Here is a 262,358-nt window from a genome sequence, read left to right as displayed (position 1 = left end):
AAATTTCAGTGGTAGGGGTTGGAGCTAGGGCTAGGTAGTGAGGCTTTCACCTAGAGTGCTGCTGTTGTGAGGTCAGGGTGAACCCTGGGATAGTGGCACCTTCTAAATGTTGACTTCACTGGGGCAACACCTCGGTTACCCCACACTGGTTGCTGCTCTGCTTCAAGGTCTGCATTGGCTATCCAGAGGCAGCTAGGTAGCACAGTGGAAATAGAGAGTGAGACCTGAAGTCAGGACAACCTGAGTTCAATACGGCCTCAGACACTTCCTAGCTGTGTGACCCTGAGCAAGTCACTTCACTCTTTGCCTCAGTTTCCTCTTCTGTCAAATAAGCTAGAAAAGGAAATGGCAAACCACTCTAGTATCTCTGCCAAGAAAATCCCAAATGAGGTCACAAAGGGTTGGACGTGACTGAAAAGAGAAAGCAATGTGTGAAAGGAGAGGAGCTGATGAATTTGTGAGAAGTTGTAGAGATAGAAATGAAATAGTAGGTCTGGCAAATGAACATTCACAGCCGTATGACTCTGGGCAACCCAGGGTCAGGCGACTCTCTAAGATAACACAAATTGCACATAATTGGGTGCTGATTTGTCCTGGAAGAAGAAGTTTCCTCCTGGAAATTTCCTTTAAACCAGTGAAATAGAGGTCTGGTACCCACGGGTTGAAAAATTGCTGTCCTCAGTTGTACAGCTTTCAGTCCTGTGAAGAAAATGAGTCACGTCACCACCTGGTGACTCAGGAACGTGGCCACATGTGGCCTCAAGGCTGCAGGTTCTCTGGCCCTGCTCTAAGACAATAAGTGCAGAGAAGCTGCTATTCTGCAGTGGTCATGGGACTTTCCTCATCTGGGAGTTCCTTTTATCCAGATAACTATAAGTCTGTTTGAAAAAAAAAGTTGGAGGTATTATTCCCAGTTCTGTGAGGCTCAGAGACCTTCCTCTCGCTGAAATGTTAGTAAGTGTGGGAGGTAAGATTCAAAGCCAGGTTTTCCTGATGCCGAATACTGCACCACACAAATTCTTCTTGTCCTGCATTCCCCAAATTTAGCTCTCCACGTTGGTTTTTTCAAAAGAAACCAGGGATGTAGTTATTGATATCAGTGTGAGTCATTTTTGCAAACATAAGAAGATATCAAATGAGCCCCACAGAAGTGATTTCATCCAGGCCAGATAGATATAGTCCCAGATAATAATAAATCAGGAGACCCATCGTCCTGACCTATGTCTGGCCACTGGACTCCGATGACTCTGGAGGAGAGAGTGGGGCTGATGACTCTGCACAGCCCTGCCTCACTTCAATCCAATTCACTTGCAAGTCAAGGCACGACCCTCCTGATGTCATTGGTCCTCTTTAAGAATGAAGGATGAACCACAAAGCGGAAGACCTGGGCTCAAATCCCGGCTCCGCTACCTGACGCTTATGAGATCTCTGACACCTTACTCCGCCTTTCTAGGTTTCGACCTCACCATCTGAAAAATGAAGGGGTCGTGATAGGTGATCTCCAAGATTCTTTCCAGCTCCAACATTCTAGGACTCTATCCTTACAAAAGACATTTTTATCTGACATCCATTTCAGTTTATTTTCTCTGAAGTTTTATTTGAAGAATTTAAACTGTTGAAGTATAATGCAAAAAATGATGACTCAGTTAAATGCCAAGAATAGCTAGTATTTGTATAGTGCCCATAATGCACTGGGCACTGTGCTACACATCCTCCAAACAGTACCTCTTTTGATCCCCAAAACAACCCTGTGAAGTAGATGGTATTATCATTTCCATTTCACAGTTGAGGAAACTGAGGCAAACAGGTTAAGTGACTTGCCCAGGTCATCCTGACCCTAGGCCCTCGCTGCCAACTTAATTCAACAAGCATTCATTAAAGCCAGGAAGCAGTTAGTGACATGGAGCACAATCAGGCCGGATATATAGACTGGGAGTCATCCATGAAGAGACAATCAGAACTATGGGATCTGATGAGACCACAAAGACAGGATACATAGAGAAGAAAAGAGAATTTGGAACATAGCCACAGTTAGGGAGAATGATGAAGAAGCAGAGCCAGGGGTGGTCAGACAGGTAGGAGAACATAAGGCTAGCTGTGTTGGGAAAGCTGAGATTAAGTGTCAAAAGCTAGAGAGGTCAAGAAAGCTGAGGACCATGGAGAGGCTGTCTAGTTTAGCAGTTCAGAGATCTCTGACAGCTATGGAGAGACAAGTTTCAGAGTGGTGAAATCAGAAGCCAGTTTGCAAAGGGATTTCAAGACTGCCTCTGGTCCCATTAGCTCTAAATATTCTGTACAGAAACTTTTTACACAAATATATCAAAAAGGTGTGAGTTTACCAGCATTTACACAACCTTGACATGAAATAATTTCTGGCCTAGGTGTTAGCACTTTGTAGAAATTAAAATAACCTCAAATTCATCTTGTTTAATAATAATGAAATTCAGCTACTCCTTTATTCTCCAACCAAAAATATTTTCTTTTCCAGTTCCACAATCCACTGAAGGTCTACCCTGATGCCTAATCTTGGCAGTCAGGTGACATTGGATTCTCAAAGCTGTCCCTGCAGCCTTCCATGGTGGTAAATAAAGCTTCCACAATGAGCCTTGTGGTAGACTGCATAGACCCACCTAAGCCGCTGTCTAAGATGTGGCCCAGCTTGGTTCAGAGAGGCTTATTCATTATGTTGATCGTGAGACAATGGAATTTTCCACCACAGTCACTCATTAATTTTCTTGCCAATTGTATGGGTGTGATTTTGTTTTAGTCTGATCATCTCTAAATGCACTTGATAGCAAATTGGGGAGTGGTTCTTACTTGCCATGGAGGAGGGTAGTTAACCCACACCAATGCAACTGCAGATGCTAACTGTATGGAAGCTCATTAGGGTGTTTATGGGTGGGTGTGATGAAGAGGAGAGAGGAGAAAGTTTGGAATGGTCTTTGTAGGGATTCATTCAGGGTCAGTCAGTGAGTCAATAAGCATTTATCAAGCACTTACTACGTTCTAGGCACTGTACTAAGCATGGAAAACACAAATACAAGCTAAGAGATAGATGGTCCCTGCCCTCCAGGAGCTTACATTCAGTTGGGTGAAGACATCGAGGAGCTGAGAAGGGCAGGGAGTGGAGAATGAAAGGCTTTCTGGGTGGTAGGAGGGCCCAGTCAAGATTAGATGACATAAATTTAAGGAACTCTAGTTATTCCCCATCATAGAACCCTGGGCTTAGAGCTGGAAGGGGCCTCAAAGGCCATCCATCGCAATATTGGATGATTCTGCAGATAGAGAGGTGAATAAGTGGTCCAAGATCACATTTAAGGTTATAGCCCCAGAGCTGGAAGGGGCCTGTGGGAGTCTATGAAGATCTCCTGCTTCTCAAAGAAAACAATAAGAAATAAATATTTCCCCAATTAAAAGTCCTTACCTGAATGCAGAAAACATAAGCAGTATTTAATCAAGCTTCTAGAAAAACAAAGCCACCCCTTAATTCATTTCACCCTCTTTTTCAAAAGCCTGCTTTCTGCTGGGAGAGCATGTAAGGTTAAGAAAGACTCTAAAATGCCAGAAAATGGATGGAGAGGAGTGGGAAACAGGCTGAAAATGGAAGACTGTAAAGTAGGTGATAAAATACCAGTGCCTACTCCTGCCCTGGACGGATTGGACTCGATCCAATTTTCTGTTTGGGTAATGACTTTCTAGGATGCACTATAGTTTATAGCCTGTGTCAGGGAGATTGCTAGGAGCAGGAGGGCTCTCTGTAGGTTTGGATTTGTTTCTCTGAGCAGGAAAATACTTAGACTTGAATGATTTCAGTTAATAAAGTTGCTTCTGACAGACTTGTTCCCAAATGCAGAATATAATTTTTTTTCAACACGTATAATACAATTCACTTCCATTTTACAAATGAGTTAAATAGAGGCCCGGGGAAGCTAATTGACCTGCTCAGCTTTACATAGGTAGTAAACATCAGAAATGGAATTCGAATCCAGGTTCTTTTGGAACCAGAACTCTTTTCATCCGGCCTTACTTCATTTATAGCATCCCAAGAGTGGGAAGGGTAAGGTAAGTGGAGCTAACTCTAGAGAAACTTGACTAGGGGCAGGTAGGTGGTGCAGTGAATACAGAGCCGGCCCTGGAGTCAGGAGGACCTGAGTTCAAATTTGACCTCAGACATGTGACACTTACTAGCTCTATGACCTTGGTCAAGTCACTTAACCCTTGAGTGCCTCCCCCCACCCCAAAAAAAAGACTTCACTGTCCATAAGCCAAGGGTTCAAGGTATCTGATAACATATGGTTGAAATACCATTCATAGGGTCAAGATGATAAATGGAAGGAGGGAAGATTGGAGTAGGGGGTGATGGCCTAGGAGAGCAGGAAGGGGTAGAGGGGTTACAGATTGCAAGGAGGACACAGAACAAGTGTAGGAGTAGGGAGACACAGGGAAAGATTTACCATTTATAGATGTGGCCAGAGAGAAGCGATTTTGCCATGGCCGCACAGAAAGCCAGTGGAAAAGCCTGGGTGGGATCGAGGGACTCAGGAAGCTATAAATTCCGCAGGCCAGGGACTCATTTGGCTTTGTTTTTGTTTCCCCAGTGAGGGAATAGCAGGTGTCGGTAGCACCTGGGAAATATGTGAAGACCCTGGAGCAACAGGGCGGCATGGGCAGGAAGGAGGAGGAGGCACTGGGATCTGGGGACATCTCACTCTGGGTATCGAGTGATCCAAGTTTATTTCTTGAAATGGCTGCCAGTTCTGTGAGTGAAATGAAGCAAACCACTCCGCTGTCCTGTGTCTCAGTTTCCCCATACATAAAAGAGAAATAAACTTTTTTATTTTATCCACGTACTTCTATTGGGCACTTATGGATAATTCTTTGACTAATAAATGATCAAACGAGATGACACGGGAAGTGTCCTGAAGACCTTGGAGCTATGATAATACCTCTAAGAACATGATGTCATCAAGCTGTCTCACATGGGTCCTACTCTCTGGCCCCATTTGGGGTTTTCTTAGCAGAGATACCTGAACAGTTTGTCATTTCCTTCTCCAGCTCATTTTACAGATGAGGAAAATGAGGCCAACAGGGTTAAGTGACTTGCCCAGGGTCACACAACTAGTAAGTGTCTGAGGCCACATTTGAACTCAGGACAATGAGTCTTCCTGACCCCAGGCCCAACACTTTGTGCACTATGGTGCCACCTAGCCACCCCAAGCACATCCTTTAGAGGAGAACAAAGAACAGTTGTGAACATGTAGCTTAAAGGGCCTTGGGGAACACAGAAAGCACACCCCTTCCCCCCAGCCCAGAACTCTGACCTCCTCTCCTTTCCTTTCCAAGCAGAATTCTTATGATGCAAGTCATTCCCACCAAGTCTCAAGGCAATTAATAATGCAAGTTGCTTCTGGAGGCAATTACTTCTGAAGGACATTCAACATTCTAGTCCCTTCTCTCCCCGTTCTTTGGTCTGTTTTTTTTTCCTTTCCCATAGGGCAGGGGTGGGGAATCTGCAGCCTTGAGGCCACATGCAGCCATCTAGGTCCTTAAGAGCAGCCCTTTGCCGGAATCCAATCTTGGCTGCACTTGAGGACCTAGAAAACCCCATGTGGCCTCCAGGCTAGGTTCCCCACCCGTGCTCTAGGGTCTAGCAGGACCATGGGAGAAGCCTGGAAGGAGGGTGAGGTTTGACAAGCCATAGAGAGGGCTGGGGAAGGAACAGGCAAAATCAGCCTGGGTCATGCTAGAGAAGACAGATGGTTTGACTGGAAGTATGGTCTTTCTGCCCCAGAAGATGAACCCAGGCCCTCACAGGCTTAATCCACTGTGTGGGTGTCCCCTAGAACTCCCTTTCTATAATCCCCTCTTTGTAACCTCCTTCGCTCCGTGGGTTTAATGACCGCTTTACGCAGGCAATGCCCAAGCCTGGCACTCACCCTTGTCCATCTCTTGAGTTCTGGTCTGGCAGCTCCAACTGCTGCTTGGACATCTTTGCCTATGCACCTCATTGGTGTCTCAGACTCACTTGACAGTATGAGGTGTGATGGAAAGAATGGAGGATTTGGAGTGAGTTTGAATTCTGACTGTTACTGCCTAGGCCACTTTGGATGAGTCTTTCCATCTCCTGAATCTCATTTCCTTGTGCATGAATGACAGCGTTGGACAAGACACCCTCGGAGGCACCTTCCAACTCCAGATCTATGAGCCTATCTTCACGGCTGACTTCATTGTCTTTTCTTCTCTGCTTGGGAGGCTGATGCCTGACCCTGGAATCAGGAGCCGTTCTTGGTCCCTCGAGAACTCATGAACTTGAATGGGAATCCCATTCACAGGAACCCTTGCCTCTAACCTGTGCTCAGAACAAAGACAAAAGGCGAGGTGAGGCTTTCTTTCTGCCAAAGGCACCATTTCTCTTCCAGTCACCTGGATTTATAACCTAGGAGTCAACATCTTTTCTTCCCTCTCCCTGCCATCCTCTTCACCCATCAGCTGCCAAAGCTGGTCCATTCCACCTCTGCCATCATGCTACCCTAGCAAATATGGCCTCTTCTCTCCCCCTCCCCCACCAACCACCCTGCTTATTGGGGCAGCTGTCTCGGAGGGTCTCCCTCTATTCAGCCTCGCCCTTCTTGAGAAGAATGATGGCAGAGTGGCTAGAGATCTGGCCTTGGAGTCCTGGCTGAGTGACTTTGAGTTAGTCGCATAACTTCTCTAATCCCTGAAATGAGGGGGTTGGATCTCCACGGTCTCTTCCAGCACTCTCTGATTTGCTGATTCTTCCCATTCATCCTCGAAAGCACAGGTCTGCCCAAGTCCCCCCCTGCTTAGGAAGCTCTGGTGGGTCCTTCTTGACTCTAGGGTGAAACACAAATGTCAGTTTCTTGCTTCAAGGTCTCCACAGGCTGGCTCCAGCTTGATGGCATACTGCTCTCTCAGCCAACCGATCCACTTGCTGGTGCCCTCAGGGGACATTTCATTTCCCACCTTAACACATCTTGTGGCCCCTGCCTGGAATACTTTCTCTCCTCATCTCTGCCCCTTGGGGCTCCCAGATTCTTTTAACGCTCAGCCCAAGGGTCAGTTCCTTCAAGAGGCCATTCCTGATTCTCCTGGCTTTTAATAGCACAACCCCATTGCTTAAAGTGCAATGGATAGAATGCCAGCCCAGCAGTCAGGAAGACCTGAGTTCAAATCTAGCCTCATTTACTTACTAGCTATATGACCCTGGGCAAGTCACTTAACCCTGTTTGCCTTAGTTTCCTCAATCATAAAATGAGCTGAAGAAGGAAATAGTAAACCATTCTAGCATCTTTTCCAAGAAAACCCCAACTGGGCTCACCAAGAATCAGACATGACTGAAACGAATAACCAAAAACCCCAATTACTTTGGCAGAGGGGCTGATCAGTTTGACTGAGCTTTTCAGATCACCTCCATGAGATTGTAAGGCATGGACTTAAAGTTTTAAGGAAACCCATGATTCAATCAATCACTTAATTAACAAATGCTTATCAAGCTCTTTCTGATCTAGAAGCTTACATACTATTGAGGAGATAATACAAGCATGGACAAGCATATACACAATAGAGGAAGCTGTGATTTCATTGGCATAAGGAGCTCCCAGCATCCTCTGGTAACACAGGTTGGCATCTTCCCTGCCAACAGAGGGTTTCCCAGAACATTGAGAATTTAAGTTACTTGCCCAGATTCGTGCAGTAATGTGTCAGAGGCAGGATTTGAACCCTGGTCCCTCTGGCTTCAAGGTTGTCTCCCTATCCTCAATGTCACATTGCCCCTTGTATATAATGTATATATGTGAAATCTATGCAAAGTAAATACAGGACTGTTTTCTTTTCTTTTTATCCAGAGGGAGACACTGGAAGTTGGGGGAATCAGGAGAGACTTCATGTAGGAGGTGGGGGTTGAGCAGAGTTTTGAATAAAATAAGGAACTCACAGAATCAGAACTGAAGAGGGAGTGCATCCCAGGCCTGGTGAAGTCAGTACCAAGACATGGAGACTGGAGATAGAGGGTCCTGTGTGAGGAACAGCTAAAAGTCCAGCTTGACTGGAACCGGGAGAAGGAGAATAATTTACAATCAGATTGGAAAGATAGGTTTGGGCCAGGTTTTAAAGGGCTTTAAAAGCTAAACAGAATTGTTTGTTTTTGAACCTGGAGATAATAGGGAGCCATGGGATTTTGTTGAGTGAGGGAATGACACAGTCAGGTTTGTATTTCAGGAAAATTATTTTGACAGCTGATCGGTCCCCAGTAACTATGGCTGCCTCCAAGATGGTTGAAGACAGTGAGGGCTGCAGACTCCTCCAAAGAGCATCTTGTTCTCTTGCTCTATAAAAGTGAGCTGGGAAATGTTTGCCCCCTTCCTTCCTCTACCCTCCCCCTTTTCTTTTCCCACCGTTTTTCTCCCTTGAGTTTCCAAACTAGAGCAAAGTAAGAGGGGGAGGCATGGACTCCCTATCCAAGAACAGAAAATGGTATTTAGCAGGAGAAACAAGTAGTGAGCCCCCCGTGATTGCCCTGCTGGCCCTTGAGTTTTTGGCTGCCTCCTGCCTGTATCTTTTTTTTCCTGGGTACAAGTCAGAGATTAGCCTTCCTGAGAATAAACTTTCCATGGAAATTCCAGAGTCCTCAAGAAGTTGAGTTCCTGAGACAGGCATCAGCCTCATCATTGGAGATGTCTTTAGCAGCAGGGTTCTTAGAGAAGAAAAGTGATCCGTGACCCAGGATCATGCTGGAGCTGAAGGACTAAAGCCATGCCGTGGGGGATGGACATGGGACTTTAAGACACCCTGTCAGCTCCGCTCTTGCTGTGAGATGCCTAGATGGGGCAAGTCTGAGGTGAATGGGGAGGCTTAGTTCGTTTGCCTGCCAATATCTTTGCCTGGCACCCGGCTGATTCCAAAGAGAGGCTCATGGGTGATTTGAGTGCTTCTGTTGTTCATTTGTTTCAGTCATGTCTGACTCTTTGTGATCCTATTTGGGGGTTTTTTTTTGGCAGAGATACTGGAGTGGTTTTGCTATTTCCTTCTTCAGCTCATTTTATAGATGAAGAAACTGAGGCAAAGTTAAGTCACACAGCTAGGAAGAGTCTGAGGCTGGATTTGAACTCAGGCCTTCCTGATTCTATGCACTGAGCCATCTACCTGCCCATGAGGGTTTTATGTGTCTGCATTTGTTCCTGCATTCCTGTGAGTCCTTTGGGTCCAATGCATTTCCTGTGGTGGGTGAAGTAAAGTCAGCCCCATCACAAATAGCCTATATTGTACATTGAATGCCTAACTCTTTTGGGGAAACCTAACCAAGAAACACTCCTGAGCTGAACAAATATTCCCTCTCCATCTCAGACCTGCACCACCTAAACTGCTCACAGCAAGGGCGGAGTCAGCATGGTCTCTCAAATCCTCAGGCCGTCCCTTATGGAATGGCTTTAGTCCTCCCCTTCTCTCCTCAAGATGTCTGCCTTTTAGTGTGGCAGCAGCAGCAACAGCAACAGCCGCAGACCCACCAAAGGCCATGTGGCCCAGGTAGTGACTTGATGGTTCTATATGCCACAGCCAACCATCTGCCTTTCTGGCAGAGCTGTTTAACGGAGGGCTGTGCAGAGAGCCACAGGCTATGGGGCATATAGGCTTCAGCAACAGGAACAGTAATAGACATCCAGCAGGACTAATCAAAACCTTCTTCGACAGATGTCATAACCTCCAAACTACTTGGAATAAAAGGCTCTCAAAATAGGTCGACCCAGTTGAAGAAGTCAAAACCATGGCAGGACAGGAAGCTGTCTCTACAATATCCCCATCATCCTGTCTGCTTCTGGGTTGTCCTGAAGTTGCTCTTAATGAATCTGCAGAAGATGAACTTGCATCCAATTAGAAAATAGATGATTTCATTGACCTGTGCAAGGATTCACCTAACAGGAAACATAAGGAAACAAGAGGAGGTTAGTGACATATTCTAGGGCTCTTTCTATCTGAATTTCATCAAACAAAAAGATGAGAATGAAATGATGACACTGATAGAAAAGGAAGATGATAACTATTGGAGAAGATGTGGGAAAATTTGAACACCGATGTATTGTTGGTGGAGTTGTGAACTGATCCAGCCATTCCGGAGAGCAATTTGGAAATATGCCCAAAGAACTATAGAACTATGCATGCCCTTTGATCCAGCAATACCACTAGTAGGTCTGTATTCCAAGGAGATCAAAGAAGTGGGAAAAGGACACACAGGTACAAAAATATTCATAGCAGCTCTTTTTGAGGTGGCCAAGAATTGGAAATTGAGGGGATGCCCATCATTTGGAGAACGACCGAACAAGTTGTGGTATATGATTGTGATGAAATACTATTGTGCTAGTATAAGAAATGATGAGCAGGCAGATTTCAGAAAAACCTGGAAAGACTTGCATGAACTGATGCTGAGTGAAATGAGCAGAACCAGGAGAACATTGTACACAGTAACACCCACAATGTGCAGTGACCGACTTTAATAGACTCGGCTCTTGTCAGCAATGCAAGGATCTAAGACAACTCCAAAAGACTCCTGATGGAAAATGCTGTCCACATGCAGAGAGCTGTGGAGTCTGAAGGCAGATCAAAGCACATTATTTTCACTTTTTGTTTTTTCTTTCTTGTGATCTTTCCCTTTTGTTCTGATTCTTCTTTCACAGTATGACTAATGTGGAAACGTGTTTAACATGATTGTGTATGTATAACCTAAAAAAGGCACTGATAACATCAGCTGACATTTACATGGTGACTTAGAGTTTGGAAAGTTTTTTACATACATTAGCACATTTGAGCCCTGTAAGGTAGAAACTAAAGGTATTATCAGCTCCATTTTATAGATGAGAAAACTAAGACTTGGAGGTTAAGTGACTTATAAGTGACCTTAATGACTTAAGGGCCAGTGTGGTAACCTCTTGACCACTGCTGACTATTTGTGCTGAGAGCATGGGCCGGCTAGCTGGTGAAGTGGATAGAGCTCTGGGCTTGGAGTCAGGAAGACTATCTTTTACATAGCATTTACTAGGTACGTGACTCTGGCCAAGTCACTGAACATCTGCCTCAGTTTCCTCATCTGTAAAATGAGCCGGAGAAGGAAATGGCAAACTGCTCCAGTATCTCTGCCAAGAAAACCCCAAATGGGGTCATGAAGAGTCGGACCTGACTGAATAACAACGACATGCTGAGAGGACTTGAAGAGCAGAATGCGTGCTTGGTAAGTTTGTGTTTGCAGGATTTGGTACCCTGAGGAATTCTCCACCCCAATGCCCATTGATCCTGTGACTCAGTCACCCATTCCCTGGCTTGTGAATTCTATATCCTGGGGCTGAAACAGCTTTTGCTGACCTAAGGTAAGTGTTTTGCATCTTTTGTGAAGAAAAGGGGTCCTTTTGTGAGACCATGTCAGTCTGTATGTCCTATTGGAGGGGGCTAAAGAGAATCAGAGCCTGCTTCTGGGTGGCCTAGAGTGACAGATTACTGAGGGAAGACTTTATTCAGAGATACAATGTTCAGAGTGTACTGGTAGGAAGAGCTTGGGGAGAGGAAGAGCACCATACTGTCCTCTCTCCATGCCGTGTTGATTCCCTGCTCTGGCTTTGCTGGTGCTAACCTCTCCCCCTGTCCCTGCTCCATTCTGACCTCTCCCACAGAGCACATACCTCACCTCTTTCACAGGCCTTTCCTATCAGTTAGCTGAGAGGGAGGCTTTCCCTTTCTTCATTCCAGGATTTGATCACGTATGGCCCTAAATAATTCTCCTGATCATAAGTCCTGGATCTTATCCATTCCATTTATTTCCTTTTTGGGGGGTGACTTGTCCAGGGTCACACAGATGGTGGGAGTCAAATGTCTGAGGCCGGATTTGAGCTCACATCCTCCTGACTCCAGGGCCAGTGCTCTATCCACTGCATCACCTAGCTGCCCCTTCTCCATTTATTTCCTCCATAAATTTCTCTGTGACTGGGAAGCAGATATTATACAGAAAAAGCTTAGTACAATACGACACAAGGAGGAATTGGGACAAAAGAAAGACCTAAACAAGGTATTCTAGGAAAGTTTGAGTATGGGGAGATTTTCAGCTGGGAGAATCACAGATAGGGAGGAGGAACGGGTATCAGAGCTAGACTTTCTCTTATGATTTAGTATGTTAGTTGACTTGGAGCCAGAAAGATCTGGATTCAAATCCTGCCTCTGACATTTACTAGGTATGTGATTTTGAGCAGGTCACTCTTTGGGCCTCAATTTTTTCTTCTTTTTTTTTTGGCGGGGGGGGGGGGGCTCAGTTTTTCCCTCTTTCAAATGAAGACATTGGACTCTGGTGTCTGAGGTCTGGTCTAGGTTCAGATCTATGATTCTAAGACTGTAAGTCATTCAAGCTTTCTAGGTCTCAGTTTACTCTGTAAAATGAGGAGATTGAATTCAATTGGATGTTCTTAGCTCTTTTTTGGAGTCAAGCTACCCTTTGGAAGTCTGGTGAAGCCTAGGGACCCTTTTTCAGAATCATGTTTTTAAATCACTGCAGGAAATGTCCAATTTCAGTTGGAGGTTGGTGAAAATAATGTCGTTTCTCTCCCTCCCCATGCTCATCTCATGTCCACAGGCCTCTCAAGGAGTCTGTGGAGCCCAGGTTAAGAACCTTTCGATCAGATGGTCTCCAAGGTGTGTTAACAGGCCAGATCTAGGATCCTAAGTTGTTTTTTAGTTACCCAACTGTTCTAGAGGCTTTATTTAGCAAGATTTTATTCAAGACTTGCAAAGGTTGAGAATCCCTTGGGCAGCTAGACAGCTACGTGCAAAGGATGCAATGTTTTGGCAGCTGTCTGCAATTTCTAATTGCCCACAAAGGTCATAAAACAGAGTCAGCTTGTTCCTTTGACCTGGTTGATTGTGGCTCTTTGTGGGTGTGCTTGTCCCAGGAGGGGTAGATGATTAATTAATCGAATTGTCTATAAATGTAATTTGTTGTCAGTGTGAGAGGTGTGAAAGGCGAGCTGGTTAGAAGTGAGTCACAGGAGAAAGGGGACTCCTTCCTGAATTGTGGCAACAGGGAGAGGAGGTACTGGTTCTCTTGACTGAATCTGCGATGCATTGGGTCTCTGTGCACTTCCACCCTCAACAATGTGTTCGGATGGTACCCCTTCCTCTTCAGATCTCTACTGTCCTTTAAAATACAACTCAGTGTGAACTGATCCAACCATTCTGGAGAGCAATTTGGAACTATGCCCAAAGGACTATGCGGTTTGATCCAGCAATATCACTGCTAAGTCTATATCCCAAAGAGATTAAAAAATGGGGTGGGGTGAAGGACCCATACAAAAATATTTATAGCAGCTTGTTTTGGGGTAGCAAAGAATTAGAAATTGAGGGGATGCTCATCAATTAGGGAATGGCTGAACAAGTTGTGGTATACAATTTTAATGGAATACTGTTGTGCTATAAGAAATGGTGAGCAGGTGGATTTCAGAAAAACCTGGAAAGACTTATATGGACTGATTCAAAGTGAATTGAGCAGAACCAGTAAAAGCAATATTGTATGATGAAAAACTGAGAATGACTTGGCTCTTCTCAGTAATACAATAATCCAAGACAATTCCAAAGGACTCATGATGAAAAATGCTATCCACCTCCAGAGAAAGAACTGACGGAGTCTGAATGCAGATGGAAGCATGCTATTTTTTACTTTCCATAACATTTTTAATTTTTTCCTATGGGTCTGTTTCATCTTTCACATAAATAATATGGTAATATGCTTTGCATGATTGAACACATAAAACCTATATCAAATTGCTTACCATCTTGGGGGAGGGGGAAGGGAAGGAGGGAGGGAGAAAATTTGGAACCTAAAAAAATTTTTTAAATGAATGTCAGAAATTGTCTTTAAATAAAATATTATTTGAAAATAAAAATAAAAAGCAACTCAAATATTGCTCCAATTAGGAATCTCCCTTGTCTTCTGGGTTCAAGTCTTCTCAGATATATACTAGCTGTGTGACCCTAAGTGAATTATTTAACACTTCTAAATCAGCTCAGTGGATAGAAGGCTAGATCTGAGGTCAAGAAGACCTGAGTTTGAATCTGACCTCAGACACATACTACCTGTGTGACCTTGGACAAGTCACTTAAACATTGTATGCCTCACCTTCCCCATCTGTAAAATGGGGATAATAATGGCACTTACCTTCCATGGTTGTTGTGAGGGCAAAATGAGCTAATATTTGTAAAGTGATATGTAAGAGCTAGCTATTGTACAAATTACTAAGCCTCAACAACCTCGTCTTTTGAATGGGCATAATAGCATCTAGCTCATGGGATGGCTGTAAGGACCAAGTGAGACCATGTCTACAAGGCGATAGTGCCCTTGTCTGGTATTTAGCTTGTGTAGAGGCCTTAGCAGAAATGCCTGGCATGTTGCAGGTGCTATGTAGGTGCCAGCTATCATTGTTAGGTTATTTTGTGCGCAGAGTCTAGGTAGGCTTCCTGGAGGAGGTGAGACTGAATGAAGGAGCTGAGCGAGGTGCTGTCAGAATAAAAGGATCCTTGGGAGACACTTGTATCAGTTACTAATGCTCCAGGGCTTCTAACCTCCTGACATTTGCTTGACCTTGGGCACCTGGTCTTGAATCCCTTGCTCCTGGTCTCTGACCTCCTTCTTCCACCTCAATCCTAGATCTGTTCCTTCCTTGGTTCTCCGGCTTTGCCCTTGAATAGACTTCCTGCTGACTCTTTCCAGCTCTGAAGCAGGAGATTTTGGTGGGGCTATGCCCTTTCTTCTCCAGGTAGGTTGAATCTTTTCTGCCCTGTGAATCTCCCCATGGACCCTGCCACCTGTTGCTTCTCTGTTCCCTCTGCTTTAAGGCCAGAGCAGACACACAAAGGCAGAGGAGGAAAAAGGGCAGTGGTGGTGCAGAAGAATAATTTAAGCAAAGAAAGTCCCAGAGTCCTAGTTCCTGCCCCCCCCCCCAAACAACAGATAAATTAGAGTTCACAGAAAACAACTGAATATTCATCCATCCTCTAATTCAGAGCTTCCTAACTTGGGCTCATGCACCCTTCATGGACAGATTTCAACTTGGATGGGAAAAAATTATATCTTTCTTTTCACTAACTGAAATTTAGCATGTTTTATGAATGTAGGTAACAAACCACTGTAGTGTCATCAATACTTGTGACTTCATCACCAACAGAATTTATCGATTGTTGATATCACATTACAGTTATAAATCAATTGCCTGTTTCACATGACATGTGTTTTGCTTTGATAAAGAAAGATCACCCCAGAGTTTAATGTTCTTATTCAAGTCAAGCAACTACAGCCTCCACACTGGCATGTCTTTAAAAATATAGTGTACTGCATTTTAAATGTATTGTTTTGTTACTGATTTCTTAATAAAAGCACATATATTAGCATATGATAAATTTAGTTTTAAAAATATTTTGATAATTGTTGTTTCACAAAAATGACTTCCTTTGTAATCCTCTGAAGTTGATTTTGTGCATTTAAAAACATGATCCTGAGAAGTGATCCCCAGACTGTTAAAGGGGACCATGATGAAAAAATGTTAAGAATTCTATTTATGCTTTACTTAACAATAATAGCTAGCATTTACATTACGCCTACTATGCACCAGGCACTGTGCTAAGCACTTTACAAACGTTTTTGTCATTTGATCCTCACAACAACCCTGGGAGGAAGGTGCTGTCATTAACTCCATTTTACGCTGGAAGAAACTGAGGCAAACAGAGGCTAAGTTACTTGTCACTAACTAAGTAACTTGTCACTAAGTCACACAGCTATTCAGTTTTTGAGGCTGGATGATTTTATTGTTACTTCGTATCGATAAAAAAATCAATGAGCTTAAACAGTCCGTGCTCTCTAATAGCTTCTATTCCATTGGAGGGAAATGCAAACATAGATAATGAATGAATTTATGAAAGAAAAAGCATTTATTAAGCACCTACTATGTGCTAGACACTGTGGTAGGCACAGGGGATACAAAGATAGAAACGAAATTATTCCTGACCTTGAGGAGCTTATGTTCTATCAGTGGAGGCATGTAAAGGTGATCACCCTGGGCAAGTTATTTAACAACTCTAAGCCTCAGTTTCTTCATCCGCAAAATGTGGGAGTCAGTTCCAACCTCTGCAAATCTACAATATTATGTATATATAGGTTATGTACAAAATATACGTGAAATTAATCCAACGTATTAGATGCGGCAAGCAGCGACAGCAGCAGCTATTAGGGCAGCAAGGCTGATAATGTTGGTTTTACTCAGGTCCTTTGCAATCCAAACCAAAAGTGACAGGATGGGCTGGGAAATGGATTAGTACTTTCCACACAGAGCAGACTGGTGACTTCCTCCATCTCCCTAGCAACCACAAAAATATGCCCTAGACATCTAGTCATTCATGAACAATTTCCATTCATTGCTTTGTATATTTCCTAAGAATTCAGAAAACGAATGCCTTATCAGTTCATTCAACAAATGCTGATTAAACCCCGGATAAGGAAATAAAGAGGGAGAACTAGGGGACCCAGTGTTAGCCCCTGGGAGGTCCAGAGACAAAAACGAGACAGCCCCAGTCTCATTTCTCAGGATGTCCAGTCCCAGTCACTCTGAGCAGAAGGTAGTTCTGAACCAGGCTAGGAGGGTAAAACTTATCTTAACCTTAGCCAGTTTGACTCCCCTCCCACCAAATAGGTATGGAATGTTGAGGGAGGACTAGCAGGAGGATTCTGGTGTGAGGGCTACCAAGTCCTTTTCAGGGCTGTTCTTCTGCCCTGAAGAACCTGACTCTCACCTGTGGCTCCAAGAAGCTGTAGCATGTCCAGTGGTCACACTCTGGTAACACTATCTCTGCAGAGGGGCTAAACCAGCTTGAGGGTAAGTGGCAAGCCTCAAACTCATTGGTGATGTCTATCCCAAGCATGTGAAGACTTCCCCCTGGGCAATGGGCAGATGAGAACATTTTTTTCCAATGGCCATGAAGGTAGATGAAGAAGGCATCGTGGGGTGCTTAGAGCTTGGTCAGACATCAAAGATGTCAAGGTTCTTCGCTGCATCCTGGACCATTGCCAGTCATCCTGTCTTGCCACTGGACTCTGACTGTGAAGGATAGAGTGAGGCTGACAACTTTGTGCCACTTTGCTTCACTTAAATCCAATTCATGAGCAAGTAAAGATATAACCAGTAACGTTATTAGTCCTTTCTGAAAAGGAAAGACAAAAATACACAAAATCCTGGATATTGAGCATACATTCATCAAAGCAAGCAGTAAAACAGTAATTGGGGACATTCCATAGATTAAATGAGATAACAGGACACACTAGAATTAAGGGGCTCAACCAAGGAGAGAGTCATCTCACCTAAAATAATAATATCTAACATTTATGTCAGAATAACGATACCCAACATTCATGCTTAATATGTGTTGGGCACTGTGCTAAACACTTTACAATCATTACTTTATTTGATCCTCACAACAATTCCAGAAGGTAGATGTTATCATTAACCCTATTTGACAAGCGAGGAAACTGAAGTGAACAGAGTTAAGTGACTTGCTTACGGTCATACGGATAGCAAGTATCTGACGCTAGATTTGAACTCAGGTTGTCTTGACTCTAGGCCCAGCACTCTATCCACTGAGACACCTAGCTGCCCTGATATTAGCAGTATCCATGTATTCGGGCCATGGGAATCAAGTTAAACGTTGGAGTGAAAGCTTCTCTCACATTCCTGCAGCTCTAGGAGATCCTGTTAGTCATTCAAAGACGCCTCCTTACCTGTTCCCCTTGATCTGTCCCTCTACAACTCCCATCTGTCCTCTCTTACTTTCTCTCTTTCTCTTCTCTAGTCTCTCCATCAACCAGGAGTGATGTGTCCTTTTATTAGAATGCAGAACTACAGGGTTGTCTTTCAGAGGACCACCCAAACCATCCTAGGCAGGGTGCTTCATGTAATAATAGCTGAAATGTAGTTAGCTTTTCAAGGTTTACAAAACACTTTACATACATCATCTCATTTGGGTCTCACGCCAACCCTGTGAGATAAATACTACAAGTATTATCGTCCCAGAGGAGGAGACTGCCGCTCAGTGAGATTCAAATGACTCACCCATGGTCATAAAGCTAGATCAGTGATAAGATTTGAATCCAGATCTTACTGAGTCTAGAGCCAGGTCTCTAGCTAGAATAAGAAAGAAAAGAAAATTGCAAACTTTCTTTGGAGAGCTTTGACTTGTGAAGAAGCCCACAATTAGATTTCAGAAGGAGAAATTAGAGAAACTTTGGAAAACTTGAGAAAAGGTGCAGGTGAACAACTGAGAGGTTAGTGAATAGGGCACTGGACTTTGGGTCAAGGAGACCTGGGTTCAAATACTACCTTAGACACTTATTATCTGCATGACCTTGGGTGAGTCACATATAGGTTACTTATAGCTCTCTAAACCTTAGTTTCTTCATCTGAAAACTGTTAGACTCATTGGCCTCTAAGGTCCCTTTCAATTCTAAATCTATGATTTCACAAACTCAGATTGAAAGGGCTCAATCTGAAGGGAGACTTAATTTAAAAGGGGAAAAAGAATTAAGGAGGACTTAAGAAAACGACAAAAAGAAAAATGAAACAAAGTAGTCATCCGTGAATGGGAATGTAAAAGAAACTGGCGAACATAATTCACAAGAATATGGCTGTGCTGTATGAAATAAATATGGTAAATACAGAGAAGCGTGGAAAGAAACTTAGCTGATTGGATGCAGAGTCAGAGCCAGGAAAATGATACGCAATGACTGCAACAATGTAAACAGAAAGAATATCATAAAACAATCAAATGTGAATGCTACAAAATTACAAAGAACAAGCCTGGCCCTAAAGAAGAGAAACGGAGGACATACCTCTCACCCTACTCTTTTGCAGAAGTGGGAAGATAATATTTAACGTCTTTTCAGACTTTTTCAATGTATTGATAGGTTTTACTGATTTTTTTCTCTTTCCTTTTTTTTCTTTAAAAAATAGTATTTGTTATATCGTATGGTTTCAGGGCATAGAGGAGGAGAGGGGAGAGAGATATTGAAAGAAATTCTAGCGGTATAAAAAACAAAAGACATCAATAACATTTTATTTTAAAAACAAGAAGTCTGAGAGAAGGGGAAGGAGGCTGGTTGTAACTGTTGGGTTGTTGAGGTGATAAGGTAAGTCTTAAGGAGGTGTTTAGGGAGTGAACTGCAAAACCCTCATAGTCTGAAAAAACAAGATTGGGGCGGACTGTGGTTGGTTCAGCACTATTCACTGTTTCTCAGTATGTCAGATAAAAGCATAGACTGCATGCTCGTTGGATTTGCAGATAACACTCTGCTTGTCATTTCTGGTTAAACAAAGTCCCAGATTTAGCCATTTGTCTCTCTTAGCATCACTGCATTGGAAGCAATGCAGTGTCTATTCACATTGGAAAATGCTGGCAAAAGTGATCAGTTTCAAGGAGGGGAAACTGACCCCCTATTAAGTGAATGAAGATCCATCACTAACTTTGGCATCTGATAACGAAAATGACTCATATTTATATAGTGATTTACAAAAACCTGTTAGAAGGTGCTGTTTTCTTCCTGTTTTACAGATAAGGAAGGAAGATTTGCCTAAGGTCTACAGAGAGGAAGTGATAAAATCATAGAATCATAGATCTAGAGCTGGAAAGGACCTTAGAAAACAGCTAGTTTAATCCCCTAATTTCATAGGTGAGGACACTGAAGCCTGTTTTACAGATAAGGAAAGAAGCCTTGCCTAAGGTCATACAGGTAGTAAGTCATAAAATCATAGAATCGTAGATTTAGAGCTGGGAGCGACCTTAGAAAACAGCTAGTTTTATCCTCTGTTTTTATAGATGAGGAAACTGAAGCCAGGGGTGATTTGTTCAAAGTCATGAAGGCAGGACATGCTGGAGGAAGGATCCAAACCCCAAATCCTCTTGCCCTAGAGTCTCTGTTTATTTGAGTACATTGTGCCTTTGGGATTCATCTGCTTGAACTCATGGGGACAGCTGAAATCACCAAGAGAAAGAAGTTAGAAACAGGAGAGTACCTAGGTCAGAGCTGGGGGGGGGGCAGCATCCATAGTGAGGGGGGCTGGGAGGGATGATCCAGCTAAGGACACTGAGGAGGAACAGCCAAATAGTCTGGAAGAGAATAAGGAAGGAGCATTGTCATGAAAACCTAGGAAGGAGCGGGTGGTCACCAGTAGCAATAGCTTTAGGGGAGTCAAGTCCCTGGAACATAAAATGATCTCGATTATACAAACATTCCCAACCTCATGGGGATATGATGAAGAAAGGATTTCATAAACTTAAAAAAGAACTATGAAACTCTCATAGTTTCTTATGAGAGATTCTATTTGAAAATCTCAGATTTTCAAATAGAATTGTGATCTCACCAATTTGTTTTGTTTTTTGGAGGGAAGAAGGCAGGGCAATTGGGGTTAAGTGACTTGCCCAAGGTTGCGCAGCTAGTAAGTGTGTCAAGTGTCTGAGAGGCTGGATTTGAACTCAGATCCTCCTGACTCTGGGGCCAGTGTTCTACTCACTACGCCACCTAGCTGCCCCTTCAGAGCTCATTAATTTGAATGGTCCTTCAACTGGTGGAGATGGTAACTCATCCACACCCACCTGCTCTATACAACTCTTGTCCACCATGTCGTACCTTTGTCACAGGGGGTCCACCGAATGTGTTGGAAACTTAGTTTTCTCCTGCCATCTCATCTACCCCACATGACCAGCCTGTCCCTTCCTATCAAACCTATTTCTGATGACATCACTTACTTCTGTTCTTCAAAGTTTCTCAAAGATCAATGACTGGGGGGAAAAGCATTTAATAAGAACTTAGAATGTGCCAAAAACTACTGGGCATTAGGGACACAAATGAATGAGCGAAAAAAAAAAGCATTAAGAGTTTACTCTGTGTTGCAATACAATACAAATGAATGAATGAAAAGTTTTTATTAAACACTTGCCACGTACTCTGCTAAGTTCTGGGGATACGAACATAAAAGTATGATAATCTCTGCCTTCGTGAAGCTTATATTTTTATAAAGGAAGACAACACATATGGGGAAGTGGGGGCCAAGGATGGGAGTTTTGGTCAGGAGACTCAGAGGGACTGGTGAGTGGATCCAGAGGGCAGCTGACTCGTCTTTTCTGGAAATGGTAGCATTGATTTGATTACTGTTCTCAGAGCTAGAGGAGGAGAACACGAAAGTGGGGTGGAGATGGGGCAAAGAATGAAGATGAGAGTCTATGTCAGGGCTTGATATGGTAAAGACTCACCAGCTGGAAGCTCAGGATCCAAGTCAATGACAGATCAGAGGCTCCTCTATGTTACAAGTTGCCCGCACCCACAATGCACCTCTCCATTTCCCTCTGGGCAATAGCTATTTTCAATTCTTTGAAGACCACTGTTCCTAGCTGCCGTTGTTGTTGTTCAGTGGTGTCTGACCCTTCATGACCCCATTTTGGGTTTTCTTGGCAAAGATACTGAAGTGGTTTGTCATTTCTTTCTTCGGCTTATTTTAGTGATGAGGAAACAGGCACACAGGGCTAGATGACTTGCCCAGGATCACACAGCTAGTAGGTGTCTGAGGCTGAATTTGAACTCAGGTCTTACTGACTCCAGACCCAGCAGTTTATCCACTGTGCCACTTAGCTGTTCCCCCACCCCTTGCTCTATACAGATACACAATCTTAGAACAAATAAAAATGTTGAAATTAAGAAGATGGGTTTTATTTTCTTGGGAGCTTAGGGTCAGGAAAAGAGCTTTGCAATCTCTTTAAGACTATCCAAGTGTCTCTTCTTCCTGTTCAACTTTTGGCCCAGCTTGGGAAGAAATAGGCCAGTAAATTTGATGAAGCTTCTCAGGAGACATTTGGATTGCACGAAATGGCCCAATGAAATACAGGGAATTTCCCAGATCTGTCACCAGAAATCTTATAACCAGCAACTCCCAAGGATGGTTATGAAGAAAAATAGTTACAGCAATTCAGCTAAAGGCTCATGTTGCTAAGGCTAATGACACAGGGCTATGGTCTCTCAGCCACTGATATGACAAGAGAAATCCAATGTGGCCAGAAAGAGTACCTTTGACCACAGATGGTGTTACATGTTATACATCTTATATCGTATGCCAAGATTACGTCAAAATGGGCACATGATTTAGACATAAAGGGCAATAAGCAAACTGGGAGAGCAAGGAATAGTTTGCCTGTTGGATCTGTAGATAAGGGAAGAATTTATGGCCAAACAAGTGATAGAAACATTACAAAATGCAAAATGGATAATTTTGATTACATTAAATTAAAAAGATTTTGCACAAAGCCAATGAGACTTAGAAGAGAAGCAGAAAGCTGGGAAACAATTTTTACAGCCAGGGTGTCTGATGAAGGCCTCATTTCTAAAATATATAGAGAACTGAGTCAAATTTATATATAAGAATACAAGTAATTCTCCAATTGATAAATGGTCAAAGGATAGGAACAGGCAGTTTTCAGAGGAAGAAATTAAAGATATCTATAGTCATGAAAAAATCCTCCAACTCACTATTGATCAGAGAAATGCAAATGAAAACAGCTTTGAGGTACCACCTCACACCTATCAGATTGGCCAATATGAGAAAAAAGGAAAATGATAAAAGTTGGAGAAGATGTGGGAAAATTGGAACACTAGTGCATTATTAGTGGAGTTGTGAACTGATTCAACCATTCTGGAAAGTCATTTGGAACTATGCTCAAAGAGCTATAAAACTGTGCATTCTCTTCAATCCAACAAAACCAGTCTAGGGTCTGTATCCCAAAGAGATCATAAAAAGTGAAAAGGACCTACATGTACAAAAAATATTTATAACAACTCTTTTTGTGGTGGCCAAGAATTGGAAACGAGGGGATGCCCATCAATTGCGGAATGGCTGAATAAGTTATTGGTATATGAGTGTAATGGAATGGTATTGTGCTATAAGAAATAATGAGAAGGCATATTTCAGCAAATCCTGGAAAGACTTACATGAACTGATGCTGAGTGACGTGAACAGAACCAGAGCACTGTACACAGTAACGGGAACATTGTGCTATGCTCATCTATGCTAGACTTAGGTCTTTTTTGTAATACAATGATCTAAGAGAACTCAAAAAGACTCACGATAGAAAATGCTATCCACATCCAGAGAAAGGACTATGGAGTCTGAACGCAGATTGAAGCAGACTATTTTCTCTTTTTTTTTCTTTCTTATGGTTTTTCTCTTTTGTTTTGATTCTTCTTTCACAACACAACTTAATGTGGAAATATGTTTAATATGATTGTAGATGAATAGCCTATATCAGATTCTTTGCTATCTTGGGGAGGGGAGAGGGGCTATGAGGGAGTGAGAAAAAATTTGAAACTCAAAATCTTATAAAAGTGAATGTTGAAAAAAAAAGCCATTATCCTTAAAAAAAGAAAAGAAAAGAAAAAAATTATCACATGTCATAGATAACAATGGTAACCAGTTAGGAAGCTGTCCATTTCTCCCTGAAAGTTGTTTAGCTCCATAGCTTTTGTGTTGAAATCTGAACATTCTCAGGAGTCCCAATATTGCCCTCTGGGTCTCACATGAGATGGAGCAAGAGTTCATACATCCTGTTTTGCATACCACAAGAGCGGCAATCATTTCCTAGAAATCTTTGCTAAATATGAATAATGGAGCAGTGGCCTGAGAGTTGGGAGCCCTGGGTCCTGTTCCTAGCCCTGACATTAATTTCTCTGTATCCTTATCTGTGTTGCTTCCTTTCTTTGGGTCTTCATTTGCTCATTAGTAAAATGAGAAGTTTGGGCTTGATGAGCACTAATCTCAAACATTCTTTGATTCTAGGAGCTCATCCTTCCAGAAGAGTGGAGGCAACTGTGGGTTTTGTTTGTTTATTTTTTCCCAGTACTTCTGTTCTCTAAGAGGGGCTTGGCAAGGGCAAACCCAAAGAAATTATGCTTATGGTCTAATTATGGGATTTGGGCCATTGTAACAGGTGGGTGGTAGGGGAACTTCTGGGTGCCTGGGTTTCCTCATGCTTTCCCCAATATGCCACATAAAGGCTGTCCTGGGCTATGGAGCTCTTTTATAAATAAAAACTCCATTTCTCAAGGTCGAAAAATCAGTTTTCTCATGTATTGAATAAGTGGTTGGACGCCATAGCCTTGTGGTTCCTTCCAGCACTACATCCATGATTCTATAACATTCCTGGACCTCAGTTTCCCCCTAGGTTGGACTAGATGACCTCTATAGTCTTTCCTGGCTCTAAGTCTATGACCTTATGATCTATGCTCTTAATTGTTAGGAAGATGCCTTCTTGGTTGAAGAGACAGTATGGCTTAGCAAGCATGGTAGACTCAAAGCCAGGGGACCTGTGTTCCAATCCTGATTCTCCTATAGACTAGCTTTGTGTCCCCTGGAAAATAACTTTTCTTTCCTGAGAGCCTCAGTTTCCTCATCTATATAGGCAGGAGGAGAAATAATGTGGACCAGTGGATGGAGAACCAGCCTTGTTTCTAGGAAGACGACTTCAGGGTATTTCTCTGGCACATATTAACTGTGATCTTGGGCAAATCACTTGACTTCTCCATATCAGAAGCAACATTCTGAGACTATGTAAGTCACAGAAAAGATAATGACCTGCCTTTGGAGTGGGAGTTTCCTTATCTAGTGTTCTCTCGACCTGAAATCACAGATCCAATCCCTATCCTTATCCTCTGGGGGATATAGAAATAGGAGTTATCTCTATTCCTGGGACAGTCTTGACCAAGCACTAGTTCCATTAATAGCTCACTAATTTTCATGGCTGAGGGTGGGAATTCTGGGGGCTTGATCTGGGAAACAAACATCCGACTCTATTGGCCTGGCTGGTGGTTTTCCCTCATCTGGTGTGACAAGTTAGGCAATGTCTCTGTCTGGGTTGCAAAGCACATTAATGTATTTGTGTTCTGTGGAGCGTGCACCCAAGCTGTAAGTGGATACTTTAGTGTCTCACAGTTGAGCAGTTATTATTGGGGTAAAAGGACAGAAGGCTGGATTTGTATCTGCTGCTAGAAATATGTGTGTGTGTGTATGCGTGTGCGTGCATGTGTGTGTGTGCGCGTGCGTGCATGTGTGTGTGCACATGTGCGCATGTGTGTGTGTGGGGGGGCAGGTGCCATGACAAATAGGGAGGCCCTCAGTCAAGGGTCACACCCTTTGTGATAACCCTGGAACGAAAAGGACTGAATACTTTGTCCTGTTCTAACAACTGAAAGCTAACCTGTGGCCCAGAATTGTAGCTCAAGGTCTACAAATACTGGGTTCTGAGATGTCTCCCAAATGATTCTTCTTTGGCCAATGTTCCCACCCAGAACTTTCTCCTGGGACCATTCATTGGCATGTGGATCATTTTCTCCCCACCCAGGGTTTCTCCTGGGAAATCTGAATTGAGCTCATTCCTAGGTCTCCACAAACATGGAGAAGGACATTCAGATTACACGTGAGTATTCAGTTTAACAATCCATTGAAAAAGGGACCAGCTTTATGTTACTTTACAGCAAATACAAACAAAAAGGATTTGTAACAGAGCTCCAAAATAGTCAAGATAATTGTCCTTTCTGGTCTACTGTGTCCCAACTCTATTAGGGATCTCCGTAGTCAGCCAGACTTAGAGTATTAATCTAGGATTGAGGCCTCCCCCATAAAGGAAAAAAGAAATCAGGGTTACTGAAGCCGAGTAACACCTCCTTATGGTCAGACCCACATACTACAGGAAGTTATACAATTCTCCTTACTACCCTGGGGTTCAGGATCCTCTACACTTGGGGCTCTAGAGGGTCAACCCTTTTCTATTTGTTGAACCATAGCTTCCCATGACTGAATCAGTCTTCCAAGGTTGAAGAGGCACCCTGATTGAGCCCTGCCCCCAAAGGTATGAGAAAGCACTCAAAAAGTAAGTCAAACCACCCTTCCTTTCAATAATATCCACATTCACATGACCTATACAGTTTTCCAGACTTATAATACTACCTCGGCCAGGCCCCTACCCTCACAAAACGAAAGAGGGGAGAAAAGAACCTGGGGTTGATAGGAAGTAGATTTCTTTCCCATAGACCTGTGCAATCTATATAACAGAAGCTGTAGGTTTATTCCTTCCCAACATGGTTATATCCTTTCCTGTTTCTTACTTCTGGCTCTTTTCTGATCCAGGAACTCCACGTCTCATTCTTGGAACCTTGAAACTTGGGGTTCTCTGAACACGAGGTTACTTTGTCAAGGGAACCTCTAAGGAGAACTGTGGTGCTTACTATAGAAGAAAGGAAAGATTATGATGGATATGCCTTTTCCCCATGTGAGATATGTGTGCGTGTGTGTGTGTGTGTGTCTGTGTGTGTGTGTGTATGTGTTGTGTTTTGCTCATGTGGGTTATGTGTGTCCCCATGGGTCTGTATAGATATGACTCACAGGGAGGCATGAAATGCTATCTCTAAAATCTCCTCCTCCCACGCTTCTCCAAGAGAGACTTGGATTCCTGCCAGGATGGGAGCAGGAGATTGGAGGCAGAGGCTGGCTATTCTGTTCTCTGGGCTATAATTCTATCTATCCCCCCCTCTCCCTCCCCCCAACACACACACTATTAGTCTAGAGGAAATAATTTTTAGGTCCAAGCTGAGCTCCTAATTACTGTCTCTTAATAGGGAAGGTGTGCCCCAAGCGATATAACTACTGCTCGACTTCCTTCCCACCAAATGCTAGTTTCACAATGAACACGTAGCAAATAGCAAATAAATCCACTTATTCAAGTCAATAACAAACAGAAATCAGAGAAAGTACACTAATAAGAATGTACGCCAGACAATACAAGTGAACGAGCTGCTCCCTCTCAGCTCAAACAGGAGACAATCCTACCTCTCGCCCAAAGTGAAATTCCCCAACGTTGCTAGTGTAACAAACTGAGGATGAGGACATAATCAAGGTCTTTCTCTCCTTTCAGGGTTCCAGAGGGAGTTTGGAACCATGCGTTTCTCTCTTGCTTTCTCTCTTCTTTCCTGGTTTTGAGATGACAGTTTAGGGCTAGATATGTAGCTATACCCATCTGTATAGGGGAGATAACTGAGTGACATAGTAAAGAACCACCATCTCCAGAAGCATCACTAAGGGCACCATCAGAAGCATGAAGACCAATCTGGCCTCACTTTCCTCCACACTACCCTTCCTCCCACTTCAATGAGATGCTTCTGTTCCAATGGATTATGCCAATTGTTATGGGTTAGGTCTGACTCAGGCTAATTCCCTGGTAGCTTATGTTCAATATTGAAATGGAATAAGGCATGTGCAGGTCATTCAACAGTTAACCAAAGGAGTTGTATTTGGCCAAAGCAAGAGAAGGATACTTGACAAGGACAGACATTGAAGTTCCCTGAATTGATTCAGCTGAGCTCTCTTGCATGAACTGCCTATAGCCAAGTATCAGAGAGTGCCTGGAGCTGTTTTGTACTTAGCCAACCAGGAAGTGATGTCAACAGCCCGAATCTTTGGTCTTCTGAGTCAATGATTTGCCATTCCCTTCTCCAGCAACTGAGAAAGTGTCAACTGAGGCAAACAGGGTTAAATGACTTGCCTAAGGTCACATAGCTAATAAAAGTCTGAGGCTGGATGATGTCTTCCTGGTTCCAAGCCTAATGCTCTACCCGCTGTGCTGCCAGGTTTCAATATATTTTAAGCAAAAACCAGCCTCAGTATCATTTCACCACTGCCTCAGTTTCCTCATCTGTAAAATGAGGATAATAATAGTACCTCCCAGGGTTGTTGTGATGATCAAATGAGATAATGTTTGTAAAGCGATTTGTGAATCTTAAAGCCCAATACAAATGCCAGCTATTACTGCTGTTATGAATTATTACATGTACTTACACGTTCTTGTTGCTTGCCCCCATTAGAATCGAAGTTCCTTGAGAGTAAGGATTGTTCCATTTTGGGTATTTGTAACACCAGTGCTTAGCACAGTGCCTGGCACATAGTAGGTACTCGATCTGGTTTATTGACCATCACAAACTCTGAAATTCCTCTATTTGCCTATAACCTCCTATAACCTCCATCCCTCTTTCCTTACACCTCAGTCCTCATCAACCTCTTTTTGTTGTTTTCTGTGTGACCTCCAGGTACTGCCAGAACACCCTCACTTCATTTCAGTTCCTTCTCTCCACCATCTTGACCTTACAGTTACTGGTTCAATCTGACACTGTCTTCTTCTCTGGAATCCCTTGCCTGCTTGCTTACCATAAAACTGTAACCCTGGATGACTCCCAGCCACTTTCTCTGCTCCTGTTCACACACTACTGACCCAACCTTACTGAGGCTATTATCTAATCTCCACCTGACCCTTCCTGCCAAAAAGCAATCTTATTATCCTTTCCTCATGACTATCTATCACATTTCTCTCAATGGCTGTTGTAGGCTTCCTCTTCTCTCTTCAAACATCCCATACCACACTCTCTCACCTGTGTCTCAGTGGAGGACTTCACTTACTTTACTAAGAAAAACAGAAGCCATTAGCCATGGGCCACCTTCTTTCGCCTACTCTACCTCCCCAAATCCCTTGACATTGACCCCCATTCAGTCTCTGAAGGAAAAGTAGACTTTTTCTTTGACAAGGGCAACCACTCTCCATATATCTTTGATCATATCTCCTCTCTTCTCTGGCAGATTGCCCTTGCAATCATCCCCACAATACTTTCTAATGTTCACTCCCTCCTTATCTACTGGTTCCTTCTCTGCTATCTAAAATCACACCCAGGTCTCCTCAGGTTTTTTGTAGTATCCATCCTTAGCAGAGGGTCAACCCCCAAGTGGCATTAATTTGCCTGCCAATGTTCTGTGTCACTGACCCAGAGGACAGAGGATTGAGGAACAGAGAGCAGAGAGTCAATGCCTATGTGTATTGGGCTGAAGTGCACTCTGTTAAGCCAAGGAAAAGACCTAGCATCCAGCTGGGGCCAGTTTTGTACCCACAGAAGTCACTTGGGACAGGGACCTAAACTGGTGAACTGTGAACAAAGGAGAAAGACGAGAGCCTTTGAGATCCAACTGCCAGGGTAGCTGCCATCAGAGGAGAGGAGATTTCATAGCAAATTGGGGAAAAACGATCATGGAGAGAGCAGACAGTAGTAATCGACTGCACATCCAGGGAAATGGGAAAATTCCTACCGTGGGACAATACTTCTATCGTCTCTACATCCATGCCGGGAGAGATTTACATCTGAGGTTTTTGAAGAAGAGGGAGAAACTAAGAGGTTAGGGAAGAACATCTCCAACCTTAGAAATACTTATCCAATGACTATAATTTCTTTCTTTAAAGGATAATTGGGAATTCAACAGGAAAAGAGGAAAGAGCCTGAACCAAGGCATGGAGTTGAGGGAGTGAGGGATGGGGGAGGGGGAGTGGGGAGGATATTTGGTTTTAATGGAGTGTTAAGATACTTGCAGGAAATAATATAGATTAAGACTGGGAAGGTGGGATGATGTCATGATGTGTCTGTGTTTGCCATGGGGAGCCTTGAATAGTAGGCAAATGGTTCGGAGGCAATAACAAAGACTAACTTTTTATTTTTTTTTAAGCAGAAATGTTAAACAAACATCTGTAGGTAAGAAAATGAACTCTGGCATTATAAAAAGGACACACTAGTGGAGGGTGAAAATCGAGGCACAAAGACCTGTGAGGAAGACTATTGTCACATCCTAACAGGGCTACAGGGAACAGAGAGGGGAGGTAACTGTGCAGGATGGAATTGTTGGGATTTGGCAACTCTCTGAAGAGGGAAGCTTGAGGACAGTTGTGAGAATGGAGGGATGGATGTGGGCAGAGCTAACAAAGTCAGAAGGAACTGAGTTTTAGGGGAAAAGAACTGGTTTGGGACATGTTGAATTAGAGGGCTGCTGCTGGGACTGGTAGTGGCCAGTGTGAGATAGTAGAAAACAACAAATTTGGAGCCAGGAGAGATCTGGGTTCAAATCCAGGATCTGATACCCAACTGTGACCACAGATAAGTCATAACTTTTCTGAGCCTCAGTTTTTTTCATCTGTGAAATTGTTATAATAAGTTGTGTTTCAAAGGATTGTTGTGAGGAACAGACCTAGAGATAATGGGGAGCCATGGAGGATTTTTGAGTAGGAGCATGACATGGCAAGATCTATGCTTTCAGAATACCAGCTTGGCAACTGCATGGATAGATTGGAGAGAGGAGGAAGTAGAAGCAAGGGGACCAACTAAGAGATGATTCCGATGGTTCAGGTAGGACTGATGAGAACCTGAACAAGTATAGTAGTTGTGTGAGTAAAGAGAAGGGCATGCATTTGAGACAGGTGGAGTAGAATTGAGAAGACTTGCCAACTGATTGGAGTGAGACTGTGAGATGGTGCAGTGGATAAAATAGTGGATCTGGGGTCAGGAAGATTGGAGTTCAAATCCAGCCTCTTACTCCAGATACTTGTTGGCTATACGACCCTCAAAAAATCACTTAACCTCTGTGAGTCAACAGTAATACAACCTCAGACACTTACTAGCTCTGTGACGCCAGGCAAGTCAACTAATCCTGTTTTGCCTCAGTTTCCTCATCTGTAAAATGAGCTGGAGAAGGAAGTAACAGACCGCTCTGGTGTCTTTGGCAAGAAAACCCCAAATGGGGTCACGGGGAATCAGATATGACTGAAAATGACTGAACACAAAACGAGGATAATAACAGCACCCAGCTCCCAGAGTTGTTGTAAGGATCAAATCAGAAAATATTTGTAAAGTGCTTCGCAAACCTTGAAGTATTTCACAAGGACTCCAAGGTTTTGAGCTTGGTGGAACGGGAAGATGGTAGTGCTAGCAAAAGAAATGGGGAGAAAATTTGGTTTTGGAAATGCTGAACCAGAGATGTGAATGGGGCGTCCAGGACATCTGGCAAGTAATACGGCAACTCCATGGAGGAGAGCTGAGGAGAGAGATCGAGGCTGGGTTTATAGTCAAATGACATAATTAATGTAAAGCGCATTTAGGGTAAGCCTTAAAGGCCTACAGAAATATAATCTAGTCTCGAGCTCAGTGCATCAAAAAGCACTTATTAAGCACCGATTGTGTTTCAGACACTTACATGGTAGGAAGAGTCATCCTCTAGGCAATTGAAGATGCTCATATGGATCTCAAAGATAGACTAGTCTTTTGGGAATTAATAAGATTGCCAAATTAGAGAGAAGGGGACCAAGGACAGCCTCTTGGGGAATGCCCGTATTAAGAAGATCGCCAGAGAATAAGAATCCAAAAGAGCAGTGGTTAGAGATATGAGACATAAGACTCTGGTGTTAATTTAATTTTTAAAGATTAAATCACATTTTACTTTTCAATTCATTATAATGCAACTTGTCAGAATTCAAATTTATGCAACTTTTTATTTGCGAAAATAATCATTTAAAACAAAAGTTTTACAATTTTGAAATGTACATCCAAAAGAGGTCTCAACTCATTGTTAGTATCTTCATAACAAGAAATCAATTAATCTAATATTAATTTCAAGTTTTTTTCAACATGCACCCTTCATAGCGCCAGGCTAAGCAGGAACCAGAGCTCAGGTTCCTGGCTCTATCTTAGCTTGCCTTGGGTCGCTCACTTGGAATACCTCCCTCATTCCTCTTGCCCATCCAGATCTTATCCGTCCTCCAAATATGAGCCAACCTGCCTCGTGAGGCAGCATATTACAGTGAAAAGAATACCGTATTTGGAGCCAAAGGACCTGGGTGTAAATTCTGAGATGCAGTTACTTTCTACAGCTGCTAGGTGGCGCAGCAGATAGAGCTCTGGGCCTGGAGTCAGGAAGACTTGAGTTCAGATGGTCTCAGACACTTACTAGTTGTGTGACCCCGCGCTAGTTGCTTAACTTCTGCTTGCTTCAACTTCCTGATCTATAAAATGGAGATAATAAGGGTACCTACCTCAAAAGGTCGCTGTGGGATCAAATGAGAGAATGTTTGTAAAGCAACCTGGTATACAGTAAGCACTATATAAATGCTTATTCCATTTTGGGACCTTAAACAAGTCACTCAATGTGGAGGATGGGAGCATAGTAGCCTCTTCTTTAAAATAAAGAGATTGGACTAGATGGCTTCTGGGGCCTTCCAGTTCGACATCAAATATCCTGTGACCTCCACCCCAAGGGAGGCCCTCCTGTTTTGTTTTGTTGTTTTTTTTTTTTTGCAAGGCAATTGCTGTTAAGTGACTTGCCCAGTCACACAGCTAGAAAGTGTCAAGTATCTGAAGCTGGATTTGAACTCAGAACCTCTTGACTCCAGGACTGGTGCTCTATCGAATGGCCCTCCTATTCTTGGAGCTTTTAAAACTTTAAAAGTATCAGTATCAGTGTCTGGGTGTCTTACATTGCATTCTATCCTGGCTTGTACTCTTCTCTGGTTATTTCACGTTTGTGATTCAGCTGGACCACCAGAGGGACTGTGTCTCCTAGCACAGGACTAGGCACACCGCTGTGGGTTGGTACACATCAGAGAGAACAAAGAGAATAATGAAAACCCTTGAGTCCATGTCATAGGTGGAGTGGTTGGAGGAACAGGGGCTGCTTAATCTGGAGATGAGAATTGGAGGGTGGAGAACGTGTTAACTGCGTTCACATGTTTGACGGCTTGTCTTGTGTGCTTGTTATACTGGCCCCAGATGGCAAAGCTAGGAGCAAAGTGAAACTTGCCAAGAGACCCATTTTGGCCTTGAGCACAGGAAAAACTTCCTACTGATTAGAGCTGCCCTCGAATAGAATGTGCTGCTTTGGGAGGCAACTAGTTCTCTCTCTTTGGAGGTCCTTAAGCAGATGATGGTTAGATTAATGACTGGATGAAAAAAAAGAGCATTTATTATGCACTTACTGTGTACAAGGCACTGTGTCACAAAGACAAGCAAGCTAGGCAGGCCCTGCCCTCGGGGAGCTTACATTCAAATAGGAGATGAGAATACATAAAGGGGAATTAGAGTTGGAAAGGGAGGAGGGAGTTTGGAAATATGACTGGGAGGTCAAGTGGCAGCCAGATTCCAGTCCATGTAAGGTGAAAGTTCACTTGTGAGAGTACAGGGCATCAGGGGCATGAGAAGTGAAGGAGGGCCAGAGTGGAGGTGGAAGAGTTCAAAAATGGTTTCAAAGTTGACTAGATTTGGGGTATGTTAGCATGAGCTTCCTCTTTGGGTTGTATTAGATGGTCCCTGAAGACCCTTCCAATTCTCATATTTCATGATTTCTCTGACCCATACAAAGCAAGATACATCTACACCAAAAAACTACACGCTTAGCACAGTGCCTAGCACATAGTAGGTACTTAAGAGATGCTTGTTGATTTGACTGGCAATGCAAAGAATGCAGTTCTGGGTTCACATAGCCACTCTACTATTTACCACCTGGGGCAAGTCGCTTAAATTCTCTGGGCCTCATTTTCCTTACCTGTAAAAAAGGTTGCAAAGATGACCTTGGAAGACCCTCCCAACTCTGAATCTATGATCTTATAACTGTTTTCAGTCACCCTGGACCTGTCAGGAAACCTGAAAGGTTTGTCGTTTGGCCAGAGTTCTGGTTTGGGGGTTAAAGGTCTCCTGGGAGTATTCCTTAACTCATTGTTTGCCCTTGTAGGTCTGCTTTATAGCACTCAGCAGGTGAGCCTGCTTGGAAATTGTAAGAGTCCATTTCAGAAATCTGGGAGGGCTTTCCTTAGCCTATTTTTACTTTTCAAAAATAGTATTTTATTTTTTCCAATTATCTGTAAAGAGAATTTTTAGCATTCATTTTTACAGGATTTAGATTTCCAAATTTATCTCCCTCCCTTCCCCCTTTCCTAAAACAGTAAGCAATTTGATATGGGTTATATATGTGCAATCATGTAAAACTTATTACCATATTAGTCACAGTTGTGAAAAAACAGACCAAAAGAAAAAAAAACAGGAAAAAATAAAGTGAAAATGGTCTGCTTCGATCTGCATTCAGAGTCCATCAGTTCTTTGCCTGGATGCGGACAGCATTTTCCATCATGAGTCCTTTGTAATTGTCTTGGATCATTGCATGGTTGAGAAGAGCTAAGTCATTCAAACTTGATCATCACACAATGTTGCTGTAACTGTATACAATGTTCGTCTGGTTCTGCTCCCCTCACTCAGCATCAGTTCACTCAAGTCTTTCCAGGTTTTTCTCATCATTTCTTTTTGAACAATAGTATTTCATTACATTCATATAGCACAGCTTGTTCAGCCATTCCCCAATTGATGGGGCATCCCCTCAATTTCCAATTTTTTTTTTTTTGCCACCACAAAAAGAGCTGCTATACTAATTTTTACTTTCTAGTTTGAGTACTGGTGGTGGTGGTGGTGTGTGTATACACAATGTATAGAGAAAATGCAGATTGATGGGCGTGGGTCAAGGCTTAGCGGAGGGGGAGCAGTTGCATAGAGGGTGATTCGGTATTTTGAAAAGCTTGGAGGGAAGAGAACTGTGTTCAAATACTGCCTCAGACATTTACTCATCATTGTGTGATGATGGACAAGTCAACCACGGTACAGTGGAAATTTGCAGTTAGAGAATCCAGGGATCCGGGTTCAAGTCCTGCCTCGTTACTTCCGACCTGTTTGACCTTGGGCAAATCGCTAGCCCTCCCTGCCCTGTTTCCTTCTGTAAAATTAGGGGGTGCAACGGACTTTGAAGTTCTTTCTAGTCTATGATCCGCTAAGCTATAAGCCCGTGTGTGGTTTCTAGGAGACCAGGGACAGGGCTCCTGGATGCCAAGCGGAGTCTTCTCTCCTCTGGACCCTCCACCCTCCACCAGCCCGTCATTTTGGGCTGTTTCTCTCCCCCCACCCCAGCCCCAGCCAATCCTGGCCCAAGCCCGGGCTGCGTTCTGCCTTCTTTCCTCCGCTCTCCTCCAGGAGGCTACGGTCTGAAGAGCCGGCAGTGGTCAGGAAGAAGTACCCGGCTTTCCTACCCGCCACAGTCTCAGCCTCTTCCTGGAGGAGTTCGGGGACTAGAGGCTGCAGGTATGGCTGCAGGAGGGGGCTGGGGGTGCGGGTGGCGCTGGCGCCGGCTCGGCTTCTTTCCGGAGTGGATCCCCCCGCCCTTTCCTCCCAGGAGACAGACTGACAGCTCCCACGGTCCCAGGCACTGATGCTGCGGGAGTCGGTGGGGTGGGGTGGGGTGAGGACGGTTGGTGTGCTATGGGGTTGCTGGGGGTCCAGAAGGAAAGAAATCCCAAGACACACTGACCGACGAGCAGACAACTGCCTTTGCACCTGCACACACATACATACACACACGCACGCACGCACCACTTCTACATCAAGGGATGCTCTGGCTCAGGTTTCATTTTCACCTGCCGTGTGCCCCCTGCCAGTGTCTGAGACTGAGGAGTGGGAAGGAGGGGGAGGCTCCTGGGTCTTTTGGAACGGGAACGGGGTCGCAAAGGGGCGAGGAGGGAGGACCAGGGACCGGAGGTGGAGACTGCTGCCCAGGAGTCCCGGCCAGGTTCGTTGCTAGGAACCTGGCAGCTGGGGGCCAGAGTGGGCCAGGAGCGCCTCGGACTTAAAACTCCAGACCTGCGATGGGGTGTGTGTGTGTGGGGTAGTAGATGGGGCCAAACACTGAACTTCTCGAGGTCCCACCTTTGTTCCTCCCACCACATATTCCTCTTGGCCCAGGCTTGGCCCTAGTCTCCTCGGTGGAGAGGAAGGGGGTGATGTGTCCCTGACCCTAAGAGTATAGAGACCCAAGAGAGGAAGGGGGAAGATTCCAGGTAGCAGAAGTCTAGGGGAGGGCGTGTGTTTAGGAGAACCTTGAAGTGGCCAGGAACAAGGTTTGGGGCTGCAGGTAAGTGGCGGTGGCGGTGGTGGTGGTGTTGGAGTAGGGGTGGGTTTGAGTGTAGGATCGGGACAGTTTCTCAGTGGTGCTGTGGTGGGAGACTGGTCACGTGGTCTGTGGTCTCGGCACGTGCGCGGGGTTTGAGGGTGTTGACTTCGGGAGCCTTTTGTCCCCCAGCTCAAGTCCTACTCTGGTCCACACCCGCTTGAAAACTCCTCGCTTGAACACTGATTTCTCTTCTAAGCTAGCTTCGGGCTGCCCGGCCAGTGCCCAGCGGCCTGCCTGGGGGACACCGGACAGATCTGCGAGTGTGCAAGGCTTCGAGGTGGGGTGGGGGGGGACGAAGGAAATTGCCTTCTAGCCGCCTTACATTCAGTGGTCCACGTTACTTGGGTGTATAACGGAGGGGGAAGTACGCCTCTTTGGGGGGGCTCCCACCGGGATCAGTGTGAAGGTGAGAGCGCAGCCTAGTGGATTCTGGTGCTGGAGAAGGGTGGGGTTGGGGTAGAGAGGACAGAGCGCACTTCTCGCCCCCAGGCCCGCCTCCCTGTGCCCAGGCCCACGGGGTGAGTAAACCTGGAGTGGAATGTGCCACCCCCGCCCCTTATCCGGAGTTCCCACCCTCACCTTCAGCTTTAATCTACGCCCTTTGGACACTGACTGAGTCCCCCAAATCTCCGGGACCCTCGAGCTGGGAGGAGAGAAGGGAGGGGGAAGGGAAAGAGGTGAGGGTAGAGAGAGGTGAGTGCCGGGTGCCTGGTCCTGCCTCCTCGGCTATTTGCATAACGGAGCGGGCGCCCTCCTTCCCCGCCCCCTCCCGAGCCTGCCTCTCCGCCCCTCCCCCAGTCTCTCTTTGTCTCTGTCTCTCGCTTAGTCTCTGCTCTCCTTCTCTCTCTCTCTCTCTCTCTCTCTCTCTCCCTCTCTCTCTCTCTGTCTCACTCTGGGTCTCCTGCTGCCTGTCTCTCCTAGCCTTCCATCTTCGCCTCTTGTATCCAGCGACCCAGGGGCGGGGGGCAGGGGGCGGGGGGGGGGCGGGGAACGGGGCCCAATCCCCCGGGGCCCGGCTTGGGGTGGGTGGGGATGGGGGCGGGGGGAAGGGCCGGCCTGCGCCGGGCTCTGGCACCTCAGACTGGCTCCCCAGCCAGCCCCTAACAAAGGGAAGCTCCTGGGCCCAAACCTTGTAGCCGAGCGGGCTGCGGGCCCGGGACTGGGCTGAGGGGGCTGTGGAGGGGGCTGTAGCCGCCGCCTTAAGAGCCGCTGCCGGAACCGCCACCAGAGCCGCGGGAGCCAGCCGCAGTCTGAATCAGCTAAGCAGTGAGTATCCTGGGGAGCCCAGCCCCTCCGCGCCCCGCCCCGTCCCGCCCAGCGCCCCGCATGGGGCACTGAGCGCGCGCTTCGGCCGGGGGTGGGGGCCACGGCGGGACAGTCCAGGGCAGGGGTCTCCAGGAGCAGCCTTTACTTGGGGTCGGCATTCTCACGGTCGGACTTGGAGGTATCCGGCGCTTGAAAACCTGGCTGGGTACTGGGCAGCTGCTTGGCTGCTTGAACCTTTACTCAGCGTTTAGCACAATGCCTGACACACAGAAGGCCTTAATAAACGCTCCTTGACTTGGCTTACCCTCGAGGATCAGCAGAGTCACAGACGAGAGAGACCTGTGTGGCCTCCGCGTACATGCGTGTTCACTGCACCCACAACAAACGCACGTGTGCACCGTGCCAGGGCACAGACTTACACGCACCTCACCCAGTAAACACACTGGTCCCCAGCATGCTTGCGCGGAGCCGGGTCCACTGACAAAAATGCCCGCCTCCCGAGGCTCTCACAGATTCTCAGGGGATTTCTTAGCACACCAGGCCTTTGCTTTTTCGGGTTTTGTTCTTGTCTCGGTGCAGTCCCAGAGCCTTTGTTTGAAACGAGGAGGCCTCAGAGCTGAGGATGCTGCTTTGACTGGGGCGAGGCAAAAAGAAAAAAAAAAAGGAAAGAAATATAGATCAGATTTGCGAGGTCCAGGCTTTCCCTGGGCCCACTTAGCAGGGAAGAACAAAATGAAACGGCAGGAAGAAAAATCAGTAAAGAAAACGGTTGTTTTGCCGGGAAAGTCTTTGCAGTCTTCAGTGACCCTGGGAGACTTGAGGTTAGAGGCTTGGCCCAGAGCCTTTTCTCCTACATGGGTGGTGGAATTAGGGGGAAGGGAGAAGACCAATTTCTTCTAAACTCTTTATTGTTTCCCCATCTTTGATGGCCTGGCTACCTTTGCAAATGCTGAACATCTGTTCATTTTGGGATATTCCCAAAAGTGGGAATGCTAGGCCAACCCAAAGTCTCTCATTTGTTCCTCTCTCTGCATCCTCTGTCCAGTGTTGGAGAACAGGCTGAATGCCACCTACCTCCCTGGTGTATTACGTTGTTCTGAAAGGAAGGGGGCTTGGCTCTGTTGGGAAGGTGGCATATTCAGTCCTAGCCTGCTCAATTCTGGGGAGCCTCAGGGTCATAGGGTCATAGATGCAAAGGTGGAATGGTCCCTAGAGATCATCTAGTCCTTCCGAGAGGGGAGGTGACAAAACGATAGGATCATAAATGTAGACAGACCTCAGTGGGACCTTTGCTGGCCATCTCATCCAACCCCATTAATTTCCATGTGAGGAAACAGGTCCAGAGAAGTTGTGACATAAGACCATAGATTTAGAGCCCGGAGGGTCCTCAGAGACCATGTAGTGACTAGATTGGATTCCAGTCTCCCCATTTTACAGAAGAGAAAACCGAGGTCCAGATATGGAATCATTGGATCCTAAATGTAGACTTCATAGTGGGAAAGTGGGACCTCATAGGCCATTTATCCGACATTACATAAGTGCTTAGTGCTAGAGAGAGAGCCCGGACTCCTGGCTCCCAGCTCTGGGCTCTTTGCCTTGTAAGCCTGAGCTCAGGCTGGCAAGGCTTCTGTGGCAAGCCCAACATACTGTGGCCTGGGGCAGAAGAGCCCAAACAAAGGCGCTAATTCAAATGAGAAGCTGCACCCTCCTATTATCCACTCTAGAGTGTTCTTTATTTGTTGGGAAAGGAGAGGTTTAAGTCATTTTGCAAAGGGGCCTTCTTTCCCACCCCTTCTCTCCATTCTGTTTTCTCTTGAGTAGATGGATGCTCCCTCTCCCTCCTCCCCCCTGCTCCAGCCCCTGCAGCCAGGATACCTTTGTTTGATGCTAAACATCAGTTCCTAGCTGGGCTGAAAGTGTTTTCTAGTGGAGTATTCCTGAGGCTACTGCTGGAGGGCAAAGCATTGTTTTTGTTGTGTATTCCATCTAGTTTCATTTGTAAAAGCGTTAGAGATAAGTATGCAGAGTTGTAACTTTAGAATCCTCCTATCGGGTGGTAAACTTCTTGAGGGCAGGGACTGCCTTATTTTGCACGTGTTGTCCCCTGTGGTGTTTAGGCTGTGTTGGCTATTTAGGGCTTAATAAATAAATACTCATCCATCCATCCATCCATCCATGCATCCATCCATCCATTTATCCATTCATAGTTGGAACTGACCTTACCAATCTTCTATTTTAAGGGCTCTTAGCTTTTTTTTGTACTATATACCCCTAGGGACCACTTCTCTGAATCATGTTTTTAAATGCATAAAATAAAGTACATAGGATTACAAAGGGAACCAGGTACATAGAAACACAGTTATCAAAATATTTAAAAAAAATAAAGTTCAAGGACCCAGATTAAGATCTTCTGATAGTCCAACTCCCAACAATTTGGCAGATGAGGAAACAAACCCACAGAAATGATAAAGAGGCATCGTCAACTAGAGTCAGGAAGTCTTGAGTTCAAATGTGGCTTCAGACACTAACTGGCTGTGTGACCCTGGGGAAGTCACTTGGCCCCCATCTACCTCAGTTTCCTCCTCTGCAAAAATGGGGATAATAAAAGCACCTATCTCCCAGGATTGTTGTGAGAATCAAATAAGAGAATATTTGTGAAGTGCTTTGCAAGCCCTAAAGTACTACAGAAATGCAGCTGTGATGGTGGTGGTGGAGGCAAGTGATGGCCTCGGAGTTCAGAAGAAATGGTTTTAGAAAAGAACTGGTTTCACTCCTACCTCTGACGCATGTTGGCTGTATAACTGTGAGCAAGTAAGTCACTGAAACTCTTGGAACCTGTTTCCTCACCTGTAAAATGGAGACAACGGCATTCTCTTCACAGAGTTGTTGTCCGGATTAAATCAGATAATGCCAAGAAGGTGCTTTGCAAACCTTAAAGCTCAGTGCTACTAAAGACCAATGCTATTCTTTTCATCGAGTCGGGGGGGGGGGGGGGAACTGAGGAGATCATCTTATTCGATTTCTTTTTACATATAAGGAAACAAAGGCCCAGGGAGCTTCAGTGACTTGACAAAGGTCACACAGGTGATAAGCATCAGAGATATGGTTTGAAACCCAGGTCCTGAGACTTTAGATTCAGTACTCTTGCCATTGGACCTGTCCAACCCCCTCACTTTCAGATGAAGAAACCAAGGTGGGGCTGGGAGGAATCTTGGAGGTCATCGAGTGCAAAGCCTTCATTTTATAGGAGAAGTGATTTATTTGTCTCAGATCACACAGATAATATCCAGTTCCAAATCTAGTGAGTGTACTATGCTTTCTGAAAAAGTGTGCATCCTTCTCTCCCCCGCCCCCATTGTGTCTGAGTATGTGCTTTTCCAAAGGGGGCCAGGATGCAAACTTTGACACTTGACTGTCTGGAGAGGAGGCTGGGTTTCTCATCCTCCTTTACATTTCCTGGGGATTATTTTTAAAGCTCAGTCCCTGTGAGGGTCATTTTTAGCTCATTCAGGGGCATGTCCTTTAAGTAGAAAGCCTATTTTTGTTTTTCTTCACGTTTCTGCCAACTCTTTGGAAGCCCAGGTGCTTGTTCTGATTTTCCCACCCCCTGCACCCTGGACCACCTGACCTCTCATGTGATGTGAAGCCATTCATTGAGCACTTTTCAAGGGGAGACTTACTTCCCTTCCTTCCTTCCTTCCATCCTTCTTCCCTCCCTCCCTTCCTCCTTCCCTCCCCCTTCCTTCCTCCCTCCCTTCCTTCCTTCCTTCCTTCTTCCCTTCCCTTCCCTTCTCTTCCTTTCTTAAATATATTTTTATTTTCATTAAATATCTCCCAATTACATTAAATTTTTAGCATTCATTAAAATTTTTTTTGAGTTCCAAGTTCTCTCCCTCCATTTTGCTTCTCCCCCACCTCTTGAGAAGGCAAGCAATATGAAATCATGCAAAACATATTTCTATATTAGTCATTTTGCAAAAGAAAACAGAAAAAAACCAAGAAAAATAAAGTGGAAAAATATGCTTCAGTTTGCACTCAGAGTTTGTTAGTTCTCTCTCTGGAGAGGGATAGATTTCTCTTCATGGGTCCTTTGGAATTGTCTTGGGTCATTGTCTTGATCAGAGTAGCTAAGTCTTGCAAAATTGATCCTCCTTACTGAGCACAATAATCTCCTCATTTTTTCCTATCACTTCACTTTGTATCAAGTCTTCCCAAGTTTTCCTGAAATCATCTTGCTTGTTATTTCTTATAGCACAACAGTATTCCATCACAATCATATACCACACCTCATTCAGCCATTCCCTAATTGATGAGCATCAGGTAGAGACATTTCTCATGCCTCCCTCCCAGCCTTTGAATCAGGAGGCTGTGTTTTATAGTGAGATGTACAGGTTTATGAGTCAGGAGACTGGCTATCATATTATAGGTATCATAGCTCTGGTGCCGGGACCTCAGAGGCTATGTAGTCCCCACCCCTATTTTACAGATGAGGAAACTGAGACCAAGAGAAGTTAAATGATTGATAAGATCATAGAATTGGAAGTAACCTCGGAGTCCATCGAGTCCGATCTCATTTTTCAGATGAGGAAACTGAGGCCCCAGGGAGGTTAAGTGACTTGCCCAAGGTCACCCAGGTAGTATTTGATTTGAAATTTGATTTGATTTGATTTGAAATCAGGTCTTCAGACTCTACAGCTGACCAGAGTTCGGTGGGTAGAAAGTAATATCTCAGTTGCTCAGTTTTCCCACCCAAAGAAATGGAGATAATCATCCTTGCTCTATCACAAAGGGTTGTGAGAAAAGGGCTTTGTAAGAAGTCGAGCACTATATAAACTTGACCTGTTATTCCTAGATGGATCTTTCAGCATCAACAGAGGACAGTCAGATGGTTCATAAATTCACTTTATGTTAATAAAGCATTCAACTTTGAAAGTTTCATGACTTCCTAAGTCTCAGAGGTAGGATATTTTGTTCATAGGATCATAGATTTAAAGCTGGAAGAGACCTTGAGGATGCTGTGCCATGTGGATTTTTTTTTTTTTACCATTTTACTTTGCTACAAGGGAGTAAAGTAAAAAAGCACTTGCTAAATGCCTACTATGTGTTAGTCATTGTACTAAGTGCTGGGGCTGCAGAGAAAGGCAAAAACATTCTCTGCTCCCAAGGAGCTCACGGTCTGATGGGAAAGACCTTAGGTCCAAACAAACTATTGACAGGGCCAACTGGAGATCATCCTAGTGGTTTGGCTCAGTAATAGCTTTAAGGAGAACAGGGAAAGGCTTCTTACTGAAGGAAAAGCTCATCTCTGTGGTGTTGAGGGATTGTCATTTATTGGGAAGTGACTGTGATCTAAAAGACAAAGGGTGTCAAATGAATGGCCTTTTAAACATCTAAAAACTAATAATAGCCAGCATTTATGTCGTACCTACTGTGTAGCAGGCACTGTACACGCTTTACAAATGGCTCATCTGATCCTCACAACAACCCTGGGTAGGGGGTGCTATTATCATTCCCATTTTACAGCTGAGGAAATTGAGGCTTCATGTCTGAGGCAGAATTTGAACTCCAATCTTCCGTAATCCAAAGCTAGCACTCTCTCCACTATGCCACCATCTATCTAAAAAAAATGTTTGATAGTAAAAAAGGAAAGAAAAGAAAAAAATGTTGTAAGCACAATGTAATGCAGTACAGATAGAAAAAGTCCTAGATTTGGAGTCAAAGGGTCTGCTACTTACTGTTTGTGTGAACTTGGATAGGTCAGTCAGCAGCTTTGAACCTCCTGAGATGCCTTCTCTGTAAAATGAAAGGGCTGAAGTCTTTCTTTCCATCACTTTTAAGCTTGAGGGTATACTGCCAGTAGTGGGATCACTGAGTTGAAACATATGAACAGTAAATTTTAGTAAGGTTTTTTTTCACAGAATCATCGTTTTCCCGAAATAGTTACATGAATTCGTAGTTACACTAATAACATATTACTGTGCTTGTCTCCCCCCAGGCTGTCCAACATTAACTATTCCTGTCTTTTATCATCTTTGCAAATTTGTTAGGTATGAGGTGAGACCTGAGTTTTAATTTAAATTACTTTTAGCAAAAATTTGCAGCATTTTTGAATATGATTATTGCTTGAATTTGATCTTTTGAAAGTCATTCATATTATTTGACAATTGAGGGGGTGTCTCTTGGTCTTTCATATTTGTGTGAGTTCCCCTATGTATCTTAGACATATTTTTGTCAGACATTTGATACAAATATTTTGTCCTTCATTTAGCAACTTTTCTTCTCATTACTAGTTGCATTGTTTTTGTTTATGCAAAAGTTTTTTTTTTATTTTTCTCTCATTGAAATGGTTAATTTTGACTTTCGTGATTTCTTTTATCCTTTTCTTGATTATTAATTCTCTCCCTAGCCATACATAGTTGAAAAAGGTACCTCTTTCTGTTCTTTCCTAATTTACAAAAATGTGATGCGACTTAAATTTAGGATACTTCTTGTAATATATGGTATAAAATGCCAGTGTACACTTATTTTCTGTCAAACTGCTTGCCAGTTTCACCAGCAATTCTTGTTGAATGGAGAGTCCTTCTAGGAGTTAGTGTTCTATTTTTATCTCCTCTAAAAGAATAAACAAAAATGTATATAGCACCGCCTATGTGTCTTTTGTAGTGATACAAGCCTTGAATTAAGTGTACAGCATATATTCCTTCAATGTGGGTTTTGAGCTTGGCACTCATAAACTCAGTGAGGAAAAGTAGTCCTTCTTTGGTCTTATAGGAGTGGTACTAGAGGACATTCTGTGACCCCTAGAGACATGTTGTTGTGTCCTGTTGATCTATTAATGCATTCATTGATTCAGCCATTTATTCAACAAGTACTAGTTAAAGGCACTTGGGGTGTAAAGACAGAAATGAAGTAGTGCCTGCCCTCAAGGAGCTTATCTTCTATTGGGGGTAAACAATAAGTAAACAACTAGAAAAGGGAGAATCATTTCTCAGTAATATCCTCATTTAATCACCTTGCTTTTGCCTCTCCTCTACCTTCCACTTAGAAGATGAATCTCTTTTATTTTATTTTAATAAATCTCTTCTCAAAGGGTGGCTGAATGCAGTTGGCTGACTAGGTGGCACAGTGGGTGGAATGCCAGGCCTGGAGTCAAGAAGATCTGAGTTCAAATCCAGCCTACATACTTACTAGCTGTGTGGCCTTAGGCAAATCACTTAACCTTATTTGCCTCAGTTTCCTCATCTATAAAATGAGCTGGAGAAGGAAATGGCAAACCCCTCCAATATCTTTGCCAAAAAACCCCAAATGGGGTCATGAAGAATCAGACATGACTGAAACGTCTAAACAATAACAACCCATCTTTATTGCTTGAGACACAGTTCATCTTCCTGGTTTCTCTTTCTTGGATGAGGAGGATGGCACTTAATATGACTATTTGCAGGGTTTATTTGTATTACTGGAAGAGCTTTGGAATTTTAGATCTTATGGGGACCTTTGAGACCATGTAATCTTCTCCGTTCGTTTTCAGATGAGGAAATGGAAGCCCAGTGATCAATCAATCACTCAACAGAGACATGCAGCAGCTTACCCAAGGTCATCCAGCTAGTCAGCAGCAGACTCCAGATCTTATGTCTTGAAGTCTTCTGTCTTACAACAATAACAGGGTTCATTCTTTGTTAAACTTTCTCTGCTAAAGGGAAGTGGGAGTTTAGTTAAGATAAAAACCAGTAACAGGAAGCAGAAGGTCGGAGAGGAACAGCCCCTCTTCACATTGAAAATACCCACTTTTTATCACCCTCAAAAGCAGAATATTAACTAGATGGTAAAGACTTTCCTTTAGTAGCCCTAGTTCAAAGCTCAGCTCATGGGTTACCTTCTACATGAAGCCTTTCCTGTAGCTCCTGGTGCCTTCTGTCCACCAAGTCACCTTATATCTATTTTGTATACAGTCATCTCTGTATGACTCATCAACCCTAACTAGTTGTAAACTCCTTGAGGGCAGGGGCTGTTTTTGCTCATCTCCTTTGCTCCTAGCAGGGTGCCTGGTGCGTTGAGTAGAGGAGTCCCATGCATACATCTTTACTTAAGGAAAATTACTTTGGTAGTGTGTAGGACAGCCTGGAGTGAGTCAGGGAGCCTAATTAGGAGGTTGTTGCAATAATCTAAGTGAGGGGTGATGGGGGCCTTAAGGTGGTAACTGTATAGGTGGAGAGGAGAGGTGAAGGTAGGAAAATCAAGATTTGTCAACTGATTGGCTAGGTGAGGTGAGGTAGAGTGAGGAATCCAGCATAACGCTGAGGTTGTGAACACCAGAGGGATGGTGTTGCCTTTGATAGAAACAGGGAAGTTTGGAAGAGAGAGGGATTTTGGGAGAAAGATAATGAGATCAGCTTTGGATGTGTCACATTTTGAGATGGGTCTGGGACATCCAGTTCGAAATGTCCAGTAGGCAAGCTGTGAGACAGGACTGAAGCTCAGGAGAGACACTAAGGCTGGATATATAGATCTGGGAGTCATCTGTATACAGATGATAATGGAACCCATGGGAGCTGCTGAGGCTGTCATTTATTGGAAAGTGATTGATATAACAAAGGGCATGAACAGCACTTCTAAAATAAAAAAAAAGATATATTTGGTAGTCAAAAAAAGAGAAAGTATTACGAGCATAGTAATGCTTGTTGATTAAGAAGAAATGCAGACTTCCCATGGGGAACAGAAGCAGTGGTTGATAGAAGTTGCGAGTACTAGGCTGCTAATGAGCCCAGCAGAATTTACCAATATTGGTGAGAGTTATGCCCTGCACAGTCGTTCTCTGGGGATATTTAAATAAGAGAATAGCTGTTGCTCAGAAAACTTCCCTTTGGGAATTTATTTCTGAAACATTTTAGTGAAAACAAAAACACAAACCCAACCCCCATAAAGCAGTGATTTTATATTGACACCTACCTTTGTCACTGACTTACCTGTGTGACCTTGGGCAAATCACTTAATTTCTCAGGGTTTCCTTATCTGTAAAATGAGGGGGTTGGAGTCAAAGATCCCTAAGGGCTTTTTTTAGCTGTAACATTCCATCACTTGATTTGACCTTGTCATGGTTACTAGGTAGGAATTTTTAATTTTTAGGTAAAACAGGAGAGCTGATTGGTTTTCTTAGTTTAAGCCTTTTTCTAACTCAGTGCCTAAGAATGCCATCGTTTCATTTCCTGCATCACAGGAATGAGTATATCTGATCAATGGCCATTCAGCCATTCCTTGAATAGCTCCAATCAGGGGGAACTCACTACCTCTTGAGGCAGCCCATGCTAACCTTGGACAGCTCTCATTGTCAGGAAATGGGTTTATCCATGCAGCTCTGGCTCTGCCCTGATGTGGGGGTAAGTCACTTGACGTCTCTGGTCCTGGGTTCTCTCACTGGTAAAAGGGAGATAAGGATGCTTACACTACCTCCTCCCCTCCTCATTCTCTTTTACCCTCATGTTGTTAAGGATCAATGGTGGTATCTATGGCGGTGATCTTTTAAAACCACAAAGTATTATGCTGTTCTTTTTGCTATTATTCTAGCATTTGGCAGCAGGGTAGAAAGAGTGGGAAGCAGTAGCATTTGGAGTCAGGATCCCTGGCTTTGGCACTCAGCCAGATCAGCACTGTGACCTTGGACAAGTCATGCTCGGCTCCTCACTGGCACTCACCCTCCCTGGCTAATCTGCTACCTTCACAACATCTCTTCCCCATATCCCCTTCTGAGGCTTGGTTCGTTGTAACTGCACAATAAATACCTGTTGACCAACTGACTTTACCTCCCTGACTTTACTTCAGTTTACTTTATTTTAAAAAAGGTTATTGTTGTTTTGTTTTCCAATTGTATCTGACTTTCTGTAACCCCATTTAGGGTTTTCTGGGCAAAAATACTGCAGTGGTTTGACCATTTCCTTCTCCAGCCCATTTTACAAATGAGAAAACTGAAACAAACAGGGTTAAGTGACTTGCCCAGGCTCACATAGCTAATAAATGTCCGAGGCCAGATCTGAACTCAGGAAGTTGAGTCTTCCGGACTCCAGCTGACCTTTGTAAAAGGAGGGAGTTCCATTAGATCAGGGGTGTAAACTCAGATAGAAATGGGTGCCACTAAAATACATAGCAATCCTTTTGGGCCTCTTATTGACTTAGAAAAACACAGAGTAATGTTTTCTATGTTCTATTGTATTTTTATTTGTTTTGTTAAATATTTCCCAATTACATGCCCATATTTGACACCTCTGGAGTAGATAACCTATAAGAGTAAACACCCTGAGGGCAGGGGCCTTCTTTTTGTCCTTTTTTTATAGCCAGCACAGTCCCTGGCACATAGTAGGTACTTGCTGCTTCTTGTGGACTAAAGGCTTTTCTAGCTGTAATTCCTAGTTATTAGGAAAAGGGCAACAGGTTCTTGTTTTTATAAAAATCTAGAGTTCAATTCAGAAGGAGAAGGGTGTCCTTGAAACTTGTAAGGAGCACATTTTTTAATGTACATATATAGTGGACATGATAAATTGTACTTGTTAACGATACTGCTCATAATACTCGTTGACATTTCGATGAAGGCTGTGTAGTGTAGTGGAAAGCACACTGGGCTTGGAAGGAAAACATCTGGGCCCCTTACTGACTGTGTAGCCTTGGGCAAGACATATAACCTCTCATAACCTTCATCTCTAGAATAAAGGTTTGCACTGTATGATCTGAGGGTGGTAGCAAAGTCAAGGGAGTTAAGGTAAGGAGGCAGCTGAACTTGTTTGCTGGAAGAGGGGAAGGAGCTAGTAGAGGGAGTGATTGAAGAAGAAAGACAATAGGAATGATTGATAAAGCAAGATACCAGAGGAGATGAAAGGATGAGATAAATGTTGCCTGGGCAAGGTGAAGGAATTCACTTTGGCAAGGAGGAGGGCAACTGCGTCTTCTCCTATGGGAAGAAGGGGATTTGGAGACTGAGGCTCTGAGTTAGAAGCCCAGTTCTACTGCTCCCTCTCGTAAGAGCTGGGGCAAGTGACTTCATCTTTTTGGGTCTCACTTTTCTCTTCTGTAAAATGAAGAGAATGCACTAGATGGCCCATTGATATCCTTTCTACTTCTAAATCTCTGATTCCAAAGGTGCCTGCTGACTTTGATCATCTGTGTTCTAAAGTTCCTCCCAGCTGTGAAATGTCCTGATCTATGTTCTAAGGTCCTTCCTAGTTAAACCATTCTATATTCTGTTTCCCCAGGTCCTTCAGCTGTGACATTCTATATTCTTTTTCCTAAGGTCTCTTTCTACTTGTGACATTCTGCGTTCTAAGGTCTGGCCTTCCCTGTCAGTCTGTGTTTTAAGATCCCTTCCAGCTCTGACATTCTGGGTGCTAAGATTCCTTTCAGGTAGGACAGTCTAGGATTGAAAGTCCATCTCAGCTCTAGCATTCTCTGTTCTAAGATCCTAGCTTGCTCTCCTAAACTATGTTCCAAAGTGCCTTCTAGCTCTAATTTTCTGTGATTCTGAAGTATACTTTACAGTTCCAGGAGCCCATTGGAGGCCCAATGTATTACCCTCATTCTGGCCAATCGTCCAAATGACATCTTTTATACTAGTACATCCCCTTCTCCCAGGACAATTTGGGACTTGTCCACTTGGGCAGTCCGGGCCACGCTTAAGCTTGTTCATAATTTTTCAAGCCAGACTCCTTCCCAGCCAATCAGGAAGCTGCCAGACTGCTGGCAGGCATTTGTTGCTCCACCCACATTCCAACAAAATCACTACCTTAACCACTTTCTTCTCCTCCCCAATGATGGTAGTGTGCTGCTATGGTAGTGTCAACGCCTCATAAAATAATAACTCCTCTTTCCATAGAAGGCTTACGAAGACTTTTCCTTTCAATCCTATAAGGATTATATACTGCAATCCTATAAGGATGATTTTAGCTACTTTATAGTTGAGGAAAACGGAACCTCTGGCTGGGAAAATGGGCTGGGTCTAAAAAGATGAAATCGGCTAGGGATAAATGTAGTCTTATACTTGGGTTCAATAAATTCACTTCACAAGCACAAGATGGGCGAGACAAAAGTTTGTCTGAAAAAATGATCTAGGTGATATAGTCACATGCCAACACAGCCATGGTGGCTCCCAAAGCTCATTGTAACCTTGGGCTGCATTTGTGGAAACGTTGTGTTCAGACTGAGGTTGCTGACCTTGATCAGAGCACGGCTATACCCAAGGCAGACCTAATCTAGACTATTGTGTCGAGTTCTGGGTGTTACATTGTAGGGAGGATGTTGACAAATTTTAGCATACCTCGGGGAAAGAGACCAAGAAAAATTCAAGCTAGAAGAGACCTTTGAAATCATCTAGGCCAACCTCCTCTGAGGGACTCAAAGGTGAAGGGATCTGCCCAGGGTCGCATAGGGAGTAGGTGAGAGAGGCAGGATTTGAACCCAGCTCATTCAACTCCTGATGTTTCCACTGAACCAAGATGATTTGAAACTACGACTGACAAGGATCATTTGAAGGAACAGCTGATCTTTTTTCTTTTTCCCTTTTGGAAAAGAGAAGATTAATGGGGTATGTGGCTGTCATGAGGAACAAGGTTAAATTTATTCTGCTTGGCTGCAGGAAAACGAGAAATAGTTTTCAATAGTAGAGGGGAAGATGGGGAAGAGGGAAAACCCGCTAATAATCAGTCGTCTAAAAGTGAAACAGGCTGCTGCCTATGGAAGTAATGTGTGCCGACCCCCTGGAAACCTTCCAGCAGCAGAGGGTGAGTAGTTATCAGGGCTGTTGGATCGAGGATTTCCACCCAGGCACAGGTTAATTTCTGAGGGCCAAATCCTACATTCCTATAAAAATCAAAGAAAAAAAGTGTGGAAGAAGGATTAGATTTGTTTCCCCTGAAAAAGACAGTCAGTCTGCGATGGTGCAGAAAAGGCATGGGATTGAAATTCTAGGATCCAAGGATTTGTCCCTGTGTTACCAGTATGTGTCCATTGATAGATCGTAGGCTCCAAGAGGGCAGGGATTGCTTCACTTTTCTTTTGTATACCCAGCACCTAACAGGGCACCTAGCACAGAGTAAGCCTTTACTAAATGCTTGCTGGTTGCTTCTGCTCCCCAGGATTTAGCTGCCTTCTCTCTGTATTTCAGTGACTGGCTCAGGCTCTATTTGGCCGTGTTTTGGGCAATCTGATGCTTTGATTGCCTGTCTCGTGTGAGCTCAGCCAGATGGCCAGGCACTAGTACTAGCCAAGAGAGGCTGGACCACTGGATTTGGAGCCTGAAACACCTGGATTGGAATCTCTCTTCAGATGCTTATTAGCTGTGTGACCCTGGGCAAGTCACTTTGCCTCAGCTTCCTTATCTGTAAAATGGGGATAATAGCAGCACCTACCTCCCAGGGTTGTTGTGATGATCAAAAAGATAATAACTGTAAAGCGCTTATCATATAGTGCCTGCCACATACCCTATAATTGTTAGTTATTGGTATTTCATGATTCCATGTCTTAGATCCATAGTATTCGTGGGAGGGTTGGGTATGCTTGTGGGATTGCAAGTGTAAGAACTAGTTGATTTGTGGCATGCCTAGGGAAACTCCGGGGTCCATAGGGGCACAGCCTTTGAGAGTCCCTGGGTTTGTAGCTGGGCTTCTAGGCCTGATTCTGCTGCTGATTTGCTGTGTGTGAACCTCGCTTTACTCATCAGAACAATGCTGATTGCAGTACCTGGCCTATTGAGCTCCCAGGGACATCTTCCATTGTATTATCTGAGCTGAGAAAATGCTTTGGAAAGCAGCAAACCCCGAGATATGAAGCGTTAGTCTTACTGACACTGGCCTCACTCTCTTAGAAGTTCACAGGCAGCTGTAAAGGCACCCGCAGAGCCAGCTGTCCACACGTCAGAACAAATAAACCAGTCTACAAAGAAGAGCCAGCTGGGGGTGGGGTGGGGTGGGGTGGGGGAGGTAGAGGACCATGAGTCAGTCTTAGCCCTTTTCATGAGGAGGTGGAAATCCCCACCCAACGGTCTGGCTGGAAGAAGGGAGAGTACCAGGAGATGAGGGAGGGAGGATGGATGGGTACGGCCTGCTGAGTGATGACAGGGAGGGAGAGGATGTTCCAGGGCAGGCCAGGTTGGAGGAGAGAAGGTGAAATCCTCTGGGAGACTGTCTTGGTTGCCAGAGACAGGAATGCCAGCCCGCCCTTCCTTGAAGGGCAGCATTCTGAGTGCTGCTGTCCTTCTGGATTCTCGCCTGGATTCATGCCTCTCCCTCCCTCCCTCACCTGGGAATGATTCCTGTCTGACCTGAGCCCAAAGAGCTCCCCCTTTACCTTCCTTGATGATGAAAAAGATTGGAAGAATTACCTAATTCTTCCTGTCAGATCATCGTGCCCTGAATTTCCTTCATCCTGGTTACCATGGTTACAATTGGTTAATTTAAAAAAGTAAATATTAACATTAATAAAATAATGATAATATTTTATTGATGCTTTTGTTTTTCTATGGCTGTGTGGCCCTGGGCAAATCACCTAGACATTCTGTGCCTCAGTTTCCTCATCTGTAAAATTAGGGGGTTGGACTTGATGGTTCTTTTCAGTCTTAAATCTATGCTCTTATGATTATTTGACTTCTGTTGGCCTTAGTTTCCTCATCTGTAAAAATGAAGGGGTTGGACTAACTTAGCTCTAAATCTGTGATCTGTGAGCCAACAAACTCCACTCCCTTCACCCCATAAAAAACTATTTAAATACAATCATTTGATGTAGGGATTTGGCTAATAAGACATGCAACATAAATATTTCACAGTTTCCAATCTCCTAATAGAGAGGAAGGCAGTATGTTTTAATGGCAGTCACCTGAAGCAACTGTGGCCATTGTGTGTGAGCAGATTGCTGTCCACTTTGTCTGCTGTCTTCATTACATTTGTTGTCATCCCTCGTGCCTTCTGCCCTCTTGGCTCTATTTGCTTCCTTCTATGGCAATCCATTGGAGACTTCCACATTGTTGTTTGGAGTCCTTCATATTTGAACTTTCTTATTACACAATGAGAGAGGATCATAAAGGAATACAGATTTTATTTATATTTCCATTTTATTGGCATTTTAATTTTTTGCATTGCCATCATTTTCATATGTGTCCCTCTCCCTTTGCCTCCCCAGAGTGCCAGCTCTTGTAACAAAGAAATAATCAAAAGGGAAAGCATGAATAGGGAGGGGAAGTGGTTCTGCAAAACTCACCAGCACATCAATGAAGTCTGAACAATAGACTCAGAGCCCCCAACTTCTGCAAAGAAGGAGGGAGGTGAATTTTCTTCTCTCTTCTTCTAGATCAAGATTGAGGAGCAGAGATCTTAGAGCAGGAAAGGACCTTCAAGGTCACTGATTCCAACAATTTCATTTTATATTGGAGGAAACTGAGGCCCAGAGAGATTAAGTGACTTCATAGGCTATGATTTGTTCAGTCATTCTATCATCTCTCAGCATCTTCATTTCCAGGTTTTTGCTACCACAAAAAATCCATCGTTATAAATACTTGTTTGTATATGTGACTTTCCATTCTTCATTGGGTTTCTTAAGGTCAGAGAGTATGAAGAGTTTAGTGACAGTTCTGAATTTTTCCCCCAGAGTGGTTAGACAAATCTAGAATGATGTTATAATTATGGTAATGGTGATGTGCGTATCTTCCCACAGCCCTCCACCATGGACTTTCTTCGTCTTTTACGAGCTTTGCCAGTTTGAATTTAAGGGGTCTGAGGTGAAAGCTCAGAATTGTTTTCATTAACATTTTTCTTATTTGGGATTTGGAGCACTTGGGGGGAGCGTTACTTGTATTTGCTTCTATCCTCTTTTTATGTTTTCTAGATATTGGTGTAATTATAATTATTTTTGTATGTATATGTGTATGTGTCCATATACATATATGTACACACATATTCTTGACACACCATATAGCATGTTTATATATATGTACGTATATATATATACACACACACACTTATACATGTTTGAGTGTGTACACACGCACACACACGTTTAGTTGATACGGTCTTCTCTGATCCTCAGGGCAACATGAGACTTTCCCCTTCAGTGTATTCCAACTTACCTTGATAACATGAACTGTCTGTTAGGAATAGTGAAATGAAGCACTGTGGGGCCATGGAAGGATCAGTAGAAACAGACACCTTGCATAAGAAATTCTTGGTCGTCAGGGCCTAGAAGAGAACTTCAGAGTTTCAAGCACGTCAGGGATCATCTAGTCTAAATCTCACTTTTTGTAGGTGAATGGGTGGATGGGTGATTGAGTGAATGAATGAAAGCCATTTATTTGGTGCCTGTTATCTGTTCACTACTGGATGAGGAACCAGACCTAGAGATCTACCCAAAGTCATGCAGCTAGTTAGGGAAAGAGCCAGCCCTCGGCCCAAGCTTTGTCTCTAATTAGCTTACTTGTCCGGTTTCCAAAGCCCTAGGTGATTAGAGACAAGTTACAAGGCTGATCACGTCATTCATCTACTCAGAAACCTCCAGTGATTCGCTCTTGCTTCTAGGAGAAAAACCTCAACTTGTTAGCGTAGCACTTGGGTTAATCAATCAACCAATGAGTATTAAGCATGTACTATGTACTGACACTGAGGTACAATGACAAAAAATGAAACAGTCCCTAACCTCAAGGATATCTCAGAATAAGACCAGGCAAGTTTCTAGAAGCTTACGTGGGATGGTCGTTAGGCCATTGTAGGGGTAAGAAAGTGGAGGCTAAGATCATTGATGGCTCCTTAGAGTAGGTCTCCGGTGATGGACTTGGTACTCTCAGCTTCACCACCTTGCCCATTACTCCTAGTTGTTGTGGGAGATGCCAGGAATGCCACCATCTCCGCAACAAGGCACTTCCTCAAAGCAGCGAAGGTCATTTGTTTTTCAGGAAGGGGGCAAGCTTTCATTTTGGTCAACGTGGTTGTTTCCCTATTTCTGACATTACAGACAGGAGACACTAAGGATTGGTTGACAAATCAAATATGTGGTGCATGGAATTTCCTGCAAAGTCAGCCCCAAAACTCATGTCCAGAGTGGGGACAGCCTGTCCTAAGTGAGCTGAGAGGTCTTCAAGATCCCTCTGCCGTCAAATTCTGAAATGTTGAGCTATCATCTTAGTATTGTTTATCAGTGTGTGTGTGTGTGTGTGTGTGTGTGTGTGTGTGTGTGTGAGGACATGCTTACACACGCAGCTTCTGTGTCCCTCCAAAGTCATCAGCTCAAGGAGGAGGTCAGGGTCTTCACTTGATATTTCTTTTAGCCCCAATACCTTGCATTTAGCAGATACTAACTCTAGAGTTGTAAGGGTGTTCAGAACCCATCTGGTCCAAACCCCTCATTTTACAGAGAAGGAGACCAAGGCCCCATGAGCTGGTGTGAATTGCCTGAGGTCTTCTACGTAGGCTCATGGCCTCACAGAACAAGAGCTGGAAGGCTTGAGACCTTTTAACCCAAACCAGTCATTTTATAAAGTGGAAAAGCAAGATTGGGAGATGAAGGCATTTGTCTTCACCCAGGTAGAGAGCATCTGAGGTGAGGTTCTAGATGCTGTGGCTCCAGAGCCATGGGAGGGCTCAATAGATGTTTCTTAAATGCTCAGTTTTGTATAGAACTGATGGTTCATGGGGAAGGCTCTGGGACTGTGATCCTCCATGGGTAGTAGCTAGAAGCCTTGGCATTTAGTAGGAACTGAGTCATTCAGAGAGGTTTAATACAGAGCCAAGGCTGGCATGACCAGGTGGCCCTCACAGGGGAAGATGGCAACCCAGCTGAGCCCCTTCAGGACCTTGGGCTGGTGCCTTTATCTTTATTTACCATTCAGTAAACATTCATCAGAGGCTTCCTGAGTCCAATATAATGTCCTGTAGTTGGCTTTGAGGGAGATATAAAAATAAATAGCATTGAGCCTGATCTTATGGAAGTGGGGTGGTATAGGGAGAAAACTGTGGCTCTTGAGTCAGAGACCCTGGGTTCAAATCCCACCCCTGAAGTTTGCAACTTATGTGACTTTGGGCAAGTCACAACCTCCCTGGGCCTCAGTTTCCTCATCTGTAAAATGAAAAGTTTGGACCAGGTGGCCTCGGAGGGCCCTCCAGACCCAGACCTAGTCTCCTTTATAAGCATACTAACCCTTCAAGGCAGAGAAGAATGGCACAAACATCTAACAAAAGGATCGAGTAACAGGAGGTTTTTCTAGAGGGTGAGATGTTGGTGGCATCCCAGGCACTGGCCTGGGGAATGGGTGTTGTCTGGCACCTCCCATGGTTCTGTTTCATCCCTCCTTGGGCCCCTCAGGCATCGAGCTGCTTTTGGCAGCCTCATGCTAATGCCAAGCAGGGTCCTTGCTGGGCTCTTCCCAGTTGGCTCCTGCCCTGCTCTGGTACAGGCACAAGCCTGAGTTCCTTCTCCTTGTTACAGCCCTGGGTACTCTGGCTCCAGGTCTTTTGTCAGCATTAATTATAGAAACTAGCAAAGCACCCGTGGGCCTGCTGCCTCCTGCAGCTTTTTCTATCTTCCCCATTGCCTTTGGTGGCCCTGGGTTCACCTTTGCTCTGTCTTCTTGCTCATCCATAAATCTCTTTGCCTTTGTCTTTCTGTCTCTGGCTTGCGTCTTTGTACTTGTAGCATCAGTACTCAGCACAGTGCCTAGTGTAAGGATTATTATTATTAAACACTTAATAAACTCTTTCTTTCCTTTCCCCCTTTCCTTTTCCAGCTTCCTTCCTCCCTTCTTTCCTTCCTTTCCTCTTTCCCTCCCTCCCTCTTTGCTTCCTTTGTTCTTCTCCCTCCCTATTTTCTTCCTTCCTCCCTTCTTTTCCTTTCTTCTTTTCCTTCCTTCTTTCCTTCCTTCCTTCCTTCCCTCCTTCCTTCTTTCTCTCCTTCCTTCCCTCCTTCCTTCCCTCCTTACTTCCTTCCCTCCTTCCCTCCCTCCTTCCTTCCTTCTTTCCTCCTTCCTCCTTCCTCCTTCCCTTCCTTCCTTCCCTCCTTCCCTTTCCTTCCCTTCCCTCCCTTCCTTCCTTCCCTCCTTCCTACCTTCCTTCCTTCCCTCCTACCTTCCCTCCTTCCTTCCTCCCTCCCTCCCCTTTTCTTCTGTCCCTCTCTTCCTTCCATCTCTATCTCTCTCAATCTGACATCCACTTCCCTCATCCCATTCTGAGGGTTACGGTCCCAAAGCCATAAGCTGGACATCAGCCATGTTGGCTGTTAAGTCAGAACACTTGACTTCCAAACTCACTTCTGTTGGAAATATCCTAGTGTCCTGATGTGGTAACATCTGGGCTTGTAGATCTTCTAAAAACAAAAGCCGCATAAAACAAAGAAGGAGGCAGTGTGATTCAGTTGGAAGAGAAATGTGCTAGAGGTGCATCTATTGAAACTGCCTCCGAGGTTTGTTACCTGTGTGACCTTGGATAAGTCACTTAATCTGTTTCCTCAACTATACAATAAAGGGGTTGGACTCAGTGGCCTCTGAGATGCCTTTCAATCTCCTAGGAGCCTATGGATATGGCTTCAGGGGCTCCTTGTAGGTTTAGATCTATGATCCTAAAGAAATGACATTACAGTTTTAAGAGCTTGAGGAATAGTAGAGATGAACCAGAATTTTAAGGCATTGGCCTGACAGCTTTATTTCAATCAGACCCTTGTAGGTAAATCATTCTTTTGAACATAAAACCCTGGTCGTTGGTCCAAGCCAATTTATTTGCGAATGGCAGTTTTTGTATATGTAAGAAATTGTTTTTATTATGGCAGGATTACAAAGCTAGAGACAGGAGCTTTGCTCTTCTTTATGAATATTTCATTAAGAGATTACTTGGGTGGGGCTGAGAGAAGGAGGTCTGATGGAAGTGGGGAATGGAATGTAAGGCAATTGGTGGTCTGAGGGAAGGGGGGAATGGGGTGGAAGGTGGTCGGTGGGCTGAGGGAAGGGGGATAGGGTGGAAGGCAGTCGATGAGCTGAGGGGAGGGGGCATGGGGTGGAAGGTGGTTGGTGGTCTGAGGGAAGGGGGGAAATGAGGTGGAAGGCAGTCAGTGGGCTGAGGGAAGTGGGGTGTGGGGTGGAAGGCGGTCGATGGGCTGAGGGGAGGGGGCTCGGGGTGGAAGGCGGTCGATGGGCTGAGGGAAGTGGGGAAATGAAGTGGAAGGCAGTCAGTGGGCTGAGGGAAGGGGGATAGGGTGGAAGGCGGTCGATGGGCTGAGGGAAGTGGGGTGTGGGGTGGAAGGCGGTCGGTGGGCTGAGGGGAGGGGGCTTGGGGTGGAAGGTGGTCGGTGGGCTGAGGGAAGGGGGATAGGGTGGAAGGCGGTCGATGGGCTGAGGGAAGGGGGGAATGGGGTGGAAGGCAGTCGATGAGCTGAGGGGAGGGGGCTTGGGGTGGAAGGCGGTCGATGGGCTGAGGGGAGGGGGCTTGGGGTGGAAGGCGGTCGATGGGCTGAGGGAAGTGGGGTGTGGGGTGGAAGGCAGTCGGTGGGCTGAGGGGAGGGGGCTTGGGGTGGAAGGTGGTCGGTGGGCTGAGGGAAGGGGGATAGGGTGGAAGGCGGTCGATGGGCTGAGGGAAGGGGGGAATGGGGTGGAAGGCGGTCGATGAGCTGAGGGGAGGGGGCTTGGGGTGGACGGTGGTTGGTGGTCTGAGGGAAGGGGCATGAGGTGGAAGGCGGTCGATGGGCTGAGGGAAGTGGGGTGTGGGGTGGAAGGCGGTCGATGGGCTGAGGGGAGGGGGCTCGGGGTGGAAGGCGGTCGGTAGCTCGGGGAATGGGGCAGATGGACAGGTGTGCTGGTTTGCAGGTGAGGAGCCCAGTTTTAAGCTATTTCCTTGAAGTCGCAGGAGAGCAGCTGGACCAGGTGGGAGAGCTGGTGTTTGCTTTGCTCTCGCAGGGAATGTACCAAGAGCCCTCTTTTCACACTGAAGTGGCCTCATTTTTTTGTTTTGTTTCCTTTTTCAGCTGGCAGAGGTGGAGCTGGCTCCAGAGACACATTGGGCAGAAGGTGGTGGAGCAAAGCTTGGTGGAGACCAGTTAAATCTGGCACATCTGTCCCGGGCCTCCTGACGGTTGAAAGGTAAGGCCCCCATCATCCTGTTATGTGGCTTAGAAAGGGAAATGACTTGGCCAAGGTCACAGTATCTCTATGTGACACATGTATTAGAATTCATGCCTCCTTCCTCCTGGGCTAGTTTTCTTAATGTATCAAGTGGGAATTTAGAGTTTTCCAGTTCATGGGCTCCTCTCCTTCCTTTTTCCTTCCTTTTATTACTGATGCCGTGTGTGTATTAGGGTTACTTTCCAGTCCCCTGCTCCCCCAACTAACAAAGTTAACAGTTAAGCATAATAAAGTACATTTGATCGTACGGGAAAATTTCCCTTTGTTGGCTTGGCTGCCAGGCAGCTTTCAGGGGCAGCAGGTGTGCCTTTCAGAGACATTTTGGAGACAATTTCTGGTTCAGTCCAAGCTTTCTTTGGTTTAATTAGCCTGTCAGTTTGCAAAGGTGGCATTATGCCCAAGGAGGCTTTTTGTTTTTCTGTCCTGCCTTTTAAACTCTTTTGACAGGAGATTGGATTTTCCCAGCTCACAGTGAAGCTTGAATGGCCAAAGGACCAAATGCGATCTCCTGGCAACATTGAGCCAGGTTCAAGGGGGCTCTGACCTTTGCTACACATGTTCTCTGAAGGAGAAAGCTCTGGTTTTCAGAAACAGGCAGGTATTGAGGCAGGCTCTGCCCCACGTCAGACTAGGAACCTGGATATGAGTAAAAGTGTAAAGCTGTGGCAATGGCTGAGCACCAACCTGTCTTCCTCTCACCTGTTCTTTCATTGCTGACGTAGCATTTCCTTATTGGAGAGGTTTTAGACATAGAATTTAACTTCCTTATTTGAAGAAGCAGAGGTTCAGAGGAAGGAAGGAAGTGACTTGTCCAGGGTCACATAGTTGCCTGGTGCCCCAGCTGGGCTTCAAATTCATCTCTCTCCTTTCCTCAACGCACAAGATTTCCCACCTCATCAGGCTGTTATATAGCATCTCTTCTCCTCTCCTTTCTCCACAAAAAATACTGCTGTAAATATTTTGGTATATAGAGAACCCTTGTGGTTTGAAAGGTATTTCACAAAACTATCATATACTTAGAGCTAGAAAGAACCTTGGAGATCCTATAGTTCAATGAAGATGAGGGAAGTGAGGGTCAGAGGAAGAAAAGAAATATTCATTTAAGCACCTACCATGTGCCAGGCACTGTGCTGACTAGGCATTTTCCAAAATTATCTCATTTGGTCTTCACACCAACCCTATGAGGTAGGTGTCATTATGATTCCCACTTTACAGTTTGGGAAACTGAGGTAGGCAGAGGTTAAGTGACTTGCCCAGGGTCACACATCTTTTAAGTATCTGAGACTGGGTTTGAACTCGAGTCTTCCTGATGCCAGGCCCAGTGCTCCATGTGGCAGAGCTGGACCTGGGACCAAAGCTCTTTAATTTCACAGCTGGTGCTTTTCCTACCTTCTGACACCTCCTCCCATTGGCTATGCCTGTGGCCAAAAGAATTCAATTAAATTTGAAAGGACAGGCAGCATAGTACAGTGGAAAGAGCATGGAATTTGGAGTCAGAGGAGCTGGGTTCAAATCCTGCCTCTGGTACTTACTACTTGTGTGACCTTGGGCAAGTAATTTCCCTTCTCTGAGCATTGTTTTTTTCATCTTTAAAATGGAGAGGTTGAACTAGATTCCATTTTAAGATCTCTTATAAATCTAATTTCAGAAACAGGCAGGTATTGAGGCAGGCTCTGCCCCACATCAGACTAGGAGCCTGTGAGCTTACTGATCATTTACTGTGGTCCTGGAGTGCCAGTCTATTAATCAGTGTATACAACTACACAGCCCTCTAACGACCTTACCCTAGTCCTGCTGCTTGGCGGTAGGTAATAGACTATTGGCTCTAGAAGGCACATTAGAGGTCATCTGGTCCTTTTACAGATGAGTAAACTGAGGCCACAGAGAAGAAAGGACATATCCCAAGAAGATACAAGTCATGCATTAGCAGAGCCATGATTCAAACCTAGGTCCCCTAACTCCAAACGTAGCATTCTTTGCTCGTCGCCATGTTGCCATGACAGTGGTGTTTATGAGCTTTGCTACATCCCCTCCTGGGAGACTTTTCTCAGTGTGTTTATGAAAGATCCTCATTACAAAGGCCAAGGAGAAAGTCCCCATTGTAACTTCTTCCACAGTGGCAGAGTGTTCCCTTTTCCCGACTGTTATAACCAACCATGCCTTGGCTTCAGTTCTTGGATTTTAAAAGGGCAAACCATCTTATTTTGTCTATGGCTGTGTCCCAGGCTCCACCCATCACTTCTCTAGCAGTTAAATTGTCAAGGGAACCAGAAGGGGATATTCAGAATGTGGCATTTTGGACTGTCAGAATATGAAAAAGAAGAGTTGGTAAGAAGGGTTAGTTCAAGGCTAAAGGAAGACAAGCCAATGGGCCCTTTGGAGGGAGGATGGAAATCTGACTAGAGAGGGGCTAGGCATCTTTGGAGAGGGCCTTTGTGTCTCACCCTGGCCTGGAGCCAAGGTGGGGCAGATAGAGCTTTGCTCTGCATGGGACTCAGTTTAGAGGGTGTCAAAATTGGCTCTGGAGTGACTAGGGTGCAGACTGGAGAGTCCTGGGTGAAGAACAGGATCGCTGACACTACACTTCATTCCTTCATCAAAGTCTGAAGAAGGAAGAAATTGGAGCCAGGCAGTCCCTTCTTCCCTCAGGCTACATTGGTACCAAAGTCAGGGGCTTAACACCCAAAGTTGAAGCCCTAAGGGTATCGCGGCATTTCAGAGTGGGAAAGAACCTCTAAGGCCACCTATGCGCTTCAAGTACTTTAAGACTATTTAAAAATATTCATTTTTAGTTTACAACATTCACTTTTATAAGATTTTGAGTTCTGAATTTCCCCCCTTCCGTGCACTTCCCCTCCCCAGGACGGCATTCAGTCGGACATAAGCTATACACGTATAATCATATTAAACAGATTTCCACATTAGTCACGTTGTGAAAGAGGAATCAGAATGAAAGGGAAAAACCATAAGAAAGAAAAAAAAAACAAAAAAACAAGAACAAAAAAAGAAAATAGTCTGCTTCGATCTGCATTCAGACTCCACAGTTCTTTCTCTGGATGTGGAGAGCATTTTCCATCCTGGGTCTTTTGGAGTTGTGTATTTTAAGAGAAGTATTATGCTCTCCTTCCATCCCCCAGGCTTTTCTTCTTTAGTCTATACTTCCCCACATGGCATCGACTCAAGGCTTGTCATTCTGGTTGCATTCTTCTGAATGCTCTGCAGGTTATTCATGTGTTTTCTAAAATGGAATGAAACCTGATACTCCAGATATGAACTAGCCCAAACAGAATACAGCAGGACCATCATCTCCTTATTTTGGAAGCTATGACTCTTCATGTTCAAGGTGGTATTAGCTTTTTTAGCCACCATTTTCACCTGGGTGGAGCCTGTAGTCCACTAAGCCTCTCATATCTTTTTTTTTCAGACACACTACTGTCTAATGCCTCTTCTAGTACTTGTGAGATTGATTTCTTGGGTCCAGGACATGGGAGAGGGGGTCAAAAGTATGGAGAAGTGTGAGGTTGACCCACACCCAGTAGGCAGTTTAGTAGATAGTGGACTCCCCTGTCAGTGACACTGCTAGAGAGAACCCAGATCACAGGACCCTGGTGGCTTCCTGGCACCTAAAAGCTGTGGAATGGGGACAAGAAGGCATAATCCTATTGGTATCAGAGGCATTACTGTTTTCTACTTTTTTTTACCTTCAAAAAGACTGAGGGTATTTCTCCTACAGCTGAGCCTTCTCAAGTTCAGGAGGAGAAATGGGTTCCCGGACTGCTTGCAGACACTGGAGAGACCACATGTGGTTCATGAGGATGCCCTCCCTTTTGTTACCTTTTCCCACACACAGTGGCCACACGTTTGTTTTGGCTAGGTCACATGCGTGAATCAGCCCTCTCTTCCACTGCCTTCTCATCTCAGTGGAGGATCATGATCACTGAGGATAACTCTCATGGGTCATATGCAACATACATTATTCATCCACTTTGCTTTTCCTGTGTGGATGGCTAACCTGATATCTTTTAAATCATTAAAGATTTTATTGACTTGGCTTTGTTTTGTTACAGGGTGCAATGCAATTAATACAATGTCACCTTTGAATGGGGGTGTTTGGAGAATGTCATCATGAATGAGGAGTCCTTTTTCCATTTGGCCACTCTGCAGGACAGCCTGTGTGATATTGGTGAGTACCTTAAGTGAACCTGTGTCTTTGTTTTGTGTTTTGTTTGGTGTCAGTTTTCTATCAGTGAACCTGTCATAGGTGAAGTTGCAGCTGTCGTAGCATCTTGGAGACATTTTGTTTAAAGAGTGATATTGAAGGTTTTCCTACCAAATAAAATGATTTTTAAAAGTCAGCACTAAGAAGGTAAAGTGGGAAATCTTATTTTTAATTAATTACATGATTGTGAAAATGAAGGAAATCGTCTCTGAAGGCTTTCTGATTCTCTTTTCATGTTTTCATCAGGTATATCCTTAATGCCTATGTATACCACTTTAAGAAATATTTCATAGTTGTGGAAAAACAGGAAAAATATGAGGGTAGGTGATGTCTTTTTTCTAAACCAAAAAAAATTCCACATATTTTATTGATTTTTTTATACCACCTACTACTTTTATTGTTGTATCCCCCCACTCTTTTTTAATGAAGAACCATCCTTTGTTATAAAGAAGAAAAAAGAGTTTGGCAAAACTAATTTTCCTATCAAAAAGTTCAACATTATATGTAGTATTTCACACTCATGGTGTGCAAAAATGTAAGGGCAAATGTATTATCATATTTTTCCTTTGGGGCTGACCTTGGTCAATGTAATTTTGAAGCATTTGTTGATTGTTTTGCTGTTCTTTCCATTTCAATAGTTGTATTTGTGCATGTAGAATTTCCCTGGCTCTGTTCTTTTCATTTCGTGTAAGTTCATATGACCTTCATCTGTATTCATCATGTTCTTTATTTTCATTATATTAATGAACCAGAAATTAATTGAGTCATTCCTAATCAATGGATATCTACTTTGTTTCTCATTTTTGCTACTGTGAAATATGCATTTTGATGTCTATTGGACCATTCTTTTTGTTACTGACCTCTTTGGGATATAATCCTATCAGCATAATATCTGTTTTAAAAAGCATAGATATTTTAATCACATTTGAAGAATAATTCCAAATTGCTTTCCAAAATGGTTGGAGCAATTCGCAGCTCCATCACTAAGGCATTAATCTACGTCTCTAACACTGATTATTCCCATCCTTTGTTAACTTGCCAATTGGCTGGGTGTGAAATGCAACCTCAGAGTTGTTTTTATTTGCATTTGTTAGTGGTTAAGAAATAGAAAAGCAGAGCAAATTAGATAAAGAAGAATCAGAAACAACTGAACTCAATAATCAGTGTTTATACAGCATAAAAGTGAAAACATAAATTAGTCAGGAGAGAAATTCCTATTTGACAAGAATTACTAGGGAAACTGGAAAGCAGTCTGGCAGAAACAAGTTTAGAGCATCTTACACCATGTAGTACAATGAATAGTACTTGCCCTCAAAAAGTTAACATTCTTTTAGGTAAGACATATCTACGTATATAGATGTAGCAGAGTTTTAGATTCTTCTACTCCCCAAATAGCCCAGGAAGGGATAAGCACCCGACCTGTTACTGGACTATTTTCCTTATTCAACCTCACCTTAGGTTTTAAGGTTGTGGAATATTTTTTGAATTTTCTTCATAAATTACTAAAATTTTTCATCTCTCTAATTAATCAATTAGTTCCAAGCCCCTAAATTACAATTAATAGATTGGAGAGGCCTCTTTTCCCCATACACTTTTGTTCATCTCTCTATATAAAGTAAATCCCCAATCTCTTTGGCTTATATAAACATCAAGGTTACTGGCTATATGCTTTATTAACAACATGACCAACAACAAAAAGAAGACATAAATAATTATTTAAAATATATTATCTCCGAGGAAGATCACAGATAAAGTCAACTATAACCAATCCTAAAACTGACTACTCTTCATTTCTGGAAGCATAGTCCATCCATTCCATTCTCTCAGGATACCAATTAAAGTCTTTTCTCCAAAGCTCCCTTCTTGTTTCCTTGCAAGATAAGAGTTTAAATGGTTCTCTCAGGAAAGAAGTTCTCTTGATCCTAATTTTTTTCTTGCCCTATTCTGACCTTCAGCAACATAAACAACTCTCCAAAATGACAGACTCTTGATCCTGTAAAGATACAGTAGCAGCATCTGTTGTCCCGATTGTTATGTAGGTGAGCTTGTGTTACATTATATGTATAAAATATATGCAAAAAAATACAAGGTTAATTTTCCATAAAGGGACTAGCTGCTATCAGGGTCAGGCATGCAGAACATGAGCTGCTGTTGGGATCAGGCAGCTACATGAAGAAGGTGATGCTTCAGCTGACTTGAAGGAAACTAGGAATTCTAAGTGGCAGCTAGGGGGCACCATATTGCATAGAGTGCTGGGCCTGGAGTCAGAAAGACTCATGTTCCTGAGTTCAAATCTGGCCTCAGACATTTATTAGCTGTGTGACCCTGGGCAAGTCACTTAACTCTGTTTTCCTCAGTTTTCTCATCTGTCAAATGAGCTGGAGAAGGAAATGGCAAACCACTTTAATGGGGCCATGAGCATGACTGAAATGACTAAGTGACAACAAGATGGAATTCTAAGAGGTGAAGGTAAGGCGAGAGTATAATGTTCTAGGTATGGGAGAATAGGAAATGTCTTTGTGACTCTGGACAAGCCCCTTAGCTTCTGGGAGTCCCAGGGAACTCATTAAAATTATTAAGTCACGAAACAGGTGTCTGTCTACCTTGGTAGAGGGAGTTTGCCCACCAGGAACCTTCTACCCTGAAATAAATGGGCTCATCCTTTCTCATTAGAAGCTTTGAAAGCAGAACACTAATTTTTAAGAAGGCTCCAAAAGTGCACCACAGAGAGATTTTAGGTCTGTGTTAGGAATGCTCAGTCGTTTGCTTTTTTTCTGTGATCTCTCATGCTCAGGAGTAAAACAGCTGTGGGAAAGAAATGAGTCCCTGTTGATTGAACCATCAGGTGAAGAAAATGCTTCTCTGCCTAGTCCCTCCCATTAGACGGGCTGTTTCTCAAATAGCCTTTTCTTTGTGCTAAAAATGCTTCTCTCCCTCCCCCCAATTTCCAATACAGTACTCCGTCCTAGACGCTTTCAAGGGCAGGGAGTCAGAGTAGATGTGGCGCTCATAGACACAATCTCAAGTATTCAACTGACATACTTCATTGGCTGTGTGATCTCATGGGTCTGGTTGCCAGCAATGAGATTACAATTCATTCGTGCCTGTGGGACTTTGGTCCATAACCTCCCATCTGTTCTCCACAGGGGTGGAATCCTTATACCGCAAGGATACCAATGGAGAACCCTGGCTGTTTACCTGTCGTCCCTCACCTTTCTCATGTGACCAGCCCATCTTCACTTCCTACCGTACATTGTCCTGATGGCATGCCACTCCTTATACACTGTAGCTTGCTCATACCCATCATGTGCCGCTCCATAGACCTCTCTGTGCTATTAATTCACTTTATTTCCTCCTCAATAATCATTTATTAAATGCCTCCTTAATAGGTTTCAACCCACTAAGTTAGCTGTTGGAGATACAAATGCAAAAAACCAACAAACTTCAAAACAACAGTCTCTGCTCTTAAGAAGCGTACATTGCCCTGGGTGTGAGTGGGAGGGGACAGGATATAAAATGTAAACAGAGAAGGAAATACAAGACAATTTGAGAAGTGAGAAAACCAGGGGTTTGCTGGAGTCAGCCCATTCCAACTTATGAGAACCAATTGTTCTGTTTCAACGTGAGCATTTATACCATGGAAATTGGCAAACCCTAGGAATCAGAGCTCAACTTACTGTTTTGTTGCTTATCTTAGACTTATGAAAGTGATGGAGATGTCAATGATGCGGATTAAATTTTGAAGTGTGTTGTGTGTACATCTCAACCCCAAGTTGTTAAACTCTTACCAGCCTCAGAGAACCCTCCCAGTTAAGGGTTAACGGTAGTGGCGGTGATCAAATGCTTCCTGTAGGAAGTAGCACTTGAGCAAAGTCTTAAAGAAAGCTGAAAATTCTAAGATGTAGAGGAGAGGAGATTGCACTCCAGATGTGGGAGATGTCCTGTATAAAGACCTGGAGGTAGGAGATGGAATGAAGAGCTTGTTTGGATGAAACAGTGAGTGCATGAAGGGACGCAATGTTAAATAAGTCTGGAAGGAGCCAGATAATAAATTACTTTAAATGCTAAGCAAGAGGAAGCCAATGGACAGCCTTGGGTGGAAGAATGGCCTGGTAAGACTTGTCCTTGTAAGAATATTTTGGCAGTTATTGTTGGACATATAGAAGGTAGCTTCTGAGGGCTCTTCCCCACCTCTGAGAAGCTGAGACTCTGGGAATCTCTGGAAGACACAAACTAGGCAAAAGGCAGAGGGCCCTTCAGGTAGTTTTCGTTGTGGGGTCGATAACATCATATAAATTGTTTTTACTTCAATCCTTCAATCCCAGTCTCTAGCCCACCTTCATCCATCCATCCATCCATCCATCCATCCATCCATCCACCCATTCATCCATCCATCTATCCGTCCACATGTCTATCCATCTATCCATCTATCTTTTTCTTTCTTTTTCTCTCTTTCCTTCTTTCTTTCTTTCCTTCCTTGTTTCTTTCCTTCTTTCTCTTTCTTTATCTCCCTTTCTTTTTCCTCCCTCTCCCTCTCTGCCCCTCTCCATCTCTCTTCTTTCTCTCTCCTCTTCCCTCTCCATACCTCTCTCTCCTTTCTTTCTCTTTATCTGTCTCATTCTCTCTCCCTTTTTTAATAAAAGTTTATTGATTTTTTTTACATGACCAAACTTCTCCCAGTATCCCTCCCTTCCACCTCCCAGAGCCATCTCATATAACATTTCTTTTAAAGAAAAAGGAATTAGAGCAAAAGAATGGTATTTGCTGATTTTTCTCTTCCTCATTTTCTGTCTTTAAAATAAATGTTTGTTGGTAGTTTTTTTTTACACAAGCTCCATATCCTAATGGATCCCTTGGCCCATCTCTTTGAGGCCATGCTTGGTCACTATCATTTTGGATATTTCTTTTGTTCTTTTGTTCATTTATGCTGTTGCCATCATTGTTGGGTATATCGTTTTTCTGGTTCTTCATAATTTCAGTTCTTTGGAGACTGTTGTACAGACACACATTCAATTCAATTTAACAAGCATTGTGCTAGATATAGAGCATAGAAAGACAAAGATGAAACAATTCTTGACCTCAGGGAATGGATACTCTACATAAGCATACCTATTCACACATATACAGAGGTGTAAAATTCATCCATTGGCACATACTCCCGCATGTACATACCAAATTATAAATGGGAGCACATGGCCACATATAGTTTTTTTCCAATTAAAATTTTAAAAAATGAACATTTAATTTCTTTCCCTTCCAGTGGGGAAAAAATAAAAATAAAACTCTTGCCACAAATATGCATGGTCAGCCAAACAAATTCTCCCAGTGACCATGTCCAAAAATGTGTCTCATTACCTCTCTGCCAAGAAGTGGGTATTATTCTTGGTCCTCGGTTCTCTCTAAAATCATAGTCGGCCATCGTTTTGATCAGAGTTCTTCGTTCTTCGTTCATTCAGCCACACGTACATCATTCATCCACCAGCATACATTCACATCCTTCTCAAATGCACATGTAGATGTTGTCGTTTAGTCGTTTTCAGTTGTGTCCAACTCTCCATGACCCCATTTGGGATTTTCTTGGCAGAGATACTGGAGTAGTTTGCCATTTCCTTCTCCAGCTCGTTTGACTGATGAGGAAACTGAGGCAAACAGGGTAAAGTGACTTGCCCAGCATCACACAGCTGGTAAATGTCTGAGGCCAGATTTGAGCTCAGGAAGATGAGTCTTCCTGACTCCAAGGTTGGCACTCTATCCACTGCCCCAACTAGCTACCCCATGCATACGTGAAGGTAGTTGCAAAACCACATTTCCCACACAAGCACATACACCTATTCACATTTGTGAGCTCCTTGAGGGCAGAGACTGTCTTCTGCCTCATTTTGTATCCCCAGTGCTTGGCATAGTACTTGGCATATAGTAGGCACTTATTAAATTGTTATTAATTGATTGAAACATGTGCATTGTCTAGTTCAAAGACCCAGACCCAGACTTGCTTTTTTGATTTTCATAGTTAAAAGGTTAGGTTTCTTAAGATTATTTTTATCTTTGTCTTCTTCATTACTTTAGTATTTCAGAGATTCAAGGCAGCTTCATTGGGGGAATTCTATTCTCTTCACTGAGAATAGGGCTTTTTAACTTTTTTGGGTCAGTGTATGACACAAAATGACAGCCCAGTATAGCTTACAGACCCCATCTCAGGATGTTTTTAAATAACTGAAGGAAATGCTAAGTTTCACTTAGAGGTTAGTGAAGATAAAGAGGTAACTCTTTTTTTTTCCATCCAAATTCTTGGACCTTCAGAAATCTATCCACAGACCCTTTAAGGAGGTACATGGACCCCAGGCTAAGAACATTTGCTGTAGGACTGAGTCCTTTGGCTTTGAAATCTGCTGTGGCTGAAAAATTCATTATCCTTCGGCCAGCTTGAGCTTCTCATAACATAGCTGGGCTGGTTGTTGGGCTTCTTATAACATAACTGAGCTGGTCCTTGGGCTACAGAAGCCAACCACCACCACCAGGTTCATCCTCAAGGCCCTTGAAGGTTTAGAGAACATGCCAGCCCTCCAGGTCTACTTGTAGAGCCTTCAGAAACCAGAAAATGCAAGCACAGGATCCCTTCTCAGTTACAATAAGACCTTGGAGGAAGACTTTGATGGTGGTGCCTGAAGTTCCCTTCTTTGATCAGCCAGTCAACAAACATTTAAGCAATTAAGTGTTCATTATATGCCAGGTACTGTGCTAAGCATTGGGGGTACAAATTAAAAATCCTCATACTCTAGGAGCTCACATTCAATGGGAGGAGAGGGGAAAGAGACAACATGTAACTAACTAGATGCATAGAAGATATATGCAGAGTAAATGGAAGGGATCTGAGAGTGGAAAGCACTAGCATCTGGGAGATCCAGGAATGACCTTCTAGAGAAGGAGGAACTTGAATTGGATCTTATAGAAAGCCAGGGAAATTAAGAGGCAGAGGTGAAGAGAGAGAGCATTCCAGGCATAGGGGACAGCCAGTACAAAGTTCACAACAGCGTTGTGAACAAAAGCATTAGTCTTTTAACTACTGAAAGGTCTATTTCAAATATTGGCTGGAGAGTTTTGTTCCACTTTCTTGGATCCAGGGATAGGAGGTACCACCATTGAGAAAGTAAAAACTTACAAGCTGAAGTAATGTGAACTCTGAAATTAGAAGAAAAAAATGGCATGGGAGAAAAAGTGTTATGGGAGGCAAAAGCCCACTTCCTCAAATAAGAGAACAAAGAGCCCCCACATGATCACATTACTTTGTGCTTCTCCTGTATCTTGGCTAGATGAGGCAGAGCCCTCACTCACTCTCTCTGAAGCATAATTATTTCCTGCATCAGAAGCCAAGACACATGATGTCTTGCGGGGCTGTGTGCTTACCAGTCCCTCTATCAGAAAACACAAGAATTTGGCTCAAATGTCACAGGTTCTTAACACTACCTAGAAGCTTCTCAAGCTCACAAGAGCCAGCCTCCATACAGCTTTATGCCATCTTGTGGGAAACATGATTAGAAGGTGTGGATCTGAAAAAGGGGGACACTGAGGGAGTACTTAGGTTCCATCCAGCAAGGGAGACCTTCTCTCTACCTGTTTCCTCTTTCTCCCCAGCATGTCGTATTTGGAAAGCCTGGAATTGGAAAGCTCTGACAAGTCCTCATGCCAGTTGAGAGCAGGCTCTAGGTTTGTTAATACTACCTCTGAGTCCTAGGCCTCTGACCTCAGTACCATAGAGATTGTTTCATAATTCATGATTTTGCCTGCGTAGGATTTACGTATCAATCAACAAGCACCAATTAAACACTTAACATGTATGTACCAGGCACTGTGTATATTGGCATTGAGTATACAAAGGCAAAGAGTGCCTGTCCTCAGGGAGCTAACATTCTCCTGTAAGAAAACAACATGTAAACAGATTAGTCAGTCAACAAGCATTTATTAGGCATGTCCTATGTGCCCAGCACTGTGCTAGGCACTGGGAATACAAAGAAAAATAAATGAAATGATCCCTATTCACAAGGAGATTATATTCTAACAGGTAAGATGATAAGGAAATGGGGAAACATATATAGTATAAAGACAAAAGAAATGGTCCTTCCTCATGATGGATTTAGTCTGGTTTCGTTTCTGTCTTCTTCAATTTTATTCCCATTTTCTTTTCATTCTACCCTTTCTTTGTTCCCCCAGTCATCTAGCCAGTTAACATCTGATCAGTGTTAATTAACACAATTGCTTTCTACAAAAGGATATCTAACTTCACTCTATTTACATATCCACCCCATTCCATTCTTGTTGGTTTAATTCCATTTCTATCTCATGCCATCCCAGCACTATGTAGCTGAGAAGTTTGGAGGATTTTATTTCCTATGAGTTTCATTGGTTTGATAGCTGTGCCAGCCCCACAGGCCAGGAAATGGTGGGTAGCATCTGTAAAATGGGAAATATTGCTGACTTTGAGCCTTAATCCCAAATGTTTCCATTTAAAGAAGATTCTAGTAATGGTACTCATGTCACTAATCAAAGGGGAACTGGAATTCAGTGTGATAACCTGGGAGGACCATACATGAGAAATCACGTCTCCAAGGTCTTTGTGGGATGAGGAACGATGGGTGTCACCTCTATAAACTATTCTGTTCTCTCTCCAACCTCCCTTTGAATTGATTACCCCCTCCCAGTCAACAGACCTGATCGAACCGATCCTATAGAACCCCACTTATAGGGTAGATGTTTCCTAGTACTAAAGTTTAATTTTAGTATTGATTGTGAGACATGGGAGACACTGGAACATTGTGGTGTGCCCACATCCAAGAAGGTATTGTGATCCATGGGCAAAGCAGAATCACAACTGCACAAAGAAAATCTCCATTCCAAATGTTTTAATGGACTATTTGTGCTCAACCTGCAGCAAAGCCTTCTGAGTTCATATTGGACTGATCAACCACTGTTGAACAGATTATACCTTGACCCTCCTATCATGATGTCCTTGGTCCTCTGGGTATGAAGGATGAACAATAGATGTTCCCAGAGTCTCCTGGTTCGGGATCATGTATGCTGTAAACAGATCCTTCTTCATTATGATTAAAAGGTTCAGAATCACAGAATTGAGGGTTGGAAAGGCCCTAAAAAGTGGCCATCAGCCTCTACTTGAAGACCTCCAAGGAGGGGAAATCTCCCACCTCTTCAGTCAGACCATCCTCTTTGTAGGACAGCTCCAGTTGTGAGGGAGTTTTTCCTGCCACTGACTTGTTTACATCTTCCAACTATGGCTTCAGGTTCTATTGGTTGACGGTTTTAGTCGATTTAAAATCAGTTACATCCAGTGCCATAGCAGACACAAACAACTCCCCAAGCACCTGGATTAGACATCTACCCTGCAGATTTTGATTATAGTTTGCACCCTGTGCAGTCAGAATGGGCACTGAAGTTGTAAATGCATTTCACCATAAGCCTGACTGAATAGTCCCAGGAAGGCACACTCAAGCATGGGGCACACAAGCCCTAGAGTTTCAGTTCAACGGGAAGGCTTTGGTCATCATCCATTGGGTGGGATTTTCTGTTCCTTGCTGCCCTGCACTTACAGTGGATAATTGTGTTCCTTCACGATTTGAGACATGATCTAGTTTGTTCCAAGCTAACCTTCATTCCATTACTCAACCCTCTTGGTGAGATTTGGTTGAAACCTATACTTACCTTGTGCCCACCAGGAGCAGGAGAATGACGGGACATATTCTCTGTCTTGTAAGAGAAACAAGACCCACAGATGTGAAAGAGTCAAATGCCTCAACATGGGAGATCTTTAGAAGGTTGGTCTTTATACATCTTTTAGTTCAGCTCTCCCATCTTAAGGTGGAGAAATAGAGGTTTGAAAGAGAAACCTTGCCTAAAGATATGTATATCGGAAAGAGCCCTGGCTCTGAAGACAGAGGGTTTGGGTTCAAATCCCACCTCCATAACTTACTGTGTGACCTTAGACAAGTTACCTAGTTTCTCCGAGCTTTGTTTTCCTTCTCTGTAAAATGAGGGGTTTGGACGAGATAGCCCCTGAGGTTCCTTCCAACTTCAGATCTAGGAGTTTATGATTTATGAATGGGATGAACAATAAGGGCAGCAGATGTTTAGGGGGAAGGAAGCTAGGTGTGGACCAGAGAGCTTGGGGAGGGATTCATGGAGAAGAAGGGCCCTGAGCTGAGTATCAAAGAGTAGGTGGGATTGGAGAGGTGAAAAGGAGAGCATGGTGCGCTTCGTGCTACACAGTTACACCGGAAGGTGGTCACTGATGCTTACAAACCAGACTCCCAACTTTGTTCGCGTTACTCACGTGGAGTTAGAAACCTATCAGAAGAAAATTGGGAGAGTCATTCTTAACATCCCTTCCCCATCGTCTTTAATAAATAATTTCATTAGGGAAAGAGTGTTCACTTGCATTTCTCTGGGGGATTCCTAATCTTGGAGTCCAGGACAGGCAGCAGAAAAGAAAACTAGCTGCATTTCCTAGCAGCTTAGCAGGAAGCTGGAGATAAGAGAAAACTGTGGTTACTCCAGAATCCTTGAGACAGTCAAGGCTTCAGGAAAGCTAGCCTAAGTAAGGAGAAAATCCAAATCTCTGCACAGCCAAATGTGAAGTCTCATGAAATTACTTACTCACGGGAAGAATGATGTTGCCACTGTTGACGCTTGCAAACAAGATGCAGTTATTTCAGACCTGATTCATCTAGGTCATGCTGCTAGATCAGACCATGTCATCGACACAGAAAACTTAGATTTCAGAAAATTATTTGGAAACAATCTGGCCAAGTATCCTTGTAGACATGATGAAAAGATGTGGGTCAGATGAGGTAGCTTGAATAATAGAGGCAGTGTGGCAGAGTTGGTAAAGTTCTGGATTTGGGGGCAGGAAAACCTGGGTTCAAATCTTGCCTTGGCTGCTTTCTCCCTTTCTGATTGTGGGCAAATCAATGAACCTTCCCAGATCTCACTTTTCTCATACAAAAAATAAAGGGGATGGACTAGTGGACCTCCTAGAACCAGAGCCAAAGAGTAGCCACTAATGACTCAAAATCACCTTGGAATATCTTTAGTGGAGTGCCCAAGGATCTGTCTTTGGCCCTATGCTATTCAACGTTTTCGTCAGTGTTCAGGATGAATGTTATAGATGATAATTTTTCAAATTTGAAGATAATTCAAAATTGGGATGGACAGCAAAAATATTTGATGACAGAGCTCAGGTTCAAAAAAGATCTCAATAAATTGGAATAAGCAAAATGAAATTTAAAAGGGCAGATTGCTCATGCATGCCTCAAGGTTCACCAAAAGGTGTGAAGCTATTGGTCCTGTTGGTACACGTGGGAAACCCATGTGCTGGGGGCGCTCCAAGAGTCTGGAGTAAAAGAATAAAATATTGCAAATAGCCAGAAAGAGAGTTCAAGGACCGAGGGATGTTCATCAGGATCATTTAAGACTCTGCTGCAACTCCTATCAAGGAGAAGAAATCTTGGAATACAATATTCCAAAAAGAAAAAGAAATAGGCTTACCATAAAGTGTAAAAACATCCTGCAATACTGAATATATTCCTACAGTGAAAAAAAGGACATTTAGTAGGATCATAGATTTAGAGCTGGAAAGAATCACAGATGAAGAAGCCGACATTTAGGAAAGTTAGGTGACTTGCCCAGGGTCACTAGGGTAATAAATCTCATAGGTGGAATTAATGGGTTCATGGTCTTCCTGACCTTATGCTCAGCAATCTGTCCACACCACAATGCCTCAAAAAAGTGATGAATACTTACTTATTGATTTTGAGATACTTGAGGCCATCTGTTACAACCTCCTGATCTTATAAATGAGAAGTGCAGCTAGCAATTATCAGCAGATTGGGATTTGAACCCAGGTCTTCCTAGCTACTGGTGAGAGGATCATAGATTGTCTGCTGGAAGTGATCTCAGAGGTCATCTAGCCCAACCCCTTTATATTACAACGAGGAAACTGAGGCTTATAGAGGGAGAGTGACTTGACCAAGGTCACACGAGTAGTATCAGTGGAAGGATTTGAATTCAGGTCTTCTTGACTCTAAGGCAAACATCCTCCCCACTGTGTATCTTTCCTCAGTCTGGTCCTATGACTTGGAAAGAACAGTCCCACCCACACTTCAAAATCCATCTCAAATCCTACACCTTCTTTGCCTTCTTCCTTGAATAGGAAGCCATCATGGGGTTAGTGAAAATGCTGGTTCTGGAGTCAGAGTTGTTGTTTAGTCATGTTCAACTCTTTGTGATGACCCCATTAAGGGTTTTCTTGGTAGAGATACTGGAGGGGTCTGCCATTTCATTCTCCAGCTCATTTGACAGATGAGAAAATCGAGGCAAGTGGGGTTAAGTGACATGCCCAGGGTCTCACAGCTAAGTGTATGAGGCCAGATTTGAACTCATGAAGATGAGTCTTCCTGACTCCATGCCCAGCACTCTATCTACTGTGCCATCTAGCTGCCAGGAGTCAGAGCACCTGAGTTCAAATCTTGCCTTTAACACTACGCCTTCTCCTCATGTGTCAAATGGGGAGGTCGGACTAGATTGCCTCTGAGATTCCTTCGAGCTCACAATCCTATGCTCCTAGACATTGTGGGGTAGTGGGAACAATAGTAAAGGTAGGAGTTTTAGCTCTTGGATCAACCATTAACTAGTATGACCCTAGGCAAATCACCTCATTTCCCTGGGTCTCAGTTTCTTCATCTTTCAAAATGAGGAAGTTGGAACAGATGGCTTCTCCTGACCCTTTGGGCTCTGAGACTTGCCGCCTCTTTAATTTCCTCAGAGTCATTGTTTAGCCCCTTAGTGAGGACTGAGGTCTCCCCCTCATGAGCTGCCCCTCATAACCCCTTAAATTTTCCCAACACATGGGAGTTCCACTCACATCTTTCTATAAGTCCCTAAGATGGAAAGTTATATCTCGTGGGTCTAATGCACTAAAGCCTTTTTCTGCTTTGTTTTACTATTTCAAAGACACCAGCAGGACATTTGGGTTGTTATTTTGCATTCTCCGTGCACTACTGGGCCACTCCATTTTTCTAGTCTTCTGGATTTTTGGTGATTTCCTTTAGGCCATGTTTTGGATACATGTTATCAGTGGCCCTAGGACCAAAGCCTCATAGACTTTCTCCATCAATCACTAGATGAACAAATCTTTTTGATGATGATGATGGTACCTGCCCTGTGCCGTGTGGGGGTTTGTATCAGACACCCAGATTGATAGGCATTCAATTTAGATAAGACTCCAGCCCTGTCCTCCAACTTCTCTGTTCCGCCTTTTTCCTTCCAGTTTCATCTTTATCTCCCATGAGATAAAATAGGTAACAGCCTGTGATAAGCCCTAGAACATTATGTAAATATCACCCATGACTGTGCAAGGCATCACATGGCTAGGAGAGACAGTGCTGGGTCTGGAGGCTGGAAAACTTGGGTGCCAATTCTGCCTCTGATTCTAATTAACCTAGGCAAGCCACTTCACCTCCCTCAGCCTCAGTTTCCCTGACTGTAAACTGGGTTAATATAATTTCTTTAGTACCTACCTCAGATGTAATAAGGTCTATAAAGCGTTTAAATCCTTTTTATTTTTTATTATGAACTTAACAAACATGAATATTTCAATATATAAAGAACAGAAAAGAAATTGAATAACTGTTATGTACATTTTTAAAAAGTATATTTTAAATCAAACATAAAAGTAATAAAACTGTATCTTCTACTTTCTGAACTTCTCGGCAAACAATATTTCATTGATACTCTCTCCTTTCTTTTCTTTTTTCTTTTCATCCGTATCACTGCCCACTAACTTCTCACTCCCTTCCCTAGTCTCTCCCTTCTCCTACCAGAAGCATACAAACTCTGGAGTCAAATCTGGTTTCAAATCCGGCTTCTGAGATTTATTCGCTGTATGGCTTTAGGCAAGTCATTTGACCTAGTTAAGGACTTTGTTTCCTTAATGGCAAAATGAGAAGGTTGCTTTGAGGTCCCTTCTACAGCTAGCTCTCTGATCCCATAAAGTGCTTCTAGCCTCCCTGGGCCTCAGTTTCCCCATCTATCAAATAAGGAGGTTGTTCTCAATGGTCTCTGAGATCCCACCCATTTCTACAACTATAATCCTAGGCACTTTGAAAACTTTAAAGCATTCTATAAAAGTCAGGTATTCCTACTATTATCTCTAAGTATTTTTGAGATAATGGGGATTATTTGGCTCTCGGCCAATGTCATCAGCCAGCTTGTTTTCTCAACCACTTTTCACTGTTTTGACTGACTGGTTCTGTGAAGTAACATTACTGACACTCTTCCATCCTCCTCTCTGTAATGTTTTCTGCACAAGTTTGTACTTTAAGCCGGTGTTGCTGTTGGCAGCTTGTCTCTCTGCCTGACAAAGAGATCAGGTTTCTTCTGGCTGTAGCAGCTCCTGGGCTCTTTCTGCCTTCTGACTATGGGGTAGGTCTTGGATCAGTTTCATTTCTCCAAGAAATGGTGATGGTCAGAATTAGGGTCCTTGCTTTGAAGCCTGTCCCGTTTTTAAGAGTTGGAAGATTCATGGGATCACAGATCTTGAGCTGCGAGTGATCTCAGAAGCCAAGTTCAGTCCCTTCATTTTATACATGGGAAAACTGATGCCTACAGAGATTACCTACCCAAGGTCACACACATCAGAAGTGACAGGCGATGAGATTGGAACCCAGAACGCTGACTCCAAATCCACTGTACCAACACATAGAAAAAGTGTTTCACACCCATAACCCCCCAGTTCTACAATACAGTAGGGGTGAGGTGGAAAGGAACATGGCTGTTTAAATCACTTCTTTGGGCTCTAGCTTGGCCATTATAACTTCATAGTATTCTTTTTTTGGGGGAGCAGGGATAATATTTTGTGTTTTTTCACATTTAATTTTAATTTTATTTTTCTCAATTACATGTAAACCAACATTTTAAACATTTCTTTTTTTAAATTTTGAGTTCCAAATTCTCTCCTTCCATTTCTTCCCTCTTCCCTCCTTCAGAAGGCAAACAATTTGATATAGGTTATACATGTGCAGTCATGCAAAACATTTCTATGTAAGCCGTGTTTTGAAAGAAAACACAGTCCAAAAGAACAAGAATGATAAAGAATTTTTTTTAAAAAAATATGCTTCAATCTGCAACAGATTCTATCAATTCATTCTCTAGAGATATATAGCTTTTTTATCATAAGGCTTTCAAAATTGTTTTGGATCATTGTATTGTTGAGGATAGCAAAGTCATTCACAGTTGATCATAGTACAATTTTACTGTTACTACATACAATGTTCTCCTGGTTCTGCTCGTTTCATTTTGCATCAGTTCATGCAAGTCTTTCCAGGTTTTTCTGAAATCTACCTGCTCACCATTTCTTATGGAACAATGGTATTCCATTACATTCATATACTACAACTTGTTCAGCCATTCCCTAATTGAGGGGTATCTCCTCAATTTCCAATCACGGTATTAATTTTTTAAAAAACATAAATTTTATGGATTTTTTTTACATTACATATATTTGCCATTTTACCCTTCCTTTCACCCCTCACAGAAAGCTATCCCTTATAAAATATTTTTATAAAGAAAGAAAAAAATTCGGCAAATCTCACCAACATCTTGAAAAGGCATGACATCATATGCAGCATTTCACACTCAAGATGTCCCTACCTCTGTGAAGAAGCAAGAGAAGGAAGTGTGTTCTCCTGGTTCTTCCTTGGGCCCAAATTTGGTCATTCTAATTTGGCATCTTTCCATTTCTGTTGTCATTATTTTTTTTTTACATTCCTATTACTGCAGTCTTTATGTCTTTTGTTTTCCTGGTTCTGTTTAGTTCACATGTTCTCATGTTTCTCTTTGTATTCATCATCTTCCTCATTTCTTACAACATGGTAGGATTCCATTACATTTACTCACTACTGCTTGTTCAGTCAGTCTTCAAGTGATAGCTGTCAACTTGGTTTCCAGTTCTTTGCTACTACAAAAAGTCCTGCTAGAAATGTTTTTTTAGTCCATATGGGACTTTTACTTGTTAACCTCTTTGTGGAGTATATGACTAGCATACATTTCCCCTTTGAGCAGTGAGATGTCTGTGTGAAAGGCACAAACATTGTGGTCACTTTGGTAGCCTAATTCCTATTGACTTCTGCAACGGTTGGCTCCCTTCAGAGCTTTACCAACAGGGCATTCATGTGCCCATCTTTTTCTACAGCACCTCCAGCACTGATTATTCCCACAATAAGATACTTTATAGAAGAAGACAAATAATGACATTTCTTTGGAGGAGAAATCTTACATACGACACATACCACAACAAGCTCAAAATGGGTGTATGCCCTGAGTAATAAAGGTCATACAATTAAAAAAAGTAGAAGGGAATCAGGTCTGGTGTTTTTCACAGTTTCGACTACGAGCTGGGTTCTTAACCAAACAAGGAATAGAGGCAATTACAAAAGGGTAGACTAGATGACTGATTACACAATATCAGAAAGGTTTTGCTTTTTCTAAAATGAATTCATACCTGGGCAAGAAGGGACATAGTCTCAGGAGAAAAATCTTTATGGCAAATAGGTCTTTATAGGAAATATCCTGAGATCCAAGATAAAGGAAACTAACATATATTAAGACCAGATATAGTAACAGATTTGATTTTTCTTGCCTTCTCAGTGGGTAGAGAATTTGGAATTTAGAATAAAAGCATCTCTGTGCTTAAAAAAAGAAAGACCAAATACATAGAATAAAACTAGCCATACTTGTGTTGCCTACCTCTTGGAGTTGTGAGTAAAGTCATATATGTGTGTGCATGCACATATACATATATATATACACATAGATATATGTATGTATACATAAACCATATACTTTTTGTATAAGCACACTATATATTCTATATATGTTTATATGAATGAGTGAGTGTTCATAGACTTTATCTTCCTTTTTTATCCTCTGCCAGTAGGAGTTGGTATAGAGTGAACACTTGTACTCATAAAAGTCTGATTGCTTATGTACTTAGGGCAAGCTCCATCATATAAAAAGAGTTTATTTATTAACTTAAAAATGTTTTATTGGTGTCTTTTGCTTGTATATCCCATTCATTTAAAAAAATGTACCCTTTCCCTATCTTATAACTAAGATGTAAAACAAGCCCCTGCCAAAAGTACATCGGCCCCAAGAGGTACTAAGCTCTCTAACCCAGGAAGATCTGTGTTGGAGTCCTGTCTCAGACAGGATATCATTTGTGTGACCCTGACCTAGCAGTCATTTAACCTGTCAGTGCCTTGGGCAATTCAATAAATCTTTGAAGGGGCCAGATTGTATTGGCTGAAGGGATTTCCTCATCTGGGAGTTCCCTGTATCAAGTGAAATCATTGATCCAGTCTCTATCTTATTAACTCCTTAAAGGGCTCCAGGCTACACTTTCAAATGAATGAGAACGCAGTCAGTAAGTCCTACACGTCATGTTTCTCTCTGTACTCATCATCTTCTTCATTTCTTACAATGTGGTGGGATTCCATTACATTTATGTACTACAGCTTGTTCAGTCATTCCCCAAGCGATGGCCATTAACTTTCTTTCCAGTTCTTTGCTACTACAAAAAGTCCCACTGGAAAAGTTTTTATATGCGTCATTGCATGTATATATGCATATGTGTATATATGTGTGTATACACACCACATACTCTGTGTGTAAGTATGCTACATATTCAATATATGATTATTTATACTTTATGTACCCTTTTTAATCCTCTCCAAGTGGGAGTTGGCATATAGTGAACACATACAATGATACACATACAAGCCAGACAGCTCCTTCCTAAAGGAGATTATGTACTTGGAGGGATAGCTTAGAACCACATTAAGGCTTTTGGAGTACCCTGTAGAGGTGAGTGACACTAGGTCAAAGAGTCTGCCCAGTTTAGTGACTTTTTGACAGTATTTGGTTAGGAGTTCCAGAGCAAGAGGTGGCAAGCATTAGAGAAGGAGTCGTACTAATATACTGTAATGGCAAATGGCCATTAGACCTGAGTGGAATGTGAGGCATGTCTGGGCTGGCTAGATATGGCTGCCATGTGAGTTCCCACTGAGACACTCACCAATCAAGGTATTGTGAGCCCTGGCCCAGGAGGATCTTAATCTGCTACTGATAAGACGATATGGTTTAGAGAAATGAAAATTAAGAGCCTAGAATTCTAGTCTCAGGTCTTCCATGAATTTTGTTGGTTTTGGACAAGTTACTTGTCTTTCTTGTCTTTTGAATGAATGGCTGGCCCAAGGTCTGGGTTCATCGCCAGTACAGTGCAGAGGACTGGGGCAGGAGGGAGAAGGAGAGGGGAAGGAGGATGTGGGGGGAGGGGAAGGGGGAATCAAGGTACAGGTGGAGGTGGTGCCTGGGCATAAGAACAACTCACAAGTGAAAGTCTTGGACACACCTTCCAGGTGTGATGGTTCCCACAGTCTGTTGTTGATTGTGGCTGATCGTGCTATGTCTGTGGTACTGTACAAAGAACACTGGGTTTGTAATCAGGGGCTTTGGGTTCAAATCCCCCTGCCCAAGTCCTTTAATCTCTCTGGGCCTCAGTTGCCTCATCTGTGTAATGAAGGGGCAGGACTAGGTCATCTCAAAGGCCCCTTATGGCACTATCTCCTATAATCTTATGAGACCTTGGCACCAGTTCTCTCATGTCTCTTCCTGGTCTTCCCTTATCAGAAACTCTATGTTCAGAAAAAATAAACATTGGGAATCCTTTTTGGACCCTGGCTAGATATCCTCGGTATGACGTGGCTCCCAGTAGGTATTGCTGGAGAAGGGAGGGATTTTGCCAAAGGTCACTTAAATCATCAGTCATGGAGTTCACATAGCACAATGGGGCACCTCAGTTTTTTCGTAGTTCCTCATTTGCTTTTCAATAGCTCTGCTGTCATATTTAAGAAATTTTATTGTATTTTCCCTTTGCCTCCTTTGAAAAGGTGGGGCACCACAGGGGTAGGATACTGGGTATGTTAGACTCTTTTGATATATTGGTTAATTTTGATAAACCGTTTTTCTTTTTTTCTTTCAAGAAAAACTCTTAAAATTCTTTGTTGTGTAGGATGGGAAGAGGAGGGAAGAGAAGCATTTATTAAGCACCTATTTTGTGCCAAGCACTTCACAAATGTCTCTCTGGGTAGGGAGAGGGGGAGGTATACATTCACAAATGTAGGTTTAAGCCTAAACCTGGGGCGTCTGGGACTCTGGTTGGGTTTGAACTTGATGGTGGCTGGAGAGGCCAGGGGAACCAAGGATACTTACGGCCATGGGCATCGTATCAGGTCCTCCTCAGGTACCAAGGCTGAAACAGCTGAGGGCACAGACAAAATGCTTACACAAGCCTCGAAACCACATCCTGTAGCTGACTTCTTAGAACCAACCTCTGGGGTCCCCTTAGCAGAGCTCCCAGAAGGAGGTGATAAGAGGAAAAAAAGGCTATGTCAGGGTTAAAGTGAAGGAGGAATGACAGTGTGGTCCGCTAGTCAGAGCACTCAATTTGGAATCGGGGAATCTGGATTCAGATCTTATCTCTGTTGTCCACCTTGGGTGGGTCACTAAGTCTCTCCCCATCTGTAATAGGAGGGTGCTGGACTAGATGGCTGCTGAGGTCACTTCCAGCCCTCGGTCTAAGATCCTGTGGAATCCCGAGCCACATCATGACTGGAGATGGTGGGACTTACTGTCTTCGACCTTGGGAAAAATGGATCCTCTTCATTAAGTCTTAGTTTCCCCCTAATTTGCTTGTCCTCCTTTCCTAAACTTGCTTGTATTTATTTTGTTTACATATACTCATACACCCACGCTTATTGTCTCCCTCTAGTAGAATGTAAGCTCCTCGAAGGCATCCCCAGCATGCAGCACAGTGCTTGTAGGGGCTTAATAAATGCTCTTGACTAATCGATTGGGCTAGCTGATTTCTCAAGGTCTCTTCCAGGTCTGACCTATCAGATTTCATGCCGTCTTGGGGAACTCAAATGTTCGTAAAAGTGAATGTTGAAAACTAAAAATAAAAAAAAGAATCCTGATTATGAGCCAGAGACTACCCTCTGTTCTCTATCCTGTTCTTATCAACTTGGAAACAGAAGCCAACTCTTTCAGCTGTGTTTATTAAGACTAATAACTTTTTTGTTTGTTATTTGGATTGTTGTGGTTTTTTACTTGATTTTTGTTGGGGTAAGGAGATATATTTTAGCCAGAGAATTCAATTATCCAGAAAGTCACAAGCTCCCATGTTCCGCTTCGTGGTGGTCAGACCCTTGCCAAGGTCACTTTTGGTGCATCAGGGCATCCAGAGCCCTTGCTAGTCTTGCCAAGGCCAGCTTGAAGAGGCTCCCTTTAAGGAGGCTTGGGGTCCTCTCCACTCTGCTTTCCTGGCTAGCATCAAGACCACAGCTTCCTTGGCTCCCCAGGAACAGCAGCTGTGGAGTTACCCTGGCTACCTGCCCCCACTGCTGCCTGTGCCGAGCAGTCGGGAAGCATTAGGCTATCCCCAAGGATCTATTACCTGATACAGCCCAGCCCGGCCCCTCCAATCAAAGTCTCTTAATAGGGAAGACTCTTAGGCTGATCATCTCTCCAGTGTGTCGTCTGGCAGCTCTTCTCCCTTGGAAGGGAAGGACAGTTTTCCTGAACAGCAGCACTTTACTGGAGAAGTGAGTTTGAAGGGATGGGGGTCAGTAAGGGAGGGAGGAAGAACTGGAATGAGGATGGTGAGGAATTCAGGGATAGGAGATAGGGCAGATCTAATCAGTGCCTCACTTAACAGCCTCACCGACTGTGAGTAGGAAGCCACTGATACAGAATGCCTCATAGACTATTAGCTTTTTCAGAGCAAGGATAGTTTGATATTTGTGTATCCCTAGTGCCTAGCATAGTGACTGGCACACAGCAGGTGTTTACTAAATGCTTGTTGGTCGATAGGAAGGAATTAATGTTGCAACTTAAGAGGAGTTACCCAGGGTGACTCCCAGAGCCAGAGGGGGAAGACAAGTAGAAAACAAGGGGTGTAGAGGGTTGGTGCGCTATCTTCCTGGAGTTTGAAAATCTGGAGTTCAAAGACCTTGTTTCAATGACTATAATGTGTCACCTTTATCAAGCCACTTTACCTAGAATCGTGAACCTTCTAGAACATTTTACAGAAGGACTCAGGAGTTGGCATGTGGCTCGCCCAGTATAACAAAGTTTCAGGAGACAAGAGCTAAGATTTGGACCTAGTTATAAAATCATAGGTTAAGACCTGGAAGGGAACTTTGAGCTCAGTCGGTTCACCCCACTAGTTTTGTAGGTGGGAGATCTGAGGCCCAGACAGATGACTTGCCCAAGGTCACTCAGATAGCAAATAGAAGAGCTGGGTTTGGAACCTCAGGCTATCCAGCCGTCTTTCTAATGCTCTTTACTGCCTCCAGCTCTCTCAGCCTCAGTTTCCTTTGAAAAGTAGGTAGCAATACCACCTACCTTACAAGGTTATTATTAAGTGCATGCCTGGCAAGCCTTCAAGGGCTATGGATATGGCCAACTATTATTCTTAATTTTTAAAAATAAAACATGACATTTTTCTCCCTATCGCCTTTTTCTGCCTCTCTTCCTCTCTCCTTCCCTTCTTTCTCTGTCTCCCTTTCTCCCTCCCTCCTTTCTTCTTGCTTCTTCTTTCCTTCCTTTTCTCTCTCCCTTCCCTCTCTCCACATATCCATTTGTAGCCTCATTCCATATGTATTGTTAAGCAGGGTGGGACTTTTTTTTACTGTTTTCTCTTTGAGAATGCTAAAGTAATCAAGTGCCTTTGATTAAGTCTTACTAGGTGTGAAGCCCCAGGACCACACCCTTTTGCTGATTAGGTGTGAAGCCTTCCCGGCCCTAAGAAGGGTATATAAACTCAGAAGTTAGCATTTTGTTTGGGGCTCTCACTCCCTGGAAGAATGCTGTATCATTTTACTAGAGGAGACTCTGGGAAGCTGTTAACAGCCCCCCAGCTTGAAAACCCAGATGTTGGTGCTTCCCTGGTAACTATGTACTAAGATGTTGGATAGAAAGCTAGAAGCCTGTCTACCGGTTTGTGTTATTTGACCTGTTGATATTTTCTATTTTCAGTTTGTATTTTCTCTGTAGTTCACGGTGCTGTCTTTCCCCCCTGAACTAAGTCAATGATATATGTATGTTTGATTAAAGTGAGATTGTCAACCCCTTAAAGTTGCTTTCCCTAGAAAAGCAGATCAAAGAACCTGTGCTGGCAGCCTTCTGTGTGCTGCTGTTATTGGCCTTACACAGCCACAGTAGTGGCAAACAACATCGTTGTTACACCCTACCAGCTGGGCACAGGGACTAGTATCTTTCCAGGACTATTGCTGAGCAGCGAGGCTCTCCCAGGGCTGGATTCTTACATGCCATGGACCCCTTTGGTGAGGCCTCTGGATGCCTTCTCGGAATCATGGTTTTAAATGCATTCAATAAAATACTAATATTACAAAGGAAACCAATTCCATTAAAAGACAGTGATCAAGATGATAAGACAACACATTTCTGGGCCTCAAGTTAAGGACACCTAGAGACATTTTCCCCAACCACCCATGCAGTTCTTGGCATCTCTGCACCCTGGGCTTGGTTCTATGGTTCTTGGTTCTTCTGTCATGAAAGTATGTCTTATCCCATGGATATACAACTTCCCAACCCACTGCTGGAGGCAGCGGTGAGGAGAAGAAAAGGGGAAGCTATGTACCTCTACCCTTTCTCTTGGCACAGCTCTGGTCCCCTCTCCTGTCCCTGGGTGGTGCTCAGTGAATGCTTGTCAAGTGAATGAATAAATGAATGAATGAATGAATGAATAATCTGGGTGAGCCTTAAACAGTTGGTACTTTTGCTTGAGCTCAAGGACAGAAATGACTAATTGGAGACTCAGAGCTAAATTTAAAATGTGAATAATTTTAAGTTCTGTGTTCAGTGTATTCTGCAAAATAGAGCCCTGTGTATGGGCGATGGAAGACTTGATGAATGAGAGCATTTGTCATGTCCTTGTGTCTCCACATGGACCCGCCTCCTGGCCTGTAAATGCACAGATGTCACTGAGAGGTGACAAACACGATCAGACGTGCGGTGGGATTTTCTTCAGTCACCGATTCTGTCACCCTTCAATAAAAAAAGGTGCCACAAGGGTTGCTTTGTCCAGACTGTGAGATGGGGGCCACATCTGTGTGTTTTCCAGCTGTGGTCCTGGATGCAGGAAGCATCCTGGGGATCATAATTCTGGTTTAGTCTCTTGTTCCTTGTGTGACCAGGGGCAGGGTCCTCCATAGGTCTCTGTTTTTCCAGCTGTTACATGAGAGGATTGGACTAGGTTATAGGGTGGCAGCTGGTGGCACAATGAATGGTGCTGGGCCTGGAGTCAGAAAGGCTTGAGTTCAAAACCAGCCTTAGTTACTTTCTAGCAGTGTGACCCTGCGCAAGTCACTTAAGCCCCATTTACCTCAGTTTCCTTAATCGTAAAGTGGGGATACTATTAGCACTATCTCCCAGGGGTATTGTGAGAATCAAATGAGATAATATTTGTAAAGTGCTTAGCACAGTGCTTAGCACACAGTAGGTGCTATATAGATGTCTGCTTCCTTCCTCTTCTTCTCTCGTATATCTAGAACCGGAAGGAACTCAGGAAGTCATCCTATGCAACCACTCATTTTACAGATGAGGAAACTGAGGCCAAAAGCAATGAAGGGATTTCATAGAATCATAGTCTGAGAGCTGGAAGGACCATAGAGGCCATCACTTCCAACCTATCCCTTTCACACACGAGGACAGTGAAGCCCAGAAAAGTGCCTCGTCCAAGGTCACTTAAGCAGGAATTCTCAGACTTTTGACTCCACGTTAAATGCTTTCACCTGCCTCCAAAGGTGTTCTCCCAGCCCCCTTCTAACTTTGCTTAAACAAAAGGGTGGTGATGTCACTGTTGGTCCAGTTTGGGTCCCCTTTTCTTAGGCTCCTATGAATCCCTGTAGAGTTGACTCACCTATAGGTGGCTGTCACATTACAGGCAGGCAAAAACATTGCAATCTATTCAACTCACCAGTGTCCAAGTACTTTAGACTTTATTTGGGGTCTCCTATGCAGTCTATAGGGGGGTCTCTTTCATCTTGAACTGATGAAGTCTGTATTTTAGATAAAAGTGTAGTTGTATTATATTATTAAAAGTTTGGGCCACCCTGACATGTGGGTTATACTTCCCCGGCACACCCCTCTCCCCAATCCATACAAATGCTGTTTTCCCATTCTTGCTTCTCCCTAAAGTATCCCTCTTTTGAATTTCTTCTCATCTCATACCTGGGTAGAGGAGGGACTCCTAGGTCAGATACCACCTCAAATGATATCAAACTCCAATAGACTGGATCCTAGTAGCTGAATTAATTAGATATCCAAATGTTAGTTTTCCATGAGGTTTGAGAAATCTTCACAGAATGTTAGTATCTCCTAGTGACAAGGGACCTCACTCAGACTGAGCAGGAATTCCCCCGGAAGATGTCTATCAAACGGTCACCCAGCCCCTGCTCAGCCATCTCTAGGAAAGGAGACCTCAGTCTCTCCCGAGGCAGTTGATTCTGACTCTGGAAAGCTGTCATTGTTAGGAAGTTTTCCATGCATCAGGATGGAACCCACCCTTGTGTAAATCCTACCCACTGCTCCTGGCCATGCTCTCTGGACCAAGCAGAGTTCCACATGACTGCCCTTCAGATACTTGGAAAAAGCTGGCATGCTTCGCCGCTGCTCCCCTGCACAAGTCCCCCACCCTCATTTTAGGTTAAACACCCTCAGTCCTATCTTTACCTGATCCTTGAATGACCAGTCCTCCCTGGCTTATGAAGGTGCTTCCAGAGTGTGGTACCTGGAGATAAGCAGAGCACTCAGATGTGTCCTGACCAGGGAGGGCAGAGTTGGACAGGGATGCAGTCAGTCGCCTTGGCTTGATACACTTTTTCTCTTCAAGCATCCTAAGATTACTGGAATCTTCTTTGGCTGGGCTGCTTGAGGTCTTTTTTCTCACAAACTGTCCCATAGCTATTCCTTGTTCATGCTGAGCTGAATCTAAGTGAAGACTGGGAGTCTGTCCCTGTTGGATTTCATTTGCTCAGACTTGACCCATCATTCCAGCCTGTTGAGGTCTTTCTGAATCCTTATCCTCACTATCCAACGTTGTCAGAGATCTCTTCCAGCCTTACTTCATTCAGTAGTTTGATAAACAGTACATGAGTCCCTTCAGCTGTCATTCATCAGATTGGAAAAAAAAATTCTCGGACAGGGCCAAGGAAAAACCTTGGGGCACTGTATTAGGAACCTCTCTTCAGGAGGACATCAATCCATTAGTTACTATTATTTGAGTAGTATCCTTCGGTTGGCTTCAAAACCACCTAACCAAACTGCCATTTGGTCCATGTCTCCCTATTGTCACCACAAGGGTGACTGGAGGGAGGCTTAGTCTATGGCATTCCCCTGATCTCCCAGCCTAGAAATTCTTTCAAAAAATCAGTCAACAACTATAAAATGCCCACTATGTGCCAGGCACTGTCCTAGGCACTGGGGACACAAATAGGAAGAATGAAATAGTCCTTATTCTCAATGAAGGAACTTCCGTTCTAATGGAGGCTATAGATACCTCTGTGAGTATATAAGACATGACTATAAAATTAACAAATACGAAAATTGTATAAATAAATGTACACAGCTGTGAGGTAAGTACAAGGTGGGCTGGAAGGGAAGGCACTAGCAGCTGGAGAGAATCAAGAAAGATTACCGTAGGAGGTGGTACTTGAGCTGGATCCTACAGAAAGAGAAGGTCTGTAGCAGGCATTCAGATGTTGGGGACCAGATGATACAAAGGCATGGAGGCTGGAGATGAAGTATGAGGAACAGAGAGCAGACCAGTTTGGCTGCCCTACAGAATTTGAGAGGAAGAGGCTGGAAGGATACATTGCGGGGAGCTGTGAGGTGCTTTAACAGCTAAATGGATAAGTGTGTACTTTATGCTAGAAGCAATGGGAAGCTGTGAAAGTTGATTAAGTAAAAGAGTTGCATGGTGAGATCTGAACTTAAGGAAAATCACGGTGGCAGAAGTCTGATGGTGGAAAGAGTGTGGGTTTGTACACAGATGGCCTGGGTTCAGATATTACTTGTATGACCTTAGGCGAGTCACTGAGCCTCCCTGGGCCTTGGTTTCCTCATGTGTAAAATGAAAGGGTTGTCGAATGGCCTCTGATCCTGTGGTCATCTGAGCCGTGGTTGGCTCTGGATCCCGCGGCCATCCAAGCCATGGTCGGCTCTGGATCCTGTGGTCATCTGTCCTATTTCAGTGAACCCATGTTGGCTCCTCACGATCCTCTCTGTCCTGCAAAGTCCCTTCTAGGGCTAGCGATAATCTCACACAACCCCATTAAGGAGACATTCTAGAAATTTACTAGTAATCAAAGTAAGGCTCATCCTACTACAGGGAAGAGAATTTACGTTCCTCCCGTATTTGGAAATCCAGGATAACACTTTCCTATTGTGTCTTGTGACACCTTTCCTGGTATCTATATTTTTTCAAAAAACATCTACCTTGGTTCCACAGTTAGGCTCACCAATCCAGAGAGAGAGAGAGAGAGATTGAGAGAGAGAGAGAGAGAGACAGAGACAGAGACACACAGAGAGAGAGAGAGACAGGGAGAGTTACAGAGAGACAGAGACAGAGACACAGAGAGAGAGAGAGAGACAGGGAGAGTTACAGAGAGACAGAGACAGAGACAGAGACACAGAGAGAGAGAGAGAGACAGGGAAGGTTACAGAGAGACAGAGACAGACACAGAGAGAGAGAGAGACAGGGAGAGTTACAGAGAGACAGAGACAAAGCAAGAGAGACAGAGAGAGAGAGAGACAGAGACAGCAACAGAGAGAGAGAGGGAGACCCCAAACATCTTTTGGTTATTCTTAGAATTCATTCTGAACTTAATATATCTAGGATCCTGCCATTTTGTTTTCTTGCTCAGTCACCTTCCCTTGTTTCCATCTTCTGTCTTTGTCTTTTTAGACACTTTAAGCCTAATCAGCAATTACTTGTCAGTGGCAGAAAAGGCCAACATCCTACACTGTATGTAGGTCTTTGAAAAATCCTCCTTGCCCACCATGCTTTCTGGAAGTAAGAACCTCAGGCTTTGATTGTTCCTACTATTAGCGCTTGATCAGGGGAGCTCCCTGTACAGCCACATTGATGCTTTTAAGTTCCAACACATTTTTTACTTATCAAAATTCTTTTTCTTTGTTTTGTCAGTATTTCATTCTTGAGAGTTTCCCATAGTCTTTGAGCAGCTGAGTCAATTACTGAGGCAGAATTCAGTTCACTGGGTCCAAAGTACTGGCAGCAGAATATAAATCCTGCCAAGTGATTGATCCAGTGGAAAACTGCTTGACCTCCCTTCTCAGAGCCTGATCTGGAGCCCCCAGTCCCTAAACTGCAGCTTGGTGGATAGATGCCACCTCCTTCAGAAATCTTCCCACTCCCCAAAGCCTGAGGACAACAGAAACAGAAATGAGGCTAAAAATAAAGTGGTTTTCTCCTTAATAGAAGAGAAGTGAAATTAGGTGTGGTCACAAGTTTAAATTCAGAATGTGTCTGCACAGAATGTCTCAGCCACCTGTCCATCTCATTCCCTCTCTGTTTATCACAGAACATCCATAGCCTTGTAGATGAGCCGAGTGAATTTCTCGCCTGGTGGCAATGGCTGTTGGGTCCAGAACAGGGAGAACTCATTTCCAATGAGGACCTGGTTTTTGTCCAAATCCTTTGTCTTGTCAGACCTGACCTAATTTCTCTAGGGCCCATTCATTAAACTCTTCAGTGAGCATTGCCCAGATGAGGGTTCTTTTGTGGCCTTTTTCTATGCTGTAGAAAAATCCAGAGAGAACAAGGAATAAGGATGGTGGGGGACTGGGGTCTTTCTGGTTTCTATCTGCCAGAGAAAGACTTAATTCCAAGAACTTTAGATAATTCTCTAACCTAAAAAATGGATTTGATGTGATTTGATAAAACTTTGGGAATGGCAATATAACATTTACTTTTCTTCTCACCCTTGAATTTATCACCAAATATAGTCAAGCTTGTGGTACTGATTGAAAATATGAAAAATTCGATAAGGGGTTGGATAAATTCATAATAATAATAATATCTCATAAACATTACCCTATTAGTTTCTCACAATTACCCTGTGAGGTAGGGAGCCATTATTTCTATTTTACAGTTGAGGAAACTGAGACTCAGAGATTAAACTGACGAAGCATCTGGTCTGGAATCAAAGGACATGTATTTAATCCTACCTCAAGTCACTTAATCTCCCTGGGCTCTCTATGTCGTCACTTGTGAAGTGAGAAGGGTTGGGTTTAGGGTTATCCAGACAGCCTTGGAAGTCCCTTCCATCTCCAGACCAGTGATTCAAAATGACTTTTCTAAGATCACCCAGTGAGTCTGTGGCAGAGTGAGGTCTAGAATCTACATCTTCCAACTCTTAGCCTTAGGTTCTCTTTCCAGTATCCCACAATGTGTGGTGCAGTGGAGAGATGGCTGGACTGGGAGTCAGAAGATCTGGGTTTGACATCCCTTCCCCCCACTCTGATACTTACTACTTAACTCGATTAACCTCTCAGCCTCAGTGCTTCATCTCCCCCATTAGACTATAAGCGTCTTTGGGGCAGGGACTGTCTTTTGCCTCTTTTGGTATCCCAACACTTAACATGGTGCCTAGCACACAGTAGGTACTTAATAAATGTTTATTGATTGATCCATAAAATGAGACATTTGGGCTAGATGGCATCTAAGTTTCCTTGTAGCCCTTCAGCTGTGACTTTGTGGTCCTTTGTTTGGTGGATGGCAGATTCCTAGCTTGTTACCAGGGTGAGTTTGGGGAGCTTGAGGGATGTTCCTAAACTGAGTAGTTGAGTTTCGAAGCCTTAAGCATGCTCTCTTTGGAATTTTCCCTCAATGATCCCGGATCTTGGAAGGAAGGGCTCTGGGGCTAATCCTGGTGTTGGATTTTATTGCCTTTTAGTCAAACTTAGAAGGGAGTGATGTGTACAGAAGAACTTCTGTGGGAACAATGATAAATATGGCTAATACATATTTTTTTAATTAGCTGTTGCCACAGGGCTCTTTAAATAATTTGGGCTTCCAAATGTGGTTATATTTTTTATTTATGAGACAGTGGCAAACTTAGTCACCCTTTCTCCCTGCCCTGCATGGTAGAATGATCCAAGTTCTTCTGGGCTTACAAAATATGTCCCATACAACACTCCTACTGGGTCCCAGAATAACAACATTTTAAAGTTGGGAAGGACCCGCCCCCCCCCCAGGCCATTCAGTTCAATCCACGCACCTCTCTAATGGACTTCCCAAGCAGTTGGCCAGGCTCTGATTAGTGGGAACCTAATACCTTCTGAGGCAACCTGTCCCACTCTTATACAGTTCTAATGGACAAGGGAAAGGCTTTCCACTGAGCTGAAGTCTACCGCTCGGATACCTTTTAGTTCTGTCTGATCTCACTTCCCCAAATCACAGACTGAGTCTCTGAGTTGGAAGGGATCTCAGAGGACATTGGCCCCCAGCTTTACTTAAACAAGAATCCCTTGCATGACATACCTGATGAGTAGCCATCCAACCACTGATTGAAGACCTCCAGGAAGGAGAAAGTCACGAACTCCTAAGTCAGCCCACTCCACAAGGAAGCCCGTTCCACAGGTAAGTTTGTCCTTACTAGGTAAAAGCTGGAGAGGACCTTAGGGGCTATGTAGTCCACCCCCACCCCTTTTCAAGGTGGAAAACTGAGGTCTACAGTGATGAAGTGACTTGGCCAAGATTGCATTGGTAGTAAAGATCAGCCAGGATTTGAACTCAGCCTCTCTGACTCTAGCAAGGTGAAGCTTAAATTCTCCTCCTTACAACTTCCCACTCTCTCTAAGTTCTGACTCCTGGGACCAAAGAGAACAAGTTTTCCACATGACAGCCCCTCAGATATTTGATACAGTCATGGCATCCTCTATAAGTCTTCTCTTCTCCTGACTAAGCATCCTCATTTTGTTCAACTGATCCCCATTGGGCAGGAACTCAAAGTCCTTCACCATCCTCACTGCCTTCCTCTGTATTACCAGTGGCAAGAGGGTTCAGGGATAGAGTGGTAGACCTGGAGTCAGGAGGACCTGAATTCAAATCTAGCCATGGATACTTACTATCTGTGTGACCCTGCGCAAGTCAGTTCATATCTGACTACTTCAGTTTCCTTATTTGTCACATGGGACTCACGTTAGTAGCTATGTCCCAGGCTTGTGAGGATCCATGAAATGATAGTTATAAAATGCCTTGTTTTATAAATGCTGGCTATTAAAACGTGGCTCCTAGCTTGGCCCACACCGTTTCCGTTGAGGTCTGACCAGAGGGATCAGGAATTCATATTCTTTCACCCATTTATCTCCATTAAATTTCAGATCCCACCAACAGCCCTTGGAGATCACTAATATGGCCCGGGCGAGTCTTCTTGGTCGATCAGTGAAGCAGGTTCTATGTTAGGCAGTGGAGATCCAAGACAAAAACGACCCAGTCCGTGCCCTCAAATAGCTTCTGTTCCATCGGGGAGACAGAGCGTGTTCATGTTTGTCAATGGCCCACACTGGTTGTGTGACTCCGGCAAGTCCCCGCCGCTCCACTTTGGAAGAGTCTCGGTGGCAGAGCAGGTTGAACTTGGATTGGTGTGGGGAGCTTCCTCATTGTCAATTCCTTGTAAGAATGAAATCCTGTCTCCGGTTAATCAGCAATAAAAATAACAATGAATAATAGTCCTCTGTGAGATCACAGACCATTGTCAGAGGATTGTAGACAGCTGGAAGGCTGGCCAGGCCAGCGGTCAATTTACAGATAAGGAGATGGAAGCCTGACAGGTGAAGTGACCTGCTAAAGGTCACCTAGGGAGGAAGCAGCAACACTGGGATATATCATCAAAATAACGACAGTGACAATAACTAGCATTTCTCTACCACTTCAAGGCTCACAAAGCTCTTTCTTATCCCCATTTCACAGGTGAGGAAACTGAGGCTGAGAGTGGTAAGTGACTTGTCCGGATCAGATAGCTGCCAATTGTCAGAGGCAGGATTTGAACCCGCCGTTTGTGTACATAAGTTCAGGGGGAATGTTTGGTGTTCTTTCCACTGTGCCATTTCAGAGACATATCAGATCACAGGAAAGGGGATCAGAGCAGTGATTTTAATCACTATTGGACAATCCTGGGTGAGGAAAATCCCTCCACCAGTGCAGGTCAGCCCTCCCTGTCTGTGTTATAGAGCTGCTGGGGACACTGAGGGGCTGAGGGACTTGCCCAGAGTTACACAGCTAGTGTGAATCAGAGTGGGACTTGAACCCAAGACTGGAATCCCAGTATGCACTTCATACTCACCTTCTTTTTGAAAAAAGTGAAGCCCCTAAAGGCAGAGTGACTGGTCTGCAGTGCTTCCATTAATTCTAGGGGTCAGTGGCACAGCCAGTCCTAGAGCCTGGATTAGCAGCCCCAGGCTATTTGCCTTGAATGTTTGTTGAAGGGAATAGAAGTCTCTTGCCAGGGGCCACCATCCCCTCCCCACCCCACCTTCTCCAAATGAAAAGTTTCCATTCTTTTCTCTTCTTTCTGAACTGAAGAGGAAAAGTGGTGAGCAAACATTGGCTTTCCTGGGATTAATCTCCAGGTCAAATATTTACCCCTCTAGGAAGGTTCTTTTCATCCTCCAGGAGCAGAGCTTAGACTTCCTCCCTCCAAGAGCAGAGGGCTGGTGCTCAGAGTAGCAGCACCATTTCCCAGGAGCAGTGGGCTCCTCAGGAGGGTGAGTGGGATTGTCCCACAAGCTGCACCTGCCTTTCCAAACTTCACCTTCTAGCAGCCAGTAAACACTTATCAAGTGCCCACAATGTGCCAGCCACTGTGTGAAGGTGCTGGCGAGTGCTGCTAAGAGGGCATGATTATACTGGGAAGCATGGTAGCTGCTTTCTCACCTCCATGGAAAGTAGGTCTCCCCACTTTGCCGAGGCTGCTGAAGCTTCAGGCCACAGCTTGTGGCCAATTTTGCTCGGGTTTTAACAGAGCTGTAACTAGGAAGGGGCAGCCTGACCTTGTCCCATGGGGATAGCAACATCTTGGACTGATTAAGTTTTACTGGTTTGAGGGAAGGGGGAAGGTGGTGGCTTAGTTTTAGAGGTCTCGGTCAAAGAGGTCACATGTCAGGATGGTCCCCACCCCCAGTGGCTGGGAAGGCTCTAATGCCCTGGTGGATGATGAGAGATGAAGACAACAGGGATCTCTAAAGGTTAAACCTGCAGCCTGGCCATTGCTAAAGTGGAGAATGGGCAGAGGATAACCACCAGGATTCCATGTCACTTGGGGATCATTTCAAGGGACTAAGCTTATTTAGCCTGGAGAAGAGAAGACTTCGAAGTCATGACAGCTGTTATCCCTTCTACATGGTGACTTTCCCCATCGCAGTTTTGATATATCACGGAATATAAGAAATTAAATGGGAATTTTTGGGGGAGTTTTGTGTGAAGAACAGCAGATGACGCAGAAAAAAATTTTAGAAACTCAGAAATGTAGGGTCATTATAAAAAAGGCGTTCTGGTAGACTCTGGCATCATATGAGAAAAAGGCTGAGGTCCTTATATGAGTTCCTAAAGGAAAATGAAGGTGAAGGGTCTACCCCTAATGGATTTTATGTGGATTTTCCAGATTGTAGGGGTGCCAGGCCCTTAAACCCCCATGATATGTGAGGGATAAATGTATTTGAAGAACTGTCAGGTAGAGGGACCAGACCTGCTTAATAAAAGGATTTGCTCTGTAAAACTTGGACTCAGTCAAAAGGCCACAGCCAAGGACTTAGAAGGCCACATGTGGCCTCAAGGCTTCAGTTTCCCCACCCCTGCTTTAGGTAAATTTAGGCTTGATGGCAGAAAACACTTCCTAACCACGAGAGTTGTTCCAAAATAGAAGGGTTTCCCTCAGATGAGGCCAAGTTCTCCTTCTCTGAAGGGATTCAAGCAAAGACTAGCGACCACTTGCTACGTATATTATAGGGGGATTTCCTTTTTGATATAAGTTGGATGAAGTGGCCTACCAATTCTGACACTGTCTGATTCTGTAGCCCTACCTTGATGATGCAAATTGTAGCATATTCTTATAACCATGGTCAATGCCTGACTCATAGAATGTAAGAGTGGGAAGCAAGGCCAATCTCCTCATTGGTGGGAAAACTGAGGCTAAGTTGTGACAGCCTGGACCTAAGTCTGACTCACCTCACTCCTTGTGCTGTGATCTTTCCATTGTCACAGCTACTTTCCATTATTCATCAAATCATTGAGTCTTTTTTTAAGTAGTATTTTATTTTTCCCAATTACATGTAAGGACATTTTTAAACATTCTTTTTTTTTTAAATCTTGAGTTCCAAATTTTCTCCCTCCCTCCTTTACCTCCCCCCTCTTTAAGACAGTAAGCAATTTGATATAGGTTATATATGTGCAATCACATAAAACCTATTTGTCATGTTGTAAAGGAAGAAACAGACGAAAGGAAAAAAAGAGAAAAAAAATTAAGAAAGTGAAAAATTGTATTCTTTTCTCTGCATTCAGACCCCATTAGTTCTTTGGAGGTGGGCAGCATTTTTCACCATAAGTCCTTTGAAATTGTCTTGGATCGTTGTATTGCTGAGAAGAGCTAAGTCATTCACAGTTCCATTGTATAATATCGCTGTTACTCAATCATTGAGTCTTGCCTTTGGAGCTGGAAGGAACCTGAGAGGCCTCTAGTCTAACCCCCTCATTTAAAAACTTTTTTTTGGTATTGCTATTTTTTATTTTTTTTATCACCTACGTTTCCCAGTGTATCCCTTTGCTCTCCCAGAGAGCCATTCCTTATAATGGAGAGTTTTAAGAGGATAAGGAAAAGTAGGTAAAACTAAACAACACATGGAAAAAGTTTGCTGTCATATTTCATGTTCCACACCCACAGTCCCCCAGCTCTACAAACAAGCAGGGGAAGGGTCTTCTCATGTCTCCTCTTTGGGACCTAGGTTGGTCATCATGATTTCTCAGGATTCCATTTTCATTGTGTTTCTATTTTCAGTCTTTCCTACATGGCTATGTTGTTGTAAGCATTGTGTGTATATGGCTTTCCTGGTTCTGTGTCCTTCGCTTTGCATCAATTTATGGAAGTCTTCTCAAGCTTCTCTCCATCCTTCACCATTTCTTATAACACAGTAATCTTCTACTATGTTTTTACACCACAGCTTGTTTAACTATTTTCCAGTCACTGCCCATCTATTCATTTCCAGTTCTTTGCTACTGCAGAGATTGTTGTTATGAACAAAGGTTTTGGTATATACATTTGCATATATAAGGTTTGGGGACCTTTCTTCTTGTCATTGACCTTGTTGGGGTAGGTATGCCTCACATAGTATCTCAGGGTCAGGCGGAATGGAGATAACATTCATTCTCTTTGTATAATTCCAAGTTGTTCTCCAGAATGTCAACCCCCCTCATTTCACTGATGATGAAAGAGAGCTCCAGGGATATGGGAAGTGACTTGCTTCAGGGCACACCAGAAGTCAGTATCAGAGTGAGGATTGGCTAAAGACTATCCCAGTATCATAGATTTAGCTTTGGAAGGGACCTTCGAATCCACCTTGCCCAGCCTCTTCATTTAATAGATAAGGAATCTGAGAAACAAGAGATGTTAAATGACTTACCCAAGGTAACACAGGTAATAAGTGGCCAAGCTGGAGTTCTGGATCCAATACTCTTGCTCCATGGCACCATATTGTCTCCTTCTGTTCTTACAAAGTCCAAATGTCCTTTTAGAGGTGGCTTCTATTTCTCAATTCAGTCCCATTGCAAGAGAGTTTTTTCATTAGTCAAAAGTTCTTTTTTGATTATGAATACCACCAATTAATCAAATAAGTAGTTTCTTTCTGAGCATTTCTCACCCCTGTACCTAAGGTCTATGTTCCTTTTCACTGAGGGCAGGGAACTTGAGAGGAAGAGAAGACACTGGCTCTTCCCTCAAGCAGCTAACAGATGTGTGTGGTGGATAGAGTGGGAGAGGGGTGAGGCGAAGTCCATACATGAAACAAGCAGAGACCAATGTGACAGTGGAGGATCAGGCTCTGAATTTTGAAATACAGATCTTGGGTCTCATAGGCAGTCAGAGAAGGAACGGTTCATTGTAGGCTGGGGCAGAAGGCTCTGCAGAGCTGGTACAAGTAGAGCTGTGCTCTGTATAGGTGGGTAAGATTTGAATAGGTGAAGGAGAGGGTATCCCAAGAGTGCTGGGAGTGGAGGCATCATCAAAAACTTTTGCTGTCTTGCCTTGTGTGGCCTATGGGGACCCCCCCTCCACTCCTCTCTAGGATAAATAGAAATGACCAAATCTCCATCCAACCAATGATCTTTACCCAACAATGACTGGATATGGGTACTGAGCATTGGGGGCAGGTCAAGAAAAAAAGCTGCCTTATTCCCAAGGGACTTTGGGTCTGGGGATCATGATCATGAAAAGGACAGTAGGAGCAAAGGAGGCCCCACCATGTAACAATTGGTTGGAGACACAGGGTTGGCAGCTTAGTGAAGAGAAGATGGGGATGTGGGGCAGGAACATGAGGAACATAACGTTCATCAAGTAATTGAAGGGCAATCATGTGGAAGAGGGATCAGGCTGTTTTCCTTGGCTCTAGAGGACAGAAATAGGAGCAGTGGGTGGAAATTTGAGAAGCAGATTTCTGATTGGATGGAAGGAAAAACTGCCTTAACAATTATCCCGATCTCAAAGTGGAAAGAGATGCCTGGGGAGGTAGTGAGTTCTCCATCACTGGAAATGTTCCAACAAAAGCTGGATGGCCACTTTTTGGAGATGTCGTAGAGAGACTTCTTCAGGTCCAAATTAGACTAGATAATTGCCGAGATCAATCAATTCAGTCCATCAGTATGAATTGCTATGCACCTATTCTCAGCCATGTACTGTGGTAAGTGTCAGAGAGACAAAAAAGAAAATCACAGTCCTTACTTTCCAGGAGCTGGGATTTTAAAAGAACTGGGACAGTCATTGTCATTGAGGAACTTGGGGAAAAGAGTCATCCTGTGTCTGGTAGATGTATCCTAATTATGTCTGCCCTTGGCAGTGGCTGAGAAAAGGCTGTGGGGCTCACTCTTTAAATGATGAAAAACCCCAACTCCATTCTGGACAGATGGAGGATGGGGACGTTTACCCTCCTTGGGAGTACAAGCAATCATCTCTCTGAGAAATCCTACTCCCTGGACACTGTGGTAACCACAGTAACACCTTTGAATTATTTAGGAACAGAGCTGTACTTTACTTTGAAGGGCTCAAAGTTCATGAAGCACAGACCTAGGATCCTCAAGCCTTGGGTTTTCTTCTTGGCTTGAAATTGTGTGTGATCTAAGACGATTGCAGGGCTCAGGAAATTGGGATCATAGAGATTGGTGATCATAAGCTAACACTGGGCAGTGTTTCAGGGAGACAACATGAAAGATGAGAGGTGCTAGGAAGAGGAAAACATTTCCCTGCCTGGTACTATAAAAAGCCCTAAGATATATGCATTTAATAAACTCTGTTTCTCCTCCCTACATATCAAGATGATCAAGGTGGGAACTGTCCCTCCTTCCTTTCCCCTCCTTCTCAAGGTATACTTTTCTCATTCTCCTCTTCAGTGCTATCCCTGATGTCTCTTGTAACAAGGTTTCACCTCTGTGGGGACGAGGAGATTCCCCTTGCACCAAATATGATTGACGCAGGAATCCGTAACTTGTAAAGGCATCCTGTGCCACTTTTAGTAGCTGAACCCCAGTGTCTAAAGATAATGGCCATCTTTTGTTTTCATATCACTTTTCATTTCTCAATATAAGTCACCTTTCCATCCAGAAAGCCATTCTTTATAATAAAGAATTTTAAAAGGGGGTGGGGATGGTGGGGAAGCAGGTCATTAAAACCAAATGATACCAATTAAGTCTGATGGTATATGTAGTGTTCCATGCCCACGGTCCTTCTCCCACCCCTGCAAAGAAGGCAGGGAGGGACATTTCCATAGATCTCCTTTGGGGATGAGCTTGGTCATTATAATTCCACCATGTTCTTTCCTCTTACTTTGTTATAGTCATTGTGTAGCTTATTATTTTTTTTGATTCTACTTCATTCTGTATGAGTTGATATAATCAATCGACAAGCATTTATTACTTAGTATGTGCTAGGGTCCACGGATACAGTGACAATACTGAGTCAGTTCCTACCCTCGAGGAGCTTACATTCTAATGGGAGAGACAACACATACATAAGTAAGCAGATGGGAAATAACCAGATGGTAAATTTTTGCATCGTGGTCATCTCATACAGCACAATAATTTTTCATTCTATTTATTGACCACAATATGTTTAGCTGTTTCTTGATGGATGGGTGCCTCCTTCATTTCTAGTTCTTTGTTGCTACAAATATGTTGGTGTCTATGGGTTAGACTGCCTTGGGGTATATGCCTAGCGGTGGTATCTTTGGATCAAAAGGTATGAATATTTTCGTTACTTTTTTAGCACAATTTGCAATGGCTTTCCAAAATAGTTGGACCAATTTCTGTGCCTGTCTGCACCACACTGACCCTCAGAAGTATAAGAGGGACTAAAACTGTGATGTGATTAGTATAATACTTTCCCAGTGTGGGGAAACTCTCTCCACCAATGCAGGTCAGCACATTTTCCACAACTTACAATCTTAGGGAGCTGTGCAGCATTTTTTATGGGGTGACCCACATCATGAAAAATTTGGCAACAGTAAAAATTAAATTAATTAAATTAATTTAAAAATCAAATGCATAATCAGTCCCAAATGTTTCTGGCAGCACTTGCCGATCTTGCAACAGGCATCTTCACTGCACTCTTGGTTCTGAATACAAAGCATGTGCACTTTGCCCTGCGCATGCCCTTAGGCCATTGAATGCCAACTAACACTGCTGAAATACAAAAAGGGGGGTCTCGAGTGGAAAAAGTTTGAGAAGCCCTTGTCTAGAGCACTGAGAAGTTAAGTGTGCAGGGTTCCACAGTCAGTAAGTGTCAGAGGCTTTATTTGAATGCAAGTCTCTCTGGCTTCAAGGCAGCTTCCTATCTATTATGCCAAGTGTCTCTCTTTTCAGAGAGCATTAAAGAAAAAATCCCACTACTTAATGGGGCAAGAATTCTTTAGATAGTAAGGTCCTTTCTTTTTGCATGAATTGGACTCCTGAGAATTCCTGTTGTCTGTTTATTCCAGATTGCAATCATAAAATATTAGCAGCTGTGTTGATGATTCCTTAATGCCCCTTTAAAAATTCTAGGGTATCCCACTATATTTGTCGCTCACGGGCATCATTAGTAATAGGTTGTCAGCAAGCCCATTTCCCTGATTTTCCTCCTTTGTCACTTGAACTTGTCAGTCATATTTGAGGAAGGAAAGACTAAGTGGAACTCTGATTGAGCTTTCTTCCATGATCTTCTAAGTTTCATTATCACCTTGTTATTTCTGGAGTCAGTCAGTCAGAAGCCAAAGACTTTGATATGTCCTAAAGTTGAGAAGATCACTGATCACAACTCTTGAGTTTCCTGGCCAGTGGAGAGGAAGATAGCCCTAGGCTGCTCCAGTGAGGAAAGAGAGGCTCGTTGGTCCTTTCCTAATTTGGTTTGGCTTGGCTTCTATTAAAACTTAGTCCTTAAAAGAGGTAAGAATGAAGGGAAAGTAGCAAATTCTGACCTCACATTATGTTACAAATTAGCAGTCATCAAAACTATCTGGTACTGGTTAAAAAAAAACCAGAGGAGATCAATGAAACAGACTAGACAAGGGAGAATCTGAAACAGTAGACATTAGTAACTGTGTAGTCAAGAAACTGGAAAACCCAACTGACTTAGAAAAGAACTCCCTACTTCATAAAAGCTGCTAGCAAAATTGAAAAGTAGTTTATCAGAAACTAGGCTGAATCCTGCACCTTACACCACACTCCATGATCCCTTCTAAATGGAGACATGACTTTAATATTAGAGATCAGATTATTATCATTTAATATTAAAGATCAGACTATTAAAAATTAGAGAAACAGATCATATACCTCTGACAACTGTGAGTAGGAGATTTATTCTTAACCAAACAGGAGGTGGAGGTAATTACAAAGATAAAATAAATAATTTTGATTACATACAAACTGAAAAAGCTTTTGCACAGAACCAAGTAAGGCACCTCAGAGAAGAAGGGGAGCATTTGAATGGAAAAAAAGTCTTTGTATTAAATTTCTGTGACAAAGATTTGGTATTCAAGATATAGAAACAATTAACATATATGTGTGAATATGTATGAACAAAAGCCATTTCTTAATAGATAGTCAAAGGACATGAACTAATAGTTGGAAAGGAAGGAAATAAAGAAGAAAGAAAGAATGAAAGGAAGGAAGAGAAGAAAGAAAGGATTACAACTTAAAAATTAATCCTTGGTCTCTTGGCTCATACTGGGTCTGTAGCAGCAGAAGTGGCCAATTAAGAATTGGTGACAGGCCTTTGGACAGACCACAGGTGAAAAAACAGAACAACTTGACTCATTCACCAGGTGACCCAGGGTAGGAGATTGATTGTGAATTTTTGAGATGGTACTTCAAGTAGGGCAAGGTCCATGGATATGATGCCTAGGGAAACCCCAGGATCTTGGCATGGAAAAGAGTTGGGAAATTTTAGGGAAATGGAGAACTGAGGAACCAACAAAGAAATGTGGTCAAGGCTTGCAGATTGTGAGCATGCTTTCCAACCCAAAGGGAATTAGAGCAGATACAAAGAATTGTCTTGTATTGACAAGAACTGGGTGTAAGTGAGAATCAGAATCCACATATCAGAGGCTATTAAATGAAACAATATGGGGACATATGATTTGTTACAGTTTCCTCCCTTCCTTTATTTTTTCCTCTCTCCCTTTTCTTCCTCCATCCATTCTCTTCCTCTCATCTTTTATTCTCTCCCAACCTCTCATTCTCTCTTCTTTCCCACCCTCCCTTCTCTTCCTCCCTCCCTCCTTCCCTTCCTCCCTTCCTTTCTTCCTTCCTTCTTTCCTTCCCTCCTTCCCTTCCTCCTTCCTTCTTCCCTTCCTTCCTTCCTCACTCTTTTCTCTCCCTTCCATCCTCCCTTCTCTCCTTCCTACCTTCTGACAAAGCGGAGAAACAGTTCACTATTCTCACCAGCACAACCACATTTGACGATATACACAATGTTCTACACCAATAGTTTGTCTTCTCTGCATAGAAGGGAAGGAGATTCATTTCCTCCTCCTTTCTTTGGGCCAAGCTTCGGCCCAAAGAAAGTAATGAAACAGTTTTTCTGTATGAAGGCGGGTTCTCAGGTCCTTGTATTCCTGTACCTGGGCTTAATTTAAAACTGATAGGCCATGGGCTTCCTATAGCAGCCCTTCTTCCTCCTTCTATTATAACTGCTCCCTGCCCCCCATCTTTGTGGTTGTTTCTGTTTTTGGAAGTGACTTCTGGCACTTGCTGTTTAGTGTTAAATGAATCATTTTGTGTGATATAAGGGACTTTGTCTTGTTCCCCTCATAGTATTACTTCCTTTTCATGTGATCACTGGCCAGTAGCTCCCCAGGGACTGGTGAGACCATGTAGAGGCTTAGTTTGCATTTGTATCTGTTTTGGCAATCAGTGAATAATCCAATAAAGCAGGTATCTGCAGAATAAGCACATTCAGATTGTACATTGCTGATCTACTGAGCTTTCTGGGCTTTGGGGGCTGAAATCTGTCAGAAACAGCATGGGTACAGCCTGCTCATTTCTGGGTGAGAGCCACAGGTCGTAAGAGGTAGGAGGAACAAACAACATTTAAAAGGTCCTGTTGAACTGGTTTTTTAATTAGAATACCAGATTTTTATGGGCAGATGGTAGGTTGAAGGTCTGGGCCAGAGAGATGTCATTATACTGGATAAAAATGGTAAATAAAGGAAACTCTTCTTTCCTATTAAATAATAAGGGAAGGAAACAAAAAATGAATGCTTAAGTTATGACAATATGCTGCAAAAAATTACCTTTTTGTCTGCCAGGAACATCTGAGACAGGACTGACTGGATGATGAAAGCATTGTTATAGTAGGGCATGTGGGTATTATCTCTGTAGCATAGAAGCTATCAAGCAGCAGCAGCAGGCAAGCCTCTGGCCCTGGTGCTGACATAGCCTAGGGGTGAGCCGTGGAAAAGATGGGTAGCCTCAATAGACATTCAACTGTGTGCCCATCTCTGAGCCACAGGTAAATAAATCAAGCAGCTGTTATGAGTGAGGACTTTGAAGACAGAATGAAGAAACAGCTCTCCATGCCACAGCACAGGGAAGCATAGACTTTCAGAACCATTCTGTGACGGTTTCATTGGCTCTTTGGGTATAGTCAGAGCAGACACTTGCAGGGCTAACTCAATGACCCAGTCACAGAATTTGGAGAATCACTAGATTAGAAGGTTGTGTTTAGCCCATACATGAACAAGATTCCTCTCTATGGAGTTGCAGCATGGCATAGTGAATACAAAGTTGTCTTCTTAGCCAGAAAGACTTGGGTTCAAGCTTTACTTCTGATATATACTGGCAGTGTGACTCTGGGCAAGTCACTGAACTTGGTGTCCCAGGTAACTCTTTACAGAGGTTCTTATCATTAGAAGAATCAGGCACATCAATTGATACAATTTTTTAAATTATAATTTTACTTTGGAATAAAATTTTTCATCCTATCTCTATTTTTGATGACTTATGGATTAAAAATATTTTTCTGTGTCAATTGACACAGATTGATCCTTTGAATTATTCTTAAATTCTGCTCCTAATTTTTAAAAAATTTGATAACTGCAGGGTGTTCCTAAAGTCTAGACACATAGGCAAAAATGTATATTTTCTTTTTTTAATTAGATTTTTTATTTTTAGTTTTCAACACTTAGTTTTACATATTCTTGAGTTTCAAATTTTCTTCCCTTCCCTCCCCTCCTCCTTGCCCTCCAAGATGGTATGCAGTCCGATATAGATTCTACATAGACCTTCACATTAAATTTATTTACACGATAGTCAAGTTGCAAAGAAGAATTATGACCAATGGAATGAATCATGAGAGAGAAGAAACAAAACCAAAGAAAAGAGGGAAAAAAGAGAGCAAATATGGATGCCTCAATCTGCATTCAGACTCCACAGTTCTTTCTCTGGATGTAGCTCACTTTTTCCATCATGAGTCCTTTGGAGCTGTCTTTGAGCCTTGTATTGCTGAGGAGAAGCAAGTCTATCAACGTTAGTAATCACAGAATCAATATGTCTGTGGTTGTGTACAATGTTCTCCTGGTTCTGCTCCTCTCACTCAGCATCAGATCATGTAGGTCTTTCCAGGTTATTATGAAGTCTGTATCTTCCCCATTTCTTATAGCACAATAATATTCCATTACATTCATATATCAGAACTTGTTCAGCCATTCCCCAATTGAGGGGCATACCCTTAATTTCCAATTTTTTGCCACCGCATAAAGAGTAGCTATAAATATTTTTGTACATACAGGTCCCTTTCCCACTTGTGTGATCTCTTTGGGATATAACCCTAGGAGTGGTGTTGCTGGGTCAAAGGGCATGTACATTTTTATAAACCTTTGGGCATAGTTCCAAATTGCTCTCCAAAATGGCTGGATCTGTTCACAATTCCACCAACAATGTATTAATGTTCCAATTTTCCCACATCTTCTTCAGGATTTATCATTTTCCTGTTTTGTCATGTTAGCCAATCTGACAGAAGATATGTGGTACCTTAGAGTTGTTTTGATTTGCATTCTCTAATCAATAGTGATTTAGAGCATTTTTTCATATGCCTATAGATATCTTTAATTTCTTCCTCTGAAAACTGCCTGTTCATATCCTCTGACCATTTCTCAATTGGGGAATGACTTTTATTCCTATAAATTTGGCTCAGTTCCCTGTATATTTTAGATATGTGGCCTTTATTAGTTGTAAAGATTTTCTCCCAATTTTCTGCTTCCCTCCCATTGGCTTTGTTTATACAAAAAACTTTTCAGTTTAGCATAATCGGAATTATCCATTTTGCATCTTGTAATTCTCTCTATCTCTTGTTGGGTCATGAATTCTTCCCTTTCCCATAAATCTGACAGGTAAACTATTCCTTGCTCTCCCAAATTGCTTATAGTATCAGCCTTTATTCCTAAATCATGTACCCATTTTGACTTTATTTTGGAATATGGTGTAAGATATGGGTCTATGCCCAGTTTCTGCCATACTAATTTCCAATTTTCCCAGCAGTTTTTGTAAAATAGTGAATTCTTAGCCCAGAATCTGGATTCTTTGGGTTTATCAAGGAGTAGATTGCTGCAGTCGTTGACTACTGTGTCTTGTGTACCTAACCTATTCCACTGATCTACCATTCTGTTTCTTAGCCAGTACCAGTACCAGTTTTGAGGAATGCTGCTTTATAGTACAGTTTAATATCTGGTATGGCTAGGCCACCTTCCCTAGCATTTCTTTTCACTAGTTCCCTTGATATTCTGGACCTCTTGTTCTTCCAGATGAATTTTGTTATTATTTTATCCAGCTCTGTAAAATAATTTTTTGGTAGTTCGATTGGTATGGCACTGAATAAACAAATTAATTTAGGTAAAATTGTCATTTTTATTATATTAGCTCGGCCTAACCATGAGCAACTGACGTTATTCCATTTAATTAGATCTGACTTTATTTGTGTGATAAGTGTTTCATAATTGTGTTCATATAGACCCTGGGTTTGTCTTGGCAGATAGACTCCCAAATAAAAAATGCATATTTTCAAGAATTTAAATGAACGAAAATTTCAACAACATTTTATTTAATTGGAATATTAATAAATATCATCTTCAATATGATTTCCATCATTTGTGATGCAAAGGTTGATGCGCTTTGCAAGATTCACATGAACTCGATGCGGTAACTCCACATTGCCGCCAATTTTAGCACATTCACTCTTTACGCCTTCAATCAAGTGTGTTTCATCTGTGATTTTCATTTTCATTGAGTACACCTTCTCCTTTAGCATACCCCAGAGAAAGGAGCTGCTGAACAATACAGAATCTTCAGTGAAATGGTTAATGAGATGTTAATCAGATTTCCTATGTGTCCAGACTTTAGGGACACCCTGTATAGTTCAGTATAATTAAATTTCTTTGTAATTCTGTGTATTTTATGCTTTTGAAACCATTATTTTGAGACAGGGTTCATAGGTTTCACCAGACTGACACCAACAGATGCAGAGCCTTGGTCTAAATTGCGGAGAAAAAGACCATTCGGTGTTGGTAGGTAGGGATCCTTATGACAATGAAGCCATCCATCCAATGGATGGGAAAGAAGGAATTCCCTTTAGATCACCCCCCACGAGGGGCTGTCCAGTCTTTGCTTGAAAACCTCCAGCAGGTGGGAACCTCTGCCTTCCAAGAAAGCCGTCCCGCTGTGGGGCAGTTCCTATTATTAGGAAGTTTTCCCTGTGTTGAGTGGAAAATTCCCCCTTGGCAACTTCTGACCCTTGCTGCTACTTTCACCCTTTGGCACCAAGTAGAACGAATTTCATTTGTCCTTCAGATAACAGCCTTTCAAATGCTTGAAGACAGCTATCTTAACTACCCCCGCCCCCGCCCCCGAGTCTTCTTCAGCTTAAACATATCCAGTTCCTTTAACCAGGCCTCCTAGGAAATGATCTTGAGGTCCTCCTTCATCCAATCTGCCTTTCTCTGGACCATTTTATCAACGTCCATGCTAAAATATGATTCCCAGAACTGAATACAATAATCTGGATATGGTTGGGTCAGGGAAGAATACAGCAGGACCAATACTGCCCTAGCCCTGGACACTAGGTGTCTTTTTAACGCAGCCTAAGGTTGTATTAGTTTTTGGGGGGTTTGCCCTACCATACTGCTGACTCATTGACCTTGTAGTCCACTAGACAATACAATAACGACTGATAGGTGGGGTGGGGAAGGATAATGTTATCCTTCATCTTTCGATCTGACCCAACTGCTGTTGATCTAGGCTGAGCCTGTTGTTTCTATCTACCTAGCAGTGAGAAGTCCTTTGGTGAAATTCTATTGTTTTTTGTGTCCTTTTGGGGTACAAAAGATTCTGGGTTAGTCAAGGAGGTAAGTGACCTAGAATGAAAGTCATCTTGTTGGCAAGTCATTCCCTTATGCTACAACTTGAAGCACCATGTTTTCAGACCCTATCCGTATCCAGAGAAGTAGAATGTAAACCTCTCAAGGGTAGAGACTTTTGCAGTTTGCCTTTGACTTCCCAGTACCTGGGTCAAGCAGGATAAGCATAATTTCTTTTTCATATGGTAGCACTTGGTCTATTGGAAGACAACTACCATATCCCCAGGATAGTTCTCTAGGGCACTTGAGGGAAAGCATTTGATTTTTTTCTTTTAAAAATCAGTCTCCAGAAAGCTGTGACACCTGGAGGTCCCAGATAGTGCTACAACCTAGAGGTCCCAGATTCAGAAAGTGGCTATTTATTCTCATTTCCTTTGCACACTTGAGAATGAGGGAGGACCAAAATTCCTATCTACCTTGCATCAGACCAAGTGAAAAGGTTTGGCAATTGCGTTTGAAGACAATCCCTACTAAAATTCAATTCGGTCCAGAAATTGAGTCCCTTGGACTATAGACAGAAGCCATTGTACAAATACGCTTTTGATTTCTATCAAAATTACAGCATTCAGTATTGAGCAATCGGACTAGAAGTGGCATAACATAATGTATTAACTCATTTGAATTTATGTTGGTAGAAACTCAGAGAGACTTGTGAAAATAGTGGCTTGGTTCCAGCCACAGGTGGCTCTGTGATGTGGCAGGTTCCAGGATTGGATGAAGCCAGGTAGGTAGGATGCTGCCAAGGGCCCGCCATAATACCCGGCATCAGGGAGCACTTGGCACCATGGCAGCCATGCAGGCAGCCTTCTTCCCTGCAGTGAACAGTGTCTTGTCCATGCCGACATTTCATCTTTGCTCTGCTGACACCTGATTTTCATTTTTCATTCATTTAACATGATTTCAAGGCTGCCTCTCAGTTCCTATGAGAATCAAAACCTAGCGATCTGGAATTTTTCCACTTTTCATTTTGACTTCTTGTATTTTCAGTTTAACTCTTTTGTACTCAGGTGGATTATTTTTTCCTCTCGCAGTCCACGAAAAATATACCCTTATAAACCCAGACCATTATCATTTCTTTTATTTTTATGAAACACTAACATTTTCACTAGTGGCATTGCCAGCAGATACCATAAGGCTGTTGGCCATGGTCCTAACTCAGCAGGGACCTCTATGATGCCCTAAGCATAAAGGTGGCCCCAAGGTTCCCTTCTTCGTTGGAGGTGAATTCATCCTTTTCATTTTTGATACTGGTAATTTGGTTTTCTTCATTCTTTTTTTTTTAAATCAAATTGACCTAAGATTTATCAATTTTATTGGTTTTTTCATAAAACCAACTCTTAGTTTTATTTATTTGTTTAATAGTTTTCTAGATTTCAATTTTATTAATCTCTCCTTTGGTTTTCAGTATTTTTAATTTGGTATTTAATTGGGGATTTCTTTCTCTAGCTTTTTCAGTTGCATGCCCAATCCATTGATCTCCTTCTTTAGTATATTCATATAAGCATTCAGAGATATAAAACTTCCCCTAAGAACTGTTTTCGCTGCATCCCATAAGTTTTGGTATGTTGTCTCATTATTGTCATTCTCTTGAATGAAGTTACTGATTGTTTCTATGATTTGTTGTTTGACCCACTCATTCTTTAGGATTAGATTATTTAGTTTCCAGTTAGTTTTTAGTCTATCTTTCCATGGCCCTTTATTACAAATAATTTTTATTGCATCATGATCTGAAAAGGATTCACTGACTATTTCTGCCTTTCTGCACTGGATTGTGAGGTTTTTATGCCCTAGTACATGGTCAGTTTTTGTGTATGTGCCATGTAGCACTGAGAAAAAGGTATATTCCTTTCTATCCCCATTTAGTTTTCTCCAGAGGTCTATCATATCTACCTTTTCTAAAATTCTGTTCACCTCTTTAACTTCTTTCTTGTTTATTTTGACGTTAGATTTATCAAGTGCAGAGAGGGGGAGTAGAGTTTTGCTGTCTATTTCTTCCTGTAATTCCCTTAACTTTTCCTCTAAGAATTTGGATGCTGTACATGGATCCCTGATCCCCCAGCTGCTAATGCTTTACCCTCCGAAATTACCTTCTAATTATTTTTAAAATCTATTTTGCATATGCATGCACACATTTGTCCATATTGTCTTTGCCATTAGAATGTAAGCTTCTTGAAGGCAAAGACTTGATTCCTTTTTGACTCTGTGTCCTTATTGTCTGGCACATAGTAGGTGTTTAATTAAAGTTTGCAGATTGGCTGGACTTAAGAAAACGCTCACCTCCTTTTCTGAGACATGTAGGAATAGTAGAAAGATTACTGATTTGGCTCTTCCTCTATTTATCTATGTAACTTTGGACAACTCATTTTTTTCTCTTTGGGTCTCTGTTCCTCATCTGTAAAATGGGGGAATTGGATTAGATGTATTATATGGTATCAGAGGGCTCTGACAGTTCAGTATCTATGATTCTTTGACCTCTCTGAATTTCACTTTCCCCACCTGCAAAATGAAAGTGTTTGCTCTTTCTCTGGTGGCCTTCAAGATCCCTTTTAGCTTGAAATCTGTGATCCTAGGACCTAGGTTTGAATTCTGACTCTATTACTGCCTGTGTGACCTTGGAGAAGTCTCTTAGCCTCTCCGTTTCTTTTTCTGTAAAATGATGTGACTGGGTTAGATGACCTCTGTGGTTTCTCTTAGTTTTAAATAAATGATCCTTTGAGGTTCTAGAGACATCGAGGCAGGCTCAGCAATCAGAGACAAGAGGCTGGACAGCCTAAAGGAACATCATTTTGAATTCAGTTCTATAAACAAAAGCCTCATCTCTTTGGTTCCTAAGGGTTAATTCAGAGGTTACAGACCTGGGTACTTATTTTAATAGCAAATCATTGCCCCAAGGAACCCCGACCTTGCCCAATCTGAGCACCTGGCCTTTCTTTCCTGGAGCTGAATTCAGTGTGTTCTACCCTGGGGCTGAGGAAGCTTCCTAACTCATCCATAATGTTTGTGTTCCCAAGAGGCTAAAAGTCAGTTGGTCCGTGTGTCCTCTGAGGAGCTGGAGGGAACCAAGACCTTCTTCTGGACTCTCAGTGTCTGGTAGGTCAGTGCCTCAGGTGGGGGGTGACCTACAGGCTGACTCGTCTTCGGATTCCTGCCTGAGATACACCATTCTGAGACCCTCCCCTTATCTGCCCATTCAGGTCACAGATTAGGGTGCCATCCATTCTCAGCCACTCAGCCCCAGGGTCTTACTCTTCTTGTCCCTTTCTTTTCCGTTTGAGATCCGGTAGCTAGAAATGCTGGAACTGCCTGTCTCTGCCACTGTCTTCATAAGATTCATTTGTAGGGCCTTCTATCACTCAATCGCTACATGAGTATTTATTAAGCACACATATCATGCAAAGTGCTGTACATACAATGACAAAAATGAAACAGTCCCTATCCATAAGGAACGAGGTGGCATAGTGAACGGGGGGCCTGAGTTCAAGTCCTGCCTCAAAAACCTACAGCTGTATGACCCTGAGTAAGTCACTGAAGCTTTGTCAGCTTCTTTTCCTTCAACTGTAAAAATGAAGGTGATGATAGCACTTCCTTCACAGGGCTGTTGGGAAGATATCATTAAGTGCTTTCTGAATCTTTGTGCCCTATACAAATGGAAGCTATCATTGTCACTATGGATGCATAGGTGCGTATACATGCAGAGCAAACGAGAGGCAATGGTACTGGCCATTGGAGAGATCAGGAAAGACTTTGTGTAGAAAGAGGTCCAATGTAGAACACTTGAGAATCAGATTATCAGAGCTGGAAGAAACCTAAGAGGCTCTCCCTTTAAGGTGGCACAGAAGGACAAAGGACAAAGAGTAGGTAAGCTGTGACTTGGTCGGGGTTTCTGGGCCTCCCTCCTGTGGATGCCCTCCAGACTTCTGCCTCTCTCTGCCTGAGCTCTCTGCTCTCTGTCTAGCCTTGGCACCCTGTGCCCTCTATTCATGTATTTGGAGAGATGCCATTTTCCTCTTGGAATATTTCAGATGCTTGTGCTCCTGGAGGCCAGTGGCCAGTTACCTCCTTCTCCTCTTCTCTTCTCACAACACCTCCCGGCTAATTTCTTTACGCGGGTTGTTTCATATGCATGTGCTTCTGGAGGCCAGTGGCCCTGTTTTCTCATTCTCTTGTCCCCTTTCATAGCATCTCAGAGAAGGGCATCTTTTCTTGGGATGGCCTTGCCTTGGTAGAGCTCAGGCTTGAGAAGAAGATATACCATATAGATACCAGTCTCTATAGATCTAGCGCTCGTCAGAAGCCTATGACCCTAGCAATCTGGCCAGGGTGCACTCGTTTGAAGATTGACAACACCTCAATAGGACCTATTTCTCTTGTAGTAGAAGGGTAAGTGGAATCCAGAGTAAAGTGTGTTAAAACAGGGATGGTGACTTGATGACTTTTGAACCTGATCTTCAAGGCAGTGAGAGGGCCGATTTGACATAGAGATGGGCAAAGGGCACGTTAAGTTGTATGTTTTACAGTAAGATGGAAAAAGGGAGGGTGAGGAGGAGCATGATCAAATGTAACCTAAAGTGACCACCAGGATTTGGAGCCAGAGGAGATGAGTTGAAATCCTGGCTCTGCTATTCACATCTGTGTGACCCTGGCCAAGGCACATTTGTTTTCTGGGCCTCACTTTCCTCATCTGTGAAATGAGGCAGTTAGACTAAGTGATCTCTATGAGCCCCTTCAGACTAACTCAGGAAGCCCTTGGTAGCCAACAAATCCATGATACTCAAGAAATATTTCTCCTACTCACCCAATAGCCTTGTTTTCAGTTCCAGATGTCATAGTTGGAGGGACTCAGACAAATTGGAATTATGGTCAGTGGCAGACAGCCAGGAAAGTGACAAGTGTGGGAATTTGGTCTCACAAGAATGGCCCAGAGAGTGAGGGAGGGATGTTTATTTTGGAAGGAGGGCAACTTAACCAGAATGGTATTACTAACAAACAATGAACAAATCAATCAGCATTCACTTAATGCCTCCTTTGTGTCAGGCTAGTGGTGGGCACTGGGAATTCAAAGACAAAGATGAAATCATCTCTGCTTTGTCTTGAGGAGCCTACACTGCCCCAGGGAAAACAAGATGTATGCAAAAGAAACTTTAAGTACGTGGTAGTTTTTTGGGGAGAGGCACTCACAGCTGGGGAATCAGGGAAGACCCCAGGTAATAAGTGGCACTTGAGCTCAGCTTTGAATCAATCAACCAACAAACATTTATTAAGTACCATTTGTTCCAGTCACTGTGCCAAACAGTGGGGATACAGAAATGAGTCAAAAGACTGTCCTGTTCTCAAGGAGCTTATATTCTAACGAGGGAGGCAACGTGCAAACAAATCTTTGCAAAACAAGCTACATATAAATGGAAAATAATTAACAGAGACAAGGCACTGGAATTAAGAAGGGTTGGGGAAGGCAAGAGATTGCAAGAGGCAGAAGCAAGGAGGAAGAGCATGACAGATACGGGGCACAGCATGTGCACAAATATGGAGATGGGAGTATTATATTTGACTCTTCTGCTTCTCTCACTTTTCTTCCACATTTATTTAGTTGTCAAGTCATTGTCCTATGTCATTCCTAACGCTATAATATCTCCTAATCTGTAAGCTTCAGGAGGTCAGGGGTCATGTTTTTTTCTAAATTGTCTATAACCTACAGCATTTAGTACTTTGCTTTACTTTAGGAAGCTCTTAATACAGATCTACACAACACCTCTCCCCACTTTACTGAGGTAGGACACTTGTGGGTACAGAGCACTGTATATGCTGTTGGACTTGACGGATGTGTTGGCCCCTGGGGCCTGCCAGCAGAGAGACCCTTTTTCCATAGCAAACCAGTGGTAGGGCTCCACTCCTAGAGCAGACCAGCAACAAGATCCCTCCTTCAGGGCCAGCCACAGCCACAGAAAGGATCCCAACAGAGCAACCCAGCAGAAAGGTCCCAACCCTTGGGGCAAGTCAGCAGCTGAACCCCACACCCGGAGAGGCCAACAGGGAGGCCCCACTCCCTAGTAAAAACCAGAAGGGTAGCCTATTCCTCCAGTGAAAGCAAACAGCTAAGCCCTGAAGCCCAGTGAAAGCCAGCAGTAGGACCCTGAGCCCCAGCACAAAAAGTTTGGGACAATGCAGGGCTGGAGCCCAACTCTCACATAAAAACACTGTCACAAAAAGAAGGCAGAAAAAATGAGCAAAAGCCAAAATAAACAAACAAACAACCCTTGACTATAGAAAATTACTATGGTAACAGAAAAGATCAAGGCATAACCTTAGAAGAGGACGATAGTGTCAAAATGGCTACAAGTGAAGCCTCAAAGAAAAATGTAATTTGATCTCAGGCCCAAAAAGAATTCCTGGAAGAGCTTAAAAAGGATTTTAAAAAGGAAATTAGAGAAGTAGAAGAAAAAATGGGAAAAGAAAGAGAAGAATCATAAACAAAGAGTTAATAGCATGGGAAAAGATATACAAAAATTTACTGAGGAAAATAACTCCCTAAAAAATAGAACTAGCCAAATGGAAAAGGAGGTACAAAAGCTCACTGAAGAAAATAATTCATTAAAAATTAGAATTGAGCCAGTTCAAGCTAATGACTCTATGAGACATCAAAATATGATAAAACAAAATAAAAAAGTAAAAAAAATAGAATAAAATGTGAAATTTCTCATTGAAAAAACAACTGACCTAGAAAATGGATCCAGGAGAGATGACATAAAAATTATTGGACTACCTGAAAGTCATGATAAAAAAAGCCTGGACATTATCTTTCAAGAAATTATCAATAATAGAACCAGGGGGCAAAACAGAAATTGAAAGAATCCACCAATCACCATCTGAAAGAGATCCCAAAATCAAAACTCCTAGGAACATCATAGCCAAATTCCTGAGCTCACAGATCAAGGAGAAAGTATTGCAAGCAGCAAAAAAGACACAATTCAAGTATTGTGGAGCTACAGTCAGGATTATACAGGATTTGGCAGCTTCCACATTAAAGAACTAGAGGGCTTGGAATATAATATACCAGAAGGCACAGGACTTAGGATTATAACCAAGAATCACCAACCCAGAAAAACTGAATATAATCTCTCATGGGAAATGGGTATTTAACAAAATAGAGGACTTTAAAGCATTCCTAATTAAAAGACCAGAGCTGAATAAAAAATGTGGCCTCCAAATACAAGATTCAAGGGAAACATAAAAAGGTAAAAAAGAAATAAGAAAGATAAAACATAAGAAATTCAATAAATTTAAACTGTTTATATTTCCATATGACAAGATAACATTTGTAACTCTTTAGAACTTTATTACTATAAGAGCACTTAGAAGGAACACACAAACACACACACACGCACACATAGAGGATATGGATTTAAGGTGACTTTGATGGAATGATACCTCCCCCACCCCCACAAAAAATAACAAACAAAATAAAGGGTTGAGAAAGAAAATTGCACTGGAAGAAAAAGGCGGGGGGAGATTGAATGGGATAAATTATCCCACATAAAAGAGGCATGAAAAAGCTATTGTAACGGAAGGGAAGATGGGGAAGGGGTTGGTGGGCAAAGCTTAAACCTTACTCTCATCAAAATTGACTCAAAGAGGAAATAACATACACACTCAGTTGGATATAGAGATCTGTCCTACCCCACAAGGAAGTAAAAAGGGACAGGGATAATAGAAGGGGAAGGGGGGATTGATAAAAGGGAGGGTAGATTGGGGAAGGAAGTGATCAGATATAAAACACTTATGAGGAGGGAGAGGGTAGGGCTAAGAGAGAGAGGGGGATAAACAAGGGGAAAATAGCATGGAGAGAAATACGCAGTTAGTTATCATAACTATAAATGTGAATGGGAATCCTACAATATGTTGTTTACAAGAAACACATCTGAAGTAGGGAGATACACACAGGGTAAAGGTAAGGGGCTGGAGCAGAATTTATTATGCGTCAGCTGGAGCAAAGAAAGGAGAGGTAGCAATCATGATCTCAGACAAAGCAAAAGCAAAAATAAACCTAATTAAAAGAGATAAGGAGGGAGAGTATATCTTGCTTAAAGATATCATAGACAATAAAGCTATATCAATACTAAACATACATGCACCAAATGGTATAGCATCTAAAATTTTTGAAGAAGTTGAATGAGTTAGGAGGAAATAGATAATAAAACTATACTATTGGGGGACCTCAACTTTCCTCTCTTAGAACTAGATAAATCTAACCAAAAAAAATAAACAAGAAAGAAGTTAAGGAGGTGAATAAAACTCTGGAAAGGTTAGATATGATAGATCTCTGGAAAAAACTGAAAGGAAATAGAAAGGAATATAACTTTTTCTCAGCAATACATAGCACCTGCGCAAAAATTGACCATGTATTAGGACATAAAAGCCTCACAACCAAATGCAGTAATGCAGAAAAATAAATGTATCCTTTTCAGATTACAATGCAATAAAATTACATGAAATAATAGACAATGGAAAGAGAACTTAAAAATTAATTGGAAATTAAATAATCTAATCCTAAAAAAAGTGGATCAAAGAACATATCACAGAAACAATTGATAATTTCATTAAAGAAAATGACAACAATGAGACAGCATACCAAAATTTGTGGAATGCAGCCAAAGTGGTACTTATGGGAAAATTTATATCTCTAATTGCTTACATCAATAAAATAGAGAAAAGGCAGATCAATGAATTGGGCATGCAACCAAAATTATAAGGAAAGCAGAAAGCTGGGGGGGGGTGGGAATTTGCAACAAGTATATTTGATAAAGGCTTCATTTCTCAAGTATATAGAGAACTGAGTCAAATTTATAAAAAAAATACAAGTCGTTCCGCAATTGATAAATGGTCAAAGGATATATACAAGCAGTTTTCCGACAAAGAAATCAAAGCTATCTATAGTCATATGAAAAAATGTTCTAAATCACTACTGAATAGAGAAATGCAAATTAAAACAACTCTGAGATACCACCTCACACCTACCAGCTTGGCTAATATGACAGAAAAGGAAAATGATAAATGTTGGAGAAGATATGGGAAAATTGGAATACTAATGCACTGTTGGTGGAGTTGTGAACTGATCTAACCATTCTGGAGAGAAATTTGGAACTATGCCCAACAGGCTATAAAATTGTACATATCTTTTGATCCAACAATATCACTACTAGGTCTATATCCCAAAGACATACAAAAAAGGGAAAAGGACCTATTTGTACAAAACTATTTATAGCAGCTCTTTTTGTGGTGGCTAAGAATTGGCAATCGAAGAGATGCCCATCATTTGAGGAATGGCTAAATAAGCTGTGGTATATGATTGCAATGGGATATTATTGTGCTAGAAGAAATGACAAACAGGATGATTTCAGAAAAACCTGGAAAGACTTATATAAACTGATACATAGTAAAGTGAACAGAACCATGAGAACTTTGTACACAGTTAACAGCAACATTGTGTGATGAAGAACTGTGAATGACTTAGCTATTCTAAGCAATATAATGATCCAAGACAATCCCAGAAGACTACTGATGAAGCATACTATCCACCTCCAGAGAAAGAACTGATATGGTTTGAATAAAGACTCAAGCGTGCTATTTTTCACTCTTTAATTTTTTTCTTTTCTTTGAATCTTCTTGTACAAAGTAACTAATATGGAAATGGTATACATAATTGCACATGTATGATCTACATCAGATTGCTTACCTTCTCAGGGAGGAGGGAGGGGAGAGAGGAAAGACTCTAGAACTCAAAACTTTAAAAATGTAAAAAATTTTTAAAATATCAAAATATCAAAAATAATACTTTTTGCATAATTAAATAAATTGAAGTATTTGAAAAGTTCTCCAGGGGAAAGTGGCATTCATTTATTTGATCCTGAAGGAAGAAGCAGGACCAATGACTATAAGTGACAGAGAGGATTATGACCATATAATTTGTGCCTAAGTGGACCCAGCTGCCGTGTGAGGTAGTAAGCTCCTTGTCTTTGGGTGGGTTCCAACAGAGGTTGAATAACAGCTTCCAGGAATACTCAGAGGGAATGCATGTGTGAGGTGTGAGGTTGGATGTGATGACCCATATCTATAGTTCCCTCAGAAATAGCAAATATTTATCGAGGCCTTTATTTTGCAGTCATCTCATCACACACACACATCACTGACTATTGCAACACTCTTATCTCAGTAAGTGGATTGGATGCCCTAGCAGAGTGAAAAGAAAAAATTTCCCTGAGAGGGCTAGCTAGCCACTGAGCAGTTGTGCTTCAAGTGTAGAAAGGAAAGGGGATGAAGGGGGGGGGACAATCAATGGTTGCCCAATTTCATAAGTAAAGGATGGGGGATCATGTGTGACAAGCTTTGGTGACTAAACAGTGAGATTGCCACCATATTAGCTAAGGTGCTTCATGTGGTCTGTGTTCTTACTGGTTGAGGTTCTTCTTCTGTCAACCAAACTCACAACCCATTCCCACCTTGGCGGGGGTGGGGGTGGAAGGTGGGTCACAAAGAAAATGTACACATTTTAGTGCCAAAGTAACCAGGTTCTAATCTCACCTCTAATGCTACCATCAGTGTGACTGACTATGGACAAGTTGCTTCATCTTCACTGAGCCCCAGTTTCCTTGTTTGTGAGGTGAGAGTGGATTAGATGGGCTCAGAGGTCACTTCCAGCTTTGAATTTAGGATCCCATGATCCTACATTTGGACATCCCGTCAGTCAGTCAATAAACATTTATTAACTGCCAACCATGTGCTATGGGCAGCTAGGTGGAGAAGTGGATAGAGCACTGGGCTTGAAATCAGGAAGACACCTCTGGCCTCAGACACTTACTAACTGTGTGACCCTGGGCAAGTCACTTCACCCTGTTTGCCTCAGTTTCTTCATCTGTCAGATGAGGTGGAGAAGGAAATGGCAAACCACTCTGCCAAGAAAACCCCAAAAAGAGGTCACGGAGAGTCAGACAGGACCGAAACAACTCAACAACACATGTGCTGTGCTAAGTGCTGGGGATTCAAAGGGGGATCCTTTTGAGATCCTGGGGATTCCAAGATCTCACAGTCTAATGGGGGCATCCTTGGGAAAATGTTAATGTTATCATTGTGATCTTTTTGAAAACCCTACCATTTCCCAAATGGAATCCAGACTTCTCATCTCCCCTGTTTAGCTCGTTGTCTGTCTGCAGTGCTTAAAATCTATATAGTGATAGATTAATTCAGTGGGCTGGCCATCCAGTGACATGTTGCAACCTGGGGAGTATGTGTTCTTCATTCACTTGGTTTTTCTTGTGTGACTTCCCCCCTCCCCGCCCCATCTCATCACTATATATTTATCTTGTATAGATTCTTTATTTATTTCTCTGTGTAAATGTTGCACTCTCTCACTAAAATGTAAGCTTCTTAAGGGCAGGAGATCATTTACTTCTGTCTTTGTGTCCTCAGTGTCTGATGCATTATAATTGCTTAATAAATGCTTGTTGGGTGGTTGATTGGATTGCCATTCACCTCTCTTTTGGGGCCAGGGATATCATTGAGAAGGTGCACTGTGTCATGTGGGCCAGCCACAGCAGCATCTCTGCTTATTAAGGAGTCTCTCTCTCTCTCTCTCTCTCTCTCTCTCTCTCTCTCTCTCTCTCTCTCTCTTTTTCTCTCTCTGCATATGTGTGTGTGTGTGTGTGTGTGTGTGTGTGTGTGTAGGGTATCCTCCATGGCACAGCAAGCCTTTGCTTCCCCACTGCTTTGCTTAATGTTGTAAGAAATAATCCATTTGGACCTCTACTCTATTCCAATCATTATTAATCAGTTCGATATTTTACATAAATATATAGAGATAGAAAGGTTCTTACAGTGGGTCTCAAATTTTAATATAATGTTCACTACTAGTTTACCAAGTTATCAGGCTCACTTGTGCAACCACAAGAATTCTGACAAAGATATCTCCATCCTGTCTTGTCAAATTCCATGTCCAAGCCCAGCATGGGCGGGATGCCTAAATGCTTTGGAAAGTCCCCTAACTTATTTTTATGCCTCTGGACTATTCTTTGTTGTCCAACATGAGCAGGTGACCATTTTATGACCATCTTATGGCCACCTAAGCAGTGGAAATGCCCTGTGCTTCACCCAACCTGTGACCCCCATGCTGATATGTCATTTTTGGCCCTCAAGAGCAAGGTCTGTCAACCAATGAGATCCTATATTTTACCATGCCTCTTTTGCATATTTGGGTATGAAACCCTATAAAAACAAGGTCCTGGAAGAAGGGGGCATCTCAGCTTTTGAGGAGGATATGAGGTCCTCTTCATTAGAGGGGACCACAGACCCTTTAATAAAGTTCCATTGGCTCAGAACTCTGCCTTGGTGATTTTTCTTGCAGATTAGGTAATTCTAATTGGCACAATGTTAATACTCAGGATTAGTTGAATCAAATTAAATCCATTGTCTTGTCTCTCCTGGAATTTTGTATGATTGGAATCTGTATAGAGGACTCACTTTGCTTGGAGTCTGATAATTTCTCACCTATTTTTCACAGTCATGTGAGGCATATCAGTTTGTAATTTCCCATCTCTTTCCTCTGCATGTTCTACCAGCTAACTTGTACCCTATTACTGGCATTCCTGACTGATGACTCTCCATGTTTGTGAAGGAAATCTAAGTGTTTGTTGGCTCTCCTGGTTACAAAGCTCTTTTTGTCGGGGTCCTTGATGTGGATTGTTTTTACCTCAATGAAACTTCCCTGGCAAATCATCACGTTTACTTTTGTCCATTTCCTGCTTTGGGGTGGCAGCAGGTGTTCCAGCAAGTCAGATTAGCTATACCTGGATTCCTCCTCATTGCTATTTGACTTTGCCTTTTGTTATCACCAGTTGAAGATCCATAGACTAATCACAGGAGCTGGAAGGGAGATTAGAGGCCAGATCTATTTGTTTTACTCAGTGAGGAGACGATTAAATCATCTTTGAAAGGGCCTTGGGGCCTATGATGATGGCAGGGCAGTCACATTGTTCATCTGTCTTGTCTGTAGCTGCAGGTCCTTTTATGGTTTCATTCATAGCAAGAATAGTGAAGTTGATGCTGGTCAGTTTCTCCAGGATAGTCACTCATTGGTTAGTGGACAAAAGTTGCCCAGTTTAGCTACCAAGAGTTAAATTGTGGTTTGTAGATGGGCCAGAAACTCTTCAATTCTTACCCCCTTTGTCATTTCTTCAGACCCACCAAATCTCAGAGCTGAGAGGGACCTCAGAACCCACCTAGTCCAATCCATATTCAAACAATACTCTTCTATACAACATGCCTGATAAAAGGCTTGATTTCTCAGTTAATCAATCAACACCCATTTATTAAAGCACCAACTATGTACTTAGCAGGGAGATACAAAGAAAGGCACCCACTTTCCCTCCCCTCAAGGAGCACATAGGAGAGACAATATGTAATGTCAGTACGTGGAAGATACATACAGAATACACTGATGGGGGTCCAAGAAGGAAGCACTCGAGCAGGTGTGTGCATGCGTGTGTTGGGGCAGGAGGGAGTACATACAAAAGACCTCTGTGTTGTGGCTTGGTATTGAGGATGGGAACACCATTCCAGTGAGGGAGACAGAAGGATGCTAGAGAGGGGACACCCCTATCCCCAGCTTCCCCATCCTAAGTGAGCTTGGGCCCTTTGGAATTTCTGTAGCACTTAACTATCCGTCTCATTACTTTGGGATTTGGCAAATCCTTCCTTGGGTCGTCTCTCTTTGTCTCTTTATGTCCCAGGAAAACTGAGGTTCAGGATAGGAAGTGACTTGTGCATTGTTATAGATATAAGAAGCACAGAGGTTGGATTTGAAGCTCTGACCCCAGAGTCACTAAACCACAGTAGGAAAATAGGTAACTAGCCTAGGGTCACACAGCTAGTCAGGGTCTGAGGTGGAATTTGAACCTGGAATCAGATTGACTCTGGGTCCAGGGCTCTGGCCACTATGTATCGATATCAATATCAACCTATATTGATATAGACATATAGCTATAGTTATAGATAGCTCTATATCTATATATCATAGATATGTATGTAATATATCTACAGCTGTCTCTTTATATAGATATCTGTCTACATCTGTATCTTTATATCGTGCTTTCTCTAAATATTGGAATTTCTCATTGTGAATCTTTCCAAAACGAGGTGGATGGAGGGTAGAGGTGGTGATGAGATGAGAGCCAATGAAGAAGCCCTTTGATCAGCACCAACTCTGGGGAAGGGGAAAGAGGCAATTCTATCTGCATTGTCTTTTTCATGAATCCCAATGACCAAATTCCAATGCCTCTTACTCTCTCTGCTTGCATTGGCTGGCCTTCAGATGCCCCTGGCATCTGGACCATCCTGGAAGCCTTCCCAGAGTGGTAGAACTCAAGGTTCCTTCCATGCCATGAGAAGATATCACAATTAGCTGCTACAGAGGAAGGTGAACTTAATCTGCATAGTGCAAGACAGCTATGGGGGCGACAGCAGGATGCTGGCTTTGGAATCAAGAGCCGGGTTGAGTCCTGCCTTAAATATTTGCTAGCTAGGCAAGTCTTGCTACTCTTCAGTCATTTTGTGGTCCCATTTGGGGGTTTCTTGGCAAAGATACAGGAGTAGCTTGCTATTTCCTTCTCCAGCTCATTTTACATGATGAAGAAACTGAGTCAAACAGTGTGAAGTGACTTGGCCAGGGTCACACAGCTAGGAAGTGTCTGAGACCAGATTTGAGCTCAATTCTTTCTGATTCCGGGTCAGGCACTCTATTCACTTAACCTCTATTTGCCTCAGTTTCTTTGTTTGTAAAATGCAATTAATAATAACATCCACCTCACTGGATTTTTGTGAGGGGGACCAAATGAAATGATAGTTTGAAGTTTAGCCAACCTGAAAGTGCCCTAAATGCTGTTATCATTGTTAATATAGCTAGCATTATCATCGTAGCCCTTTGGCTTTATCTTAATATTGTATTTAATCACTTTATTTTGATGGTTTGTTATTATAATACTTTCAGGTGTGTGATATTATTATTGTTAATAGCAATAATAATGATCACTTATCTTGCCCAGAGTAAGAGAGGGGAGGGTCCTACTCCCCTCTGCTTGGTTTTGCCTCCATCTGCAGATTTGGGTTCCCTCCTGGGTGCCATGTTGTTGAGAGGGGCATTCACCAGCTGAAGTCCACCCTGAGGAGGACATCAGAGTAGAGTAACCACAGGCTCTGGGTTCAAATCATGTAGCTGGTGCTTATTCCGACCTGTGGGACCTTGGACAGGTCCCTTTCGGGCCTCAGTTTCCACATATGTAAAATGGAAGCCTTGGATTAAACAGCCTCAGAGGCCCCTTCCTCTGATGACCCCAGCTCCCAGTGTCCACCTCCACACAATACCCTGTATTGATTTCATATATATTCTATGTCCACATGGTCACACCCTTTAGGGTGAAAGTCTCTTAATCAATGTATATTGATGGATTGAGGGAAAGCTATCCAAAGAAGATGCCAGTTTTAAGTTTGCCTTCCCCTACAGCTCATCTGTGCCCAGATCTCCGAGTCTTGGACCCAAGAAACTCCATAATTTCATGCTTGTTTTCCACACTGATCATGCCCAGGCCCCAGGTTGCTTCAGTCCAGGTCACAAAAGCTTGATGTTTTCTCTCCTTGAACCCAAGGCCCTACTTTAAGATCTTTCCTGTCGTGGCTTTTTCGGAGGCAGTGTCACTTAGTGGACAGAGCAGTGGACTTGGAGTCTGAAAGACCCATGTTCCAGTGTCTTCTCAGATGTTTACTGGCTATGTGTGCTCAGGCAAGTCACTCTATCTCTCTCAGCCTCCATTTCAACAACTACAAAAGGGGTGTAACAGTAGCACCCACCTTTGGTGGATTGAGTCCAAGACAGAAGGAGACTCCTCTTCTATCGTGTCTTCTTGGATTTAGTTTTTGCTACACGGAGGCACTTCACCCTACTTCTTTGCAGAGGTGGGAGGCCCCGGGTGTGGAACATCACATAAAATGGCAAGATTTTAACAATTGGTTGGTTAATTTTGCTTAGCTATTTCCCCTCCCCCTCTTTTCTGTTCTTTGTTATAAAGATGGCTCCCTAGAGAAGGCAGAAAGCGTCGGTGACGTAAAAGCAAAAGCTATCCATAAAAATTAATTATAAAAATAGCACCTCCCCCACAAAATTATTGTGAGGATACATATGTGAGATGATACATACAAAGCGGGGTGTGGGGTGGGTCGTTTTGAGAATGAAGGACAACAACCTGCGTAGAAAGGGCTTTGCAGAATTCAAAGTGCTATACAGATATTAGCTATTGTTAGCATTTTCATTTGGCAGAGTGGTAGCTGTGCTGTGGGGTCCTTTGGGGGTTCGTCAAACAGGGATGATGACCTAACCCTACTTCCTAGTTCCATTATTTCATCGGGACCTCTCAGATTAAGAAGCACCCCTCCCCTTCACCAGTGCAGAGGGTGCAGTTGGCACCCTCTCTGAAATGTACAATATTAGGGGGTCGCAGAGAGCATCAAGAGGTCCAGTGGCTTGCCGTGAGCAGCATAGCCAGGATGTGGGAGAGGTGGACCCGCACCCAGGTTTTCTAGTTCCATGCTGGCCTCCATGTGTCTGTGAGAATGCGGTCTACATGCTTGCTGACTCTTCCATGTTGCATCAGTCTCCTCAGCTGATGGGAGATATGCCAGATGCTAATTGTGTCCCCCCGGACGATCCAAAGATTAGGGACCATTGTGAGGGAACCTAGTGCTGTTAATGTTTAACCGTGTTGATGTCTCTGACTTGGCGCCAGCACCTGTTGCCCCCTCCTGGGCCATCCAGGTCCAGCCCCTTCCTCCCCCTCCTAGGGGCAGGGACAGGACAGCTCACAATTGATCTTTCCACTGCTCCTCTCCCTTTGAAGACTCCTTATGATCTCTGTTAGGCCCAGATGGAGAGGCCACCTGTCTCCAAAGAAAACCCTGCCCATTCCTGAGGATATGAGCACATTGCTACTGGTGTGAGGGCATTAATCAGCTGCAGGTAATGGGCACATAGGGATGGGGTTTGCAGAAAGGAGATGCAGCCATTTCCTTAATTCTGCTGTTAGATTCTGTGGCTTCTTGTGGGCACCCCAATTCCTGATTCTTGACCCTCAATCAACTGTCTGGCTCCCAGAATTCCACACATTTCTAGTCTTCTTGGGTCTTCCCAGTGTCATCCTTTGGGCTACCTTTTTGTGTTAAGACAGCTCTAGAACTCCATAATTCTCTGGGTTGAGATGAAAGGTTCCCTCTAAAGTAGAATTTCAGAGCTTCCTGAGGGTACTGTCCTCTCACTTTCCTTTTTCAGTCCTTTACCTCATTTTCCCAAGTGCGAACACACCCAACCATAGCCATCGCATACTCATTCAGTTTCAAGCCGCCTGATGGAAACATGTCTCAACCAGAGAAATATTCACCCTCAAGGCAGCCTCCATTTCTTTTTGCTACATCTCTGCCTGGCACACTTTCGAAAACTCCCGTGTTATTGGGGTAGTTACAGAATTTTTAGAAGTGGGAGGAAATTTAAGAATCTATAGATTTCCAGTCTGTTCTTTTTTTCCCTATTCTATACTGACTTCTTTAAATTAGAAATAAGGTTTCCCATCAGCTTCCAAGCAGCAAAGTGAAGTCCCTTCCCAGCTTCTCTTTACCCTCGCAGGGCTGGGCGATGTTGCTTCTGAAATAAAACAGAGATGGAGAGACTGATGTTTACCATAGTGATGATGATGATGATGATGATGATAAGAATATTCTGTTTGTATCATACTTCATAGTTTACCAAACATTTTTATATACATTATCTCGTTTCCACCCCCACTACAATATCCCTGTGGGGTATGCCTATTTAGGATTAAAGATCATAGCGTTAGTGCCAGATGGGACCAAACAGTCCAGTTATTTTGCAGATAAGGAAACTGAGAAGTAACTTTTCCCCAAGGTAATACAGGCAGTAAATGGTAGAGTCAGAATTTGAACCCAGGCCATGGGATCACAGATTTGTAGGACCCTTAGCAGCCACCTACCTCAATCCCTTCATCTTATGGATGAGGAAATTCAAGTCCGGAGAAGTCAGAAGATCCTGGATCTAGAGCTGGAAGGGACCTTAGAGGCTACCTAGTCCAACCTCATCACTCAGTCACTCAACTAGCTTTTATTAAGCGCCTACTATGTGCTAGGTAGGTAGGTGATGCCATAGTGCATAGAGCACCAGGTCTGAAGTCATGAAGACTCATCTTCCTGAGTTCAAATCTGGCTTCAGACACTTGCTAGCTGTGTGACCCTGGGCAAGTCATTTAACCTTGTTTACCTCAGTTTCTTCTTTTGTCAAATGAACTGGAGAAAGAAATGGCAAACTCCAGTATCTTTGCCAAGAAAACCTTAAATGGGGTCTCAGAGAGTCAGGGACAACTGAAATGACTGGACACGCTAGGCATTGTATTAAGGGCTGAGGATGCAAAGAAATGCACAAGATAATCCCTGTCCTCAAGGAGCTCATGGTCTAATGGGGAAGATAACATGGAAAAGCTTTGTCAAAACAAGAATCAGACAGGATGAATTGGAGATAATCAGCAGAGGGGAGGAAGGTGCTAGGGGGAGGAGGACAGGGAAAAGATTCACTACATCAAAAATTCCCAGTCCAAAAAATGGGGACATTCAGAGAGGCAGCAGCCTCCCTGAAGGCCTGAGAAAGCCCAGTGGTTGTTGCTTGGATCCATTGAGTTTTAGCAGAGTGCATAATATTTCCAAAGGGCGCCATCTTGGCCCCCTTGCAGATCCTGGCTAAAGGTACTGGACACTGTTTGAGTTCAAAGTACTCAAAGCTCTTAAACAATTGCACAACAAATGTGGAGAAAATTGAATGCCATTCCAGTTTTCAGGAAGATGGTTCAAGGCCATCCCATTGATTCATTGCTTTTTGCCAGCATTGACAGGAAGAGATTCTCTTTTGTTTATTTTTATTTTTTTTGCTACAATTTACATTTCCCACTGCAGGTCCCTTTTCCTCCTCCTCCCAGAGAGCCATCCCTTCAAACAAAGAAGAAAAGGAAGGGAAAGGAACCAAGTTCAGTAAAAACTAATCTGCCCATCAGCCAGGCATGGTATCATGCATCATGTCCCACATCCAGAGTCTCCCACCTATACAAAAGCAAGAGGGAGGTGCCTTCTTAAAAAGCGATTCTATTTACTAGAGCTTTTGAAGGACTAAGCTTTGTCCGATCTCCCTAATTTCTATTTCCTTACCTTTATGAGGGCCTATTTCTAGTCTCCAGGTCACAGAACCGTTGATATAGAGTTGGAAGGCCCTTCATTTTACACATGAGGAAAATGAAGCTCGAGGTCATGCAAGCTGGTCATTTCAGACGTCTTTCCCAGGTCTTCCTGATTCAAAAGCCAGAGCCCAATAGCTAACCATAGACCCCTAGAATTTCAGAGTCAAAAGCTACCTCATCAGTCATCTAATCCAACTGAGACTTGAATAAGAGTCCTCAGTGCTAGAGGTGTCAAATTCTAGGCCCACAGGCTGCATGCAGAAATAGGCAGCAAGGCTCAACAGCCGCCATATTTTTTTCCTCTTCTTAAAAAATTGCTAGTATTATAGCCATCAAAACATTAATATTTTAGTTATGTAGAGATGAACCAAAAAGAAGATAAATTCTTTTTATAGAATCTGCTTTTTTTCTTTTCTTTTCTTTTATAGAAGTGTGTATTCAATTTAACAAGGGCTGAGAATACAATGTCTACAATGACCACAGCAGTGTAAATGAAGACAATGAATGGTGCACAATAGAGAAGACAATGAATTCTCTTAACAGAATCTGCTTTTTTCTTTCTTATAAAAGTATATATTAAATTTAATAAGCTATTATCAAGAGCCAAAAATACAATGTCTATGATGACCACAGCAGTGTAAATGAGGACAGCCACCCAAAACAATAAAATGAATGGTGCACAGTTGCAAAGAAAATAATTGATCCTAAGGAAGACATCTGGCAAGATCCACTCCCGCCCATCCTTTGCAGGTCCACAGGTGGGGAGTGATGCATATATTGTCAGATTTTTTGATGTAGTAAACGATATTGCTAATTTTTTCTCTTCTTTGTTTTTCTTTTCTTTTTTTAAAAAATTCTTTGTTATAAGAGATGGCCTTTTGACAAGAGGGAGAAGAAAAGATATGGAGGGAAACCTAGGCAACACATAAACAAAAGATACGAGTAAAATATATTTGATAAAACAAAGTGATAACAAGATCGCCCTGGTTTGTTCGGTCTCTGTCCCCTCCTAAATTTCTTTCTGTTTTAGTTATTTTTCTGTGTAGTTTTAAAAGTTTTTACTGATGTTCTCATTTCTTTTTTCTCTTCTTTTTCTTTTTTGCATCTCTATCACTACCCACTAACTCTCCCCTTCCCACTCTCCTCCCTTCCTCGGAAGTCTGAGGCTGACATCTTCAGTCATTTCTTCCCTATTACTTTATAAGGGGTGAGAGACCAGTTTGCTGTTTGTTTTGGTGACCACAGTTGGTTCCTGTGTGACTGAGAATATCTTTTTATTATTTTCTTCCCTTCTCCCACTTCTAGGAGTGATTTCTTACCCTGTGCCCGGGGACACTGTATGCTTCAGTATGGTCCATATCAACTTCCTCAAAAAAATTATGTATGGGCTCTTGGCCTTCCTCCTCTTCCTCACCGTCTGTCTGTGGAATGAATCAAAGAAAGGGTACTCAGTTTCCCTGAAATTGGAATCAAAAAACTTCCAGCTGCCCAGAAACCTGCAATTTTTGGCTAGGAAGTTGGGTCCAAAGCCTGTGTACATGACAACAATGACGAACTCTCCAAGAGGGAGCAGCATTCCAAATGGCGCTAGAGACAGATCCCAGGCTGAGAGGTTCAATGCCAAGGTCTGGGATGAGGACAGCTCCTCCAAGAACCTTCCTCCCCGGTTGCAGAAGGTCAGGAAGAACTATTTGCACATGAACAAATATAACGTGACCTTTAAAGGGGTGCGTCAGTTGAAGAAGCTTAGTCTCAGTGCCTTGCTATGTCAGCTCGCAAGTCGAGTGAAAGTTACCATGATAGAGGGGGTGGACTACCCCTTCAACACCTCTGAGTGGGAAAACGCTCTGCCTCAGAAGGATATCAGAGCCAACTTTGGGCAACTGGGCACATGTGCTGTTGTATCATCTGCTGGATCCCTGAAGGCTTCATCCCTGGGCAGAGAAATAGGTGAGCACTGAATAAGGGGGTACTGATTTTTACAAATGTCCACTATGTGCATTGGAGTCATTGGCCCTTTTGATAGTTGATGGAGCAGGGAAACCTGGCTTCTAATCTTGACTCTGCCACTAAGTAGAATGATCTTAGGCAAGTTACTTGCTTTCTTGGGGCTTTGGTTTCCTGGAGTTGGGATAGACGATGGCTCAGGTACTCTCCAGCACCCAAACTGTAGGATCCTACTAGAAAAACAAAGAAAGAAACAATTGAGACAAAACTGGTCTTTAAGCTCCAGCTCCCTGGATAATTCAGTCCTCCTCTTAGCTGAAATCAAATCAGGGCAACTTGCATTTATTAAGCACCGACTGTGTGCCAGGCACTGGGCTGCGCGCTAGGAATACAAAGAAAGGCAAAAACAGTCCCTGTTCTCAAGGTGCTTACAATCTAATGCAAATAACTATGTCCATACAAGATATAGGTATAGGAAAAATGGAAGATGATGACAGAGGGAAGGCACTAGACTTAAGTGGGAGTGGGAAAGACTTCTGGAAGAAGGTGAGATTTGAGCTGAGACTAGAAGTGCCTAGGAAAATCTGGTTGTTTTTCCTGAAATCTTCAGCCATGTGGACCATTGATTTTGACCGAGCCCAAAGGAAGGCCAGAGGCCATCCAGTTCAGCCCCCTCATTTTACAGATGGGGAAACTGAGTCCAGGAGTATTGAAATGACTTCAGAGTTAGACGGCTCATAAGTGTCTGAGGCAGGATTTGAATGTAGGTCTTCCCGAGTCCACTCCAACTCTCTATCTACTAGACTTTGCTGCCATTACTTCATTCTGGAAGATACATTTTGACATTACTAAGAGAAATGAAACGCCCAACATCTTATGTGGCACTGAGAGAATGCGTACAACACAGAGTGTCTGGTTATGCTCAATGCCTTATTTCCAGTGGGTGTGTTTTTCATCACTCATTGAAATGAATCAAGCCAAGGCAAATAGTGACTGAGGAAATTATGATCTTAGAAGGATGGAGAAATGGGGGGTGGGGAGGGGGAGTGAGGCAAGGCAAGGGAGGTAATAGAACAGGTGATGATGTCATATGTCTCTCTTTCCTTTCTAAATGGAAAGCCAGGAAAACAGCCCTCACAGCAAATGCAGGAGCACAAAGGAGGAAAAAAATGGGCCCCCTTTGGGATCGATCCCTGCTTAGTAGAGATGATGAAATCACACTCCCCCACCCCCTCTTTCCAAGCAGACGTTGTTTACAAACAGGAACTGCCAAGATGATGAACTTATTATGGATTATGAACTTAACATTCGTTGGCAAACACAAACATTCCAACCTACCAATAACCCCCTCCCCCCACACCAAGTGGATTTGTATATGCAACTGTGAACTCTGGTTATGGACAATTTGTTTTTAAAAGGTGTGTATTCAGCAAAGAAGTTTTTAACAGGTAGAGAGCAGAAGGAGCCTCAGTAAAGGATACAGAGAAGCAGGGAGGTGTAAGTGGTAAATTTCACATGTATCTCAAACCAAAAAGTCTTTAATAGGTAGTTATGTTTTCATAGAAAAGTCTCTTTTTCTATGTTTCTTTGTTTATGGAAATATTCATGCATGTCAATTTCATAATAAAAACAAAGAAAATAATTTTAATTAACATGGCAGTAATAAAATTGCCCCATTTGTATCCGCATTTGAATATCTTTTGGTTTTCTTCTCTGTTTTTTAATGGTTGGTTGATGGTCTTTTTTTTCATAAATATCATGACTCAACTAACTTGAGCCCTCTCTCCCAGGTAAAAAGCCTCCCTTGTAACACAGAAAAACAGGCAAGCAAAATAAACGAACACACTGAAGACATGGGCCAGTGTATGTTTCCTTATGTGCTTGTAATCCATCTTTCAAAGGATGAGAAGCAACCTTCAAGATTTATTTTTGTGATTTTTCAAGTGAATTTTTATTCATTAAAATACTGTGAAATGCTAATGACCAAGCTTAGCCTAAAAGAAAAAACAAGAGAAAGTACCTATCCTTGCCTCTTTGCAGAGGTGGGGGAGTTTGGGTATGGAATACAGCGTATCATGTCAGATTTTTCCAACATTGGTTAGTTTTGCTGAGCTCCTCCCACCCCATTTTTAGTCTACACTATAAGTGAATCCCTGTAAGTGATTGCTTTGTGGGAAGGAGAGTGAGTAGAAAGGCAATTAGAGCTCTAACCCTGGCTGGCACTCAGGAGACCTTGGCTCCAATTCCAGCTTCGCCCTCAATGATCTGTGTCAGAATTCTCTAGGCTAGAGTTTCCTCCTATATAAAACAAGGGTGTTGGATCAAATGTTCTGTGAGATGTCTCCCATTTCTAATACTCTGTGAGGCTGAGGTTGCTAGGTCTCTGACAAACTGTGTGATTATTAACTAGTTTTTTTGTTTTGGGGGGATTTTTTGATGGTGGGGTGTGATTCTAGGATCGTAGATTTAGAACTTGAAGTGACCTTCATGGCCAGCCAGTCTAACCCCCTCAATTTTTAGATAAAGAAACTGGGGCGCAGAGAGATTAAATTATTTGCTGAAAGCCACACAGCTAGTGTTCAATGGGTGTGGGCTTAGAAACTAAGTCTTCCTGATTTCAAGAACCGTACTTTGACTTCCTTCCAGACTCTGCTGAGGTCCCACCTTACGCAAGCAGCCTTACCTAGTCCCCACCACTGCAAGTGCCTCCTCTTTCCTCTCTACCTTCTCTCTATGCTCTGATCGTATATGGACCTGATTATTTACATGTTGTTTCTCCCATTAGATTGTAAGCTTATTGAGGCTAGAGACTGCTTTTGCCTCTCTTTGTATCCCCAGGGCTCAGCACAGTGCCTGGCCGGTAGTGAGCATTTATTGACTGACTGACCTAGCTACTACCCCAAGCTACCTCTGATGTGCTTCTGCAAACGTGCATGCAGAGTTAAGGATCATCGTATAAGAAGCCTATTTCACCATTTACTTTCATCATGATTTCAGATGAAGAAACTAAGAAATAATTTGCTTCATAGTTCTGTGGGAATCTGTGTTAGGCTTGTACAAATAGTGTCAGGTAGGGCTTGAAGCCCAGATCCTTATATTCCAGCCTTCTTTCCGGGAGAGGTGCCCCCAGGCAACACTTGAAGACTCTCAGGTAGAATAAGGGCACACCTGAGTTGAGGAAAGGAGTCTACCCACCCGGAGTTCCTTGTATCATTGAAATAACAGTTCAATCTCAAAAACAAGTCAAGAAGGGGTTTGATCACTGAGGAAATGATAGATATTAATGTTCAAATAATTTGTGGAAATTATGACAATACCATAGAAAGACCAAATAGTCATTGTTCTTTGTTTCTAGAAGGCCCCTTTCTGCATCTTCTAATAGGAGGGAGTGAGGAGACTATAATTTTCCCCCTTAGCCCATCAGCACAGTGAGTTTATCAGATTTGCTGATTGTCATCCTGGAAATCAGAAATAGCCTGGGCCCAAGAAGACGATGTTTGGGACAGGAGGGATGATGGAGAGGACAAGGAGGAAAAGGGAAAGATAGTGGCAGTAGGAAGGCATGCTAGTGATGGTGAGGTAAATGACTATGGAGGGGAAGCCGGAATGGGCAATGGGGTTAGCGTTTGGGAATGGACAACTCTGGGTCCAGAGAGGAAGCCAGCATTTCAAAAGCTGTTGCCTCATTTGCTTTATTGTGACTCCATGAGGCTGCTACCTGATCCTAGCCTTGGTTTGTGACCCCTCAGTTGGAGAAATAACACATGACAGTGTAAGTTACAAAGTGAACTATATTGTGAAGGATAGAGACATTGGCTAAGAAATTTGGACTTCTTTCAATAATAGTGGGGAGCTGTTGGGAATTATTGAGTAGGGGAATAAATGGATCAGAATCATACTTCTGGAAGATCCATCAGGCAGCAGTGCATAGTATATATTGGCGTAGAGGAAGAATCTGGAGGATTGGACCTACAAATCCCTTGATCCATGGAACACCAGGATGTGGGAATTATCTCCACCAGTGCACTTCTCCGTAACATAGATTCTTAGCAAGTGATTTGAGAGGTTAAGTGTCCAGGGTCACACAGCTAGTATGTGTTAGAAGTGGGACTCGAACCCAGGTCTTCTTGGCTCCCTGGTCAGCTGTTTGATGGCTGCATTATGCCAACTCTCCAGGAAGGATTACAAGATTATTAAAATATTTTAGATGATTGTTTATCACCCTCCTGAATGTGGGTGATAAAAGTATGAAAGGGACATTAGGAAAGAAGAATTGACAGGCTGTATATACTAGGTGGTAGATGTACTAGATGGGCAGATAGGTGGCGCCATAGTGGATAGAGCCTCTGGCCTAGAGTCAGGAAGACCCATCTTCCTGAGTTCAAATCTGACCTCAGACACTAACTAGCTGTGTGACCTTGGGCACATCATTTAACCTTGTTTGCCTCAGTTTCCTCATCTGTAAAATGAGCTGTAGAAGGAAGCAGCAAACTACTCTATTATCTTTGCCAAGAAAATCACAAATGGGGTCACCAAAATTCAGATATGACTAAAAAAGTGACTGAACAAGGAGATGGTGTAATTGTTGTTGCTGGGGAAGAGCTGTGGTTCAAAGAAGACTTCACTTTCATGGTGGATGCAGATTGAATCCTTCTTTTCCGAGCACTCTGCCCTGAGATGACCATAAACTCTGGTGGTACAGAGGAAAGAACCCTGCATTTGGAGTTAGAGGATGTTCAAATCCTGTCCCTGTCACTTAACTTCCTTGTAACTCTGGGCAAGGCATTTCCTCTGGTTGGGCCTCATTTTTCTCAACTGTAAAATGCATGTGTTGCCCAGGTGAACTCTAAAGTCACTTCCACATCAGAGGGCCGAGGAATCCAACCAGCTTTCCCTGTAGTAAGTAATGACAATTTCCTAGACTCCTTCCTAAAGTTAGGAATAGAGGAGTCTACAGAGTGGAATGGGAAGGCAAAGATGGAGACAGAGACATATTCATGGTGATGAGAAAAGGAAAAGAGACACACATGTCATTCCTATTGAATAAATTTTGTCAGAAGATCAATAGATATTGATTACCTTCTGTTTGTTAGGCCCTGGGCTGGGCCTGAGATGCAGAGGCAAAAGTTGAATAGTCCCTGCCTTCAAGGAACTTATATTCTAATAGTGGAGTCAATGTGTATATATAAAATGATATGCAAAATATATACAGGATAATTCTCTTGAGGGAAGAAGGCACCAGTGACCAGAAGGGCCAGGGAAGACCTCAAGTGGTGCTTGAATTGAACCACATAGGAAACAAAGAATTCTAAGAAGAAGAAGTAAATTCCAGGGATGGGGGATAGCCAATGTGAAGGGGTGGAGAGGTGAAATGCAATGTGATATATGGGAGGAACAGCAGGAAGGCCACTTTGGCTGAACCATAGATACAAGAAGGAGAATCACGTTTAACAAGGCTGGAAAGGTTGGTTTAAGCCCAGTTGTGAAGGGCGTTAACTGCCAAATAAATAGGATAGTGGATCTAGAACTGGAAGAGACCTTGGAAGCTGTTTAGACCAACCCCCTTCATTTTGCAAATGAAGAAATCGAAGCCCAGGAAGGTTTAAGGATTCGCACAAGATCAGAAATGCAGTCAACTGAAGTTTAACTCAACAAATCCCCTGGTGATTTAGCTACTTCCCCTTTTTCTAGCAAAATAGAATACTTCCTCTAAAAAAACTGAAAAACAGGAAGAAACTTAAGCAGAACTAACCAACATATCAAAAAAGATCTCATTATATGCAATATTCCACACCCAGAGGCTTGCCCCTCCACCTCTGCAGAGACCTGTCTCTTCACCGAGGACAAACTGGTGATTATTAAGTTTGCTATATTCCCTTTCCCTTGTTTCTATGCTACTATCCTTCCTATTTATATCATCATTCCCATTGTGTTTATATTGTTTCCTGGTTCTTTTCACTTTATTTTGCCTCCATCCTTTTTTTAGCATTTGATTTTTATTTTTTCTCAATTACATGTCAACAAAATTTTTAATATTCATTTAAAAAATTTGAGTTCCATATTCTTTTTCTCCCTCTATCCTAATCTCACTTTTTAAGAAGGCAAGCAATTTGACATGGATTATACAAGATCAGTCATGTAAAACATTTCCATATTAGCCATGTTGCAAAAGAAAACACAAACAAAAATACCTCCAAACAAATCAAGAATAATATAGTGAAAAATAGTAGGTTTCAATCTGCATTCAGACTCCATCAGTTCTTACTTTGGAGGCAAATAGCATTTTTCATCATGAGTCCTTTGGAATTGTCTTGGATTATTGTATTGATGAGAAGAGCCAAGTCATTTACAATTCTTCATCATACAGTATTGCTGTTACTGTGTACAATATTCTGGTTCTGCTCAATTCACTTTGCATCAGTTCATATAAATATATAGCACACTAATATTTCATTACAATTGTATACCACAACTTGCTCAGCCATTCCCTAATTGATGAGCATCCCCTCAATTTCCAATTCTTTGCTACCACCAAAAGAACTGCTATCAATATTTTTGTGTATGAAAGTTCTTTTCCTTTTTCTTTGATCTCTTTGGGATATAGACTTGGTAGTAGTATTGCTACTAGGCCAAAGGATATGCACAGTTTTGTAGCCCTTTGGGCATAATTCCATATTGCTTTCCAGAATGGTTGGATCAGTTCAGAACTCTGCCAACAGTGCATTAGTGTCCCTATTTTTCCACATCCCCTCCAACATTTGTTATTTTGCTTTCTTGTCAGATTAGCCTATCTGATAGGTGTGAGGTGGTACCTCAGAGTTGTTTTAATTTGCGTTTCTCTAGCCAACAGTGATTTAGAACATTTTTTTCCATATGACTATAGATAGTTTTGATTACTTTACCTAAAAACTGCCTGTTCATATCCTTTGACCATTTGTCAATTGGGGAATGACTCATATTCTTATAAATTTGACTCAGTTTCCTATGTATTTGAGAAATGAGGCCTTTATCAAAGAAATTTGCTATAAATTTTTTCTGAGTTTCCTGCTTTTCTCCCAATGTTGATTGCATTGATTTTGTTTATACAAAACCTTTTTAATTTGATAAAATCAGAATTATACATTTTATATACCATAACATTCTTTATCTCTTGTTCAGTCATAAATTTTTTCTATGTCCATAAATCTGACAGGTAAAGTAATCCATGTTCCCTTAATCTGCTTATGATATCGAACTTTATATTTGAATCATGTATCAGTTTTGACCTTATCTTAGTATACAGTGTGCGATATTGGTCTATACTTAATTTCTGTCAAACTGCTTTCCAATTTTCCCCCCAATTTTTGTCAAATTGTGATTTTTTTGTCCTCAGATCGTGGATCTTTGGGTTTGTCATAGGTTGCTATGGTCATTTACTACTGTGTCCCTGATCCACCACTATTTCTTAGTCAGTATCAGATTGTTTTGATGATTGCTGTTTTGTAATACAGCTTGAGATCTGGTACTGCCAAGCCACCTTCCTTCACTGCCTCTGTTCTTATAAGTTTTCCCGTGTTACTCTCTATTATTCTAATTCTAATTCACTCATTATTTGTAAATGGTGATGGTCCCTTAATTTTCACGGAATTCAAAGATTTGATTTTAAGGAATAACTTTCTGAAAAAACCGCACCAAGAACCCAGAAAACTTGTTTTCAACTCTGAGATGTTGGAATGAAGAGTCAGTCAGTGGCTCTGCGTTTTGGTCCTTGCTTTGCCTCTGGCCAGCTACCTGACTTTGAAGAAATCACTTGGGCTCTCTGGGTCTCAGTTTGTTCATCTGTAAAATGGGAGGGGGATTGGTTGGACTAGATGAACCTAGAAGTCCCTTTCAGCTCTAAAACTATGATCCTAAGCCACTTCAGTTCTTTTGGCCTTAGTCTCCTTATCTGTAAAATGAGGAAGTGGAACTAGAAGACACTTTTGGTACCTTCTGTCACTGACGTTCTGTGGTCTTGGGATCCTTAGATATTTTTAGTGGTTGTCATCATGACAGTACAAGTGGAAAATCCCTGTCATCTCTCCCCTTCACCTGTGGTCTCCTTGTTCTTGCTTGTTTCTGGCTCTGTTTTTCTGTCTTTAGCTCACTCAACTGTCTCTTCCATATTCTTGTGATTTACAGACAGTCATGATGCTGTCATGAGGTTTAATGGGGCACCTACAAGAAAATTTGAGCAGGATGTAGGACAGAAGACAACTTTTCGCCTGGTCAACTCTCAGGTAAGGAACTTTGATGTGGAAAAAAGAGAGAATCATCTCTCTCATGCTGAGGCTGGCTAGGGAGGTGAGTCTGTGGTTAACACATCCATGGCATCTCCTCTGAGTGGCATAATAACTTTAATCGGTCTAACTTATACGACACTTAGAATTTAATTAATATTTTAAAAAAAAACACCTGAACAACAATTTGGGGGAAAATGGTTTGGGAACATCATGGATTTTTTTTAAAAAGTTAATTCTATTTTTAAAAAATTACATTTTTATTGCTACCTTTTTAACGTCACCCAATATGTCAGTCAATATTCAATCACTCCTTCCTTCCTTCCTTCCTTCCTTCCTTCCTTCCTTCCTTCCTTCCTTCCTTCCTTCCTTGTATAATAGATCCTCAGAGAAGGGAGCTGCCCAGTGTAGGCTGATCTTGGGGAAGGTTTCATGAAGGAGGTGAGACCATAAAGCTAGAAGAGATTTTAGAGAATATGAGAATATACTCATGTATGCTCAGAAAATACTATTTAGAGAATAGATCTCTTAGGAAGTATGATCTCCTTAAAGCAGGTTCAGACACATTGTAAAGGGCTTTGAATGCCAATCAAAGGTCTAAAGAACATAAGCTCATCAAGGTGTGGGACTATTGTATTGATTGATTGATGCTTCCCATCTTTTCTCATTTCCCAGATACTGAAATGGTCTCTTAGCCAAATAGCTGGAAGGGACCACCAGAAATTAAGCATCCCAGTCTCTGACTCCATGTAACTGGTTTTTAAATGGCCAAAAGGGATGATTTTCTTCCTTCTTTTAAAGGTCTGTCACAATGGACCATCTATATCTGTCTCTGGTAACTTGTCAGAGTGTTTCACCATCCTTAACCTCAGAGGGTACTCTCAATCAGTCAGTCATGCAGCACTGATTAGATGCTTCCTGGGTACCAGGTTCCTTGCTAAGTGCTGGGGATAGAACAGATACACAGATCACCACCAAGTATTTAGTAAGCACCTACTATGTCCCAGGCACTGTAAGGCCATGGGGATACAAAGTGCAACAGTCTCTGCCTTCAAGGAGCTTCCTGTTCTATCTGCATCCTCACTCACTGAGCCGTGGGGCATTTTCCTTGCTTACGGGCTCAAGCAAGTCAGATAGATGGTCAGCCTTGGACAGGACAGCTTTATGAAATGCAAGCTATTCTAGCAAGGCAAAGCAGGCAGCTTTGTTCCCAGCAGGGAGATAGGCTCATTTCTGAGAAAGGAGTTAACACAGTAGGAAAATCCCCTGTGATTGCTCCCTTAGCTGTCAATGACCCCAATGTTAACTGCCCTGAATATTTTCTTGGAAAAATCTTTCCTAACCATACCAGCCCATCTATGAGAACTAACACTCCTCTCTCTCTCTCTCTCTCTCTCTCTCTCTCTCTCTCTCTCTCTCTCTCTCTCTCTCCCCCCTCCCTCCCTCCCTTCCTCCCTCTCTCCCCCTCTCCCCCCCACCTGTCTCTCTGTCTCTGTCTGTCTCTCTTCCCCTTCCCTCCCTTTTCCTTCTCTCTCCCTCCTCCTCTCTTCATCCCCCTTTCCCTCTCCCTCTCTTCCTCTTCTCCTCCTCCTCCTCCTTCTTTTCTTCTTCTTCTTTTCTCCTCCTTTCCTTCCCCCTTTTCATCTCCCTTTTCTCTCCCTCTCTCTTTCTCTCTCCCTCTTCCCTTCTCTACCTGCTCTCTCTCCCTCCTCCCTCTATCTTTCCATCTCTCCTTCCCTTCTTCTATTCCATAGAAGGCTTGTATGTGTTTCATATGAGACTGTTAAACTTGGACAGCCTCATCCCATCCCTTCTACAATTGTCCTGAATGTTTTTTTAAAATAGATTTTTATGATTTGTAAAGCATGGCCTAGATTTCTTCCTGTATTTCTGGTCCTCCCCATTTGTTCCTTCTACCCCTTATAACACACACTTTTTCTGTGTATGTAATTGTCTTGATTCTATTTGCTTCACTCTGTATCGGCTCACATGACTTCCCATATTTCTCTTTTTTCTGCAGTTTCTTGTGATTCAGGAACATGAGATATTTATTTTTATGAGATTCCAACTCAAGTCAGCAAGTATTTATTGGGTCCTGTGTACCTTCAGTCTATACCTCTCCTACATCCCCCAGTTACACTAAGCTATGATTTCTCGCCCAACAGAAAAATAACTTGTCTGTTTCCTCCAACAGGGGCAGCTAGGTGGAGTAGTGCACAGAGCCTGGGCCTGGAGTCAGGAAGACTCATCTTCCTGAGTTCAAATCTGGCCTCAGACACTTACTAGCTGGGTGACCCTGAGTGAGTCCCTTAACCCTGTCTGCCTCAGTTTCCTCATCTGTAAAGTGAGCTAGAGAAGGAACTGGCAAACCACTTCAGCATCTCTGCCAAGAAAACCCCAAATGGGGTCACAAAGAGTTGAACACAGCTCTAACAACTGAACAACAAATTCCCTCCGATAGAATTTGCATCTTTAAACAAAGTGATGCAATTGTGGTAGTTCTAGGAAAGAATCAAGTTAACTAAGTCCAGGAAATATGTGCTGAGGTCCCCTGAGTACCCAGCCTTGTTCTGGTCACTATGAGGAAGACAAGAGAAGGGAAAGACCCAATCTCTGAAGTAAGGCAGTTAATAGTTTGATAGGGAAGATGAGACCCGGGGAGAATGATCAGAGAAGAATAGGAAAGGCTCAGGACGTTGAGTTGGGACAGCCCAGAGGAGTGAAAACATGGATGCTGGAGCTCTGCCTTGTGATGCCTAAACAAGCAACGGCACGACTTCCCCAGGTTCTGAATCAGAAGTTTGCTTCATTTCTATATCGAGGCTCTTTGGGGCCTGAGCTCCAGAAAAGACAGAGGCCATTAGTCCAGACCCCGTCATGACATCATTGGGTGATAGAGCTAAAAGGAAGCTGAGAAGTTGTCTGGTCCTTCCCCTTCATTTTACAGAAGGGGCGAAGTCAGGATTAGAATCCAGGCTTCCTGACTCTCTTCTTTGGCATTAATATTCTTTTCTCCGAGGGCCAGGATTATGATTAGAATACAGGGCTCTCTTAAAGTATTAAGCACTCCCCCATGCCCACTGACACATCAGGTTTCATTTCCCCTTATTGGTTGCTACAAACTTTAGGGCTCAGGAATGATTTTCTTTCTTTTTTTATTGTTTTAATTTTATTGATGTTTTGTTTTTGCATAACCTTCGTTTCTGAATATGTTCTTTTCTGTAAGAAAAAAAACAGTTCAGAAAAAGCTGGCCAAAACATCTACTGAATCTGATAGCATATGAAGTGTTTCACACCCATAGTACCTCACCTCAACAAAGAAAGGAAAGAGGTTCATATTCTTATCTCTTCTTCGGTCAATTAGCAAACATTCTTTTTTTAACATTTTAACTTATTTTTTGTTTTTGACATTTTCTTTTTAAATTTTGAGTTTCGAATTCTCTCCCCATCTCTCACCCCTCCTTCACCCATTGAGAAGGCAAACAATACATTATCAATTGTGCACATGAAATCATGCAAAACATATTTCCATATTAGCCATATTTTTAAAAGCAAGAAAAATAAAATGAGAAAATTATACTTCAGTTTGCATTCAGAGTTCATCAGTTCTCTTTCAGGAGGTGGATAGCATTTTTTGTCAGGAGTCCTTTAATCAGTCAACATTCTAAAAGCACCTACTATGAGCCAGGCACTGTGCTAAGTTCTGGGAACATGATCATTTCCACAGCACTTCAACCCCCACCCCCAGCCATTTATGTTATAGTTATTGGGTATATTGTTTTCTTTGTTTTACTTGTTTTGCTTTCTATCAGTTCATGCAAATCTTCTTATGCTTCTCTGAATTCTTCACACCAGCAGTTTCTTACAGCATAGTAACATTCAATGTCTTACATTGTATTCACATACCATAGTTTAGACAGCCCCCAGTGGACAGACATCTACTTTGTTTCCAGGTCTTTGCTACAACAGAAAGTGTCAGAAGCCATTTTTGGCATCCTAGAAGCCCCTCAGCCTTCTTTGCTCCTTGGGATCTGTGACATTTTTAGAGTGAAACCAGGGCTCCTGATGGTTTAATTTCAATGAAGTCCAAGCCAGTGGGTCTTTACTGAGCAGCTGTTTGCTTATGCTGTCAGCCAGACAAGAAAACGAAGCATGGACCATGAGCTCAGGAATCTAATCCATAGTCTGGCTGGGGAGCTAAGATACCGGGGCCAGTGAAATGTGAAGAGTAGATACAGACTCAACTAAGGCATGTGGTATAGACAGCAAGCATGCAGAAGTCACTGGGATGCAGTGGCTAGGGAAGCGTCTCCAGAATCTCAGGGGTGGAGTCTAGGCCTAAACATTGTCAGACCTTGGTTGCCTCCCTTATGTGCTTCCTTAAAGTCAATCCAGAGCGACCGCTGACATATAAGATGGGTATTTGAAATTATACATCGGGCAGAGATGTTTGGGTTCATTTAGTCTGACAGCCTCTGCTCCCCTCCAGTCCAATTGATAAAGCATGGAGTCAACTCATGAGGCTCAGAGAGGTAGTGGATGCAGGGGTGCAGTGGAACACATTCTGGCTTGGAGTCTGGGGACCTGGGTTCGAATTCTAGCTCTACCACTTACTACTTGTATGACTTTGGGCTCATTCCTCATCTAAAAACTGAGAGAGTTGGACTAGACCAGGGTAGGGAACCTGCAGCCTCAAGGCCACATGTAGCTCTCTAGGTCCTCAAGTGTAGCCTTTTGATTGAAGCCAAACTTCTTAAACTTAATAAAACTCAACAAGAAGATTTGTTCTGCAAAACTTGAACTCAGTCAAAAGGCCATACTCGAGGACCTAGAAGGCCACATGTGGCCTCAAGGCCGCAGGATCCCCACCCCTGGACTAGACAGTCTCGAGTGTCCATTCCAGCCCTAGATTTATGAGCTTTTCCTGATCCTTTCATGTCTCCTCTCTCCAAAAGTATCTTTGCATTTAAAAATATACTTATATGGGGATCCATTGTCTTTCCTAAAAGGATTTAACCATCCTGAAAGCAGGAACAGGCTCATTTTTGTCTTTGCATCCCTGGACCCTAGCATGTGCCTAGGAACCAAAGGCACTCCTCAGATCCCTCCTGTTCCCCTTAGTGTTCTTTATTTGGTAGGGAGCTTCATGTCCCTGGAAGTGTTGGAGCAGAGCTGACTGGCTTTGGAGGGGATTGCTCCATTTGGTGAAAGGTTGGCCCAGACAGCTGAGGCCCCTTCCCTGTCTGGGATTCTGGGGTTTTGTCCAGATTGGAAGTATCTGTGGAACTAATTTATGCTGCGGTGTTAGTGACAGCTCATGAAAAGATGGCCAAGGCGATGTCAGTATTATTTTAGCCACGTGCCTGATTTCCCATCTGTACAAAATTTCCCATTTCTAAACCCTCCCATCCGGATGAATGACTTTATGATAGTCGATTTCCAGGCACTTGGTCAGACCAGTGGAATGGAGGCCCTTCTGATCACTGCACAGAAGCAGCCACCCAGTCTGCCTGGATATAAGGCCAGTCTGCCTGGAACCTCAGCTCGGGATGATTGGTGCTAAGAATAAACTCCTTGGAGGCCTTAGAGATTGTTTCTCTTCCAGTGCCTGGAACTTTGCCAGATGAGTGTGCATCTCAGTGCCTGGTTGGTGACTAATGAACGAATGCATTAAAGTCTCTTCCTCATTCTCTATTTGTGAGAGACTGTGGTGAAAAACATGCTGCAATCTCAGGCTTGGGTTTCTATCCCGCCCCAGGCACTTCCTGGTTCTGAGACCAGGCGAGCCACTAGATCTCTCTGAGACTCAGTGTCCTCATCCGTGAAATGGGGCTGACAATCCACTCCAACTCACAGCCTCGTTTCGAGGAAGGTATTTGGTCAACCCTGACGTGCTCCACAGGCCATGATGCCAAGGAGTTGGGCCGTTTTGGAGTAGTTTCCACACCTCATTTTAGTTCCCTTTCCTCTAGCATTACAGGAGGCTACCCTCCAACTGGTTCCATTCATGATCTAAAAAAAGTAAGGCTCCCTGACTAAGATGCGATGAATTGGATGGGGGAGCCTGGGTGGGGCCTCCAGGATGGAACCTGGCTGGAAGCTGAGGCATTCAGCATCTTTTCTCCCCTCTGTCATCCTTACCTTCAACACTTGGCCTGCAAAGCCCTTCTCAGCTTGAACTCGACCTGCTATACTAGCCTTTTTACCCAGAACTCCCCTTCATGGGCTCTATGGTCTAACCGCAGTGACTTGATTACTGTTCCTCATACATGGCACTCCATTTCTCCACACCTTCATTCTGGCCATCATGCATGCCAGGAATGGACTCTTCCCACCTCTGCTCAGTGGAGTACCTATTAAAATTCAGTATGAATTCTTTCCTTTCTGGCCTGCCCGCCTCCCCCCAATATGTTATTGGTGCCTCATTCCTCTACCCTGGAATGACCTTCTATCTATTTTATATTTATGTCTATATATACTTCCCCTACCTCCCATAAAATAAGCTCCTTGGAGGCAGGGATTGTTGTATGTCTAGCACCCATCACAGTGCTAGAATATGAATATGACAATCGTTGGTCGATTAAACATTTCTAAGAAGGGGATGGGACAGCTAGGTGGCACAGTGAGTGGATAGTGTGCTGGGCCTAGAGTCAGGAAGACCTGAGTTCAAATATGGCTTTAGACACTTCCTAGCTATGTGACCCTGGGCAAGTCACTTCACCCTGTTTGTCTCAGTTTCCTCATCTGTAACATGAGCTGGAGAAGGAAATGGCAAACCACTCCAGTGTCTTTGCCAAGAAAACTCCAAATGGGGTTACAGAGAGTTAGACATGACTAAAAGGATTGAACCACAACAAGGAGGGGACATTCTTTTTACTTTGAATAATATTCTCAGTTTGGTATAGGAGTTTCCCAAGTATTCGCACATCCATCATTTCATTTCAGCTTTATGATAACATTTTTTATTTTATATTGCATTTACCTTTTAAAATTATATTACATATCTTTTAAAGATATATTTTACTGATGCCTTTTAAAATGTATCACAGTCCCTTCTCAGCCCCCTCCAGATTGAATCCTTCCCATTAGGCAAAAACATCCTATTCAGAAGCCTTGCTTGACACAGTATTTTGTTCTGATGGTCCCCCACTTCTTTACAATGGGAAGAGGGGGAAGGAAAACAGTAATGTTCTGGTGCCTTTTCCTTGAGACCCAAACTAGCTTTTTTCCATTACCCAGAGTTCAACTTCCTTTGACTCATCTTTTTGTTTACTCCAGCTTGGTTCCTACCCCACCACAGTCTTTTCAGTATCAGAATAGATTCCATTTGATAATAATCTTTACTTTTGCTTTCATGTGATGCATAGAGGAAGGCAAAGATCCCATGCATCTGTAAAATGGGAGAGGAGGGCTCCCTGGCCTCTAAGATCCCTTCTGGCTCTCAATCTGTGACTCTGTGGTGCTGCGCTCCTATACATGCAGCTTCTCTCTGTCTTTGAGATCAGTTCAGGCCTCAGAGATACAAAAACACCATTAAATTAGACAGAAAATAGCTATGATCCCAAAGAGTTTTTTCTAAAGGAGAAAGAATATGACAAAACCAACCCCATATTAAAATGTATGGCAAAAGAAGGCTCCCTTTCCTCTGAAATGAAACAAAACTTGTTTGGCAGAGGAATGAGGAAGGCCTTGTGCACCTGAGCCTGAGGTGCCTAAAAATGTTCTGCCAGAAGAAAAGTAACCAAAGCGAGTAGGAGAAACATTGCTAAAAATGGACCAACAAGAAGGAATTTCAGAGGGAAACTCAAGCAAGCTAGGCAGCCTTGAATAGAACATGGGGAATTTATTAAATGCTTTTAAAAAAAAGCAAGCTGTATGTAAGAGAGATCAGCATTTTGTCACAGAATTCTCATTTTTGGTTCTGTGTTATATACTTTGATGGTCACTAAATTCAGACTAAAAAATATGATTTAAACTATAAAAATATATAATATATTATAATTCTATATATAATTTTAATATATATTCTTTAACTCTATAAAAATGAAAAAAATGATCATTTAAGCTAATAGACAAAAATATGCTTCAAGCTGAAGAATAGAAATAAAAGAAGGGACTGGGTGCTTTGGGGAGGTGGTGTGTTCACCCTCCTTGGAACACAACAAGCAAAGTTTGGATGACTAGTGAAGCAGGTGTGGTAGTGGGCAGGAGGCCTTTTGGGTGGACCACATGGTGGCGATCTTTTTGACCTGCGTCTCTGATTCTGTGAAACCATTCAGCCCAACCCTGGAATGAGAAAACAAGGTTATTAAGAGGAAGTGGCATGTGTTATTAAGAGGAAGTGGCATGTGTTGGTCGCCTTGTTGGAGCCAGAGCTGTTTTTATTCTCTCTACACATGATGAAAAGCATTTAGCATGTACTTCTCTTGTGTTTTCCCCCTCCCGTCTTTCAGTAAAGTGACAACACTGCCTATTTTTAAAAGAATACAAATAAACACCAAAGGAAAACCACTCCAATTTGTTCTGTCCAACCAAGTAACTCTTAACCCTGCTCTCACATTGTTTTGTTTTTTGTTTCCATGAACAGTTATTTTTAAAGACCAGGGGTAGAGTAAGTCAGTCATGCATACTACTCAAGGTGGCTTGGGGGGTGGGGGTGGGGGGAAGAAGCCATACTGTGTGCTGTGGGTCCTTAACCTTCTTTGTATCATTGACTCTTTGGCAGTCAAGGGATCCCAACATTTTTAAGGCTTAAAATAAAATACACAGGATTGCTAAGGTTATATTGAAAGACAGTTATCAGAAATTTTTAAAAAGCTCATGGACCCCAGGTTAAGAACCCCTGCTCCATGTGGAGAAGCATCTAAATAGTTAATGGCCTGGGATCTTTTAACCCTCTTGCTACTGCCTGCTTCTGGGACAGTGGCATTTAACACCTGTGATTTCTTGAGTGTTAATAACTGGTGATTCATTCATTTATGTTGTTCAGTTGTGTCTGACTCTCTGTGACCTTATTTGGGGTTTTCTTGGCAGAGATTCTAGAGTGCTTTGCCGATTCCTTCTCCAGCTCATTTGACAGATGAGGAAACTGAGGCAAACAGGGTAATGTGACTTGCCTAGGGTCTTACAGCTAGTAAGTGTCTGCAGCCAGATTTGAACTCAGGAAGATGAGTCTTCCTGACTTCAGGCTCAGCGCTCTATCCACTGAGCCACCCAGCTGCCTTGTTTCATTCATAGGCCCACTGTGAGAACTAGAACCTGCTCTTATCAACCCATGTTTCCTAATTTATTTGGACTTGGAGTCATGAAGACTTAGGTATGAATCTTATCCCAGCCATGTGTGAGCTGTGCCACCTTGAGCAAGTCACTGCTCCTCTGTGAGCCTCAGTTTTCTTGTCTGTAAAATGAGGGGGTTGAACTCACTGGCTTCTAAAGTCCCTTTGAGCTCTGAATTTAGGATCCTTTGATCTTATTTTTATCTGTATTGGTATCTTTTATTTTGCTGTCACCATCATTTACAAATAGATCCCTTCCCCTTGCCCCACCCAGTGAACCATCTTTTGTAGCAAAAAAGAAAAAAAAAAAGATGAATGTGACAGTTTGTGTAACATTTCATTACCCATACTTCCCTGCTTCCATACCAAAGAACAGAGAAGTGCGTTATTTTTATGTGTTAAATCAGGGCCAAGCTTGACTGTTATAATTATGGTGTGTGTGTGTGTGTGTAAAACTGTCTATAGAATACATACCAAATGAACATTGGGCAGTTGAGGGAGGGTGGACACTGGCACCTAGGGAGATTGGGCAGGGCTTCATGTAGAAGAAGCCATTTGAGCTAAGATTCTATGAGGCAAAGGTAAGAGGGAGTCAGGCATCCTGGGTATTGGGGACAGCCTTGCAAAGGCAGAGAGATGGGAGATGGGATATCATATTCATTCAGTTCAGTTCCACAGAGTATGTATAACACTATGCTTGGCACTAGAAGAAATTCCAATTTTAGGTAAGACCCAGCCTGTTTTGAGCTAGGGCATAAATAGACCAAGATGGCTCCAACCTAAACCAGGGTGGGAGTGGGATGGATAGTAGATGCTGCATGCATTTTTTTTAAATTGGTTTAGTATTTTATTTTCCCCCAATTACATGTAAAAACAATTTTTAACATTCATCTTAAGACTTTACATTCCAAATTCTCTCTATTCCTCTCTCTCTACCCTGCCTTCTATTGAGGAGGTACGCAATTCAATATAGGTTATACATGTGTAGTCATCAAAACATATTTCCATAGTAGTCATGTTGTGGAAAAAAAACACATTGAACTCCCCCCAAAACAACTCAAGAAAAGCAAAGAAAGTTTTTAAAAGTCTGCTTCAATCTGTATTCAGACACCAGCAGTTCTTTCTCTGGGGATGGGTAGAATTTTTCACCATAAGTCCTTCAGAGTTGTCTTGGATCGTTGTATTGCTGAGAATAGCTAAGTCATTCACAGCTGATCATCCCCCAATATCACTGTTACTTTGTACACAGTACATTTCACTTTGCATCAGTTCATGTAAGTCTTTTCAGGTTTTTCTGAGAGCATCCTGCTCATCATTTCTTATAGCACAATAGTATTTCATCACAATCATATACCATAACTTGTTCAGCCATTCTCCAGTTGATGGACATCCCCTCAATTTCCAATTCTTTGCCACAAGAAAAGGTGCTGCTTGCATTCTAAAATATTATTATTGTTGTGGTTATGCCAAATATATGATCATCCAGCCTCCAAGGAACTTAAGGAACCCACCACCTCTCAAGGCAGCCTCACTCAAATTGAGACAGCTTAATTATTACGGATTTCCCCCAATATTAAGCCAGGATTGACCTCTTTGCTTTGACCCCTCCACTGCTCTCTGACAGGGCAACCTTTCAAGGGAGCCATCATGGCCCTGCTCAGTCTTCTCTTCTCCTGGCTAACCACTTCAGAGTCTTTTAATTGCTCTTCATATGACATAGACTCTAGTTTGTCCTCCTCTAGATGCTATATTTTCTAAAGTTTTGAAGGGTCATATGTCACCCCAGACTACTTGGGCACAAAGTGCTGATTTTCATGTCTCGTGTTGTTTTGTTGTTTAGTTGTGTCTAACTCTTTGTGACCCCATTTGGTGTTTTCTTGGCAAAGATACTGGAGTGGTTGGCCATTTCCTTCTCCAGCTCATTTTACAAATAAGGAACTAAGGCAAACAGGGTTGAGTGACTTATCCAGGGTCACACAGCTAGTAAATGTCTGAGTCCAGATTTGAACTCAGAAAGGTACTGTGGCATCACCCACATGGGCACAACCCTAATGGCTATATTTCCTCTTGTCTCTCTCTCATCACAGTTGGTAACTTCAGCCAAGCACAACTTTCTTCAGGACAGTTTATACAAAGAAGGAATCTTAATTGTGTGGGACCCCTCTCCATACCATTCTGAGATCCCAGAGGTAAGTGGGAGGTCTCCAGCAGAGGATAATCAGAATGGTGAGGACACTACTGAGTACACTGACTTCAGATGGACTGAAGGAACTGGCGCTGGTTAGCCTGGGGAAGAGCAGAGAGGATGTAATGGAAATGTGATACCTATCTTCAAGGACCCCACCAGGGCTGTCTTACAACAGGATAGGGAGAGGGATTAATCTTGTTTTGCTCAGCCCCAGAGGACTGAACAAGGAGCAGTGGGAGAAAGCTGGAGGGAGAGAGCTATCCAGAAATAGAGTGACTTTCTTGCAGTTTTGTGGGTTCCCTCTCACTGGAAATTTGCCTGATTCAGTCCTTTAGCTCTGTTATTCTATTGTGGTTTACAGTGACCACTAAAGTATTATAGCTACATTAGCAGAAAGATCTTGTCTGTCCCCAGGTCTGGAAGGGCATCTACAACAAAAGAAATTCCAAGATCGTAATAATGGAGCTAGAAGGGGATGGGACCTCAGAGGCATCTGGTCCAACAGATGAAACTGAAGTCCAGGGAAATGAGGTGACTTAGAGTCGTAGGATCCTAGGAGCTGGCCTTTTAATCCAGTCCTCCCATTTTACAGAGGAAGACACTGAAGCCCTGGGAGAGGATGTTACTTGCCCAGTGTTACACAGGAAGTATGTGGAATAGCCAGGATTCTGTTAACATACTTTTATTAAGGGCCAGGTACAGTACTAAGTGCTAGGGACACAAAGACAAATTGCCAACAGTGCCTGCCCTCAAGGAGCTAACATTCTAATTGGGGAGACAGCACCCTCACACGTAGGTATAGACAAGAAATGTAAAGTGTAGATACAAGACCAACATTCTCTTTTTCAGTGGTACAAGAAACCCGACTACAATTTCTTTCAAAACTACAAGCAATATCGCAAAGAGAACCCCCACCAGCCCTTTTATATCCTCAGCCCCAAGATGCCATGGGAGCTTTGGGACATCCTCCAGGAGAATTCCCCAGAGGACATTCAGCCAAATCCCCCATCCTCAGGGATGCTTGGTGAGTTATTTCCAGTTGGGCATGGTTTGCAGCACTGTTGGATTCTGGGTAGCCTTCCCTTTGTCCAGTTTCCATATATTCACTGAGCAGCTAATATGGCCAATATCCTATGCTAGGTGCTATGAGAGAGAGGGAAATGTGATCAATTAGTCAATTAACAAGCATTTCTTAAACCTTTACTATGGGCCAGGCATTATGCTTAGTGCTGGGGACACAAAAAGAGAAGAATGACAGTCTCCTCAGAGAACTTACTCCGTGGTGCTCAGAGGCCAGCAATGAGTAAGGATCTAATAACTAGTCTACAGTTTGGTGTAAGATATGCCCTACATTGGATGGTCAGTGGGCCATAGTGGATAGAGTGCCTACCTTGGAGTCCGAAAGGCCCGGGTTCAAGCCTTGCCTTTGGCACATAATGACTGTAATCCTGGGTAATTCACAACCTCCGAGTTCTCCAGGCTACCACCTAAGAGAGGCACCCATTTGGGCTGGTATTTACTGAGCCCCTATTGTGTATCAGAGGTGCTTGGTACTGGGGACAAAAGACAGAAATGAAACTCTCCCTGGGAAGGGTGGATGGATGCTCCCCTCCGGTGAGAGGCCTTTAGAGGCTGAGCAGAATTTTGACCAGCAGGGCAGAGGAGCAGGCATCCCAGAAAGAAGAGGTCGAAGGAATGGGAAAGCCCAAAGTGAGCTTGGGAATTGCAGTCATAGTCGCAGATGCTGGAAAGAATCTTAAATCTAATCCCCTCGTTTTACAGAGAGGGAAACTGAGGCCCATGGAAGTTTGAGGGATGGCATAGGGTCGTAGACCTGGAACTGAAAGAGGCTTTAGAGACCATCTATTTTGCAGAGAGAGAGAAAGTGAGGTCTGGAGATGAGGAGACCTTTTATGTGGCACAAAGGGAAGGATTCAAACCCAGGTCCTCTGGTTCTAAACCCAGCGCTTTTCCCACTATACTGCAATGCCTACCAAGATGAATCTGGTTTGGACAAAGGGATGGTCATGGCGGTGGCGGGGGTGGGAGTTTGGGGGGGGGGTGAAAGCCAAAGTCATGAATTTGCTCTTGGCAGCCAAATCTGCCCTGCCTTCCCCTTTGCCCTTATGATCCTCCTCTTTTTTTCTGAAGCCTCAGACTCTCCTAAAAACTGGATCACTTCCCATAGGCAGCGTCTTTGATCCTAAGAGAATTCTGAGAGAAGTTGAGGTGGTGCTCATGGTAGTTTTCTCCCATGCTTTTCTTGAATGCTCTGGTTCATGGACTTCTGGCTGTCCTCAGGGGTAGTTTGGGCTGGGAGTAGTTAGGAATTTACCCTCAGATTGTAGGAATGCAATGGTCCATTAATCCCTAGGTATCAGGTCCTGCGTTGGGCATCCTGGTAGAGGCAGGAGAAAAGATCTGAGTCCCTAGGCTTAGGTCCTTGGGATGACAAGACTGAGGAATTCCCTTCACTGCCTCCTTCCCTTCTGCTTTCAGATGCTCTTGGGGCTCTTCTCTCTTGAAAAAGAAAACTGCCCCCTAATTCTGCCACCCTAGTCCAAGTATTGCCCAATCTCTGCCCTTCCTTTCACTGCCTGGTAGAGTGTTTAGCATGCTGCACATGGAAGGTCTGGGTTTGAATTCTGCCATAGAAACTTCCTAGTTGCGTTGCTTTGGGCAAGTGGTTTCACCACTCTACTCCTGTTTCCTCCTCTGTAAAATGAGAGGGATTGGATTAGATAGATTGGGAGGTTCCTTCTCTCTGGCTCCTATGATCCTATGTCTCAAAATTCAGTGCTTTTTCTACTATGACACATTGTTTTTCTATGACGGGGGATTAACTTTTTAACACACACTCTCTCTCTCTCTCTCTCTCTCTCTCTCTCTCTCTGTCTCAGGCATTGTGATCATGATGAGCTTCTGTGACAAGGTGGATGTATATGAATTTTTGCCCTCAAAGCGCAAAACAGACATTTGTTACTACTACCAGCGCTTCTTTGACAGCGCATGCACTATGGGTGCCTACCACCCTCTTCTCTTTGAGAAAAACATGGTGAAGCACCTCAACGAAGGGGCAGACGAGGACATTTACCTGAAAGGGAAAGTGACAGTGTCTGGATTCCGGAATGTCCGCTGCTAGCAGCTAGGCAGGTTCCTGGTCTGCTTTGCCCTTCCCTGCCTCTCTTCCTGCTGACCCCAAAGGCCTTTTCCGAAGCACGTTGACCTGCCCAGAAAGTTCTGCTCTGCCACTCCACTGCTGGGGAAGCCATTTCCTTCATTTTGATTGCTTCCATTATGTTTCACTGGTCCGCTACAGCAGGCTGAGGTCAGAGAACACAGGCACATCCCGCCCCTGGCTGCAGAGCTGAGGGATCGTGGGAACTGGAGAGTCAAACTCAGATACACAAAGGGCTCCTTCTCCAACAGGCCCTTCCCAGGGCTCTCTGTAAGGCCCACTTTCCTGGTCAGCTTTGGTCCCTGAAATTAGAAGGAATCCCCAGTTCTCTCCCCACCCCACGTGGTGCTGCATTCTATCAGTGGTGCGGTCCGTGGGCAGGAATTATGGTGTAGAGATTCACATTCTCTTCTTGACAACAGTCACCACAGTCCTGATGGCCTTTATTAGATCTGTATCTAGTATCAAGGAGTATCAAGCCAAGAAAGCATTTTTTTCCTTGTCTCAAAATGTTTTCATTTCAGGAAGTCAGCCAGTAACAATATCATTTCCCAGTCCCCAGCCCCAGTCCTCAAGTCCTCTTGGTGATCTGCAGCCTTTCGCTTTGGAGGCTGATCTCCAGTAGGCCTGGGCTAGTCTGGCACAGAAAAAGCACCTTTGGGGCCGCTCAATTGCTCTCTGTGCATGCTTCCTCTCTTGGGCTGGGGTCCCAGCTCCACCTCTTTCTGGTTGGGGGATGTCGGGCAGATCTCATCATCGCTCTGAGCCTCAGTTCCCTCATCTGTAAAATGGGGATAACAAAGCTACCTACCTCACAGGGTTGTTGTGGGGCTCCAATGAGAGAATGTCTGTAAAGTGCTTAGTAACTGTAAAATGTTCTCTGAATGTGAATGGGTATTGTTAATGGTTTGTTTTCCTGTACAGCTGATTGCCTGTGTTCTCTAAAGTCTACCACTGGAGGAAAGCAATATGTGTTTTTAAACTTGCAGTGTTTGGTTGACATGGAGTCATAGGAGAATAGGACATAGAATGGAAAGGACCTTAGTGACTGTCCAGTCAAGGTCTACTGATTCCCAGGGATACGTGGATACATTTCAAGAGGTCCATGACCTCGGATGAGAAAAAAGTAGCATCTTTATTTTCACTAATCTCTCCCTGAAATCATGCATTTCCTTTGATTATGAATGTAGGCAATAAAACCTTATTCTGAGAAGGGTCCACAAGTTTCATCTGACTTCCTAAGGGGTCCCTGACACAGAAGAGGCAAAGAACCCCTAATCTAGTCCAAACCCTCATCTTAAAGATGATTTTGGCTGAGCTCTAGGGAGATTAAATGATTTCTCCAAGTTTATGGAGGCAGGAAATAGCAAAGTTGCAGTTTGCATCCTGTCTACTGACTCCAATCCAGCTTGTTTTCCAAGACACCGCTGGTTTTTCCTGATCACCCGCTGTATGCCCAGCCCTATGCCAGGCTCCACTGTCTGGGAGAGAAGCGTTGGGGACATGGCTACCCAAGCTAGTATGAGATAGGGAGCATATATACGTAGGACAGCCAAAGCAAGGCATTGTATTATTTAAGTACAAGCAAACTTATTGAAGGGTGATCAAGTGGAATTTGATCAGGTGGCAAAAGCTCCTGAAAAAGTCCTCAGTTGGGGACAGTGGTGGAGGTGCCATTATATTTGGTTTCTAAGATTTCTTCCAACTCTTAAGCTTCTGATTCTAAGACTTAGTCTTCCATCCCTTTAATGCCTACAGCTCAGACATAATATTGCTGTTGAACCTGTGTCACCTTCTGGGCTTTTAAATTTTCTTTTTTTAAAAAAAGGATTCCTCTGAACCTTGGGAATTTCCTGCTCTGTTCTCTGACTCATTGGCAAAATTGTTCTGATATTTGATTCTGAGATACGAAAGGCAGCAAACTGAGATCATCGAGGTATTCAGTGGGGATACCGGGAATAGTAACCGTGATGGTCAGAAACCAATCTTTTATCTAAATGTTCCACTTAATTTAAGGAAGCTTCTTGAGGCTGTAATATTTTGAAATCTATATTCTCTATATGGAGAAATAAGGTGAAATAAGATTGAAATATAATTACTTCAGTGTTGGTCTCCTGAGATAGTTAATGATGACTATAAGATTTCCATGACTTGGTGCTGTGGGCAGGTCTTGTATTCGAGTAGTTTTTTGTCTTAATTCCCACGTTGAAATCTGTCTTCCCACAGCATATCTGTCTGATCCTTTCAACTAATCATGTAAGCTTCTAGGGTTCACTTAGAGTTGCAATAGCAGACTCGGAAACTTCTGGGTTCCAGAAGGCCTGAGAAAGCTGTGGAAATTAACTGGGAATAGCCAAAGAAATTGTACAAATTTTAATAAATTTTGTTTTATAAAAGTTGATTTCTTTCTTTTTTTCCAAACTTTGATATTTCCAGGATACTTGAATCTAATCTACAGCTGTGGGGACTTCTTCCATTTTGCAGTTTGCTACCTATTACCCTAAGGTTAAATACAAAGCCCCTGGTCTGGCATTTAAAGCCCTTTAATACAAACACTCTTGGATTTATGCATTTGTTTAGCTTTTATGGGGTGTCCCAAAAGTCTTAGTGCAGTTGGAAGCCTTACTAGCTTCATTTTTGTACTTCCAGCACTTTGCACAGTTTCTGGCACACAGCAGGCACTCAATAAATCCTTGTTAATTGATTGATGGATGACTGACCTTAGAGGCCATTTAGCCAACCTCCTTATTTTGCAGATGAGGAAATCCAGGCCCAAACAATCAATCACAAAGCATTTATGAAGCATCTGCTATGTGCCAGAGGCTGTGCCAGGTGCTGAGATTACAGAGGCAAAAATGAAACTATCCTGCCCTCAAGGAGCTTCTGTTCTGTGAAGGAGACAACAAGCACACACAGAGAGGTCTATACAAAATCTAAGTAAAACAAATGTCTAAATACAAGATCATTTTGGGGAAAGCACTAGCCACTGGGAGGTCATGCTTGAGCTAAGTAAGCTCTGAAGGAAAGAAAGGCTTCTGAAGAGCAGAAGGCTTTGAGAAGGAAGAAATGAATGGATGAGTGACATCTTTATTAAATACTCTGTTCCAGGCATTGTTCAAACACAAATACAAAATGGATAAAAATATCAATATAAAAATGATACAAACACAAAATATACAAATACAAATATAAAAATTGATAGAAATGTAGAAAAATCCTGAGGTTATGCCCTCAGGATACATCCTAACAGGGGAGACAAAACATTTTTAAAAAATAGAGGAAAACAAAAGAAGTGTAGGAGAGCAATACAAGAAGAATAATTTTGATATTATTTTGTTAATATATATGCATATGTAGATATATATATAGAGAGAGAGAGAGAGAATGTCTGTGTGTGTGTGTGTGTGTGAGAGAGAGAGAGAGAGAGAGAGAGAGGAAATCAACTCTAGTTAATAGTCAGTGAAGGGGTGGACATAGTAATGAGGAGGTGGGCAAAAATTTTTCAGTTAGTTTCTCTTGTTGAGAATATGACCTGATCCATGAGACTCAGCTGCCTCCAGCAATCTGGACAAAAGAATACATCTCTACCCTGACCATTCTGGTTGGTTTTCCTCTTCATAAGCTGGTTCACCCTAACTTCTAATGGAAGGTTCCAAGGACAAGGGTTTATTTCCTAAGGCCAAGAACTCACCTAGACTGGATTCTGTTTGTAAGGTTTTCTAGTTGGGTGGAGTCCCACTCAAAACTGAGAAGCAATGTCCTTCAGAGACTAGCTGAATAATCTCCAGTGGCTGGTTTCTAAATCATCATTTTTTTTAACAATTGGTTATTAATATAAGAGAAAATAATCATTTCTCTCAATATATACACAAATAACAATCAATCAATAAACACTTATTAAGCACCTACTATGTGCCAGACACTGTGCTAAGTGCTAGGGCTAGCTACGAAAAGAAGCAAAAGACAGTTCCTGTTCTCAAGTAGCTCACAATCTAATAGGGGAGCCAACTTGCAAACAAATATATACAAAGCAAGCTAAAATAAGATAAATAGGAGATAATTAACAGAAGGAAGGTACTGGAATTGAGAAAGGTTGGGGGAAGGCTTCTTGTAGACGGTGGGATTTTAGTTGGGACTTAAAGGAAGACAGAGAGGTCAGCAGTCAGAATGGAGAAGAGAGAGCATTCCAGGTATGGGGGACAGCCAGAGAAAATGCTCAGAGCAGAGAGAGGGAAGGTCTCGTTTGTGGAACAGTCAGGAGGCTAGTGTCACTGGATCAAAGAGAAGTAAGAAAACTGGAAAGGTAAGAGTTAATGAAGGGTTTTGAGTGGCAAGTAGAGCATTTTGTATTTGCTCCTGGAGGTAGTAGGGAGCCTCTGTATTTTATTGAATAGGAGAGTGAGATGGTCAGATCTGCACTCTAGGAAAATCACTTTAGTGGCTGAATGGAGGATAGATTGGAGTGGGGAAGAGATACCAGGTAGGCAGACCCACCAGCACACTGTTACAATAGTTAAGGTGTATGGTGATGGAGGTCTGTACTAGAGTGGTGGCAGTGTTAAAGGAGAAAAGACCAGAGAAGATCCAAGAGACGTTGCAAAGGTGAAATCAACAGCTTGGATATGGGGGAGTGAGAAATGGTGAGGAAGCCAAGATGACTTCTAGGTTGTAAACCTGCCTCTGTAGGGAAAGCAGGAGTGGGAATGGTTTAGGGGAAAAGATAATGAGTTCAGCTTTGGACTTTTTGAGTTTAAGATGTCTACTGAATTTTCAGTTCGAGATGTTTGAAAAGCAATTGGAGATGTGATATTGGAGGTCAGCAGAAAGACTGAGGCAGGAAAGGTAGATTTGAGGATCCAGCAAAAGAGAGCAGGAAAGAGTTGTCAGAGGTCAGCAGAAAGACTGGGCCAAGAAAGGTAGATTTGAGAGTCATTAGCATAGAAATGGTAATTAAATCCACAGAATCTGATGAGATCACTAAGTGAAATAGTATTGAGGGAGAATAGAAGAAGCTCTAGGACAGAACCCTCAGGGACATCTATGGTTAGAGGGTGTGAGGAATAGTCAGATAGGCAGGAGGAAATCTAGGAGAGAGTGATGTACCAAAAACTAAGGAGAAGAGAGTCTCAAGGAGGAAATGGTGATCAACAGTGTCAAAGATTGGGCCTCTGCCAATGGACCTGCACTCTCCACTTTCCTCATCATATGTTGCCACCATAGTGAAGCTTGGGAACATTACTGAAAATCAAGATGAGTCAAAGAAAATGGCTCTTCCCCCCAAGAAGACAGAAGATAGTGAGGGTGAGCACATGTCAGAAGATGAAGAGGAAAGAAGTGAAGAAGGGACTATGGTCCCTCAGAAGAAGGGCAAGAAGGCAGTGGCTACTCCAGCAAAGAAGGTACCAGCAATCAAAAAAGAACTGTTGTTGCCACCACAACTGCCAAGAAAGCAGCTGTGACTCCTGGTAAGAAGGCAGCCATGGCACCAGCCAAGAAAGTGGCTACCCCAGCCAAAGCTGTCATCACATAAAGGAAAAAGGGAGCCAGCCCAGCAAAAGCAGCAGCATCTCTGACTTATGGGGCAAAAAGTGGGAAGAATGCCAACAAAGAGGATAGTGAATCTGAAGAAGTGGATAGTGAGGTGAGGAGAATGAATAATTTCAGCCACTCAAACCCATAAAATGGGAGCAGCCCCAGTCAAACACGACACTTAGGATGAGGAGAAAGATGATAATGATGAAGATGAGAATGACTCAGGGAGCTATGGATACCATACCTGCCAAAGGAGAAGGCTGCTTCTGTGTAAGCTGCTCCTGGGAAAGCTGGAAAAATCAAGGAATCTGAGGAGAAGGAGAAATAAGAAGATGAAGATGAAGAAGGAGAGGAAGATGTGGAAGAAGAGGAAGCATCCATCAAAGAAGCAGCAGCAGGGAAGAGGAAAAAGGAAATGGGCAGATAGAAAGCCCCTGAGGACAAGAAATAGAAACTGGAAGCTGAAGCATGTACAAATGTCAGTCTCTTCAGTGGTAACCTGAATTTCAACAAAACCATTTCTGAGCTAAAAACTGGCATCATGAACTTCTTTTCAGAAAAGAACCTTGTGGTTGTGGTTGTCTGCATTGGCATCGCCAGGAAGTTTGGTTATATGGAATCTGAATCCTCTGAAGACATGGAAAAAGCTCTAGAACTTTGGCTCCAAAGTCCTTGGCTCTGAAATGAAACTGGAAAAGATTGAGATACAAGGATGCTCTTCATCAAGAATCTACTTTGTAACCTACATATACAAAAATATTAACAGCAGCTTTTTGTGTGGTAGCAAAGAACTGGAAATTGAGAGGATGCTTATCAATCGGGGAATGGCTGAAGAAGCTGTGGTATGTGATTGTGATGGACTACTATTGTGCTATAAGAAATGACGAGCAGGGTGGTTTCAGAAAAACCTGGGAAGACCTATATGGGCTGATGCAAAGTGAAGTGAGCTGAACCAGAAGAACATTGTGCACAGTACAGAAGTATTGTAATGATGATCAACTGTGAAAGACTTAGCTATTCTCAGCAATATGCTGGTGTGAGATAATTCCTAAGTTCTTATGATGAAAAATGCTATCAACCTCCAGAGAGAGGACTGATGATCTCTGACTTCAGATTAAAGTATAATTTTTCATTTTCTTTATTTTTCTTCCTTTTTTTTTTTACAATCTGGCTAATATAGAAATATGTTCTGAAAGATTTCACACGTATAATTTATGTCATATTGCTTGTCTTCTCAGTGGGTGAGGGAGAGACTGCAGGGAGGGAGAGAATTTAGAATTAAAAAAATAAAAAAAGGAATATTAAAAATAAATAATGAATTTATTAAAAATATTTTTAAAAGAATCTGCCTTGTAAAGTAATTCAGGAATCACTCAAGGAAGTGTTTGAAGATGCTGCTAAGGTTAGACTGGTCTGCACCAAGATGAGACAACCAAATGAGTTTCCTACATTGAATTTAAGACCAAAATAGGATGAACAAGGCCTTGAAGTTGAAACAGGGAACTGAAATTGATAGCTGGGCACTCATTATGGACTATACAGGAGAAAAAAGTCAAAGGCAAGAGAATTCAGGAGGTGGAAAGAATAATTCCTGGAGTGGGAAAAACAGCCAGCTGGCAGACTCAAAGGACATCGGTACTAAATAACCTTGCCTATGTGCCATTGAAGAAAGTCTCCAGGAAGTGTCTGAAAAGGCAGCATTGATCAGCTTGCCCCAAAACAACCAAGGCTGACCTAAATCATATGCATTCACTGAGTTTTCCTCTGTGGAAGATGCAAAAGAAGCTTTAGATTCTTGTAGCAATATAGAAATTGAAGGCAGAGCGATCAGGTTGAAGCTAAACAGTCAGAAGACAATTAATGTAGTAGCAAGGAGCCAGTATTGCAAAACTTTGTTCATCAAAGGTCAGTCCAAAGACATGACAGAAGAAACAATGAGAGATTCATTTTGTGCCTTTGTTAGTACCAGGAAAGTCATAGACAGGGGGACAGGGTCATCGGAAGGGTTCAGTTTTGTGGACTTCAACTTAGACAAAGATGCTAAAGCTGTGAAAGAGGCCATGGAAGACAGGGAAATTGATGGAAATAAAGTAACTCTGGACTGGGCCAAACCTGATGATTTTGGAGGTTGTGATGGTGGTCATAGTGGCAGTGTGGAGACTTTAGTGGCTAAGCAAGCAGTAGAGGAGGTCATGGGGACTTCAGTGGCAGAGGCCAAGGAAACTTGGAGGTTGGGGCGGTTTCCAAGGAGACTGAGGAGAAAGGAAGAGCAAACCACAAGGAAAAAAACCTACTCCCTAACTGTATCAGCCATGCCTGCCTCTGCTGGGACCAAGGGCCCAACCAGCTCAGAACAATACTCCACATCAGAACCACCCTGGGCACTCTAATCAATGGCTCGATCTGTGGCCAGAGGGAGAGTCGGTCTGAACATCCATAGATCTGCCTTCATACTTACAAGCCTTTATTGTACCTCGCACTGATTTGCAGACCATTTCGTAAGCTTTTATACACTGACTGGCATGTGGAATGATTGAAAGGATATGCAATGGTCTTGTCAAAAATGTCCCCCAATTTCTAAACCCCACCCCCTGAATTATTAACTGCATATGTGATGAATGTCACCTTCTGGATAGCTTTCCAGGTGACAAGGACTTGATCTCAGTCAGGGATGATCAGCTATTGCCTGAAGCATTTGGGTCAAGACTGAAAGACATCCTCACTTTCGGGGATGTGCTCTGTCCTGGCTTAGGAGAAGAACAGGGTCCGCCATAGGCCCCATGCAGATACCTGGGGGAACATGGATGTGCCCCATGAACTCCTTTGCCGTTCAACAAAAACAGTTTTGTTGTTGGGCTCACACAAACAGAACCCTAAGAAAAAGTGGGAAGGAACTTCAGTCCACCCTCATCATTTTTGAGCTTCCTGGAGCTATGTACTTACAGTGCAGTATACAATTGTCAAACTGATCCACCTTCTGAGAAATCTGAAAGGCAGTGTGCATGAGAGAGTGTGGCAACCTCATAGAAGATGGGACAGTTTGATAACTTTATGCCAGCATGGAAGGAAGCAGAAACAGATGTCAAATGCTTTTCTTTCCGAACCAGACCCATGAAGGGCCTCTGAAGCTCATTTGTGGTACGTATCCAGATGTCATTTTCTATTCTCATGCTCATTTTTAGTATTCATTTCTAAGCTACATATACCCTATAAACCATATATATATATATATATATATATATATATACATATATATAGCATTTCATGAATCTCATGTACTAATTTAGTAACCAGATCAACCAGAATCAGAAGGAACCTCAGAGGCCATCTACCCCTGTTTATAGACCACATAACAAACTTATATCCTGTGCCCATTAATTTAAATATCACAAAAGGTTAAACCTGCAAGTATCACTTCTCAAACCACATGTACTAACTTCTCGACAACGTACACAGATATAGAAGTCACGTGTAGATACAAACCCTGCTCTTTGAATTGTACATGCTGTGGAAAATTTATTAACTGTGAACTCGGATCTGCACATCTACAGAAATTTATAAGGCATTCACATAGATTGCCTTTGGTGGCAGGGGCCCCTGTCCATTGTGCTGGTGTGGCTAGCAGAAGTGGGGGGGGTCCCCTTTCCCCCCCCCTGCCCCCAGGTTTCTACCTCTGCTATAATATTGGGAAACAAAGCCTTAAAATGAGTCTGTTGAGACTGAGAGCTGGTGAGGACAGTGGTGGTAGCAGATGTCTAGTGTTTTTTAAAAACCTTTCTGAAATGAACTTAATAAAAAAAGAATTGATTTTAAAAACCTTAATTAAACAATAAAAATATGAATATTTTACTATTCCAAGAAGAGTAAAAAAAGGTTATATATGAACCTATTAGCTATGAAAAGTAAACTATTCAATTTAACAAGGTAGTAACATACTTCCCCTGTTTGCATTTTAAAAATGTTTTATTAATGCTTTTTTTTCCTGTCTCTCTCTACCCACCAACAACACTGTCCCCACCTCCATAGAAGCCCCACCTGGTAACAAATAAGTAAAAACTAGAAAAATACATCAACCCACTGCTCATATCTGAGATTTGGTGTTTCCTTGTGCCCTCTAGTTCACCCCCCCACTTCCAAGAGGTGAGGAGAGGGACAGGCTTTATCAGAAATTTTCTAGAGTCACAACTGGTCAATGTTCCATATGCTATGTGACCCCAGGCAAGTCATCTGACCTCCCTAGGCATCTGTTTCTTCCTCTGGAAAGTGAAGGAGTTGGAGTAGGCAGCCTCTAAGGTCCTGCCCAGGTTCATCTAAGACCCCATGGCTTTATAACCTCTCAGGCCCATTCAGACTAGGAAGTTCTATAATGCTGGGGAGCAATGTGGGCAGCCAGCCTCCATTTTGACCTCAGTGACCATATCCTCGTTCTGGTCATAGATGTCCCAAGATGCAAAGAGGCCATTGTCAGCTGCCTCCAGTCGGTCTCTAACTACTTCTCTTTCCCCAATCCACTGCGGCGTTCCCTTCCAGTTCTGACCTTTTAAGAGCTTATGATTAATCCACCTTCCCCACCCCTCTCTGCCTACCTCACCTTCTTATTTGGTTTTGCTCCTTTGCCAGTGATTGTTGGGAGTCTGGCTCCAGGGAATGAGCTCACTTGGTCCTGAAACCGAGCTTTTGAGAAATTTGCTGTTTGTTATGGTAACTGGAGAGATGACTGAATTTATTTGCTCAGACATCTGCTAAGCTTGGTGGGGGATGGAGGAGAAAAAAAATGAGGAAAAAGCCTTCTCTCTACCAAAAACTAAAGCAAAAAACAAGTTTGTTTCCCCCCAAACAAGAGGAGTGTGCTTAATAACTTTTTAAAAGTTTCTGAATTGTGTAATTAGTTGCAATCACAGTCATAACTCTGGAAGCTACCTCAGATGGCATCTAATCCATCTTCCAGATCAAGAAACTAAGAAGGTTAAATGTGCTCCAGGTCAGAGGTATGTAGTAAGTGTCAGAGCTAGGACATGAACCCAGGTCCTTGGCCTCTAGAGCTGGCGTTCTTTCCATTGTGCTAGTCCAATGGCAAGAAAGAGCTGAAAGTGACACTTGTTCACTTTCATTTTTTGTTATCTCATAATCTTTGTCATCATTGGATACACTGTTACCCTGATTCTGCTCACTTCGCCTCATTTCATGTTTTACCATGCTTTTCTGAATTCTTTATACAGCATAATATTCCATTCTATTCCTATACCAGACTTTGTTTAGTGCTATAAAAGTGCTATTATGAATATTTTGGTGAAAATGGGACCTTTTTTCTTTAACGTACTTTAACCAAGTAGGTCTTTAACCTACTTGAGGTATATACCTAGCTGTGGGATCGCAGGGTATGGAAATTTTAGTCGTATTTTAAAGCAGAACTTCAAATTGCTTTTCAAAAGGGTTGAACTAATTCACAGCTCCACTAACAATGTATGAGTATGCCTATCTTCCCATAAAGCCTTCATCATTAACTATTCCTATCTTTTTAAAAATCTTTGCCAAGGCTATGAGAGCAGGCTTATAGATGTAGGATTGGAAGGGCCCTTAGGGGCCATTGACTCTCTCATTTTACAGATGAGGAAACAGAAATATAAGAGGTTAAGTAATGTCCAGGGTCATCTAGTTATAAGAGTCTGAGATAGGACTTGCATCTAGGGCTTCTTGACTTCAGATTCTGTCTCCACACACCATACTGCCTTCATACATTACACCAATGCAGCATCTTTGATGTAGCCATGCTTTTGTAGGGGCCCATACAAGAAAAAGTTCAGTAGGTTTGCTGAACTCTGGCATTTTCAGGGTTACAACCTTTTGTGGTTTTCTACTCTGAGCTGCTAGCTGATAGGCACCTAGTAAGAGAGAGACTCCAGGGCTCTGGGCATAGCCAGGAAGGGTTATAAACAATCTCATACAACTCGGCTGCAGATGAGCCCACAGATCAATGATGGGACTGAAACTCTTGCGTGTGGCTAAGGGAATTCCCCAGGGCTTGTGGTTTTGCCCAGTCTCTTCCCAGGGAGGAGTTATAGTAGGATGTCAGTGTCTATGCATTTTGAACACCTGTTAAAGTTTTTTGTTCTGAATTTTCAGTTACTGTTGTTGCAGGGGTTGGGATTTACATGGGGGAGTTTGCCTGAAGTTGTCTTTGTGGCAGCAAGCAGGGTCCTGTTCAAAGCCATCCTTTTCTGGTATTGTTGATTGTATAACACCAGTAATGTGTGTTCTCTTCTAATGCCAGAAAAATGTTACATGAATAGTGTATTATAGTGGGGCCTATGGAAAAAGTGGGCCATAAACCTCCCAGAATGCTACACTTGGGGCCTCATACCTCTCACTGAGGTGAGGGAGACACCCCTCTGCTCTCTGGACTTGATTCATCCCCTCCAACTTGCTCCTATACATTCCCAGAGGGAGATCGCCATCACATGATTACATTTACCTCTCTTAGGGTCCTGTGGGTAATCCTGGGCATAGGAAACATAGTTCCACTACTTAGCACTCTGCTTCTTGAGCCCTTAACCAATGTGTTTTTCATCTACACAACCAGCCCCTCACTAGATAATGCCTCCATTCATTGCGTGATATTTTTACAATCAGACATTTGTCATAATGACACTTTTAGATCATAAATATAACAATGTAAGTAATAATAAGGCAGAAGGTATTACTATTATAGATAGCAAGGTAGTGCATAAGTAATAAAATACATCATAATAAACATATAAACGAAGATCACATTCCTCCATCGATGAAACTCAATAGTCAGCAGTCAATAAACAACAGTCAATCGACAATAGGCAAGGCTGCTAGGTGGCCCAGTGGATAAAGCACATGGCCTGGAGTCAGGAAGACCTGAGTTCAAATTAGGCCTCAGACACTTACCAGCTGTGTGATCCTTGGCAAATCACTTCACCCTGCTGGCCTGAGTTTCCTCATCTGTCAAACGAGCTGGAGAAGGAAATGGCAAAACACTCCAGTATCTGCCAAGAAAACCCCAAATGGGGCCACAAAGAGTCAGACATGACTGAAAATGACCAACAAGTCCAAGGCACTGTGTTAAATGTTGAGTATGCAAAAGAGACAGAAAACAAGCCCTGCCCTCAAGGAACTCGCAATCTAGTGAACTCGTAATAGCTGTAGTGAAGAATTGTTGCATATTTATAGAAACCTGTCAGAGATATCCATGACGGAAGAAGCCTTGTGCTATCGGTAGCTCACAATGCCCTACGATAGGCTTTCATTCAGAAACATGTACGCCACACGAAACTGCTTCTGTGATCACAGCTGGATTGTTAGACCTAATCACTCTTCACCTGGGAAAACATATCTCATTTGAGCTTCATAGAAAATCTATGAACCATTATTATCCCCTTTTTCCAAATGAGGAAACTGAGGATCAGAGAGGTTGCATTGCCAAGGCAACACTCACAACGGTTAAGAGATCTTACACAATCAGTGTCAGAGGTGGGATTTGACTCCGAGCCCCTCCTGATTCCCAGTCCAGCACTGTCTCCAGGGTCCCGTGATGCTTTGGAATTAGAATACAAGTCAGTTCGTCTTTTGGGCCCTGCTGGGAATACCTTGACCCAAGATCATAAGGAGTGAGGAGACTGGGCGAGAGGGATAAAGGAGAGGATAGGATAATGCTGTTACTACAGTGCTGGAAAAGAAGGAAGAAACTTTGAAGCTCCCCCAAGGAGAGCTCAAGCTTTTGCTTACTGGGCTATAAGGAAAGAGAGAAGACATAGCTACTGCCTGCAGTTAACTATCTATTTCCTCTCTCCTGCTCCAAGAAAAGAGATGAGAAAGGAAGAGAAGTCCTGTGTGCATCTTCCTTATATCCTTCCTAACACTTCTAAGCACCTAGTTAGGACACAAGGTCACCCTTCGTCTTCTAGTCTACGTAGGCAGCTCTTCTCTCTGCAGATTAGAAGCAAATGTATAACTACCACTTGATAAATTCCATGTCAGATTTGAGAGCCCCTGTGGATGCTTTCTCCTCTTCCTTTTGAACCACGGAGGTCCTGCCCTGTTAGCAACAGAAAGCTCCCCTCTGCAAGCTTGTCACAAGACCCATTGCTTCCCTCTTTTCTGTGACTTCTTTTGCAGATTTAGGCAGGGCATATTCTTATACCTTGCCATTCCAGATACGTAGAAGATACCAATCAGTCCCTAATAAGGGCAGAGAATGATTCAATTTTGTCTTTTGTGTCCCCACTCACTGCCTGGCCCATTAGAGGGCCCATTATATATTCTCCATTATAGGAGAATAATAAATGTTTGTTGACTGATTGATCCTTGAGGGCAAAGATTGTTTCATTTTTTCCTTTATATCTCCAGCACTTCAAACTAGGTCTAGCACATTGTGAGTGCTCAAGAAAGGCTAGATAATTAATTTACTACCTTGAAATATAGGTGGACCCTTTATCTAATCAATATGGTTTTAGTTCTTCTAACCTGTCTATGGTTTATGTGATTCTTGCCTATGTTCCTCCATAGATATTCAATAGATAATCTATTTACCATATTGAAAACCTTCCTCTAGAACATGGGATCTTACATTCTTTTGCATCCTAGACACCTTCGGCAGGCTGGTGAAACCAGGTCTGGTGCTCTATCCACTCCACCACCTAGTTGCCCCTGAGAGAGGTGGTGTTGTTCCATTATTGGTTAGCTGTACAGCAAAACCTTGAGAAAAATGATGTTAACAAGATGGGCTTTGTGAAAGAGAGACTCTTGGGGTAACTGAAAATGCTCTACAATGTCCTAATTGTGAAACAAATCAATTAAAGCTTATTAAGTATTTACAATGTGCAGAGAGGCAGAAGTGAGTAATGGATAGAGAGCCAGCAATTAAACCAGGAGACCTGGGTTCACGTCCCAACTCTGATACACATGGTTACACAATCAGGGTATGTGACCCTGGGGAAGTCACTTGACCATGCAGTACTGTAGGCAGCTCTTTAAAAGTGTAAGTTTCAGAGAAATTGACCATCTGCTTTGGTAGAGGGGTTTCCTCACCTGGAAGTTCAATGAAATCAATCACATCTTCAGTCCCAATCAGTTCAAGGTGCTTGGCTAGGTCCTGAGGATGTGGCTGCAGCTATGCCTATGGCTCTGACTCGGGCTCCAGCTCAGGCTTGGGCTCTTGGTCTGGGGTCTGGTGCCCGTGGATGATGATCAGATCCAGGGCTTATCTTTGCCCACACAACCCAAGCAGCAGCAGCAGCAGGTCCCTAGCTATGCCAAGAAGCTCACGATCTGGCAAGAGGAGCTCCTTGGTTTTAGGAGAACGGCGAGTATACTTTCTGTCTTTGGAAACAGCTCTAGGGATGATAATGGCATAGATATTCCAGATAAATTTGACGATGCTCATCACAGTCTGGTGGTTCAAGAAATGTCTGGGCATTGAGACCTGCTTTCAAGTGTTTTCCTCATTCTACGAGATTGCGATCTTCACCTCTAAGACAGACACATATTTCCACACATCCACAATGTGGACTCCCATAGCTTTATCTCTGATTGCCCCTTCTGGGATGCCACGTGCTACATGGTTGGGTACCATGTTAAGGGTATCTCATGCCTGAACTGAGATGCAGCATGTGGTCGTGGTCAACTGTAAGAAGGAGGCATTTTAGCTTCAGCCTCACAGGCTCCCAACCAGTGATGGCCCTGGGTAAGTGGTTTTCCTTGTGATTCCTTCTAATGCTTTCCCTCCTTAGTAACTGACTCTGAGTCATGGTAACTTACTCTCCTGAGGCTTTCCTCGTCTTCCCAAGATGGCAGCAAGATACGTTTCTGGGTTTCACAATGATTCATCTGTAGTTCTGCGTCCTTCTCTTGGTCTGCAGCTCTTTATTGAAGGCATCTGTCATGTCTACTCTTGCCATCCTCAGCTGGTTGTGTCTCCGTCAAAAGCAAGCCCTGTTGCTATGGACGATATTACAGAAACAGAATCGTAGAATGACAGAATCAGAAAATCTTAGTTGGAAGAGACCTCTGGGAGCTAAGTGGTCCAATGCTTCCCTGACAAAAACTGCCTTCTACATCATGTCTGATGGGTCGCCATCCATCCAGGCTTTGACTGAAGATCTCTAATGAAGGGAAACTCCCTACCTCCCAAGGCAAGCCATTCCACTCTAGATAACTCTAGTTACTAGGAAGCCTTTCTCCCCTGATGTCAAGCCGAAATCCCTCTTTGCAATTTCTATCATTGTCCCTACTTCTACCCTCTGGGACCAAAGCAAAGCAAGTCTACCTCCATGTCTCCCCTGCCCTCTCCCCCCCCACTCTCCCAACAGAGATCATCCTTTAGCATTTTAATCCTTTTGGTGGAGAACTCTAGCCCTGGGACTCCTGCTGAGGTCGATGAGTGCCATGACTCACTACATTTATGCCAGCTCCCCCCATGCTTCATCATAGTCCCTGGCTGGCACTCTGTCAGCTGCCTTGCTCCCATGCACATCCCCTCTCCCTCTCCTTCCCCCAATTGCTGACTCTAGAACCATAATCAAGTCAGTTATCTCCATCACCACTGGGGAGGGTGTGTCAATCTCCATCCCAATAGCTTTTGTTAATATTCCTTCAAGTTTTCAAACCCCAAAATACCCTTCTCTGACCTCTTCTAACCTTCTATGTATTGTCCCCTTCTAGCAGAATGTAAGCTATTTGAGGACAAGGATTGTTTTGGCTTTTGAATTCAAAATTTAATTCAGAATTCAACTCAAAGTATTTAGCTCTGTGCTTTGCCAATTTAAAGCACTCTTTTCATTTATTCAGCTATTTGAAGACAGCTATTTGTACCCTGCCCCATGCGTTTAGTAAGTTCCAGTCTCTGGTGAGCTTTGGCAGTAAAAGGCAAAACAAATCCATACTTCAACAAATATTTTGGACGATTTGGCTAACACTGACTGACAGAGCCAGGATTCCAAAAGCGCTTTACAGGACTGGCTAGCACATTGGTTTCAAACTGAAAAAGACAAAATTTGAAAGAGATCATTGTAAAATTTTGTTTGAGTTAAAAAAAATAAACTTCACGTGTGTGAGATGAGGAAGGTTTGGGGAGAAATCAGGTTATCTGAAAAGGATTTGGGGGCTGTGGATTTCAAGCTCTATATGGACCCATGCAGCGATAGAGCAGCCTAGAAGAACTGAGTGCTTGGCCTGTGTTAAAAGAGGTGGAGCTTCCATGGAGAAGGAGGTGGTCATTCCATTGTCTTCTGCTTTGGTGGGAATATATCTGGATAATTATGTTCAGTTCTGAAAAGCACAATGTAGGAGCAACATGTATGAGCTCAGACTCTGTTAGTGCCCGGAGCAGAGCAACCAGGTCCATGTCACATGAGGACAGTTGAAAGAATTGGGAATGATTAGCCTGGAGAAGGAAAGACTTGGGAGTGGAGTATTATAGTTATCTTCAAATATTTGAATGGCTATTACATGGAAAAGGGAATAAATCTGTTCTGTTAGATTTGGGCAGCTAGGTGTCACAGTGGATAGAGCACCAGACTGGAGTCAGGAGGACCTGAGTTCAAATTTGACCCCAGACACTTACTAGCTATATTACCTTGGGCAAGTCACTTAACCCGTTTGTCTCGCTTTCCTTATACGTAAAATGAGGGTGATAAGAGCACCCACCACCCAAGGTTCTTGTAAGGATCAAATAACATAATAACCGTATGGTGCTTAGCACAGTGCCTGGCGCGTAGTAACAGTTAAGTGTTAGCCATTATCATTATTAGAGCAGATGTAGGGGCAGTGATGTATATCTAAGCTTGATATGTCAGGCAATAACTTCTCATCAACCAGAGCTGTCAAACAGTATGGACTCCCTCATAAGATGAGAATTCCTCATCTTTAAAGGTCTCTCTCTTGGGAATTTTCATGTCGTGTCCTTTGCTTTTGATTCCTTTCTGTAAATATGCTCTAATACTCAGTGGAAGGAGATCAACATTTCAAGTGATGTGAGCCCAAAAGGAGTCAAGTAAGGTATGATTTCCATACTGACAGCTGAGACAGAAAACTTGGGCTAAAGCAGTAGAAAATTACCCAGCTCTTGTTGGCCAGAGGAATTGAAACGGACCTTGGAGATCTAGTCTGAGCTTCGAGCGCCATCTGGTGGCAGATATAGAGAGTGCACCCTGAGTAGCACATCTAGCCCTATCTCAGAAGGCATGTTGCTTTGTGTAACTGCACATTGGGAGCTCCTGCGGGAAGGAACAATTGTGCGCTATGTATTTACCTATTTGAGGTGTATGAGGATTCAGGGAGGACTAGCACCTCTGGTGTGAGGGCTTGCCAAGCCCTTTGCAGGGCTGCTCATCCACCTTTCGTATCTACCTGGCACTTAACTCTCACTTGTAGCTCCAAGAACTGTAACACGTGTAGCGGCCACAGCCTAGTAGGCCACTTAAGCGTTAGCTCTTATCATTATTAAAACAGATGTAGGAGCAATGACGTAAGTTGCAGGTGGGTTAAACCAGGTGGAGGGTAACTAACAGGCCCCAAGCCCATTAGTGAGTTAGGGGGATGTCTACGCCAAGCATGTGAAGACTTCCCCTGATGGAAAGGACAGATGAGAATAATTCATTCCAATGTCCATGAAGGAGGCTGACGCAGGCACTGTGCGTTACTTAGAGCTTGGACAGACATCAAAGGCTCCAAGGCCATCCACTGCATCCTGGGTGATTGCCCATTGTCTTGACTTTTGTCTTATACCTGGACTTTGATGACTCTGGAAGCGTGAGGCTGATGATTTTGTGCAGCTCTGCCTCAAGGAAATCCAATTCACACATGAGTCAAGATATCACCCTGTGATGTTACTGGTCCTCTTTGAGAATGAAGGACAAGCAACAACATATTCGTCTCCTTATTCTGCATCTTATTAAATTCAGCCCATCATCACAACATACTGCAGCACATTTGATTCTTGACTCTCACCCAGTGTACCGGTTATCCACCAACCCCCCACCCCAGCTTTGTATCTTGTGTAAGTCCGACAAGAGTGACATCTAGAGCTTCAGCCAAATCTGTATAAAATATGAAACCACAAAGGCCAACGACAGAACTTTTCCTCCATGACCTGTTCATGATTTCTATTGGTGGTAGTTCTTACTCTAACTCTCAGAGAACTCAGTAAGAGAAAGAACACAAAACCAAACACACAGTGGCTGGAAACAGCCCACAGACCAAAGAGCTTGCTTGTCTACCTCGCAGGGTCATTGTAGGAGTCAAAACAAATGATGTTTGTGAAACTGCTGTGTAAACAATAAAACATTAAACAAAAACAAGGGATAAAAGATCAAATTAACTAAGGAGGTACTGGAAGGCAAAGAAATTTACTTGAGAGAGTTCTCTCCTCTCCCCAGAGTCTTGTTGATAGCTGTCTTTATCTCTTGGGGAGCCAAGTTCTTTGCTCCTCTCGCTCACTTAGGGACCCCTGGTTCTGTTGCTGCCCAGAATAGGAGGAAACTTTGAAGCTGAAGGGTGACTGTGGCTGTCCTATTCTCTCCCCTTTTTTGGTGTGACTGCTCTGGGTGGCTTTGCTCTTTTTAGCAATTCACCCGCAATCCTGTGTTACATAGTTGGTGGGATTCCCTCAGCCATGAAAAGGAAAACTGTGCTGTGACGAAGAAGACCAGGCCCTAGGATCTGAGATCAAGACTTGGAGGGTTCTTCAAAACCATGGAGTCCAAACTACTCCTTTTACAAGTGACGGAAGTTGTAGAGAAGATGTTAACCTGTTTTGGTGGAGAGAGCTTCCTCATCTAGGAATGTCATGTCCCAATGTACTTATAGGTCTAATTCCTAACCTAAGGATGAAATCAGACTCCGCAGAATATCTTGGGCTCATTTATAACCAGCCAAATTCTTGATGACTTACCTGACTGAGCTCACCTGAAAACACTGGGAAGCTGTCAATGCTATGGGAATAGCTCACAGATTCTCAGCACTAGAAAGGCATGTGTGGGACATTTAGTCCAACTGAAACCTGAACAAGAATTTCCTCTAAAACATGCCTGCCAAGTGGCCATCCAACGTCTGTGAGAGGCCCTCCAGTAAGGTGACATCTACTGCCTCCCTTCTACTCTTGGACAGATCCTTCAGTTGTCCCCCATATAGCACGATCTCGAGGCCCTTCACCCTCCTCCTAGCCGTCCTCCACTGGATACTGTCAAGCTTGCCAATTTTCTCCTGAAAATGTGGCATCCAGAACTGAAGGCGATATTCTAGATCTTGTTTGAGCAGAGCATATGGTAGTGGGATCATCATCTCAATGGAGGACCATGGCTTCTTCTCCCCTTACCCCACAACCTTCACACCCTCAACCCTAACTCTCTAGGGCAACTGTTTCTTTTCTTGTTGCTTTTCCACACTGGATGCCTGACCGCAACACAGCCAGAGGGGCCCCAGCTCTCTCTGAGTCACAATTCCCCATTTTCACATCTACCCTTGAAGAGAAGCTTGGGTTGAGAGTCAGGATGGTGGCCAATTGGCAATGCAGTACTTTGGTGCTGCCATTGCCCTCCTAAGGCATTCTTCCAGCTCACAGCCCCATGCTCAGATGTTAGCAGCTGCTTTTCAGGCTGCCTCCCCAGTTTTACCTTCACATTCCAGGTGTAAGCTAAAGGACCTAATTTCCAATCTTAACCCTGCAGCCTACTAACTCTTTGGTCTGAAGCAAAGCACTTGACTTGTATGGACCTCCATTGCCTCATCTTTAAAATGAGAGAGTAGTGCTAATCGATTGCTTCCATTTCTTTGTCCTCTGAACCCATGATTTTAGGTTTTCCTGTAGTCTTTTTTCCTTTATGCTCACATTCCAGGCTGGGGAGATTATGGGGAGAAGGGGATTGCAGCAGAGCATGGGGACTGGTTGGATGATGTCTCCTGATGAGCTTTTATTTCTGCCTTATGACAGATGGGAATACTACTCTTTCTTTCTCTTTTCCTCCCTCCAAATCCACAAATACCTGTATGGGAGCTGGCATTCACTGATCTCTGCTCTCTTGGTAATCATATATCAGACTTTGGAATTCTTAGCAAAGAAAAAAAGAAGGAAAAAAGATTAGATGAATGTGACTATTGGGCTAAGGGTTGGTTCAATGAGATTGGTTGAGAAGGGTTCCAACTCAAATCTCACATCCTCCACGAAGCCTTCCTTTATAACAATAGCCAATGTTCATCTCCTACCTCTCCTCTTTCTTCGCTTGCCATCACTAGGGACACCATGTTTTGACACTTGATATAATCAATGTAGCCTTTTTGATGCTGGACCTTATGTATTTCTGATTGTCTTGTGTGCTTTTTGTCTTCTCTCCTCAACAAGGTGATAAATTCACTAACGTCATGGACTCTAACAGTGGGCTCTCAATAAATATTTGTTGAGTTGAATCGACAAGTTGGAAAAGCATTTCTCATCTCCCCTGACTCCAATTAGCCTGAGGACACCTCAGAGTGAAAAATTCCAATGAACGAGCCAATCAACCAATAGGCAAGCACCTACTATGGGCCAGGCGCTGTGCAACCCCATGTTTAGCCCAATGTACAAGTTGAAAATTATATTCACAAATAATCTTACTCTTCAGACTTTGATGGCAGGTTGTAATGGAAAGAGCACTTACTTTCTTTGGAACACAAGGACCTGAGTCTGAATATCAGTTCCTGCCCCTTAAAGAGCTGCCTGTGTGAGTCATTCAAACTCTCTGGGCCTCTGTTTCTCCATCTGTCAAATGGAGATGGTGGAGGTTTAGCAACTGTTTTCTTAAGTCCCCTCCAGCTCTAAGACTTAGGATGCGCTCTTTATTTGGAAGTCTAAGGAACATATCACATCTATGATTTGATTTATTCTGATAAATTGTGAGTTTGGGAAGGCTGGGATAGAATTCTTATTTCATAAATGAAGCAACAGGCACAAAGAGGTGCATAGGATTATAGAACCACCATGCATGTGAGAGGACATCTGGTCCAATCCCCTCCTTGGACAGATGAGAAAACTGAGATCCAGAGAGCTTAAGTATTTCACCCAAGGTCATACAGGTAGCAAGTGGAAGAGTCAGAATTCAAACTCAGATCCTTATAGACTTCACTAAACAATTGTACCGATTGAACAAGATTGCAAAGGGACAGTTTCTTAAGCTCTTCAGTGGAGAGAGCATGGGGTTAGAAGCCGGAAAACCTGTCTTCAAATCCCTGCTCTTCTACCAACTGTTTGTATGATCTTAGTCCAGGCATTTAATTTCTCTGGGCTTCCGTCTGCTCATCTGTACGATGATAAGGATGGATGAAATGACCCTTTCAGCTGAAGGGGCAGCTAGGTGGCTCAGTGAATGGAGGGCCTGGGCTAGAGTGAGGAAGATCTGAGCCTTCAAAGCTGACCTCAGACACTTACTAGCTGTGTGGCCCCGGGCAAGGTGTGTAACCTCTGCTTGTCTCAAGTTTCTTTATCTGTAAAATGGGGATGGTGATAGCACTACCTCCCAGGGTTCATATCAAATGAGAGAATAACCGGAAAGTGCTTAGCACAGTGACTGGCACATGGTAGGCACTATGTAAATGTTGGCTATTATTACTATTAATCCACAAGAATTTATTAAGCGCCCTCTCTATGCCCGATGGCACTGTGGTAGACTTTGGCTTCTGTTGATCAGGCTGCTCTCTGATGCCCTGCCTCACCCCTTTATCAAATTAATAACAGGCTGCTCTCCTGATTGGAAGGTTGTGAAGGGAGAGGATGCAGTGGAAGTAAGGAGTCGCAGAACCTGAGCTTGAATCAAAGCTCTGCCACTTACTAATTGTGATCTTGGGCAAGTCACAACCACTCTGGGTCTCAGTTTCCTCATCTGTAAAATGAGGGATTTGAGCTGGTGGCCTTCAAATCCCTTCCATCACCACATTTATGATTCTCAAGACAATCAGAACTTAATACTTTTCCTTCCTCTGCCCTGCAGAATCTTTGGAACTTCCTGTGGGAATTCTTTCTGTGATACAGATACAGGACTATGCTCCTTAGCAGTCTGTCTGATGAATTGCTGTGGTCCCCGATTTTTCCCATCTGGAAGCACAACTGGGGATAAATGACCCTCCCTCTACATCCTGATCTAAGCTGTTGCAGTATGGACAGACAATTGCTAGTTCCTTTCTTGAAGAATTCCAGCTTGCTAAGACCCGACAAAGCCTGCTTTGAGCTGGTAGAGTATTCCTGAACCTGCTGTCATTTCCATGCCACGAGGAGGGATTGGAAGGGAAATTAAGGCATGGAGCCGTTGTAGTCAAGATGTGAGTTAAGTGCACCTGGAATCAGACAGCAGCTGCTACAGACTGCAGGTGGTGTCAGCTCAGCTGGTGGCTTGCTGTCTCCTCTAAAGGAACCGGGAAAGGGAGAAAGAAAAGGTATCCCTCTATAGCCACTTTAGATCAAGAAATGATTTCGCTCTTAACCTTAATGAGCCTTTGGGGAGCTCAGGTCACCATCGTACTTGGGCAGATTTTTCTCCTAGGTTTGGGATGCTTCAACCAAGGAGGCGAGCTGAGTAAATGCTTTCCTTCTCTCCTGAGGGCTGACACAGCCTCTCGTGGCTTCTGTTGATCAGGCTGCTCTCTGATGCCCTGCCTCACCCCTTTATCAAAGCTTAGCACATGCCTCCTCCTTCTCTTTTCCAAAATGCCCTGCTCCTGCCGCCTCTGAACAGACACAGGTGCCTTTTCTTTGGGTGATATCACTGAGATGCTTGAAATAGAGAGGAGCCCAGTCTCTCCAGGGTTAGGGTTTGAAGGGCTCTTTCCACCCTCCCACCTCTCCCTACATCCTTTATTTTTGTTAGTCTTCTAAGGTACTGCCCAGGGATGGAAAGGTCCATGGAAGGGAGTGGTTTAGCTCCAGAAAGACAAATACTCAGCAACCAGAACGGGAAATATCCACCTAATGTTCAAATTCAATACAAGCATTCCTGATGTGCCTCTACCTTCCATGGCTATCCCTGGCACCACCTCCCCCCTCCCCAATTGACTTTCTTTCCCAAATATTCTCCCAAGAAAGGAAACATCCATCTTCCTGGGAAGCTAAGAAAAAGGCCAGGACTTCTATTCTTCTTCCATAACACAAAGGAGATTTATTTACCATCCTTAGAAAACAAGGATTTCTCTCCACCCACCCCTTTGGCCCCTGACCTAGCCAAGCCATAACACTTTTCTCTGGTCTCCTGCTCACTGAGATCTGGCTCCTCCTGATGCCACAGCATCCCTGGTCACCCTTTCCAGTACTCTGTGCACTTTCTCTCATCCTCCCTACCCCACCCTGAGAAGTCAGAATACTCCTAACTCCTCCTTGCCATTTTCAGATTCTCCTCCCACCATCACCTCCTTTGATGTTTGCACTACCCAATCCCGATCCTGGTGGCCATTATCTGCCAATCCCTAGAACATTTCCCCTTCTTCCTCTGCGAGTTAAGTGCCTGGAAAAGAGTCTTTCTCTTCTCTTCACCTCCAGTCCTCACCCCAGGGTGACTTCAGCATACATATTGATGTTCCCTCATATCTCTGAATATACCAGTTCCCCAATCTGCTCAGTTCCCATGAACTCCTCCTTCACCCTCTCCTCAGCCACACATTGTGATACACCCTTGATCTTGCCATCACCTACAAATGCTCCATTTCCACATTTTAAAAACTCAGGAATTCCCTTATCTGATCAGTTTTTATCATTCTATCTTTCCTTCTGCCTTACCACTTAACCCTGTTCTTAATCCTTGTCATGACCTTCAATGCCTTGACTCCTTTGTTCTTTACCAGATCATCACTCTTACACTGGCTGTGCTTTCCCCCCCTTCTCCATCTCAACCTCTTGGTGAACCAACTCAACTCTCCATGCGCCTCTATTCTCAAAAAAGAACTCTACCCCCTTTATACCTGAGTTCAAATCCGGCCTCAGACACTTACTAGCTGTGTAATCTTGGGCAAGTCACTTATGGCTGTTTCCCTCAATTTCCTCAACTGTAAAATGGGGACAATAATCCCCATTTTAATAATAATAATTGCAAAGTTGTTGTAAGAATCATGAGATAATAAAGTGTTTAGCACAGTGCCTGACACGTAGTAGGCCCTATATAGATGTGCATTCCTTTCTCTTTCTTGGCTTCTCTTGCTCAGAATGACTTACTAGACTCCTCACCAGTCAAACGAAGATGGTCCCTGGGCTGGTTTTTTTTTTCCAGTTCTAGCTTAGTGATACTATGACCCTAAGGAAAGTAATCAGAGAAGGGGAGTTTCTTGCTTGGAGCAGCCACTTAAATTGTTTGTTGGTATCTTTTGTCTTTCTTCTCCTATAATTCCTAATACATTCCTCCCCTCCCAGAGAACCATGCACGATAACAGTGAACAAAAAAGGAGATAAACTAACACACTGGAAAAATCATAATTATATAGAGGGTTTCACAGCCCCTGGCCCTACCTCTGCTGTGGTGGTATCTTTGCCTTTTTTCGGTATCCCTAGAACTTAGCCCAGTGCCCAGAACATAGTAGGCCCTTAATAGACGCTAACTAACTGATTGCCTGACTCTGCAAAGATGGTGGGAAGGTTCCTTGAGCAGGAACTTTTAATATGTTTATTGAACTAGATTGAAGGAGGAGGGAGATGAGGAGTGGAGGAAGGAATGGAACAAGCCAAGGAAATGGGGACATGCAGAGGGAATGAAAGAAATCAATGGTGAGAGGAGAACAATATTAATGGTGGAGAAACAGTGTTTGAGGGAAGTGCAGGGGAAGAGAGAGCAGGAAATGAAAAGGCTGGACAAAAGGCGATTTGTGTAAGTTGAAAACAGAGGTGGGGAGGGCTTCAGAAGTTCTTGGAAAGAACAACTGAATAGCTTTGGTTCACCCAACTCTGAGGTCCCCATATCACTGCCCCACTACCCCCACCCCTCCACCAGCCCCAGCTTCATCCCTGCCCCTGGACCAGGCTACTCTTTCCATGCCTGATGGCGAGATTCCCTCCAATGGATTTCTTTCCCCTACATTGTCACACTTGGTAGGTTATCGGGCACTGAGCACAGAGTTCCAGGGAGAGAGTCCAGGGCACCGAAAAAAGTGCATAGAATAAGTAAGTATAAGATTGGAGGAAGAGGAAGGGAAGGCGTTGAGGCAGGCAGCTTCCTGGACCGGACCAAGGACAGGGATGGGGCTGGGGCATTATCATTCTCAGGGAGTGCTCTGCTTGCCAGCCATTGAAAGCTGTGGGCCAGACAGCACTCAGAGCTTCTAAACGCAGACTCATTTTCTGGGAAATCCCTTCTTTCCCAAGACTGCTACTTCCTCCTCTAACTGACAGAAACAATGAGTTCCTTGATGGTTGATTATGAGGAAAATGTCCACCCACTGAGGCTTGTTCAGTGAAAAGATGATATTGCAGGTAAATGGGGGACTTATCCTGGAATCCTAGTGGGGATTTATTCCTCTGCTCCCTAACCCCTAAGGTGAGGTTGGCTTTGTTACTTTAAAGGGATTGATTTTCCTGCATTACTCATTCAATAAACCTTTATGAATCTATATTCTGTATAGTTTATTGAGCACTGGGTGGAGGAAGGATTGGGTCAAAGGTTAATAAAGCATGAGCATTGCTCTAGATTCATGGGACCATGGCCCTAGATCTGGAAGGGACCTCAGAGACCCTCTAGCCTGACCCCTCATTTTACAGAGAAAGAAACTGAGGCACCAAGAACCAAAAGCAAGCATCAGAAGTGGGATTTGAACCCAGGACCTCTGAGTCCAGAGTGAGCACTCTTCATGGAAACTGATTTGAGTGACTTAACCAACAGGTTTTTACAGAACATATCCTAAGAAATGTTCTATTAGTTGGAGGCAAAATTGTGTAGGGGAAAGAATTTATAGTCAGGTGGAACACGGGAATCCCACCTTTCCTCCTTGTAAACCTTAAAACTCAACCAAATGTCAGCTTTCCTTCCTACCCCACTGCTCCTGCAGCTGAATTGATCTGACCTGGCCAAGCTGGTGTATGGTGTGGGCACACATCACACTCTTCTAGAAAACAGGCAACAGAAATAGAAAGAGAAGGCAAACCCTAAATCCGTGATCTCGGGGACGTGGGCTTTTCTTCTGTCAGGGCAGGTGATAACGCTGATAAAAATATGATAAATGAAAAATATGAAAGGCACAATAGCAGTCCATAGAGAACCAGCCATGAGACCAGGAAGACTTGTACTGGCTGTGTGACCCTGGGCAAGTCACAGAACCTCCCTGGAATCTAGGTAGTTATTGAAGACTAATGTTGCAGAGAAGTCACTGACTCCGGGTGGCCTGTGCCTTCAGGGAGTTAACATCCTTTCCCTAACCCTCCCTAAACACTCACGTGCTTTCACTTTCTTTCTGGCCATCTTCTGCTCACAGAGGGGGAACGTTGGCATGGATGACTGAGGATGCCTGTGGCCATCACCTGGCGAGGACGCAGACCTGAGTTGCAGCCAGCAGGAGGAAAAGGAGGAGAGGTGGTGCTCAGTTTCCTGGTGCTGGGGGGAGAAAGGGAATCTTCTCAAGAATTTCATAGCATGTTGTTGTTCAGTCTATTTTCAGTCGTGTCTGACTCTTTCTGACCCCATTTGGGGCTTTCTTGGCAAAGATACTGGAGTGGTTTGCCATTTCTTTCTCCGGATCATTTTACAGATGAGGAAATGGAGGCGAACAGGGTTAGGTGACTTGCCCAGGGTCATACAGCTAATAAGTGTCTGAGCCCACATTTGAACACAGATCTTCCTGACTCCATGCCTAGCACTCTCTGTATGACCTGGCTGCTCTAGAATCCCTGATCTCTTAGCGCAAAGAAATTCAATGTAGCAAGTGATTATTTCTAAAAGTTACAATTTAAGAAAATTTACATAAATTTTGCATATAAATATTGATTAAAAGTTTTTTCTTTTGCAAAATATAGGCCAGTATCTAAGCCCCTTGAACTACTTCATTTGGAGGTGGTAATTCCCACAGTAGCTGACTGTCCTTTACAGTATTCATTCAGGAAACAGAGCCAAGGATTAGTTTTTTCCTTGGGTACCTGCCCCACAGTTTAGCTAAAAATTCAAACTATTCTATGAATATAGATAGTTTATGCTTAGTAGCTAACATTCATATCAAGTCAATAAGCATTTATTCAGCTCCTGCTGTGTGCCAGGTACTGGGCTAAGCTCTGGGAAAAGAGAAAAAGACAAAGCAAACACAAAAGTAATCCCTTCTCTTAAGAAACTCAGTCTAAAGGCTGAACGTGCAAACAATTATGTATAAAGAAGATATAGGCAGGATAAACTGGAGGGAATCAACAAAGGGGTGGCACCAGCCATAAGGTGGGGGATGGAAAAGACTTCTTGTAGAAGGTAAATTTTAGGTGGGACTTGGGGGGCAGAGATGAGGGGAGAGGGCATTTCAGGCATGAAGCACAGCCAGAGAAAATGCTTGGAGGTTGGAGATAGAGGGTCTTGTGTGAGGAAGAGCATGAGAATCATTGTCACTATATGACAGATCCACTCAAACATCTGCAGAACACCCTGGGTACATCATCTCATTTGAATGTCACAACAACCCATGAGGAAAGTGCTACAGGCATTATTATCCTCGGAGAACACAGAGGTTCAGAGAGGCTGAGACATTACCTAAAGTCACACAGCTACTAAATTTCAGAATTAAAACTCAGATCTTTCTGTCCAGCGCTCAATCCATGGTGCCAATCTGTCTGACATGATGATGCTTAATATAAAGAGGAAGAAGAAGAAGAGGGTGAAGGGAGCATGGATTGATGTTTTTAATGACGTGATTGACATACCTGAGGATTAGGGTCAGCACTAGTTTCAGGGCATCTATTTCTTCTCAAGAAGTAAATATCATTTTAGAACAATGGAGAGGCCAGCTTGTAGAGGGAGAGGGTTCATTCCTTTTTGATGAAGCAATCAGTCAGTAATGGTGATTATTTTCTATTTATTTCAGTAATTGGACACAGGAGAGACATTTTGTATCCTCCCAAAGAAAGTATGGAACAACATAAAGGACTTTAGTAGCCTCCCCCACCCCCCGCAAAAGTTCATCAAATTCTCCCATCCAAGGAGCCCACCCTGGTGGTAGCCCCCTTCAACATTCCAGTGTGTTCTACCTTCACCCTCTAGATCTTCAGACACCCAACATTACAGTAATCCCCTAAGGGTCTGTACCTTTCCCTGGAAGAAAAGGGAACTTGGAGTTGCCAGAATGGCAACGTCTCCATGTTATCCTAAGGAATTATCCAGGCCTCCAGCCTTGTCATACTCTGCATGAAAGGGAATTGATCCTTTCCATCCAAATTGCACCACTGTAATAACTCATGGGATTGGTATGCAACAAAAGCCAGAGTTTTGTCCTCTAAATCATGGTGTTCAGCACCCTTCACCATTGGCCAAAGCAATTCCCCTCCCTATGGCTGACACCTCCTGGTACAGGCTGCTGGGAGTGTATGCAGTTGGCTCATAGCAACCTTTTCAGATGAACACATCTAGCTGCAATCCCCCGTCCTTGGGAAGCAACGTTTTTGAAGCCAAGTACATGACTTTATATTGATTTTGATTAAATTCCATTGTATTAGGCTCAGCCCAACATTGGGTACCAGGGGTGGGGAAGCTGCAACCACACTTGAGGATCTAGAGGGCCACATGTGGCCTCTAGGCGGCAGGTTCTCCACCCCTCTAATCTAAACTGTCATGATTATTTCCTCTGTCATTCAGAAGGCTTGTTAGTTATTCCAGCTAGCTTCTTACATCTACAAATTGGATTAAGAGTCCATTTGTTCCTTTGTACAAGTCACTGATAAAAAATCTTAAGCACAAGAGCAGGAGTTCTTAACCTTTTAAAGTGTCCTGGACCCTTTGGCAGTCTGGCAAAATCTATGGACTTGTTCTGAGAATAATGTTTTTAAATGTACAAAATAAAATGCATAGAATCACAAAGGAAATCAAATCCATTACAATAGAATTATCAAAATATATTTGAAAAAACAAGTCCATGCACCCCAAATTAAGAACCCCAGCAGCAGAGGAACGAGCACAGATTCTTGCAGCACTCTCCTGGAGACCTCCTTCCAGGACGACACTGAATTGTTGATGGCCATACTTTGCATGTGACCTTTCACCCAGTTCAAACTCTACTGTACTATATTATTGTCTAACCTACAGGTTTCCATCCTGTTCACAAGAATAGCATGAGAAACTGTCAGACAATTTTCTAAATTCTTAAACTCAAACTCAAACTAATTTAAGTAAAATTAAAAGGTAAACAATATCTATAGCATTCCACTGACCTAGTGTAGAGACAATGTCAAAAAGGAAACAGGTTAAATCTGAAATAACCTGTGCTTGTTGCAGCCAAGCTGGCCTTTTGTGATACACTCTTTCTCTTTCTAGATGTTCTCCAGCCATTCTTTAAATAATGGACCTGTGATCCAGGACAGGTTTTGAAATCAAGCTTACTGCTCTATAGTTTGCAGATTCCATTCACTTTCCTTTTTTGCAAATCAGGACAATTGCCTTTCTCCTGTCCTCCGGCAGCACTTTTAACACTAGCAGGTGTGGCTATCTAACCCCCAGCCTGTAGGTTCAACCAGACATTAGCCTCTAGGATCAATCTTGACTCTAGGCAATGGGGATAGATGAAGTTTTATTGGACAGCGTTGTCAGCCTTGCCTCTGATCTCACTCCAGGCTTGATGATTCCCTCACTCTCCAACAGCTATATGAATACCCTTGCAAAACAGCTTCCCAGAGCCCCGACCTAGATCAGCTCTTTAGTGACCTAGGCTCACTTCCTATTTCCTTTCTGCATCTAGTAGATCCTCCCAGCTTTGCTGGGCTTCCTCTGCCCTTCACTTAAGTGATGTTAGACCTCCAGTCATGACTTGCATACTTGGATTTTGTCTGTTGGTTACTGCCCTCCTTTCTGTGCACCTCTATTTAGATGAGCAAGCTCTGTCCAACTGCACAAGAATGCTTAGATTCCTGGTCCTGGTTATTTCTGGTATGGACCATCTCAATGGGGCCTGGACACTGGGGCTGAGAGCACAATAGGAGTAAATGCCATTGGGTTCTGCTGTACCTGACAGTACCCTTATCAGCTAGGGATGCTGTGGATACTCTAACAGTCACTATTTCTATATTAGAGATGGTGTTATAGAACCTGCTGATCGGTGGGTTGGTGGCCACCTCAGCACCCTTCCAGGAAGGAAGCAGGAATGAATCCCATCAGCAGTATGTGCTGGTCAGGAACCAAGATGAAGTCTTTCCTAACCCCTCCTCCCTCCAAATCTGGCACTTTCCGACTCTAGTGAGTCCTTCCCATTACTTCTTCCCAACTCTTCCTCCCTCATCCCAGCCCACAGTCCCCTTGCTAAGAATAAGAACACTGGCCCTTCTGGAGCCAGCTTCCCAGGGGGTCCTTAGCATAAATAACAATGGGGGAAGAAAGACAGTGAAGGTCAACAAACTGATGTGGAACCCACACGTCTACGGAACGGAGGGGCTCACCTGCTCTCTACTCCTTCTCAGAGCACAAAAGTAGTTTCAGACACAGGAAACACTCTCAGACAGAAGCAGCTAGAAGCTGCTTTTGGCAGGAGCTAAAAGGTTGGCCTTGGAGTTAGGAAGATGTGAGTTCAAATCCTGACACAGATTATCGCTCGTTCTGTGATTCTGGGCAATTCACTTGACCTATCTGGGTCTCAATTTACTTCTCTGTAAAATGAGAGGATGTGACTCCATGGCCTTTGTGGCTCCCAGTCTATGTCCCTGCAACAGGACATACATTCTCTGAGCTTATTTTTAAACCATTCTTCTCAGGATGGCAGAAATATTTCCCATAAATCACAAACCTTATTATGTCAATGGAGGAATAGGGCAAAGCTTTCCAGTCCACTATACATAAGAAAAAGATTTATGGGGTGGGTGGAAAGGGTGGGAGGCCCCAGATCAGATCCTGCCAAACCTAGATCTGGCTCCTGCCAGACTTCCTCTCCACCCTATCTCTAGGCCTTCATGGACCCTCATCCTTGTGAATTGCAGCTGCCAGCAATTCTCAGCCTCCCTGTCAGGTAGATGATGGGTTCTAACCAGTTCAGTTCAACATTTTCGACCAATAGCTCTCAATCTAAATACTGGGGAGAGAGAAAGAGACAGAGAGACAGAGAGACAGAAAGAGACAGAGATAGAGAGACAGAGAGAGAGAGAGATACACACACACACACACAGAGACAGAGACAGAGAGAGACAGAGAGAGAGAGAGAGAAACAGAGAGACAGAGATAGAGAGACAGAGAGACAGAGAGAGACAGAGACAGAGAGAGAGACAGAGAGAAACAGAGAGACAGAGACAGAGACAGACAGATGAGACAGAGACAGAGAGAGAGAGAAACCCTGTCTATGGCTTGACTGTAATAAAGAACTAACAGGCAGCAAGTGTGGCTTTGCTCCCCAAGATGAAATTTGGAGGGGCCTCTGTCTCTGCTCCACAACAATTAAGAGGTGGGCCCTGGACCACCAAGAACATTGCCACCCTCTTTCCCAAACCTCTTGTCTGGTGTGGAATGGCTTATTTCTACCAGATCCTGACTTCTTTTCCTCTGCCTGCCTTTCTTGGCTTGGATTTCACCGAGGCAGGGGAGTCTGGATGAGGAGACAACCCCAGCTTACACAGATTGGCACCTGCTCTACCAGTCATCGTTCTAGATTGATGCTTGGGGCCCCTGAAGTGCTCAGGGACACATCTGGGTCACATGGCCAGTATGGCTCTGATCACAGAGCTGCCTCCTCCCCCCACTGGTAACCTTGACCCTTCCCTTACCCCCTCAGAGCTTAGAAGTCAGCTTTGCCCTTACAGATCTTCTCCCTCCCCTCCTTCTATATCATTTCCCAGAATGCTTCATGGCACCTGTGTATGCTCGTCCCTTTCTACCTGACCTTATAGGTCAACTTACCCCATCAGACTATAAGCTCCTTGAGGGCAGCCTTGGTTTTTGAATTTGCATCCTCAGAGATTAGCATAGTGCCTGGCACATAGTAGGAGCTTAATAAATGCTTGTTGATTAGTTAATTGGCTTAGAAGGAAGGGACTGTTGATAATTAGATTTCTTTTTGAAACAGACCCAATAAAGCCTTGCAGAATCCGAGAGTAGGTAGAAGGGGCACAATGCCAAGTATGCTGGATTTGGAATCGGGAGACCTGTCATTTGCTGTATCACAGGAGGTCTTTAAGCAGAGGCTATAACAACCCCTTGCTGGGGGTGTTGAAGTGGAGAGTCCTATTTAAGGGCAAAAAGAACTAGAGGGTGGGTGTGTCCCTGGGGTCTTTTCCAGCTCTGAGATTCTATGAGTTTGTGACTGAAAGGGAACCTCATCAAAAATGTGCTCCTGGAGCCAGCTCAAAGTGGCTTGAAAAAGCCAACTGGTTTTTGTTTTCAAGTGTGAGCATTTATAGTTCTGAAATCAGCAAAATTACTACAAATCACTACTTTATTGCTTTGTGGACTGAATAGACTCAAGAAAGCAAAGAAGAAAAGGTTAACCATTTAAACTTAAGTGAGTCATGCTTTTCAGGGAACCGCTTGTTAAACATTTACCAACAACCCCCTGACTCCACCTTAGAGCACTACACTTGTTCCTCACCTTTTATTCAATTCATAAACATTTACTAAGTACTTACTACATACCAGGCAGTTTTCTGGATGCTGGGGATAGAAAGAAAAAAAAAATAGGAGAATTCCTGCCCCTCTAGGAGTTTATATTTGCTCATAATTCCTAGTTTCTCACACAATATTTCCTTTTACATGGAGACTCCATAAGGGTAAAACAAGATCTAACATGGGTGTTAATGGTGGATGTTTGGCATACAAGTGTGAGAACCCAACAAACACGATTCTTTTTTTCATTTGTAAGTAACCAAAGCTCTTTGTCCCTGGAGAGATGATTCTCAGGGCAGTAACTGGCTCCCATCTGTTTGGCGTTGTGGCCAAGACAGGATCCGCTCGCTTCCCTTTCTGGGCTACACGGAAAAGGCTATGCCTGTACCCTTGTTTATTTGGTCATGCCCAATTGACGGACAACTATTTTGTTTGCAGGCCTTTATAGGAAGCCTGGGATGTACACTTAATAGTAATATTTCTGGGTAAGAGGGTATGCAGTTTATTATTAGTGTTACTTATTAATAGTTAGCATTCACAGAATGCTTTAAGGATTGCAAAGTGTTATATATTATCTCCTTTGAGCCCGATAGCAACGCTGTGAGACAGGTGTTGTTAACCCCACTTCAGATGAGGAAACTGAGACAGGCAAAGGTTAAGTCATTTCCACTGGGTCACAAAGCTCCTAAGTGTCTCTGTTTTAGCCACTCTTTGACTAGTCCCACATTGCTTTCCCTAATTGTCAATCTCCACCAACAATGTATCAGCGCACCCTTTTTTATCAGCACATCCCTTCAATTTCTGTTTTTCTCTTTTGTCATTGTCGTCCATGTGATGGGAACTCCAGAAATCGAGTTGTCTTAATCTGAATTTCTCTTATTTTCAGTGATTTGCAACATTTTTTTATGTAGCTGTTGCTAACTGCTGGCCTTGTCTTAAGGCACTTATCTATGGTTCTTATTCTTATATATTTGTATCAGTTCTTTATATATAATCTTGGATATTAGACCTCTATCAGAGAAATTTACTTGCAAAGATTTTTGGTTAGTCTTTTGATTCTAACTGCATTCATTTCATTCATGCAGAAACTTTAATTTTATGTAAATGAAATTGGTCTATTTTATCTTTAGAGCCATTTAAATTCATTCTCAAGTTGGAATTCTTCACCTACCCATAGTTGTGAAAAGCTATCTTTGTCCTAATTTTAGTATATTACCTTTTATACCCAGATCATTATGCATTTGGAGTTTATTGTGGTATATGGTGTAAGAGGTTGGTCTAAATCCCAAAGATTTTGTCGAAAGCAGAATCCTTGCCCCTATAGTTAGTGCCTTCACATTTATCACTATGCTATATTAAGTTGCTTCTGGATCTTATTTCCCTAATCTGTTCTACCGATTAATTTTTTCTATTTTTTAACCAGCACCACATTGTTTTCTTTTAATTTCCTTTTTATTATTATGAACTTGACAGCCATTAATAAATGGTAACATTTCTCCATACAAGGAAACATACAACAGGACTAGACATGAAACAGTGAGTTTTCTATCACAGCCTTTAAAAAAGTCTATTTCAAATTTGACATTTGAATTCCCACATTGCCCTGTTTGTCCATCTCCTTCTGAACTTCCAATGTCTCCTGTTATTTTTAAAAGAGTCATTGACATTCTCTTCTCCATTTTTTTAACCTATCGGTCCTTTATCTCCTGGGGGGTATCTGATATGACTACGCTCAGTTTAGAGGCTTTGAGAGGTGGGGTGGTGGGTATAATTTCAAATGGCTTTCCAGAATGTTTAGATCAATTCTACCAACAATGCATTAGTGTGTCTGTCTTTTCATAGCCCCATCAACAACTGTCATTTCATGTTTTTGTCATGTTAGTCAATCTGATGTGTGTGGGGTGGAACCTCAAAGTTGTTTTAATCTACATTTATTTTTATTAGTAGTGATTTAACAACTAGCACTTATAGGGTGCTTTAAGAGGTTTGCAAGTCACTTACAAATATTATTTCATTTGATCCTCACAACAACCCTGGGAAGGAGGCACTACTAACTATCGCTATTTTACAGATAAGAGAACAGAGGCAAACAGCTAGTAAGGCAGGATTCACACTCTGGTCTAGCTGACTTGGTCTCTATCCACTGTACCAACTAGGAACTGCACAGGCTGCCATTACTTCTTTGAGACCGGTGATGATAATAGCCAGTATTTACATAGCGCTTTAAAATTAGCAAGCACTTTCCCTGGGATGTCATTTGTTCCTCACAACAACCCTGTGAGGTAGGTGCTATTATTAACCCCATTTTACAGATAAGGGAACGGAGACTGAACAAGGTGAAGTGACTCGACCCGGGTCACCAGCTAGTAAGCGCAGGAGAAAGGGTTTGGACTCAAGTCTTTCCGACTCCAGGATCAGGATCCTAAAGACTGGGTTAAGCACTTGGATGAAGTGGTTTTTGTGATGACCGCCTCACAGGACAGTCTGAGATGTACTATTGATAGGCACCCCTCATTGTTACATTTTGCATTTCTCTTGAGATGAGTGACCTTTTGCTTCTCCAGAGGAATTTTATTTTTTCTAATTCTAAAATAAACCTTTGATAGTTTGATTAGTATTAACATTACATGGGTAAATCAAGTAGAATCATCCTGTTCATAACAGCAGTATAGCTCAATTCTACCAATCATAGCAGTACAGCAATTACTCTCCTTCCAGTCATTTGTCTATTTCTTCTATAAATATGCATTTTATAGTTGCATTCAGCTAAGTCCCAAATGTGTAGGCAGATTCCAACATATTTTAAACATTCTATAGTTTTGAATGGGATCTATCTATTAGCTCTTTCTGCTGCTTTGTTAGTTACAAAAGGCTTGTAATTTTCGAAGGCTTATTTTGTGTCCTTTTACTTTACTGATTATTGTTTCAATTATTTTTCTGAGATCTGCTCATTTTAAAAATTCCTATTTCCTATTCTATTACATGACCTGGCCAGTATTCATCTGTTTCTTTCAATCTGTCAATTGTTTTTTGGCTTATAATTAAGTAGAAGACAATTACTATTTATCTGTTGTGATTTTTCCTGTTGGTTTTCCTCTATTCTCTATCAAGTTAGCTAGTGATTTGTCTACTAGTTGGGTTTTTTTTTTTTCAAAAAGCCCACTCCAAGTTTTATTAATTCAATGGGCTTTCAAAAAATTTATCTTATTTTCACAATTTCTATTCAGGGATTTACTTTTTAAAAGGTTTGTAGCTGTTCATTTCCCCCCCAGTGGCATGCCCAATTCATTGTTCTTTTATCAATTGTTGATGAACACGTGTAGAGATATTTTCCTTTATCACTTTGCATATAACCCACAACTTTGGGTATGTTGTCTTATTGTTATCTTTCATTTGGCAAGATTATCTATTGTTTGGATGATTTGTTCTTTGATCCATGAATTCTTAAGTCATATTATTCTATATTTCTTCTCATTATGTTCAGTAAAAGACTTGCTTGATTTGTTTTTCTGCATTTGTTTACAAGATTTTTATACGCTAGTAAATGGTTAATTTTTGTAAAGGTGCCTTTTACAAAAAGGTCTTATCTTTTATAAAGGTGCTTTGCAAAGCTGAGAAATATGCATACTTGTTATGATTCCCATTAAGAGGTGTATCATAGCTAAAATTTCATTCAGATTTTTAACTTCTTTCTTGTTCATCTTTTTCTAAGATCTAAGTCTCAAAAGAACATATTAAGGGCCCCCAAATGTCTGTTGTTCTGTCTCCTTTTTTCCCCAAAGTTCAATTACCTTTTCTTTAAAGTATTCAGATGCTATGCTTTTCAGTACATATCTTTACTATAGGTATATTATCTATAATGTCAATTTTTTTTATCTCTTTTAACCCTATTTTTACTTTTCTTGAAATCATGATTGCCACCTCTGATTTTTTACATTCTAGTGATACAACCATTCATCTGGGATATAGTAAATGCTATTCTAATTCTTCACTTTAGCTGTGTGAATCTTCTTGTAAACAACGTATTACTAGATTTGGCTTTCTAGACTATTCTGTCACCTTCCCCTCTTTTTCGGCTGAGCTCACTCCATTCACTTTCATGGTTATGACTGTTAGGTGTGTTTTTTCCATCCCGTCCTATTGCTTCCTCTTTTTGCCAAGGTGATGAAATCAAGGGGCTGGGACTAATATCAATTAGCTATAACTGGAATGGTCTGTTCCTACTCCTTTGTTCTTTTCTACCCTGCACATACATAGATCTAGACCCCCTTAGGTATACTCCAGGGAACCCTTTGTCAGCCCCAGAACCAGGCACCCTGCCAAGGCCTCCATCTTCAGCTCATGGCTTTCTCCAGTGTTCCACACAGTATGTTTGATATACCAGATCCACCCTGAAACACTATACTGATCATCCAGAGGCTACAGAGATCAAAGCAAAAATATTTAATGAAAAAGTATAATACAGATCATTCTCCCCCACAAGCCTGGAGCTCACTCTCCCAAATATAAACATCACCTCAGAGGGAAGATTAGATATGAATAAAGATCACACATGTCGGGGAAACACATGCAGAGAGGACAGATGAGTGGGGTGGAGGGGAGAGGAGAAGAAAGAGCACCTCACACTTCCTGTGCTGCAGAGCTGCTGACGTACTCTGGTGATGCCTTCATGCCTCCCTGTTGGGGTTCTCCCTGTCAAACATAACTGATGTCCATTTGAGATGGTTTTCAGATATCTCCTTTGTTGCCTTACTTTTTCAACCATCTGCCAGGGGATGCTATGGTCAGGAAGCCTCTCTTTTAAAGTGGAGTGTTTTTACTTCCTAGTGGGTCTGATAATCTTGTATTGAGATGATTTCTTCAGGACCGGTGGCTACTCTGTTTACTATCCATGGAGCAGGTCAGTTAGTCACTTCCCTGTAGTGGCACACTATAATTCTTTTAGTCAAGCTGCTCACAAAAGTTTCCTTTTCTTTGAACATTTTTGTGTTGCTCCAGTTGGCCCCAAATAACTTGCAAGGCTCTTAAGAGACACGGGGTATGGGAAGTGTGCATATGCTGAATCTCCAAATCAGGAGTTCCTAACCAGGGGTCCATGGAGCTGGAAGTGGTTCATGGTTGGACTTCAGGGGGTCCATGAACTTGGATGGGGGAAAAAATACATCTTTCTTTGTATTAACCTCTTAACCAACATTTAGCATTTCCTTTAATGATGAAAATGCCATTATTCTGAGACAGGGCCCCTGGTTTCACTAGACTGACAAAAGAGTCTATTACACAAAAATATAATCTGCTCTAGACCATGGCTAGTGCTGCTGCAGGCAGATGGCTATCAGGCTTTCAACTTAGCCCTACTCAGCCTAGTACTGGGGATAGATACCTTCTCCTAAGTTCTAAGGGCTGCTGCCTTCTGAATGGCTGGATATGCTTCTACTGTGGCCAGAGGTTATCAAAACATAGCACAAGGAAGAAATATGAAGCAAGGGCCCTTATTTTGGCACACCATTAACAGCTGCCAAGGTATGGGAGCTCTGGTATTATCTTCTGCAGTTCAGGTAGATCTCTGACTGGGACACTGCAAAAGAAGAGGGCCACTGCACTCTAATGAAGAATGGAAGGCAGGGCCCAGAGGCCCAGGGCTGAACAAGGAGGCTGCCCTCTGCCTAACAGGTTTCAGACAATGTTACAAATGTTCTGTTTTTCTTTTTACTGGGGAAAGGAGGGAAAACAAGTGCCTGTAAACTGAAGAAAAAAGTAATGGCAAGCAGAGCCAGCCTGTGCTGGATGGCACTGGGAACAAGGACCAGCAGTTAGAGAGGACTGCAGAGGGAGGAAGGAGTGAAGCTGCCTCTCCATCCCACACAATGAGATAGGGCAGTTGGAAAGGAAGAAGAGAGAGGCAAGGTCTCCAAGGCAGGAAGACCTGGGTTCAAGTCCTGCCTCCTGACACACTGATACTGTCTGTGTGACCCTGAGCAGGTCACATAACGACAACCTTCAGTTGTAGAAGCCCTGCCTGGTGGGTTTCCGTGCCTTGTCTCTCTCCATTCTAACCCATCCCCCATACAGCTGCAGAAGTACTTTTTCTTAGGTGTAGGCCTGACTATATCACTCTTCCATTCACTGTATTCCAACAGGGCCTCCTATTGCCTCTAAAATCAAATCTAAATGCCTCTGTTAGGTTTTTAAAGTGTTCTGTCAGCTGCCAGCCTCACTAAACATCACTGCCCTTCCCACTGACAGTCCTCCCAAACTGGCCCTCATGCTATTTCCGTTCCCCCTGACCTCCCCCATATTTCTTCACTTCTATACTGGCTGCTTCCCCACCGCCCCCCAAGAATCCGTTACTTCCTTTCATGATTCAGATCAAGCTCCACCTTCTCCATGAAATCTTTTCTGATCCTTGTCCTTCTCAGAACACCCTTCTCATAATTCTGTATAGGCCCTACATGGACCCTATAGGGATATATCTTATTCTATAGCGATAAGAAGCTCCATCTTGTCAATTTGGATCCTCTGCCCTTCCCTGAAACCTTTAGTCTCAGTGAACTTGAGCAGGGAGACGTTTAATGCCTCACACAACAGATGGATCAGAGCCAGGACAACCTTCCGAACCCAGGTCTTCCTTCTTGGCTTCGAGGCCGGCTTTCTATTCAATACTCCATATGCTGCCTTTCTTCTTTATTTGGTATACATTTAGATACAGGGGTGTGCTGGTAAATATTTAACAACCAGCTCTCCAAAGCAGAACACACTTGAGTTTAGTCTGCATTATTAACATTTTCTCTATCAATTTCTTAAGTCTAGACAATCAGCAAAATAGTAAATCAAGCCTTGCTTTGTATCATTTTCTGCTTTCCAAGGTGGAAATACTCATGCTGGACAATCAGCCCTCCTGAACCCACTAGCATACTCCTGCTTACCCGGCTATGTATTGCCCCTTGAGGACAGGGAGCACTCCATTGTTTTCCTTATCCTCAACACCCAGCACACAGATGGTCCCTAACAAACACTTGCTGATTGATAAATGGCAGAGCAAGGGCAGGGAGACTAGGGGAAAGGAGTTTTCTTACTAGGTCCTTGGGTACCTAGGAGGGAACATGTCTGGTAAAAAAGAAACAAAAGGCCTACACTATTCTACAATTATTTAAACTTCTCTTTAGACTGCAAAAGGCAACTATTTTTCACTTTCAATTGAATTCAGAACACTTTTCTATGGATAAAAGGCATAGCCAAGGGAAATGTGCAAATAAATTTAAATACTTTCATCTCCATGGAAACCCACATTGTCTTCCCCCAGCCCAGCTTTCTTCCTGGTCACTACTAATCTGCTGAGTGTATTACATCAAAAGAAGGCCCAAAACTGAGCCTCTGCCCCTGACTCTGGGCAGCAGCCACAGGACTGCTCAGCCCTGGCCACTGTGGGAGCCCTTTGGCAGAGGGAATGTCATAGAGGGCTCTACTGCTGGGCCCCTAAAACTTTATCTCTAACTCCTGCAAACAACCAGTCTCTTAAATTCATAAATGGCAAATGTAAACAATCCTCAAAGTTGGTCTGAAATGCTCAAGTGTTGATACAAGAACTTCTTAGACATGCTCAACCCTCACAACAGCTCAAATATGAATTGTGCATTTTAAATATACCTTCTAGGAAGGTGGATCAGTCCTAGAGTTACTTCTCTAATACAAACCTAAGCAAATTGTAGAAGACAGGAAAACAGAATTTCTAATGTAAAAAGGTAAAGAAAATGATTTCTAGCTGTCAAATTCACCTCATGGAAGCCCACTGCTCCTCGCAGGCATACGTTAGTTGATCTCCTGTGCCACCTGAGCCTTATTTCCGAATTTCCAGAGTCTAGGCAGAAACTTCAAACCCATTTCTAAATTAGCTCACCTGAAGTGGGAGTGGAAAATGAATTCCCATCATTCTCTAGGATGTTTGTTTCCTTCATTCTTCAGATGAGGAAAAAATCCAAATGGTTCATAAGCACAAAAGAGGAAAAAAGGGCAGACCAAGGGAAAATAGGGAAGACAACTGTATTACTAAAACAAGAGACAAGAGACGAGAAAAAGTAACAACCAAATGTATTTAAAAACAGACCTCTCCACTTGATACTTTGAGTGAAACAGCTAACCACCACCCCATGTCCTGAAGATGCTCTTTCTTCGCTTGGAAGTTGCCGCCTGCCATCACTGTTTCAGTTTCCAGAACTCTACAGAGAGCACCAGGCATTGGCTTCTCAAAAGGAGAGGTAAGGATTACTCTTTCAGTCAATCAGTCTCCACTCTCCTTTTGTGATTGTAAATGGACAAATGCAAATTTTCTCATTCACTCCATGAAGGTCATTAGAAAACAAAATCTTGTATGTCTTTTACAAAAAGCACACCTGCAGATAATAAATATCTCTGATCCATTTATCATGTTAAACAAAGTCTGATTTTATCCACTTAATATCCTTGCAATCCGTTGTAGATCTTTTGCACTGATTCTTGCTCCAGTAGCTGTTTGATACCTGAGAGCAAGAAAGAACAAGGAATGATCTGATTGGTGCAAATGGTGAACTCCTAGCACTCTTGTGTGAGCTTTCACTCACCTGCCGGAGGGGCAACAAATGGGAACATCTCAGTGCCATTCACATGTCCCCATCACTTACTCGACCATCCCCAACACACTGCAAACCCTTGGAAAGAGAAATGCCCAAGAACCATTCGGAATGGGCAGTGAAAGCACTTGGTTTAACAGACTGAGGACAAACCCAGCTCCCCTTCCCTGGGTAAGTGACACAGGGGCTGATAAGTGGCCGGTGTGAGGGGGAGGTGGACCCCTTTGGACAGGGCTCTGTTCGCTTATGGCCTTCCACTGTTGTTCACCCCTCCCTTTGTTGCCTTTCCTTCTTGTCTGAATAGTTTCTGTACAATTAGCCCACCATGACCTCTTTAAAGTGACTCCTTGTCACACACAGGCACAAAGGATGGGTCATGAATTTTCCTCTCCCTGGCTCCAACCCTTTCCCCAGCTCTACAGCTTTATTAATATGTAAGAAGAGGGGCAGTTGGGGGCACAGTAGATACAGCGCCGGCCCTGGAGCCAGCAGGACTTGATTTCAAATTTGGCCTCAGACACTCACTAGCTGTGTGACCCTGGGCAATGCGCCCCTCCCCCAAAACGTAAGAAGAGCTAATCTTTCTACAGATCTTTAAGATTCATGAAGCACTTCTCTCACAATATACCCTAGTACAAATAGTATCCTTATTTTACAGAAGAAGGAACACACCAAGAAGTGAATTCTCATGAGCATGTGGCTAAACAGCAAAGAAGCTGAGGCCTAGCCCCCAGGGCCCTCCTCTAAGGGCTCAGTCCCTCCTCCAAGGGTGAGTAGCCACTGCTGGTCAACGTGGCTGAGATCTGTCTTTTCTGCTCAAGACCCAGACTGAGGGTGGGTAGCACATACCTTCTCTCTGTTGCTCTGTAAACTGCTCCTTTGGAAATTCAACATCAAAGGTGATTATGAGAGAGCCCCTGATGTTGTTGTTGTCAAAGCTAGGCAGCCCTTCTCCTTTTTTCCATAGCTTAGCCCCTGGCCTGGTGATCTTATCCCGGGCAACATGAACCTAGAAAACAAGAGGGGCCATGAGACGGCAGAACTATTGCCCGAGAAGACCCGCCCTACAGCTGCCTGCAGACCCTAGCCGGCTCCTTCTCAAGGCCCACATTCAGCACAAGGGAAAGTGAAAAAGCAGGAAAAATCATCCTGCAGACATAAATCAAAAGGAGAATGTCTCCAAATTGAAGAGAAAAATATAAGCTCTTGGCAGCTGCCACCACTGACCATCACATCAAGAAGCACTAGACAAGCTGACAACTTTCCAAAGGTCTGCTCTTTTTAGTGGTGAGTTGAGTGGCATAAAGGCCATGGGAAAGGGCAGACCTCAAGGCTGGTGGTGGCCTTACCTTGTGGCCGTCCAGGTGCTGGATGTCCATCTCAAAGCCTATCAGTGACTCCACCAGAGAGATGGTCACATTTGTGTATAAATCATCTCCACGCCTCTCAAACACGGGGTGCCTACGGAGCAAAAAGGAACAGAGGTGGGGCTTCCGAGAAGTTTGAGTCACAATCCCTTCCTTGGGACACAAGGAGGAACGCCAAGATGGAATTAGGGAACTTTTCCCATTAAGGAGAAACTCCCTTTCTATTTCCACAGGTCCTTCAATCCAGGCTCCTCTTTGCCTCAGTTAGATCAATTTTTCTGTGGAATCCCCTTTTCCTCAGTGGATGTCAATCACCTGAAAGTGCTGAGTTAGCGCTGCCCACTTATTTCCAATGTGATCCTAGTCACTATGGACTCCATTCTTTTGGTTCGGCTTTAATTCCCTTTGCATTATCTCATAAAGGCATCTCTGAGGTGTTCCCAGTCTTCAGTTGCGCTAGTCTTTACTGCACTATAGTATCCCACTACATTAATGTCTCCCATACTGCAACATGTTGTCCACCTTCTAATTTTTCATATACGGGTTGTAATTCCTAAACCAGACTACGCACCCATGTGTATTTTTTACCCCCTGTCCTCACTTCCAAGACCAAAGAACGGTAATTGATTTATTTGGTTCAATCCTCATTTATTTACTTACTTCTGAAATGTTTGATCAAGGTACAGAATTTATATGTTCAGTCCTGATTTAAGTATTATCAATGAAGCTCAAGATAACAATGTCATGAACCTGGCATGCTGAGCTCTTAGGGAAAGGCAGACGGCGTGGCCTCTACATCCTCAATCTATTCTGGAGGAAAAATGACTTCAATCTGCTCTGTTAAAGAAATTCTGACACGACTGAGACCACACCACTTACTTGAGAACTTTGATCCGGAAACGCAGATCTCCTGGCTCCCCATCCACATGTGGCTCACCTAGGTCAGAAAGTTACAGATGAATATACATCACAATCTAAACAACTGCAAAGCATTTGGGAGAAGACAGCCTCTACGCAAGGGCTAACTGGCATCTATGAGGTATAGCTAAGAAGCTAGCTGTATCCACCTGGGTGCATCAAGCTCAAAACTCTTGAATATGTATAAGGGTATTCCAGGCAAAGCAATGAATAATTTTTCCATTTTCCTAAAGAATTTGAAAAGTAATTCACTGACATGATAAAACGTAAATGTTATCACAAATATTTGTCCCAAAACTTTTAGGGTTTTTCATTTACCATCAACACTAGAAGTGTGGTCCAAAAGCACAGTTGTACTGATATCAACTGTGGTTATGTGTCATTTAAAAACACTCTAGTTAGAATTCATGTTTTCCAAGCCCTGAATCTGGGAATCTTTTAGGATAAACAACTGTCCATTATACTAAAAGGATAAATACCTAGACTACTGCTTAAAGTCACTATGACTATCTGGCTTGAAGTAAGCAAGGTGTTTTATAAGCACCATTATGCAGCCATCAGGATAAAGATCTGGGAAAAGTGCCCAATAATGAGAGAGAGAGGAGAACCCCAAGAAAACAGGATATGAAAGCTTTACCTTCTCCAATGAAGGGATACTCCATGCTATCTCTCACCCCTGGCTCTATTTCCACCTCCAGAGTGCGCTCTTCATTCACCAATCTGAAATGGGAAAGAATAAAAAAATCACAAACATGAGTGATTAAACAGGGGAGAGATCGTCAGGGAATCAGTGATCAAACAGAGAAGAGCTCCGTGGTTCTTAAGCAGACTGCTTGCGCACACATGCCAGGGACAAAGCTCCCCAGGACATGCCACCATGCCAGCCCTCCAAGAAGCCACCCATCATCTCCATCTTCTGCTGTAATTATACTACCTGAACTTCCAGCCTCTAAAAGAACTGCACCAAGGTGATACAAAACTACTCCATCTCACCCATTCAAACAATTGCAAAATTAATTTTTCTGAAACCTCCACTGAGACATGTATGGACACTGTGTCTGAAACAGATTTCTCTACATTTCTAGAATAATCATTTTGCTCACCAATGCCAGGGGAACCTCCCAATTCAGGCAAACACTTCAATCCCCAATCTGCCACCACACAAGGACATGACAATCGACATGTATGTGCTGCTTTCAGATTTACAAAGAGCTCAGTTGTCTCAAGACAACCCAAGAGCAGAAATAACTCCAAAGAAGATATTATTAGAAAGATGTGCTTAAGCAGATCAAGTACGCACCACGGAAATCTTTGCTAGAGAAGACACAATCTTAATAGCCCTCTGGGGCCATTTTATAAGATGTCTCGGGGAGATGAAGAGACAAAAAGAACGCAAAAAATCATCAGGACACCGTGACTCAGGAAAGGGGATAGAGGACCTCAATAGCTACCAACCCATATGCTTTTCTCCTCTTCAAACTTTTTTTATGAGAATGACCTAAACACATTAAAGTTATCCTTGATAAAAATAGGAGAAGATAGGTGGGCTTTTGCAAATGATTTTCTAAAGCAGATCACATCTCTGTAGTCACGCAATAAATAATTGTTGACTGACTGAAGGGAATAGATAATGAGATCCTAACTATCCTTCCTGACTGCTGATTACCAAAAGATAGGGCATTTGAAATGACAGTAAAGACACAGCCTTGGGTGACTTCTCTAACAAGGAGTCTTTCATGTATATATTAAGAGCTTACGATATTCCACAATAAATGCAACCACAAAGAAAACTGCTGAATGATCCTGTAATTACTATGCCAACCATCACATAACAAGGATATATATGCTTGCCAAATTTGTTTGCCAATTTCATGGAGAATGTCCTCTGCTGAGTCCAAATGGAAAAGTGTCCTCAAAAGGCAGAGAAGGCCTACACAGTATGTCCCAGTTATGGGTGATATTGTGCTGACAGCATTATTTAGGCAGTTTTTAGTCATGTCTGCATTTTGGGGGTTTTCTTGGCACAGAGGCTACAGTGGTTTGCCATTTCCTTCTCCAACTCACAGATGAAGAAAGTGAGGCAAACAGGGTTATGTGACTTGCTCAGGGTCACACAATGAGGTGTCTGAGGCAGGATGTGAACTCACTAAGATGAGCTTCTCACTTCCGGGAATGGAGAGGGTGAAAGGAGAGAGCAAGAGTAGAATAAATAGGGGGAGAACAGGATGGAGGGAAATACATAGTCAGTAATCATTACTGTGAGGAAAAAAATTATAGCAAATTTCTCTGATAAAGCCCCCATTTCTCAAATATACAGAAAATTGAAGTCAAATTTAAAGAAATAAGAGCCATTGCTCAATTGATAAAATGGTCAAAAAATATGAACAGGTAGTTTTTGGACAAAGTAATCAAAACTATCTATAAACATATGAAAAAATTTGCTAAATCACTACTGATTAGAGAAATGCAAATTAAAACAACTCTGAACTACCAGATTGGCTAATATGACAGAAAAGGAAAATGACAAATGTTGGAAGGGTTGTGGGAAAATGAAAACACTAATGTGCTATTGGTGAAGTTGTATACTGACTCTGGAGAGCAATTTGGAACTATGCCCAAAGGCCTACGAAACCATGGACACCTTTTGACCAAACAATACCACTATTAGGTCTGTATCCCAAAGAGATAAAAAACAAACAGGAAAAGGACCTATAAGTACAAAAATATTTATAGCAGTTCTTTCTGTGGTGGCAAAGAACTGGAAATTGAGAGGATGTCCATCAATTGGTGAATGGCTAAACAAGTTGTTGTATATGATTGTGGTGGAATACTATTGTGCTTTAAGAAATGAGCAACAGGATGCTCTCAGAAAAACCTAGAAAGACTTATATGAACTGATGCAAAGTGAAATGAGCAGAACCAGGAGTACATCATACACGATAACAGCAATACTGTATGATGATCAACTGTGAATGACTTAGCTATTCCCAGCAATACAATGATTCAAGATAATTCTGAAGGACTTAAGATGAATAAGGTACTATCTCTAGAGAAATAACTGGTGGAGCTTGAATGAATATCAAAGATACTTTTTCTGGGGGTGGAGCCAAGATGGCGGCTGGTAAGCAGGGAACAGTGTGAGCTCCATACGGAGACCCTCCAAAAACTTATAAAAAATGGCTCTGAACCAATTCTAGAACGGCAGAACCCACAAAACAGCAGAGGGAAGCAGGGCTCCAGCCCAGGACAGCCTGGATGGTCTCTGGGTGAGGTCTATCCCACACGGAGCTGGGAGCTGGGAGCTGGGAATGGAGTGGAGCAGAGCCCAGCCTGAGCGGCGTGGACCATCCAGACCAGAAGCCGGGCAGAGGGGGCCCTAGCGCCCTGAATATGTGAGCTGCGGCAGTTACCAGACCCCTCGACCCACAAACACCAAAGACTGCGGAGAAAGTTAGCGGGAAAAGCTGAGGAGTGGAAGGAGTTCGCGGTTCAGCCCCGGGGGCAGCGGAGGTGGGGCACCTACAGCTGTTGTTACTTCCCCATCCAGGCCCACCTGGTGGGAGGAATTAAGTGGCGGATCAGAGCAGGGGTGCACAGCCTGCCGAAGATCTAAGCCCAGTTCGGGCTGGGGGTTCTTGGGGAAGGAGCAGTGCGGGTCTGACACAGCTGGCACCTCCCTCCCAAACATGGAACATAGAACTCTGTAATCTACAAGCAGTCATACCCCACTGAAAAACTCAAGGGTCAAGTTAGTTGGCTGGGAACATGGCCAGGCAGCGAAAACGCACCCAGATTCAGTCTCAGACTTTGCATTCTTTCTTTGCTGACAAAGAAGACCAAAACATACCGACAGAAGAAATTAATAAAGTCAAAGAGCCTACAACAGAAACCTCCAAGAAAAACAGGAACTGGTCCTAGGCCATGGAAGAGCTCAAAAAGGAGTTGGAAAAGCAAGTTAGAGAAGTAAAGGAAAAATTGGGAAGAGAAATGAGAAGGATGCGAGAAAACCATGAAAAACAAGTCAATGACTTGCTAAAGGAGACCCAAAAAAATACTGAAAAATACACTGAAGAAAACAACACCTTAAAAAACAGACTAACTCAAATGGCAAAAGAGCTCCAAAAAGCCAATGAGGAGAAGAATGCCTTGAAAGGCAGAATTAGCCAAATGGAAAAGGAGGTCCAAAAGACCACTGAAGAAAATACTACTTTAAAAATTAGATTGGAGCAAGTGGAAGCTAGTGACTTTATGAGAAATCAGGATATTATAAAACAGAACCAAAGGAATGAAAAAATGGAAGACAATGTGAAATATCTCCTTGGGAAAACCACTGACCTGGAAAATAGATCCAGGAGAGATAATTTAAAAATTATTGGACTACCTGAAAGCCATGATCAAAAAAAGAGCCTAGATACCATCTTTCAAGAAATTATCAAGGAGAACTGCCCTGATATTCTAGAGCCACAGGGCAAAATAGAAATTGAAAGAATCCATCGATCACCTCCTCAAATAGATCCCAAAAAGAAATCTCCTAGGAATATTGTTGCCAAATTCCAGAGCTCCCAGATCAAGGAGAAAATACTGCAAGCAGCCAGAAAGAAACAATTTGAGTATTGTGGAAACCCAATCAGAATAACTCAAGATCTGGCAGCTTCTACATTAAGAGATCGAAGGGCTTGGAATGCGATATTCCGGAGGTCAATGGAGCTAGGATTAAAACCTAGAATCACCTACCCAGCAAAACTGAGTATCATCTTCCAAGGCAAAATATGGACTTTCAATAAAATAGAGGACTTTCAAGCTTTCTCAGTGAAAAGACCAGAACTGAATAGAAAATTTGACTTTCAAACACAAGAATCAAGAGAAGCATGAAAAGGTAATCAAGAAACGGAAATTGCAAGGGACTTACTAAAGTTGAACTGTTTTGTTTACATTCCTACATGGAAAGATGATGTGTATGATTCATGAGACCTCAGTATTAGGGTAGTTGAAGGGAATATGCGTATGTATATGTTTATGTATATATATAAGTGAATGTGTATGTATGTATGTATCTATGTGTATGCATGTGTATGTATGTATATATATATCTGTGTGTGTTTATATATGTATATATGTGTACATATATATGTATATATGTGTACATATATATGTGTACATATATATATATATATGTAAAAGAGAGAGAGCAGACACAGGGTGAGTTGAAGATGAAGGGAAGATATGTAAAAGAAATAAAATGAAATTAAGGGATGAGAGAGCAACATACTGAGAGAGGGAGATAGGGAGAGATAGAATGGGGTGGATTATCTCGCATAAAGGTGGCAAGAGGAAGCAGTTCTGTGGGAGGAGGGGAGAGGGCAGGTGAGGGGGGAATGAGTGAACCTTGCTCTCATCAGATTTGGCCTAAGGAGGGAATACCATACATACTCAGTTGGGTATCTTACCCCACAGGAAAGAAGAGGGAGGAAGATAAAAAAAAATAAAAGGGGGGGGAATGATGGAGGGGAGGGCAGATGGGGGTGGAGGTAGTCAAAAACAAACACTTTGGAAAGGGGACAGGGTCAAGGGAGAAAATTCAATAAAGCGGGATGGGTTGGGAAGGAGCAAAATGTAGTTAGCCTTTCACAACATGAGTATTGTGGAAGGGTTATACATAATGATACATGCGTGGCCTAGGTTGAAGTGCTCGACTTCTTAGGGAGGGTGGGTGGGAAGGGAAGAAGGGAGAGAATTTGGAACTCAAAGTTTTAAAAACAGATGTTCAAAAACAAAAAAAAAAGTTTTTGCATGCAACGAAAAAATAAGATACACAGGCAATGGGGCGTAGAAATTTATCCTGCCCTACAAGAAAGGAAGGGAAAAGGGGATGAGAGGGGAGGGGGGTGATAGAGGGGAGGGCTGACTGGCGAACAGGGCAACCAGAATATATGCCATCTTGGAGTGGGGGGGAGGGTAGAAATGGGGAGAAAATTTGTAATTCAAACTGTTGTGAAAATCAATGCTGAAAACCAAATATGTTTAAATAAATAAATTTAAATAAAAAAAATTAAAAAAAAGAAAGGAAAAAAAAGATACTTTTTCTTTATTTTTCTTGAGGCTTTTTTGGTATATGTTTTCTTACAAGGATATGTGTTTTGCATGGTATAACCTACGTCAAATTGCTTGCTTTCTCAATGGCAGAGGGTGAAGGAAGAAGGGAGAGAATTTGGAACTCAAAATATGAAAAAAAAATACTGAAATTGTCTTTATATGCAATTGGGGGAAAAATAATAAATTTAAAAAAAAAAAAGATGAGTTTTTCTGACTTAGAGTCTGGCACTCTATTGTGCCAGACTATCCCTATCTATTGTGCCACCTAGCTGTTCTCACTGACAGCATTAAGCCCAGAAAATTACAGGAACTCCTTCATGAAATACAGGATTACTCAGGAAGTCAGCTTAACAATCCATGCAGAAAAAACTAGCTGAATTAAAATTGCCTATGGCATAGATAATCACATTCAGCTAAATGACCAGTCCAAAAAATTAGCAAACACATTGGAGACAGGCTCATAAGATGGACACCATGAATTTTATCCATAATTGAGCAATAGGAAGAGAGTGAACTGGGCTGCATTTGGGAAATGACACATAGAGCTTTAAGGTATCCCAAAGTGCTCCTCAACCCAAAGACCTATCTCTTAACACAAATGTTCTTCTGATAGAGTTGCAAAAATTAGGCACTGCCACCTTTCTTTTTAATCTGATGTTTTTATATCACCAGAACATACATCTCTTCTCCTTCCCCACACAGCCAAAACAAACTTTATAATCAAGATTAAAAAAAATTAGCAGCAGTCCCACAAACCCAAGCCCAGTAATCATATCAAACAGTATATGCACTAACCATACCCGGAGTTTCCCCAATCTCTGTCAAGAGATGAAGTATGTTATTTCCAGTTGTCTCTCGGACAACACTGGTTATTACCCAGCATTCCATTTCTTTTTTTCTTGTTTACATTACTGTCATTTTGGGTACTGGTTTCCAGGTTTTTATTTCATTCTGCCCCAGTTCATAGTCTGAAGACTTCTTGGGCTTCTCAAAATTCTTTACACTCGCTGTTTCTTTCAGGCAGTAGTATGCCATGACATTCATGTAACCCAATTTGCTTAGCCATTCTCCAACAGAATGAGGAACACTAAGATGCACATAACCCAATGGGCTCAAGCAGGATGCAGTGAATTTTCAACGGTGAAGTTATGTAAGTAAATATATGACAGGAAAAGATGCTGAGCTAGTCCCTTAATAGAGGAAATAGATAACAGCCCGAATGCTGCACTGCTACCTCCAAAATACAAGAGTAAAGAGGAAATCCTTCAGCATATGCTGGGCAAATCCTCTGTGAAAGATCTATTGGAGAATATGGGCAAGAACCAAATAAGATGAGAAGAAATCTATACTGATGGAAGCAATAATCACGTCAATGAGATCAGAGAGCCACTTAAGTTTTGGGGGCAAGTAGTAATGGACAGACCAAACATACTGTTTTCAAGAATTGTGACAGAGAGCTGAACTGATCAGGGATTTTCTTTATAGTTCCACAGTATTCTCTTTTGTAAAGCCTTAGAACAGTTATGTTTTCTAAGAGCAAGGTAAAGTACAATACCAATCAGGTGAGTGAAAAGAAGCATCAGTCTGAATAACTGCTCATAAGTCAAACTGAAAACAAGACCAACCAAGTTCTTTCAGGCACTAATAATGGATAAAAAATATCATCTATCACACAAAATCATGCATTTCTAGTCCATACTGCTGGTTAAAGCAAATTCATGCTATAAACATAATCCAACAAACCAAGAAATTAAGTACATTATCAAAATCTGTCACTTGAAATTTCTGGGTTACAGACCCAACAAGTTGGAGGACCAGACACTTTCTTTGATCCCCATGACCTCTCAAACCTCTCCAAAATAGGAATTATATTCAAGAGATAAAGCAATTTCAATTGTCTCTGTGTTCTAAGATACAAAAAACCAGAATGAGGTAAAAATCTGATGAATTAACAGCTGAGGAGGCAAATCCCTAACTTGCTCATTCAGCATTCCCTCACCCACCAGCGAGCCACTCTCTGGCTGGGATGTGCAAACCAACCTACATGCTTCCTCTGGCCAGGACTACAGTGCAGCAGCACTCTGGGCTGCAATCATACTCAGAAAACTGAGGAGCAGAATGAACTGGAGCAAGATACCAGCCTGAGGGAAAGGGGACTGGTATCCAACTGGGGCCAATTTTGTCTCCTCAGACAAAATTGGGACAGGAATCAAGGCCAGTGAAATATACACTGCCATGCAGGGAGGCTGAGATAGATTTGAGGTCTAGCTCCCAAAGAAACCACCATCAAGGGGGAAGGAGTCAGAGAACAGGTCAATATAAGGAGAAAAAAGGCTGAATTAATTAAAGACCTCAAGAGAAAAAACCAATTGATCTTTAGCATAAGCCAACAAGGAAAATATTTATAACAGAAAGTGCTATGACCTACAGATGTGCAAAACAAATCTAGACATCTCTGATTAAATATTGTAAAAGAAAGGAAAATGACAACACCTGAGGAGGCAGAGGACTCCGTGGATTCCCAAGAAAGGATGTTTTAAAAGAGAAACAAGATTTATGAAAGCAGAATTTATGGCCTATACAGCAGAAATGATTGACAGAATAGAAAATTTTAAATCCATGGTGGCAAGTTTCACCAAAGAAATAAAAGAGTGACTAACTGACTGGGAATGCAAATACACAGAAGTAAAGGACAATATGGGAGAAGAGAAGGAAAAAAAAACAATAATGTTAGAAGACAATACACTCTTCATATAAACGAAACATATTAATCTTGAAGATAAGATGTGTAGGGAGAACTTAAGAATTGTAGGTCTCCTAGAGGAACATAAGAAGTCAAAAAAAAAACTTCAATACCATAATGTAATAAATAATACAAGAAAATTGCGCAGAACTTCTAAACACAGAAAACAAAGTGCCAACTCAAAGAATCTGTAGTTCTCTCTAGGGGGGAAAATGTATGCTGCAAACTCTAAGACACATAGTGATTAGATTTAACAATTCCAATTACAAACAAATTCTGCAAATGACTAGGAAAAAGACCTCCAAATATAAAGGAAAGGAAATTGTAATAACATAAGACTATTCTATATCCACCAGAAACTGCAGGGGGGAATGGAAGGAATTCAGAAGGGCAAAGGAACTCAATACACAACCCGTGGCGACATCCTGCAAACCTAAGTCTAACCATAAATGATAAAAGACAGCTGTTCAATGAAAAAGAGGTGTTCAAAGCATTCCTGCAAAGAAAACCAGACCTGAAAAAAACTGTTACTAAAACACTGTAGACAACAGAAATACAAGAAAGGTAAATAAATACAGCTACTAAGAACAACAGAGAGACCAATAAAAGACTTCTTTCTAAAACTGCACAAGGAAACAGGTGAAACCACAAGTCAAATAGAAGAGATGGTAGAAGAACAAACCTGAAACAACATGGACTAAACCTCACAATGCCACACCTACAGGTGAATCAATGTTTTTTGTGGGACAAAACTGCAGACTGCAAGGGCAAGAGAGATTTTAGAAGATAGAGAGAAATATGTAATGCACCTTAATCACTTCAAAAGTTAACAATGAAAGGAAAAATAACTCTTCTAGTCTCTTGGTGAAAAGAGGACCTACAAGAGAAGGGTGAGAAAGCAAATGGAGGGACTGAAAGAAGAGGAAAATCATGTTCAGTGGTGGGAGGGCTTCCCACTGAAGAATGCTTCCAGGAGGGAAAAGAAATATTCTGTAATGGGAGATGGGGATCTTAAAGTGGATAGAATCTACAGGGATTTCGAGCTTAGAGACCTTTCTTACTGTCTCAGAAGAAGGGGAATCAGAGTTCCTGGGAGCAAAGGACAGCCAGAGGAGTAGGAGGGTACAGATGCAGAGAGATTTCATGGCAAATGGGAAAAGTGAAGGACAAAGGGCAGTGATGAATAATACAATCATAAACACATTGAGCAATACTTCTGTCTTCTCTAGCACCTGCAGGAATTGAAGCACAACAGAAAAAGGGGACCTAGGGGCAAGATCTACAAGGTGATAACTCAGAAACTGTTTATACAAGGGAACACAAAACAGGTACCTTAGAAGCTAAAATTCTATGAAGAATACAGAGATTAAAGAAGGAATAAATAAGTATAAAGGCCATGAGTCAAATAAAAGAGGTCTAGAACAGACAGAAAGGGAAGAAAAATAATGAAGAGAATGAGGGAAAGAAATTCTTTTTGTGAAAAGGCACAGAAAATGAAATTTAAAATAAAACAAGATGAAATGGAGGAAAGGAGAGTTTATTTGACTACTTAGCTGAGAAGAAATTTAAAAAAGGGGAAAATTTAGATAACTAGATAAAAGGAAGAAAGAAAAAGGAACTAATAAGTGAAGCAAAACTTCAAAACTAGGCAAAAGGGTAATAAACAGAAGGGGGAAAGGGCTTGTAGACAAGAGGAAAAAAGCAAGAGGGTTACCTTAAAGTAGATTAAGCTAAAATAAGTGAACAAAGAATTGTCTTTACAGGAGGGGGCCCAATGTTAGAGACAAATAAAATATAAGCCTAACTCATAACTTTAAATGTAAATGGACTAAACAATCCAATAATATGAAAAAGAGTTAACAGAAACTAAATCTTACAATCCTTTGCTTACACTTAAAAAAGACATACACACAATAAAAATGAGGAGTTAGAACAAAATTTACTGTACAAGTGAATTTTAAAAAGTAGGAGTTACAGTCATGTTATCAACAAAGCAAAACCAAAAATTCACCTTTGTCAAGTGACCTCAGTTTGAATCCTGGCAGAATATGTGTGTAGGCACATGTGCACCCATCCCTGAGTAACTTACCTACTCTGTACACTCCTCTGATCCTTCAATCCCTGTTATCTACAATCTTATCACTCTCCTCCCCTTCTTGGATAAACTCCTGGGGAAAGGTGTCTACAATCTAGGCCTTTACATCCTCTCCTCTAGCTCCATTCTGAACTATGCAATCTGGATTCCTATCTCATCATTCAACTCAAACTACCCTCCCCAAAGTTACCAATGATCTCTTAATCGCCAAATCCAGTGGCCTTTTCTCAATCCTCATCCTTCCAGGCAGTCTGTGACACTGTCAATCACCATCTTTTCTTCCTTCTTTAGGTGTTCAGGACATTGCTGTCTCCTGGTTTTCCTCCTACCTGTCTGGTGCTTCTTCAGTTGGTTTTGTTGATTTTTCCCCTCTACTTCCCTCTACTAACTGGGGTGTCACCCAAGGCTCTCTTCTTCCTTTATACATTCTTCTTTGATGATCTCATCAGGTCCCATGGGTTTTTAATCTATGCAGGTAATTCCCAAATCCATATTTCTGGCTCTCACCTCCAATCTCATACTAATTGACTAACAGACATTTCAAACTAAGTACCCTGTAGGCATCTCAAACTCTACATGTTCAAAATAAAACTTAGTATCTTTCCCCACAAAGGCCTTCCTTCTTCCCAACCTCACAATAACTGTTAGGGCCCTGCCATCTTCCGAGTCACCCAAGCCTCACAATCAAGGTGCCATCCTTTCACCCTCTCTCCTCATTCCACAAATTCAATCTGTTGCCAAGTCCTGCGGTTTCTAGCTTCACATTTCTTGTCTATCTATGGCCCCTTTTCCCCACTCTGGTGCAGGTTCTCCTCAACTCATGCCTTCTGGTGGGTCTCCCACTCCAGCCTATCACTGTACACTCAGCTGTCAGTGTGACCTTTCTCTTACACAATGTTGCAGCTTCAAACTCCGCGCACTGCCACTGGTTCTCCCCTACTCCTGGAATACTCTCCCTCCCTCCTCAGTTCTGCCTCCTGGCTTCCTTCAAGACTCAGCTCAAATCCCTACTTCTGAGACAGGCCTTTCCCAGGTTTCCTGTCTTCCATTTACAAGCTACATCTCCTGCATGGAGATAGTTGTCTGCATGTTATAGCCATCTGAATGTGAATTTCCTAAGTACAGACACCATGGCTTTGTCTTCTGTAGTATTCTCGGCACTTAGCACAGTGCTTGGCACATAGTAAGCACTTAACCAATGTTTGGGGACTGACTGATAATGATTAAGTTTAGTCCCAAAGAAGAGATGTGAGAATACACACCCCTCCTTTCTTTGTACTCACTGGGGACTACCAGTGAGGAATACTGCTTTCATGGTCAGACTTGGGTGATATACTGATTAGTCGGTTTTGTTTTTAATCTTTCTTTTTTAGTTTGTTAAAAGGAATGACTCTTGGGGAGCAGATGAAGATGGGATAAAAACCAAGTCTCAATAACTGGAATTCAAAGTGAAATTAATGGCTAAGCCCACCAGCTCTTACTTGACATTGGGACATTCATCGCAGACCACTTCCTGGGTCATCTGGAAGCGCCCTGGGCCCAGCTGTGTTGTCCTCATCTCTTGGCGGCAATTGCATTTCCGTTTGCCAGGTGCCTGCCGGGCCACAGGTTTATTTCTAACCACCTATAAAAGGAAGACAAAGGAGTGGTCAGGCAGATCTTCAGACTCCTTGTTTCAGTCTATTGCTCCTGAGTTTCATGTACCAAATAAAAGAATAGTTAGCTACCTCACTGATTTATCCAAGAAGAAAGGAAATAAGCATTTATTAAGCAACTACTACATGCCAGGCAAAGATTATCTCATCTGATCCTCACAATAACCCTGGAAGTGCTCTGTTATTCCCATTTCACAGTTAAGGAACTGAGGCAAAAAAGGTGAAGTGACTTGTTCAGGGTCATACAGTTAGAAGTTAACTGTCTGAGGGTGGATGTGAACTTAGGTCTTTCTGACTCCAAGTCCAGCACTACATCCATCGAACCACCCAACCCTAACCCCAATTCCTACCATGACAGTCCTCTACAAAACATTTTATCAATCATCTTGAATCAGAAACGAAGCAGACTCAAATATCACAACTTTAAAAGTGTGAGGGAGGTACAAAGGAAAGAGGCTCAGTTTGAAAAAGAACTTGAAAAATACTGTAATTACACTAGTATCTGTAATTTTAAGCTCAAGAGATAAATTCTCTACCAGTTAAATTAATGTTAGGAAAGGAACGAGTGTGAGACAGTCAAAACAACATGAAGTAAACCTCAGAAGCCTTGATTTCCAGGGCTGCCTCTGCCCTGGCTAAGTAAGGGGAACAACTTCTCAGAACCCCAGTTTCCTCATCTGCCTGCTGAATAGGATCAGGAGGCCACAACTGATCATGGATATGAAAGCCCTTTGAAATCTGCATTATTATGGAAAGACTTCAGCATGAGGCTGCGTGGGTTTCATCCTGGAGAGCGCTGACACCTGTAACAAAGCTAACACACTTACAGCTGCCACCTAGCTTCAAGGTTATTCTCACGAAATGACTTCTTTGTTTCAGAACTCTTGGTGCAGAAATCTTTCCTCACAATCTCCAGATCCAAACTTTGAATTTGTAAGAAGAAATAAATGGTCCATCTCTTTAGGAGGTATAACCAAGCATCCAAATCCCTTCAAGGACGTGGTCATGAGTTCGTTCATACAAAGAGCTTCATTATTATTAAGTTAAAAAAAATTAAATACTCAATTGGAAGGCAAAGGCTCAGGCAGAATGGTTACATAAATCCTTGGAGAAACTGGCTGTGTGCAGGTAGCCCTAACATGTGAAAACCTAGGTTTATGAAAAAGTATAATTGTTCCAAGGGAATTATTTCCTTTCCAAAGGCCTGAGAATGTGATTATTTAAGCCACACACTCTCCTGGAGTATTTAGAATAGGATTTGATGCCTCCATTTTGGCAAGGTCCCCCTCCCAACCCAAGGGGTGTCATGGCGCCTCTTGTTTCTCAAGGTTGCCCCAACAAGAGATTCCTGCCACCCAGTTAGTTACCTATGACGGAGCTGCCCATCCTTGTGACCAGAATGACAACCCTAACAGCTCTCTCCCCTCACAGACACAACAGCTATATTATGTGTCAATCAAGGTTTTTCTTAACCCATCAAGCTTTTTTTCTTAAGAAAGATGTGAGGACAAGAAAGTCCCATTAGCAAATTCTGAGGCCTGTATGGGGAGCTGTTCTTTTCAACTCACTTCGACAAAATTTCCTGAATATACTTCTTCTAAAGTGACTTCCAGGTCCACAACAATGTCGTTTCCTCTTGGAATATTCCTGTCCTGCTGCCGTGGGCTTCCTCCAAACATGAAGCCAAAATCTCCAAAGAAACTGTAAGGAATTATGGAATCATTAGGATGGGAGGAAAATCAAGGTTCAGACCAACTACAGTCAGTCAACAAGCACTTATTAAATGCCTACTGTCTGCCAGCTTACTGTACAATTGCTGAGGATACAAAGACAGGCAAACAAGTCCTGCTCTGTTCACAATCTAACGGGAGAGGCGACATGCGAACTCTATATGAACAAAATCTATATACAGGATAAGTTGCAGATAATCTCAGAGGAGGCAATGAAATTAAGGAGGACTAGCAAAGGCTTTTTACAGACAAAGGTTAGATATATAATTCCAGATAAGGGCACACAGTGTCTTTAAGATGGTAATAAATCTTTTTATCCTTTATGCTGTTCACATGCTCTGAGGAGACTGAATTTTGTGAATGTCACATTTTCCCCTTGTGTGTCATTACGTAAGCCAAAATCTAAAGATAATGTCTCCACTGAAATGGAAGCCTCTATAAGACACATCTATGAGCAAAAGTAACATATACGCAACAAGGGCATCACTTTGCATTAAACACACCCACACCCATAAACCTCAGTGGTATCTTTCAAAGTTAAAGGCCCCAGAGGTAGCTGTGGTCACTTTTGGGTGCCCAGAGTCACTGCAGCTCTAAAAGCCCTCAATCTGACAGTCTGCCCCCCCGCCTCCCGTCGAAGGGAAGACAAGCAGATCTGGGACTCCATACAAAGGTGCCTCTCTCCAGCTTCCCTAGGTGACGTTGGCATATATTACAGTTTTCAAAGATTAAGAAGGGGACATTGTTATCTTGTCATGGAATGTCACAGATTTACTGCTCAACAGGAATGGTGTATTGCTCAGCCCTTCACACACCCAGGACACTGAGAATGCAGTAAATACTGGAATACAAGGGTCTCTACTTCCCACTACTGGCCACAATCATTGTGCTCAAACTTCTGAGAGGAATGGCATGGGATGTGAGTGGGGTGGAGGGAGAAGGGATCAGTGTATGTAGGTGGAATTTCCTTCTCTATTTTATAAGGTTGATTTTTTAGAGAACACATTCTAGAAACTAACAGTGAAAATAATTTCCTAGTGCCATGAATAAGTGAATAATTTCTACAGGCAGGATGGTTTATAGACAGGTAAACTTCTTACTGTGAGAAGATATCCCCATGGGAGCTCTGATGACCATCTTTCAATCCCTCTTCACCGTAAGCGTCATACTGCTTTCGTTTCTCCTCATCTGATAGCACCTAAGGAGAAAAGACACATGACAGGGAGTTTGAATCAGCTGACCTTAGTTATACCCAAAGTGATATTGATCCAACCTGACACTAGTCTCAAGACTTCCGATGAAGTAAGCTTCATCTAAACTTTTTACATCCATCCTAGGATGAATCACTCACCTAACCCCTAGGGAGACCCCAGTTAGTTGCAGGGTTGATGTATATTTTAGAAGACAGTAGAATGGGTTGTCTTAGGGCTCCCTGCCCCTGCGTGGCTCCTTTCAAGGTCCCGTCAGCAGCGGGGCACAGATTTACTCAGCTCCCTTCGCATTAAGCTCCTAGGAAGCCAGTTTCTTCTCTGAGTAAAGATTAACAAAGCCAGACTGACTTTACCTAGAAAACGGAAGGCTGATGGAGAACTTGTACCTGAAAACAGAGGGAGGACTATCCAATAAGTTGTTTTCATTTTCTGCTGACAAGAGTAATGAGTTTAAATGACAACAATTGCAAACTTAGACAAGGGACAGAGCAACAGGAAGGAGTGGTGAGAATGCTGGCCCAGAAGGGATCTCTGCTCTGTCCTGGGCTCTGTGTGGCTGTGGGCAAGCCAATTTCCTCAGAAGCCTCATTGCCCTCAGCTCTAAAATGAGGGACCTGGACTCAAAGTCTCCAAGCTCATATCTAGCTGTTCAGTTCTGAGTTTAGGATTCTAAGTTCTGGGTTATTCAAAGTCTCTAATATGCTGGAACAAGATTGCGAATGGAAGCTGTGCTGTCTTTTTTTCCCCTGGCAATTTTAAAGAATGAGCAAGGAGTTATATTTTCAGGTAACTTTGATGACTTTCTAATTATCAACAATTGTTCCCATTTTAAACAATGGTATGCTTCATTAGGAAAAGATTAAGAACTGCTCAAATGCTGGGCCTCTCTCGTGCTCTCCAAGCCCTCATCAACTGCCCGTTGGACATCTCCACTGAGATAAGCAGGCATTCCTCAAACTCAGTGTTTTCCAAATCCAGCCCACTTCCTAACTTCCCTATTTCTATCATAGGTACCAGCATCTTTGCAACTTCAAGGACAAAGAACTCTACTTTCTATTCCGTCCTTTCCCATAAACTAAATAATCATCAAGCTTTCTTGCCAGCTGGGTGGCACAGTGGGTAGAGCCCTGGATCTGGAGTCAAGACGATCTGAGTTTAATTTAACCTCAGCCATTTCCTGCCTGTGTGAGTCACTTAACCTCTGTTTCATATTCCTCATCTGTAAGATGGGGATAATAATATTCATGAAGTGCTCTGCCAACCTTCAATGCTTTATACATGCTAGGTAGTATTGACTCTACCCCCAGCGTTCTCTCCCACATCTACCTTCGCTCTATTCATAAAGCATCTTGATCAGGTCCTTATCGATGCTTGCTTGGATGACTAAGAGCCTCCTAATTGGTCTCTCTGCCTCCACCATTTCCCCTCTCCAATTCATCCTTCGCCCAGCTGTCAAACTGATGTTCTTAAAGCATGAGTCTGACCGTGGCATTCCCATTTAGGAGGGGCTCCTTTTTGCTGCTAGGATAAAATCTTTAAATGTCCACCTTGGACATTTCAATCCTTTCAAGATCTGCCTCCAACTTGGGTTTGTTTCACTTGGTGTCTCACGCACCACATTCTAGCTATGTGGTGTACTCCCAGCTCCCTGTCTGTGCCTCTGCATCTCCCACCTGTGTGCCTTTGCACAGGGCCTCTGGTTTGGAGAGTGCTTCATCCTCATTACAGCTTCCTGGAATCCCTAACTCCTCTCCCGGCTCAGCTCAGGTGGCACCTCCCAAGTGGCACTTTCCTGCCCCTTTCCCCCAGGTGTTCCTGTTCTCCCATTCTCCCACCAACATACTTTCACAGAACAGACTATCAGCTCCTTGGGTTCAGGGCCATTTTCTTTTTATGTCTGTATGCTCAGCTCCTAGCATAGTTCCTGAAACAGAGCAAACATTTAATATTCCCTGAATTGAACTGAGGGCCTTCCGACAAAAAGAAGACATCAGACTCACAAGCTCTTTGAGTGTAATAAAACAGAGAAACAAATAAAAATCATCCCTCTAGCTATATGTGAGGTGCTTGGTCATGTAGATGGTAGTTTCAGACATGCCAAAGAGGATGGGAATCCAACAGAAAAGGACCACGCTCCTAGAGACTAAAAGATTGACAAGAGTTGACTAGAAAAATTTTAACCAGAAGGCCAGAGGCTTAGAAACAGGAAGGGGTAATGGCTGGTACGTAATTCCTTCCAGTCCCTATCTGATAATACTTGCAAAGCTATCCCAAGCAAACTGAGTAACCCAAGGCCCTTTTCCATTTCTATTTAGTAAACACAGTTTAGATCCCAATTCCTCATGCACATGACATACAAGAAATCACATGCCTGAAATCTGAAATGACCACATGCAATGGGCTACACTGGACAGGGCCAATAGAATAAAGGAGGTAATTCTAAAGAAGCAGAGAAAGTGTGGAATGACTTTAACCCTTGGAAATATCTTTGAAAGAAAAAAAAAGAACCTTTCTCCCTTTGTATTCCTGGGTGGTGGTAATGAAAAGTTAATCTAAGATTTAAGGGGAAAAAAATTAATAGCAAATATACTATATGGATATGAGTCATGTAACAAGAATCTCCAACAGAATTAAAACTAGTATCACTCAAAGCATAATGGAGACGTGCAAGAAGGATGCAACACAGCTTTCAACAAATAAGAAAATGGGAAGAACTGGAGGAAGACAGGTCATCAAAGAAATGTATGATTGAAAAATAAAATGGGGTGGTCACATGAGACTGAGGCATAACTGATGGACAGCCCATGTGCACTACTATTATGATTACAATATCAGAAAAAGCCAGCAAGGCCTTTAGGCTTTAGTATATTGGGTGAACTGCTGTGATGAACTTATGGGAGGCCACACAAAAGAGATACACAGGATGGACAGGCATGAACGGATTGTAATTTGTGTTGCTGGGGCCAGCGTCCAAATCACTCAGATTATAGATACGATGGCATATTCTAAATATGACAAAAAAACTTAACATCCAAAATATGTAAGGAACTGTAGTGATTCCCAGACCACAATGGACAAATGGTTGATGCCTATGAACAAGGAATTTTGTAGGAAACATAAATTATTAATAGTCACTCAAAAAATGCCAAACTCACTAATATTCAAAGAGATTTCAAAGATAACTTTGAAGTACCACTTTCCACTCAAATTGGCAAAAGTATTTAATAACAATGAAACTCAATGTTGGCAAGGCTGTGGAGCCATGGTGGAATCACCTGTAGAATCTTTCTGGAGAGCAATGTGGTGGGATGTAGCAGTCAGTGAGTCAACAAGCATTCAGTCAATGCCAACTATGTGTCTGCTATGAACAGGCACTGTGAGAAGCCCTAGGGATATAAAGAAAGGTAGGTAGTTCTAGGTCTTCAGGAACTCATGGTCTAATGGGTGACATAATGATGTATGGAAAAGACATAGACAAAATAAATAGGAGATGATAAAGAGAGGGAAGGCACTAGGACTATGGGGAATCTTACAGAAGGGGAGATTTTAGCTGGGACTTGAATGAAGACGGGTAAGTTAGGAAGCAGAAGTGAGGGGGAGAGTTCCAAATGTGGGGGACAGCAAACGAAAACGGCTGGAATTAGAAGCCGAAGTGTCTGGTGTGAGGAACAGCAAGATCAGCATTACCTGACTGCAGAACACATAGTGGAGAAAGAAGCCTGGAAGGGCAGGAAAGGGTAAGGTCATGGAGGGCTTTGAAAACAAATAGAAGATTTTATATTTGATCCTGGACATAACAGGGAATCACTGGATTTGAATAAATGGGGGGAAGGGGAGTGACAAAGCCAGATCTGCACTTTAGGAAGCTCAGTTTGCTAGTTTAATGGAGGATGGACTAGAATAAGGAGAGACTTGGAGGTGGAAGGCCAACGAGCAGACTACCGCAACACTCCAGGTGTGAGGCGATGAGGGCCTGGACCAGGTGGTTGCAGTGTCAGAGAAAAGGAAGAGGCATATATCAAAACTGCCATGAATTTAGAAATGGCAGGACTTGACAAGTGAGTGGATATGGGGAGAGGGAAGAGTAGAGGATGAAACCTGGCTCAATTCGATTGCTGGCAATATACCTGATAGTGTTTGAGGTTTTTTTAGAGCTATCTGTTAAAAAATTTTCATAATAGCATAGCATATGTAATTGCAAAAAAACCTAAAAGCAACTTAAATGACCAACAGCAAAGAAATGGTCAGAAAAATGGAGACATTGGTGTAATGGAACAGAATAATTAAAATAGCCAAGTATGAGGACTACAAAGTGGGGGAAACTTTGTAAAAGAATGCAAAGTTTAAAAAAAAAGCAAAACCAGAAGAATGGAGCATACACTGTCAATGACCATATGAGACCCAGTGAATCTGAATGATGGTCAAAGCAGCCTGGTAGAGAATTAGAGACAGAAAGTGCTATATGGTACCTTCCCCCCAACTGAATTATAATCAAAGAGTAAGATTATTTTTTGCATGTCTGCCCACCCCACCCCAAACTGTCCCCTTTTCCTAACTTCCCTATCGCTGTGGAGGTCACCAGGGGTCAGCAGCCAGGTGTCCCCCTCTCCCCACTCCTCCATGCACTGGAGGCAGGCTCCTAACTCCCTCATTAGGATCCTGAGCCCTGCTCTTCATGCTCCCCGCTACAGCGCAGTGCCTGAACAATTCCTGCTTTCTCATTCTGCATGATGGGGGTCCAGACCCCTCACAAGACCTGCCTCATACAAAAAGGTCTTCCCCTAATCCTTTCAGTACCAATGTAACATTATCTACTTACATTCCCTTTAATGAGATAATGAACGTGAAGCATCTTGAAACCTTAGAGCTTTACAAATGTTAGCTAGAATTAATCCCTTGATAGTTCCAAAAACTCCTGAAAGATTTTTTTTATTCCTAAGACTATTTGCTTTTTATTACAGATGTCTCTGAAAGTAATGTGTCATATAATCTTCCCATTTTTAATGTGATTAATTACTACTAAACAGTAGATTGAAGGGGAAAACTAGGCCCAATCTTTTCTTTCGATGGCCCAAGAACTGGGGGGAAAAGCTGCATCAGCAGAAGTGAGGAAAATCCAAACAGTATGTTGTGTTGTGCATCTGAAAGAGGTGGTGCGAGATGGGGAAGAAAGAAACCATGGTAACAACTGTTAATATTGCGCACACATTCAGAGGGATAAACAAGGTCCATGAGCACCCTGAGAGAAAAAGCAGGCCTGTGTCATAAGACAGATGCCAGCCCAGAGCACCCGGAGCAAAAGGAAATCTGTTAGCAGCTGATCTTGGGAAAAGTGCAGCACTCAGCACTGTTTTTAATGATCAATCTGTTGGACAATCTCCACTAAAATCCTACTCCAATGCCTTACCATGGGGTGCAGGTAGTCCTTGGTTTTCAAAGGCAAAGGAGAAGAAAAAGAAACAAGTAGTCTTTGCCATGCCAGGAGGCCCTGGTGTGGGGGCAGGGAGGGGGGGGTCACCCACATAGTACTCTGGCCACAGCAGCTAATGAAGGCACAGACAAGCTGAGATCTGGAACTGCAGAGTCTACAGTGGCACTAGTAAAGGCTCAAACCTTTTGAAGAACTGATACAATAGGGTTCAAGCCTACTTTCTGTGGTCTTGTTTATGGCAATGAAGTGAATTCGGTCTCAGTGTCTCTCTTTCTACAGGGCTTTGAGTTTGTCAGGGACAGAAGAATCCCCCTCATTTGATAGGGAAGAGATGAAGGGCTCTGATCACTCGGTTTTTTCATACCTAGAACTGGACAAACACTGCACCTTACTATTATTTATCAGTGAATTATTACTGTTGTATTAGCAATGACAACTTGATGAAGTAACAGGAAACAGATGACTATATCTGCTTTCTTCATTGTTTGCAGATCAATAGTGAGCTTCTGGGGATCTGGACCGGTGATTTAAGAGGGATAAGGAAATTCTAAAGAGGAAAGTACTTCTACCAATGTAGATGGCTAAGCAGTTGGCAAACTTCAGTCATACAGAGTGGCTCGGGAGCACTGAGTTAGAGGTGAACTGATCTGTTAAGGGCCACACTGCCAGGATGGAACAGAGGCAGCACTTCAACCCAGGCCTTCCTGACTCTCCACTGATAGACTGTCTATCCAAGTTTTCCCAATTCTAAGGTCATGCTGCTGCTTCTCAACAGTGAGTCTTACAAACTCTTTATTACTATTAATATGGAAAGAAAAGGGGAAAAGCCATCAGTATGGTTTCTTCACAGGTTGGGCAACCAAACCATAACTACTCAACTTAGTAAAATGTTATCACTGATCCCACCTCAATAAACAAGGCAAGTTTGTGCTAAAGTACATTTGGTTTTTGTCCTTCCTTTTGGTTCTGTAATAGAATCACAACATTTCTAAACTTGGCTTAGACCTGGAGAGCAGGCTCTGCCACAGCCCCTGCCGCCTGGCTGGTGACCCACCCTCCCCACCCCACCCAGCCCTACTTTCCCTGTCTGTAAAATGAAGACCACCTCAGCTGTCACGGTCATCTTCCTATCCTAACTACTAGGGAAGCTGTGCCTACAGACATTTCTTTCCTTTCCTTTCCCTCTTGGCTACCAACACCTTCCCCTGAGCATCTTCTACCACCAAGGTTAGTTTTCATGTTTGTTTTCCATTCCTTCCTTTCTAGCAAAAAGAAGGGAGAATTGAGGATTCAAGAATTCTCACTCCACCACTTGGGCAATTCATTTACCTTTCACCCGGGGCCATTTTGCTAGAAGAGAAAAAGGATCCCTGAGGGTAGTGACCACACAGCGAGGCGGCTCATTTAACCGGCATTATAACTTCATTAGAGTAAAAGTAAGGCAGAGGTGTTGCCATTCTTTCTAGCTCCAGCTCCCCAAAGATGTGTACCTAGGCCCCATTCGTTTCTTCACCTTCATTTTCCTGAAGGAAATGATGGAAAAAAAAGCCTGAGTAAGTTAGCTAGGAAGATAAGTATGGTGGCCACATATGATTTAGCATTAAATCCTCTTTATGTTTTCATCTGACCTACTTAAAATGGAAGCTCCCTAAGCAAAGAGATTGAATCTTTCTCGGTGCCAGATGGACTTCGGAGTAGCTGTGTGGGCCCACTCACAACTGTGACACATGTATTTTCTTACTGACCTCATAGGCAGCCCCGAGATCTTGGAACTTCTCTTGTGCTCGTGGGTCATCAGGGTTCCGGTCAGGATGAAGCTGGAGAGCCAGTTTTCGATAGGCCTTTTTAATATCTTTTACAGATGCACTGCGAGGTACCCCTAGGATCTTATAGAAATCTCGCCTGGGGAGAAGAAATCACTTGGTTATAAGAGTTTTAGACCATTTTGTGGAAAATACCCCCTAAGCTTTCTCTCAGGCTTGTGCCTGAGTAATGGAGAGGAAGACAACTCAGAAAAATCAAAGAATATACCAGAAGTGTGACTGTAAGACTTAATTTTTACCAAACCAGAACTTGCACATACAAATAAATGCTGTCCCCTTCAAAGCAGTCACCTTGAAAGGCTATACTGCCGGACAGGCAGCTGTGGGTAGTGGAAAGAACACTAGGAATGGAGTCAGAAGCCCTGGGTCCGAGGTCCAGCTCTGCCACTTACCAGCTGCATGTCACCTCACCTTTCTGAGCCTCAGTTTCCTCATCTGTGAAATGGGGATAATAGGAGCTATACTATCTACCTTTGATGGTTGTTGTGAGATCAAATAAGAACATAAAATAAAATACTACATAAATATAAAACACTGAGCACTAGTGCTATTTCCACTACTACTATTGATCCCCTGAATCTCACTTTTGCTCAAATGCTATTTAGAAATCCTCTTTGGGAACCACCTTCATACGCAGCTACACGAGAAAACCAATTATTTCATAGTCATGCTTCATTTTTTTTTTAATCCAAAACCTGCATTCTCCAGGGTGACCACCGACCTTATTTAGCACATTTGGCCCAATGACCCCAACTGAGAGTGTTCCGAAGAATGTGTAGCAGGCTCTGAAAGCGATTCCTACAGAGAAGGTCCCAAACCATTCTGAGCACTGGAATCCACATGGAGCTTCCCAAGGTGACTTGACTACTCTGAAGGGAACAACACTCATTAAGGGGAAAAACCCAACACAACAGCCTCACTATCACACCTCTCAAGTAGTACAACAGAAAGGAATATGACTGATTGTTGGCATGCCCAGTCTACAGCAAGGCAATTCAATAAATGTTCTAGATTCAGGGTGAGGAGAACGCCGGGTTCAATAGCTCTGACACCGATTAGGTGTGTGACCTTGGGCAAGTCATCTAAACCAGAGGTGTCACTCCGAACAGCCCATAAAACTTCTCAGTGCTGGCCAGAACCAGAATAAAAGGTGACTGGGAAATATTTGAGAAAATAAATAAAAATACAGCAGAGCACAGGTAGCTTCATCTATAAAATGAGACCGCTACAGTTCCTGCCTCATGAGAAAAGGGTTACGTAAGCTTAAAACTTTATAAAAAGGTACGATCTAACTTACTCCTAGCAGACCAAAGGCAGCTCACAAGACCTGTAAAAGTTCACCAATAGTCTAAGGCTTCAGGAAAGAGTAGTTCCTAAAGTCACAGTGACTTCACTGGTGGGGAGATACTTTGGGACCGAGTTCAGGGAAAAAGGTTCTTCCTCCCAGAATCATTTCCTCTCCTAGCACCAGTTGTAGTACCACTACCTAGTACAACTGTGAGTAACAATGACACTAGAAAAGAAGAGATGAAGGTGAAGGTAAAAGTCCTGTACCCCAGGGCATACCCCAGTGCTGTACAGAAGACCTGGAACCAGGGAGTTCTATCAGAGGCTCTCTTTCCCATTAGACTCTAGGTAAAAGAACTGAATCAGTCTCAGGTTGTAAAATATCCACAAAGGTGTTTAAAATACTGAGTAACCTATTTCAAAATCTCTAAAAGTAAAGTTTTCAACTACAAATTATACAAAAGTATTGTTATAACTAACACAAATCTTAATCCTGTTTTAGAACAAGGTTTGACCCGAACAAGCTAATAAAAATGGTTTGGGATAAAACAAGTGGTCTTTCCAGAAGGGTAAAGTATTTTCATAAAATCTGTTTTGGCAGCAACATTTTGAAAAATTCAATTATGAGGCCGCAGGCAGTTAATATAACATTAACCCTACACAGTAAGTATGACTGATGCAATGTACAAGAAGCATACAATTTCTACATAGACCTCCACAATATGTCAATGACACTTAAAAACCTTAAGATACATCAATGCCTTACTTCCAAGTAGGAGAGAGATTATATTTTACTTATAAGGACAACAAGCCTTAGTGACTTTAAAGGTGCTTCAGGCACCACTTCCTACCAGAAGCCTCTCCTAGTGTCCTTTAGTTTTTCATATTCTCTTCTTTCTCAAATTATCCAGTTTGGCTTCTCTCTACATTTTTAATACCCTAGAGAATGTAAAATCCTTGGGAGGAGAGTTTTGGGTTTTTTTTTTTAAGTCCCAGGGACTAGCAGAGTACTTTTCACATAGTAGAGACACTTCTTAAGTGCTGGTTGAGTTGAAAAAATAAAGCACTTGGGAGGAAATAATATCATGATACTAAAGAAATGACTACCTCTAATCTTCTCATAGAATCCTAAAGCTGTAAGAGTCCTTACTAGATCATACTGTCCAGTCCCCTGCCTTTATTCAGATACCTTATTATCCTCATTTTGCAGATAAATTGAGGGCCAGACAGGTTGGGTAACATCTAGAAGGTCACACAGCTAATAAATGATGGAACGAAGACTAGAACCCAGGTCTTCTGCCTCTAACTGTGCTCCTTCCACTACTTCACACTAGCACTTGAGGAGGTTGATGACATCCAATAACTCCACTGGGTTTGGGAAGACAAGAGGTTCTCACTTCCTTTGCCTCACTACAGTTGTGTGCCTCTGTCATACACCACTCAGCTTGACAAAGTCACTCCTCAGCTTTCAAAAAAGATATTCTCCCCAGAAGTGAAACATGACATTGATTCTTCTCTGCATTCCCCTCTCCCACACCACAAGTCTTCATTCATTCAAACCCCAATAAGGGGGAGTACTGACCTGTGACACTCCCATCAATCTCCTAGCCTCACTGCTCCTTTTCACCCCTTCCCTCTTCTCCTGGTCTTGCTCCCTCCTCCCTCAGAATCACAGACTAGGAGTTGGAAGGCATTATCTATAGATCGGGGCTGGACAGGCTCAGAGGTCATCTAGTCTATAGATGAATAAGAACCCTACCCTCCTGCAACATTAACTTACAAATTTGGTTATTGAGTTTTTTCTTGAAGACCTACTGCATGCAAACCTTCACATCCTGAGGCAGTCCAGACCACTTTTGGATAGTTCTAATCATTAGCAAGTTTTTATTCTTGTTTTTTCCCCTTTCCTCAGGGCTAAAGTTGCCACTTTGCCACTTCTACCTGCTGGCTCCTAATTCAGTCCTCCGGGGCCAAACAAAACAAATCACTTCTACTCCCACCTGACAGATAATGACCATGTCTCCCACAAGTCTATCCAGATCAACTTTCTCCAGACACTCCCTAGTCATACACCTGCCACTGACCCCCTTCAGAAGAACCCCCTCCCTGCCCTCCTCACCCCCTCCCATGGCAGGGCTACCCCCTTCGCCCCTCTCCTACCTCCCCACCAGTACAGTCCCCCAACCCTGCCTCCCAGGGACGCCCCGCTTTCCTCCCCCTCCTGCCCCGTCTCCCTCATCTATTCAGCCTGCCCAAGCCTGTCCCGACTCTTCCCCGGCACACGGATGTGTGCCCTGTCTGTCCCTCATCCATTCCCTTTATCAGACAGCCTCACCCCACATCACTCCCCCCAGCACAGTCTTGCTCCCCTCAGCTCCCCCCACCATCCCTCTCTATCCAGAACAGAGAGCACAGCCCCTTCACTTCCTGCTGGCACCCCCACCCCAGTCCTCAGCCTCCCTGGACGCTACCCCCCTATCCCCTCCCCCACCACAGACAGCCCTCACCTCTCAGTCCTCAGCGCCCCTCCCCAGCAAAGCTCCGTGCCTCTTATCCCCTCCCCCATCAACCGCCCCTTCCCCAGCACAGGCAGCTCTGCCTCTTCAGTCCTTGGCCTCCCTTGACATTGCCTCCCCTCCCCTAACCAGGCAGCCTTGGGCTCTCACCCTCCAGCACCCCCACCCAATACAGCTCCGTGCCCCTTATCCCCTCCCCCACCAGACAGCCCTAACCTCTCAGTCCTCAGCCCCCCCCCCCGCAAAGCTCCGTGCCCCTCATCCCCTCCCCCATTGGCTCCCCATCAGACAGTCCTACCCCTTCACTCCTCAGTTTCCCCTCACGCCGCCCCCATCTCCCCCAGCAAAGCCCTGCCCCTCTCAATCCTCAGCCCCCCTCGTCCCCTCCCCCATCACCGGCGGCGCTTCCCTCCCGCAGCCCCTCAGCCTCCCCGATCCTTCCTCCCCCACCTCCTCACGCCCTCCCCGCCGAGGCCCGCTCTCCTCACCCCGCCATCACGGCTCCGAGCATGTAAAGCAGCAGGAGGCACAGGCCACCCAGCCTGTGCGGGGCCATGGTCAGTCTCTTCAGCGACAGCCCGCACCTTCTTCCCCTATCCCGGGAGTCCCCGCTCCCCGCGGGAGGCGGGGCCGATGCAGGGCCGGGCCAATCAGCGCCCAGGGCATCAGCGCGTGCCGGCGCTGCGGCCAATCACCGGCGGACACTTCAACGCCTAGATCGCGTTCCCGTGAGGGACGGACCGGGAGAGCGGCATCCTAGGGCCGACCAATCACAGGCGGTAGCATCACCGGCGTCGCAGCGCCCCCTCCTTTTTCCCATAGCGATAAGAGTCTCTCGGATTGGAGCAAAATGACGGACTGCTGGCCAATTGCAGGCAGTAGCGCTTTTCGTAAGCCCCGCCTCCTGTCTCGCTTTGCCAATCCCTAAAAGCGGTAGCTCCTCTTACCTAGTTCCGAACCAATCATCGGGAGGTTTACGGCAGTCCTTGCCTGGGGAGCTGAAGGGTTAGTTTTTTTTCAAAGTCTGGGCTGGACTGCAACTGAATCTTTACTGAGCCCTCACCACTGATAATAGCCGAGTGAAATTCAGTGTTATACTTCCGAGGCGGGGGGGTTGTCAACGTGAGAGCCGAGAAGCGCCACGTCCGGCTTCCCGAATCTCCGGGCAGCTACTGGAAGGAGGCTTCCGCAGCCGCTCTAGGCCTCCCGGCGGACTCGAATCTCTCCTGCTGTGCCTGCGCGCTTGCGCCGTAGTTCCTCTCAGCCTCCGCAGAGAAAGACTCTGCGCAGGCGCAGGCGGGTGTCTGGGCAGTCCTTCGCGTCCCGCCCCCTGCTCTGCCCAGACGATTCGTTCAGGTAACGTCCTGGGCCAGTGGTCTGGGAGGGTGGGGGTCATTTACCCCTTCAGAGGGAGGTCCCGGGTTGACCCATGACACCCCTCCATTTGAAAAAGTAGGGCTCCAGGGCTTCCCGTTTGAGAGGGGTCTCAGGTTCTCCCCCATTTGTGGGGGGTCATCCCGTGCCCTCCAATTTAAGGGGGGGGGGTCTTCCGGCCTCCCCTTTTGAGGGGGATCCAAGGTTCTCCCCGTTTGAGGGAGAGGGTCCCAGATTGTCCTCATTCAAGGCGGGGTCCTATGGCCTCATTTGCTGGGGCATCACAGCTTCTCCTCCATGTAAGGTGGGGCGGGGGTCATGCAGCCCCGCAGTGGAAAAGTCCAAAGGTTGGGTGGCGGGGGGGTTAATGCTGTCTTGCTGGAGGTGATCCCACGGCCTCCTTTTGCAGGGGAGGGGGCTCATGGCCTCCCCTCTGGAGGAGGGTCTGACAACTTGGGGGTGGTCACAGCCTTCTCGAGTGGGGAGGGTCCGGGGTAACACTCCCTGCACGTCAGTGAGCGCCCACCCTAGCAATGAACTAGCATAGATCTGTCTCCCTGTCCCTCCCCGGGGAGTTGTGCCCCTGGGCTTGCCCCAGGTTCGAATCCCAAGAGGTCTGGAGGGTGAAGCAGATGTTGGATCCCAAAGATGGGGGTGGGGGAGTGATGGGAAGCTGGGAGTCTCCGGGAGGGCCCTTTAATTGTACAGCTTGCCTCTTTAGGCTTAAAACCCAGGCTCCTGTCACTTTCCAGGATGATTTCAAAACAAAACAAAACAAAAGGAGTAAAGTTAGGACAGCTTTGGGACCTCGGACTTCATCTAGGCTAAGCCCTCATTCAGGGGAGCCTATGCTGGAAGCCAGGGGAAACTAATCAGGAAACTCTTATATTGAACCTGAAATCCTCTTCTGCTCTCGTCCATTTGTCCACATCGTGCCCCCAGGAACTAAACATAACCAGTTCCATCCCTTTTCCTCATGACAACCTTTCAAGTATATTCAAACAATTGTCATGTTCCTTCTATGTTTTTTCTTCTCCACAATAAACATCTCTGGTTCCCTCAATCCACTCTCATGTGACAGACATAGTTTTCACTTCCTTTAACCTCCTTCTTGTTAAGTTGGCTTGTTTTCCAAGGACTCCGGAGGGAAAAGATTTCAGCACAGTAGCCTGGTTGATGTGTGCTTCAGAGGCAGAATTTATTCCTGCATGAGCTTCACCTTATTTCATTTTATTAACAGTTTGGGAAATTATTCATTGAAGAGGAATAGATGGCTTTCCCAAAATAACACTAGAACCTTTAAAAAAAATCTTTAGTCTTTAGTTTTTCCCACAGGGAACGAAGAAAGGGTCCATAACATTCCACTGATGGTTTTTTAAATGTTTCTGCCCCTCAGTTTCCTCAGCATGACCAATACATCCCTGTGGTGTTTTCCATTCATCCAGGAGACTCAGTAGCAAGAAGGAATGTCATAATGAAGAGCAGGGCTGCAGTGAATGCTAGCATGCATCTATCTAAACATATAGAGATTGAGGAGGAGGAAAGATAAAACAGGGCTGGGAAAAGGAGGAATAATCACCCCCATCCCTTAAATTCTTAGAAGAAACCTATGCAGCTGAGGAAGCTTTCACTTCTGGATCACCTTAGCCCCAGGAGGCATAAGCAGACCTGCCATGGAACCAACCACTTTTTGTGTATCAGGAAATTGACCTTTCAGGCCATTTCCATTTTGTAGATATGCTGGTGGTGTCATAGATTTCTCTTTGTCATCAGTGACGTGGCTTCCTCTAGTATCACTGCCATTGATGTTCTCCGTGACCCCATCTAGGCTAAGATTTCTGTGGGAGTTCGCTCGTGCCCCTTCCACATTACTTTCCTGTACCTTCATAGTCCTGGCACCGCACTTCAGGTGATTTGCCATGATCTTGGAACAAGGTTGTGAATCTCCAGACAGCCAGATGAGCCTGCATCACAACCAGAGAAGGCCACTAATTGCCTTTTTCTAAATATGCAAGCTTTTCAATGTCCCTTTTAAAAAGGGACATGGTAGATAGTCTGACCATGGTAGAGCATGGTGGGACTATAGAAATACATGTTCTGGACTTGATAATGCAGGCTAAGGGCCTGTTCCTTCCAGGCTCAACTCAGATTCACTGATGCTCGAAGCCTTTCTGGGTCACCTCTGCTGCTAATGCTCTCTTTTTGAATTATCTTATTTTCAAATTAGCTTATCCCCATCTATATCTGTTATATCTCTCTCAGTAGAGTATAAGCTTGTTAAGGGCAAGGACTGTCTTTTTTAGTCCTCCCAGAGTTTAGTAAGGTTTGTTGGATGACTTGCCTTGTTTTTTGTCTGATGCTTTCACACTCTTGTATTACATTGAGATCATGAGCATCTCAAGTCCTTCAGTCTCATCTGCATTTTCTCAGATCTGTGATCTCAGGGATCCAGGCAGTCTCACTGCCATTGCAGATTGCCACTCCTCCCTCTCCTTCCTGTATGACTCTTCCATGTCTTTCCATAAATTTACTAGAGGAGGTCTATTTAATCTGCTCAAGGTCTTCTTTACTTTCTCCTGACATCTGCCTGTCATTACTCACTATGTAACCAATCCACCTCCCTTTTCTGCTACACATTTCCCTGATGGTATCCTAACTCCTACTCATCAGAGTTCTTCATTGGTTTATGTCATATGTTGCAACCTGCCCCCAACCATACTTCCTGCCCTCTGTGTGTCATTTTTAGGTCTTGAGGAGTTATTGTGCACTTTGTCTCACAACCAAACAAATTGTCATTAACAACTTCAGTTGTTAAGAAGACAGACGTTTGTTTCTGAGTAAAGTTTGTGAATTTTGTAATTTCCTGGAGGCAATCCAGCCTACTCTTCTACTATTTAATTGTGGGCTCAACTGCTTTATTTGTATTATTTCTCCCAGATATACATACTGGTGGACAGGCATCATGATTTATTCATTTAACTGCATGTCATAATCTCAGTAATAGATATTCTTCATCCATTTGCTTTTTGTCGTGTGGATGGTTAGGCCAAGCTCCCCTGATGATTAGGGAGCTCTTCCATCACAGTGGCCAGTTCTTCTGGCCAGCATGCATTGTCCTGCCACATGCCTCACTGAACATGGTTGTCTCTTACTTTCGAAGGACTTTGCTGTCTTTTGCCTCTTTTTGTATCCCCAGCACTGAGCACAGTGACTGGCACATGGTAGATGCTTAAAATGTGCTTATTGACTGTCTGTCTGACTGATTGGGTGGGAGACACCTTGGGGGAGAGACCCTTGTTCAAGGTGGCATTTTCCTCTGCTGGATCACATGCTTTTTAAAAGCCAACAAACAAGCACCTTAGATTCTTTCATTTGTGTAATGGTAAAGATGTGGTCCAGTGGAAGATACTGCTTGCCAAAGGCTGCCTGTTTCCTGCGAATGCCCTGGATTCTGAGGATGCCGAGGATGCCTTTGGAACCTATTCTCAGGGAAGTTGTAAAACTGGCACGTGGTTGGACAGCAGCAGCAGCGGAGCCAATGTTCTCTTGCTCACCTGTGTTTGGTATTGGCAGGGTCAGAGATTTTGTTTCCCATCATTGGTTTTTCCCCTCCTTGAGGATCGATGCCTTATCACCCTCCTAATGGTGCTTGCTTTGGTGCGGACCTCCTCCTTGTACTCTTACCTGAATCTAGCCTTCTTCTAAAGACCCATCTAGGGTCACTCTCAGAGGCCAAGCATACTGACTCCACTGTTGTTGATGGAGAAAAAAACTCGATTGTGAAAACCTTGGCAGCTTTTCCATTTGTCTTCTGGGTTTTGTCACCCTTAATGTCCTGGAAATAACTCTTGCTTCTTCAGGTCCCAGCAAACTCTCTTTAGGCTGGCTTTACTGCCCATAATCTTCCATTTTTTGTGAGATCGCCTTACAAGAAGACTCTCGGGTCTTGCACGTGAAGTGCTTTTAAGCCATTTCCATGATGTGATGTTTTCCTCTAACCCTACTGGACTTTACAATACCTCTGTGACCTTAGGCAAATCATAAACTCCTGAGCTCACTTTCCTTACTTATGAAGTGAAGAGAGTAGACCCCACCACTGAGTTCCCTTCCAGTTTTAATTCTTTAATCTTACAAAATCATTGTGTTAATTTCAGCCAAACACACTGGGCTTCTTGTGGGCCAGGCACCTTGCGATAGAGAATGAGCTTGACCAAATAGGCACAAATTCCTGCTTCTTGCACTTACTTTCTCTGAAGCAGCTAGCAGGAACCATACAGGTAGGAATTGTTTTTGTTGAGTAGTACCAGCTGCCTGTAATTCCATATTGCCAAAACTCTGCCGGCCTTTCTGTACTGCTGCAGTCTGTTGTTCATTTAAAAACAGAGTATGTTGTCAGCGTCTCACTGATAAATGTATTCGTGTTTTTGTTTCCTGTTAATTTACACAGCTACTTTGTTTCCTAGATTTGCAAAGCAGCCTCTTAAGACACAGATGGTGTCTGAGTTAAGATGGAGCAGTCGGCTGTCCACCTGTGGGTGAGAACAGAACCGTTTATTGTGGGCACTTTGCCTCTCCCTCCTCCAGCCAAATTCAGCCTTCACTATCTCAGAAAGATATCTACTTATGTTCGAACCCGAGCCAGGGAAGGAGGTTACCCACGCCTCTTCTGGCCCACGTGGAAGCATATTGCCTGTGGGAAGTTACAGTTGGCCAAGGACATTGCTTGGCTTTACTTTGAAATCTTTGATAGTCTGGTGCCGAGGACCCCAGAGGAGCGTCTGGAATGGGCTGAACTGGTGTCCAGCTGCACGTGTGAGGAGGATGTGGAGAAGCAGAGGAGTAAGGTAGGCCTTTGTGCCCAGTGTCGTTGGGGTTCAAACAAGATAGAAACCCCGATTTGTACAATTGCAGTGTATAGGTTAGGGAGGCCATCTGTGGCCTCAGAGCAGTTGGCAGTGAGGACCCAGCATCTCTGGTTCTGAATTAATCTTAGCCCATCCAGCAACATCATAATCTCTTTTTCTAGCAGCAGCAGCAGAGCAGGGACCCCGTGGAGAAGGGAAGCAGTTGAGGGGGAGGTGCTAGACAGATAAACCCTATACCAGTTGTAAGGTGGGAGCACACACAGGAGGGGCTAGCAGGTTCACTCTTGATTCAGGCAGACAGTAAGACAGGAACAGAGACATAAGAAGGGGTTAAATAGTATTACTTTATTCTTGTCTAAGGGTTGCCGATAATGGGAGCATCAACTCCTACAACTTCCTTAACAAGTCTTCTCGAAGGGGTTGATGAGAATGGGAGTTCCAACTCCTTGTATCCCCTAAGGCTTAGTGGGGGCCAGTCAATGCAAGCATACATGCATTCCCTCTAAGGGTTCCCCCTAAGGCTTGATGGGGGCTGATCAAGGCATGCACAGCATTCCAGTTTGTGCATTCCCTCCTCAGCCTCACTGGGGGCTGGTTGAGGCAAGAACAGCATTACACTGTCATATTCCCCACTTACTGACCAGTGCCCACTTGATTTATAGGTTAACAGACAAAGAAGGCAATTTTCCAGCAATAGCCTTGCAAATTTATATTATCTCATCATTATATCTCACTAAGCAGTCACAATGGATATTTACAACTTTAAGCACAAATGTTTATGTTATTTATCATTATATAATGCTGCACTGGCATGGTGGAGCTATTTATCAGCCATGAGCCTGGGAACTAGAGATTGTTATGGCCCTGGATCCTAGGAACTAGTATCTTAAAAAGAATAAGAAAAATCCACCTTACACACACTAAAATCCACCTTACAGCTTCTTAGCCCAGAAGGGAAGCTAATTATTCTTGCTGTGTAGTGAGTAGGTTGAAGAGCTCATTATTTTTTCAAATTAAACTCCTTTAAAAGAAGAATCTTTGGGAGCAGGGCCAACCCCAGGCTGTGGTTTCATTGATAGAGGAAATTCTTAGGCAGCTTTTTTCTTCAAGAGCTTCCTGGAGTACCAAGAGGTGGATTTCCTTGTAGGAGCGAATATATATCAGAAGCTTCAACCCACAGATCAGGTCAGGTCAGACCTTTTTGAGTCTGAGGCAGGCTCTGTCCTCTCAGTCTGTAGCATATCACACAATCATGTGGATAAACCTAAAAACAAGAGGCAGAAAATGTTTAGTTCTGGTTATGGAGTGACCAAGTTGCCTGAAATGTCAGCTCGAAGGGACCTTAAGATTCTGTGGGCCAGCCCTTTAATGATCAATAAAAAAGATCAGCCAGGTAAAGTAACCTACCCGAGGATGCCTAGCCAGGTAGTGATCAAGGTGGGCTTAAAATTCATGTTTCCTAACTTCCACAAAATTATGCTGCGGCTTAGTATGCCCTATTTTTTCAACATGCCACATGTGAAATAATTCACATTGGAGAGTCAACTAAAGAACCATTTCTACCTTGTGGTGAGCTACAAAAAAAAAAAAAAAGAACAGGATGCCTACTTCAAATTTTGGCTGGGAAACCGAAATGAAGAAAACTCTTGAGGGGGAAATTAGAGTGCCCTAGAGGTAGGAAGCACCCTGGTCCATGATGCACCCAGATGTCGTGGACAGCGTATGTGGATTTAGTTCCTTTCTTTGCTATTCTGCGTATCATGTGAGGTTAGAGATACTCACATTTCTGAAAATCCCATTTCCCAAATGCCTCTTGACTTTTCAGGATTACCCCATATATGACATAACTGGGTGGGTCTCTCGGCAAGAATGCTAAATTCTTTTTAGAGCCAACTCTTTGTTCCCCTTAAACTTTCGATAAGGGACGATTCTTGACAGGTATCAGCCCTTGGTCTCTAGAGGGGATCAGGCACATTTGTGAATGACTTAGTATGAACCTGTCACCATTTCTGGAAAAACAAATCAAAAGGGATGCTCTGGAAGAGCACACCAGGGAACATGAAATTGTTCCTACACTCCCCAGGGCACCCAATTCACCAAATAATGGCCAGAGTGTTAAGTACCAAAGCAAATTTGGCTCCCCATCTGACTATCAGAGTTTGAATAGGTCATAAAAAATGGCATTTTGGCCATCTTATACTAGTGCACGTGCACTCGTCTTTTTCAAATGATTTGGTTTCTTGTTTTTGTTTCTATTCTGCCAGAATCTTGACATGCTTACGAAGGGGGGCTTCTCAGAACATTCAGACTTCCTTGTATTTTTTCAGTTCCATTTAAATTTAACTTTTAATGAGGCCTCTGAATTATGCATTTTAAAATGACAGGTTTTGTTGGAGTGATTTTTGAGTTTACAACTTTACAAACAAAGAACTTTCAAAAAGTGTTACAAAATAAAACATTTTGTTGTCATTTTGGGGAGTGACCGTGGACCCTCAACTGGGAATATGCCTGCTTTTTAGATAATTGGTTCAGTTTTTGAAAGCCCTACAGCTTTTTAACTAAAATGCACATGGCAAGTGATGCTCATTCTTCTGGTGAAACGAATTGCAGCTGCGCTCTGTTTCACTGCAGCCTGGTGGTTGTTTGTGGCGATAGGCATGTTGACAGTTTCTCATTTCCTTCTTGGACAGCTCTCGGTCAACACCTTTCAGTTCCTGCTGTTTTTGTATATACAGCAGTTGAATAAGGTTTCCTTAAGAACATCTTTGATTGGAGAAGAGTGGCCAAGTCCCAGAAACAGATCTCCGTCCCCTGACTTGACCGGGAAATCCACCTGTCATAATAAGGTACTTGTTTTGGTTCCAGTGTTACGACTGCCTTGTGAACAGACTGCACATGGATCAGGCCGACCCTGCGGTCCATCAGGCTGAGACTCCTTTTTGAGTCCATCCATGATCCGCTGGTGAGAGAGGAGGAGCTTCCCCAGCTTTCTCGCTCTCACTGCTAGAGAAGCGGCCCAGCCTACGTTCCCACGTGTTCTCTAAAGATACCTGAGCCCTTGCCATTTGTGTATTTCATAAGATTATTGTTCTATTTGCAAAATGCTTTGAACTCCACTCGGTACATTTCTTATCAACCAGTCAATCAAAGGTATTTATTAAGCACCTGCTGTATACCAGGCACCGAGCCAGACTGGGTGGTGTCTCTCTTGAGGTGATTGACCGGGGTGTTGTAGTCCAAAGGCAAATTTAACCATCTCCTGTGACCAGAGAGCATTTAAAAGAGATGTATGATTGCTCTTCTGAAAGATGTTTACCTGTGTCTCTGAAAGGTTTTTGAAAGTTTTGATTGCTACAGGAGAAGCAGTATGAGCTGCAGTTCGCTGCATCCGAATGTTGTTTCCTTGTTTATCTCTCTTTGTGTTGGGAATGTTTGTTTTTGCTTTGGTTGATGGCTTGGGTGATAGTTGATAACTGTTGATAGCACAGTTTTGTCCTCACCCCTCATTTTTACTCTCTGAATGGTTTTAGTTTTTAGGTGTGCTCCTTATAAGCATCACATTGTGGGGTTTTGCTTTCTTATACAATGTCACTGTCATGTTTTATTGGATGGCCCCCAAGGGGGCAGAATTGAGTTTTGTTACAAGACTATGGACTGGGTGGGGGAGCCCTGCCAGAGCATGGCAGATGGAGGGGGGAGGGGAGCTGAGCTGATAATGTCAGACCACGGAGATAGACAAAATTGCAGCATCTTGTGTATAACTCCTATTTTGTAGATGTTTGAGAGGTTATGAGGATCCAAAAAAGTGTCTAATCCTTCATTTCATGGTCACATGAGAAGAAGCATGGTGCCAGCTTTGGAGTCAGGAAGACCTGGTTTCAAATCCTGGTCCTGACACAGACTAGCTGAGTGACTCTGGATAGGTCACTTCTTCTCTCGCTGCCATAAATGGCTGTCTCAGAATATGGCTTCTCTATAAAGTCCTGATCTGCATCAGCGTGGATGAAGTTAGTGGTCTAGCCTCCCCTGAAAAAAATGTAGGGATGTGCTGGGTAGAATTGTTGCAGTATGTGAAGATGTTGTTCTAGGGAACTGGACGACCACTGAGACGCCTGTTGTGTTTGTGACTTCTTTTCAAAAGCTCTCTCTTGTTCAGGGGGGCCCTTGGGCCTCTTCAAGTAGCACACCATGTGGTTTCCACCAAAGGATGGTGAAATATCTGTTCTTAGACGATAGTGGAATGTGTTTCCTAAGCTAGCCAAATGTCTGTTGTGATTAATTGCACTTGGAGTGTGTTTGATCTGAGATTTGAAGGGCACTTTTGAATAGCCACGGTAAAGAGAAAATCTCTCTTCTAGAATGCATTTGATCTAATGTTTTCTTGCTGTTGAGTCATTCATTTGTGCCCCACTCTTCATGACTCCACGGACCACAATGACCATGTTCTTCATAGAACAAAGTTGGGTTTAAAGTTTGGATTCAGTCAAAGGGCTGCACTTGAGGACCTAGAGGGCCACATGTGGCCTCAGGACTGTAGATTCCCCGCCTTTCCTCCAGTGCAATTTTATGTCTTATGAAAGCTCTTCTCTTCACTAAGACTGCTTTCTTTTGATTTTTTAGACCTGGGATGATTACAGCCACCAAGCCTTTGTCTATAATCACCTGTCTAATCTCTTGGAGCTTCTTTTGGACCCAGAGCAGCTCACCAATGCCTCCCACTCCACCTACAAAAGCCTGGTCTCTCCCGAAGCTGTGCAGGCCCTCAGCTTCCTCATTGAAGGTACAGTCAGCAAAGCCAGGAAGGTTTATCCGCTCCATGAGCTTGCACTGTGGCAGCCCCTGCATTCAGAGAGTGGCTTCTCAAAGACTTCCAAAACCTTCTCCTTCCCAAAGCTGGAAGCCTGGCTCAGGGGTTGTTTGACTGCAAACCCGTTTGGTACATCTGCCTGCCTCAAGACTGGGAAGAAGTTGGCTTGGGCCCAGCAAGGTAGGTTCTAAGTTCTTGTGCATCTCCAGTGGAATGGCTTAGTTGTTTCTGGGTTCTATATAGCCCTGTGTCTTCTGTGTCAGCTGCTCAAGGGAGGCAAAGAACAGGAGGATGTCCCTCTTTTGCATGGGGACTTTTGTCTTAAAGTAACACCAACTTCAAAGAGATGGTCTAAGATATTTGAATGTCTGTTTTTGTTCGTTCAGTGCATTTTTGCTTCGAGAGATTCATCTGAAACTATGATGCTGGAGTTCAAATGGATACTTTCTTCTTTGCCCTTGATGCTGAAATGGATTGGTTAAACGAAAATTTTTTTTAGTTGATCTTTTCCAGTTTCATCTTTAAATGACGACCTTGGGAAGACTTTGCTAGTTGGTTCTCTCACCCATCTTTATTTCAACTAATTTTTCCCTCTTCTCCCTTGTTTCTTCCTTCTTTTAAAGCAATATTACTCATCATCTTCAACTGCTTCTTCCTATTTATGAAGTGATCATGTTCAGAGTCCTCTATCATCCTTCTCTGAGATTTTGCAAATAAGTTTCTGTTCTAAACTGGTGTTATTGGATGCTGTCTTTCTTGACCTGGCAAGTAGTTCATTATTTTTGTTAATGGAAGCCATTGTTAGGCTCTTTGGGGGCTCCCTGTTAGGGCATTTGATTTATATTGGTTAAACTTTTGTTTGAAACTTATAATTGGTGTCTTTATCCTTTCTTTCATCCATTTCCCTTTTTTCAGCAACCTGTTTAAATAGGTCAGGCTACAGTTGCCTTCATTACACCATGTTTTCCTCATTTTTTTTTGGCAGGGCAATTGGGGTTAAGTGACTTGCCCAAGGTCACACAGCTAGTACATGTGTCAAGTGTCTGAGGCCGGATTTGAACTCAGGTCCTCCTGACTCCAGGGCTGGTGCTCTACTCACTGTGCTACCTAGCTGCCCTGTTTTCCTTATTTTTATCCTTCTCATTTCAGATTAATTTTGATCTTTTCTCTGACAAGTCAGTAGTCTGTACACAGATAGCTGACTTGAGAATGACTCCCACTGGAGTAATGAATCATTTCAGGTAATCAATATTGTTTTTTGGTAGTGTTACTGGTGCTTGCCAAGTATAGCACCTTCCAAAGCTCTTTTTAAAGAAAGTATTCACAGTGTCTAGACTGGAGGATCCTCTACGGCGACCTCTGCCCTGCCTTACTCACGACTAAGATTTTCCAACTCACTGTTTCTCAGTCACTACTTTTATCCACTTTTGTACTGATGTTCCCAAGCATCCCAATGTAGGTTGATTTAATTTGGATGTTCTTTTCAGATTCTTTGAAGAATCCTCTGCATTTTCATCTGCTGTATTGGGTGTGTATGTAATCAATTAATAAACATTTATTAAGTACCTACTGTGTGCCAGGCACTGTGCTAAGCACTGGGATACAAAGAGAGGCAAAAGACAGTCCCTGCCCTCAAGGAGCTCCCAGTCTAATGAGGGAAAGAACACGCAAACAGAGACAAAAGAAGCTACATCCTGGATAAATAGAAAACAATTAAAGGAGGGAAATCACTAGAATTAAGAGGGGGATATACAAGGGGGATTTAGGAAGCCCAGGAGGTCAGCAATCAGCATAGGAGGTAGGGCGTTCCAGATATGGGGAGCAGCCACTGAAAGGCACAGAGCCAAGACACAGGCAGTCTTGTTGCTAGACCAGCCAGAGGCCAGTGGCATTGCATCCAGGAATACGTGTTGGAGAGTCATGTAAAAAGAATGGAGAGGCAGCAGGAAGCGAGGTGGTGAGGGCCTTTGAATGCCAAGCAAAGGGTTTTCTCTTTCTTCCTGGAGGCCACAGGAAGCCACTAGAGCTTATTGGAAAATCCTTTTAGTGGCCGAATGGAGGATAGGCTGGAGTGGGGAGAGACCCTTGGCAGGCAAGTCCCCAGCCGCTGGTGCAGTAACTGCAGTACCTCGGGATCCAAAAGTTCCAGGAAATTATGTTTGTTGTTGCCCTCAGATGGTTCAGCTCCTCGATTTGCCCCCACACATGGAAGCTGTGGACCATCCTGCCTTTTGATTACAGCTCACTCTTGTCTTCTGGTCTTATTCTTACCAAGCATGTTGAAGTCGATCCAGTTCATTCCCTATAATAGTGTGTTTATTTGATGATTATTGAGCCAGGATCTCATGCTTAGAGAACCAGCAGCTCAGTAAAGTTGGAGGTGAGAGTGAGGAAGGTGAGGGCAGGATCAGGGGCTTTAGGAATATAGGAGGTGTTTGGAACAGGTCATAGGAAAAATTGAACAGATATTAAAAAGCTCTGCTCAGAAGCAGTGAAGGCCCACTTCAGTGTAGGAGCCTGGATTTGTCATGTCCCAAATCCATGGGACTCTGCAGCTTTTTCCAGCCATGCTCAGCAACAAGGAAAGCAGATGGTGGGTTTGACCCCAGCTGTCGGATTGGCCTTGGGGAGAGTGAATCTCCAGGAACTGGAGACTGTTGGGCTCTAAGACTGGCTGACTGGTTGGGAAACATAACATGGTTTCTGGTGGGCTCTGGGTCACGCTTTGTGGCTTTGTTTCTCCTCATTGTCAAGTGTACTTGTCGCACATACACGAATGTCTCTTGACACTAATGCTTCATTTTAGACTATTTCATTAAACTGTATTTAATGTGTGTGTGTGTGTGTGTGTTTGCAGTTGAAGGAACTACCAAGAGAGCCAAGATTGCTTGCAATACACACATGGCCCCCAAGATACATCGAATTGTGGTGATGACCCAGGTGTACAAGCAGACCTTGGCCAAGAGCTCAGAGACCTTAGTCGGGGCCCACGTGAAAATTCATCGTTGCAATGAGTCCTTTATATACCTGCTGTCCCCGTTGCGGTAAGCATGCTTGTCTGAGTGCTCGTGCATCTCCTGTTCACTGGGAGCTCTCTCTTTGTTTTATAACATTTCCCATTGGCCCAGGAGCTCCGCTTTCATAAGGGATGGGGCCTCTGGCTCAGGAAAGCGAGCCCCTCACTCGCCGCCTTTCTCTTCCTCAGATCTGTGACCGTGGAGAAGTGCAGGAGCAGCACGCTGGTCCTGGGGCCTGTCCAGACCACTCTGCACCTCCACAGCTGTGACAACGTGAAGGTCATTGCTGTTTGCCATCGTCTGTCCATCTCCTCCACCACAGGCTGTACCTTTCACATTCTGACACCCACACGCCCTCTTCTCCTCTCTGGTAATCAGATGGTAACATTCGGACCCTTCCATACTCATTACCCAATGCTCGAAGACCACATGGCCAGGACTGGACTCGCCACAGTGCCCAACTACTGGGACAAGCCGATGATTGTGTGCAGGGAGAATAATGATGCCAGGGTCTTCCGACTCTTGCCCCCCTGTGAGTTCTATGTGTTTGTGATTCCATTTGAGATGGAAGGGGACACAACAGAGATTCCAGGGGGTCTCCCACCGGCCTATCAGAAGGCACTGGGCCAGCGAGAACAGAAGATACATATCTGGCAGAAGACAGTGAAGGAGGCAGGTTTGACAAAGTGAGTGAGTCGTTCCTAGTAGCAAAAGTCCCTTTGTTGCATAAAATGTGGCCAATAGCCAACTTCTTTGCACATCCTCAACACTGATCTCCCTGTTAGAGGACCCAGGTCATTCCTCAAAGTCCAGGAGTGCAGACTTCTTTGTGTCCGTTTGTTTCAGCTTAGTGCGTCTCCTGAATGCTGTACACCAGCGCTTCTTAAACTGTGCATCAGGACCCCACAGGGCAGTCACAAGTAGAAAAAGTTTAAGAAGCCCTGCTGTGCCCCGAGTATACCACAGCAGCTCAAGGCGTAACCCTACTCTTGAGTAATTGGCAGTGTGGTTGGGGAAGTAAGGTTGACATGCAAGAAGCAACCAAAGAACCGTACAAGACAGCAGGCTGTTTGGTGCAGACAATAACAGCTGATGAAATTCAGCAAGAGAAATTGGCCTGATTACCAGACAAGTCTTAAGGCAGAGGCAGAGTTTGAATTAGATTGTGAGCCCATGGGTGCATGACCGAAAAAGCATTTATTAGTCACTTACCACTATGTGTCAGGCGCTGTGTTGCATGCTGGGGATACAGGTACAACAGGCCAGACAGGGCATACTGCCCTCAAAGAGCTTACATTCTAATGAAGAAAGATGTGGCCAGGGAGGGCTGTTTTGGAAGAGTGTTCCAAGTAGGGACAAGAGATCTGAAAGTACAAGAGAGTGTGGGGAGGTCAGAGGGTGACGAGAACGGGAGGGAGAAGAACTAACATAATAAGGTTGGTGGAGCCAGTTGTCAGAGGGCCCAGTAGTTTGCACTTGATACCTAATCTTCCTAGTAATCAGCCTCTTATGTTTATATTGATTTCCTTGAGTTTGTGATGGGTTATCTTGGAAAGTTTGGATGACATTGGATAGCAGTAGCAGCCATTCAATAAGCATCTGCTCCATCCTTTTGCTGAATCCAGAAACCTGAAGTCATCAGTCCTCAGTCAACAGGCATTTATTGAAAGCCTGTCCCATGCCAGGCATTGTGCATCCAGGCACTGAGGACTCAGAGAAAGGCCGGGAAAGGCCCCTGTGTAGGGACATGGTAGCACAGTCCGAGGAATGAAGGAGGGCTGATCTGGTCCCTTCTCACAGCAGAGGTTTGGGGAGGAACTCATCAATGGAGAAAAAAAAGTCAGTAAACATTTATTAAGCACTTTACTGTATGCTGGGCTCTGTGCTAGGTGCTGGGGATACAGAAAGAGTCAAAAGGCACTCCTTGCCCTCGAGGAGCTTACAGTCTAATGGGGGAGACAAACAAATATATACAAAGTAAGCTCTATGCAGAATAAATTGAAAATAATTAGCAGAGGGAAGGCATTGGAATTTAGAGGGGTTGGGGGAAGCTTCCAATGAAAGGAAGGATTTTAGTTGGGACTTAAAGTGAGCAAGCTAGATCAGTAATTGGAGCAGAGGAGAGAGCATCCCAGGCATGAAAGAGAGCCAGAGAGAAGGCCAGGAACTGAGAGGTGGATCAAGGACTATGTGTTGGAGAGTAAGGTATGAGAAGCCCGGAAAGGTAGGAGGGAGCTAAGGGCTTTAAATGCCAAGCAGAGGGTTTTATATTTGCTTCTAGAGGCCATAGGGAGCCATTGGAATTTATTGGGGCAGAGGGAGTGGCATAATCACACCTGAGCTTTAAAAAATCCCTTGGGTGGCTGAATGGAGGGTGGACTGGAATGGGGAAAGACCTGAGGCAGGCAAACCTTCCCCCTCGCCCCAGCAGCTATTGGAATAGTCCAGGCATGAAGTGATGAGGGCAGTGTCTGAGGAGAGAAGGGAGCATATTCCAGAGATTCTGTGGAGATGAAATTGGCAGACCTTGGCACCATATCAGATGTGGGGGGTGAGGAACAGTGAGGAATCCAGGATGGCACCTGGGTTGGGAACCTGAGGTCCTGGGGACATGGTGGTGCCCTCTACAGTAATAGGGAAGGTAGGAGCGAGGAGGGTTTAGGGGAGAAGATAATCTCTTTTGGCCATGTTGAGTTTGAGGTGTTTCCTGGACATCCAGTTGAGAAGGGAGCTGAGGCATGGTAGCAAAGACCAGAGTAAGGACAGAAAGGGCTGCTCAGATGCATTTTGTTGGACAAGACTTTTCTGTCTTGGTTGGTTCTGGGTCTGGAGAGATACTACAGCGTGATCTTCCTGTAGACAAATAGCAGAACAGAGAACTACAGGGTGACACCCAGGTCTCTTTGTAAAGACAATCCTCTCCACTCAGTCCATCTTTTTTTGTAGCAAAATAATGAGCCTAGTGGACTAGGAAGAAGAAATAGCTGTGTTATGTTGGAATTTTGTGGAAGTCTTGGTTTGGGGTTTGGGGGTTTGTTTGGTAGTCTAGATGTCCCAAGCATGGGGGCTGTTTAGTGGGAGAGAAAATGAAAATTGGGAAATGGCTCAGCCAGTAGAGAATCATGCAACTTGTGATGATCTGCAGTAACAAATGTTGTGAATTCTCTCATGGCTTTTTTCTTCCCCAACCCTATTTCCTAAATCTCCATATTCTACACTTTAGGGATCAAAGGAAGCAGTTCCAGGTGCTGGTTGAGAATAAGTTTTACGAATGGTTGATTAACACAGGCCAAAGCCAGCAGCTCGACAGTCTCGTGCCTCCTGCAGCAGGTTCGAAACAGGCCGCAGGATAAAGACATCCTACAAAGCCATGGTAGGTCTTTATTTTTAGAATGGGACATTTTAAAGCACTTTCTATATTTTAGCAAGGAATAACCCAACAAAAAACACTCAAATGAAGCTGGCAGGATTAGGGTCAGCCATCAGACAGGATTGGCTTCTTTAAACTTCCATCCTCAGGCTTGGCTTTTCTTGTCTCCATTATCTCTCACATTCCCTTTAGGTCCCATTTCCCCTTTATGAATCCTTTCCCGACCGTCTTCTCCTTAGTTGCTCTAGAGAGCAATGGCTAATGCTTCTCAGGAACACACCCAAAAGAACTCTTGATTCCTGCAAGTGAAGTGGAAGACCACACTGGTGGGACAGAAACACAGGTGGGCATTCCATGCTAAGGCATAGGGGAAGGGGGGTCTTTATCACACGACTTTGTTTTATTCTGTTAGGTATCAAGGTAATCAAGAGGAATGTCTGATGGGAGCTGACAAAGGAGCTCGGGAGAACGGAGGAGCCCAGGGAAAGGAGCTGCAAGTGAGCCCCATCTTTCTCCACACATCTCAGAATAGATGAAAAGTGTGGTGAATTTTAACACAAAAAACCAATTTTAATGATTCTGGTGTGTTCCTGTCCTGTCTAAGGAAATATAAAGCCGAGTGGCTGATGATAAAATGTTGATGTGTTCTGTTCCTAGTGGGGTATAGGTGCCATGACAATACATTGAAGAATTCTAGCATCTCCAGGTTAAGATAAGGAAGGAATGAACTATCAGGGTGCCCACTAGCACTGGAATTCATTGGGTTTTATTGTCCTTTGGGAGACTTTTGCTTGATTTAGTCACTTACTCTCTTCTTAAAGTATAAGCGGAATTGAAAACAAACCGACCATATAAACAAGGGGTCTCACAAACCAAAGAATGCCAGTTTTTATAGTTTTGAAGATGGTAAAGTTGGTGACAACAGTCCCATGTTATTATTTTTATACTGAAGTGTCAGGTTATAGACACAAATGAACAGCCTTTATTTGGAGGCAAAGGGGTTCTGCCCCTTGTGGAGCTAATGAAAGTATTTTTTATTTGTCTACTGCAGTTTGGTATGCCTTTAAAACTTTTTTGATGGAAATATGCATATATATGTATATGTGCTGTTATTTCTTGGTGTATAAAAGTCAGAAGAAATATTTTTATATAGAGATTGTTCTAATCTAGCCTTTAATCTGTGAAACAATGAAATTTTAAAAAAATAATGTTTATTTCTTATTCTCTGTTGGAAACTGTAGTTAATTGTAAAAAGTATTTTTGCTTTCCTGTGACAATATAGAGCTTCTATCTTTATGCTTGAGATTTTCAAGTAGAGATACTTTGTGATGTCAAAATAAAGTTTACATTTTCTTAGAGAAGTTTCTTTCCTTTATTTAAGGAAAGGGGAGAAATGCTTAAAATGGGGAGGTTTTTAAAAAATTATTTTTATTTTCAGTTCCAAATTTTCTCTCTCCTTCCACCCCTCCCTCACCCATTGAGAAGGCAAGAAATACATATGAAGTCACATATAACATATTTCCACATTAGCCATGTTGTGAAATTAAAAAGCAAGGAAAGTAAAGAAAAAATATGCTTCAGTTTTCACTCTGAATCCATCAGTTCTCTCTGTGGAGGTGGATAGAGCATTTTTCTTATCATGAATTCTTTGAAATTGCCCTGGATCATTGTATTAATCAGAGTAGCTATGTCTCTCACCGTTGGTTATTCTTACAGTATTGCTCTTTCTGTGTGCAGTGTCCTGTTTCTGCTCATTTTGCTTTGCATCAGTTCATATGAGTCTTTCCAGGTTTTCAGAGAACATCTTGCTTCTCATTTCTTGTGGCACACTAGTGTTGCATCACAATCATAGACCACAACTTGTTCAACCATTCCCCAATTAATGGGAATCCCCTCAATTTCCAATTCTTTGCCACCACAAAAAGAGCTGCTATAAATATTTTTGTACAAATAGGTCCTTTTCCCTTTCTTTGATTTCTTTGGGATACAGGCCTAGTAGTAGTATTGCTGGGTCAAAGGTATGCACAGTTTTGTAGCCTTTGGGCATGGTTCCACATTGTTCTCCAGAATCCTTGGATCAGTTCACAACTCCCCCACCAGTTTTTCCACATTTCTTCTAGAATTTGTTATTTTTCTTTTCCCTCATCTTAGCCAGTCTGATGGGTATGTGGTTGTACCTCAGAGATGCTTTAATTTTCATTTTTCTAAACAATAATGATATAGAGCATTTTTCTATATGTTTGTTGATAGCTTTTCTTCTTTTGAAAACTGCCTATTCATATCCTTTGACCTTTTATCAATTATTTTTGTAACTTTAGGCTCAATTCCCTACATATTTTGGGAAATGAGACCTTTATCAGGGCAACTTGCTATAAGTTTTTTCCCTAGTTTCCTGCTTTTCTTCTAAATTTGGCAACATTGGCTTTGTTTGTGAAACAACATTTTATCTAATGTAATCCAAATTATCCATTTTACCTCCCATGAGCCTCTCTGTCTCTTGTTTAGTCATAAACTCTTTCCTTCTCTATATATCTGACAGGTAATTTTTTTCCCATGCTTTCCTAATTTGCTTCTGATATCACCCTTTATGTTTAAATCGTGTATCTATTCCGAGCTCATCTTGGTATACAGTGTGAGATATTGGTCTATTTCTGGTTTCTGCCAGACTACTTTCCAGTTGTTCCAGAAGTTCTGGTCAAATGGTGAGTTCTCGCCCCAATTTCTCCGATCTTTGTTTCTCAAACACTAGGCTGCCATGCTCATTTGCTTCTGTCTGTTGTATACTTAATCTATTACATGGATCAGCCTCTGTTTTTTAACCCAGTACCTAAATGTCCAGATGATTACTTTGTCATATAATTTGAAATCTAGTGCTTCTAGACCTCCTTCTGTCACATTTTTTCAATCAATTTCCTTGATATTCTTGACTTTTTATTCCTCCAGATGAATTTTATTATTATTTTTCTAGCTCTATAAAGTAATTCCTTGGTAGTTTGATTTGTATGGCACTGAATAAGTGAATTAATTTAGGTAGTATTATCATTTTTACTATATTGGCTCAGCCTACCCATGAGCAATTAATATTTCTCCAGTTATTTAGCTCTGTTTTTATTCATATGAAAAGCGTTTTGTAATTGTGTTCATATACTTCCTGTCTATGCCTTGGCAGGTAGATTTCTAAGTATTTTATATTGTTTGCATTTAATTTAAATGGATTTTCTCTTTCCATCTCTTCCTCTGGGTTTTCTTGGTAGTATATAGAAATGCTGATAATTTGTGTGTGTTTATTTTATATCCTGCAGCTTTGCTAAAGTTATTAATTGTTTCAGTTTTTTAGTTAATTCTCTCAACCTAAGCACATACCATCATATCATCTGCAAAGTGACAGTTTTGTTTCCTCATCATCTATTTTTATTCCTTCAATTTCTGTTCCTTTTTTCATTGCTATAGCTAGCATTTCTTTTCTTAATTTATATTTATTTTTAACATTTATTTTTAAAAAATTTTGAGTTCTAAATTCTCTTCCTCCCTCCCATCCTTCCCCTCCACATTGAGAAGGCAAAAAATGTGATACCAATTATATGTGTGAAATCCGGCAAAACGTATTTTTATATTAGCCATATATATATAGCAAAAAAAACAGCAACAATAATAAAAACAAGAACATAAAGAAAATGAAAAACTCATACTTCCACCAGCACTCAGAGTTCATCAGATCTTTCTCTGGAGGCAGGTAGCATTTTTCACTATGAGTCCTTTGGCATTGTCTTGCAACATCATATCAATCAGAGTTATAGCTAGCACTTCCAATGCAATATTGAATAATAGTGGTGATCATGGACATCCTTGCTTCACCCTTGATCTTATTGGGAAAGCGTCTGGCTTATCCCCATTACAGGTAGTGCTTGCTCTTGGTTTTACATGGATACTACTTATCATTTTAACAAAGCTTCCTTTGATTCCTATGCTTCCTAGTGTTTTTAATAGGAATGGGTGTTGTATTTTGTCTAGAGCTTTCCTACATCTATTGATATAATCATGTGATTTTTGTTACTTTTGTTATTGATATACTTATAGGTTTCCTGATACTGAACCATCCCCACATTCCAGGTATAAGCCCCACCTGGTCATAGTGTGTGATCTTTACGATATTGCTGCAGTCTCCTCAAAGTGGTGGGGTTTAGAGGTAGACACAAATGCCCTGGAACTGTCCTGTAAAACTCAGGGTTGGGTGATTACATAGACAGGCCTGATGTTGGTGCCACAGAGAATAAAAGGAGTGTCAGAATGTGGACTCATCACTTTGTAGGCGAGGTTTTGAACAAGGTGAGATTTTACATTGGCTGGTGACTGGGATTGTGGACCATTCCAACAAGCTGAGCTTGAGAATAATTCTGGTGCATGGTTTGGAAAGGTCACTGCCTATGCTGCCCACCTCCTTACGGAGAGGTGACAGACGCAGGCTGTAGGGGAAGATGTTGGTCATTCGTTCAGTAGTGTCCAACTCTGTGTGTGTGTTTATGGACCGCAGTGCACCAGGCCCTCTTGTCCTCCACTAACTCCCAAAGTCTGTCCAAGTTCGTGTTCATTGCTTTCATGACACTATCTAGCCTTCTCAACCTCTGCCGGCCCCTTCTCTTTTTGCCTCCAATCTTTCCCAATCTGATCATCTCTTTACGTGGAACCCTTGATACTGACAAAATGTAGCCAATGTTGAAATTTAGTTTTTGGAGCATAGTGATAGCCTGGTGTGGTAGATTAGATGTTCAAATGGAACCAGGAAGTCAGGTTCAAATCCCATTTTGGCCACAAGCTGTATGATTCAGGGAGTCACAATCTCTCTGTGTCTCAGCTTCTTCATCTGTGAAATTGAGAGAGTTCTCCTCAGGCCCTTCTTGCTCTGAATCTAGGACCCTATGATAACTTCACTTTTGTCTTTCTGTCTCCAAGGCCTCCAGAGGGCCAGCTACACATCACAGTAAGCACTCCATAAATGTTTGTTATTGTTGTGTTCTGATAAAAATGTTTTTAAGAGGTGGGCTGTTTGTGTTGGTGGAGGGAAGAGGGGATTTGGTTCTTTGAAAAAAAAAATACATTTGGCTATGAAAAGGGCAACGCCCAGGGAGAATGGAGAACATTTCATGTTCTTATTCCAAATAATGCAGATAGCCCAGCTTGCCAAGGGCCCATATTGGGACGTTCAGACCAGATGATTGAAACTGGGCCCTGTCTGGGGGTGAATAGACAACACGTTGGATTTGTGTGCTGGTCAAGGCAAGAATGGATGTAGAGAAGGACCTAGGCCGAAAAAGTCTGGGCACCAATTACATAACTCATTGATGTGTGTTCAAATCAGATCAGAGACCAGCTCAGACTTAGGTTTGCTTGCTTCTCTCTTCTAGACTATGAGCTGTAGGGAAGGCTGGTAAAAGCCACAGTTGGGGCATGAAGATCCTAGTGTTCTGTTTACTTTCTCTGTACAAAAATGTTAACAGAAGAGTCTATTCTCTAAGTTACGGGCAGTGGCTGAGCAGATGGGGAATGGCAGCCAGAGCTGGGAAGACTGTGGACAAGTCACTTGAGGATCAGTGGCCCCAGCAGGTTCCCAGGGGGTCTGTCCTCCCCCAGAGCTCCTTCCATTCCTCCTCCGTTGGTGTCTAGTAAGTAGTTCATGCATCACATTTAGACAAGTAATAAATGCTTGATGATAAATAGAAATTTTGCTTTTCATTTGGGTTTTTGTTTTAATGAGACTGAGTGCACCAGGTTGGAGGACCTGGGTTCTCCTCTCAGCCTCAGTTCCCTCAACTGCAAGATGAAGGGTTTTACTAGACGACCTCAAAGGTCCCTCCCGTCTCTGAGCCTGTGATTCAAGGCCCTTTTTGATAACACAGTCCTCATTCTCACCACATGTGGTCAGTGGGCACCCAGTTCAGTCCTTTTTTTTTCTTTTCTTTGCCTCAGTTCTTCCATCTAAGTAGTGAGTGTGTTACATAACCACTGATGTCCACCAGGACTCTTCAGTTTGCCAACATCAAGGACACATCTGAGAGAAAGAAAAACAGGGCAGCCACAATGCCTGTGTGAAGGGGAGGATGTAAGAATCTACCTTCTCTTCCAGCCAAAAGAGGGAGAGCAAAGTTAGGGCCCATCTCCTTCATGGCTGCTGAATGCGGCACTGTTCTTTTGTGTCCTAAATATCGGTGGTATTCTGCATCTGACCCTAGCAGTCCAAATTGGGACCAGGTCCCCAGATAGATCACTCTTCAAATGCGGTCTCTTTGAAAGGAAAAAAGTCTGGAGAAATGCACATTGAAAATGACACAAATTAAATTTTATACAGGTTAGATTTAGGTTATAGTAGAGTGTGTGTGTCTGTGTGTGTGTGTGTGTGTGTGTGTGTGTGTGTGTGTGTGCATGCATGTGAGAGAAAGAGAGAAAGAGAGATTGGGTGGGTGGGGAGAGTAGGCAAGAAGTCTAGCCTGTATTCAAACCAAAACAGTTCATTGGGAAACATCGACGAGTTTGAGATGCAAATGGAGGGACATTTTCCTGCATTTTTCACAACTGATGTTCGGAGACAGCTAACTCCATGGACATTTGCAGAAGGGAAAACCCAAGAATGCCAGAAAAAAGAAGTCATTGCTATCCTCCACTCCAACACTTTCATGTGTGGGTTGGATCGGGTTGACACCCCCTGTCGACTCCCAAATGCCACGATTCCATGGATCCTCAATTTTGTCTGGGTGGATTCATTCCTCTCTGCACTCATGCAGATTCCAATCCCTTTCTCCTCAGCCCAAGGTCTTTGAGGCCTGCTGTGGCCCCCCAACCACCTTCTAACCACCTGGGTAATGAGTATCTCTGCAGTTCCTTGGGCCTGGGTCCTTAGATGACAGGCATCCTTGTAGTCCTGGAACCTCGTGAGAAGTCTTTGGGGCTTGGAAGGACCTGCTAGATCTTGTCTTGTATATTTTCTGAGAACTCGGGGTGGCCCACCAGTGTGATGGGGCATCAGGGGAGAGCTTTGTGGAATTTGCCATTCTAAGAGTCCAGGAGACCTTCCTTGAGACAGGCAGTATGGGCCAGTGGAAAGAGCTCTGACTATGGTTCTACTTAATCTCTCTGGGCCTCAGTTTCCTAAAGTTAGGGGGTTGATGTTCCATGATCCCCCTCTGATCCCAAGAAAGAGCAATCTAAGTTTTTTTCAATTTTAATTTTGGGGGGAGATGGATTTACGTGCCCTGACTCAGCACAGCCCATAATGCAACAGGCCTTAGTAAGCAATAAAGCGGGTACTGAAGCCTTGCTTTATTTCATAATCCCAGGCGTTTTTCTAGAAAGCATCGGTAGCCTCCAAACACGCCTGACTCAATATTTGCATCCCATTCTCATGACCAAGCAAATGTTTGGTTTGAATCCAGCCCAGTATAAAACATTTCGGTGGCCCTGGCCGGCTGGAGCTGTTCCTGAATTTCTGTCCGTACTGGGAAAAATCAGCCGGGGCCACGAGTATGTCTAAAAGTGTAGCCAAGGTAAGTGAACAGGGAGACCTGCCCTCCAACTCCCCTGCTTCTCTTCCCCAGTGGTGCCCAGAAAGGTAACTTGGTTACTGGTTACTCTCCATTATTTGGTCTCTGCTCTCCTTGCCTACTTGACTTGGCACAATTGATCCTCTGTGGTGAGAACCAGCATAAATAAGTCTGATTTTATTCACTGCCAGCCTTACCTTCTCATCCTGTTCAGTTCTTGGAAAAAGAGACAGAAATGGCCACTGCTTTTGCCCTCTTTTTTCTGGGCCCAGCTTGGGTATTCTAACTTGCGTATTTCCCAAGGAGAGATGATAAGCTAGTTAAAATTTGTATGGACTGGTCAATTTGGAATATTTCTTTTTGAATGACTTCTTCACTATGACCATGAACTTTCCAAAATGATTGGGCAAAGAGAGATTGGTCAGACATTTGCAGACACCTTGAGCTCCTGCCCCTGCCCTCACCCTCTTCAACTTAAGAAACGTTATTTTCGTAGTATCCTAAGATTTAGAGTCAGCAGGAACCTTGGAGAGAATGTGGTAGAGTCCCCTTATTTTACAGAAGTGGGAATTGAGGTGCAGGGAGGTAAAGGGGCTTCATAGGAACACAGATTCTGAGCTAGAGAGAGACCATCTAGTCTGCCAACCCTGTCATTCTGTCAAATGAGAAACTGAGTCCAGGGGAGAGTCAGTGACTTTGCGACTGGCAACTGGGTTGACTGGAGTTCTCTGACTCTCACCCCACATTCTTCCTTTGCTCCACATGGCCTCTTAGCTGGCTGGCAGTGTGACAGCTGGTGGACCTGGTGTGGGGAGCTGGGGCAGGCAAAGCAACCAATTCTGAGAGCTTGGTTGTTGCCATGTGTAGTAAGAGAACAAGCCCCCTAGGTGTAACTGTTTACAGGGAGTGGGAAGGAGAAGATGAGTGTTTAAAAGTGCCCTCTTAGTTCTAGAAGAAAGATTCTGTTATGAACCGTAGGCCCAGATAATGTGGGGTCATAGCCTTAGACAGTAGCAAAGGTCCTCATCACCTTCCTGATGTCATAGTTGCCTTCAAGAATGAAGGACAAACAGCAATCTCTGAGCAGAAAAGGAGCTGGAGACCAAACTTCCAGTTGAGCAACATGGCTTCCTTCCTTCCTTCTTTTTTCTTTTTTCCCTCTGTCCACATACAGTATCACATCAGCCCTGAGGGTCTTCACCTCCTATATCTTTTTTTTTTCAAAGAGGCCATTCTCAGCCTCTTGCACAGCCCTCCCTCACTTAAAGATGACTCACTTGTATGTCATGGCATCACCTTCGTGATGTCATGGTCCTCTTCGAGAATAAAGGACAAACAGCAGCAGCAGTAAAGATCCCCCTCTTGTCTTCACCAAAACCATCCCAGATGAAGGGAAATGTTATTTCCTGTTTTTTAAAATTTAAAATTTCAATTTATTGGTATCTTTTATCATCATCTTTATGTTCAAATATATACCCCTCCCCACCCAGAGAGCCATTTCTTATAACAAAAACACAAAAGATAAAAGAAACCCATTTAGTAAAGACTGGCCAAAGCCTGTGCTGGATCTGACAGTCTGTGCAAAGTTCCACACCCATAGCCTCTTCCGCCTCTGCTAAGAAGAGAAGGACGTGCAATTTTCTCATCTCTTCTTGGGCCAAACTCAGTCATTCTAATTAGTGCATCCTTTTATTAACAGCTCTGAGAGGTGGTAAGGGAGGATCGGGAACTCTTGGGCATCAGTGAACTGAAAATCAAAAGCCGAATTCCCCAGTTTCTCCCTCCCCACTTTGGGGGCTTTTGGCCTGGGTTCCCCTTTTCCTCAGGACTGTTCTTTTCTCCTCAGGGTCATCATTCTAAACCCTTCCACTTAGTTAATCTCCCCAAGTTCTAATAAACCAACCAAGGCTTTCATCCTGACACTCTATTATCCTTCTGCGTCATCTACGACTCGGGGGCCGCCTGCCCTCGACAGAATTTCAGAACTGATGGAGAGCCTCGATGGCTCCAGCCTGCCAGGCTAGATGGGGCGTCCCAAAAGTCAAAGTGTAGCTTGCGGCTTTGAGAGCTCTCCTGTATTTCTGCAGGGGCGGGAAAGCCAGTCAGATGCAGCCTCAGTCACACACGGCCAAGTCCCTTAGCCTCTCAAGGCCTCAGCTTCCTCATCTGTGAAATGGAGAGCATTTGAGAGTTGTTGTGAGAATCAAAGGAGATAATGTTTGGTGAGTGCTTTTCAGACCTCACGGCGCGACGTGAATGCTCACCATCACCATCCTTGCTGTTATTTAAGTAGTGTCATGTCGTGCCATCACATTCCCCGTTTAGAACCTGACTTCACCAGCAGAGTCTTGGTGAGTCACCAGAGCAGGACTTCAACCCAGATATTGCTTCTGACCTTAATGCCGTCCAGCCTCTCTCATTCTGTTGGACCGATTAAGTAGAAATTTTGGACCGAATTTGTCCCTATTATTATTTCTTGTTAAGGGCCAGGCTGTGATTTCATTGTATAGGTTCCGTCCAGTGAGTGAACTCCCTCCACCAATAGTCTCAGAGAGTAACTTGGGCTCCTGGCTAATGGCTAACATTTATGTAGCGCCTACTGTGTGCTGGGCTCTGTGCTGCACACTTTTTACAATTATTTCCTCGCTTGAACCTCACACCACCCTGGAAGAGGGAGATGCCGTTATCATCCCCATTTTATGGGTGAGGAAGCTGAGCCAAACAGAGGTTAAGTGACTTGACCAGGGTCACACAGCAAGAGGGAGTGACTTAGAGATAGAACCATCTTCTTTACCTCCTCCTTTTCCTTCTTTTTCTCTTCTTCCTCTTCCTCCTCTTCTTTCCTCTGTCTTCCTCCTCCTTCTCTTCCTCCTCCCCCTCTTTCTCCTCTTCCTTCCCCTCTTCTTTCTCTTCTTCCTCTTTCTCTTCCCCTTCCTCCTTTCTCCTCTTCCTCTTTCTTCTCTTCCTCTTTCTCTTCCTCCTTTCTCCTCTTCCTCCCTCTCTCTTCCTCCTCCTCCTCTTTCTGCTCCTCCTCTTCCTCCTCTTTCTGCTCCTCCTCCCCTTCCTCCCTCTTCATTATTACTACAGTTGTTCCCAGACATGTCCATCGTCAGGCCAGGCTTTCAAGGTTATTATGTCCTTTACTTGCTTTCACGTTGCTGACTTTTGTTGGGGAAGGGGAGGAGGGTTTTTACAGATCATAAGATTTAGAACTGGCTCAAAGAAAGGAAGCCTCTTTCCCAGGGTCACACAGAGTGTCGATTCATAGGATCCTAGATCTCAAAAGAACCTCAGAGGCCAGCTCACCTAATCTCTTCATTTTAGAGATGGAGAAACCAAGGCCCAGAAAGGTGAAGTGATTTGCCCATGTCACACAGGCAGTGGCTGAGTGAGGATTTGAACCCAAGTCCCTTGACTCCAAATCCAGGGTTCTTTCCATGGCTCCATGTCTTCTTTCAAGTCTAGTGCCTTATGCCAATTAAAAAGAAGCTGTCTTTTCAAATGAGTCTATACTCATTTTCTCTCTGGTCTCCCCAGCCCCTCTCCTGGTGCTCGGAACCCCTGAGCCTGGATTTGTCCCTGGTGGACAATAGCTTTATTTGGAAACTATAGATGAATGTAAATGAATATAAATAAATAACATACATGAAGTGAAGCCCACCACCAGGTGGGGTGATAGCATTTGACATAGAGATTGGCAGTTTGGGCTGAGCTCGGAATTCTTAGATCAGGAAAGAGGCCCAAAGAGAAGAGTTACTTAGGCTCACAGACCGAAGGCTGGAAGGGAACTGGGGGGTAATAGGATTGCACTTTTTCTCTTTCCATAAACGTTCTCCCTGAGCCTGGATGCTTCTGACTTCAAATCTAGCATTTTTCTCAATGTGCCACATTGTTTTCCTAGCTCCGTCCTGGGCCTTCTTCTCTATTGTTCCCTTGGAACCGTCCGACTCGGGGGACTTAACCAGCCCTGACCTCTCTCTTATCCTCCAGCCTCCTATTGGACATCTCAAACTGGATGTCCTGTAGACATCTTACACTCAGCAAGTCCTGACCGAAACTTATGATCTTTCTTCCCAAACCTTCCCCTCTCACTGTCAAGGGCACCACTATCCTACCAGACATCCAGGCTCCCAACCTGGGTGCCACCCACCCCACCATTGCCAATCTCTTGCTAGCTCCTCTTGTTTCTCCCTGATGTTCTTCTTGTGCACACATCCCCTTTTCCCTGCTGACATCGCCTGTTGTGTTGGTACAGGCCTTCATCACCTGCCCTGTTCTCTCTGTCTCCATTCTCTCCTCATTCCAGGGCCTCCTCCCACTCAGCTGCCAAAACCATCTTTCTCAGGGCTTTTGTTTATTTGTTTAGGCAATTGGGGTTAAGTGACTTGTCCAGGGTCACACACCTAGTGTCTGAGGCCAGATTTGAACTCAGGTCCTCCTGACTCCAGGGCCGGTCCTCTATCCACTGCTCTGCCTTGCTGCCCCCAAAACAGCTTTCTCAAATTCAGGTCTAACCAAGACACTGGCTCCCTATCAGTCACCTGCAGGATCAAATATAAAACTCTGCTTGAAATTTAAAGCCCGTCGCACTTTACCCCACTCCATATACTCAAAAATCCAATGACTCCGGCCTCTTTGTTGACCCTTGTCACCCCACCCCCACTCACCCTTCCCTTCTTGCCCCTCACCCCCATACCATGCATTTCCCTAGACTGTTCCCCATGCCCAGAATGCCCTCCTTCCTTATCACTGCCTCCTGGATCCCCTGGCTTTCTGTAAGTCTTGGCTCTGACTCTGCAGGAGGCCTTTTCTGTTCCCCTCCATGCTGGTGTCTGTCCTCTGAGATTACCTCCAGTTCACCCTGTTGACATCTGGTGTCGCTGTAGCTGTTTGCCACCGTTGTCTCTCCCATGAGAATATAAGCTCATGAAGGCAAGGACTGTTTGGGCCCTTCCATCTAGAGGCAGCTGGATGTGAAGCTGAGTGAGCCCTAGAGTCAGGAAGACCGGAGTTCGTGTCCATACTCAGGCATTTACCAGCTGTGTGAACTTGGGGAAATCAATGAATCTCCACCACCTGTGAAAGAAGGTTAATAAAACCATCTTACCTCATGGGGCTGTCATGAGGACCAAGTGAGACAATATTTGTAAAGTGCTTAGTGCAGTGCCTGGCACACAGTGGGTGCTTAATAAATGCTTATTCCTCCTTTCCTTTTATAGATCCTTTGAGTTTGGTATAAGGTCAAAGACATTGACCCAGGAGTCAGAGGATCTGACATTAGGGGTTTGATATGGATGACTTCATCTCTGGATCTATGGTTCATTTATGTATTCCCACAACCTAGTTACGGAGCTCTGCACACGGGGAAGATTCAATAAACATTGGTCAGTGTTTAAGCAGCCAACCCCAGGGGCAGTGACAAGATCCACGGAGGGCCCAGATGGGCTGGGATGTGTAAATGATGACGGCAGAAGCAACACAAAAGTCACGGTCAAGGATGAGTCTAAGCATAAAAGGAAGTAAGCCAGCCAGGCAGGCAGTCATCAGGTATTTGATACTGAATGGGTACCCATACCTGCGATGCATCCAAAGCACAAGGAGATTAAAAAGGCATGGGCCTCTGACAATTCCCAATGGGCCACTCATGGTAGAACGTGCATGGAGAAGGAAGAGGCCGGGATGGGTTGAGGACCGGAGAGACGGGCACCCTCCCTTCTTACTTCCACTGCAGAGAATCCTTGGCTTCCACCTGGTCAAGTCCCTTCGTATTCACCAGGCTCAGCTTCCTTATCTCTAACATGAGGATGTTGGATTAGATGACGTCTAACTAAAGTCCCTTCTGGTCCTACAGCCTGTGTACTAGGCCTCTCTAGGTTTCAGTTTCCTCGTTTGTACAATAAGGATGTTGGGCAAGTGGCCTTCAAGGATCCTTCCAGCCCTGGGTCTCTGAGCCTATGAGGTCTGGTATCTCCTACAAGAAGCCTTTCTTCCTTCCCTTCTCCCTCCTCCCCAAATCATTAGCTATCTATTTATTTGTGCACGGGTAGCATCCCTTCCACAGAGACAGCCTGGCATTATAGATAGCAAACTGGCCTCAGACTCAGAGAGACCCAGGTTCAAGTCCCACCTTAGCCTCATTCTGGTTCAGTGACCCTGGGGAAGTCACTTCTCCCCTGAGTGCCCCCAGGCCACCCTAAACCCAGAAGTTGCAGAGAAGACGCTCATCTGTGTTGTCTGAGAAAGTTCCTCATAGGAAGCTAGCTCCTTGCCCCAGTGAAATCACAGATTTGGTTTTTAAAAAATCCTTCGAGTAAAATGGAAACTCAGCACAGTCTTCTTATGCCTAACACCATAGTAAATTTATGTGGTTCTTATTTTTGCTACCAGACCTGTGCTACCCTCCTTAAATAGCCCCAATTTATCTTGTTTGTACATAAGTTTTTGCATGTGGTTCCCCCTTCCCCAATTAGACCGTAAGTCCCTTGAGATCAGATTTCTTCCTTTCGTTTTTCTTTTCTTTGTATCCCAAGCCCTTACCACAGTACCTGGCCCAGAATCAGTGATTGATAATTGCTTTTTGTCTGACTGACCATCATTATCCACAGTGCCCTCCAGCAGAAGAGCTTCCTGGGACACTTGGGGGTTAAGTGACTTGCCCAGGATCACACTACCAGTAGGGGCAGAGGAAGGACTTGAACCCTGAGCTGACTCTGAGACTTGGTTTCTGGCCACAGGCTTTTCTCTGCCCCTCTCTGATGCGTAACAAATGATTCCTTTCGGCTCTGGACCTACCGTTGATGTCCAGTGATCTGTGCTATAGACCTTCATTTTGTGTCTTGGACCCCTTGGACAGTGTCTGGTGAAACCTGGGGATCCCTTTGAAGAATCATGCTTTAAATTATGGAAGGAAATGACAAATTTCAGTTAGAGGTTAAGGAAAATGAAGATGTCTTTTTTTTTTCCAATCCAGCTTCACAGAAGCCTTTGAAACCCATCTACGGACCCCAGATTTGGGTTTCCAGTTCTAAATCCTTATAGGATTGGATTGGAGATCCCACTTCACCCAAGCATCCTTCCTTGTTTTTATTTTCCACTTGGGCTGTTCTGGGTCAGCCTCCAGAAGAACTTTTGATGTTGACAGACAGGGAAGCTGCCCCTCAGAGAAGCAATCTGTATCTTTTTCTTCTTAATTGTAACTGTAACTGTCATTTAAAGGACTCTTAAAGCATGTAAAGTGCTTTGTACTTTGATAATATCTATAAAAAAAGTTATCTAATTTGATTCTCACTACAACTCTGGGAGGTAAATACTATTTTATCCCATTTCACAGACAAGGAGACCGAGGCAGAGAAAAGTACAGGGAGAGAAAGTGTCTAAGGCAGTATTTGAACTTAAGTCTTCCTGGCTCCGAATCCAGCTCTCTACCCACTGTGCTACCTGGCTGCTTTTTAGGGAACAGAATTTGCAAGAGGGAGAGGGAGAAACATGGGATTAAGGAGAATACTTCCATTACTCGTTTTGTGGTAGTTGAGTAAAGTCCCGTCCCTTACTTCTTGGCCTGGCGGGCCTTGTGTTTCAGATTACTTTCTATGATGACAAGAACTTCCAAGGTCACCACTATGAGTGTGACAGTGACTGTGCCGATTTCCACACCTATCTGAGTTGCTGCAACTCCATCCGAGTGGCCGGCGGGGCCTGGGTGGTTTATGAGAGGCCCAACTTTGCTGGGAACATGTACATCTTAACTCAGGGTGAATACCCCGATTACCACCACTGGAGGGGGCTCAATGACCGTCTGAGCTCCTGCAAGGTCATCCATCTGGTGAGTGGAGATTTCATGGATTCTCTGGGACAGTCTAGAAAAAAGGCTTGATAATAAGTCTTCTTCTCCTCCTCTTCCTCCTCCTCATCCTCCTTTTCCTCTTCCTTCTCCTTCCTTCTTCCTTCCTTCTCCTTTTTCTTCTTTGTCTTCCTCCTCATCCTCTTTTTCTTCCTCCTCTTCCTCCTTTTCCTTCTCCTTTGTTTTGAATTCAGTTTTATCTTATTTTCAATTCCACAGTTTTTCCTTCCTTTCACCCTTTCACCTCTCCCTTAACCATTAAGAAGGCAAGAAATGCAAAACCCATTCCGAATAGGAAGTCATGCATAACACATTTCCATGTTAGCCATGCCCAGGAAGAAAACAACAACAACAAAAAAAAGGAAAAAGCTAGAAAGAAAATAAAAACGTGCTTTGATCTGTACACCTCTCTATCTAGAGGTGGATGGCATTTTTTATCATGAGTCCTTTAGAATTATGGTTGGTAATTGTGTTGATGAGAGTTCCCAACTCTCTAAGCTTTATTTGGACTCTGCAGCTTATCATGGGTGGGTGTCTTTTCTTAGTTACAGTCACATGATCACATTCCATGCCTTTGCCCCAGTGGTCCAGCATTTCTGTACTTCACTCCTTCTTCCCCTCTGCCCTGTAGAAGGAATCCTTATGTCTTTTCAAAGCACAGCTCAGGTACCAACTCCTACACAAACCTTCTTGATCCCTCCAGTCACGAGCTTGTCTTCCTCTTGAAATGACTTTGGATTCCCTTGTATATTCTTCCTGTGTTCTCGTAAACCCACCGTTACCTCCCCAGTCGACTACAAGCTCCTGGAGGGCAGGGGATCCTCAGCAGCCTACACAGTACTTTACCCAGAGTGGAAGCCTAAGAGACAGTTGTTGCCTTCAACTGAATAAGCTCTTTGGGCCTTTTTACTAGGCCCATGATGCTCTCCCTTTGGGGCCTAAATTTGAAGTTCTCATTGGCTAGCATTTCCATTACCCTTTTAGGTTGCCAAGTAGGACGGGTAATTATGTTTTTCCCTAATTTTTATTGATATCTTTAATTTTTTACAGCACTTCCAGTTCCCAAACTATCCTAACCTTTGCCCCACCCAAAGAGTCATCTCCTATAGCAAGGAATGGTGATGGTGGCCAACATTTATCTAGCATTTTGATGTTTGTGAACATGTTACCTCATTGACCCTCACAACAACCCTGGGCGGGGGAGAGATGCTATTATTATCATCCCCATTTTACAGATAGGGAAACTGAGCCCAAGAGAGGTCACATGGCTTGCCCAGTGTCATCCAGCTAGTAAATCTCTGAGACAGGATTCAAACTCAGGTTTCCTGACTCCCAGCCCAACACTCTAGTTAGTGTACCACCGAGTATTCAAAAGAAAGAGAAAAATAAGGAGGTCAGGTAAAATTAACCAATCCATCAACCAAGTCCAACATTATATCCAGTGTCCACACCTCTAGTTCCCCATTTCTGCAAAACCAGGAAGGAGGCACATCCTCATATCTCTTCTGGCACAAACTTGGTCTTTATAAGGGTAATTAATTCTTATTATCAGGACTGTTTTCTCTGGGAGGCTAAGTCACTTCTGTCTGGTCAACCCTGTAGTTAGCGAAGCTTGGAGTCAGGATTTAGTGGGCCATCTAGCGTCTTAATGGTGGTCACCGATGCCTGTTGCTTCTTTTGAATAATGGCCTATGCTTATTGTTGTCTTTGTTTTCCAGTCAAGTGGAGGTCAGTATAAGCTTCAGATCTTTGAGAGGGGAGACTTCAGTGGCCAGATGTATGAGACCACAGAGGACTGCCCTTCCGTCATGGAACAGTTCCACATTCGTGAGGTCCAGTCCTGTAAGGTCCTGGATGGGGTCTGGGTCTTCTATGAGCAGCCCAACTACCACGGCAGGCAGTACTTCTTGGATAAGAAGGAGTACCGGAAGCCTGTGGACTGGGGCTCCGCATGTACAGCTGTCCAGTCATTCCGCCGTATCATGGAGTGATGCAGGGCGCTTGTGAGTTTGGACCGGAGGCTAGATGCCACTAGTCTGGTGGGCAAAACCACAACTGTAAATAAAGCGATTGATAAGCACACTTTGATGGCCTAAGTGAGTTTCATAAAATGCTTCTTGGCACCAACAGTGATATACCACCCTTGGCATAAGGATGTTAGGCACTCCTTTCTCCAGGTCCATCATCACCTTTGCACAACCCTGGTGTCTCACCTCATGTCACTGGGAGCCACGCAAGGAGATATTGGTCATTAGTAAGATTTTTCTTTCCAAAATACTAAATAGGAATTTTCTGTTCATTTAGACCTTTGGTTTCATTGGCATATCAAATACCCAATGTGAAAATTCCCTGTAGTAATGCAGATCTGTCTTTCTTCTAGAATATATAATTTTAGAGCAAGTCCTGGGCCTCTGATTTAGACATGATCACAACCAGTATGTGTCAGAGGTCAATTTAAATAATTTATTTGTAATTATAAAGCTGGTCTTCCACCTTCAAAGCCATGTGGTCTCCCAAATATGATGAAATAGTGTGGCGCAGTGGGAAATGGACATTGGCTGTCCAGCCAGAGGATCTGGGTCCAGGTACCAGCTCTTCTACTTATTATCTGTGGGACTGTAAGAAGTCTTTGAATTTCTCTGGTCTCCATTTCCTTATCTGTGAAAGAAGGGCTCATCATCCCTTGGTGACCAGTGAGGTCCCTGCCAGCTCTAGAGTCATGATCCCATGGAAGTCAGAATGCATGGTCAGTATAGGAAGTGCCCCCCTCATCTCCCAGATCAGAAGGTGCCAGGGTCTCCTCGCTCCTAGAATGAATGCCTGCTCTTTGGTTTGGTTTTGAAAGTCCTTCACTGCCAGGCTCCCCAGCTTACCTTTCTAGACTTAATGCCTATTACCCTCCTGCACACACATTTGGCCTTTTTGGCATTCTTCATCTCCAGTCTCCAAGCTTTTTCATGAGCCACACTCCATGCCCATAATATACTCCCTTGTCCCCTCCACCTCCTGCACTTCCGAACTTCCTTCCAAATTCAATTCTCATTCAGATCTGTAAGCTCATCTGGATTTTTCCCCAGCTCCTGACGTATTTTATATGGAATTTTCTGTGTATATGTTGCTTCCCCCAACAGAATGCAAACTCCTTGAGAGCAGGGATGATTTCATTTTTTTTTGTCTTGTATGCCTAGGGTCTGGCACACAGTGGGGTTCTTAAGGAAGACTCAATGAAGTAGATTGAACTGAATCTTCATCATGAGAATTTACATTATTATTTGAGTCCTGCTTTCTTCACTCAGCACCACATCAAAAAGATTTTACGTATCTATTTGATTTTTTCGTATATATCATCCCTTATGGTACAAAAATATTCCATTCTATGATAAGGTGCTGATGTACGCTGAGGCAGTTAGGTGGTGCAATGGATAGAACTCTAGATTCAGTCAGGAAGACTTCAAATCTAGTATCAGATACTTACTGGTTGTGTGACCCTGGGCAAGTCACTGAATCTGTTTGCCTCAGCTTCTTCATCTATAAATTAAGGGTAATAATATCCTTTACCCAATAATAAGTAACCTTTACCTCCCAGGGTTGCTGTGAGGGTCTGGTGGAGATAAGTAAGTACTTTTCAAACCTTGAAGTACTATAGAAATCCTTATTATTGTTGTGATTATTTGCCTACTCCCAATCACTGGGAAAATACTTTATTTCCAACTTTTAGCTATTACAGATGGTGCTGCCACAAACATTTTTGGACAGATAGGCCTTTTCTTTTTGTCAAGACTTATTTGTATAAAATATTCCTAATAGCACCCTTTGTAATAGCATTAGAGAATCTCTAAATAAAAAGTGATTATACATGCAATTCAGATCCTGGAGCTACTCCCCCAAACTCTGACAGGTTAGGTCCCCAGAGCAAGCAGGCTATGGGTCCCTTCTGAGTCCAGCGGGAGCCTGAGGAATTGGGGATTGTCTTTCTAACACCGTGAGTCACAAGCCCCCACCAGTTCTTCCCACCATGGTTATCAGTTCATGTTGATTAGTGAGCTAAGTAACTGGTTTTTTAGAAAGGAGTATTTACTAGGGGTCATGGTAAGCACAGCTGATAGAAATGATGTAAACACTTTCCTCCAAGAACTACAGAGTCAAGTGGAAAGTGGGCTAAAGCTTAAAAAGCACACCTAGTCACCGAGGAGTGTAAAGTCCTTTGGCTGAGTCCTCAGGATGAACCTCTTAGGTGTGGCATAGATTGTCTGCAGAGATCTTTGTAGATCTTCAGGGCTTTTTCTGATGCAAACACTGCCAATGGCTATTTCAGCGGTGCTGTTAGGACTCTGATGGCAAGATGGGAAATCCCAAATCCTGTGGAACTTCAGAGTTTTTACAAAGTCCTCCCCATCAGGTGGAAGAGCGAGAAGAGGAAGACAGAGCCTGAGGCCTCTCCTCCCTCCAAAGAGACAGCATCTCAGTGATAGCTCTCTTTCCTCTTCCTCTTCAGATGCTTGGATCTCTAATCCTAACTGGGTTTGATACAGGCCCCAGAGGGTATGGCAAATTCCCTCAGCTAATCTGAAGAGTCTAGTCCTACCTCCTCTAGTGGAGTTTAGGCCTTGTTCACACCCAGTTAATAGTAGGAATGTGTTCTCACCTGAAAATCTTATCAGGGATAATCAGGTGTGGTGATTTTGAAAGATCCTCCTCTTAACTACACACACACACACACACACACACACACACACACACACACATTTACATATATATACTTTTATATTTAATTTGTAAAAATGAAATCTGCAAGGGATATGAAAGTCAAAAACAGGAAAGGAGTTGATACTCATAGAAAACTAACCATAGCAGCCCTTTTTATGGTAGCAAATAAAAGGAAACACAGTAAGTAATTTTTAAATGGGGAATGGCTGAATAAATGGTGTTCTATAAAGGTGAAGGAATATAGCTGTCCTCTCAGAAAAGACAATATGACCACTGAGAAATGTGGGAAGGCTTGTATAAAGTGGTGCAAAGCCAAGTCGGGAGACAATTCGTACTATCGCTGAAAATATAAAGGAGTGTAACCTTGAAAGCCAAGGTCTATGAGATCACCAGACTTGCTTTGGAGGATTCAAGGTAGATCACAGTTCCTTCTTCTTAGCGGAGAGGAGGTGGACTAGGGATGCAGAGTCAGAAAGGGCCAGTATGTTGGTTTGTTTTCCTTACCCTTGTTTCTTCGTTATCAGGGAGGCTTCTTGGGGGAAGCCAGAATGAATCTGAATCTTGGGGACTCAGAAAAAAATGGTGATTTTTAAAAGTATAAAAAAAATTTTTTAAAAAGCTGAATCTGAGGACAAGGGAATATTTAGAGCATTAGGAGATTATTAGCTTACCTGACTTAGAGAGAAGGAAGAAAGACGAGGAGTGATTACCCAGGTGAGAGCAGCATGTACACACAGAGCAATTCCCCAGGACTGACTTTCTCCAATTCTTAGAGATTGTTTTGAGTAGGAGTAGGCAATGAAATAGGGCTGGGTCACACTGGAGCATGGGTGGCTGACCAGGCGGGCAGAGTGGGACATCCAATGAGGAAGGACAGGGCTGGCAGACAAGAAGGAGCTAAACGCAGGGTGAGATGTGGAGACAAAAGAGCCAGCAGGTGCCTTGGGTGCTGGCACATTGGCGGCCACCCAACATCCAGTCTGAAGTTGGATTATACACGGGAGTAGGCTCAGCAAATGAGTTGAATGCCTGCTGACTTTAGAGAAGTGAAGCTTGCTCTCTGCTTTACACTCTTGCTGGTTGTAAACAGGACTGAGTCCTCAAGTGTTTTGTTTTTCTTTTTCCAAGTGAATAGTTTGTCCTTATATTCTTATCAGTGTACAAAACAGAAAGCAATGAAAGCTTGGAGAGGTGGATGGGAAGGCTGGACATCAGCAGAAGTCTGCATGGTTTACTGGGAACATATTAACAGGCAGGATAAGCTCTCAGGAAGGCAGGCTTTGGGGTTCTCTCTCCTCTGAAGAGTCTCAATTCACATCACAGAATATCATGCCACGTTGCAGACTCACTGTATTAGCAACCACACTAGCACACAGGGTAGGCTACTAGCAAGGTTCTTTGGGTCTGCTTTATGAAGGAAAGACAGCTTTAAAGGGGTTAATAATCCTACTTTAATTTCAGAGAAAGAAATGAGTATAGAAAATACAAGCAGAGAAATTAGCACAAAGACCAACAGACAGGGCTCCATCTGTCTGAATATACCAATGTTGCTATACACTTTACATACATCACTGGATTGAGGGAGCACAGACATCTAAACAGTTGGGGGGCTCTGAACAATTGACTACTCAAAGCCTCGACCAGGAAATCGAAAGATCCTTCTCATGACTGAACCCGCAAAGCAAAATGCCAACCTCTGAGAATATATAACAAAAGCTTGACCCCTGATTGGCTCAGAGCCAGTAAGCATGAAACTAGTGACTCAGTGTGTTCTGATCAGTGATTAAAGATCTTTCCTGCCCATTCAATAGGCCTCAGGTGGGGTTAGTTGGGGGAAGTTTGATTAGAGGTTTGTTTGTGGTCAGGCTTAGACCCATTATTTACTAGTGCTAAGCCCCATGCCTACACTCTTTTGATGATTGAGTTTGAAGCCCTCAAGCCCTAAAGAGAGTATATCTACCCAGAAAGTAGCCATAGAACTCAGAATCTACAGAGAACTCAGAGCCTAGTGAGCTGTAGAACTTAGAGGTGACAGAACTCAGGAGCTACAGAACCGACAGAGCTACAGAACTCAGAGAGCTGGGAAGGG

General features: G+C 43.2%; 4 protein-coding genes and 1 pseudogene across 7 annotated transcripts; 4 read left to right on the top strand and 1 right to left on the bottom strand.

Moving 5' to 3' along the window:
• Positions 1 to 34,991: 34,991 nt before the first annotated feature.
• Positions 34,992 to 154,438, top strand: ST6GAL1 (ST6 beta-galactoside alpha-2,6-sialyltransferase 1). Of its 4 annotated transcripts, none has more exons than XM_036766493.1 (8): positions 34,992 to 35,092; positions 58,185 to 58,299; positions 62,409 to 62,524; positions 128,497 to 129,141; positions 137,299 to 137,396; positions 148,759 to 148,860; positions 149,709 to 149,883; positions 151,760 to 154,438. In XM_036766493.1, exons 3-8 carry the CDS (start codon positions 62,467 to 62,469, stop codon positions 151,999 to 152,001), a joined length of 1,320 nt encoding a protein of 439 aa, XP_036622388.1. In that variant the 5' UTR covers positions 34,992 to 35,092; positions 58,185 to 58,299; positions 62,409 to 62,466; the 3' UTR covers positions 152,002 to 154,438. The 4 variants fall into 4 exon arrangements, with proteins under 4 accessions (XP_036622388.1, XP_036622387.1, XP_036622389.1 ...); XM_036766492.1 differs by lacking the exon at positions 34,992 to 35,092 and adding an exon at positions 36,998 to 37,223; XM_036766494.1 differs by lacking the exons at positions 34,992 to 35,092; positions 58,185 to 58,299; positions 62,409 to 62,524 and adding an exon at positions 124,745 to 124,919.
• Positions 154,439 to 157,211: 2,773 nt separating this feature from the next.
• LOC118857441 lies at positions 157,212 to 159,825 on the top strand (annotated as a pseudogene).
• A 33,528-nt stretch (positions 159,826 to 193,353) lies between these two features.
• On the bottom strand, positions 193,354 to 223,377 carry DNAJB11 (DnaJ heat shock protein family (Hsp40) member B11). Its single transcript, XM_036768006.1, has 10 exons — positions 223,246 to 223,377; positions 218,877 to 219,033; positions 211,590 to 211,687; positions 210,328 to 210,460; positions 208,586 to 208,728; positions 196,811 to 196,893; positions 196,135 to 196,192; positions 195,238 to 195,349; positions 194,738 to 194,897; positions 193,354 to 193,798 (listed from the first exon to the last, which is right to left on the bottom strand). Exons 1-10 carry the CDS (start codon positions 223,311 to 223,313, stop codon positions 193,734 to 193,736), a joined length of 1,077 nt encoding a protein of 358 aa, XP_036623901.1. The 5' UTR covers positions 223,314 to 223,377; the 3' UTR covers positions 193,354 to 193,733.
• Positions 223,378 to 223,706: 329 nt separating this feature from the next.
• On the top strand, positions 223,707 to 241,546 carry TBCCD1 (TBCC domain containing 1). The gene is made up of 8 exons (XM_036769080.1): positions 223,707 to 224,113; positions 228,595 to 228,975; positions 231,687 to 231,842; positions 233,617 to 233,983; positions 236,661 to 236,847; positions 237,009 to 237,506; positions 240,044 to 240,193; positions 240,603 to 241,546. The coding sequence occupies exons 2-7, from the start codon at positions 228,640 to 228,642 to the stop codon at positions 240,171 to 240,173; spliced, it is 1,674 nt and encodes a 557-aa protein (XP_036624975.1). The 5' UTR covers positions 223,707 to 224,113; positions 228,595 to 228,639; the 3' UTR covers positions 240,174 to 240,193; positions 240,603 to 241,546.
• Positions 241,547 to 247,704: 6,158 nt separating this feature from the next.
• CRYGS (crystallin gamma S) lies at positions 247,705 to 257,553 on the top strand. The gene is made up of 3 exons (XM_036769081.1): positions 247,705 to 247,725; positions 255,302 to 255,544; positions 257,281 to 257,553. Exons 1-3 carry the CDS (start codon positions 247,705 to 247,707, stop codon positions 257,551 to 257,553), a joined length of 537 nt encoding a protein of 178 aa, XP_036624976.1.
• The last annotated feature ends 4,805 nt before the right edge of the window (positions 257,554 to 262,358 follow it).

Source organism: Trichosurus vulpecula, chromosome 7, assembly GCF_011100635.1.
Source record: "Trichosurus vulpecula isolate mTriVul1 chromosome 7, mTriVul1.pri, whole genome shotgun sequence".
NCBI lineage: Eukaryota > Metazoa > Chordata > Mammalia > Diprotodontia > Phalangeridae > Trichosurus > Trichosurus vulpecula.
Note: the sequence above shows the minus strand (reverse complement) of the source record. Positions and strands in the feature narration are given on the sequence as shown.

Excerpts from the sequence above, each read along its gene's own strand:
- ST6GAL1 (XM_036766493.1), top strand. The coding sequence starts at position 62,467 with ATGAATGAGGAGTCCTTTTTCCATTTGGCCACTCTGCAGGACAGCCTG. Across the intron at positions 129,142-137,298 it reads ATCCCTGGGCAGAGAAATAG|ACAGTCATGATGCTGTCATG; the intron begins GTGAGCACTGAA and ends TGTGATTTACAG. Across the intron at positions 148,861-149,708 it reads ACCATTCTGAGATCCCAGAG|TGGTACAAGAAACCCGACTA; the intron begins GTAAGTGGGAGG and ends TCTCTTTTTCAG.
- DNAJB11 (XM_036768006.1), bottom strand. The coding sequence starts at position 223,313 with ATGGCCCCGCACAGGCTGGGTGGCCTGTGCCTCCTGCTGCTTTACATG. Across the intron at positions 211,688-218,876 it reads ATCTCGGGGCTGCCTATGAG|GTGCTATCAGATGAGGAGAA; the intron begins GTCAGTAAGAAA and ends TTTTCTCCTTAG. Across the intron at positions 194,898-195,237 it reads AGCACCTGGACGGCCACAAG|GTTCATGTTGCCCGGGATAA; the intron begins GTAAGGCCACCA and ends CTTGTTTTCTAG.
- TBCCD1 (XM_036769080.1), top strand. The coding sequence starts at position 228,640 with ATGGAGCAGTCGGCTGTCCACCTGTGGGTGAGAACAGAACCGTTTATT. Across the intron at positions 231,843-233,616 it reads AATCCACCTGTCATAATAAG|ACCTGGGATGATTACAGCCA; the intron begins GTACTTGTTTTG and ends TTGATTTTTTAG. Across the intron at positions 237,507-240,043 it reads AAGGAGGCAGGTTTGACAAA|GGATCAAAGGAAGCAGTTCC; the intron begins GTGAGTGAGTCG and ends TCTACACTTTAG.
- CRYGS (XM_036769081.1), top strand. The coding sequence starts at position 247,705 with ATGTCTAAAAGTGTAGCCAAG. Across the intron at positions 247,726-255,301 it reads TGTCTAAAAGTGTAGCCAAG|ATTACTTTCTATGATGACAA; the intron begins GTAAGTGAACAG and ends CTTGTGTTTCAG. Across the intron at positions 255,545-257,280 it reads CCTGCAAGGTCATCCATCTG|TCAAGTGGAGGTCAGTATAA; the intron begins GTGAGTGGAGAT and ends TTTGTTTTCCAG.